Below are 288358 nucleotides of genomic sequence, written 5' to 3' on the forward strand. Positions count from 1 at the left end.
TAATCTTTTTCTTTGTTTTAAATTGCATTTGAAATGCCTTTTGTCAGCTCGCCTTTCTTACGCCAGCCCTAGGCTGGAGAGTAGTGATATCCTCACAGTAATGCAGCTACTTGGGAATTATCATCCAAGCCATGAGGCCCGAGACCTGGAGTGGACCCTCTCCACAGAGAAGCCGACCACCTCCCCACCTTGCCCCAGCCAGAAACGGTGAGAAAGAAGAGAGAGCGGCTTTGCAGAAATAAAACACAACAGCACTGAGTCTCAGGAATGGAGAAGGGTCCTTGTGCTGAGCAGGGATCTTTATTCTTTTAAGCCATCACCTCCACACGGAGGGTCAAGCGGTCAGTGGAAGTACTTGGCAGGAGCAGGGTGGGTAGCCATGACATTCCGTGGGGAACTGGGGGCAGGGCACCCAGAGGGTGAAGGTTCACATCCAAGCAAGTCTGGAGCGTGGTGTCACAGCTTCAAAACGTGCATTCTGAAAGCAAACAAAGGGGTCACTGTGAGCAGGCTCGTCTCCAGCTGCCAGTAGCTGGCTTCTCAAGACAGGTTCAAGGTCAGTGTCCCACGCTGGGGGAACATTGCATCCCCCGCCAAGGGAGAGAGGAACCACAGACCCCCACTTATACAGGTCAGCGAGAAAGCAGGCCCCACGTGGCTGGGCAGAACATAAATGAGGTGGACCTAGGCAGGGCCACCACCAGTGCTCAAGGTAGCTGTGTCCCAGAACGAGGAGCCCAAGGAATGTCCGGGGACAGCCAGTCAAGAGGTAGCAGGCCGGCTCTCTCCTTGCCCCAAAGCCCATCGGGAACTCCTCCCTCTGTTTGCTGGGAAGGGGGAAGAGTCCTTGGGGCAGGGTGGGACCTCCCTGACCAGTGCCTAAGGAGTCAGGACCAGCTGGGATCCTGGGACATGTGGGCATGAGGCGTATCCTAGAAGGTGAGCTGTCACTGAGACACGCCAGATGGCTTACAGCCCCAAGCCCCAGATGAGGTGGGCGGGCCTGGTTGACACCAGGGCGGCGAACCACCCATGCTGGGCCATCTGTTGTTTGCACAGGTACATGACTGCCCAGGGAGGGGTCCCCAGGGTGACTGCCCCGTAGCCCACTGCACAACCAGCTGAGGGATGGAGGGGGAGAAAGGGGAAAAGGAAGGGAATGAGTAGGGGACAGAGTGGGCGAGGGTGGCGGAAAGGTGTGTAGGGGCCCTGGGGATAAAGCCAGGGAAAGGAAGGCACCATCAGAGGTACCTGCAGACTGCCTGGCCGCAGCTCACCGAGGCTCTGCGCCTGGCTTGGTGGGCAAGACCAGAATCAGCGACATAGTTTCGGGAGCCCAACGTAGAATGGGGAAAAAATTGTTAAGAATTTCAAGGTGGCAGCAGCAGTGCTTTGGACCAAGTGTGGGCCATTCTGAGCAAGAGGCCCTGGACAGATGCATACTGGGGAGATCACTGCTCCCCAGTGTTAACCAGTCACCCCACTATATGGCCCAGCCCATGGGGGTAGGGGGGGCTCCTGCCCAGCACTGCCTCTGTCTGCTATCTGATGACATGAGTCCACCACAAATGCCAAGGGGCTCTGGGTTAATTTCTTTGCTTGAAATGGCCTTAGAAGACAGCCCAGCTTTCCAAGTCTACATATTTCCTGTTTCTCTCTAGAATTGTTTTTAAATTATTTCCATCAACTTAATGCCTTAACTTTGAGCACCTGTTTAAAATAATTGCTTATGGAGTAAGGGGAGAGAAGGGGGCAGTCGCTGGCCACTGGCTGCCCTGCGCATCAAGCCTTCGACATGAGCCTCCTCCAGCAGACGGCAACAGTGCTGGAGGTCCTCCTGGGGGACCAAATGCACACAGCTTCCCAGAGACCTCGCTTTATCACCTCAGGGCCCAGAAAGGAAGAGGCTGCCCTTGGGCATGGCACTGCATGGGGCTGCCCAAGGACCAGGCGCAGTCATCTGTCCTCAGGGCTCACCTGTTTCCTGGAGAGGCTTGAAGCACCAGGGCACACCACGGATGCTGGAGTCGAAGCAACAGCCTCTGCTGTTGCACTGCTCTGGGGTGACCTGGGGGTAGCCGCAGTCCACCCTATCCTTGGCCGGAACAGCACACTGGTTCGCCGCTGCTCCAGACAAAGCCCAGTCAGTGTCCGGAGTACTTACAAGTTTGGGTTGCTTTGTTCCCTCCCTTTTGCCACTTTCCACTTTCCACCATCTCTCTCCCACCACCCACCAGCCCTGAGTTCAAATGATGGTGATACCTTCTGCCCCTCAATATTGTCTTTCCCTGTAAATAAACCAAGCCCATGGCCATCAAGTCCGTTCTGACTCATGGTGACCCCTTGTGTGACAGAGTAGAATTGTGCTCCACAGGGTTTTCTTGGCTTTAATCTTTACAGAAGTAGTTCACAGGCCTTTCTTCCACAGCACCACTAGGTAAGTGCAAGCCACGAATCTTTTGGTAGTTGCTGAGCACAAAACTTTTGCGCCACCCAGGGACCATGTAAATGGTTAAAGGAAAGTATCTGTGAATGCTAAGTTCAGCAGCCTCAGTGACCCAGGAAGTCTGGCAAGTTGCCTAGTGACTGTCTCACTCAACGTGTTCCATATCGCTTTCTCAGGAAATCAGATACAGCCTGGGTACCCTCCAGCTGGGAGGGGCTTGTGCAAACCTGGGGGTCCCCTGAACCAGGAAACAAAGTTTCCTTTCACTGCTCTACCAAACAGAACTTGCCCTGACTTTTTTATGACAAATATTTATACACTCGCTAGAGAACATCACCAAGTATGCTGAGCCTGGTTAACTTCTCCTGTCCGTTCTCCCATCCCCAGATTGTTCAGCTTCTCACAGCTTCTCCATACAACTTTCAGCCTCCAATATTCACTTTTCAGGTAAGTCTAATACACCCGTGTGTTCAGCAAAGTTCACTTCATCTCATCAACTCACTGGGTTTTCCTTCAGGAAAACAGAAATCCCACGAAATCTCTTAAATCTTCTATTGCTGCAGTTCAGAATTTCTTATGCCGGTGTGTTCCCAAACTGGGTTGCACATTGGACCACTCGTGAATCTTTCATAACACCACCCCTGTCTGGCTCCCACCAAAACATTCTGGTGTAATCCATCTACTGTGGCTTAAGCATTGGGATTTTTCAAAATTCTCAGGTGATTCTTAAGTTAGGGACAACTACCTGTGGTCCTGCTCAGTGATAACTGGATAAAGCCACACCATAATCTCATCAAACTTGGGTAAGGGGACAGCCACACCTCCACCTGGAGTTCAGTGCAAGTGCTCAATGAAAACTGTTCTTTCTTCTAATTTCTCATGTAGGCTTTGAAAATGTTCCAGAAATAATCATTTTCACTTGTCTTTCTTTCTTTTTTGTAAATGTGCTCAAAGGATGCCCAAAGATGGATTGCACTGCAGAAACCCCTGGCAAAAAAGGCGTGGGCAGGGAGGGACCACTGGGGGCTGGCTGCGACACTGACTGGGAGGGCTGCCTTAGGTAAGTTCTGAATCTTCCCTGAGCCTTAGTTTCCTTGTCTGCAAAATGGGACAGTAAGACCCTCTCTGTAAGTTCATGGTGGGAAAACGTGCAGATCTCACAATGATCATCATTAAATGAGGGCATCCTCCTGGCTCTCAACCCATGGAAAGCCCCCTGAGCCTAGAGTTTCTGCATGTCTTTTTCCTTCACTGTACGTCCCCCATGCCCATCAGCGACCCTCTTTCCAGAGGCGGTACTCACACAGGCCGATATACTCTCCAGCTGATCTGTAAAACCCCAAGGCCAGGACCATGGCTAGCAGCCAGAGCGCTCGGGCCTCCATGGTGCGGCAGGCTCAGGACCAAAGCTGAGGAGACTGCGCACACCTGCCCTGAGACACCTTTATACCCCTGTGTTTGCACAGGCTCCAGTGGTGTTTGCTGGCGGGTTTCCTCCTGTGGCCTCCGGCTCCGCCTACTTGGCTCTTACACTGGATTTTAAAGTCTCCAGAAGGACAGAAAGATTGGGCAAGATTTCACTCCCTGCAGGGTTATCACGCCTCTCTGTGTCAACCACCACCTGGAAGATGGGGAGAAGATGATAAGGGCTCCACTTGGGGCTGGAGCGTGCAGTCGACAGGTGCTGAGACATTCCATATTCAACAACAAGAGCTCCCACAGTCACTTAAGGCCAGTTCAGTCTCTGATACTTGAAAAGCAACAACTACATGTCTGCAGGCTGGGTACGTGGGATTTCATTTCTCTCTTACAACACTTAGAAGGCTGTCATGGATTGACTTGTGTCCCCCCAAAATATCTGTCAACTTGGCTAGGTCTTGATTCCCTTGTATGATTGTCTACCATTTTGTCATCCGATGAGATTTTCCTATGTGTTGTAAATCCCATCACTATGATGTAAGAAGATGAAGTAGCGGCAGTTTTATATATAAATACTATTATATACACTGATGAGGTCTATGACATTAGTAGTGTCTTAAGCCGATCTCTTTTGAGATATAAAAGAGAGAAGCGAGCAGAGAGACATGGGAACCTCATGCCGCCAAGAAAGCAGTGCCAGGAGCAGAGCACGTCCTTTGGACCTGAGGTTCCTGCACTGAGATGCTCCCAGACCGAGGGAAGACTGACGAAAAGGACCTTCCTCCAGAGCCAACAGAGAGAGAAGGTCTTCTCCTGGAGCTGAAGCCCTGAATTTGGACTCGTAGCCTACTTGACTATGAGAGAATAAATTTCTCTTTGTTAAGCCATCCACTAGTGGCATTTCTGTTATAGCAGCACTAAATGACTAAGACAAAGGCAGAAATTCCTCTTTTTTCTTTTTTCCAGAAAAAATTATTTATGTTCTTAACCGTATCTTAATAAATGTATTAAATAAACTTATTAACACCAGTTGGCACCCCGTTGACTCCCTACCCCTGGCAGCCTCTTGTGTGTCAGAGCAGAACTGTGCCCCACAGGGTTTTCAGCGGGTGATTCAGCAGAAGTAGATCACCAGGCCTGTCTTCTGAGGCACCTCTGGGAAGACTTGAACCACCAACCTTTCGGTCAGCTGCTGTGTGCATTAACTATTTGTACCACCCAGGGACTCTAAAAAATAAACTTATTAGGTACATTTTAATTAAAGTATAATACACCCACTTGGTTTTTGTAAATCCAACAGTTCAAAAGACCCCCTGTCCAGAGATATCCATTTTTACCACCATCTTAGCTAACCTTCCAGAAATCTTTTATCTAGATTCGGGTACATTTTTGGAGCCCTGGTGGCACAGCGGTTAAGAGCTCAGCTGTCAACCAAAAGGTCAGCAGTTCGAATTCACCATTCGCTCCTTGGAAACCCTATGGGGCAGTTCCACTCTGTCCTATAGGGTCATTATAGGGTCACTATGGGTTGGAATCGAGACAATGGCAATTTTTTGTTTGTTTAGGTACATTTTTAACACAAATGGAACCTTACTATACACCTTCACCTAATTTGCATTTTTAAATTGCATATCTATATTGGAAATTGTTTCCCAGCGGCATATCTAGATGAGACGGAAATAATTATACCCATTTTCTGAAGGGAGAAACTGAGGCTCAAAATTTAAGTTTACCCAGTAGATTCATAAGAGTTGGGATTCAACTCTCTTCTGTCTTAACTCTTTCTGTTCATAGTCCTGTACCACCTACGCACTGGGCAGAATGGGGGACCTCATTCCCAGGAAACTGTGGAACCCTAGTTATCATTGTGTTCTCTGTATTTCTCTACTGCTTGGGGACTCTTACCTATGTGCAGGAAACCTGCGAAAGGCAGAACCTGTCTAAGGTAGAAACCTGTCAGAAAAGGAAACCTAGAATATTTTCCATTAATGCAGAGAGATAGAAAAGTGGTTAATTGAACCCTGTCAGAGGCAGAAGCCTTTTGAGTCCTGGAAGAAAACAAGGCAGTCCCGTCGAGTTCTGGCTCTCACAGGTTTCTCTGTATTCGCTTAATCAGGTTGCTCAGGGACTCCTCCGGGAACCTCACTGGAAAATCCCCCAGGTAAGCTTTGTACATCATCCCAGGAACTGGAGCACCTGGCAGCTCCTGCTTAGACTCCAGGTACATTGTAGGGGAGTGGGGAGAATCTGAGCTACCCAGGTTGGACCACAGAGCCGTCCTTCACTGAATGATGATTGGGAGCCAGACTGTAAATGCGTCGGGAACAGGGACATGTCCCACCTCATGTAGCCCGTGCCTGCCCTCACACTCAGTAAGCCCTTAGGGAGCCATGCCTGCCCCTGACACTCAGTAAGTACTCAGGGAGCCACGCCTGCCCCCAGCACTCAGTAAGCCCTCGGGGACCCACGCCCACTCCTGACACTAAGGAAGCCCTCGGGGACCCACACCCACCTCTGACACTCAATAAGTCCTCAGGGACTCACGCCTACCCTGGCACTTACTAAACCCTCGGGGACCCACACCCACCTCTGACACTCAATAAGTCCTCAGGGACCCACGCCCACCCTGGCACCCGGTAAGTACTCAGAGATCCACGCCCACCCCTGACACTCGGTAAGCCTTCCGTGAATTGATATGAGTCAACACTCACCACCTGGTTCACCACTCCTCTTAGGGCAAGTGAAGTAGAGAAGAAAGGAAGAGTGATTTCTGCGCTGTTTTCGGGCATTTTCTTTGTCCCCAAGGGAAGAGAGTGAACTGAGGCTAAGATCTAACATGGTTTTATGTTATTAGAAAGATCTTCACAGGGGAGATTTCCTGGGTGCTTTTTCTTACCAGACCCCTGCCATCCCCGCCCCTCAATACTCAGAGGCCAGGCAACAGGTGGACCTGGACCTGGTCCCAGGAAAACATCAGTACCAGAAACCGGCTGGTGCACCTACAGCCCTTGTTGTCGGGGGAGCAGGTGGAAGGTTGTTTTCAGGCTGCGAAGCAGAGAATGTCTCCAGGAGCGGTGTCCCCTCCCCCTGCCCCCACTGCTTAGAGTCACCTGGAGAGCTGGAACACCTGGTTCTGAGGCCAGGTACCTCAGAGTCCCTGAAGGGGGGCCCAGCCCATTGCCCACCCAGCCTGAGGGCCACTGCCCCGGTGTATGCTTCTGGTAACTCAGGATATGTTGACTGAGCACCTACTTGGCAATGCCTGGAGCTTGGGGCTGGGGAAGGAATAACAGAGGTGACACACTCCTGTCCTCAAAGCCACAGCAGCGGAGACAGTGTCATGTCATAACTGCGATCATGATACTGGGAGACTTGGTTCCAAGCCCGGGACTGCATGCCCTTGGGCAAGTCACATCATCACCTGCCTGTGCCTCAGTTTCCTTGCCTGTGGACTAGTCCCTCCCCACAGGACTGTGGTGAGATCTCTGGAGCCAGGGTGGGCTGGAGACACACACCGACCACTTGTCAGGACAGGAGTGACAGCGAAGACAGAGACAGCGTCACTGACACACCACACACGGCTCTGGCAGACTAACACACGGTGGGCGTGGGGAGGATGGAGATGAACCCCACCAGGTGGAAACAGCACAGGATTCGTAGAGGAAAGGTGCTCGAGCTGGGCTTTTGGAGACTGAGGCAAGTGAGTAAGTGTTCATGGGTGCAGCAGTCCCTGGGTGGTACCAACGGTTAAGCACTCAGCTGCTAACTGAAAGGTTGGGGGTTTGAGTCCATCCAGAGACACCTCAGAAGAAAGGCCTGGAGGTCTACTTCCAAAAAATCAGCCATGAAAACTCTCTGGAGCCCAGTTCTACTCTGACGCACATGCGGTTGCCATGAGTTGGAGTCAACTCAATGGCAACAATTTGTTTTTCTTCCTGTCTGTGTGTTCAGTCCTTTAGGTTCCAGTGAGGCCTTATCAGGGGCCCAGGCCCTGCCAGTCACCAGCAGCAGAAACCAGGGGTAAGGACAGCCCTGCCTTCAGGGGCCCAAAGTCTGGAGCCTTCCTGGCCTTCCTGCTCTCCTGGGGGAACTCAAGCTCCAGGGAGGAAGTAAAGCTGGAGGCCTGAGGAGTATTGGACCTCGGGCCCCATCCGACAGGTGGCTGTGTAGGTGCCCTGAGATCTGGGGTGAGCAAACACAGGCTCCTTCCTACCCCTGAGCAGGGCGTCTCTCCAGCAATCTCCCAGCTGTGAGCATGGACTACCCAGGAACCTAGCCTTGAAAACCCTCCCACCTTAGGCTTCATGAGCTGGTACCTGGGGGAAGGGAGTCTCCTGGAGGGGCTCAAAAAGCAGGCTGTGAGGTCCCAAATGCCACAGCTGCAACTCTCTTCCCAGGAAAAGCATGGTGTCGGCTCGTGTGTGTGACAAGCATGGACTGACTGTGGACCTCAGGCCAGGCATTCTGCCTGGAGTGCTGAGGCCTTTAGGCCACCAGGCAGAGCCGCCTGCCTCACGGAGCCACTGCCCTGCAAAGGAGAAAACCAAAACCAAACCAAACTCAGTGCTGCCGAGTTGATTCCGACTCGTAGTGACCCTATAGGACAGAGTGGAACTGCCCCATAGAGTTTCCAAGGAGCGCCTGGCAGATTCGAACTGCCGACATTTTGGTTAGCAGCTGTAGCACTTAACCATTGCAAAGGAGAACAAACCTTAAATTGCAGATTGGGATGCAATGTGATAAGAGCCAGCAGGATTCTACACACCAAGCTTCTCATGGGAGGGGAAACCTGAACTGGGTTTTGAGGCATGAGTAGGAGTTTACCAGATGGGTGAGAGTCAAAGGAACACTCCAGGCAAGGCAGTTGCACTGCCTACTTTGCGTTAAATCACTACTCACAGAAGATCTAAGCTAATGTTTAGGGTCAATGCGGCACACATAGGGTTACATATTCCGTGTCATCTCTCAGTTCTGTTGCTCTTGGTTGCACAAGCCAGCAGAGAGCCAGGTGGAGGAAGAATGTATGAAGTCATGCTCAGCCCTGGGTTGATCCCAGCCACACCCTTCCCCTTCCTGCTGACCAGCTGTCTTAGTTATCTAGTGCTGCTATAACAGAAATACCACAAGAGGGTGGCTTTAGCAAACAAAATTTATTCTCTCACAGTCTAAGAAGCTTAGAAGTCTGAATTCAGGGTGCCAGCTCCAGGGAAGGATTTCTTTCCCTGTTGGCTCTGGGGGAAGGCCCTTGTTATCAATCTTTCCCTGGTCTAGGAGCTTCTCAGTGCAGGGACCCCAGGTCCAAAGGATGCGCTCCACCCCTGGCACTTCCTTCTTGGTATGAAGACTGGCTTCTCCCTTTTATATCTCAAAAGAGATTGACTCAAGATACAACCTAATCCTGAGTCTTGTCTTATTATCACAAATGCCTCTAATCTGCCTCATTAACATCACAGAAGCTAGGTTTACAACACATAGGAAAATCGCATCAGATCACAAAATGGTGGACAACCACACAATACTGGGATTCGTGGCCTGGCCAAGCTGACACACTTTTTGGGGGGACGCAATTCAATCTGTAACATCAGCTGTCACATTGTTCTGCAGCTTCCTGGGGTGCGGCTCCTTCCTCTGCACAGAATTTCCTCCTGCCTCCTGGAGAGGGGCTTCCAGACTCTTCCAGGGTAATCAGAGCCTGAATGTAGATGTTTTTGGAAAATAATCACAGTGACTGATTGAGGATGAATGGAAAGGATGGAGGGATAAGAGCCATGCAAATATGTCACACACTGAGGGAGAGGAGGTAAAAGACAGAGGTCCCAGTGAGCCCACAACCAAGAGTGTTAGCTCTCAGGTGCCCCTCATGGACCCTGGGTCTCCTGCCCAAATGCTGGAGCAGTTCTCATCTACCCCGTATGATGATGTATGGCAGTGTCTGAAAAACAATATCCAGCCGCAGGTATATTTCATGTTGTAGCCACTCATCTTGAAAAGGGGCCCCTAAGTTCATGGCTTCTCTGGGTCTGGAAGAATCATTGCATCAGTCCCATGTACTGTTAAAACAAGGAGAGGTTCCCAGCAGTGTGTCAGCTGATGACCAGGAAATGCATAGGAGCAGAGATAAGCCAGAAATAAACACACTGATAACCAGGTAGCAGATGTGGATGACAGACACCAGGCCCCAGGACTGGCCACCCACCCTGGACCAGGAGCTCCAACAGGAAGTGGAGCCCTGAGTCCTAGGTCCTCGCCCAGATGTAGGCCTGAGAGGGAGCTGTGGATGCCACAGGCATGTCTGTGATGATGAGGACCAGCCATAGCCAATGCCCTGAGCCCTGTCCCAGGAGGACAGCCAGGGAAGGCTCCCATCTCAGAAAGCCAGAAGGTCAAGGTAACAAAGTACAGTGAGCCCTAGACAGTGTCCGGGGACCCCAGGTAGAACAGACCCTCCCTCCCTCCAGGTTGGACAAGCCACCACTCCTCTTCTGGCTCCAGGTTTCTTGTCTGTAAATCAAGCCATTATCACTCAGTGATTCCCAAGGAATTTCTGACTCTAAGAGCCATTTTAACCCGTTCTCGCTCATGAAGTGGACGGAAGTTGTTAGAGACCTCAGCCGCTTGTCCCTCTGTGACGCTGCGCTTGCTGCGCTGACCCAGCCCCAGGAAGCTGACGAGGTCCACCTGATCCCCATTCTTTCCCATTTAGGACCATATATCTGTTCTGTTCCCTGCTGCCTTTGATTCTTCACCCTTCCCTGGCCTCAACAAGGGGTCCAGCTGGAGCCCTTTGTCTTCCTTGGACATTGGATTGTTGGTCTCTATGAATTACTGACTGTAATCCACCTCCAAATATTTGCTGAATCCGTTCCCATGCTCCCAGAAGTCACCGTATTAATTCCCATGGGGTCTTTCATTCTAATTTCCTTGTTGACGGAAGGCTAAGACAACAGTGGCTGAGACGTACGTGCAGAACTTTTACATCCTGATGACGTGGAGGCTGGGGCTCTGCCCAGTGGAGGGCGGGGCAATTAACTGTTGGTTCCCAGGGTAGAGCCTTAATAGGAAGACGGCTATAGAATTAATTGGCCAAACCAGAGTGTCCAAGGGTGTTATTTTTTTTCTTGTTAATTTTTTTTATTTCTAATTAAACAAAGATTATTGATTATTACATTCAAGTATCTGACAATTTTTTTTTTTATTTTAGATAAAAATACTTTAGAGTAAAATGGCTTTATGTTATCTTTTTTTAAATTAATTTTTATTGTGCTTTAAGTGAAAGTTTAAAAAACAGGTCAGTCTCTCATACAAAAATTTACATACACCTTGCTATCCACTCCTAATTGCTCTCCCTCTAATAAGATAGCACAGTTCTTCCCTCTACCCTGTCTCCTCGTGTCCATTTGGGTAGCTTCTGGCCCCCTCTGCCGTCTCCTCTCCCCTCCAGACAGGAGATGCCAACATGGTCTCATGTGTCTACTTGATCCAAGAAGCTTGTTCTTCACCAATATCATTTTCCATCCCATATTCCAGTCCAACCCCTGTCTGAAGAGTTGGCTTTGGGCATGATTCCTGTCTTGGGCTAACAGAAGGTGTGGGGACCATGGCCTCCTGGGTCCTTCTAGTCTCAGTCAGACCATTAAGTCTGGACTTTTTAGGAGAATTTGGGGTCTGCATCCCACTACTTTCCTGCTCCCTCAGGGGTTCTCTGTTGTGTTCCCCATCAGGGCAGTCATCATATGTGGCCAGGCACCATCTAGTTCTTCTGGTCTCAAGCTGATGTAGTCTCTGGTTTATGTGGTCCTTTCTGTCTCTTAGGCTCATAATTACCTTGTGTCTTCAGTGTTCTTCATTCTTCCTTGCTCCAGGTGGGTTGAGACCAATTGATGCATCTTTGATGGCTGCGTGCTCCCAGACACCACTCTCCAAAGTGGGATGCAGAAAGTTTTCTTAATAGATTTTATTATGCCAATTGACTTAGATGGCCCCTGAAACCATGGTCCCCAAACCCCTGCCCCTGCTACGCTGGCCTTTGAAGCATTCAGTTTATTCAAGAAGCTTCTTTCCTTTTGGTTTAGTCCAGTTGTGTTGACCTCTCCTGTAGAGTGTATTGTCTTTCCCTTCACCTAAAACAAAACTTATCTACTATGTAATTAGTGAATACCCCCTCCCTCCCTCACTAACTCCCCCCCAGAGGGTGATTTTAATGATTATGCTAGGACAATAGGCATGAACCGGGATGATCCCCCCCTACCAAGCTCTCCTCTTGGGCAAAAGTCACCCCCTCAGCCTAATGGTAGAGCTGGGTGACTTTGATGGATGGCAGGTACAGGTGCTCTCTAAAGCTCTAGAAACAAAGATCCAAGCCAAGTCATTCAAACATGAGTCTGCCATGTTCCAATAGATGTTGTTGTGCACTGATGGAAAATGTATACACATATATCTATGTGTGTGTATGTATAGATACAAATACAGATACACCCACACATATACTTACACATATATATTGTTGTTATCGTTAGGTGCCCTCAAGTCAATTTCAACTCAGAATGACCCCATGTGACAGAGCAGAACTGCCCCATGGGATTTTCTAGGCCGTAATCTTTAGGAAAGCGGATCAACCAGTCTTTCTCCCATGGAGTCGCTGGATGGGTTCGAACAAGCAACCTTTCGGCTGGCAGTTGAGTACTTACCATTTGCACCACCAGGGCTCCTTATACATATGTACATATTCATGTGCATATATGCATACCTACAGATATATATATGCATAGGTATACTTATAGATATAATGATGGCACTTGTGGGAAAGCACTAGAATGCCTTCCATCTTATTCCCCAGCGTCAGGGTCTCTCAACACCATCCACCTAAGAAAGGTCAGATTGCTCTTCCATGTACATTGGATAGTCTCTTAGCCATGACCATAGGCTTTGGGCTTTGACCTAAATTGTTATTTGGGAGCTGCCTGGTCTGTGTGGATAAGGCAGCCATTTTTGTAGAGCTGACCATACAGGTCTCTGGCCCATAACGTAGTGTGAGGGTTCTGGAGGTAAACTAACTCATTGCCATAGATTCTGACTCATAACAAGCCCATAGGCCAGGGTGGAACCGCCCCATAGGGTTTCCAAGGCTGTAATCTTTACGGAAGCAGGCTGCCACATCTTTCTTCTGTGGAGTGGCTGGTAGGTTCGAACTGCTGACCTTTTGGTTAGAGGCCAAGTGCTTAACCACTATACCACCAGGGCTCCTTGGAGGCAGACTGTCAAACTTTAAATTCCAGCACCTAATTTTGCAACAACAACCAAAAAAATATGCATGTGGTTACACAGGCATAAATATGTGCATATGTAAGTGTGTGGGTGTACATACCTGTGCACATATCTGTATTTATATACACGTTTGTGTGTGCATGTACATATGTTCATATATATATAATAAACTTCATGGTGAGCACAGTTATAAGTACCTCTTAGACATAATCAAACACCTGACAGGGTTGGTTTTTTGGCTTTGAAGGCTCAGGACCATAGTTTTGGGGGACAACTTGGTCAATTGGAATAATGTAGCTCATAAAGTTTATGTTCTACATCCTAGTTTAGCGAGTAGTTTCTGGAGTCTTAAAAGCTGGAGAATAGCCACCTAAAACACAACTATTGGTCTCTACTTGTCCAGGGCAAAAGAGGAGGAAGGAAATCAAAGACTCAGAGAAGAAGCGAATTCACAGGACTAACAGTCCAGACGAAACATTGCCTCATCTACCCTGAGATCAGAAGAACCAGATGGTGCCTGGCTACCACTAATGACCATTCTGATCAGGGCCACAATAGACAGATCCTGATAGAATGGGAGAAACATGTGGAACAGAACTCAAACTCTTTTAAGTCCAGACTTATTGAACCTGCTGAGACTAGAGGACTCCCTGAGACTATTGCCCTGAGATATTCTTCAAACCTTGAAACGAAACTGTCCCGAGGTCACCTTTTAGCAAAATAACAGACTGGCTCATAAAACAAAGAATATCACCTATGAATACTGCACACTTTTAAAAAAATCATCTATATAAGACCAATGGTCATCAATTACTCTAAAGCAAATCTGGAAGTGTTAGGGGACAAGGGAACTAGAGTACTGGAAATGGAACATCTAGAATGGAATTAATGACAATGTTGACACATTGTGAAAAATGTAACCAATGTCACTGAACAACTTGTGCAGAAATTGTTGAATGGGAACCTAGTGTATAAACATTAACTAAAAACATAATAAAATATTGTTTTTTAAAAAAAATCCCAGCACCACCATTGACCTTGGGAAAGTTCCTTACTTTCTCTGGCCTCCATTTGCTCATCAGTGTAAAGGATGCAATAATGACACCCACCCACTGCATGGACTTGCACTAAGAAGCAAGTCCCAGAATCCAGGAAATCACCCAGTTTAGCGCCTGGACTTCGTAAGCAGTCGGTGAATTGAGGACCCAGATAGGACCCAGGGGATTTCCTCATGAACATCTTCATTTTCATCTCCTGCCTGATAGAAACTGGTAAAGAACTTTGTTTGGATTGAAAGTCAAGTTTTTTAGATCATTCTAGGGTTTTAGGTCAAAGCCCGGTTTGGACAAATCCCAAGGCCACTGCCATGGTTAACAGGTCAGTCAGTGCAAACGGAGAAGCAATCTGACCTCCCGTAGGTGGTCCATAGCTTTTTATGAATCCTGTGATTGCTGAAGTCACAGAACATAGCTGAACTCAGAAACCGATATGTCCAGTTCCATAAAAAAAAATCAAAATCTGAACTTAAAGTTAAATGTTTTCATTTGATGCTATAAAGTCATTATTGGAAATTTTTTTAGACATGATAATGGTGTTATGGGTATATGTGTGTGGAGTATGTGTATCTGGATATGTGTGTGTGTGTATGCGTGTATATATACGTGTTGTTGTTAGGTGCCATTGAGTGGGTTCCAACTCCTAGCAACCCTATTCACAACGGAACGAAACACCGCCTGCAGCATCCTCACAACTCCTGCTGTGCCTGAGCCCCTTTGTTGCATTAAGATTGACTCTACTTTGAGGAGGCAGTCCTTCCCCAGTCTTCTTTTGAGTTCCTTCCAACCTGAGGGGCTCATCTGCCAACACTGTATCAAACAATGCTTTGGTGCTATGCGTAAGGTTTTCACTGGCTAATTCTTTTCAGAAGCAGACCGCTAGGTCCTTCTTCCTAGTCTGTCTCAGTACAGAAGCTCAGCTGAAACCTGTCCACCATGGTGACACTGCTGGCATTTACATATCGGTGGCAAAGCTTCCAGCATCATAGCAACACACAAGCCCCCACAGTACAATGGACAGAAGAATGGGGAATATATACGTATATACTCACAGTAGTGTGTGTATATATATAGAGAGAGAGAGAATAGCCCTCTTTCGCATATCAAATCTCAAGAAGCTACTAAATGCAAAAGTTCATTAATAGATTACTTATATTTATGTAGCGCACATACAGCATTTTGTTTTTAAATGTCTTAAGTAGTTTTATGAAACAGTTAATATTTGTTGAGCTCCTATAGGTGGAAACATTATCAAAGAACAGTCAATATTTAATAACCCTATATATGTGTATATATTCCTGTATCTTAGAGATATATACTGAAGTATTTATGATATGATATGTGATATGATATGACATGACATGACATGACATGATATGACATGACATGACATAACATGATATGATACTTGGGATTACCTTTGAAATAATCCAAGATGAAAAAGTAGAGGTGGTGAGTATAGATAAAACAACATTGGTCATAAATTGATGATAGTTAAAACTATTCATGGAGGGTCATTATACTTTAATATATCTTTTAAATTTTCCATAACTTAAAAAAATTGTTAGGTGTTCTCCCCTCTCCTAGCTTGCTACTACAAGGGTAGGAACTCTGGACTGGGTAGGGCGAGGTAAGGGGAAGGGGAAGTTCTTCCAGGACTGGTGCTTTACTGGGCTGGAACTACTCTATCTCAGGCCATCCAGTGTTTAAAACATACTTCTCACCTCATGGGCTTCTTTTGAGGGTTCTTCAGGGCCATCCATTCCTAGAGATTCCTCACCTGAAGTTCCTTGATGCTAGGGATGCACTTCCCTCCAGCTCATCAGTTACTCCTTGCCCACCCCCCTGGAAACACTGATGTCTTCAGATTCTCTGGGATGAGGTCTACCCACCCTTCAAGTGCTTTTCTTGTACAAGGCCTAGAATGACCCGCAGAGCTCTCTGGGGTGCCACTGTCTATCTCTGCTTCACTGGAAACATTTTTTTATCCTTTACCACAACAACTCTGGGATGCAAGCAGATTCCAATGGCTCTTCCTATTCTTTGCTAGTTGTTAGGATTCTGTAACTCCCAAACTGTGGAAGACATGTACCAAGCTCTCTTGGTAGCCTCTTGAAGACTATTTACTGGGAGAAAAATGCAGAATCCAAATCACATTCTTAAAAATGGCCATACTAACTAGGCCACTGAGACAAAGGATTCCCTGAGACTTTTGCCCTGAGATGCTGTATAACCTTGAACCAAAACTATGCCCTGAGATCACCTTTTAACAAAAAAGCTGAGTGACCCACAAAATAAAGGATATTATCCATTAAATCTGTGCTCTACTAAAAAACATCTGGCTCTTACTTATAAAGGTGCTTATACATTCTCAAGACACCCAGTAGCCGTCTTTTGCATATCAATGCAATAGAATTTAGTAGATGCTACTAAATACCAAAGTTCATTAATAGATTACTTATGTTTACATAGCACTTTTTTTTAATAATATTTTGCTTTTGAATGTCTTAAGGAGTTTTACAAAACAGTTAATGTTTGTTGAGCTCCTATACATAGAAACATTATCAAAGAATAAAAAAAAAAAAAAAAATTTTTTTTTTTGAATAGTCAATATTTATTAAGCTTCCATTGTATGCGTAGCCTTTAACCCAGGTGCTGCGGGAGGTTGCAAAGGAAGAGGACAATATGGTCTCTATTGATAAGAAAGCTGTGGTTATAGAGGAAGCAGCATAAACTCAAACTTGGGAGGCCCCAGTTATGGAATCCATGCAGCGTTCATGGCTATAGCTACTGCCCTCTACAGGCTCAACAGGTTAGGAGGAATGGAGTCGGTGAATATGATGATTTCAAAAACAAATTCTCAGATACGCATGCGGTTGTCAGGGAGGAAAAGATATGTGGGTGTTTGGGCTTCTACATTAGGATGTTTAGGCTCCCTTTTAACAAAAGAAGTCTTAAAGGAAAAAGAGACTCTGCAAGACAAAAGCGATATAATTGAGTCGGTGGGGATATATTGCCTGAGATGTGAGAAAGAGAAAGATGAGTGGAAATGCAAAGAGAAAATGCCTCCCTCCAAGGTAGCAAGGAGGGGCCAGACAGTCCTGAGATGCAAAGCTTATGTGGGAGAAGGACCCCGGAGACTCCTCAGGCAGAAGTGCTTGGCTTCCAGGTGGCAGCTGCTCCAAGGACCAAGGGCCAGTGGTCACGACTTGGTCCTTCGTCTTCATCTTTGTCACCATGCAGGAAGGTTAATAGGGGAGATCCCTGTGGGATCTGAAGATTGAAGACTGAAGTTCAAGCTTTTGTGGGTCCTTGGACAATGGAGCCATGATTTCTTGAGAATATTAGGTACGTCTTCCTTGCCCACCCTCCCAAGATAGATGTGAGGCTCAAAGTGCGATGCACATGGCAGTGCAACCTAAAATATAAAGCACTCTCCACGTGTTAGTAGCTAATGTGGTTGCTGCTATGATAGGAGATCCATATGCAACTACTTTACTAGGGTTGTATGATCTTGGGATGCAAATGCCATAGACATTCTCATGATTCAGTTCAGTTTAACTTGCTCTAATGCACTCACCAGCCTCCTAGGTTGTCTCACACTCTGTTTCATACCCAGAACAATTCTCCAGTCCTGGAGCAGATCCTTGACTTCATCAGTCCTTCCAGCTCTTCTCCTGGACTTCCTCTTCTTAGGTGGTAACCGCTCTCTGTTCAGTTCCTTAGTACACTGACTCAGAGGATGGAAGCCATTACGGTAGGCTGTCTGTGGACTTGGAATATATAAACAAAGATGATAAAAGGATGTTGATCCTGGCTTGAACTTTACAGGAAGGAACCCTGAGATGGTGCTGCACCCTGAGGCCGGAAGTTAGTTACCTAGTATGTTGCAAGGCTCTGGGCAAGGGCTCAACGGCTAGTGGATGAATGGAAAACCAACAACCAGAGGCTGAACACTGAATTATCACCAAATTTTTATAGATCTCTGGCAAAGCAAACTAAGACAGGCAGGAAGGCAGAAGCCCTGTGCTTCTTTTATTTACTTAAATGAAGATCATTTGGATCATAATTCAGTACTGCCAGTGTGCCAGTTTACATTTTGCAAAACAATGTAGTCATAAAGCATGAGTTCAGAAAATTCTGAAGCTAATAAATAACTCATGGGGTTACTACAAGGCTCAAATGTGATAAGGTACATAAAAGCCAGCATTACAACAGTGTCTCCCAACCATTTTTGATTTTTGAACGCCTTTCACAGCAAAAAACAAAACAAAACAAAACTCAAAAACCCTGTTAGGAGTCACAAAAAATTATTTGTAGCACTTTGTATGATATAAGGTAAAGTACATCGGTATAAAATAATTTTATTTTAGATAAGTATTTCATTAAAAATGGAGCCCTCGTGGTGCAGTGGGTAAGAGCTATGGTGAGCAAAAAGGTCAGCAGTTTCAATCCACCAGTCACTCCTTGGAAACCCCATGGGGCAATTCTACTGTGTCCTATAGGGTTGCTATGAGTCAGAATCGACTTGACAGCAACAGGTTTGGTTTGTTTGATTTTTCATTAAAAATACAATAATTTATAATGTCAAGTCTTCCTATCCAGGAGCAAGGTATGTTCTTCCAATTATGTAAGTCTCTTTTGGTTTCTTGCAGAGGCGTACTGTAGTTTTCTTTGTATAAGTCTTTTACATCTCTGGTAAGATTTATTCCTAAGTATTTTATGTTCTTGGGGGCTACTGTAAATGGCATTGATTTGGTGATTTCCTCTTCGATGTTCTTTTTGTTGGTGTAGAGGAATCCAACTGATTTTTGTATGTTTATCTTATATCCTGATGCTCTGCTGAACTCTTCTGTTAGTTTCAGTAGTTTTCTCGAGGATTCCTTAGGGTTTTCTGTATATAAGATCATGTCATCTGCAAATAGAGATACTTTTACTTCTTCCTTACCAATCTGGATGCCCTTTGTTTCTTTATCTAGCCTTATTGCTCTGGCTAGGACTTCCAGCACAATGTTGAATAAGAGTGGTGATAAACGGCATCCCTGTCTGGTTCCCGATCTCAATGGGAATGTTTTCAGGGTCTCTCCACTTAGGGTGATGTTGGCTGTTGGCTTTGTATAAATGCCCTTTATTGTGTTGAGGAATTTTTCTTCTATTCTTACTTTGCTGAGAGTTTTTATCATGAATGGGTGTTGAACTTTGTCAAATGTCTTTCAGCATCAGTTGATAAAATCATGTGATTATCGTCTTTTGTTTTATTTACGTGGTGTATTACATTAATTGTTTTTCTAATGTTGAACCATCCCTGCATAACTGGTATGACTCCCACTTGGTCATGGTGGATTATGTTTTTGATACATTATTGAATTCTATTGGCTGGAATTTTTTTGAGGATTTTTGCATTTACATTCTTGCTCATGGATATGAAGACTTAACAATAAAAATGTCTATCCTACCAAAAGTGATCTATACATTTAATGCAATTCTGATCCAAATCCCAACGACATTTTTAATGAGATGGAGAAACAAATCACCAATTTCATACGGAAAGGAAAGGGGCCCCGGATAAATAAGGCATTACTGAAAAAGAAGAACAAAGTGGGAGGCCTTACTTTACCTGATTTTAGAACCTATTATACCTCCACAGTAGTCAAAAAAGCCTGGTACTGGCACAACAACAGATACATAGACCAATGGAACAGAATTGAGAATCCAGACATAAATCCATCCACATATGAGCAGTTGATACTTGACAAAGGCCCCAAAACAGTTAAATGGGGAAAAGACAGTCTTTTTAACAAATGGTGCCGGCATAACTGGATATCCATCTACAAAAAAATGAAACAAGACCCATACCTCACTCCATGCACAAAAACTAACTCAAAATGGATCAAAGACCTAAATATAAAATCTAAAATGATAAAGATCATGGAAGAAAAAATAGGGACAACGTCAGGAGCCCTAATACATGGCATAAACAGTACACAAAACATTATAATGAATGTAGAAGAAAAACTAGATAACTGGGAGCTCCTAAAAATCAAACACCTATGCTCATCCAAGGACTTCACCAAAAGAGTAAAAAGACTACCTACAGACTGGGAAAAAGTTTTTAGCAATGACATTTCTGACCAGTGCCTGATCTCTAAAATCTACATGATACTGCAAAAACTCAACTAAAAAAAGACAAATAACCCTATTAAAAAATGGGCAAAAGATATGAATAGACACTTCACTAAAGAAGACATTCAGGTAGCTAACAGATATATGAGGAAATGTTCACGATCATCAGCCATTAGAGAAATGCAGATCAAAACTACAATGAGATTTCATCTCACTCCAAGAAGGCTGGCATTAATCCAAAGAACACAAAGTAATAAATGTTGGAGAGGCTGTGGAGAGACTGGAACACTTATACACTGCTGGTGGGAATGTAAAATGGTACAACTGCTTTGGAAATCAATTTGGTGTTTCCTTAAAAAGCTAGAAATAGAACTACCATATGATCCAGCAATCCCACTCCTTGGAATATATCCTAGAGAAATAAGAGCCTTTACATGACCAGATATATGCACACCCATGTTTATTGTAGCACTGTTTACAACAGCAAAAAGATGGAAGCAACCAAGGTGCCCATCAACAGATGAATGGATAAATAAATTATGGCATATTCACACAATGGAATACTACGCATCGATAAAGAACAGTGAGGAATCTGTGAAACATTTCATAACATGGAGGAACCTGGAAGGCATTATGCTAAGTGAAATTAGTCAGTTGAAAAAAGACACATATTGTATAAGACCACTATTACAAGAACTTGAGAAATAGTTTAAACAGCGAAGAAAACATTCTTTTGTGGTTAGGAGAGGGGAGAGGGAGGAAGGGTGGGAGAGGGGCATTCACTAATTAGATAGTAGATAAGAACTACTTTAGGTGAAGGCAAAGACAGCACACAATACAGGGGAGTTCAGCACAATTGGACTAAACCAAAAGCAAAGAAGTTTCCTGAATAAACTGAATGCTTCAAAGGCCAGCGTAGCAGGGGCAGGGGTTTGGGGACCATGGTTTCAGGGGACATCTAAGTCAATTGGCATAATAAAATCTATTAAGAAAACATTCTGCATCCCACTTTGAAGAGTGGCATCTGGGGTCTTAAACGCTAGCAAGCAGCCATCTAAGATGCATCAATTGGTTTCAACCCACCTGGATCAAAGGAGAATGAAGAACACCAAGGCCACAAGGTGATTACGAGCCTAAGAGACAGACAGGGACACATGAACCAGCGACTACATCATCCTGAGACCAGAAGAATTAGATGGTGCCCGGCTACAACTGATGACTGCCCTGACAGGGAGCACAACAGAGAACCCCTGAGGGAGCAGGAGATCAGTGAGATGCAGACCCCAAATTCTCATAAGACCAGACTTAATGGTCTGACTGAGGCTAGAAGGACCCCAGTGGTCATGGGCCCCAGATCTTCTGTTGTCCCAGGACAGGAACCATTCCCGAAGCCAACTCTTCAGACATGGATTGGAGTGGACAATGGGTTGCAGAGGGATACTGGTGAGGAGAGAGCTTCTTGGATCAGGGAGACACTTGGGACTGTGTTGGCATCTCCTGCCTGGAGGGGAGATGAGAGGGTGGAGGGGGTTAGAAGCTGGCAAAAAGGACACAAAAAGAGAGAGTAGAGGGAGAGAGCAGGCTGTCTTGTTAGGGGGAGAGTAATTGGGAGTGTGTAGCAAGGTGTATATAAGTTTTTGTGTGAGAGACTGACTTGATTTGTAAACTTCCACTTAAAGCACAATAAAAATTATTTTAAAAAAGGCAAAGAAATACAATAATTTATATTGTCATTGTACTTTTTATTTTAATTTTTGGAGGAATTTTGTTGTGCTATATAAAATTTTTATCAATTTATCAAATAATTTATCTGTTGAAGATCTCAAGATGAATTTGCAGAATTTTTGTTATCATTCTCATTATCCGTTGCCGTCGAGTCGATTCCAACTCATTAGCATCTGGTATTTCTTGATCAGTATCATTTTTGCTTTCTGTTCTTAAACAATAGCCCATTCTGATTAAAAAGTAATATGTTATTACAAATGTAGAACTTTGAAAGCGTCATATGATCAAAATCACAAATGAGAAAAAGTAACTTGACTACTAAGACACTAAGTTGTGAGCATATTTGTTACAACTCCACTCCTGGGCTTCAGGCTCACTTGAGGTAGTCACAGATAACTTACCTTCAAATCTTTCAGTTTTAAATGGAAAACAAACCAACCAATGATTTTTTTTTTAAGGGAAACTGGGGACTTCCTGATTAAAAAAAAAAAAAAACTGGTTGGGTAACTGATATTTCTATACATCCTCAAAAAAAAAAAAAAAGATTAATAGAGGGAGCAAATGAAATCACTTAGAACCGTGCTTTCAACATAACTAGGAGACAGAGGACACCAACACTACCATTTATTCAGAAGTAAGTAAATAAATTAAAAAAAAAATTTTTTTTTTTTTAAGTAAATAAATAGATACCAAATTCTTACAACACTATGTCTGGAGCTCTTATCACAATGCTGGGTAGAGAGCGGGAGGAGTCTGAAGAGACCGTGGATAAAGGAAGGGAGAAGAGGAGCAGAGGGCCCAAGGATAATGGAAAATGGACAAAATCTGCAAATAGAAAGACCACTCCAAGAACAAAGTACTGAAACGGGGCTGAGGCCTGGTGCCTGAGACTATTGACTACAGGAAACAAATTTAAGTGTGTGGGACTGATGGTGGCATCCTAAGAAAGGCATTTCTTTCCAGGGTAGAAAAGTTGGAATAAGTAGGGAGAGATGCTCTATTGAGACTTGATGATGAGGTAAAATAAACGCAAATTAAAATCCTGCAAGAAAAAACGACAACAAAAAAGAGCCACAAATCAGAAGATGTACCAAACTTTCTCCTCAGCCCTAATGCCAAAAGCCATCCACTAAAGAAACCGTGCTTCAGTGTGTAGACAGGAGAGGGAGCACTTCCGCTAGGAATCCTGTAATGACCTAAAGCCCTTGCCTTTAAACTTGTTCATATAATAATTACTGTGAGATTACAAAATGATCAGGAAATACAGTCTATAGTCATACAAAGCTACTGTAAAAAGACAACAGAAAAGTATAACAAAGAGATTTCACCTGACAAAAATTTTCCCACTCAAAACCAACATAATAATGCTGAATGTAACACTTTCCTCTAAATTAAACATCCTTGAACAAGCATTTTCAGATATAAAAGAGGACCTAGAAGAAATGCAAAACCTCAGAGAAGAAAGGATCAACAAAAAGGAAGATTAAAATCAAGAAGTAACCAAACTCACACAGAAATTTAAGAAAAAGACAACTCCATCTCAGAAATGCAGATTAAATTACATAATGCCCAGTGGAGAGTAAATTGAATTCAAAATTCAATAGGGGGCATTGGAGAAAATCAGGAAGACCACCAAGAAAATGAAAATGATTCTAGAAAAAATGAAGCACGTAGAATCAAAAATCAGTGGTTAAAATGAAACGCAAAGATGGGCCCACACGTGTGTAACTGAAATACCCAAAGGGAAAACAAAACAACGGAATAGAACCAAGATGAAAAACTCTAACTCAAGAAAATGGTCTGTAAAAAAAAAACCTAAATAAACATAGTGAAAGGGCTTACCACGTACCTGGGGCCATCAACTTTGAGGCATATCTTAGTAAAACAATTAGACTTTAAAGAAAAAGAAAAACAGTTCAGGGCCTCTGGGCGGAAAGAATAAATCACTTAAGAAGACAAGATAATTAGGCTGACATTAGTTTTCAAATGGAACATCATTTTCAAGACATTCAAGAAAAGAAAGTGTTGGCCAATGATTTTGTATCCAGCTAAACTGTCTTTCTAGTATAACCCATAGGAAAAGTTTTAAACATGCAATCGCTTAGCAAATACTGTGCATACACATTCTTCTTGAGGACTCTACTAGATTAAAGCTTCATTCAATGAAGAAATAAATGGGGAAACTTCATCAAAAGAATTGATGGAGAACATGTAATATAGTTAATTGTAGCTCAAAAGCTAAAACAAAGGCAGTGACAAGGGATAAGGAAAAATAAGTAAATGCATGTTCTGAGACACAAGAAACAATGCACCTAAAAAATGGAACAAGAAGAGATAAAGAAAAGGGAAACAGAAAAAGCTCATTGTCACAGAGATAATATGTGGAATTCAAACTACACCATTTAAAACCAACAAACTAGTGAGAAGGCTAGGTAAGAAAACGGGCAACTGAGGGTGTTGTTAAATATATTGGTATAAGGCTAATCACTGAAACATAAATGCAAACATTACTAAATACCAAAAGGAATACGTAAAAAGAGACTGCATAAACATAGTTGCATATAAACTAATCTGACATAGCTGAGACCAACTAACAAGTTACCCCCAGTAGATTCTGGATTGTGGTGACCATAAGTGTTGCATGGTAGAATTATGCTCCATAGGGTTTTCAATGTCTGATTTTTTGGGAACTAGATCACCTGGCCTTTCTTCTGAGGTGCCTCTAAGTCGATTCGAACCACCAATCTTTCAGTTAGTAGCTGAGTGCTTAACTGTTTGCACCACCCAGGGACTCCATTAAGACCAACCAATTAACATATGTGAATGGGCTTAATTTTCTATTAAAAAAAAGATTTTTGAATTGATTTATAAAGCAGGCTCTACCTCTATGCTACGAACAAGAGATACACCTAAAACAAAATGATTGAGAAAGGCTACAAATAAAGGGATGGGCAAAGTTTTATCAGGCAAATGGAAACATGGTTTTGATATCAGAAAAAATAAAAATCAGGCCAAAAAGTATTAAACATGATACGGAAGAACATTCTATAAACCACAAGTCACAATGAAAATATAAGTATCTTTGTACCATTAAAGTCATGCTGTTGTTGTTAGGTGCCAATGAGTCAATTCGGACTCATAGTGACCCTATGTACAACAGAACTAAGCGCTGCCCGGTCCTGCACCATCCTCAATTGTTTTTGTGCTTGAGCCCATCCTTGCAGCAACTGTGTCAACCCATCTCGTTAAGGGTCTTCCTTTTCGCTGATCCTCTACTTTATCAAGCATGATATTCTTCTCTAGGGACTGATCTCTCTAGATAACATGTCCAAAGTATGTGAGATGTAGGCTTACCAGCCTTGCTTCTAAGGAGCATTCTGGCTGTACTTCTTCCAAGGCAGATTTGTTCATTCTTTGGCAGTCCATGGTATATTCAATATTCTTCAGCAATGCCATAATTCAAAGGCGTCAATTCTCCTTTAGTCTTCCTTATTCATTGTCCAGCTTTTACATGCATATGAGGCGATTGAAAACACCTTGGATTGGGCCAGGTGCACCTCAGTCCTTAAAGTGACATCTTTGCTTTTTAACACCTTAAAAAGTCTTTTGCAGCAGATTTGCCTAATGCAAACCATTGTTGTCAGTGCTGCTTCTGTGGGCATTGACTGTTGATGCAATCAAAATGAAATCTTTGACAACTTCAATCTTTTCTCCTTTTATCATGATGTTGCTTATTGGTCCAGTCGTGAGAATTTTTGTTTTCTTTATATTGAGGTGTAATCCATACTGAAGGTTGTAATCTTCGATCTTCTTCAATAAGGGCTTCAAGTCCTCTTCACCTTCAGCAAGTAAAGTTGTGTTATCTGCATATTGCAGGTTGTTAATGAGTCTTCCTCCAATCCTGATGCCCTGTTCTTCTTCATAAATCCAGTTTCTTGGATTATTTGCTCAGCATACAGATTGAATAAGTACAGTGAAATAATACAACCCTGACGCACACCTTTCCTGATTTTAAACCACACAGTATCTGCTTGTTCTGTTTGAACTACTGCCTCCTGTTTTACACACAGGCTCCACATGAACACAATTAAGTGTTCTAGAATTCCCATTCTTCATGATGTTATCCATAATTTGTTATGATCCTCACAGTTGAACGCCTATGCATAGTTAATAAAACACAGGTAAACATCTTTCTGATACTCTGCTTTTAGCCAAGATCCATCTGACATCAGCACTGAAGTCCCTGGTTCCACGTCCTCTTCTGAATCCTGTTGAGTTTCTGGCAGTTCCCTGTCAATGTACTACTGCAACCGCTTTTGAATGATCTTCAGCAAAATTTTACTTGTGTGCGATATTAATGATATTGTTTGATAATTTCCACATTCTGTTGGATCACCTTTCTTTGTCATGGGTACAGATGTGTATCTCTTCCAGTTGGTTGGCCTGGTAGCTGTCTTCCAAATTTCTTGGCATAGACAAGTGAGCGCTTCCAGTACCACGTCTGTTCGTTGAAACATCTCAATTGGTATTCCGTCAATTCCTGGAGCCATGTTTTTCACCAGTGTCTTCAGTGCAGCTCGAAATTCCTCCTTCAGTACCAACAGTTCTTTATCATATGTTACCTTCTGAAATAGTTGAACATCAACCAATTCTTTTTGGTACAGTGACTGTATATTCCTTCCATTTTCTTTTCATGCTTCCTTTGTTGTTAAATATTTTCCGCATAGAATCCTTCAGTATTGCAACAGGAGGCTTGAATTTTTCCTTCATTTCTTTCATCTTGAAAAATGCTGAGTGTGTTCTTCCCTTTTGGTTTTCTAGCTCTAGGTCTTTGCACATTTCATTATAATACTTTACTTTGTTTTCTCTAGCTGCTCTTTGAAATCTTCTGTTCAGCTCTTTTACCTTGTCATTTCTTCCATTCACATTAGCTACTCTACGTTCAACAGCAAGTTTCAGAGTTTCTTCTGGCATCCATTTTGGTCTTTTCTTTCTTTCCTGTCTTTTTAATAACCTTTTGCTTTCTTCATTTATGACATCCTAGATGTCATTCCACAACTCATCTGGTCTTTGGTCATTAGCGTTCTATGCGTCAAATCTATTTTTGAGGTGATCTCTAAATTCAGGTGGAATATACTCAAGGTCATATTTTGGCTCTTGTGGACTTGTTCTAATTTTCTTCAGCTTCAACTTGAACTTGCATATGAGCAATTGATGGACTAGTCCACAGTCAGCTGCTGGCCTTGTTCCGACTGATGATATTGAGCTTTTCCATCATCTCTTTCCACAGATGTAGTCAGTTTGATTCCTGTGTATTCTACCTGGCAAAGTCCATGTGTATTTTGTTGTTATTGTCAGGTGCCGTCAAGTGGGTTCTGACTCCTAGTGACCCTAGGTACAACAGAATGAAAAACTGTGCAGTCCCACGCCATTCTCGCAATCGTTGTTATGCATAAGCCCATTGTTGCAGCCACTGTGTCAATCCATCTTGTTGAGGGTCTTCCTCTTTTACACTGAGGAAGAGCTGTCCTTTTCCAGCGAGAGATCCCTCCTGATAACACGTCCGAAGTATGTGAGATGAAGTCTCGCCATCCTGGCTTCTAATGAGCATTCTGGCTATACTTCTTCCAAAATAGATTTGTTAATTCTTTTGGTAGTTCATGGTGTATCCAGTATTCTCCACCAACACCATAATTCAAAGGTGTCAATTCTTCTTTGGTCTTCCTTATTCATTGTCCAGCTTTTGCATGCATATGAGGAATTGAAAACACCTTGGCTTTGGACAGACACACCTTAGTCTTCAAGGTGACATCGTTGGTTTTTAACATTTTAAAGAGGTCTTTGGCAGCAGGTTTGCCCAGTGCAATGCGTCTTTTGATTTCTTGACTGCTGTTTCCATGAGTGTTGATTGTGGATCCAAGTAAAATGAAATCCTTGACAACTTCAATCTTTTCTCTTTTTATCATGATGTTGCTTATTGGTCCAGTTGTGAGGATTTTTGTTTTCCGCATATGTAGTCACCACTTACATTGGTGAAAAAAGTATTGGCAATGAAGAAGTTGTTGGTATTGCAAAATTCTATCATGCAATCTCTGACTTCATTTCTATCACCAAAGCCATGTTTTCCAACTACTGATTCTTCTTTCTTGTTTTCAGCTTTCACATTCCAATCACCAGTGATTATCAATGCATCTTGATTTCATGTTTGATCAATTTCAGACTGCAGAAGTTGGTAAAAATCTTTGATTTCCTCATCTTTGGTATTAGTAATTGGTGCATAAATATGAATAATATTCATATTAACTGGTCTTCCTTGTAGGTGCATGGATATTATCCTATCACTGACAGGGTTGTACTTCAGGATGTTGTTTTTGATGACATACACAACACCATTCCTTTTCAATTTTTCATTCCCAGTATGATAGACCATATGATAGTTCAATTCACATTGGCCAGTACCAGTCAATTTCAGCTCACTAATGCTTAGGATTTTTATCTTTATGTGTCCCATTTCATTTTTGATGACCTCCAATTTTCCTAGATTCATAGTTCATGTATTTCATATTCCTACCATTAATGGATGTTTGTAGTTGTTTCTTCTCATTTTGAGTGGTGCCACATCAGCAAATGAAAGTCCTGAAAGCTTGATTCCACCCACGTCATTAAGGCTGACTCTACTTTGAGGAGGTAGCTCTTCCGCAGTCATATTTTGAATGCCTTCCAATTGAAAGGCTCATCTTCCAACACTGTATCAGTCAATGCTCTGCGGCTATTCATAAGGTTTCCACTAGCTAATTTTTCAGAAGTACACCCCCAGGCCCTTCTTCCTAGACTGTGTTAATCTGGAAGCTCAGCTGAAACCTGTTCACCATGGGTGACTCTGCTGGCATTTGAAGTATCGGTGGCATAGCTTCCAGCATCATAGCAACTGGCAAGCCACCATAGTACAACAAACTGACAGACGTGTGAGGATTAAAGGAATAGGCAAAGGTATAGCTTTTTACAAACCAGAAACAATAGAAGATGCAAGCAGAAATACATAAAAACACAACTAATAAGGGGAGATACACCATTCTCCATGCAACACAAATCAAGTGAACAAATAAATAAGAAAATAGAAGTCTTAGGCAGTATAATGAATAAGGTAGATCTTGTGTGTGTGCATCTGTGTGCGTATGTATATATAGATGTGTATGTGTGTGTATACATATATAACTTTAAATCCTGGTAATAAAGAATATAACTTCTCAAGTGCACATGAAAGATTCAGAAAAATAAATCGTATATTTGTTTACAAAGAAAGCAATAAATTTCATAAAGCAGAGATATTACAACCCACAATGTATGATCAAATGCAGCAAAACTATAAAATAATAACTTTTTAAAATTATTTATTGTGCTTTAAGTGAAAGTTTACAAGTCAAGTCAGTCTCTCATACAAAAACTTACACACACCTTGCTGTTTTCCTAGCCACTCTCCCCCAGATGAGACACCACACTCCTCTCCACCCTGTATTCTCCATGTCCATCCAGCCAGCTTCTGTCCCCCTCTGCCTTCTCATCTCACCTCCAGAAAGGAGCTACCCACGTAGTCTCAAGTGTCTACTTGAACCAAGAAGCTCACTCCTCACCAGTATCATTTTCTGTCCTATAGTCCAGTCCAAGAAGAGTTGGCTTTGGGAATGGTTCCAGTTTAGGTCTGGGAACCATGACCTCCGGGGTCCTTCTAATCTCAGTCAGACCATTAAGCCCTGAGTTTTATGAGAACTCGAGGTCTGCATCCCACTGCTCTCCTGCTCCATCGGGGATTCTCTGTTGTGTTCCCCGTCAGGGCAGTCATCAGTGGGAGCCAGGCACCATCTAGTTCTTCTGGTCTCAGGCTGGTGTAGTCTCAGGTTTATGTGGCCCTTTCACAACAACATTTTTCAAAAGCCTTTTGCACCCTGGGTATTTAAACATCTATTATATAATTGTTGATGAAAGATAAACTGAAAACTCAAATCTTGGAATTTCTTAAAAATCATAGTAATAAAAATACCATATGTCTGAATCTATAGGGCATATTTAAAATAATGATCAAAATTTTACAGTCTTAAATACTTATCAGTAATAAGCAAATTGAATTCCAAACTCAACAACTAGGAAAAGAATAGCAACATAAACCAAAATAAAACAAAGTGAAGGAAATCGATGATGTAGAGTATAGAAAAAAGAGTAGAATTCAGGAGTAAATCGAAATTCCAGTTCTTAAAAAAAGTGAACAAAATATACACATCACTAGCAAATCTAATCAAGAAACAAGGTAGAAAATAACCAAATATACCAAGTAAGAATAAACAAAGAGAAAATAACTATTGAAACTAAGAAAATCTTAAAAATCATAGCTGTGCTGAATAACTTTAAGCAATTGAATTTTAAAATCTAGATGAAGTGGGTAAGTTCCTAGGAAAATGGCAGTTTGCTCCAGTAAACTACTCCAGTAGAGACAGACAGATCAAATAGACCACAGAAAAAGTAGAGACGGTTATCAAGGAAATCGCCATTAAAAAAAGCACTATGCCCAGATGTTCTCAAGGGAAATTCTAACAAATCTTCAAACACCAAATAGTCCCAATGCCGCAAAAATTGTCCTCGAGAATAGAAAGCGAAGGAAAACGTCCAAGTTCTTTTTACAGAGCAAATATAACATGAATAGAAAACCTGAGAAGATGCCATGAAAAATTTACAGGTGTATTTCACTTGTGGATATCAATGGGAAAATTCTCATGAAAATATTAGCAAACAGAATTTGAATCCACATTAAGAAAATAATACACTATGTTGAAGCATAATGTATTCCAGGAACACAACGTTGAGTCTCACCACTTGTCTGCAAGTTTGTCATACTGAGGTGGCTTGCATGTTGCTGGGATGCTGGAAGCTATGCCACTGGTATTTCATATACCAGTAGGGTCACTCATGAAGGACAGGTTTCAGAAGAAATTCCAAACTAAAACAGACCAGGAAGAAAGGTCTGGTAATCTACTTCCTAAAATCAGTCAATAAAAACCCAATATATAACAACAGAATATTGTCTGATACAGTGCTGGAAGATGAGCTCTTTAGGTTGGAAGACACTAAAAATATTACTGGGGAAGAGCTACCATCTCAAAGTAGAGTGGACCTTAACAATGTGGGTAGAGTAAAACCTTCAGGACCTTCATTTGATGATATGGCACAACTCAAAATGAGAAGTAACAGCTGCAGACATCCCTTAGTAATTGGAACGTAGAATGTATGAAGTATGAATCAAGAAAAACTGGAAGTCATCAAAATAAAATAGACTCAAATATATCAGTGATCTTGAATATGGCGCAGGATCAGGCAATATTCCATTATGCATAAGTTGCCACGAGTCCAAGCCAACTAAATTGCAACTAACAATAGTAACAAATGATTCAATATTAGGAAAAACAGTAATACAATTCATAATACTAGTAGGTACGTCATTGATGTCGTTAGGTGCCATCGAGTCATTTCTGACTCATAGAGACAGAACAAAACACTGCCAGGTCCTGCGCCATTTTCACAAATCAGGCTGTGTTTGAGGCAATTGTTTCAGCCACCGTGTCAATACCTCTCCTCAAGGGTCTTCCTCTTTTTCTCTGACCCTCTACCTTACCAAGCACAATGCCCTTCTCCAGGAACTGGTCCCTTCTAATAACTTGTCCAAAGTACATAAGAAGTCTCGCCATCCTCGATTCCAAGGAGCACTCTGGCTGTGCTTCTTCCAAGACAGACTTGTTTGTTCAGAGTATATTCAATACTCTTCACCAGCATCATAATTCAGCTCTTCTTGGATCTTCCTTATTCTTTGCCCGGCTTCCACACACATATGAGGAGACTGAAAATATCATTGCTTGGGTCAGGCACGCCTTAGCCCTCAAAATGACATCTTTACTTTTCAACACTTTAAAGAAGTCTTTTGCAGCAGATTTGCCCAGTGGAATACATCATTTGATTTCTTGACTGCTGCTTCCACAGGTGCTGATTGTGGAGCCCAGGAAAATGAAATCCTTGGCAACTCCAGTATTTTCCCGGTTTATCATGATGTTGCGTGTTGGTTCAATTGCAAGGATTTTTGTTTTCTTTATGTTGAGGTGTAATCCATAATGAAGGCTGTAGTCTTTCATCTTCATTAATAAGTGCTTCAAGTCCTCTTAGATTTCAGCAAGCAAGGTTGTGTCATCTGCACGTTGCAGGTTATTAATGAGTCTTCCTCCAATCCTGATGCCCTGTTCTTCTTCATACAGTCCAGCTTCTCAGATTATTTGACCAGCGACAGATGGAATAAGTACAGTGAAAGGACAGAGCCTTGATGCACACCTTTCCTGATTTTAAACCATGTAGTATACCCTTGTTATGTTTGAACAACTTTCTCTTGGTCTATGTACAGGTTCTGCATGAGCACAATTAAGTGTTCTGGAATTCCCATTCTTCCCAATGTTATTCATAATTTGTTATGATCCACACAGTTAAATGCCTATGCATAGTCAACAAAACACAGGTAAACATCTTTCTGATATTCTCTGCTTTTAGCTGGGATCCATCTGACATCAACAATGATATCTCATTCCAGGTCCTCTTCTGAATCAGGTTGAATTTCTGGCAGTTCACTGTTGATATGCCGCTGCAACCGATTTTGAATGATCTTTAGCAAAATTTTACTTGTGTGTGATATTAATATTGTTTGATAATTTCCGCATTCTGTTGGATCACCCTTCTTTGGAATGGGCACAAATATGGATCTCTTCCAGTCAGTTGGCAGGTAAGCTGTCTTCCAAACTTCTCAGCGTAGATGAATAAGCATTTCCAGCTCTGCATCCATTTGTTGAAATGTCTCAGTCATTATTCCTAAAGCCTTGTATTTCACCAATGCCTTCAGTGCAGCTTGGACTTCTTCCTTCAATATCATCAGTTCTTGATCATATGCTGCCTCCTGAAACGGTTGAACATCAACCAATTCTTTTTGGTACAGTGATTCTGTGTATTCCTTCCATCTTCTTTTGAGGCTCCCTGGGTCATTCAGTATTTTGCCCAAAGAACCCTTCAAAATTGCAACTTCAGGCTTGAATTTTTTCTTCATTTCTTTTTGCTTGAGAAATGCCAAGTGTTTTCTTCCCTTTTGATTTTCTAACTCCAAGTCTTTGCGCATTTCATTACAATACTTTGTCTTCTGAGCCACTTTTTAAGATTTTCTGTTTAGCTCTTTTACTTCATCATTTTATTCATTTGCTTTAGCTACTCTACATTCGAAAGCAACTTTCAGAGCCTCTTCTCACATTCATTTTGGTCTTTTCTTTCTTTCCTGTCTTTGTAGTAATCTTTTGCTTTATTCAGGTATGATGTCCTTGATGTCATGCCTGGTCTTCAATCATTAGCGTTTAATGTATCAAATCTATTCTTGAGATGGTCTCCAAATTCAGGTGTGATCTACTCAAGGTTGTATTTTGGTTCTCATGGTCTTGTTTTAATTTTCTTCAGCTTCAACTTAAACTTGCATATGAGCAATTGATGGTCTGTTCTGCAGTCATCCCCTGGCCTTGTCCTGACTGATGATATTGAGATTTGTCATCATCATTTTCCACAGATGCTGTCAATTTGATTCCTATGTTTTCCATCCAGCGAGGTCCACATGTATAGTTGTCATTTATGTTGTTGAAAAATTGTATTTGCAATGAATAAGTCATTGGTGTTTGCAAAATGCCATCATGTGATCTCTGGTGTCTTTTCTGTCACCAAGGCCATAATTTCCAACTACAGATCCTTCTTTGTTTCCAGCTTTCCCATTCTGATCATCAGTAATTATCAATGCATCTTGATTGCATGTTTGATCAATTCCAGACTGCAGAAGTTGGTAAAAATCTTCAATTTCTTCATTTTTGCTATTAGTGGTTGGTGTGTAAATTTGAGTAATGGTCATATTAACTGGTCTTCCTTGTAGGTGTGTGGATATTATCCTATCACTGACATCATTGTACTTCAGTGTAGATGTTGAAATGTTCTTTTGACAATGAATGCAACGACGTTCCCTTCCAATTGTCATTCCCCACATAGTAGCCCATATGATTGTCCAATTCAAAATGGCCATTACCAGTTCATTTCAGTTCACTAATGCCTAGGATATCAATCTTTATGCATTCCATTTCATTTCTGACAACTTTTAATTTTCCTAGGTTCATACTTCATACATTTCATGTTCCAATTATTAATGGATGTTTGCACCTGTTTCTTCTCATTTTGAGTGGAGCCACATCAGCAAATCCAGGTCCCAAAAGCTTGACTTCATCCATGTCAGTAAGGTTGACTCTACCTTGAGGGGGCAGCTCTTCCATAGTTTCCCAAGTCATATTTTGAGTGCCTTCTAGTTGAGGGGCTCATCTTTTGGCACTATATGAGACAATGTTCTGTTGCTCTTTATAAGGTTTTCACTGGCCAACTCTTTCAGAAGTAGACCTCTAGGTCCTTCTTCCTAGCCTGTCTTGGTTTGGTATAAGGAGAAAAATCATATGATTGTCTCCATAACCAAAACAAAACCTGTTGCCATTGAGTAGTCAATTCTGACTCATGGCGACACCATGTAGAGATGCTCCATAGGGTTTCTTGGCTGTAACCTTTATGGAAGCGGATTGCCAGGCCTTTCTTCTTTGGTGCTGCTGGGTGAGTTGGAACCACCACTCTTTAAGTTAGTTGTCAAGGGCAAACTATTTGCACCACCGAGGTACCTATGAGAGAATATGAAAAAAAAAATTTAGTGCAATTCAGTATTCATTCTTGATTTTAAAAATTCTTAAGGAAACACAAATGGACAAATATTTACTTAACATGATTATATTCTTTGCCAACACCACAAATCAAAGCCATTGATTCTTTTTCGGTCTTCCTTATTCATTGTCCAGCTTTTGCACGCATATGAGGTGATTAAAAACACCATGGCTTCGTTTAGGCACACCTTAGTCCTCCAAGTGACATCTTTGCTTTCTAATACTTTAAAGAGGTCTTTTGCAGCAGTTTTGCCCAATGCAATGGGTCTTTTGATTTCTTGACTGCTGCTTCCGTGGGTATTGATTGTAGATCCAAGCAAAATGACATCCTTGACAACATCGATCTTTTCTCCACTTATCATGGTGTTGCTTATTGGTTCATTTGTGAGAATTTTTGTTTTCTTTATGTTCAGATGTAATCCGTACTGAAGGATGTGGTCTTTGATCTTCAACAGTAAATACTTCAAGTCTTCTTTGCTTTCATCAAGCAAGTTTGTGTCATCTGCATAAGCCTTCCTCCAATTCTGATGCCACATTCTTCTTCATATAATGCAGCTCCTCAGATTATATGCTCAGCATGCAGATTGAATAAATATGGTGAAATATTACAACTGTGAAGACAGTAAACTGATTAAATAAAAGGACGATTATAGAGGTCAATCTCTTGACATTAGTAGCTACTAAGCATCAGATGCCAAAACCATCATTCCACCTGTGGAAACAACTCACCCAATAGGCTGCAGAACAAGGTTGGGGAAGCCTGTTCCCATGTTGGCCAGAAGAGGGCACTAGAGAGTACACTTGAAGCTCATAAACCATGTGCCCTAAGTGGGACCCTCCCCGCCCCGCAAAAACCCAAACCTGTTGCCGTCAAGTCGATTCTGACTTATAGTGGGACCAACAGAGTTGTCCTTTCTTCCTCTGAGCCACAATTCTCACTGTGCTAAATTGTTGTTGTCAGTTGCCATGGATTCGGCTCCGACTCTTGGTGACTGCATGCAAATGGAATGATACATTGCCCTCTCCTGTGCCATCTTTATGATTGTTGGTGTGCTCCAGTCCATTGTTGTAATCACTGTCTATTATGAGTGTCTTCCAGCCTGTGGGGTTCATCTTCCAGCACTATATCGGACAATATTTTGATGTGGTCCATAGGATTTTCATTGGCTGGTTTTTGGAACTAGATTGCCAGCCCTTTCTTCCTAGTCTGTCTTAGTCTAGGAGCTAGGCAGAAATCGGTCCACCATCGGTGACCCTGCGGGTATTCGAAATACTGTTGGCACAGCTTCCAGCATCATAGCAATGCATGAACCAACACAAATTGACAGACGAGTGGTGGGCCATGTTAAATTAAAGCCCAACATTTAATAAGTGCTCAGTACTCTCTGATTCACAAAAAATAGATGTGGGATCTGCAACCATTGGACCTTGTAAAGACTCTTCATCCAGTCCTGGATCAGCGACGTCAGCACACCCAGGTCTGAGCCGCCAGGCACCCTGTTGGGCTGGTGCTGGGGTCCCGCTCGTGCTGTGAAATGAAGCAACCACTCCTTTCCCATTCCACCTGGTTTACATGGAAGCCAACAAAGCTCCAAGGAAAAGTATCTAGTGCCCACACAATGCAGACAAAGCTTAGGAAACGAGAGGGGGCAGAGGATGTGAAACAAAAGCTAAATTAGGGAGAAGGGCATGTGGGGCTGATAAGGATGAATAGACCATGGAGGTCAGTGAGGAGTCTGGGACATGAGGCAACACTGGCGCTGGCGTGGGAGTCAGTCCCTAGCCAGCTGCCTGGAGGCCTGTGGTCTCTGCTGGTAATTGAGAGAGCACAACATGCCCCTCCCTAAGATGCGGCCCCCCTCATTAGCCTGAGGAAAGAAGGGCTGCTCAGTGGCTGCAGATGAAGAGAACAACACCACATATTCTGTGAGCAAGGCCTTCCAGTATGTGGCTTTGTGGCTTGCAGAGGGCTCTCTTTGCTTCAGCCAGGGAGAGAAAGCTACTTTCTAAATGCCGAGGGGCCCTAAGGCTTAAGGCCCCCGCCAGGGGCCACAACCAAGTGTAACAAGAGGGAAGCACCTCTGACTGGGCAGACTCCCAGGTCCAGCAGGCGATAGAGAGAGCTGGGCTGTAGGACCACAGTGTTAGCAAAAGTCACAGCAAGGCCAATGCACAGACATCTGTAAGAAACCTCTGAGATGGAGCTCCCTGTTTGCAGGAAGGGACTCAGCAGGTCTCAGCCTTCCTGAACGAACTGGTGGGATCTTGGAGCTTCTGACATCTGGATATTGAAGTAAACAAGATTACATTTGTCTTTCCGGAATAATGGGACCTGGGAGGTTGGGATATGCATATGTATGTCATGAATAGTGCTAAGATGGGGTTGCTATGAGTTGGAATTGACTCGACAGCAACGGGTTTGGTTTTTTGGGGCTTATGTGCCAGAAGTTAAGCACTCGGCTGTTAACCAATAGGTTGGCAGTTTGAATTCACCAGCCACTCCTCGGAAACCTTACGGGGCAACTCTTCTCTTTCCTATAGGGTTCCTATGAGTTGGAATCGACTCAACGGCAATGTGTCAATGGGTATGTGCCAGATGAGGTCCCGGGGTGGTGCAAAGAGTTAAAGCACCAGGCTGCTAAGTGAATAGGAAAAGGGTTAGATGCTTGGGTTCAATAGATGTTTGTCAGATGAATGAGTGAAGGTATGCAGCAATGAAAACCCATAAGATGTGATCTAGTGAACTGTGGTTGAAGGCCCAGAATTTAAAGTTAGACCATAGGAGTCCCTGTGTGGTGCAAACAGTTAATGTGCTCAGCTGCTAACCACAACTTGCCTCAGAAAAAAGGCCTGGTAATCTACGTTTGAAAAACTAGCCGTTGAAAACCCTGTGGGTCAGAGTTCTACCCTGACACACACAGGGTGACCACGAGTCAGAAGAGACTAGAAGGCAACGGGACTGGTATGGGCCAGACACCATCCTAAGCACATTGAGTCCTCACAACAAGCCTGTAAGAAAGTGATATTAATATCCCCACTCTCAACATGAGTGAAACTAGGCACAAATGTGTAACTACCTTGTCCAAGGTCACTCAGTTACCGAATGACCTTGAGATAAAAATTGTTAAAGGACACATGTGCAATATATATTTTGGAGACCTGATACACTCTTATTACAATATCCCTAATTGTAGTTAATTGAATGGCATCTCATGGAGGCTCAGATGGGCTGTCATCTTTCCTCTTCCTCCTTCAGGCAAAGGGGCGGGGGACCATAGAGCAGTTGGTCCTTTGTAGCAACAGCTAGTGGTAATTTGCATGTACTCCATCTCCAAAATAGATATAATGCATATATAATACATATAATGAATACATGTTTATGCTCAATATAGGTAATATATATACTCATATATAGTGGAGCCCTGGTGGCACAGTGGTTAAGAACTTGACTGCTAACCAAAAGGCCTGCAGTTCAAATCCACCAGCCGCTCTTTGGGAAACTTATGGGGCCGTTCTACTCTGTTCTATAGGGTCACCATAAGTCAGAATTGACGGCAAGTTTTTGTGTGAGTATGTGTGTGTGTGTGTATATATATATACATATATTTTTATATATATATAGGTTCACCCACATTCTTGAAGCAGAGCTATAATACTTCCCATAGTCTGTGGAGAAGGCTGCCTTGGGGAAGACTTTTATATAAAGACCTCTGAGTGTCCCTGCTTGGTTCAAGGACAAGAGCAGACCGTCACCTCTTCCCAGACTCTCCTGGTACAAGCAGTGCCCTTTAGTGAGGGCACACTATATACCAGGCAGCTCACAAACATTATTTTAATTCCGTCTGCCACCTGGCTAGAGATGTAATTATTGGTGGTATTTTAAAAATGGAAAACCTGAGAATCTGTGAGACAAAAGAATCTACTTTTATGGATTGTTATGTGCCCCCCAAAAAAGATATGTTGAAGTCCTACCCCCTGTACTTACGAATGTGACCTTGTTTGGAAATAGGGTCTTTGATGATGTTAACTGAGGCTGTGTTCTTGGTTCAGGCATCTTTTCTGAAACCAAAATAAACTCTATAGAATTGATTCGGTCAGAATATTTTTTTACCAGGCGTGGACCATGGGGGAACACATTTACTAAGCCAGTTGCCTGTGCTCTGTGAGGCGTTGGGGAGAAGGGGAAGCTACTGGAAGACTGACCTGGTGCCGTTTGCCCCATACTCCTGCCCACTGAGCTAAACGGTGCCGGGCTCCTTTAGAGTACCCACATTCAGTGCCTTTAACGCAATAGTCATCACTGTGCTGCTACCGCCTACCTGAAAGGCCGTCCGCTGCCTTTCTAAATCCACCTGTTATTGAAGCTGCTGTCAGGTCAAAAGAAGAAACATGGATGAGCAGAGTTGGGAGGGCCCCTCTACTCACATCAGGAATAGGGTCAGTGTCTGCTCAGGGGAGGAGATGACACGCTGCCTTGCAAGTTGTCTGTGGTCCATTTTGTAAATCTGAAGGAATCATGTATTTGTGATCTGAAATGACGTTACTCTGAGTTTTTTAGGGCTAAAATCATTTGAACTTTTATAAAAATGACTGGGTGTGGGGAATTACGGGAGCCCTGGCAGCACAGTGGTTAAGTGTTGGGCTGTTAACCAAAAGGCCGGCGGTTCGAACCCAGTAGCTGCTCTGCAGGAGAAAGATGTGGCAGTCTGCTTCCGTAAAGATTATAGCTTTGGAAACACTATGGGGCATTTCTACTCTGTCCTTATAGGGGCGCTGTGAATCGGAATCATCTTGACAGCCATGAGTTTAACAGACGGGGAGTTAAAATCCACTGACATGGAGTCCTTTATTGCTGCTACAATAGCCTGTATTTGATGAATAGGTTGCTTTTACAGTAAACGAAAAAATTGTTAAAACTGCACACATACATACTCACACATTCTTACAGACACACTATCACCACTGCCATGCCCATGAAGCCAAAAAGAAATTTAGCCAATTTGAAGGGTTTTCTTTATTTGAAGAAATTATATGTTAAATCATTGAGGAGAATAAAAAGAAGACGAGGAAAGCACAGGAATTCATGAAACGTGAAATGTGAAGCTGATGAGATGGTGAATCTTCTTTTTTTTTTTTTTTTTTAAGAGCATCCAGTGAGCCAGGTCAATTCTCCAAGGCCAGCACTTCTTAATAATGACAGTCTAGAAATTTAAAATGCAAGATGGCCAGTAAGAGCATCATGGGAACAAGGGTACCCACGCCAAGAAGGGCAGGTGCATTTATTTAACAGGTCATTTTGACCAGCAGCTTCCTACTGAAAAGGTAAGCTCCCCTCCCACCGGGGTTAAGGGAAGGGACAAAATCCCCCAGAGCAAGATTGTCCTCCGTAGCGTCCATTCTCCCCAAACTATTAGAAAGCTTCCAGGTGGACCCTTAGGTACATTTGGAAATTTCCGAAAATTGAAGGTTGTACTCTTTAGAGTACTTTTTGATATCCTAAGGATCTGTGTATATTCTCTTCTCACGTTTTGAATAGGCCGTGTATTTTTCTTTGTCTTCCCAAACTCATTGGAAAGAGACGCATTATAACTGGTGGGCAAAATTCACGTCTCAGACTGGACCCTCCTTGAGCTGTCATCAGAGCAGGATGTTGTGGGCAGAATCTGTCTCATGTGGTCACGTGTGGGAGAAGGGTGAGGTCCCCAAGAAGAGGGACCATGCTCATTCTGTTCTAGGCCTCCTCCCTGGTACCCAACCCAGCGCCCAGCACTTAGTAGCATCTAAAATTGGTGATTGAATGGCAGTCAAATAGGTAACCCAGCACTCTGTGCAGACACCTGGGGGCGTGGCTGAGAATGAAAATGCTATTTTTACAGCCATCACAAAGCATACAACCAGGATGCTGGAGGCTCTATGCTTAACGAAGAGGGGCTGTCACTGCCAAGAACAATTGCCTTCAGATTGGTTCAGTACCATGTTTCTTGTTACGCATTTTTTTCCTGAAATGGCCACCCACTGGAGTCACGGGCCTGGCCCCAGACAGCATTTAGGCAGTGACTCCCGCCTCCCCAGTTCCCACTGACCCTGAGGAACGAGGTAGTGGGGTGACTCCTACAGCTGCATTACCTTGCACAGAGAGAGGGAAGAAACACCAAGGCACTTGAGGGATGGTGTCGGAAAAGCAGCAGTTTCGGGAGGCACACTCTTCCGGGCTGATGCCGGGGTACCCGCAGTTCTTGCGGGCTTCCACTTCCATGACACACTGCTCCGCGTCTGCTCATGGGTCACCAGATTCGGGGGCAAGGACAGTACAGAGAGTCAATGAAGCCAGAGGCTGACTAGAAACACCCATTCCTATCCTCCCTTTAGGAATAACATTGGATTTACAGCCTCAGCATATCTGAGGTACCTGAGGGGCTGTGACTTCTGGGACTGTAAAATCCAGGAATTATTTAAGTGTTCGAGACCCTGGCCGGTGCAAAGGGTTAACATGATAGGCTGCTAACCGAAGGTTGGTGGTTTGAGTCCACCCAGCGGTGCCTTGGAAGAAAGGCTTGGTGATCTACTTCCAAAAAAAATCAGCCATGAACACCATGTGGCACATGGTTCTACGCTGACACACATAGGGCTGCCAGGAGTCAGAATGGTCTCAACGGCAACTTGTTTTATTTTGTTTTTGTTTCTTTTAAGTGCTGGAGCCTGGGAAGGGCTGGCTCTGTCCTCTCTATCCATATGAACCAGCCTGGGGTGGTAGCCAGAAGACTGAAGACTGGGGCCTTGGGAAAAGCATTTTGCCTCTCTGGACTCAATATAAACCAAACCCATCACTGTGGAGTTGATTCTGACTTGTAGCAACCCTATAGGACAGAGTAGAACTGCCCCTTAGGGTTTCCAAGGAGCGGCTGGTGGATTCGAACTTCCAACCCTTTCAGTTGGCAGCCAAGTTCTTAACCTTTGTGCCACCAGGGCTCCAGACTCAACATACCCCTCTGTAAAATAGGGATGGTCAGCTGTACCAAGATGACAAAATGTTTCTGAATGCCCTTTAAGGTTTGGTCGAGGTGTGGATATCACAACAACACTTCCACTAGGGTGGAACCCCTCACTAACAATCAGCTGTCTGTCTTGTTTCACTTCCACAGCCAAATGAGCCCCTGACTGATGGTCCTGGGGAGCAAAACCCTTCCTGAGAGTGTGGATGAGGGGCCAGGGGTGCCAGGCTCCGTGCCCACGGGGATGATCCTCCTGGGCAGTCTTCTTTCATTCATGTCTTGGCGTGAACAACTTGGCATTTTGATAATATGAACTGGCATAAAACTCATTCTCAACAGATAACCCTAGAATTCTTAACTTAATTTCCTAACACCTGAGCTTTGTTAGCAGCTTAATGTTATGGTAAATGGTTTCATTTCCCTTATAAGTTTCTTCGGAAGTCATACTTTCAGAGCTACAAGGGAGTTGAGTTTTTTTTGGCTCTTCAAATAAAGTCAAATATATGGTTCAAATGACTGTTTGCCAGAAGGGCATGCAGCTGGCAAGGTACCGGGAGGGGTAGACACTGTGGTAGGTTTGCGAATGTCCCTTTCCTTTTGGCCTGGGCCAGGGCTGGACTAAGGCTGGGCAGCCACAGCACTGGCAGATGGAGGGTAAGGTAGAGCCTGGCCCTGCTGCTGTGGACACAGCCCCTGGAGGAGGGTTCCCTTTCCCAGGCAGATTACCTTGCACCGGAAGGGGATTGAAACACCAGGGGACGCCACGGACACTGGAGTTGAAACAGCACCCGGAGTCGAAGCACTGGTTGCTGGTAATGCCAGGGAAGCCACAGTTCTTCCTTTTCTCTGGGCTTGTCCTTGAGCACCGGCAGGGGGCTGGGAAAGAAGCCTCGTCAGCCAGCCCCAGTGCCAGGCGCACGCTCCCGCCTGGCTCATGGGGCTTCACCTTCACCAAAAAACCCAGAGTCTTATCCTGCCCATATTTGAATGATGCAATTCTCTCCTGAGAAACTAACGAGGTCTTGCTGAAATTGTTTTATGAATTAAAAAGGAAAGAAAGAATAACCTTCTGGAAAGAGCATGAACAGAGGACCAGGAGATGGTCAAAGTAGGAGATGAGGAGATGGGACTCAGAGGAGCCCTCAGTGGGCTGGCCCTCCTGACCTGGCCCCTTCCCCACCTGGCTACCACAGCTTTCCCTGGATGGAGGCCTTCTTAGAGGTCTCCCGTAGCCCCCTCCAGTCCTGCATGAGCAATGGCAAAGCCAGTGCAAACACCCACAGGAGACTGGTTTACATGGCCAGAACTTCACAGATGGTTTCAACTGCTTCCCTCTGGAATGATCATTCGCCCTCTTTTTCCTTCAGAGAAACATAAAAGAAACTGTGGACTAAGAGACCCACTGAGAGAGGCACTACTGACAGCAGACTTATCCCTACATCCTGGGGGACGACTAGTGGGGGCTCCGGGCTCACCCAGCCTGAAGCACGTCATTTCACAGATGAAGAAACTAAACTGCAAAGGGTTACTTTTGGGGCTTTCACTTACAAGGCTTCTCGCTGACTGCCAGGGCGCACAGCCCCAGGACGAGAAGAGCCACCAGGAACCCAAAACCTCGAGGTCCCATGTTGTAGGTATACAGCTTCTCCCAGGAGCTGCCTACAAAATGCACTGTCCACACTCCGCAGTGTGTTTTATAATCTCCTCTCTGTTTGCTCAACACGGGCGGATAATCTTTCTGCTCTCCTCTGTGTCACCACCCTTTGAGTCCTTTGTTAGGAAAGGAATTTGAGAGCATAGGTGAGGGACGGCCATGCCCTCCAGAGGTGAGGCTTCCTGCCCAGGAACCAGCTCCCTGCAGCCATCGAGGCCTCCCCTACCCTGGGCGGAGAGCCTGGTCGTGTCAGGCTAACAGCCAGGTTGCCAACGTGGAAAGCTGGCCATGTGGATATCCGGTGCCGGGCAGAGTGTGGACACACAGCTTATCCCCTGCGGGGTGTGAGCCATGCATTTCTTCTGATAAAGTGCAAGCCACCACTGGAATCTTAAAAATTGTTGTGGCCAACGCTATTGGGAAAAGTGGACGGGCCTGCTGCTGACATAGAGAAGACCCTTCCCCAAGGGATGGGAGAACCTTCGAGGACCCCAGGAAACTCATCCAAGGCCCCACAGTTAGACACCTCTCCCAGGCTCGGTGCTGTCAACCTTGTCTGAATTCCCTTGTCTCCATCTTCAAGAACATAGGCTTCTCTCCGTGGAGATGAAGCTGACCAGGTAAACGGAGAAGCCAAGATGGGTGGTTGGTAATAACAAGTTCATTTTCAGCAAACCCCTGAAGTTCATTGCTATTTCCTCCGTGGGGACTCTGTTCTTGTTAGCTGCCATTGAGTTGGCCCCCAGCTTATGGTGATCCCATGAGCGATACCATGAAACGCTCACTACCTGGTTCTGGTTCTGCCCCGTCCCCACGATCAGCTGTGGATCGGACTTTTGTGATCCAATGATTTTCAGAAGTAGGTCACGAGAACTTTCTTCCTAGTCTGTCTTAGTCTGGAAGCTCGGCTGAAACCTGTTCAGCATTGTAGCAACACTCAAACCTCCACTGATAAACAGGTGGTGGCTGTATGCAAGGGAAGTCCACACCTGTCCTACAAGATGGCACTGGGTACAAAGACCTGCCGGGGGTATGATATATGAGTATGATATATGAGGATAGGAAACCCTGGTGGCGTACTGATTAAGTGCTATGGCTGCTAACCAAAGGGTTGGCAGTTCGAATCCACAAGGCGCTCCTTGGAAACTCTATGGGGCAGTTCTACTCTGCCCTACAGGGTCACTATGAATCGAATCGACTCAGTGGCACTGGGTTTGGTCTTTTTTTTTTTTTTGGTATATGAGGATAAGAGAGAAAGCCCAGAGGAAAAAGAGGGAGATATGGTGGGGAGAAAGGAAGGTCCTAAGTTCTTCACTGCACAAGAAATTAGCAGGAGGTTGGCAATCTGTAAACCATGAATTGAGCAGCCAGTGACCCACAGATTCATGGAATCTAAAAACTTTGACCCAAGAGCAGGCTCTGTCTTCAGAGTCGAGAGAACTGACCTCTATTTTCCAGGGCTTCTTCCAGGTTAAGCCTGAGCTATACCAGACCAGAACCCTGACCATTCACTCACCAAGTGACCACTGGGACTTAGTCTTTTGGAAACCTTGGAAAGGTAAAACTTTCCCCATCCCACATCCCTATTACCTTAGTCACCACCAAGACAAAAGTGCTCTGATTTGTCCATTGTCTCTTATATTCTCATCCCCAGTATCCTCTATGCTTTCTCCCCCTTGACCCAACTTCCCACCACCAGCCCCACCTGAACCTTCCAGCATTCCTGCTGAATCAGCCTGATCCAGGACAAACAAACCCCTCATCATCCTCAAGCTCTTAGGCCTCTTGTCCCCTCCTGGCTGTAAGAGAAGCTTGCATCTTACCTGAGATGCTTCCCTAAGTTCTGTCTCACGTGGAGAAGCACTGGTCCCCACCTAGAACCACCTCTAGCCCACACAGTACTTTTGTGCACATTAGAAAAAGGCACATTTTCTTCAAGACAAGCTACTTCCACCTGTTGGGAAATTATCATAATAAATGTGATGTCTATAATGCAAGGGGTATCCTACTTGATTGGGGAGCTGGTAGACACAACATGACTTCCACAACTGTACTTTGTGGCCACGCCCTCACCACATGGGCTCAGGCTGAGAGGCTGGGCACTGACCTTGAACTTCATGTCTCCATCCTCATGTAAGAACCATGCTCCTTAGAGACCCAGGCTTTAAATTGTAGTCCTCCCAATGCCCAACCCTACTGTCGCCTACTGACTTCAGTCAGCCTGTCTCCTTTGTTAAGTATTTTAGTGCCCAGTTCTCTGTATTCCTTGTCACACTGAGACTTGCCAACATCCTAGGCAGTTTCAGCATTCCAATGGGCTTCTCATCAAAATTCCTAGTCACTTATATTTTTATTTCCTCCTCATCTATAGGGCCCTCCACACCTACTCCACTTCTGCCACCCTTCTCCATGACCATATTCAGAGTCGGTTTGTAACCCAGAACTTGTGTTCTACCTCTGAAAGTTAAGATGCAAACGTCTTTTCTGTTCTAATATTCTAAGAGTCTCTCTTTAACTCCCACCACACTTGTTCTCTAAATCCTAAGACCTTCTAATCTCCAACCTCTCTGTTTTCACTCTGGTAGCACCATCCTGGCTATTCTTCCTTCCTTCTCCTGCCTGATTTCCATGGACCCCACTTCACCAATTCCTCTGTACACCACCAGGCACACACGATTTGTTTACTGTCTACAGGCCTGCCCTGTCCACTGAGCTTGGCTGGTGTATGCCATTCATTGCTGCCACTATAAATTCATTGCCTCAGACCTATCTGGGCACTCAATGGTGGCTTGATTCTTCTTCATGTTTAGCCTTCTCCATTCCCTTTGAACTTTCATTTTGCACATTCTGGGGATGACATTGTATACCAGATCACATAGAAAACAGAAGCCAACAAATGGGAACTCTTTGCAAATCACCCATGTGGATTTCCACTTCTGATTATGTTGGAGTAACTAGTCCTCCCATCATAAATCACTCTAAAACTGGACAAAATATATGAACAATAGGCAGTATCAGACTGTGATCCCTGAGAGAAAGGAAATAATGAGGTGAGTCCAACTATTGCCTTGTTTCCTGGAGGCACTTTCTGGACTACAGCACAGACAGGAGGAAGCCCAAACAGAACACAGCAGTCTCTGAGGTTAGGAGACAGAGATGGAATTGGGAGCCACTGAGGCAGGTGAAGGGTAGGCTACCAGAGAAGAGGGAGCTCCATAAGTCTGAATGGGGATCTCTTGGGTTTTTGGCCAGATCCTCAGCTGCCCATGCCACAAGGCCAGGCAAAGTACAGCTATGTGATAAAAACAACCTCTGAGGAGATGTAAACTGAATAACTACTAGAGTTCTCGCCGAAATGGGAGACAATTGAGTCTGACTTGAGTGGAGAAAATTGCTCATCACCTCAGGCATTCAGTAGAAGCACAGAAAGGCCATTCCATAAGAGTAGGACTAATCTAGTGCTAGATGAAAGCTCTGCTCTAGACCCACCCTAACAAAACCTGCCCTGAAAGAATCAAGCTAGTCTTCAAGTAAATTAACTGCCAGACAGGACAAAACCCAACACTTTATTAAAGAAGAAGACAAAATCCAGACACAAAACAACATAGCATACACGATGTCTAAAGCAAAATCAAAAGTTCCTAAACATGTGACAAGCAGCACATCACAACCCATAAGCAACAGGAAGAAAGTCTATATTTTTATAGAAACGCACCCAGAAATAAAAGATAATGGAATTAGCAGATAAAGAATTGCAAAAATCTATTATAAATATGTTCAAAGGTTTAAAGAAAAACACAAATACAATGTGGTAGCAAATAAAGAATCTCAATAGGGAAATGGAAATTCTAAAAGTGAACTAAGTGGAAATTCTAGAAATAAAAATTAAAACATCTGAAATGAAAAATTCGCTGGATAGGCTTTAGGATATAGAACATTAAGAAAAAAAAAACTGTAAAATAAATGACCAGTTTACCTAAAGCAGGACAACATAAGCTACCCAAACTGGAAAATAGGAAAGGAGCTGAAAAAAAAATGAACAGATCATTAATGACCTGTCAGACAATATCAAGCAGTTTATAGTACACATAATTGATGTACCAGTAGTAGAGAACAGATAAAATGGGCAAGAAAAAAAAACTGTATGAAGAAATACGGTCAATTTTTTTCTTGAAACTTGATTTGAAAAATATATATATACCTACAGAATCTAGGAGCTCAACAAACTCCACACAAGAAATACATAGAAAACCACACCAAACTATACCATGATCTTTTGTCAAAAATCAGTGATAAAAGCAATTCTTAGAGACACGCTGCTTACAAGGGAACAACAATAACAGCTGACTTTTCATCTGAGACAATGCAAACCAGGAGGCAATGGAATGGCATCTTTAAGGTGCTGAAGGCGGGAAAAAAACTTTTCGAATCACAATTTCATAATCCTGTACTCAATGAAAATTATGTTCAAAAACGAAGACAAAATATTTTCTTAGATTACAAAAGCTGAGAGAATCTGTCATTGACATGCCTGTTCTCCAAGGAATTTTAAAGGGAGATCTTCAAGTTGAAGTTATGACATTCCCTAATACAGGGCACGCACTCCAAGTTGCCACTGTTCCCACTTATCTGGATGTACTCGGTTATGGCATCTGCTTGGTCTCTGTAACCATTTGAGGTTACAACCCAAACTTTTTGCCATCCAATCAATTCCAACTCATAGCGACCCTATAGGACAGAGTAGAACTGCCCCATAGGGTTTCCAAGGAGCAGCTGGTAGATTTGGACAGCTGACCTTTTGGTTAGCAGCTGAGCTGTTAACCACTGTGCCACCAGGATCTAGTCCTTCTCACTTGGTTTACTACAACTACCTCCTCACTGGTCCCTCAGCTATCAACAGTTTTTTCCCCATCTAGACAGTAATCTGGTGCCATAATTATCTTATTAAAATCTATCAGTGTCACTCCACTGCCACTCCCTGGCTCCTCACAGCCTGTAGGATAAAGACCAAACTCCTGAGAATGAAAAGCAAGATCCTTTATGAACTGGACCGCACATACTTCTTTACCCTATTTTATTGGTAGGTTCTTCTCATAATACAAGCACTTTTGGCTTCTCTAAACACACCCTGGTCTGTGAACCTTTGCTTAAACCTTATCTCTATGCAATGCCCGTTCTTCACTCTTTGTCTTGCTGATTCCTGTTCATCCTCCAGATCTTAATTCAGGAATTGCTTTTTCTAGTAAGGCCTCCCTGCTCCCCCCAGAATAAAGTTAGATGTCCTTCATCCTTTCACCCACAGCAATCTTCTTTTAATCTGAATCATAACACTTAGCACACCACACTGTAAAAAAAATTTACTTTTCTGGCTCTTTTGTTAATTATACCAAGGACGACAGCTAACACTTAATGTAGGATTACTTTGTGCCAGGCAATATTTTAAGGGTTTTACATGTTATCTACTGTTTAATCCTTACAATAATCCAAAAAAAAAAAAAAAAATTGGGGGGGGAAGGGGCTAAATTTATTTTCCCCATTTTAGAGTCTAGATAGGTGACATAGCTGCCCAGATCAGACAGCAAGTAAGTATAGGGTGAAGATCCAGGGCCAGACCCGTGTCTCATTCATTTTCTAGTCCTAGAACCTATCCCAGTGTCTAGCACACAGTAGACTCTTAATGAGAGAGAATTGAGTGGAGAAGTGTTTAACTGACATCACAGAAATTCAGGGGATTAAGAGTTCCCCAACCAGTATTGCCCATTACCCAAACTACCTTCTGAAATTCATAAATAATATCTGGATATGGATATATACAAATACATAAGGCAAGCCTCTTCACTGATTTGTTCCATCATCTACAGAAGGGGAGGTAGAATGAGGACTTATTAAATGCTTTCCAGGGTTCCCCAAGTCTCCTAAAAGCTAAGTATGATGATATCTTATTTTTACACGACTTACATAGGAAAAAGTGGTTTTGTTATCAAAATTTACTCTCTTTAAAATCCTTAAATGTAGAAGAGGAGGGCTAAACAACATACATATTCAATTTCCCTTCCAGCCTTTCATGCTCCAGAGTTTTGTTTTTAACTGATCAATACAGTGAGTAAAGAATAAAAATTTTTGAAGCCCAGGGTTTTAAAAAGGTGCCCTGGTGGTGGAACTGTTAAGTATTTAGCTGCTAACCCAAAGTTTGGTGGTTTAAACCTACCCAATGGCTCTGAGGAAGAAAGACCTAGCAATCTGCCTCTGGAAAGATTACAACACATTATGGGGCAGCTCTATTCTGTCACATGGGGTTGCTATGAGTCAAAAAATTGATTTGGTGATTCCCGGTGGAAACGACAAAGCCCAAGGATAAATTTATTCATATAACAAAGAGCTCGGTCAAAGCTAGAAGAGGGAATAAACAAATAAACCAAGGTGGGTAAGAATTTTGACACAGAGTTTGAGAAGGAATGAAATCAGAGATTCTTCATGAGCTATCTACCAGCTGCTCCTTGGGAACCCTATGGGGCAGTTCTACTCTGTCCTATAGGGTCACTATGAGTCACAATTGACTTGATGGCAACAGGTTTGGTTTTGGTGTTTTGGTTCATGAGCTGTATACGGGGTATATAGTTGGACAGACATAAATTTTAGCACATTTTCCAATGTGCTATGCAATGTAATTTCTCTTTGCACTGTTTTAAGAGACTTTAGGGTGGGTAGTCAAAGCTTTAAATTTCATTTAAATGTCTCTTTGGCATCCAAGTAGGTGTTTTGTTTTATTTTATTTGACATCATGCTGAGACAAGCAGTGACCTGGCCAACCTGAAAACTGAAAAATAAACAGAGTTTCCCAGACAGAGGGGGAGAAAAATGTAGAACAAAATTCAAGTTCACATAAAAAGGTCAGACTCACTGATCTGACAGAGGCTAGAGGAACTCCGAAGATTATGGCCCCCGGATACCCTGCTAACTCAGAACTGAAGCTACTCCCAAAGTCCACCTTTCAGCCAAAGATCAGACAGGCCTATAAAACCAACAATAACACATTTGAGGGACGTGCTTCTCAATTCAATGAAGCATATGAGATCAAATGGGTAACACCTGCCCAAAAGCAAAGACAAGGAGGCAGGAAAGGACAGGAAAACTGGGGTGGAAAGGGAGCAGGAGAGAGTGCTGACACACTGCAAGGATTGCAACTAGTGTCACAAAGCTATTTGTGTATAAATTTTTGAAGAAGAAATTAATCTGCACTGTAAACTTTCACCTAAAGCACAGTAAAATTTTAAAAAATGCGTTAATTAAAAAAAAATTAAAAACATTTAAACTATTCAGGTTACCAAATATCAAGGAAAAAATCATGTCTTAGAGTAAGGATTGGCAAACTATGGCCTATGGGCAGGTCACCTGTATTTTAAATAAAGTGTTATTGGCACACAGCCATGCACATTTATTTACACGTTATCTATGGCTGCTTCCAAACTACGAATACAGAGTTGATTACTTGTGAGAGAGAATACGTGGCCCACAAAACCTAAAATAATTACTCTCTCACCCATTAAGAAAAAGTTTGCCTATTCTTGTATTGAGATCTTAAAACTGTCTAAAATTGAATTTAGAAGGAAAAAATAAAGATAGAGAAAATATATCTACTTCATTTATAAGTGCAACATGTTAGAAACAAATATTAATGCTTTTTTCCCCCTCTGTATAACCTGGTGTTGAAATCGATGTATTTAGGATACCGACAATTTTCTGTGAGACTTTAACGTTTCTGGATGTCTTATGAGTGGGACACTAACAACTGTCTTTGTGGTGTAAAACCTAAAACTGAGGTTCGAGGTTATGTGCTGCCCTGACACCTGGTGAAATCAGGACGTCGTCCAAAGGCCTAACCACAAGTTCCCCTTCCCACTCTGTTCCTGAAGATAAGGTTCCCTAGCCAAACAACCCTCCCAGCTGAAAAACCAGGCACTGTTTATCCTTGAATACCTATCCCTGCCAACTCACAAAATTATTCAAACAAGCCAATCACATCCTCCCTCAGGAAACGGGAGGCACCCAACCCGCTTGGCACTATAAAGCCTGCCTTCCACAGCCCTGCTTTTTCACAGCCCCTGGTGTGCGGTGTCCCCCGGGCTGTGGTATATGTAACTAATAAACTGCTGTAGATCTTATCTGACCAGCATTGGTTGTCATGTCTTCAGCTATCCCATAATCCTCAGGTCAGAATTCCTCCATCATCAATGAATGGGGTGACCAGGAGGTGATCCAAACAGTCCCTTCTTCTGGATTATATTTTCAAGGGTGTTTGTATAGTGAACAACCTTGGAAGACAGACCTGCTGTCTCCCTCTGAAGCGAAGAGACAAGCAAAGATCTTTTATGCCTCAGGTAAAAGACATGGTTCCTAAGGTCAGGTTTCCTGCCCCAAAATGCATCCTACTGTGTTGCAGGCATCCATCTGAGCCCATCCAGGTCATGCTGGGAGGGATTAGGGGCAATGGGAATGACGCAGACATGCTGATGCTCATGATACTTCCTACGCTACAAGTAATAAGGTAATATATCTTCAGAGGACTCCAGACAGAGCAGGAGAAAAATGTGGAACAAAATTCAAATGCACAAAAAGAGACCAGACTTACTGTTCTGACAGAGACTGGAGTAACCCCCGAGACTGTGGCCCCCAGACAGTCTATTAACTCAGAGCTGAAGCTACTCCGGAAGTTCACCTTTCGGCCAAAGGTTAGACAGGCCTGTAAAACAAACAGCAACGCCTGAGGAACATGCTTCTTAGCTTAATCAAATATACGAGACCAAATGGGCCACTGTGGCTCAAAGGCAAGACGAGAAGGCAGGAAGGGACAGGAAAACTGGACCAATGGACACAGGGAACCCTGGGTGGAAAGAGAAAGAGGGAGACTGCTGACACATTGTGGGATTTGCAACCAATGTCCCAAAATAATTTGTATATAAAAGTTTGAATAAAACACAATAAAATAAAAATTTTTTAAAGTTATTTATCTTTAACCCAGGAGTCTTGTGTCTTCTGCTAGTACCCATGAAATTATGGCAGGCTTGCAAGCAGGATAATATCTCAGACCCTTCACAATTCTTGACACAAATAAACTAGACCTGATTACACAGAGGAAATCTTCCAGTGTTTGCCTTTAGAATAGCTATTCTCTGTTGATAAGTTTCACGCAACCCATTGTACCACCTATGTATGTAGGAATGAGTGATTTGATGACTAAGGTGTGCCTGACCCAAGCCATAGCATTTTCAGTTGTCTCATATGGATGCGAAAGCTGGACAATGAAGGGAAGAAGACTGAAGAAGAACTGACGCATTTGAATTATGATATTGGCAAAGAGTATTGAATATATCATGGAAGGCCAGAATAACAAACAAATATGTCTTGGAAAAGTACAGCCAGAATGCTCCTTAGAAGCAAGGATGGAGAAATTTCATCTCACTTACTTTGGACATGTTATCAGGAGGGACCAGTCCTTGGAGAAGGACAGAGTCAGTGAAAAAGAGGAAGACCCTCAATGAGATGGATTGACACAATGGCTGGCAACAATGGGCTCAAACATAGCAATGATTGTGAGGATGGTACAGGACTGGGCAGCGTTTCGTTCTATTGTACATAGGGTCTCTATGAGTTGGAACTGACTCGATGGCACCTAACGACAACAACACCACCACCAAATATTTTGCCACCCAAAAATGTCCAGCCTAAAGGCAATGTTAAGATCCGATACAATGCAATGAATTGCTTTTATATGGCCTTTCTAGCCATGGTCTTGTAGCTCCCACAAAATGATTAGCTGGGCCACAATCTTGTGAGGGATTGGTCAATTTACTATGCAAATAGTGGCTTGAAAATCCACCCAATAGGATTGAGCCCCTTGTGGTCCATCTAGGGAATTGGTCTATTTTGCCATCCTGCTAGGCTTACATAAGGGCCAGTCCTGCAGAGATTTGAGGAGACCTCACTACCTTCAAAAAGAGTCTGGAGTGGAGGGTGTCCTTTGGACCTGGGATCCCTGCTATGAAAATCTCCTAGACCCAGATGATGACGATGGGAAGATAGTGGCCTGTTTGGCCATGGAGAAAGAGACAGCTGCAGTGGGTTTGCCAACTCAGAGAGAGCTGGGTGCCTCCATGCAGGAGTTTGCTGGTGGAATGCATGCATGCAGGAGGCTTGCCTGCTGCTAAAGAGCTATAACACTTGCCTGTGCACGGCCAGAGGCCTGAGTGAGCTCTGTACAACACTCCTTACCCCCTGGGCAGCACGGTGGGAGCCACAAGGGCACTTGGGCAGCGTGGGCCAAGGTAGTGTGACAGTAAGATAGAGAACCATGCAGGTCTGGGCAGCATGGCAGAGCCAGTGGCAGAGGCCCAGAAGAGCCCCATAACAGAGGCTCTGAAGATCCTGTGCAGGGGCCTCCCCGCTGGTGAGGCAAGGTCCAGCAGGGCTCGGCAACAGAGCAGAAGCCCCGGGAGACATGCAGGCCTTCCTAGGCAGTGTGGTGGTAGTCAGAGGCAGCATTTGACCTGAACCACAGTGTGTTGGCCCTGGACATGGGTAATTTGGGGAAGGGTAAGTGTTTCCCCTTTGAGAATCTGTTTTATGGTTTACTGTTTGCTTTCTACAAATAGTAATAATAGCTTTCACTTTGCCAACACTTTGCAAGTATCTTGTGTGTGTGGCTCAATTACAGACGCACGTAGCATCCATGGAAGGGTTGATGCCCATGGATGTCCGTGCCTCATTCCTGGCAGTCTCATGGCTGCCTGGAAGTTTGAGGCACAGCCTGTCTGCAGGAGCAGTGCAGATAGACAGGCTCTGACATCTGAGAAGAACACTTAAGAAATACCTTAAAACAACACACAACACAGGGGAGGTCAGCACAACTGGACTATACCAAAAGCAAAGAAGTTTCCTGAATAAACTGAATGCTTCAAAGGCCAGTGTAGCAGGCGCGAGGGTTTGGGGACCATAGTTTCAGGGGACATCTAGGTCAATTGGCATAATAAAAACTATTAAGAACACATTCTGCATCCCATTTTGGAGGGTGGTGTCTGGGGTCTTAAACGCAAGCAAGCGGCCATCTAAGACGCAACAATTGGTCTCAACCCACATGAAGCATAGGAGATTGAAGAGCTCCAAAGACACAAGGTAAGTATGAGCCCAAGAGTCAGAATGGGCCACATAAATCAAAGACTACATCAGTCTGAGACCAGAAGAACTAGATGGTGCCTGGCTACAACCGATGACTGCCATGACCGAGAGTACAACAGAGAATCCCTGAGGTAGCAGGAGAGCAGTGGGATGCAGAACCCAAATTCTGGTAAAAGACCAGACTTAATAGTCTGAATGAGACTAGAGATACCCTGGAGATCATGATACCCAGACCTTCTGTTAGCCCAAGACAGGAACAGTTCCCAAAGCCAACTCTTACAGGCAGGGATTGGACTGGACTATAAGACAGAAAACGATGCTGGTGAGGAGTGGGCTTCTTGAATCAAGTAGACACATGAAACTTTGTGGAAAGCTCCTGTCTGGAGAGGAGATGTGAAGGCTGAGGGCGACAGAAGCTGGCTGAATGGATGTGGAAACACAGGGTGGAGAGAAGGAATGTGCTGTCTCATTAGGGGGAAAGCAACTAGGAGTATACAGCAAGGTGTATACAAGGTTTTGTAAGAGAGACCGGCTTGATTTGAAAACTTTCACTTAAAGCACAATTAAAAAAAAAAAAAGAAACACCTTAAAAATAGTACCATTCAGTCTCCTGTTACTAACGGTAATCTCTCTGCTTAGACCTTCAAATCGGGGACTCCTTCTTTCCTTATAATCACTGATACCTTCTGGTGAGTTACATGTGCTTGAATTTGCCGCGTATGTGTCTCTTTCTGACTAATTAACGTTTCCTAACAGGTTTACGTCTTTTGGATATTTCCACATACCAGCCCTCCCCCCTTTCACAAGGAAAGACAAGGGAGTTTTCTTAAACTAACAATATCCTTCCTAATGATCCCACAAATATGCTCGTAACCCACACCTTGGCTTAAAGAAAGAGTTCCTGTTTTGGTCCTTAGTTCACCATTGTCTGAACAGAACCCTCTTGTTGTGTGGGAAATTATCTAGAAGCAGTGGTAGCCTCCCAATACACTATCAGATGTAAAACAGAAAGGCTCACAGGCCAGGTTAAGGTGCTCTAATCCCACAGTTCATTAAATCCATCTGAAATAATGGTGAAAAGCAAGGGGAACGAGAAGCTGTAGGTTAGCACTAAGCATAGGCTACAAGTAGGTGGAAGGACCCCATACCTGAATCCTAGTGTCTTAGTTACCTAAGTGCTGCTATAACACAAATACCACAAGTGAGTGGCTTTAAAAACAGAAATTTATTTTCTCACAGTTTGTGGTTAAAAGTCCAAATCGAGTTCTTGGCTGTGTGGATTCCTTTTTCATCAGTAGCCCTGAGCATTCCTTGGCTTCTTGGACTTCCTTGCCTGGTAGAGGATCCTCACCTGGCATCTGGCTTCACCCTGTGTGTGAGTCTGTCTATTCTGGCCTTTTTATAACTCAGAAGGGATCAGGTTTAGGATCCATCCTACACTGGTATGACCTCATTAACATAATAAAAGAAAAACCCTATTTCCAAACTGGATCACATCCACAGGTACTAGGGCCAGGAATTCAGGACATGTTTTGAGGGACACGATTCACTCCATAACACCTGGTGTCTTAGTCATCTGGTGCTGCTATAACAGAAGTACCACAAGTGGATGGCTTTAAAAAGAGAGAAATTTATTTCTTCAGAGTAAAGTAGGCTACAAGTCCAAATTCGGGGTGTCAGCTCCACGGAAAGGCTTTCTCTCTCTGTCGGCTCTGGAGGAAGGTCCTTGTCATCAGTCTTTCCCTGGACTGGGAGCTTCTTCACCCAGGAACCTCATAGCGACTCTACAGGACAGAGTAGAACTCCAAAGAGCGGTTAGTGGATATGAACTGCAGGTTTTTCGGTTAGTGGCTAAGCTCCTAACCACTGACCACCAGGACTATGTATGTTAGTTGCTGTCAATTCTAGAAAGGACTGAGCTAAATAAAGCGGGTTTAGTTTTACCTCTAGCCCTCATTTCACAGCAACCCCACACATAATGGAACAAAACGCCGCTTGGTCCTGCACCATCCCTGTGATCTGTTGCAGATTGTGCTGCTGTGATCCAAAGGGTTTTCGCTGCCTGATTTTCAGAAGTAGGCTGTTAGGTCCTTCTTTCTAGTTCAGTTTAGTTTGGAAGCTCTGCCGAAACGTGTTCAGCATCACAGCAACACACAAGCCCCCACTGACAGAGAAGAGGTGGCTGCACGTGAGATACATTGACCAGGAACTGAACCCAGGTCTCTCTCATGGAAGGCGAGAATTCTACCACTGAACCACCACTGCCCTCTTCGTGTGAACAGAAAGTGATGCCTTCTAATTCTACTCACACTCATTTACCTTTGCAGCCATTCACTCCTGAAGTCAAGTCTTGAGGTCGACTGCTACAACGCCTGAGAGGGAGGGGACTTCAAGGCTCCAGTGAGAAATGAAGGTACAACACCAGGCTTGGTGAAGAGAATGAATTGCCCAAATCCCTTTTGTTGTTGTTGTTGTTAGGTGCCGTTGAGTCAGTTCCAACTCTTAGTGGCCCTATGTACCACAGAACGAAACACTGCCCAGTCCTGCGCCTTCCTTATAATCGTTGTTATGCTTGAGCCCATTGTTGCAGCCACTGTGTCAATCCGTCTCCTTCGGGGTCTTCCTCTTTCCCACTGACCCTGTACTTTGCCAAACATGATTTCCTTCTCCAGGGACTGATCCCTCCTGACAACATGTCCAAAGTATGTGAAACACAGTCTCGCCATCCTTGCTTCTAAGGAACATTCTGGATTCAGCCTGGAGGAGTCATCTTAAGGACTTTCCCCTTAGTTTAGAAAAGTTGCCCTGCCTATGGTGGCTGAGCCAAGAGGCTCGCTGCTCTATGGTAGAGGAAGGACATGGACCATGATAAGGTGCTTCTCCAGCCCCCGTTTGTCAGAGTGTCATACTGTGGAGGCTTGCATGTTGCTATGATGCTGACCATCAGGGCCACCTATGGTGGGCAGGTTTCAGTGGAGCTTTCAGACTAAGACAGACTAGGAAAGAAAGATGTGAACATTAACCAATGAAATCCCTAAAGATCACAACAGAATATTGTCCAATATAGTTCTGAAAGACGAGTCCCCTAGATTGGACAGCACTCAAAATACACAGTGACTGCAACAATGGACTCAAGCAGACCAGTGACTGGTTGTGAAGATGGCACAGAGCTGGGCAAGGTTTTGTTCTGTTGTGCATGGGCTTGCCATGAATCAGAGCTGACTCAAAGGCAACTAACAACAACCAGGGTGCTTCTTACTGGCACGAAAGAGAAAACCCAACCATAAGACACTTGGGTTCACTTAACACAAAGTCTGGAGGTGGGTGATGCTGGGCCAAATCAGCAGCTCAGCCATGACAAGGTTTTTCCTCATTGTCACAGGGTGGCTGCCTGAAGCACCACAAGGCACCCTTGTCCCACCACAACAAAAGGCAGGATGCAGGACCAGGGAGGCCAGAGGACACTCTTTTTTTCAGGAAGTGAAAAGTCTTTCCCCAAAGCCTTCAAGTACGTGCCCCCTTCTGTCTCATGGGCCAGACTGGAGCTTAAAGAAAGGCTAGGAAAGTGAGCATTTTTGCCATTCTTTATGGAGTAGACATTAGGTAAGAAAGAAGGGAGGGGAAAGATGTTGGATACCCAGGAAATGGGTCAGGTATGATATGCCATGTGGGAAAGTCCACATTTCCAGTGCTGGGAAATTATGGGAGAAAAAGGCACAGGGGTCCAGGCCTCTTAGACTCCTAGGGTATTCAACCTCTACTCCATTGCCGGGCCAGAAAAAAATGCAAGGGACATGATGTAGACCCAAGAACTCCTCTGCTCCACAGCCCTGAGGCCACTCGAGCCCTTTCCCCGTGTGCCCAGATATAGACAGGAGCCAGAAACGGGGTTGCAGCCCACATAAGAGAGGCTGAGCAGTCACCAGCAGTCAACCCCCAAGGATTATTACCTATGAACACTATGTGAATTATTATAATTAGCTGAATTCTAAAAAGGATTGAGCTAAATGAAGTAGCTTTAGTTTTACCTCTACCTAGCAGGTAGAGACTGTGAGAAAGATCAGATAAACTGTAGATAAAAAAGAGACACTGTAATTTTTCTGCACATTTGAGATGTAATAGAAGTAATGTGTGATCCTCACAGCATATATATGGTAGATATTAGAGCAACAAGGAAACCCTGGTTGCGTAGTGGTTAAGCTTGGCTGCTAACCAAAAGGTTGGCAGTTCGAATCCACCAGGTACTCCTTGGAAACCATATGGGGCAGTTCTACCCTGCCCTATAGGGTCGCTATGGGTAGGAATCGACTTGACAGGAACGGATTTGGTTTGGTTTTAGAACAAGACACATCTATAAGCTGTTGTGTGCATGGCGGGGGGGTGCACCTTCCCGTTTCTGGTATTCCCCTACATGTGAAGGACATTGCCTGGCCTCTCCTGACTCTTTACTCACTGACCCTGGTGTCCAAGGTATGGGGGAGTGATTTATCTGACTGGTAAATATGGGAAGAAAAGACTGGTCACACACAGCTCAGCACCACCATTTTCCTCTGGGGAACCAGACTGGCTGCAGAGAGCAGGGGTTTTCCACTCCTCCTGAGACCCCATGTGAAATTGTGCAGATTGTACATGGGGTGCCCATGGGGGTAGGGTACAAGTGGGAGGAAGGAGCCAGTTTGCACCCAGCTTGCTTAGCTGAGCTACCTGGAGCAGAGCCGTGTCTGCCCAGATGGGGGCGCCCTGCTCTAATCCTCACAAAGGCACTGTCGGGGCCAGTTTGTCTGTGGCAGTCTTCTCTTTGACCTGTGCTCTGCCCCCTGCAGGGGTTGCTCAGTCTAGCACTGGCCTCCCAGGTGGGGACCCTGTTTCACTCCCAGTGGAGATGATGGGCTCCACACCCTTCCAGCTTGCCTTGTTTGGTGATGAGGTGATGTTTGGCCCCTGAGTCCCTCCCTTTTGTTCTGTTTCTCAGTTAGTTCAGAGCTAAGTGGAATGTCAATCCATGTCATCCTCTGGAATTTTTATTATTAACACTTTCAGACATTTTGCTATGGATTTCATCTCTTAGGCCAGTTTCCATTTGGGGAACATAAAGGAATTGAAAAGTAATTTTTATTACATGGTTGTTGGAGCATCCACAAAAAAATATATAAAGCATGTTAGTAGAGTCTGCACCTGTTATAGGCTGAACTGTGTCCTCCAGAAAGGTATGTTGAAGTTCTAGCCCCTTTTCCCTGAGACTATGACCTTGTTTGGGGAAATAGGATTTTTTAGAGTTGTTTATAGTCGGTTAAATTAAACAAGGTCGTTCTGGAATAGGGTGGGTCCTAAACCTAATCCCTTTTGAGTGATGCCTTCTAGAAGAGGAAAACAGACCAGACGAGGAGGCAGTCACACAAAGCAGGGACATGCCATGTAAAGACACATCTACAAGCAAAGGAATACCAAGGATTGCTGCCAGCCACCAGAAACCAGGACAGCAGCATGGAACTGTTCTTCTGTCAAAGTACACAGAAGGAATCAGCATGGCTGAGACCCTGATTTGTAATTCTGGCCTCCAGTACTGTGAGAAAATATATCTCTGTTCCTTAAAGCCAACCACTTTGTAATATTTTGTTATGACAGCCTTAGGAAGCTCAAAAGGAAAAAAAAAAAAAACCCATTGCTGTCAAGTTGATTCCAACTCACAGCAACCCTATAGGACAGAGTAGAACTGCCCCATAGAGTTTCCAAGGAGCTCCTGGTAGATTCAAACTGCTAACCTTTTGGTTAACAGCCAAGGTCTTAACTACCACCACCAGGGTTTTTCCTAGGAAGCTCAGACAGAGCCTATTTTCGTGACCAGACAAGAGTGCGTCTTAGACTCTCTTCTTGACTTTGCAATCTCACAGAAACACCTGAAATCTAGCAGGCTGTGACATCAATCCCTCCTACTAACCTCTACCGAGTCAACTTCAACAGCACCCTCTTTCTGCTCAGTCTCACCTCCACTCCCTCGTATCTCACCTTTGAGACTCTCAGTTAATGCGTGATCAATGACAAGAAGCCAGAAAAGAAACTATTACACTCCTCTTTTAAAGGAAGGGAAATATTTTATATTTTTTAAAAGAACTGAAAGTACAGAAGAGCATTCATCTCTTTGAATTTCTAGGCTAGTTTTTAGTACTCAGATTCAGAGCAGTCCTTGTAAGAAGAGAGCTAAGGCAGAGTGCAGAAGTAGAACGCCCAGCTCTGAACGGGATTCCAACATGTCCACTCGAAGCGGTGGCTGAGTTCCAGGGCCAGGTGCAGAGGACAGGTTCCGACTCATGGTGCAAGCAGATTCCTGGAGAAACCGTTCTAAAACTCACACTCTGTAATGGCAAGATGGGAGGGAAGAAGAGACACATCAGTGAGAATAAGTATTTACTTTTAAACGATTACGGAGAATTTGACTAAGACGTATCAATAGGAATGTTCTTTAGAAAACATCTTCATATTTTAATTGCATCTCTTCCACTTCCACCCGAAACAAATTATAAAGTAGAACAAGGGTGATTCTCCAAAGGCTTTTGGTTAAAAGAGCTGAAGAAAAGCCAGGAAAAGATAGGATACATTGGTAAGCGGCCTTTCAGCCCTACCCTTCCATTCCCAGACCTGAATTCAAACTGATTTAGGCTAAACCTCGTTTTCCCAGTCATCCTTTGGCCATTATTCTGGGCAAAATCACAGCTGGTGACGCTGATTAGGGCCCCCTAGTCCCGCGTATTTTTTTCTCACTAATTCCAAGTTTTCAAACCCCATAGTTTAGTTGTGGCCATACCTTCGTCTACAACTGCAGGATAGAAGCACCACGGGACTCCAGGAATCTTGTCATCAAAACAACAGCCTTTATTTTGACACTTCTCCCGTGTGATACCAGGGTAGCCACAATTACTTCTTGCATGGCTCGCCACAGCACATATCTCTGGAAGTGTATGGACAAGAGGCAAAGGTCAGTCGTGGCTGAATTCCTAGATCTTGGTATATACACTCCAGCCCAGCTTCCTTCTTCAGTGAAATCAGCAACCGTCTGGTGAGACACAGGCAGAATCAGGTCTCAAGGTATAAGCAGGAGATGGTTTCCTCATCTCCTCAGGCTCAAACACATGAACTCAGGAAAAACGCCAAGTCCCCAGAGTTTGTAAACTTTGGACCTACCTAAATTGTTTATCCATTTACTCATGAATTTCCACAATTATGAAGTTTTATTCACTCAATGTTTGTCTAAATGTGCACTTGACCCAAGCCATTGTTTTTCCAACCACTTCACATGTGTGCAGAGATTGGATAGTAAAAATAGAAGACAGAAGAATTGATGTGTTCAAACTGTGGTGTTGGCAAGGAACATTGAATATATTACGGACTGCCAGAGGAATGACCAATTCAGTCTTAGGAGAAATACAGCCAGAATGCTCCTTGGAAGAGAAGATTATGAGACTTTGACTCACTTTAGACACGTCATCAAGAGGTTCCCATTGTTAGAAAAAGACATCATGTTTGGTGAAGCAGAGAGTCGGCAAAAATGAGGGAAACCCTCAGTGGGATGGATTGACACAACAGCCACAACAATAGACCCAAACATAGCAACAGTCCTGAAGATGGCGTTAGACTGGGCAATGTTTTGTTCTGTTATACATAAGGTCACCATGAGTCAGAGCCAACTCGAAGGCAACTAACAATGATCACATTCACTCAATAAATAAATACTAAGTACTTTTGGTGTGTGTAGAAACGGGATAGCACAGAAAAATAGATAGTGATGGTCACTCAGGAATTGACTTCGAGCCAGGTAGTGTGCCAGGGGATGGGACCCAGAAATTAAAAATAGAGAAGTTGTTAAGAAATTAATAGCTAAGTGGAGGAGAAAGCCAAGTAAATATTAAAACAAACAAAAACAGTATGATCATCACTGTGTACAAAGGCTAATTTCAGGAGACAGTATGAACCCCCGGTCGGGACAACTAACTATGAGGCTGAACAAAGCAACGGGGGCTTCCTTTAGGAGGAGGTTGGCCGGATGAGGCTGAGGCAGTGGGTGTTCCAGGCACAGGGAGCAACATGTTCAAAGGCCCTGAAGACAAGGAGCAAGGTGTGTTCAAGGAGGTCTAAGTCCATTCGCAGGTAAGATGTCAGGGTGTGGGGTGGTAAAGAGTGACATGGGAAGAGAGGAAGCTGAGGGCTAAGGTGGATGATTCCATCCTGACAGCAAAGGGAACTACTAAAGGGGAGATGAAACCGATCAAAGGAGAGGGCAAGTGGAGGACACAGGGCCCAGCTATCAGGTTTCACTTAATCTATACGAAAGATCTCCAGAGGCTGAACTCAGGGTCCAGGGTCCAGAGTCCAGAGCTCTAAGAAGGCAAACTCAGCCAGCAGTGGACTGACTGAGGCAGAGAACAGAAGAGGAGTCTTGAACAACTTCCTCATCTGTCATGGGGACTTGGAGGAATGGTAGAACTCAGTTAGGGCACACTGAGTTGGGAGATGTTCTGGAAGACGTCCAGGTGGGGGGTCCAGTAGGGGCTCAGGAGCAAAGCCTGATGGTACATGAGCTGCAGACTCTGCTTCCAGGTCAGAGTTCATCACCGGGTGAAGAGCAGGAAGAGAAGAGAGTGGAGGAGCAAGGTCTTGGGAGCACCAATATTACAGGAACGGGAGAAGGAAAGAACTCGCTGCAGAAAAGGAGAACAGGAAAGGCACGGCGGGACCGAGGTCAGGATGGGAGGCAGGGGCTCGCCTTGATCTGGGGCATCAGGTAAGCTGAAAAAAAAACAATCTTTCCAAAATAAATAGTTGTGGGATACTCTTTTCCTAAACTAGGAAGTCAGGATGGCCACGTTTGTTTCTGGTTAAATGCAGAAACAATGGTCCAGACACAGCGATCTATCTGCTGAGCCCGCCACCTGAGGTGTTCTCCGCCAGTCTGCTTTGATGTCTGGGGCTTAGCTCAAGCTCTCTGTGAAGAAGGAAGGATCTGGATCCATCTCCCCCTAGCTGGTGGCCTCTGTGAGGCCCCAACCTCCCAGAGTCTTGCTCCCCATTCATAAAAGGAAAATGCCCATTAGCCCACCCACGGGGTAGTTTTGAAGACCAAGATGGGCTAGGGGAGTAAGGGCTTGGCTCCAGCATTCTGCATCCTTCTCCCCACCCCGACAAGCAGTAAGATGAAGTGACTCTATGGGGTATGGAGGGGGCCTTGCTGGAGTAATCAGACTCTCTCCCAGTTAGTATTCCTAAGGAAACATTCGAGATTTCCAGACCCATGGTTCTGTCTACTACAGCGTCCTGTCTTGCCCACCCATTTACTGTCTCATAATGGAACTACATGGAAATTATTTCATTTGTGGGCTACACTTATAAATGATGTTTACTAGATTTCCATTGTAGCAGGATTGCTGACTCTGCATGACCCAGAAGAAATGTTCCTTAGGCCAGAGGGCAGGGGCAAGTGGGTGGGCCAGCACCCAGCCTGTGATGAATGGTCTTGTCTTGACTTGTAGAAGTGGGCCGGCTATGGCCCTTTGAGCTGCACAGCCCAGTGGGCCAAGCTGGTATTGGAGTGGAGAGGGGAAGGGGAGAAGTAGACAAGCCTAGGGAAGGGTCCAGGAGCAGTGACCTCACACTTGGTTCACCCTCAATACAAAAGCAATTTCCTCCTCTGGTTTCAGAGGCCACTTGCTCTTTCTTGCCATGGGCTTCTGGAGCCTTCAAAGCTATTACTTGATGCCTTCCTTCTTCCTGTTGCCCCAAACCCACCCTCCTCACCACCCCAGGCCACACCTCATTCAACACAAGGTAGTTCGAAGGCATCCAAGGGAAGTCACCTCCTAGCTCTTTCTTCTCAAACCTCTTATGGAGACCTGTTTTGAAAACTCTGGGAAATCCTTTCGTCCAATCCCCACCCCCAGGTAAAATTGTATCTAACAATAATAATATTTATTTAGTACTTGGAAGTTTGCAAAGCACTTTTCACAAACATTGGCATGTTTAATTTCCTTGACAACCTTGTAAGGCAGATTAATGTTTCCAGATAAAGGAACTGAGGCACAAATGCGTTCAAAGGAAGCAATAGAGCACCATCCCACCCCACTCTCCCAAGTCTTGAGAAGGATCTGAGTCACCAGGGAAAGCTGGATGGCACAAATAACAAAGGTGCTGATGGGAGATGCGCCAATGGGAGAAGTGTCCTTGTCTCTTCAGAACATGGTGCCCAGAGGTGACAGACCCTACCTGAGAGGGCCTCAGAGGAGGCCCATCTATGAAAGAGGAGCTTAGACATATTCGTAAGGACCTTGGGTGGGACCACACTTTGGGCTGGGCTTTGGGCATTTGAAAGAGCTATTTTTATTCCCTCCGCCAAAGATTCCTCTTGAAAATATGACACTTAACCAACAACTCCTTGCCATGGAGTCTATTTCGACTCATAGCAACCCAATAGGACAGAGTAGAGCTGCCCCATACCATTTCCAAGGAGCATCTGGTGGATTCGAACTGCCAACCTTTTGGTTAGCAGCCATAGCTCTTACCCACTACGCCACCAGGGTTTTCATGACACTTAAGAGCAGCAAAATATTCTAACGTTAATCTGGAAGACAGTTATCAACTTACTGCATTGACTTTCTTGTAGCATTTCTGAACGGTCTCCATGGGAGCCTCTTACCCTGGTTCTTATTCTCCACATGCTTTTGCTTTTCCCTTAAAATAGGATATACTTCCAAGTGCTTAGTCCCTGGGTTGTGCAAACAATTAACATGCTCAGCTGCTAACCAAAAGGTTAGAGGTTTAAATCCACCAGGGATGCCACAGAAGAAAGACCTTGTGATCTGCTCTGAAAAATGGGCCTTAAAAAACCCCATGGAGCCTTAAAAACAACAAATATATAGGTGCAAGCCACTGCCTTTTCTACAGTCTTCACACGTATGGTTCAGTGGCATTGGTTATGCTCATCACATTATTCAATGATCACCATTAACTGTTGCCAAATTTTTCAATCACCCTTAACAGAAGCTCGGTGTCTTCTAGGCATCATGCCTTCCTTTCCTTTCCCCTCCTATCCACATCTGGTGGCTACTGATAAACTTTGATCTCCATAAAAGAAAAAAAAGAAACAAACCTATGGAGCACAGTTCTATTCTGACATACATGGAGTCCCCATGAATCGGGATCGACTGCACGGTAACTGGTAGTACAAGTGCCTCGGACACAAAGCAGGCACTCAGAACCAGGTATTGTCAAAGAGTGACTCCCGAGAGGCCAACCTGGACTTGACCATAACGAGAGCAGGAAGCTGGGTGAAGACTCTTACCAGCCTCGGCCTGTGCCAGGGTGCTGAGGGCCAGCGTGAGGATGATGGCCAGGATGAAGATGACCTTGTGCCCCATGGCGACTTTGCCTTCTTTTGTTCTCTGCTCCAAAGAGACGGCAAGTCAAGGATGAGAATCAGTTGAAGCCCTTGATTTTATACTGCAGCCTCTATTTGCTTAAAGAGTGTTGGATAACATTTGCCTAAGGAGGGTCAGCCGTCCTCCATGCCAAGTAATCTCCACTGATTAAAAGGTGTTCCCTAAACTTGTGAAAGCCAAACTGACGAGTTTGCTGATAGAGAAAAACGCCATGTCCTGTAGTCATCTTGGTCAAAGGATTTGAGATTTAGAACACCCTGCCTTATCCCACAAGAGTCTATTTAGATGTGACCTTAAGCCAGTCTGTGGTGGTATCAGCAAGGCCCTTCTGCCAGTGCAAACATTACACTCACTGCTGGAGTGACTCATGGCAGGACATGGCCCAAGAAAGTGCAGTTGTATCAACAATGGCTCGTACTCCCCTCCACAGCCAGAAGGGCAAAGGAGGAGAAGAGCAGAAGAGACCTCTACTCTGAGCAAAAGCACCTTCTCCTCCCCCAAATGGGCATGGGAGCTACTTTCACACGTTCTGAGAATCTGAGTCTGGGAGCCCACGAGTAGGAGCGTAACTGGCTGCCCCTCCCTCCTCTCCTGTCCCCCAGGAAATTGAGACCTTCAGTTCTATCTTTCCTACTGTTAGACAATTTTTTAGACAGCTTAGTCCTGCTAGACATTTCCATGGTATATCCATATGTGAGCAAAGCTCTGTTCGGCCCTTTGAGGGGGAAACGTGGCCCTGTCTAGAGGGAGTTCATATTCCGGTTGGCCCCAATGTGGAAAACTCTGCAAATGTCTGAAATCTCAGTAGATGGGACTCCGTGATCACCTTTATTTGTTTGTCTGAATTACTGATTCCCTTCTTTTTGGTTTTCTTTCCCTTTTTAGAGTGGAATTGTTTTAAAAGTGAATTGGACAGTGGAGTTATTCTGTATGATACCATAAAGGTAGATGCGTGACATCACACATTTTTCAAAACCCATAGCACCGTACAACACAGAGTGAACCCTAATGTAAACTATGGACTTTGGTTAACAATAATGTGTCAACATTTGTTCACCAATTGTAACAAATGTACCACAGGAGAACAAGATGTTGATAATAGGGGAAACTGTGTACAGGGGGAGAAGGGGTATATGAGAGCTGTCTTAGCCATCTAGTGCTGTTAAAATACCAGAAGTGGATGGCTTTAACAAAGAGAAATTAATTTTCTCACAGTATAACAGGCTAGAAGTCCAAATTCAGGGTGTCAGCTTCAGTGGAAGGCTTTCTTTCTCTGTCAGTTCTAGGGGAAGGACCTTCTCATCAATCTTCACCTGGGCTAGGAGCTTCTCCATGCAGGAAGCACCAGTCCAAAGAAACACTCTGCTTCTGGTGCTGCTTTCTTGGTGGTATGAGGTCCCCCAACTCTCTGCTGACTTCTCTTTCCTTTTATCTCTTGTAAGATAGAAGGTGGTACAGGACACACCCCAAGGAGACTCCCTTTACATTGGATCAGGGATGTGACCTGAGTGAGGGTGTTGCACCCCACCCTAATCCTCTTTAACATAACCCAATCTTGCCTCATTAACGACACACAGGCAGAGATTAGGGTTTATAATACACAGGAAAATTGCATCAATCACGAAATGGAGGACAACCACACAATACCAGGAATCATGGCCTAGCCATGTTGACACATATTTTGGGGGGACTCAATTCAATCCATAACAGGAGCTCTCTGTACTTTCTGTGCAATTTTTCTGTAAACTTTAAACTGCTGTAGAAAAGAAAGCCTATTAAGATAAATAAATCCAGAGCTAAACAAAACAAGGTATAAAACCTTATACTAACACTGGCATGCTGTTAGCTGCCGTCGAGTTGACCCCTGACTCATAGTAACTGCAAGCACAATGGAATGAAACAGACCACTGTGAGCCATAGCATTTTCATTGGCTGATTTTCAGAAGTAGATCACCAGACCTTTCTTCCTAGTCCTTCTTAGTCCAGAAGTTCCACTGAAACCTGTTTATGAGGTGCACTGGCTGGGAATCAAACCCGGGTCTTCCACATGGTAAGCACGATTTCTACCACTGAACCACCACTGCTCCTAACACTGACACACAGAACGGATGAAGCAAAGGTCCTCCTCCCTCTCTGGCTGGGTCCCTCTTTCCCCAATGTCTCACTGCCTCTCTTCTTTCAAGTCTTTGTTCAAATATCCCTTCCCGATGAGCCCTCCTTTGCCTATCCTGTTTTTATGGGCAACCTCCACATCCAAAATTCTTGATTCCCTTTATCCAGCTCTGGTTTCACTTTACTCATAGCTCTTGTTATCTTCTAACGTATGATGTAATTTACTTAATGTCATGGATTAAATTATGTTCCCCTAAAAATGTGTGTATCCACTTGGTTAGGCCATGATTCCCAGTATTCTGTAGTTGTCCTCCATTTACCCAACCCCAGTGCCATCGAGTCGATTCCGACTCATAGCAACCCTATAGGACGGAGTAGAACTTCCCCATAGAGTTTCCAAGGAGCGCCTGGCAGACTCGAACTGCCAACCCTTTAGTAATTGTAATTTTATGCTAAAAGGATTAGGATGGGATTGTAACACCACCCTTACCCAGGTCACATCCCTGATCCAATGTAAAGGGAGTTTCCCTAGGGTGTGGTCTGCACCACCTTTTTTCTCTCAAGAGATAAAAAGAAAAGGGAAGTAAGCAGAGAGTTGGGGGTCTCATACCACCAAGAAAGTAGCAGCAGGAGCAGAGCTCATCCTTTGGACACGGGGTCCCTGTGCCTGAGAAGTCCCTTGACCAGGGGAAGATTGACGGCAAAGACCTTCCTCCAGAGCCGACAGAGAGAGAAAGGCTTCCCCAGGAGCTGACTTCCTGAATTTGGACTTTTAGCCTACTTTACTGTGAGAAAATAAACTTCTCTTTGTTAAAGCCATCCACTTGTGGTATTTCTGTTATAGGACCCAGTGACCAGTGCTGCCGAGTCGATTCCAACTCATAGCGACCCTGTAGGATGGAGTAGAACTGCCCCATAGAGTTTCCAAGGAGCGCCTGGCAGATTAAAACTGCCGACCCTTTGGTTAGCAGCGTAGGAGCAATAGATAACTAAGACAGTGGGCTCCTGTGACTATGGTGGGAGCCTCTTGCTGTGTATGCCCAGCAGACCTTCTTGCTTTTTTGGTAAGAGCCCCCCACCCACCCACCAATTTGTCAGTGAGAGGCCCCTCCCAACCCCCCTCGCTGTGTGTGGCTTGGCTTGGACTATCCCTGTCTCCCCTGTCCAGAGCCACACTGATTCAGTTCAGGGATGAATACCTCAGGTGGGAGAGCTGGATTTCTTCCCTGGGCTCCTCCAGGACTGCTCTCTGCCCTTCTCTGCCCTGCCCCACAGCCCAGGAGGTGAACCTACACACGCCTCACAGGTGGTCCCTCCTGCTCTCTGGCCCCGCAGGAAGTAGGAGTCTGGGAGGAAGTGAGGTCAGGATGTTTATCTCCCTGGAGCCCTCTCTGCCAGGTCACCTTGGGCTGGCCCCTTACCTCTGCCCATCCACAGCTCAGGTGGGCAGATCTCTGCACATGGCTATCTCCTCTAGGCCCCCACTGCATACCGCTCTCCTTGGTCCTCCAGGCTGAGGTGTTCACTAGCCCCAACAGGAGCTTATCACTTTCTTCATCTAACCATCCTCACATTACCTGGATTGGGAGAGACCAGGCCTGTTTGCTGCCAGGCCTCTGATCAATACAAAAGGTGCTACCAGCAGTGGCCCTGTGACCCTCAAAATGAGAGCCTAGGTTGGGTTCCTTGCATACTTGAGGAGTGCCAACGCTTTCCTGTCAAGGGACCTGCACGTTGGTGACCTGCAGTATGGAATAGTGTCACAGCTTTTCACATCAACACAGGAAGTGGCATGAAATAACCAGCAGGTATAGGCAAGGCACTTGGGAGGCAAATAGCTTCCATGTTGACAGTAATGGTGATAAAGGTTTGGAGCCTGCTGGCTTCTTCTGAGAGCCCTGGATAATATATGACAAAAAAAAAAAGAAGAAATCAGGGGCCGTGAATTTCTAACTAAGAACAAGAAGAACTTCTTCTCTGGGAACCCCAGAATATAAAGGGGAATAGATATACTTAGTAACTAGCAGAATGTCTACATTGGTTCTTTGGTCCTTGGAGAAAGGGGTATGGTAGTGGAAGGCCCTGGAACTGTAGCCTCACTTAGACGGTAAACCAAAACCAATACTACAATCCCAGAGGAAATGGCACCAATCAGTGCCATCACCAAGGACTTGAAAGGTGTGGGAGTAACCATGCTTGCCAAGGCCTATTTACCTCACCTGCTTGGCCAGTGGGTTATGGAGAATGACTGAAAGAGGAGTAAGTATGTTTTTTCTATAAAGGGCCAGAGAGTAAATAGTTTAGGCTTTGTGGGTTTGGTATGGTCCCTGTTGCCTATTTTCCTTTGTTTTACTTTTACAACCTTTAAAAGAAATGTAAAAACCATTCTTAGCTTTCAAGTTGTACAAAAACAGGCTGCAGGCAGGATTTAGCCTACAGAATGTCATAAATTTATGCATCATACTGTGTCAGTAAAAATATCATAAATTTAGTCAGTGATGGTAGCAATTGCAGCTGAGGTTCTGGCTGTGGTATCCATCCTAGAGCAACTCCATATGGCCCCTGGTACTTAATATGTAGCTATTGACCTAGAAAATGTTTTGTTGTTCCAATGCCTTTCAGAAAATATAATTAGAAGCATTTTGCCTTTGCATGGTAGGGGCAGCAATATACCTCTACAGGCTGGCCTTAGAGCCATGTCAACTTTCCTGCTCTCTGTCACAGAACACTCTGGAGAGACTTTGGACATCTTGCTAATTATCAAGCTGCCTTATTACATTGATGACATAATGTTTTCTTTATTGAATATGCTAAACAGAAAGTAAGACCCCTGGATGCCTTAGCAAAACACATGTGTGTCAGAGGTCGGAATTGCAAAAGTTCAGGGACCTGTCACATTAGTGAAGTTTTTAGGAGATCTGGAGTAGAAATATCTTCTCTAAAGTGGAAGATGGGAGTCCCTGACTGGTGCAAATGATTAATGCGCTCAGCTGCCAACCAAGAAGTTTTGGACCCCCTTGGAAGAAAATCCTGGTCATCTACTTCCAAAAAATCAACGACTGAAAATTCTGTGGAGCACAGTTCTATTCTTACACACATGGGATTGCCATGAGTCGGAGCTGACTCAACAACAACTGTTAGTAGATATTGTGTAATGTCTTTGGGAAGTCCTAACAGAAGAATTGTAACACAGATCCTATATTAGTTCTCAATTGCCATATGACAAATTATCCCAAAATTCAGTCGTTCAAAACAACAAACATTTATTATCTCAGTTTCAGGTATTCGGTCACAGTTTTGCTGGGTCTTCTGGTTCCGGGTCTCTCATAGGCTATGATCGAGGCATTGGACAGAGCCCAATTAAAATCTCATGAATGTGAATCCATTTTTTTTTCCCCAACTGGCTATATAAAAAGTGGTGATGGTGGAAAAGGATCAATACCGTAAGCTTCCCCCTCACTGTGGCTGATCTGATTTACACCTCTGCTGAGTTCTTAACTGGTTAATAACAGAGTCTAACACATGAGCCTGGACATGGTGCCACTCCCCTGGAACATCAGCCAGTAGCCTGCTGGCATGTTGATTGCATCGGATTCCTTCTGTTATGGAGTGGCAGGGACAGATGCATGATCTGAGTCTTGACCTGCTGTCTGAGCTTGCAGCAGGTGACCTTGCAGAATGGCTACTTCAGTGCATGGAATACTTCACAGCACATTTTAGGGCAAGGAATTTTAACAATCTCCAAGGAATGCACCGGTCCTTCCACATGCCCCATTGCAGAGAAGCAGCTAGCTTCATGGAATGGTAAGACCATCTGCTGAAAGCTCAGCAACCAGCTGGTGGACTGCAATTCAGTATACTCCTTAAACCAGGACCAATAGGTGGTACCATTTCTTACATAACCAAAATGCACATGCCCAGAAGCCAAGCAGTAGGAGTAGGAGGAGCTCTTCTTACTACTAAAGGATGTAACTCCTGAAGGAAATTTTGCTTCCCATGCCCATGACCTTGAGTTTAGTGGGCTTGGAGTGCTATTGCCCAAGAGAGGTTTGCTTCCACTTGGGACCATGCTCTTGGTTCCGTTGACTTGGCAGCTGAGACTTCCCTCTGGCCATCTTGGCCTCTTCATGCACTGACGGCACTGGTTTTCATGCACTGAACCAAGAGGCAGAGAAGTGTCAGCTATAGTAGTTGGTTTTAATTGCCAAGGGAAAAGTGGGTGCTTCTTGACAGCGAGGGCTGGCAGGATGAGGTATGTAACTCAAAAGAGTCACTGGAGCAACTCTTAGTGCTCTCTTGCCCAACAGTTCTGGCCAAAAGAAAACTGCAGCAACCCAATAAATACAAGACACCTAAAATTCATCTCCTACGGATATCAAGATTTGGCAGCAATCGGTGCCACGTAAATAACTACATCCAGCTGAGGTAATAACAGTTGATAACAGAATATTAAATGAGAAGTAAATACAACAATAGCAACACCAAAAAAAAGGAGGGGAGCCACAAATACTGATACTAATTTGGCATAACCAATCACCTCATGGGATTAGTTCTATTGGTTTGGGGTCTTAGGGAGATGGTCTCGTGGGACAATCTAGTCAATTAGTGTAATATAGTTCTTAGAGTTTACGTTCTACCTCCCAGTATGGTGAGTAGTATCTGTGGTCTTAAAAGCCTACGAGTGGCCATCTAAGATACAAACTATTGGTCTTATCTGTCTGGAACAAAAGAGAAAGAAGGAAACCCAAAAATTAGAGAAGGAACTGGATTATAGAGCTAATTGTCTGCATGAACCACTGCCTCCTCCATGTTGACACCAGAAGAACTAGATGGTGCCCAGCTACCACTACTGAACATTCTCATCAGGAACACAATGGATGAACACTGATTAAAAGAGAGAAAAATGTAGAACAGAACTTCAAATTCTTAAAGAATCCAGACATGCTGGACCTATTCAGGCTGGAGGAGTCCCAGAGACTATAGCTCTGAGTTGTCCTTCAAATCTTGAATTGCAACTATCCCCTGAAGTCATTTTAAAATAAGTAACAGTTTAGCTCAAAGAGTAACGATTGTCATCCTTGAGTATTGTATTTCTTTAAAAAAAAAAAAAAATCTATGTCAGGCAAATGTGTAAATGGCTATTTTAAAGCATAGGTGAGAAGGTCGGAAGCAGGGAAATTAATGGAAAAAAATGGAAGTGAAACAACTAGAACAGAAATAACAAGGATGTTGACACAATGTGAAGGATGTAACCAGCTACATTGGTTAAATGTAGCTGATCATTATGTCTTGAAACTATAAAATGAGACTGGATTTTTCTGTGTATATTTTCACCAAAAATATAATTGAAAAAAAAAAGGAGAAGTAAACTATGATTACCAACTTTGCCCCCTTGGCCAGCAACCACAGCAGTCACTGTAGCGGCTACACTTTAAGTAAATTACAGAAAACAACAGTAAATATGTAACTTACTTTTGCGTAAGAGAAATCATCTAAATGTATACAGCACATGCAGAGAGAGTAAATTTGGCTATGTAAAATATTTTAAAATTAAAAATAAATTGGAAGAAGTTTCTAGCAAAAATGATGGACAAAACTGTAATAGCTTTAAGACACAAGGATCTCACCCAAGTTGATTTAAAAACGCTGGGAACTCCGGTAGATAAAGAGGTAAAGAATATGAACATAAAAATCTTGGAAGGCAACATGCAAATTCCTAAAAATTATAGGCAACATGAGTAAAATCATTAATAACCAAAGAAATAATTTAAAATAATAATGTTCAAGCCAATCAAATTGGTTTTGTTATTTTAATAAGAAGATTCAACGCTGCTAAAGGGCAGATGAAACTGACACCTACCAACGTAGAACCGGTTGACAGAGGGTCGATTCCAACTCATGGTGACGCCATGTTGTGTCAGAGCAGAACTGTGCTCCACAGACTTTTCAGTGGCTACTTTTCTGAAGTAGATCACTGGGGCTTTCTTCTGAGACCTCTGGGTGGACTCGATCCACTGTTTTGGTTAGCAGCAAGGCACCACCCAGGGACTCCTCGTACATGTAAAACCAAAAACCAAACCCATCATTGTTGAGTCTGTTCCAACTCATAGTGGCCCCATCTGTGTCAGAGTAGAATTGCACTCCACAGGATTTTCAATAGTTGTGATCTTAGCAGCACCACTAGGTGGTTTTGAACTGCCAACCTTTTTGTTAGTAGCCTAGTAAAAACTGTTCGCACCAATCAGGGACCCCTGCATACATAGTAGGTGGAAGCCGATATTGTCTTTTTGGAAGTTTACGTGGGACTTTGTATCAAGAATTTTAAAAAGATCACTCTTTGACCCAATAAATGTACTTCTAGGAGTGGCCTAAAGAAAAATCCTAAATGCAGAAACAATTTTTTCATAAAGATGTTTTTCAAAATAAATCTTAATAATAGTGAGAAATTGTAAACAACCCAAATTGCAAACAGTAGAAGACTCATTACCAAATGTTGAAAACTATACGAGGAACTATTGGGCAACCATCAACAGTGTGTCTCTGTGGAAGTTGTAATAACATGAAAAAATTACACGTTACAGTACTAAATCAAAAAGAACAGGACACAAAATTTTACAAACAGCTCAGTAGAAAAAAGATACAATGAGTGTCAGTGAGTGATGAAATAATGAGTTACCTCTTTTTCCCTTGATTCTGCCTTCCTATTCATTGAAATGTTTCTATAATGACTGTAATGAACTTCTATAATTGGAAAAAACTATATTTTGAAAAACAAAATGTAATGAATTTGCTCTCCCCAAAAAGGAAGAACAGAGTTCACCTGCTTTCCCCCAGTCAGTGATTCAGCAAGTAAAGCTTGGAGGTGAGTATTTAACTTTGGAGGAGTTCCCTGAAAACCACACCCCAATAAGATATGTGCCCCTCGATCTGTTTCCTCACACCTTCCCTAAAGTTAAACATAGGTCTGGGGTTTTGATGTAAGCTGCCTGTAATCTCTTAGATTTCAGGAGCCTTGTTGAGTAAGTCACTCATTCCTGTCTATTGAGTCCTCGTCGCCCCACCCAACAAATCCAAGAGGCCTATTCAATAAGTACTAGTGAGGTGCAGACTTGCCCAAGAAGAGAACAAAACATATCTATCTGCCCCCATGAGTGGTAAAACTGGGGTTCCACTCTGCCTTGCTTTCTCTGGCTCTCCACACCCTGCTCCCCTGTCTTACACCATCACCATCTCAGCTCTTGCCCTCTTAGACCATCTCCATCCTCAGCTTTCACCCCCTTATACTACCTCCAACCCCAGCACTCACCACTTTTCTTATTCACAGAGGTAGGGCAAAGGCACAGCAATTCCTTGGACAGATCAAGGCTCCAAAAGCTAATATTAAGTCCTGTGGCATAGTGGTTAAGTGTTATGACTGTTAACCAAAAGGCTGGCAGTTCGAATCCACCAGGCAGTCCTTGGAAACTCTATGGGGCAGTCCTACTCTGTCCTATAAGGTCGCTATGAGTCAGAATCAACCCCACGGCAATGTGTTTGGATTTTTGGCTTATCATGATATCCAAGGAATGTACAAACTATGAGTGAGGGGTGGAGAAACTGATAATTGCTCAATTCTAAGCCATCCCTTCTGGCCTCTCTGGGCTCTGCCAAGTTAAAGTTACTTAAACTTTCAACTCTCAGGCTCAGCATCGACCAGGTCTAGAATAAAGCCCTGTTCCTCCCAGTGGGTGAGTCTGAAATCAATCTGCTGACTCCTCACTTAGATTCCAGGGAGCCTGAGATTAGTGTGGGATTAATGTAGATTCCCCCATTATTCTGTGCCTCAGTTCAGGTGGTGAGTAGACTGGGCCAGCCCTCTCTGGTCTGAAGTTGTTTCCCTGCCTCCTCCCCTAGGCATTGGCTGGAGTCTTGCTTCCACCCAAATGAGTACTCCTTGGACCTCAGTGCTGCATCTCTCCTGGCCATGAGTGATGGTTAGCCCAGCTCAAAGACTCCTGCTACCATGATCCACAATGATCCTCCTGCCATCCATCCACTACCCCCATCTTGAACCTTTGAATATGGCCCCAGTCATATTCAAGCCATGTCCATCCAAGACACAGGCATGTGGGTACTGTCTTAGGCTACGTTCTCTAGAGAAGCAAAACCAATAAGCGTATAAATATAGAGAAAGAGATTTATATCAAGGAAATGGCTCACAGGGTTATAGAGGCTGGAAAGTCTCAAATCAGTAGGTCAGGCTGGAGGCCTCTCCTGACTCAAGTAGCTATGGGGGCTGGCAAACCCAAGATCAGCAAGTCAGACAGCAGGGCTGTGGCTCACAGGCTGCGAAAAATGACAAATCTCAAGATCAGCAGGCAAGATGGCAGGTAAGCTGCTAGCTCAGGTCCCAAGAACCGGAGATCAGATGACAGGAGCCAGCTGCAAGATCCAGACTGAGCAAAAGCTCACAAGCCCTGCCAGAAAGTCCACCCATATTGGATGCAGGGCACATTCCCAAGAAACTCCCCCACAACTGATTGGCCATTCACAGCAGATCCCATCGTGGAGGTGATCACATTAAATCAGATCTCATCATGGAAGTGATTACATCATTATATCACTGCCAAACTACATCATAACTGCCAAACGGAGAATCATGGCCCAGCCAAATTGACACACAACCTTAACAATCACAGGTACCTATTTTATTTCAAGCATGAAGATTTTCTCTCTGGCTTGGACTGATAGTGAACCATACCCCCTCCTGCTGAGAAAAGGACAAGAAGAATTACAAGTACATTACCTGTAAGTAGAACTTCCTAGGTAGTTACTAGTCCCTGGCACTACTCTAAGGACTGCTGCCACTGTAAGATTATACAAGTCGTGGTGAAAGGAGGCTGGAGTACCCACTGGGCTAGAGATCATCCTAGATAAACCAATAGAAAGACTTGCATTTACTGAACAAGGGCCCTGGATGTGATAATCTCTAAATACCTTTATTATATTTTATTTATATTTTATACCTTTTAGTCCTACTTTCCCTTTTTTTATTTACCTCCTCTAAATTTAGTTGCTGACAGCTGGGCAGTGGAAATCAGGCAACTGCCCTAACAACAGATAATTCACCACATTAACAAGCTAAAGAAGAAAAATCATATGGTCGTATCAATATAATGGAAAAAGTATTTGCCAAAATCCTACACCATTCTTGATAAAAACTCTCAGGAAGTTAGTAATGGAGGGGAAATACCTCAGGTTGGTAAAGAGTATAGGGTCACTTTGAGTCAGAATTGACTCAACGGCAGTGGGTTTTTTGGTAAAGAGTATTCACAAAAAACAAACAAAAAACTATATCTCCCCTTAAAATTAATAGTTAAAGACTTAAATCATTTTCCCCTAAGACTGGGAACAAGACAAAGATGTCCACTCTCACCACTTTTATTCAGCATTGTGATGGAAGGTCTTGTCACTGTAATAAAGCAAGAAAAATAAATTAAAGTTACACAGATGAGAAAGGAAGAAATAAAACTACCTCTGTTTACAGATGACATGATCGTCTATGTGTAAAATACCAAGGAATCTTTTAAAAAAAAAATGCTAAAACTAGTAAGTTAGTTCAGGAAGGTCACAAGATAGAGGATCAACCCACAAAAATCAACTGCATTTCTATATACTATCAAAGAACGTGAGAAAACAGAACTAAAAGCACATGCCATTTATAATCACTCAGGAAAATGGAATACTCAACGTGTGTTGCTGTTAGGTGCCATCAGGTAGGTTCCGACTCATAGTAACCTACGTACAACAGAAGGAAACACTGCTTGGTCTTGCGTCATCCTCACAAACATTGCTATGTTTGAGCCCATTGTTGCAGCCACTGTGTAAATCCATCTCGTTGAAGGTCTTCTTCTTTTTCACCGACCCCCTACTTTATAAGCATGACGTCCTTCTCCAGGGACTATTTCCTCCTGATAACATGTCCAAAGTATGTGAGACGAAGTCCCACTATTCTCACTTCTAAGAAGCATTCTGGCTGCATTTCTTCCAAGACAGATTTGTTTTTCTAGACTTCTAGCCTCCTAGACTATGAGAGAGTAAACGTATGTTTGTTGAAGCCATCCACGTATGGTATTTCTGTTATAGCAGTGCTAGATAACCGAGAAAATGACCTTCAGTATATCCCACCTGAATTTAGAGACCTTCTCAAGAATAGACTTGACGCACTGGACACTAATGACCAAAGACCGTATGAGTTGTGGGATAACATCAAGGACATCATACATGAAGAATGCAAAAGTTTATTAAAAAGATGGGGAAGAAAGAAAAGACCAAAATGGATGTCAGAAGAGATTCTGAAACTTCCTCTTCAACGTAGAGTAGCTAAAGTGAATGGAAGAAATGATGAAGTAAAAGAGTTGAACAGAAGATTTCAAAGGGCAGCTCGAGAAGACAAAGTAAAGTATTATAATGGCATGTGCAAAGACCTGGAGCTAGAAAACCAAAATGGAAGTGCATGCTCACAATTTGTCAAGCTGAAAGCACTGAAGAAAAAAATTCAAATCTCGAGTTACAATACTTAGGTATACACTTAAGAAAACATGTACAGGGCTTACATGCTGAAAATTACAAAATTCTGATGAAAGAATTAAAAAAAAAAAACCTAAATAAATGCAGAGACATACCAATTTCATGGTTTGGAAGACTTAACATAGTAAAGACGTCGATTCTCCACAAATTGATTTATAAGTTTAATACAATCCCTGTAAAAATCCCAGCAAGGTTTTTTGTAGACATAGACAAGCTTATTCTAAAGTTTGTATGGAAAGGCAACTGCCCTAAAGTGGCTAAAAGAATCTTGAAAAATAAGACTAAAGTAGAAGGAATCACCCTACCTGATATGAAGGCATGCTATGTAAATATAAGCCTGTACTGTGGAAGTGTGGAAGAATAAACACCTAGATCACAGAAATAGAACAGAGGTTCCAGAAATAGATCAGTAGAAACATGTTCAACTGACTTTCAATGAAAGAAATCCAATGGAAGATAGATAGCCTTTTCAGCAAATGGTGCTAGAACAATTGAACAAACAGAGGCAAAAAAAGAAAAAAGTAAGCCTTGACCTAAATCTCATACTTTATGCAAAAATTAACTTAAAAAGCATCAGAGACTTAAACATAAAACCATAAAACCTTTAGAAAAAATATAGGACAATCTTCAGGATTTAAACTAGTCAAAGTGTTCTTAGACTTGACACCATGAACATTATCCCACGGAAAAAAAATTAATAAATTGGAACTCATCAAAACTGAAAACTTTTGCTCTGGGGAAGCCCATATGAAAAGCATGAAAAGACAAGTTACAGACTAGAAGAAAATACTTAAAACCATTTATCCGTCAAAAAACTTATATTAAGGATTTATGAAAACTCACATAGTCAATGTAAAATACAGTCCAAATAGAAAGTGGGTGAAAGACATGAAGAGACATTTCACTGAAGAGGATATACGGATGGCAAATAAGTACATGAAAAGATGCTCGACATCATTAGCCATCAGGGAAATGCAAATTATAGCCACAATGAGATATCACTGCACAATTACGAGAAGAGCTAAAATAAAAATAATTACAGCACCATATGCTGGTGAGGATGCAGGGAAACTAGGTCAGCCCTACTTTGCTGATAGGAATACAAAATGGTATAGTCACTATGGAAAACAGTGTGGCACTTTCTTGAAAAGCTAAATATACAAATACCGGACGATCCAGCATTTGCACTCCTAGGCATTTATCCAAAAGAAATGAAAACTTATGTTCACACAAAAATTTGTACACAAATATTCATAGCAGCTTTATTTATGATAGCCAAAAACTGGAATCAGCCCAGTTTCCCTTCCATAGGTGAATGGTTAACCAAACTGTCGTCCATTTGCGCCATGGACTACTATTCAGTAATAAAGAGGAATAAACTGTTGATATATACAACAACCTGGATGGATCTCCAGTGAATTATGCGGAGTGAAAAAAGCCACTTCCAAAAGGTTATATATTGAATGATTTCATTTGTATAACTTTTTTAAATGACAAAATTTTAAAAATGGAGAATGGATTAATGGTTGCCAGGAGTCAAGGAGGAGGTAGGGGAAGGTGGGAAGGGAGTATGGCTATAAAAGGCAGCATGAGGGATCTTTGCGGTGATGGAAACGTTGAGTATCTTCACTGTCAAAGTGAATACCAGAACTTGTTGTTGCTAGGTGCCGTCGAGTCGGTTCTGACCTATAGCAACCCTATGTATTGCAGAACGAAACATTGCCAGGTCCTGTGCCATCCTTACAATCGTTGCTATGCTTCAGTCCATTGTTGCAGCCACTGTGTCAATCCGCCTCATTGAGGGTCTTCCTCTTTTCCGCTGACCCTCATCCTTACCAAGCATGATGTCCTCCTCCGGGGACTGATCCCTCGTGACAGCATGTCCAAAGTATGTAAGAGGCAGTCTCGCCATCCTTGCCTCTAAGGAGCATTCCGGTTGTACTTCTTCTAAGACGAATTTGTTCGTTCTTTTGGCAGTCCATGGTATATTCAATATTCTTCGCCAACACCACAATTCAAAGGCGTCAGTTCTTCTTTGGTCTTCCTTATTCATTGTCCAGCTTTCACATGCATATGATGCGATTGAAAATACCATGGCTTGGGTCAGGCACACCTTAGTCTTCAAGATGACATCTTTGCTTTTCAACACTTTAAAGAGGTCCTTTGCAGCAAATCCACTTAATGCAATGCAACTTTTCCAGAACTTACAGGAACAATAAAGTTGTATAGAACTAAACTCACACATCCACACACACACATACACACAGAGCACAAGTAAAACTAAGGAGATCTGAATAAGACCAGTGGATTGTGCCAAGGCCAACATCTTGGTTGTGATATTGTACTACGGCTTTCCAAAATGTTGTCATCAGGTAAAACTAGACAAAGCATGCCAGGGATCTGTATTACTTCTTACAACTGTGTGTGAATCTACAATTATCTCAATAAAGTTTTCAATGAAAAAAAGTTAGTCCAATAAAAACGTGCTTCTGAAATCATAGTTCCTGTGACTATATAACCAAAGATAACTTAAAAAAAAATAACTCTATGATTATTTTTCTCAACGACCCTCTGTGTGGTTGGGATGGCCTTCTCTCCTGAGGTGTGTGACTAAGGTCAAACCCCAGTAATCCAGTGCCGTCAAGTCGATTCCGATTCAATAAGCCCAGGAAGTGGTTAAACTAGGTCCTCTGCCTTTAATGGAGGCCTCACCCCTCCACTCTCTCCAAGGCATAACCATGCCAAGAAGATAGGAAGGATAACAAACTCATATACAACTCCCTAGTGCTTACGAAGGACTCTCACTTAGGGGTCCTTGGCTTAGCCTTAAAACAAACAACAACAAAAAAAAACTCATAGCCTTCAAGTCAATTCTGACTCATAAGGGCCCTATAGAACAGAGTAGAAGTGCCCCATAGGGTTTCCAAGGAGTGCCTTGTGGATTCGAACTGTCTACCTTTTGGTTAGCAGCCATAGCACTTATCCAGTACACCACCAGGGTTTCCACCTGAGCCTTAGGGATGCAGGATTGTTCTTACAATTTCATAGCTGAAAGAACTGACTCTCAGTAAGATAAAGACCTATGTGCTTCGGAATGAAATGAGTTACAGACTCTAGAGTTTAGACGTCAGAGTCGAGATGCCTCCCTAGCTGTCTAGCCTGTTTCCTGCTGCTTTTTTTTTTTTTTAAGCTGGAGGCCAATTCACAGTCCCTAGGTGGTGCAAAAGGTTAACACTCTTGGCTGCTAAACAAAAGGATGGAGGCTCCAGTGCACCTAGTGACAGTTCAGAAGAAAGGCCAAGAAATCTACATCCGAAAAACCAGCCATTAAAAACTCTATGGAACACTTTTCTACTCAGGCACACAGGGGGTCACCATGAGTTGGAATCCACTGGATGGCTACTGTTTTTTGTTTTTCTTTGTTTTTTGCTGTTGTTTTAATTTCCAGGCAGTATTGCAGGACGCAGTTCTGGTCTGGTATGAAGGAGGCCTCCAAAGTTCTCCAGCCATTCTTCCCCACAGGGAGATCTAATGGGCCAGGAGGAAGGTGAGAGGCAGAACCAAGGACACAGGCCCAGAAGGCAGCCCAGTCACCGTGCATTGGTCTGGGAAACAAAGCCCCCTCTGGTCATTTTCTAGGGACTGCGTAGAGTGGGTAGGAGTGGCTGCCTGCCCTAGAAGCCCCACCTGGTGGCCAGGCCCCAAAAGTTTCCAGGTTTTCTTTGAAGAGGGCTCGCTGCGGGTGGGCATGATAACCAAGAATACTCTATCCTAGGGACTGTCTCCTTCTCCTCTCCCTTGACCTTCCTGACCGTGCTGTCCTCGGAGCCTCCAAGAAATGAGCATGCAGTTTGAATGCTGCGTTGGGTACCATGAGAATTATAAAAATTATAATACATCAACATGAGCATCTCCTGACCAACATCCCTGCCTGGAGGCCCCCTCATCTCTGCTGGACCCTCCCAGGGACAGACAGAGGAGAAGGGCACTTTGAAAGCATAGGGACGGTGTCCCTGCGCCAGGGACTCCCAGTGCAGAAAGAGGTCAGGAAGTAGCCCAAGTGTGCATAAGGCACAGCAAACTTCAGCCCTTTCTTCAACACGCCATTCACTGCTCTGCTCCCAGTGAGGAAAGAAGGAAGAACGGAAGCTTCTAGCCTGCACCTAGGATGAAAGGAAAGAAAAGGAAAAATAATGTGAAAGACCCTCATAGAACATGCAATGACATGGATGAATCTCACAAATAGAGTGTCACCAAAAGAAGTCAGACATAAAAGAATCCATACTGAACTCAAAAGGGGCAGAACTAATCTAGGTAGGCCCCTGGGCGGCACAAAAGGTTGGCAGTTCAAACCCATCCAGAGGCACCTCGGAGGACAGGTCTGCAAATCTGCCTCCAAAAGGTCACAGCCTTGAAAACCCTGTGGAGCAGTTCTACTCTGACACACATGGGGTCACCCTAAGTCAGTATCAACTTGATGGTAACTAACACCACCAATCTGTGGTGATAAAGTCCATATAGTAGGTTATCCTTTGGAGGGTGATAACTGAAGAGGACACGAGGGAGGTTTTTGGGTACAAGTGATGTTCTAGTTCTTGATCTGGGTGATGGTTACACAGTTGTGTTCACTGTGAACATTCACTGAGCAAGACATGTATGGTTTGTGTGCACACTTTCCTGTATATACGTTGTACCTCATAAATTTACTTAAAAAAAAGATATGGTTTATAGAAGTGACAAAAATAATCCTGATTACAGAACTGTAAAAGATCTTTATGGTGGGGGAAAAAAAACCCTCAGAAAGAAAACGTGTCTGAAGAGCCCAGTTCCCCAACCCCAAAATAGTGGACAGGTTTTTCCGGAGCATCATTGTCATTTTCTTTTCATTCTTTAAAAAACAAAAACAATCTCCATTTTGTAATTCCTTACCCCATAGTGAGGCCACTTTTCTGTGAACTAAACTTGAAGTCATTGTATCTTTTCCATGATCATGATCACCCTGGGACAGACCAGCATAGAGTATACGAATGGTGATGGAGCAGGATTCAGTTTTCACACAATAAGGAGTCATTTCTGTATTTTAAAGTGGAGAAATATGGAGGCTTTTCCATAAATCACATCATTAAAACTCTGAATGTTACCTTTAGGTTGGGTTTCACCTATTTCAAAACCAAAGATGAACTGGTTTATGAAACATGAGCATCTGACCAAGTCCACTGAGGTGGTGTCTATATTTTATAGCCATCTTTGTTCCTTCCACTAGTGGTTGGGGACCGGGTACTGGGTTGGGCACTGGGAACAGATGAGTGACTGGAATACTGCCCTGCTGTCAGGGAGCTGTCGCTTAGACTGGGAGGCGGCGTCAGAGACAAATAACCATGGTGCCATATAACCACTGCCATCGAGTTGATTCCATATAAGCTCAGCCATATTGCATGTACACATACACTCACACACACTCACACACTCATGCATACAGTCACATGCTCACACACTCTGTCACACACTCACATGCTGTCACACTGATACATACAGTCACACTCACACATTCACACACATACGCAAGTAATGTGGGAGTCCCAATAAAGACTGACTTATCTCTATGGGTCCACAAATTTCAGGAAAAAACTCAGACTCCTTAGGCAACCCAGAAGAGGCATAAGAATTGGAACACAGCCATCTCAAGTAATCGTTCACAAACAGAAGGATGGTGAGCGACTCCTACAGGCCCCGCTGAGACCGAGAGAACATTGGTCCAAGTCACCAAGATGGAAGCAACTTCCATGAGGTCTTCTTTTTTTTTTTTTTTTGTGGGGGAGAAAATGGCCCAGTGAGTAACACTTTGAAGTTTGTCTAAATTAACTGATTGAAGTCCATGTTGCTTAATATTTACACAGCAGGGATTTTATTCTTTTTGGTCATCACTACGTTTCTACATCATCAGCACAACCTCTTTTCTTCCTGGTTGTTGGAGGCCACGTCATCAAGAAGGTACATCTGCCCATTTGAACAGACATAGTCCTTACACACACTCACAATTCTGGTGTTCTCATGATCACCTACATTATTTAAGTTGTTGATCAGTTTTTAACACTCTTTACTCCAAACTTGCTATAATATTATTCAATAAACTGAAAAACAAACCCATTGCAGATGAGTCAATTCTGACTTATAGCGACCCTATACAACAGAACAGAACTGCCCCATAGAGTGGATTCCAACTCCCGACATTTTGGTTAGGAGCTGTAGCTCTTAACCACGATGCCACCAGGGTTTTTATAATATTATTAGGTCTTCTACAATATTTAAAGAAATTTTAAAGGAAATCCATATCAAATGCTAAAGTATCTAAGAAAAGAGGGAGGGAAGACAGAGGGCAGAGAGAAAGGAAGAAAGGGAGGGATATGGAGAAGGAGCAATAGAGAGAGAGAGAGGAAGAAGGGAAAGAGAAATAAGAGAGAGAGAGAGCGATGCCGAGAGAGTGTGGAAAGAGGGGGAGTGAGAAAGAGAGAAGCTGTTCCCTTGGTCCTGTCCTGGCCATTTGGGTGCAGGCGAGGATCCCTCCACTCATTAACCAACTCAGAATGGACTTTCCACAGGTGCTTCCTCAGGTCCAAGCTGGCCAGGGGAGGCCAGCCCACCCTGTTTGTGGCAGGTCAGTTTGCTTGTTTCTGCAGAAGAGGCCACAGCTCAGGGATGCTCCAGCCAGGACGTTCTCTCCTGCATCCCACCCAGGGCAGATTATCCAACAAACAAGGTAAGCACGGTGCTTACCTTACTTACCAGATCATGCGTAGTGAGCAATTTCACATGGGTTTCACCACATCATTGTGGCTACTAACCAAGAGGTTGGTGGTTCAAACCCACCCAAAGGCATCTCAGAAGAAAGACCGGGTGACCTATTTCCAAAAGGTCACAGCCTTGAAAACCCTGCAACACGTGGGGTTGCCACGAGTTGGAGTTGACTCAACAGCAGCCAGTGTGGGTTTGGGTTTGGTTTCTTATCATTGTCCAGCACCTTTTCAAAGAAGATTGCATGACATCAATCCATGTGAAATTGTTCACTACAGATTAGTAAGTAAGCACAAGTAAGCCCGACCTTGTTTACTGGGTCATCTGCCCCCCGTCAGGGATTGTAACTTTTAAAAAGGCTTTGATTCTGTAGGAAGGTGCTGTGGGGTTGGGAGGGAGACAGACACCAGGCATAGCTAGAAACGGAATCCTTTGTGTGGTGAAAAATGTGAAATTGTCCACTACAGCTGATCTGGTAAGCAAGGTAAGCATTGGATAATCTGCCCCTGATCCCACCCTAGTCTGTCTGTCGGGTAAGGTAGGAACTAAGCTTTATCCATGGAAAAAAGGAAACCATCAGATCACACATAGCTCCACCCCCTCAGCCTGCATCGGGAGCCAGCAAAAGACTCCATGGAGACCACATATTTCCTAGAGGAGGAACAAGTTGACCACAGCACTGAATTATTAGTATGTCTTCAGATGGGTTACAACTGGTGGTACTAAGTCCCTTTAGACTGAAACGCCAGAGTTCAGCTCCGCACATTGCTTTTATTCCTGCCAGTATGCTGTACCTGTTCTGCGTCCTGAGTACCCATTTGGCTGGCTGTGTGAGCTTGGGAAAGTCACTCCCTTTCTCCCCACCCCACTGTCCTATTTACAAAACAGGGCTAATGACAGCCCCTGTGTCATAGAGGAGTTGTGAAGATCAAATAGTTTAACACGTGAAACACACATAGAATGGGGTCAGGCACACAGTACATGCTAACTAATTGCTGGGTAGCACAAACAGTTAAGCACTCAGCTACTAAGAGAGAGTTTGGTGGTTTGAACCCATCCAAAGACACCTCAGAAGAAAGACCTGGTGATCTATTTCTAAAAATTCACAGCCTTGAAAGCCCCGTGGAACACAGTTTTGCTCTACAACACATGGTGTCACCATGAGCTGGAACTGACATGACAGCAACCAGTTTCATTTTGGGTTTGGTTTCTTACCATTATCCAAGACCTTTTCAAAGAAGATTGCAAGACATCCAAGATCTCGTAGCAAAACTCAGTAATAACTCAAGGAAGATGACAATGCAATAGGCTAGAAATACATTCCTGCTGACCTCACCCAAAAGTCAGGCACATTTTCTCAATTGAGATTAGTGTCTATAAAATCTTTTATGTTTCACAACTTGGAGCAGCAATACATGAACTATCACTACGTTCAGAGAGAGATGGGCAAAAATACTTGAAAATGGTCTTGTCATATACAGAATGGTCTTCTGACATATATAGAAGTCTGCATAGCAATTTTATATGATGAGTTGAAACCTAATACAATTGTTAAATCCCCGCTCACCTTTAGCACTCTTCCTCTTGTTTTCTCCAACCATCCATCTCATACACACCCCACTGTCCTCTTGTAGCCCCCTAGAGCTGCTCCCTTCCCCAATTCACCTGAACCCACCTCTTTTCTTTTAAACTCATCCATCTTGTCCACTCTTGCCTCAAGGCAAAGCAACTGGTTCATATTCGGATGAAGTAACGTGTGATAAAGCATCAGTTGATAAGTAGCCCCTCCTGGGTTATGTGTGTGTGTGTTACCAGCACTACAGATGTGTGTGGTTAATCTAGAGGGGACTCTAAGTCTGCAGGTGCATGATTGATTAGTGGGACTTGTACTGAGAGATAGGGAAGCCATTGCCTTCCTGAAGACATGTGATCTTCTATGCTGTCTTCAGTAAATGCTTTCTGGGGTTTCCATGGCCCTGTCTTACTCCAGCAGTTTATCTTTTCTTACTCTGCTTTGAGTGTTGTGAGTATAAGATAATTCTGATCTATGAAGATACCTGTTCTAACAGAGAGATGCAAAAAGCACAATGTATATAGATAAGATAAAAGTAACCAAAGCCCTGGGACGAAGCTTATGATTTCAATTTACATGAGCAGTGAGTATTAGTTCCAACAAGCTCCAATTCATGATTGCGTTAGAGGACATAAGTTCTTTGAAAGCAAGGGACAATAGTACACCAAGCACCAGAAGCTACAAGGAAATAATAAAAATAAGCATTAAAAGGAATATTTAATAGATGAAGCTCGCCACATGTGAAACGAGATGTTGGTAGTGGAAAATGTTGGCTTGGTTCTGGTCCCTAGAAGTAAGAACCTGCAGACGGCTGAATCTACAGTGCCTGCACTCATGCAGCTGGGTGTGGACACATCTTTTTCAAGTGACTGTCGATTCCTTGTTGGGTGACCTTTGCCTGTCTTGTCAGTAATATTGAATGACCCCTGGAGGAAAAGTGAAATGGACAAGTGGGAAAAGGTAGTACTTGGGAGGCATTTCTGCTTTTGTTCTTAGTGAAGGTTAGAAAGGAGCTTCAAGGTCATTTTAGTCCAGAGCCTAGTGGTTTGCTGGAGGTGTTAGAAACCATTGGTTCTAGGTGCAGAGGAATGGGAAGATGTGCCTCCCTGTGGCTCTGCTGTTAGTGCCAGAAGGTAAGGCACTGAAGGCTTGTGCTGCCGTCCAAATTGTCCAACATGAACCCATGGAAGGACGGTGCTGTCTCCGCAAAGGCAGGCACTCAAGGTAACGGCTGTCCCCTTCCTCTTCAAGTTTTCAGGTCCTTCTAAAAATGAAAGCACAGGTGTTACCTTTTTTAGATCTTCATGCCATCTTTCCAACATGGTGGTTGGGTGGACACCTGCATTTCACCCTGCGTAAAGCATCTAAAAAAAAATTTTTTTTTTAAAGCATCTGGCTGTTCTTTAGGAGACACACATCATTTATGGGGACAAGGTTGGCCTCTGACTGAGGGAGCTGAAGCTCTGCAAGGCTGGATCCTAAACAGGTGTTAAAAAGCTGTCCAACCCATGCACACCTCTAAACTAGGAACACCTCTGCATTTTGATCATTGACCTGAGATTTTTTTCCAACATGAACTTTCCAGCTCTTAACAGTGTATTCCTAAATTCCAGTTTGAGTCAGAACAATTCTGTTTTTAAGCCCAACTAGATAGAGAAAATGGAGTCCCTGGGTGGTACAAATGGTTAAGTGCTCGGCTACTAACCAAAAGGTAGGCAGTTCGAATCCACCCAGGGGCACTGCAGAAGAAAGGCTTGATGATCTGCTTCCAAAAGATCACAGTCACGAAAAACCCTATAGAGCACAGTTCTACTCTGACACACATGGGGTTACCATGAGTCAGGATTGACTTGACGTCAACTGGTGGTGGTGGTAGTGGTGTAGATAGGTAGTAGTGGGTGAGATGAAGGTGACGTGGCAGGCAGTCCCATGGACTAATAAATGGGACAATCCCCTCAAGATAGGTGGTCTCCTGGAAGGCCCTCACACTTTCTTTCAAAAGAAGCAACTAGTTCCTCAAAAAGTTAAACATAGAATTACCATATAAAAAAAACCATTGCTGTCAAGTTAATTCTGACTCATAACAACCCTATAGGACAGAGTAGCCTGCATCATAGGGTTTCTGAGGAGCAGCTGGTGGATTCGAACCACTGAGCTTTTGGTTAGCAGTGGAGTTTTAACCACTGTACCACCAGGGCACCAGAGTTACCACATGACCCAACAATTCCACTCCTAGCTATGTACCCAAAAGACTTGAAAGCAGGAACTCAAACAGATTCATGTACACAAATGTACACTATGCACAATGAGCAAAAGGTGGAAACAACCCAAGAGTCCATCAAAAGATGAAAGAATAAACAAAATGTGATATACCCATACAATAGAATATTATTCAGCTATAAAGAGACGCAAAGCTCTGATAAACAATTAATGTTATCCATCACATAAATAAAAGACAAGAATCACTTGATTTTGTCAATTGATGCAGCAAAGGCATTTGACAAAGTTCGAAACCCATTCATGATAAAAACTCTCAGCAAAATAGGAGTAGAAGGAAAATTCCTCAACATGATAAAGGGCGTTTATACAAAGCCAACAGCCAACATCACCCAAAATGGAGAGAGCCTGAAAGCATTCTCAGTGAGATCAGGAACCAGACAAGGATGCCCTTTATCACCACTCTTATTCAACATTGTGTTGGAGGTCCTAGCTAGAGCAATTAGGCTAGATAAAGAAATAATGGGCATCCAGATTGGCAAGGAAGAAGAGAAGTATCTCTATTTGCAGATGACATGATCTTATACACAGAAAACCCTAAGGAATCCTCAAGAAAACTACTGAAACTAATAGAAGAGTTCAGCAGAGTAGTGGGATACAAGATAAACATACAAAAATCAGTTGGATTCCTCTACACCAACAAAAAGAACATCGAAGAGGAAATCACCAAATCAATGCCATTACACTAGCCCCCAAGAAGATAAAATACTTAGGGATAAATCTTACCAGAGATGTAAAAGACTTGCACAAAGAAAACTACAGTACACTTCTGCAAGAAACCAAAAGAGACTTACTTAAGTGGAAAAACATACCTTGCTCGTGGATGGGAAGAATTAACATTATAAAAATGTCTATTCTACCAAATGCGATCTATACATTTAATGCAATTCTGATCCAAATCCCAACGACATTCTTTAATGAGATGGGGAAACAAATCACCAACATCATATGGAAGGGAAAGAGACCTGGATAAATAAGGCATTACTGAAAAAGAAGAACAAAGTAGGAGGCCTTTCTTTACCTGGTTTTAGAACCTATTATACCACCACAGTAGTCAAAACAGCCCGGTGCTGGTACAACAACAGATACATAGTCCAATGGAACAGAATTAGAATCCAAACAAAAATCCATCCTCATATGAGCAGTTGATATTTGACAAAGGCCCCAAAACAGTTAAATGGGGAAAAGACAGTCCTTTTAACAAATGGTGCTGGCATAATGGGATATCCATCTGCAAAAAAGTGAAACAAGACCCATACCTCACTCTATGCACAAAGACGAGCTCAAAATGGATCAAAGACCTAAATATAAAATCTAAAACGATAAAGATCATGGAAGAAAAAATAGGGACAACGTTAGGAGACCTAATACATGGCATAAACAGTATACAAAACATTAAGAAAGCAGAAGAAAAACTAGATAACTGGGAGCTCCTAAAAATCAAACACCTATGCTCATCCAAAGACTTCACCAAAAGATTAAAAGACTACCTACAGACTGGGAAAAAGTTTTTAGCTATGACATTTCTGGTCAGTGCCTGATCTCTAAAATCTAAATGAGACTGCGAAGACTCAGCTACAAAAAGACAAATAACTCTATTAAAAAATGGGCAAAAGATATGAACAGACACTTCACTAAAGAAGACATTCAGGTAGCTAACAGATACATGAGGAAATGTTCACGATCATTAGCCATTAGAGAAATGCGGATCCAAACTACAATGAGATTTCATCTCACTCCAACAAGGCTGGCATTAATCCAAAGAACATAAAATAATAAATGTTGGAGAGGCTGTGGAAAGATTGGAATACTTATACACTGCTGGTGGGGATGTCAAATGGTACAACCACTTTGGAAATCGGTTTGGCCCTTCCTTGAAAAGCTAGAAATAGAACTACCATACAATCCAGTGATCTCACTCCTCAGAATATATCCTAGAGAAATAAGAGCCTTTATATGAACGGATATATGCACACCCATATTTACTGCAGCACTGTTTACAATAGCAAAAAGATGGAAGCAACCAAGGTGCCCATCAACAGATGAATGGATAAATAAATTATGGTATATTCACACAATGGAATACTACGCATAGATAAAGAACAGTGATGAATCTGTGAAACATTTCATAACATGGAGGAACCTGGAAGGCATTACGCCGAGTGAAATTAGTTGCAAAAGGACAAATATTGCATAAGACCACTACTATAAGAACTTGAGAAATAGTTTAAACTGAGAAGAAAACATTCTTTTGTGGTTAGGAGAGGGGGAAGGGAGGGATGGAGGGAGGGTGGGAGAGGGGCATTCACTAATTAGATAGTAGATAAGAACTACTCTAGGTGAAGGGAAAGACAGCACACAATACGGGGGAGGTCAGCACAGCTGGACTAAACCAAAAGCAAAGAACTTTCCTGAATAAACTGAATGCTTCAAAGGCCAGTGTAGCAGGGGCAGGGGTCTGGGGACCATGGTTTCAGGGGACATCTAAGTCAATTGGCATAATAAAATCTATTAAGAAAACATTCTGCATCCCACTTTGAAGAGTGGCGTCTGGGGTCTTAAACACTAACAAACAGCCATCTAAGATACATCAATTGGTCTCAACCCACCTGGATTAAAGGAGAATGAAGAACACCAAGGACACAAAGTAATTACAAGGCCAAGACACAGAAAGGGCCACATGTACCACAGACTACATCATCCTGAGACCAGAAGAACTAGATGGTGCCCGGCTACAATTGATAACTGCCTTGACAGGGAACACAACAGAGAACCCCTGAGGGAGCAGGAGATCAGTGGGATGCAGACCCCAAATTCTCACAAAAAGACCAGACTTAATGGTCTATGCCAAGAAATATGGAAGACAGCTTCCTGGCCAACTGACTGGAAGAGATCGATATTTATGCCTATTCCCAAGAAATGTGATCCAATCAAATGTGGAAATTATAAAACAATATCATTAATATCACATGCAAGCAAAATTTTGCTGAAGATCATTCAAAAACGGCTGCAGCAGTATATGGACAGGGAACTGCCAGAAGTTCAGGCTGGTTTCAGAAGAGGACGTGGAACCAGGGATATCATTGCTGATGTCAGATGGATCCTGGCTGAAAGCAGAGAATACCAGAAGGATGTTTACCTTTGTTTTATTGACTATGCAAAGGCATTCGACTGTGTGGATCATAACAAACTATGGATAACACTGCGAAGAACGGAAATTCCAGAACACTTAATTGTACTCGTGAGGAACCTTTACATGGATCAAGAGGCAGTTGTTCGGGCAGAACAAGGGGATACTGATTGGTTTAAAGTAAGGAAAGGTGTGCTTCAGGGTTGTATTCTTTCACCATACCTATTTAATCTGTATGCTGAACAAATAATCTGAGAAGCTGGACTATATGAAGAAGAACGAGGTATCACGATTGGAGGAAGACTCATTAACAACCTGTGTTATGCAGATGACACAACCTTGCTTGCTGAAAGTGAAAAGGACTTGAAGCACTTACTAATGAAGATCAAAGACCACAGCCTTCAGTATGCATTACACCTCAACATAAAGAAAACAAAAATCCTCACAACTGGACCAATGAGCAACCTCATGATGAATGGAGAAAAGATTGAAGTTGTCAAGGATTTCATTTTACTTGGATCCACAATCAACAGCCATGGAAGCAGCAGTCAAGAAATCAAAAGACGCACTGCATTGGGCAAATTTGCTGCAAAGGACCTCTTCAAAGTGTTGAAGAGCAAAGATGTCACCCTGAAGACTAAGGTGTGCCTGACCCAAGCCATGGTATTTTCGATCGCATCATATGCATGTGAAAGCTGGACAGTGAATAAGGAAGACCGAAGAAGAGTTGTTGCCTTTGAATTGTGGTGTTGGCGAAGAATATTGAATATACCATGGACTTCCAAAAGAATGAACAAATCTGTTTTGGAAGAAGTGCGGCCAGAATGCTCCTTAGAGGCAAGGATGGCGAGACTGCATCTTACATACTTTGGACATGTTGTCAGGAGGGATCAGTCCCTGGAGAAGGACATCATGCCTGGCAGAGTACAGGGTCAGCGGAAAAGAGGAAGACCCTCAACGAGGTGGATTGACACAGTGGATGCAACAATGAGCTCACGCATAACAACAATTGTAAGGATGGCGCAGGGCCGGGCAGTGTTTCGTTCTGTTGTGCATAGGCAATGGCACCTAACAACAACAACAATGTTCTGACTGAGACTAGAAGGATCCCGGTGATCATGGTCCCCAGACCTTCTGTTGGCCCAGGACAGAACCATTCCCGAAGCCAGCTCTTCAGGCATGGATTGGACTGGACAATGGGTTGGAGAGGAATGCTGGTGAGTAGTGAGGTTCTTGGATCAGGCGGACACTTAAGACTATGCTGGCATCTCCTGCCTGGAGGGGAGATGAGAGGGCAGAGGGGGTTAGAAGCTGGTGAAATGGACATGAAAAGAGAGAGTGGAGGGAGGGAGCAGGCTGTCTCATTGGGGGGAGAGTAATTGGGAGTGTGTAGCAAGGTGTATATAAGTTTTTGTGTGAGAGACTGACTTGATTTGTAAACTTTCACTTAAAGCACAATAAAAAAAAAAAAAAAGAGACATGAAGTTCTGATACATGCTACATGATGGACCTTAAAAATGTTACACTAACTGAAATAACCCAGATACAAAAGGACAAAAAACATTGTATGATTCCACTTACGTGAAATATCTAGAATGGGTAAATGCATAGAGACAGGAAGTAGATTAGAGGTTACCACAAACAGAGGTTAGGGGTGGGGAGCTATTGCTTAATGGATGCAGAGTTTCCATTTGGGCTAATGAAAATTTTTGAGAGTAAATAGTGGTGATGATTACAAAAATTATTTTTTGTAAGGAAGAAAGAAAGGAAGGGAGGGAGGGGCGAGGGAGGGAAGAAGGAAGGAAGGAAGGGAGGAAGAGAGGGAAAGAGGGAAAGAGGGAGGGAGGGAGAAGATGATGTAGACCTGCTGGGAAACTTCATGGGAAGGGAAGCTTCTCCTGGGTCTTCCTGGGACATCTGAAGGGAGACTTGTGAAAAGGCATGTCTATGGTATGCTGACATCTCAGACAGGCCAACACTTCACAGTGGGTGAGAGGCAGCTGATAACTAAGACATTCCACAAAGAGCAACTCCCCAGCAACCGAGGAGCCTTTCCATCCATCATAGTCAAAACCACTCATCCACAGTTTCACGAGCACAGTAGAAATCTTTCCTAAAACCCTTCCAGGGAGCCCCAGAGCAAGCACTAGTGTTTCTCAGAGTGTGTCTGAAGACCCCCAGTGTCAAAATCACCATGGGACCTCACCCCAGACCCCCTAAGCAGACTCTCTGGAGAAGGTTCTGGGATCTCCATTCTTAACAGCCAGCCAGGGAGAGTCTTATGTGCCCCTAACTTTGAGCTTTGTTAATTCTGCTGGGCAGAGTTGTGCAGGGCAGGAGTCATGGGTCTTGGTGAGACTCACACTTACCTTCATTAGCCTGGTGGCTTTAAGCAGGTTCCCTCCTCTATAATACAGCAATAGCCCTGAGGGGAATGGGCTAAGACATGATCCCTGTCATTGCACCACCCATTCACCCCCACCCATGCCCTGCATTCCTCAAGGGCTTGAAGAAGTGGGAGTGGGTGTCTTTGACTTGCATCCTTCAGTGCCTCAAGCTCAACTTTCTTGATGACTACCTCAGTCACATGGAACCCCCTGGCCTGTGTATAGCTGCCACGGAGCTCCTTGCCATGTTCCTCCTGGCCCATCTCCATGTCAGGCTCCCACTCCCACTGCAGTACTTTCTACAGGGTTGATGGGTTCTTGCTGAGTTTTGTACTGAAGGTCATTTTGTGCTCCTCAGTGCTGGGTGCGGGGCCAGTGTGCCGTCTTACAACCAAATGACCTTTTTCTCGTTGCCAATTCTGACTCATGGCGACCCCATGCATTACAGGGTAGAACTGCCCTATAGAGTTTTCTTGGCTGTAATCTTTACAGACGTGGATTGCCTGGGCTAACTTGGGTGGCACTGCTGGGTGGGTTTGAACTGCCAACCTTTAGGTTAGTAGCTGAGTGCAAACTTTTTGCACCACCCAGAGACCTAAACAACCTCTGGCTAACATTTTCGAATGGGCTGATCTTCTAACATTTGCCGAGACTTGCTGTGTGCCCGCACTTCATCTTTGCTGTGCTCAAGGGAAGAACTCTTAGTACCTACAGAGGAGACTGAGCCCGAGAGGGTGAGTGATGCTCACAGCTGCACAGCCACAGACGAGCAGAGCTAGGAGTTAAACCCAAGTCCTCCCAGCCTCACCCTTGCACTTTCTTCTCCAAGTAACCCAGTGAGGCCTCAGGTTCCCGTAGGCGCTTCCAACAGGAGGAACCATCGTTTAGTTTCTTATTTAAGGCAAAAGTTCAATGAGGAGGAAAGGGACATTAACATCTGAGGCACATTACAAGTGTGACATCCTTTCTTAACCAATGGCTTCGGATTAAAAAGCTTTTAAAGAAGGTCCTTGAAACTGGTCCCAGGAGGCATATGAGGCTCAGACCATGAGGTCAAGTCTGCAAATACCTGCTGTGCGCCCCCTAGGTGGACGGTGCCACACTATCAAAACTTCTGCTGTGTGAGGCCTCACCTGCCTGCAGCCTCTGCCTGCTTACCTGGGAGGTGAGTGGGCATTGCCATCTGACCACGGCCTGGGAGGTGAGGTGGGCAACGCCATCCAACCATGGCCATACTGCGGTGTCTATGACACACCTTACCAGGCACCCAGGAGGCCCCAGCCCACCTTGGCAGTGACTAAGCAGCCCCTCCTCAAGGCCCTTCCCACTCACAAACCAACCCGTTGCCTTTGAGTGGATTCTGACTCATAGCAACCTATAGGACAGAGTAGAACTGCCCCGACTGAGTTTCCAAGGAGTACATGGTGGATTAGAACTGCTGACCTTTTGGTTAGCAGAAGTAGCTCTTGACCACTATGCCACCTGGGCTTCTTCCCACTCACAGGAGGCCCCTATAGCTCAAAGCTGGCTTGGTTCTCCCCTGATTGGAGATTTTCGGGCTTATCCCTGGCTCCCGGCAAGGTCCAAATTCCTTCATAGGAGTTTGGGGTCTTTGCGTTTAGACCCTCGCACCTCTGTCTCCACCTCAGCACCATCACCCCACCCATCCCTCCTATCGACATAGCAAAAAAAACCAAAAGCCAAACGCAGTGCCTTCAAGTTGATTCTGACTCATAGCAACCCTATAGGACAGAGTAGAACTGCCCCATAGAGTTTCTAATGAGCGCCTGGCAGATATGAATTGCTGACCCTTTGGTTAGCAGCTCTGGCACTTAATCACTATGCCACCAGGGTTTCCTATCTACATACAGACTCATTCAACTCACCCCCTTTCTCCAAAAGGGCTCCTCCTCAGCTGCCTCTCCTCCCTCCCCCTGCTAGGTGAATCCCATTCATCTGTCATATCACATCTGCATGGACCACACCTACAGAAAGCATGGGGCGGGGGGAGGGGGGGATCAGTTGTGCTGGTTGGAAAGGAACTTCAAGGTCATTCTAGTCCAACACCCTAGTGGTTTGTTGGAGGATAGCCGTCGAGCTCTTAACCACTACGCCACCAGGGCTCCAGGCACCCCTGAATCACTGCTCACCGAATTGACAACTGATTATCAGTCTTTATAGCAGGGCTTGGGTAGTACTCAACGGGTTACCCATAGGGTGAATAACATGATGGAATGAGCTGGGGAAGAGGTGCTCCACTGGCAGAGGGGGGCTAAACCCACCTCCAGCTGCTCATGGATCCAATCCAGGAAGGCAGTGATGCGGGTGTAGACACCAGGCTTGTTTACCTCAGCACAGCCAATACCAAAGCTTGTTGCCCCCACCAGCTTCCACACCCTCCTGTCTTGACATACTAGGGGTCCGCCGCTGTCTCCCTAAGTGAAAAGAGTTAACTTAAACAAAGATCAGCAGAATGGGCACTGCAACGGGGTTTTCCTTGTCATAGCTGTAGTCGCCTTTCACAGCATTACAAAATTACAGTGCAAGGATAGCTCTGCATCCACACCCTGGAGACTTTCTAGAATGGTCTCCAGCACTCCCCATGGTGAGGGTCCCTCGGCCCCTCTGGAATAGTTTCCCTCCAGGCTGTGTTTTCATACCAGACTCTAGATACACTGACCTCATGAAGGTCAAGGGCAGCTGAGCACAGCCAAAGAGGTGCTCCCAGAGGGAGAGGCAGCCTGGCTAGGGGTTTTAGAGGACCTGCAGATGGACCTTCAGGGAGTATTGGAGTTCCCACCAACCATGGCTTTTGGAGGCCCAGATTCACCATTTCCCCCCTGCCTCCACCACCCTCCTCAACCAGTTGCCATGGAGTCAGTTTCAACTCATGGCAACCCCATGTGTGTCAGAGTAGAACTGTGCTCCACAGGGTTTTCAATGGCTGTGACCTTTTGGAAGTAGATCTCTAGGTCTTTCTTCCAAGGTGCCTCTGGGTGGACTCGAACCTCTAACCTTTTGGTCAGCAGCCAAGCGCCTAACCGTTTCTCCACCCAGGGCCTCCTCCACTCCCTTTACTCCCCTGCAAACTCTGAGAATCAAGTGCGGTGGGAATCATCCAGGAGTACACTTCCTCCACCCAACCCCAAAGCAGAGGGGGAGCCTTTGCAAACAACAAGGAGAGGGAACAATATCTTAAGCAAATGTCCTTCCCACGCCCTGTAAATTTGCTTTTGGATCAGTCACATACAACGCTGGCAGTAGCTGCGTTACCACAGGAGAGCCTCACCTTGCTTGCTGCCATGGCCACGTGTCACTATGCCCCTCCTCACCTGGCAGCTGTCTATGCCGCCCTTCAGGTAGCCCGCGCAGAGCATGGAGGGTGAGATGATGCCGCCATACACATCCCTGTGGTTACAGACCTTGTTGGAAATCAGTGGGACAGCTGCGTGGTTCAGCACAGGGGAGGCGTCACCTGTGGCAAAGCAGGTGCAGACACATGCAGTGTGAAGGAAACCCACTCGGGATTCAGAAGCCTGTGTCAGGGTCTTGGGGGCAAGAGGACACCCCCCTGACATGACATATGGCTGACAAGGCTGTGGCCCTGTCAGGTGGGATGAGAAGATTCAGTCTGTTGTGAAGCACCATCAAGCTTTACAGCTTTGCTCCCTTCCACGTTGGCCACTGCCTTCATGCCATTGACTTTCAAGTAACCAAGGTGTTGAAGGAGGTGGTGGGTGGTGGCAACGAGAGCCCACCTGGCTCTCCCCAGGGGCTTGGGCCTGGACTAAGTGCTTGACATGCACCAGTCCGTTTAGACCTCAGAGCTACCCAGGTTACAGAAGAGGAAACTAAGGCCTACAGAGGTCACATGACATAAAACGTCTTGACGGAACTCTGAGTGGTCAGCAGAAAACCGTTCCCCAAAGATGTCCAGGTCCTCATCCCTGAAACCTGTGACCGTGTTATCTTATGTGGCAAAAGGGCCTTTGCAGACTTGATGAGGGTACAGGCTGTGCGATGAGGAGGTTATACTGGATTATCTGGGTGGCCCAGTGCAATGACAATGGTTCTTAAAAGAGTCAGAGAAGGAGATGAGACAATGGAAGCAGAGGTCAGTGTCAGAGAGAGATTTGAAGATGCTACACTGCTGACTTTGAAGATGGAGGAAGGGTCCATGAGCCAAGCAGAAACTTCCAGAAGCTGGAAAAGTCAAGGATTCTTCCTTGGAGCCTCCAAAAGGAACACAACTTGGTTTTAGGCCACTGAGATCGATTTTTGACTTCTGACATACAGAACTATAAGATAATAAATTTGTGTAGTTTTAAGCCACTAAATTTGTGGTAATTTGTTACAATAGTGTATGAGTTTCCTGGGGCTGCTGTAACAAAGGACCACAAAGTAAATGGCTTAAAGCAATAGAAATTCATCCTCTCACTGTTTTGGAGGCTAGATGTCCAAATTTAGGGTGTCAGCAGGACCACGTTGTAGAGGAAGATCTTCCCTCATTTCTTCCAGCTTCCAGTAGCTACAAGAGTTTCTTGGCTTGTAGATCTAACCCTCCAATCTCTGCCTCCATCTTTGCGTGGTTGTCTTCCTTCTGTGCCTGTGTCTGTGTGCCTTCTCCTCTTTTATAAGGACGCCACTCAGATTGGATTAGGGCCACCCTACTCCAGTATGACTTCACGCTAATCTAACTAATTACATCTGCAAAGAACCTATTTTCAAATAATGTCACATTCACAGGTACTGGGGGCTAGGACTCTATCATATCTTTTGGGGGGACACAAATCAACCCATAACAAGCAGCCACAGGGAACTAATACACCTAGGGTGGATCAATTTGTGAAGGAATCATTACCTTCTAAATTTACTTGTTTGTAAACCCAGCTTTCTTTGTGTTTTATTGGCTTAAAGCAGAAGACTCCTCTATTTCCATTCCTCTAGCATATATTAGAAAGGAGCCCTGGTGGCTCAACAGTTAAGCACTCACTGCTAACTGAAAGATTGGTGGCTTGAACCCACCCAACAGCTCCACAGGAGAAAGGCTTTGTGATCTGCTCCTGTAAAGATTAAAAAATTACACCCCAGAAAATCCTCTGGGGAGGTTCTGTTCTGTCACATAGGGTTGTAGTCATGGACTGAATTGTGTCCCCAAAAAATATCTGCCAACTTGGCTAGGTCATGATTCCCAGCATTGTATGATTGTCTGCCATTTTATCTTCTGATGTGAATGTTGTAAATGTTGTAAATCCTATCACTATGATGTAATAAGATGGATTAGTGGCAGTTATATGGATAAGATCTACAAGATTAGATAGTGTCTTAAGCCAATCTCTTTTGAGATATAAAAGACAGAAGTGAGCAAAGAGACATGGGGACTTCACACTACCAAGAAAGTAATGCCAGGAGCAGAGCACATCCTTTGGACCTGAGGTTCCTGTGCTGAGATGCTCTCAGACCAAGGGAAGACTGATAACAAGGACCTTCCTCCAGAGCAGACAGAGAGAGAAAGCCTTCCCCTGGAGCTGGCACCCTGAGTTCAAACTTCTAGCCTGCTGGACTATGACAGAATAAACTTCTCTTTGTTAAAGTCATCCACCTGTGGTATTTCTGTTATAGAAGCACTAGATGTCTCAGACAGTTGTTATGAGTTGAAATTGACTCGATCGCACCTAACAACAATAGCATATATCAGCAGGGGATGTGTGGATCTTCAGTCTCAAAGCCCATATCGTAAGCTTGCAATGACTGTGAGTCACACCATTTTTCATGCATGGCTTCCTGAATGCACCCTTAAATATGCTATCTTTGCAATGGGGGCTGCCTGGCCATGGCATTGGGCTGAAAGTAATACCTGTTTTAATTCATCCCCAAGAATTCTGTGAGGACAATGAAATAAGTAATACGCAGAGGGACATGGGCAGGGAAGCATGACTTGGAATCCCAGGCCTTTCATTGCCTGGTCATGTGAGCCGGAGCAAGGTGCTTAATATCTCTAATCCCCAGTTTCCTCTCCCACAAACTGAGCCCAATAATAATAATCCCTGTAAGGGATTGAATTGTGTCCCCCAAAAAGAGATGTTGAAGTCCTGGCTTCTCTACCTATGAATGTGAACTTGTTAGGAAAGAAGGTCTTTTTCTAAAGATGTTCTCAGTTAAGTTAATGAGGTCCTACCCGAGTAGAGTGGTGTCCTAATTATGTAGTGCTGCTATTACAGAAATACCACAAGTGGATGGTTTAACAAAGAGAAATTTACTTCTTCACAGTAAAGTAGGCTAAAAGTCCAAATTCAGAGTGTCAGCTCCAGGGGAAGGCTTTCTCTCTCTGTTGGCCTTCTCATCAATCTTCCCCTGGACTAGGAGCTTCACTGAGCAGGGACCCTGAGTCCAAAGGACATGCTCTGCTCCCAGCACTGTTTTCTTGGTGGTATGAGGTCCCCCTGTGTCTCTGCTCACTTCTCTCTTTTATCTCTCGAGAGATTGCCTCAAGACACAATCCAATCCTATAGAGTGAGTCCTGCCTCACTAACACAACTGCTGCCCATTCTCCCTCATTAACATCATAGAGGCAGGATCTACAACCTATAGGAAAGTCACTCACAATACCAAGAATTCTGGCCTACCCCAATTGATAAACATATTTTTTTTTTGGAGGGGGGGACATAATCCCTTTTGTGTTGTGCCTTACAAAAGGGGAGAAGAGACACAGAGACAGAATCACACATAGGAGAATACACCTGCAAGCCAAGGAACACCAAGGACTTCCAGGAGCCACTGGAATCTGAGAGAGAGGCATGGAACAGGTTCTCCCTCAATGCCCTCAGAAGGAATCAACAGGGCTGATACTCCAATAAGGTCTTCAGAACTGTGAGACAATGAATTTTTGTTCTTATAAGCCACCTAGTTGTATTTTTTTTTTTTTTTATGGCAGCTCTAGAAAACTAAGATACCCCTTCAGGTACTGCAGTGAGGATCAGATGGTATAACACTGAAGCATTCAGCTCAGCATCTGGCACCGGATAAGTGCTTGATAAAGTTGGAGCAGCAATGTCCGTGGCGAAAGAGAGCTCAGCAAGTTTGTGGGAGAAGCTTCCAACACAGGCAGGAGGGTGGAGTGAGCCACTGCGATGGGAGAAAGTGTTCATCAGGCCTTTTGTGGTGGACAGGCTGGATCACTAGCGAGAAGATGAGCAAATTTGCACAGGGATCCTGAACTGCCCAGGAGAAAGAGCTGTTCTCCAGCCCCTCCTCTTTGGAGTCCGGCCTCATTAGTATCAGGCTGGTGGGCTGGGTGGTCTTGAATGAGAACTCATGAAAACTCACCAGGAGAGGAAGGGGAGCATAGATTGGTGACCCTGCTCCCCACCACAAACCAGGGGTTCAGGGGCACTGGTTCTGAAGGGGCTGGAAGCACCTAGACCAAAGCTGGGCTTTAGCTCGGTGTAAAAAAAAAAAAAAAATTTTTTTTTTTTTTAGCTCGGTGTATGAGCTTGAAATGACAAAGAACTGTAAGTCACCCTGAGCCAGGGTAGGAGTTGGGACAAGCAAGACTTCACAGGCCCTTTGGATGGAATTAGCCCCTGGATGCCTTAAGCACTTGGGGGTCAAGGGGGTCAACTAATATGTCTCCAGAGGAAAACACTGAACTTCCCACAACAGGGAAAGCAGCTGATGTGACCATATTTGAGACTCAAACTGATAAAAGGAAGGTACATTAGCATTTATTATTACTATTATTAGCATTATTACTTCTACTCTTATTGTAGCAATAAGGTTCTGTTGGTTTGCCTTTTCTACTCGATCATTGTCGAATGAAATAACACATCTTCCAAAGTCCCACAAAACAAAAATTCTTCAGCTGTTACAAGTCTTTGACTTCTGAATAAACCTTGGAGGGGGGTTCTCTATGTGGGCTCCTATGTACTTAGTTAGCATGGGGGAGGAGGAGGAAGGAGGTAAACCCCAAACCTCTTGCCCTCGAGTCAATTTTCAACTCATTGCAACCCTATGAGGTAAGATCCTAAGACCCTAAGGAGGTAAGTGGAAGGGAAACCATCTCATGTGTTAGCAAAGGTCTCTCCACCATGGGGTGTCAACAGTTTTCCTTTGTTTTCTATTTCTATCCTGAGAAAGCCTGCAATATCACATTGTGTGGAGACAAGTGGAACCAGACTGATGGCCCATGATTGATTCAGCCATTTGCATGTTTCGAGCGGCTGGCACACAACCCCTGACCTGGACTTCCGGGCATCACAAGGAACATTATATGGGAACATTGGGAGGGAGCGTGTTGAGTATGGGCCACACCCCAGCTCCCCAGGCTCAGAATTGTCATCCCAGACCACTGACCTCCATCTTCCGTGGCCCCCCATCCTGACGTCCAGCACATCTTCCCATTGGGAAAATTCTCCTCTGAGTTGGGCAGACAAACTGGTTGGACCATCTCTGTTTAAATGGGAAACAACTCAGTTGAAATAGTAGTCCGAAAAAACAATATCTGTGTTTATGTCTCTGAGAAGCACAAAATAGACAAGCCCTGGGTAATTTGAAAGCTATTAGTCAGAACAGGGACTCCTCTAGAACCCTGAAAACTGTACAGCAGTCCTGCTGCTGCTGCTATTGCTGCTGCTGCTGTTCTTGTTGGTATCGCCATCAAGTTGGCTCTGACTCATGGAGACCCTATGTATAACAGAATGGAACACTGCTTGGTCCTGCACCATCCTCATGATTGTTGGTATGTTTGAGCCCATTGTTGTGACTATTGTGTCAATCCATGCCATTGGAGGTTTCTCTGCTTTTGCGGACCCTCTCTATCTTAACCAACCATGATGCCCTTTCCTAGCAAAAACAGCCCTAGCTGTGGCAACTGGGTGAGTCTAGACCAGAGGTTGACAAGCTTTTTCTGTAAAGGACTAAAAAGCAAATATTTTAGGTTTTGTGGGCCAGGCCATCTCTGTCACAACTGCTTGACCCTGCCATTACAGTGTGAGAGGAGCCACAGGCAATATGTAAACAAATGGGTGTGCTTGTGTTCCAATGAAACTTTATTTGCAAACATGAGCAAAGAGCCAAAGTTGGCCCACAGGTCATAGTTGCCCACCTCGGTCTAGACCACAGGCACGCTGCCTTACAGAGATTCACTGCAGGAATATTCCTATCCCTCCTAACACATTTAGAGTTTACAAGTTTGCCTGTTGGCGTGAGCTGTCACATAAGCCCACCACCAAGCCCCACACACAACTAGTGGGTCGTGAAGTTTTCACGTGGACACATTCTGAGATGTGCTATGCATTTCAGGGCATGGCAATAATAGAAAGGTAGAGAAGGAATAAGGAGGACTCATTTTTATTTGTGTCAAAGTATAAGTGCTGGCACCTCATGTTTTATAACCAAAATACCATGAATAATAATGAACAAACCAGCACCACCGTTACAATTCCTCTCTCTGTAGAAATATTTGTTTCCAAGCATTATGGGTACCATGTGATAAGCACAGGGATGGCTTTACCGGGTCAGATCTGCAGCTGGTCTTAGGCCAGAATCCCACTCCAATAAGGAGGGGGAGGGATTCACCTTGTTTATGAGGCTCTGTCTGTAATCTAGCCTGTGTGCACTTGAAAATGGAGCCAGTAAACCAGTTGCCATCTAGTTGACTACAATTCATAGTGGCCCCACGTGGGTGAGAGTAGAACTGCGCTCCATAAGGTTTTCGGTGGCTGATCTTTTGGAAGTAGATCACCAGACCTTTCTTCCAAAGAGCCTCTGGGTGAACACAAACCTTCAACATTTTGGTTAGGAGCCGAGCACAGTCACCATTTGTACCATCTTGGGACTCCAAAGGAGTAGGGCTCATGAATGCTTTGTTTGCATCTACAAAATGTTAGAAAGTTCTATCCTGCATGGCTCTTTTGGTGTTTTTGTAACTTTTAGGGGGCAGGACTTGAGGTTTCCCATGGAGAAACAGTGCCTTCTGGAGCCCGCTGACCTCAGCAGTAGGTTTGGACAGAATTTTCTGAGTGGTTCCATCTTGTCAAATATCTCATTCTCTTTTAGTTTGTAAAGAAATGGCTGCCAGGGAGGACCCACCACCACAAGTTGACTAGCCTCAAAAGTGCTCTCTTTCCCCACGGAGATGGAGACTTCCCTCGTCCACCTAGAAACACTGGGCAGCTGGTGGTACTGGAGGAAGAGCCTGTCACAACAAGCACCCGGCCCAGGGTGCTTTGTACCTGAGGGCCAGAGACTCTCTTTTCCCACCTAGAGCACCAGGTGGCCTGGCCAGGGGAAGCTCCTCCCCCTCCCCCAGGTAGTACCAGCAAGGACAGTGGGAGACCCAATGGCACCATACAAGTCAAGCCAACCAAAGGAGCACCACTAAGGCTCTGAAAATAAATTGTTTTTGGAACCACAGTCCATGAAAGTAGGCTAGGACCTACACAGTAATCCTAAACAGAGTGACTGCCTGCAAAAATGGAAGGTTTGTAGAGGGCCCAGAGCCTCCTAACATAATATGGAAAATGTCCAGAATATAACTGAAAATCACCTGTCATATCCAGAACCAAGAAAATCACAATGTGAATGAAAAAAGATAGTCAACTGACTCCAGTGCCAAGATGAATCAGATGTTGGAATTATCTGACAAGGATTGTAAAGCAGCCATCATAAAAATGCTTCAACAAGCAACTGAAAATTCTCTTGAAACAAATGGAAAGAGACAGAACACGGAAACTTAGTCATACCGTTGAATGTGAGTGGCCCTGCCAGCTTCATGAGGGCGATGTCGTTGCCCAACCTCTTTGGCTTGTACTTGCTGTGGTAGATGATTTTCTCCACCAAATGAGAAGGGGCTGGACTGTCCAGCAGGGAAACTAGACCCACTTGGATGGTCCATGACTTGGGGAGGTATAGGCTGAAATGAGGAGATCAAGACTTGAAGGACAGGAAATACCCAACCACTAACCCAATGGCTTTGGCTGTCCTGAGAGCCACTGCCTGGGGAGATGGTTGGAGATGGGATCAGGCAAGAGACAGTCCCATTGCCCTAGCTTGTGTATGCTCAGTGTTGTGGGTTGACTTGCATCCCTCAAAAAGATAAATTGCAGTCCTAACCCCCAGACTTGTGACTGTTACCCTGTCTGAAAATAGGGTCTTTGAAGATGTTATCAGTCGGGTTAACGTGAGGTCATGCTGGGGGTGGATGGGTCCTAACCCTATATGACTAAAATAATAAAACCAAACCACTTGCCATCGAGTGGATTCTGACATAGGGCGACCCCCACGGCTGTGACCTTTTGGAAGCAGACCACCAGGTCTCTCTTCTGAGGTGCCTCTGGGTGGGCTTGAACAGCCAACCTTTTGGTTAGTAGTCAAGCATTTAACTGTTTGCGCCACTCAGGTCCTCCTTCCTGTATGGCTAGTGTCCTTTTAAAGGAGAAGATATATATAGAGACAGAGACAGAGGAAGGATACCATGGGACGATGCAGCTGCAAGCCAAGGAATGCCTGGAGCTACCAGAATCTGGGAGAGAAGCACAGAACAGATTCTCCCTCAGAGCCTCAGGAGGAATCAACATGGCTGATACCCTGATTTGGACTTCTAGCCTCCAGAAGTGTAAAATAATAAATTTCTGGTCTTATTTACCTCCCAATTCATAGTATTTTGTTATGGCAGCCCTGGGAGCCCAGGTTGAATTAAGACACCCAGCATCTGAGCACAGCACCCATGCCCTGGAGAAGCACAGACCCACACCTGAGCTATTTCCCAGACAGACCTCACCTCTGACGACCTCTCAGTATTTGAGAACTGAGCTCAACTTTGCTTAATGCAACGGTTCCATCAAGACTCATCCTCCATCAAACAGCAACCAAAACAGAGGGAGGTAAAAACAATGGGGTGAACTAACCTTTGTTTGGAAGTCCTTTCAGTGGTTTTCTTATACTGTAAGCTCATGAGAGAGACTGCTTTGGGAACAGTTGACCCCCCATGCTGGCACCCTCAAGCCCCACCCCTCCCCATATTGTCTGTCATCTGTCACAGGAAATCTAAGTCCTTCCACTCTGGTGGTTTGCTCTGCAGAAGAGTGTTCTTCTTCCTCTTTCTACCTTTTCTGTAGAAGCTGCAGCTCTAAAAACCTCCAAATGAGCTCAGGGTCACCAGTCACCCCCTGTGATGGTGACAGCCAGGAGAAGACAGGCCTCCACCTGACCACTATTTGTCACGAACAGGTCTGTCAGCCCTCCCCAACCTGACACCAGGACCAGACACATGCCCTGAGGGAAGGTGAGGACCCCCGCCAGCGAGCCCAGAGCACTCACTCGTAAACACAGTGGGCAGCGGTGACGATCCACGTGGGCGTGATGACAGAGCCCCCACATAGGTGGTACCCCTGGAACTGAAGGCTGACCTGCCAGGGCCACTGCATGAGCGAGGACATATTCCCACCAACGATGCGTGCAGTATAGCCCGACCTCCGACCGCAGGCTGCAGGGAGAACACAGGTTGCGGGCACCCCCCTGAGACTCTTGTCTGAGTCCTGCCACTCCCTCTCCTGCAGCGATGTCCCCACAGGGCCCACAGCCTGGGGGGACAGAGGGCCAGTGAGGGTTGGGATGGGACAGGCCAGGAAACGGTGCTTGGGTTCGGGCAGCATTGCAGAGAGTCTTGGAGGAGGACAAGGTGTGGGTGGGGTATTCTGGGGGTGCAATAAAGAAGTCCAGCAGAGTAAAGAGCCCTCCCTGGTCACCACGAAGGGCGTTGGCAGCACCCTCTCCTCTGTAATGCCCATGGCCCCCAGGATGATGGCAACACTACGGGGGCATCAACGGGAGCATATGGGACTCCTGCAACCCCTCTCCTCACTAACCCAGGCACTGGGGTGCATTGCCCCAACTGCTCCAGATGTTCCTCCCGCAGCATGGACCCGCCCCTGCCAGGACCCAGGGACATCTGAGCTGTCTGTGCAAGCTTCCTCAGGCAGGGAATGGAAAAGTGAGAGAGAGCCAGGCTACAGGAAAACTCTACCTGGTCCTCCCCCTGTACTGCCTCCCCCCCGACCTGCCAGGCCAGCCCAGCTGCTCCCGCTCCTCCTAGACCAGGTGGGAGAAGAGTTCCCACCTGGCACCTAGAGGGAGGGAATCAGAGCTGTCCTCAGAGACTGAGAGCCGACAGGGGTGAGGAAGAGGAGTCTGGGGGCCTACGTTTGGTTCTTTGCATTCCAAGAACTCTTACCTGTGCACTTCAAGGTGACCACGTGACCCGACGCACATCCCTCCCTAAAGAGAGAATAAAAGCCTTAACGATCAACATCCTAGGCCTGAGACAGCAACGTTTTTGGTTGTTTGCGTTTTTACTTAATCCTTTTGGGATAAAAATAAATAAACTCTCTTCTCCTGCTCTTGGATAGAGATAGCAATTTCCATCTATTTAACAATAGCATACTTGGAGAAGGAGTGCACACAAGTCATCATAAAGCTCTCGATTACCCGTGAAGTGACGCGTATGTGAGGCTGTGCAGTATTTCTAGGCTTTGCAGGGTTAACAGTGAACATGCACGTGAACTCTGCGGTTCTGCGGTATAAACAGAAACTGGGGTCATCTGGACTTCAGTTTTACCCCATGTCCAAGCTCTTCACATCCTGGCCTTGGGGAACGTGGCGCGCCCTGGGATGGGGGCCTTCTTGGCAGGAAGCCCCTGAAGCCTGGAATTCGCACGCTTGGGAAAGGCTTCCTCCTGGAGCACTGTGATATGATTGCCCCAGAAATGGTACGCGCGCACACACACACACACACACACCCGGGGGGTGGGGCATGTGCTTTTCTGACAATGAAGGGAACCATCTGAACTAGTTGCCACGGAGTAAACTCGGACTCATGGAGACCCCACGTGTGCCAGAGCAGAACTGTGCACCATAAAGGTTTTCAATGGCCGATTTTTCAGGATTGCCAGGCCTTTCTTCTAAGGCACCTCTGGATGGACTCGAACTTCCAGCCTTTCAGTTAGCAGCCAAGCACATTAACCGTTTGCACCACCAAGGAATCCTAAGGAAGGGAAAACCCACAAAAACAAACCCACTGCCGTGGAGTTGATGCCTACTCGTGGCGACCCTATAGGACAGAATAGAACTGCCCCGTAGAATTTCCAAGGAGCAGCTGGTGAATTCAAACTGCCAGCCTTTTGATTACCAGTCATACCCTTTAACCGCTACACCACCAGGGTTTCCAGTGAAGGGAAGCGTATACCCAAGTCTTCATAACTTCTTTTGCATTGGAGAGAAAGCTAGTTTCACCAGGCTAGGGTTTTAGGACACCAGAGATGAACTATATCCCCTGTGGGTTGATATATGGGCCCCAGGGTGCACCGCCATGGTGCTTGTTAATTATATGACAGACAGACTGGTAAGCTCGTGGTTTTCAGAGCAGAGAATACACCATCTGGGTTTTGTTCCGAGGTGTCAGGCAAAGAGTGCAAAACTCAGATTCAGGCCACCTCACCACCTAACCTGGACAGGTCAGTGGGCTCCTCTAAGCATCAGGTACTTTACTGACTTCACTTGGCATCTAAGGTACCTGGTTTGACCTTCCTTGTACTTTCCTAGGGGAAATACATACATACAGTGAATGATGAATGTGAAAGTACTTTTAAACCAAGAAAGATAAGCTTCCTTCCTTCCTCCCTTCCTTCCTCCCTTCCTTCCTCCCTCCCTCCCTCCCTCCCTCCCTTCCTTCCTTCCTTTCCTCCCTCCCTCCCTCTTTCTCCCTTTCCCTTCCTTTCTTTCTCTTTCTTTCTTTTCTTCCTTCCTTCCTGCCTTCCTTCCTTCCTTTCTTCCTCTCTCTCCCTCCCACCCTCCCTCCTTTCCTTCCTTCTTTCCTTCTCCACAAGTATCTGGAGTATCTACCATGTTACACGCACATTACTACACTCATTACATGTACATCACTGTTAATCCTTTTACTACCTTTCCTTTCCCTCCTTTGCTTTGGTTTTAGGGTTGAGTTCTTGCACCCGCACTCTGGTGTGCCCACCCAGCCTCACCTAGGTGACCAGGCACCTACTCCCATACTTCAGGGTAAGATCCGTGTGCCTCTCGAATCTTTGCAGAGCTGAGCACAGCCTTACAAACACAGCAGTGACTGGCTGAACCACTTACCTCACATAGACTGAGTGGTGCAGAGCTGTCACCTTGTCATCAGACAAGAGGTGATTGATGGAAGCGAAGCCCTCCCGGAATTGCTCCTCCAGCAAGTCCACTCGGAGGTGGTCGGAGCTTACATAGCTGCAAGGACATTGGGAACACAGGCCCATTGTGTTATAACTACTCTGTGCTTGAAGTCAACCTGTCCTCAAGACTCAGTCTTACAGGTGTCATACTTGGGAGACATCATTTTATCCCCTCAAACCATCAATGACTTCCTTTTGCCAATAAAGTCCACATACCTTAGCAAGGCACTCCAGACCTTGAGAGGCCCCACTCCACAGCATGCCTACCCACCAAGGGCTCCAGCCACATGGCAAGGAGGACCAATCCCTGATGTCACCGGCTGGGTTCCCCAATGATGTGTTCAGCCAGCCATGAAGGGAGCTGAAGACGGAACAATGTGCGGCATTGTCGGGTGAGCACCAAAGCGGAGGGACCTGCCCAGCACCCTGAGAACAATAGAGTGGGGGAAGAAAAGACACTTCCCCATTCTGCCTGTAGCTGGCTTGAGTTTCCATTGGAGAGAGATGAACATGCAGCAGGAAGAGATTCAGAGGGGGTGGGCACCAAGCCCATTGCTGTCGAGTCCATTCCGACTCATAGTGACCCTATAGGACAGAGAAGAACTGCCCCATAGGGTTTCCAAGGAGTGGCTGGTGGATTCAAATTGCTGACCTTTTGGTTAGCAGTTGAGATCTTAACCGCTGCGCCACCAGGGCTGAGGGTGTGGGTTGGGACAGGAGTAAGTAAATGTTTAAAGTATCAGGAAGCAAAACAATGGTCAAGGAGGTGTTTGAAGAGTTATAAGATGGAAGCTGGTGAATGAATAGCTGTATTTCTCTTCCTTCGTGCAGAGAACAAAACATAAAGCAGTTGGCTGGCTTTCCTTACTAACATAGCAGCTTATCAACCAGGATTTCATCAATGATTACAAATGCTCTGGGGCAGACGTATACGTGGAACACAAGGTAAAGCCAACTCTGAGCTTCTGAGGAAAATGCAAACAAGGTAGATGCAATGACCTCCCCAACCTTCTGACCACTCTCACCTAGGAATTACTCAACAGGCTGATACAGCAGGTGAAAGAGCCAGTTGTTACTGGGGTGGAGAGATCCTGATGCAGGCAGGCAGGTGACAGGTGAGGGACATGGTGGAATGCAATTATTAGTTATCATTAGCTGCCATTGAGTCAGGTCCCTACTCATGGTGACCCCATGCACAACAGAATGAAACGCTGCCCAGTCCTGCACCATCCCCATGACTGGTTGCAGATGGAACAATTTCGGTCCACAGGGCTTTCATTGGCTGATTTTTAAAGTAGACTGCCAGGCCTTTTTTCCTAGGCCATCATAGCCTGGAAGCGCCAATAAATCTTGTTCAGCATCATAGCAACACACAAACTGCCACTGACAGATGGGTGGTGGCTACCTGTGAAGTGCAACGGCCAGGAATCAAACGCAGGTCTCTTGCGTGGAAGACGAGAACTCTGCCACTGAGTCACCACTGCCCCCTGGTGGAGGGCAAAGTGACCTGGAATTCAGCAACTCCCATTGCTGCCAAGTCAATTCCAACTCATAGTTCCCATTCAGCAACTAAATCAAAAACCAAACCCATCACCATCAAGTGAATTCTGACTCATAGCGTCCCTATAGGACAGCGTAGAACTGCCCTGTAGAGTTTCCAAAGAGTGCCTGGCAGACTCGAACTGCTGAGCCTTTGGTTAGCAGACATAGCACTTAACAACACCACCACCAGGGTTTCCAACCTAGTGTCTCATAAATTGTCAAAATCTCGAAGTAATGACGATCACAACCACGACCCCAAATTCTTACAGGTGTTCCTAGGTGCCAGACTCACTTCTGCGCTCTCTAAGCTCACTCAAGCCTCATGACAACCCTTTAAAGCAGGTGCTGTTATTATTCCCATTTCATAGGGTAGAAAACTGAAGCGTGAGCTATATAACTCGTCTTAGCTTACACTGGGATTTGAACCCGGGTAATCTGGCTTGACAGTCCATCTTTTTTTAATAGCAGATATCTGACTTAGGTCGTAGAGCAGAGAAAATCGAAGAAGGATTTTTAAAGAGAGAATTAGGGAGAATAAAACAAAAAACAGAAGTAAATCTTAGGAATTGAAAGGAAGTTTAGAGAAGAAGAGAACAAGTTTGTAAGCCCTGAGATCATCATGAATCAGGGCTGACTTGACAGAAGCTGACAAAAACACAGTAAGAAAAGGGGCGATGTTTAGGTAACAAGCTGGAGAAATTGCATTGTCCAGACTTCTTACCCGTTATCAATTGCTGTCAAGTCATCCCCCAACTCAGGGTGACCCCATGTGTTACAGAGTAGAACTGAAGACTGTAGGGTTTTCATGGCTGTAATCTTTATGGGAGCAGTTTGCCAGGACTTTCTTCCACAGCACCTCTTGGTAAACTTGAACCTCCAACCTTTCAGTTAGCAGCTGAGCCCATTAACCATTTGAACCACCCAAGGACTCCATTTTAAGGGTGTTGTTGTTAGGTGCCATCGAGTCAATTTTTAACTCATAGCAACCCCATGTGACAGAGTAGAACTGGCTCTTAGGGTTTTCTAGGCTGCAATCTTTACCAGAGCAGACAGCCAAGTCTTTCTCCCACGTAGCCACTGGGTGGGTTCCAACAGCCGACATTTTGGTTAGAAGCCAAGCACTTAACCATTACGCCACCAGGGCTCTTTCATTTTAAAAGTGCTGTTGTTGTTAAGGTCCATCGAGGCAGTTCCAACTCATAGTGACCCTGTGTACAACAGAGCTAAACATTGCCCTGTCCTGCATTATCCTCACAATCATTGCTATGTTTGAGCCTTGTTGCAGACACTGTGTCAATCCATCTCATTAAGGGTCTTCCTCTTTTTTTGCTGACCTTCTACTTTACCAGGCATGATGTCCTTCTGTAGTGACTAGTCCCTTCTGATAGCATGTCCAAAGTATGTGAGATTAAGTGTGACCATCCTCACTTCTAAAGTGCAATCCATACTGAAGGCTGTGGTCTTTGATCTTCATCAGTAAGTGCTTCAAGTCCTCTTCACTTTCAGCAAGCAAGGTTGTGTCATCTGCATAACATAGGTTGTTTATGAGTCTTCCTCCAATCCTGATGCCCTGTTCTTCCTCATATAGTCCAGCTTCTCGGATTATTTGCTCAGCATACAGATTCAATAGGTATGGTCAAAGGATACAACCCTGACGCACACCTGACTTTAAACCAATCAGCATCCCCTTGTTCTGTCCGAACAACTGCCTCTTGATCTATGTAAAGGTTTCTCATGAGTGCAATTAAGTGTTCTGGAATTGCCATTCTTTGCAATGTTATCCATAACTTGTTATGATCCACACAGTCAAATGCCTCTGCATAGTCAATAAAATACAGCCTTCAGTATGGATTGCACCTCAACATAAAGAAAACAAAAAGTCTCACAACTGGACCAATGAGTAACATCATGATAAACAGAGAAAAGATTGAAGTTGTCAAGGATTTCATTTTACTTGGATCCACAATCAACAGCCATGGAAGCAGCAGTCAAGAAATCAAAAGACGCATTGCATTGGGTAAATCTGCTGCCAAGGACCTCTTTAAAGTGTTTAAAAGCAAGGGTGTTGCCTTGAAGACTAACATATGCCTGACCCGAGCCATGGTATTATCAATGGCATCATACACGTGTGAAAGCTGGACAATGAATAAGGAAGACCGAAGAAGAGTTGACGCCTTTGAATTGTGGTGTTGGTGAAGAATATTGAATATACCATGGACTGCCAAAAGAACGAACAAATCTGTCTTGAAAGACATACAACCAGAATGCTCCTTATAAGTAAGGATGGCGAGACTGCGCCTTACATACTTTGGACATGTTGTCAGGAGGGATCAGTCTCTGGAGAAGGACATCACACTTGGCAAAGTACAGGGTCAGTGGAGAAGAGGAAGACCCTCAACAAGGTGGTCTGACACAGTGGCTGTAACAATGAGCTCGAGCATAACAACAATTGTAAAGATGGCCAGGACTGGGTAGTGTGTCGTTCTGTTGTGCATAGGGTCACTATGAGTTGGAACCAACTCGATGGCACCTAACAATAACAACAACACTTCTAGGGAGCATTCTGACTGTACTTCTTCCAAGACAGATATGTTCCTTCTTCTGGCAGTTCATCATATATTCTGCATTCTTCACCACACCCTAATTCAAAAGTATCAGTTCTTCTCCAGTCTTCCTATTCATTGTCCTGCTTTCACAGGCATATGAGGCGATTGAAAAAACCATGGCTTGGGTCTTAGTCTTCACCTTAGTCTTCAAGGTGACTTCTTTGCTTTTTAACACTTTAAAGAGGCCTTTTGCAGCAGATTTCCCAATGAAATACATTGTTTGGTTTCTTGACTGCTGCTTCCATAGGTATTTTAAAAGTAGGAAGAAATATTATACCAAATGGCCAAGAGAGACCTGAGGGCTTTTCAAGCTACCGGGTGGTCCCTAACTGCTGCCCAGGAAGGGTGGGAATCCTTGACCCAGGTCAGCTAGGAAAGGAAAGAAGGAGTTGAGCTAAGTTATTATGCCTAAAAGCAGAGAGCCTAAGGATCTAGAGGAGAGGGTTGTACTCTAGAAGGGAGTAGAGCGAGGGGAAGAGAATGGCGCCCCCTGGTGGTAAGCCAGAGAAAGAGGCTCATCAGGGACCGGAAATGCCTAACAGGGAAGTTTTCGGCTGTTGGCAGTGGTGGTGTACTTGATGTGAACTTCCTCCTCTTTACATAAAAAAAGGGGGGGTAAATTCTACATTACCAAAAGCATTTCTGTGAGTGATTTTTACTGTTGTCGTTGAGCTTGAATTGCAGTGATTTCTGAATCTATGTTGGCATGGGGAAAGAATGAGGCAGACCTCAGGGATAAAGGCCAGAGGACATTTGGATTTGGCTTTGGAGAATGGAAGCTGAAAATATGATGCATTGAATTTGAAAAGCAAGACCCCAGGGAGGATTCAGGATTCAAGTGTAGCGTAAATGGTCCCTTTTCCTTGAGTGGAAACAGGGAAGTGTTTCCACACTCATCCTTACCACTCTTGCTCAGTCCCTGAGATGAAGTGAGATCTCAAAGAGCATGCCTGCTGTGAGCTCAGAGAATCAAGAGCAAAGGGGAGTGAGGGTGAAGTTACGGACACCCCTGGATGGATGGCAGCTGTTGGGAGTCAAAAGGAAGGACCCAGGAGAGAGAAGGAGGCCTGCATCAGAGTGAAATGTATTGCTCCAAAGCAAAAGGTCACGTAGGCCACACCAAAAGCAGAAAATTGAAAAATGCATTACCATAGTTTCTCCTACATGTTGCTACACAACCATTTTGAATGACTGTGCTTACATTAAATTGCTAATTTTCAAAAATGGATTCTTTGTGGTTCACCGGGAAGTGTGCATGGATATTGACGTGACCATCAGGACCAAGCAGAGTAGTGTCCATGAAACTATATGCTGTAGGGTGAGGAACTAGAGGGTTTGTTTTTTCATCTCCCAAGCTCTTTATTGCACCCTTGCACTTAAAGTTCTGTTCTTCCCCAAGACACCCCCAAACATGCCACTTCCTGTGTGGCCTTGACCCAGTTATTTAACCCACCTGGGCCTTGGTTTCCTCACCCGTAAAATGAGGAATGATAATCAAATATTATAGGTTGTCATGAGGATTGAAAGTGATAAGGGGTTAAAGCACCTACTACGCGCTCAACTAGATAGTAGCTGTCTTTCTTCATTGTTTGTACTATTGCTGTTTGTACACAGGGGTTGAGAATGCTGTTAAAATTACCTTGGAAAACCTAGCTGGGCACAGGCAACGTTTGCGTAGAGACCTTTCCAGTCATCAGAGCACATGGTCTTCCAGGAAGCAGCTGTAAACACCTGGAGCACAGCATTCTGACCGCTTACCCGAACTGGCCAGCACACAGGAAGGAAAACTCCCATTAGTGGCCAGAGGAGGCTTGAGACCATGGGCAGAGATTCGATATTCCATTTTGTCTCATACATTCACACAGGCTGCCCCCTTGTTGAACTCCATTCATTTCCATTAGCTATTTCTGCCCACTAGTTATTTTCATTAATTATATCTGTTATTTCTGCATGGCCAACTCAAACCCCTCCTCCACTGAATTTGACCTTGCCCCTGTCTGCAGTGCCTCCACTTTGTAAAGCAGCGACAGTTCTTACTGCCTGGACCCTCTGAGATCTCTTGCTTGTGTAGTCTCCCCAAATGAATTCAAGTTCCATGGACTGCCATCCCTTAACACCCAGCCCAGTGTCTCCTGGAGGAAATGCCAATTGAATCCCAGTTGGCAACATGACTTGACAATGGTTTGGACCCATTTCACAGATGAGAAAGCTGAGGGTCAGACTTCTGCTGACTTTCTCCTACTTCTACAGGGAAAAGACTTGACATTACCACACCGGTACTCATCCTCCCCGTCTTTGCAGTCGGAGACCCCATCACATCGAGCTGTCGGTTCAATGCACTTAAAAGATGACCGGCACCTGTACTTCCCAGAGCAGTCAAAGTGTACTGAGGAAAAGGAGGAAGAAGATGGGAGTGTTAAGGGCCTCCTCAGTGGGCAACATTAACAACCGGCAAGGTCCTGGGAAAAAGAATAATCTTCTTCTTGCCACGTGGTGCTAAGCTTACCCATTAATAATGAAACCTGCGCTGAAATTGCACCCCAATCAGCCAGCCAGCTCTCAGCCCAGTTTCTGTTCTGAATTCTGAACCCCACTGTGTCTCACTAAGTGGCCTGGTCTGGGAGCCACACTCAAGGTGAATTTAGACTCTGGGGGGCTCAAGGTCAGGAGACAGCAGGAGTGTGAGCTGACCAGCTGAGCAAGAAGCCCTGACTGCTCAGCCACCCCCTCCACCTCCTGTTTCTCTTACTCTGGGCAAGAAGTGAATGAACAGCGAACCACACAGTCGAGCTGGTGGAGAATTAAACTGAACTGTGATCGGTTATTCAAAACAGAAAATGAGAAATTGTTCCCAATTAGAGAGCCTCCAAATGACCCAGTTTCTCAAAAGCCACATGCACCTCACTTTAGAAATAGCTGGCATGTTTGGCATTGCATGAATGGACCTCTTTGTCCTCTCCATCCAAGGGTGAACCCCCCTCCCGCCTGCAGGATCCTATTACATCAGCCGCCTCTGGACATTTCTAACTGGGCAGGTTCCTTGGTGATGAAGCCCCAAGCAAGGCCAACAGCCCCTGACTTGGCCTCAGACTGGCTTACGCCCATGCAGGCTAATAAAACTCAAAGTTGGCAACCCAGAAGGATGTTTGCCTTCAGTAATTAAGGCTGGGTGATGGCAAAAGGCTGGTGTGTGGCAATAACTCATGAAAGTTTCAGTGCTTGAGTAGGTATCTGAGAGTCTACTAAATAATGGATCGTACTCACTGCCCAGACCAATGGCCAGCGCTAAGATCAGTGCGATTATTCCAATGACGATGATAGGGAAGAATTTCAGTGGGAGCAGAGACAGGATCTGGGCAGCAACTGCATCCCCATCTGAAAACCAGAAAGGGGGATAAAAGAGCAGAAAGCCATGAAACATCAATTATGAATTAAAAAAAAAAAAAAATTTTTTTTTTTATCAGAGTTCTGTGATCCATAGGGTCTTCATTGGCTGATTTTCAGAAGTAGCTCTCCAGTTTTTTCTTCCTAGTCTCTCTGAGTCTGGGAGTTCTGCTGAAACCTGTTCAGCATAAGAGCAACACTCAAGCCTCCACTGACAGGCAGCTGGTGGCTGTGCTTGAGGTACTTTGGCCAGAAATCAAACCTAGGTCTCCCACGTGGAAAGTGAGAATTCTACCACTGAATCACCATTGCCCCCTCCAAAGAACCAGGCCAACTTGGCAGAAAAGACTATATAAAGAGCATTAAGATACTCAAGCTTCTCCAGGCAACCAGGAGGATTTCCACTGGTATCCTTTACTGTCAGAGAACACAAGCCACTTCATACAAATTACCTCATTAATCCTGAAAATCTATCCACGCCACGGTTGCTTTCACTAGAAATTAGAAGGGTTGGAATGCATAAAGGACAGGAAAGCTTCTCAAGGCCCCCGCAATTACTCAGGACAAAGACCCTTCTCTCTCTTCTCCCGTTTTGGAGATGTTGAGCTAAAGGGTCTCGCATGGAAGAGCTAAGAAAATTTTCCCTTTTTCTCTGCCAGTCTTTGGAAACCCACAATACCACCATCTGGCAATAAAGCGTGTGATCATAAAAGGGTCAATACTATTCTGGGCCACCTAAAATAGAAGAGAATTCCAAGACAGAAGTGGCAGAAAGAGGTGAAAGAAGAGGAAAAGGAGAAAAGGGCAAGCAGAAAGGAAAAGGCGAGAGAGAAAAGGAAAGAAGGGAAATAAGGAAACACATGCCAAATAATTAGTGACCATGGTGAGCAAGAAGAAAGGGGAGACAGGAGGCAAGTCTTTCTTTCAGCACGAGCCAAGCAGATTGCTTATAGTTGTATCTCCAGAGCCTGCAATGGTGCCTGGTACACAGTAGGGACTCCATAGGAAGAAGCCTACTCACCACAAGAAAAAAAAACAATTTAATAAAAAGAAGCCTTCACCAAATGAACAATTCTCTGCTGTTGTGGCGCTCACCTTCAAAGTTACACTTAAAAAATGGAAGGAACCCCCAAGAGTGACATCTCATCATTCCAGTTGTTCTATGTCCAAGAATTAGATTGAGGAAAGGAGTCCACGTTGTATAATTAAAGATTGTTATTGAGTTTGAAACTTTGTATAAGTTCACTTTTGCTCCTTGATTGATCCTCTGCCTGGGTGCCCTGGGTGGGTGCCACAAAGTCCCACCCCGCTAGTCTCTTCTATTCTTGAGGACGTGCCTGGGATAAAAAACAAAACACATAGCAACTCTCCAAAGAAGACAGATATATGACATAAAAACCAAAAAAAACAAACCCATTGCCGTCGAGTCAATTCCGACTCATAGTGACCCTACTGAACACAGTAGAACTGCTCCACAGAGTTTCCAGGTAGTGCCTGGTGGATTCGAACTGCCGACCTTTTGGTTACCAGATGTAGCTCCTAACCACCATGCCACCAGGGTTTCCATATATGATATATAAGCATGAGAAAACCTTCAATCTCTGGGGGGGAAAAGTATGTTAGACATAGCAGCTACATATTAACTTGACAATGATTTTTTTATTATTATACCCACTGTGGTCCCAACTGAGAGGAAACGGACACCCCTTTACAGTCCACAAGGTTATAAACTGTGAAAGCTTTCTGAGGGTCAAATTGCAAACACGTATCAAAAAGCTTAAAAATAGGTGTAATTTTTAATCTAGGAATTCCACTCCTAGGAGTTTATCCTAAAATGTCATCATAGATGGACATGAATCTCTACTTACAAGGATACTTACAGGAATGGCATTTATGACATTAATGCTTGTGAGACAACTTAAGTGTCTGACAAATGGGGACTGGTGAAATGACAGAGTATATCCGTATGTCAGTGGGGGCTTACATGTTGTCATGATGCTTCTAGACTAAGACAGATTAGTAAGAAAGACCTGGCTATTTCCAAAAAATCAGCCATTGAAAACCCTATGGAGCACAGTTCTCCTTGGACACACATGGGTCATCATGATTTGGGGTCCACTCCACAGCAACTGGTTTGATTTTTTTTTTTTTTAATCTCTGCACCAAGCATGAATCCATAGGTAAGAATAAGGATTCATACTAGGGGCAAGAATAAGAATAGAGATAATTATATTAGATTAATAACTAAGAGGTCAGCAAACTTTTTCTGTAAAGAACCAGACAGTAAATATTTCAAGCTTTTTGAACCATATGCTCTCTGTCATGCAACTGCTCAACTCTGAGTTAGAGCATGAAAGCAGCCGTAGACGATATGTGAACAAATGGGTGTGGCTGTGTTCCAATAAAACTTTATTTACAAAAACAGGAGGTGGGCTAGGTTTGGCCCATAGGCCATCATTTGCCCATCTCTGAAGAATATTTAATAATTTAATGCCATGGAAAGATGCACATGACATTGCTAACTTAAAAAATAAAAGCATAAAGATAGTATATCTTATTCCCAAAGGGCGACATAGACATATTTATAGAAATGAAGGCAAGAAATCCGATAATAAAATATTAATAGGGTTGCCTTTGAGTAATAGTGTCACCGTAGGACATTTTCAAGAATCTTTTTGATTAGCTGTATTTTCTATATTTCTATAACGAATAATATATTGGTTTTTTTTTGCTTGTTTTTTAGAAGTTTTTGTTTCTCCCCACTACTAGAAATTAACCATGATGAAATCATCTAAAAAGTAGCAGAAAGGAATATGCATATTTTATATTATTTATATTATAAAAATATTTGAAACAATTATATGTCACATCATGGTAAAATGGCTAGGTAAATTATGCATAGACTGGATGGGATGTTTGGATGCCATAAAAAAAGATTATTATAAAAACCAAGTAGCACGCAGAAAAGGCCTGTTTGTCTCTGCAACAGGGGTCCCTGGGGGATGCAAATAGTTTAAGTGCTTGGCTGCTGACTGAAAGGTTGAAGGTTTGAATCCACCCAGAGGTGCCTTGGAAGAAAGGTCTGGTGATCTATTTTCAAAAAATCAGCTATTGAAATTACCTACACATCGTCGAAAACCCTGCGGAGCGCAGTTCTACTCTGACACACTTGGATCGCCATGGGCCGACATCAACTCAATAGCAGCTCCTTGGGGGGCATTGGTGGTTCCGTGGTAGATTTCTAGCGTCCTAAAAGTTTTTTTTTTTTTTTTTATGCAGGAGACCCAGGTTTGATTCCTGACCAATGCCTCTCATGCACAGCCACCACCCATCTGTCAGTGGGGCCTTACGTGTTGCTATGATCCCGAACAGGTTTCAGCAGAGCTTCCAGACTAAGATGGACTAGGAAGAAGGGCCTGGCTATCTATTTCCAAAAAATCAGCCATTGAAAACCCTATGGAGCACAGTTCTTCTCAGACACACATGGGTCGCCATGATTTGGGGTCCACTCCACAGCAGCTGGTTTGATTATTATTATTATTTTTTTTAATCTCTGCACCAAGCATGAATCCATAGGCAACAATAAGGATTCATATTAGGGGCAAGAATAGGAAAAGAGTGAAATAAAAAACAAGTAAGTTTGGAGATCAGGCAATTACAGGTTTGTTTTTTTTTTTAAGTACATTTGTGGCAATGCGTTTTGATGTATATTTTTAAATTATGTGTCTTTTTCTTACTAGAAACTTCTCTTTCCACCTCCCCTCCATTCCCTGCCCACATCAATTGTCCAGGTGGCTTAAAAGGAATCAAGTTAGGGTAACCGCCACCCCAAGCTTTCTGGGACCTCGGCCAGAGCCCCACTGTGTCCTCGTTAGCAGCCCCAAAGAATGAGTCCCCTGACTGCACCCAAGCCTGGCTTCTGGGACCAACAAGTCCATGGCTCCCTTAGGCAAGTCCTGATAAGTTCTTGCCAAAAAGATCCTAGCCAGATCTTATTATGGAGCCTACTGCTTCCCCAAGCATTTGAGACTTATTTACACAACCAGCTTTCCTTTGCTTGGTTGCTGGGAACAATTCTGTCACCTGTGGGTGGATTTTCATCTAGCCTCTAATACGCTTGGTAATGCTCAGCTGACTCTAGGTTTTCAGGAAGGGTGGGGACCACTGGTTCTCAGTACTTCCTGGAGGTCTCAGAATGTCCCGGTCAGAATCTAACCTCTGGCTGACGGGGCATTTATGGAGTCTCCTTCTCTGAAGACCTTCAACCAGAGAATAAAACACCTGTCTCTAGGTTGTTGATGTTCAGGCTTGTCAGCAAGGAGCTGAACAAAAAGACCCCCTCTCAAAGCCCCTTCTCTGGGATCCTGTAAGCCAAAGAAAGCGCTTGTGTCCTAGCTTCCGAGCATGCAAGCACCTGGGAAGACATTTCCCCCCAGAGACACCTGGCCCCATTCATCACCTAGATAGGAGAGGAAAGGCGGAAATCACAGGGTCGCACCTGGCCCCACCTACCTGGCGCAACAGGACTGATTTTCAAATCGTCAAGGCCAAAGAGCGATCGAAAGGAGAAGGGGGTTTCGGTTGCGGGGGGTTCGTTTTCCCCCATCGTGACTATTTCAGGGCTTCTGAGATTCGGCTCCAGCTCCACGTCCACCTCCTTAGGCAAGGAAGGGCAGAAATCATTCTCTCCCCTATTTATAGTTTTAGGATCAAATGTATTTTCAATCTTAGAAATCTGACAGTCCATATAAACCGCATTCACTGTGGACAGATGGAACTCTTGTCTAGTGAGAAGGCATTTTTTTCTCAACCACAGCAGATAAGACAGAAGCTACCAGAGTTAATGAAAAACTACTAAGAACTTCATTTCACTCAAATAGTGACTTTTCCATTGTTGGTTAGGCCAATTTTAATACCAATTTAACAGCGTACCTTTAGAGAGAGAACCTTTCGCAATTTAGAAGTTATTGTATCGTTATTTGTAAGAAAATAAATTCTTCTCCAGGCACCTTCCACCACTTTTTTGCCGATGTATGTATCTAGTAAGCCTACCAAAAACATAAGAAGTTCTTATACTCACATAATGGCTGCTCCCCCAAACTGCAGATAGCACAAAAAAGGTTCGCTCAACCACAGTATTAGCCGTTTGCCGTAAACACAACCCTTTTCCTGGCTCACGCAAGCATGACCTAATTAAGGATCAAAGTGTCTGTGTGGCCTTTGGGTGCCCAGTCTCCTCCTTAAATAGCAAAATGAGGAGCAGCCAGAGACCGCTGGCTTCCAGCACGCCAACACTGGGGCTCTGTTTGCTACGAGAGAATTCCACCTAACACACCACCCAGCAGTCTTTCACAGTCTTTGCCTGTAACTCTGAGAAGGGCACCCAAGCAAGGAAATGGCAGGATTTTCCCACCTAAATTCCAATCTACTTACCCAGGTATCAGCCATGGGTTCTCTAGGAGCCAGCTTCCTTGGAGTGCTAAAATCTACCAGGGCTCCAATTTGCAGGTAAAAACAGACTCATGGAGCATACATTCTTATTTCTTTTCTGGTTACTTGTTGGAATGTTTGAAATTCAAAAGGGCGCTACTAAGGCATTCAAAACCAACTTGGTCTCTCTGCTGTTTCACAAGGCAGTAGTAAAATCTAAGCGAGAATTGTGCTCTAAAAGTTGTTTATTCCATTTCCATTCTAAGAGTAGTTTTGCAGAACATCTTAGAAAACTAATCAATTCATATTCAGCCATTCTGGGCTTTGGTTCTTGCTGGTACTTATTTCTTACTCGTCACATGTAGCGAACTTTTCCATAAAGAAGAATCAATGGTAAAATGCTTCCTGAACCATCCAACCCGAGTAAGAAAGTTCCCTTCCTTGCTCAGTAGCACACCACCACAAAATGTCGAGAAGTTATTTTTAGAAACAGATTCTCTCCCCACCTCCCTTTTACTCACTATTTCTGGCGTCGCCATCGTTAAAAGCAGAAATAATTTCCTTTTGCATTATAAAAGTGAGTGTGATGGTAAGCAGGCCACCAACGAGGTCATCCCATAGGGAAATATTTTCACCAAGTCACTCAGCCTTGTCAGCTCCATCATTGTAGCAAATGGCATTATTGAGGGAATCGGTGTAACCCAACCTGGTTGTAGCTATCAGGTAACCCTTGGTGGTATGACTACAGAGACCAGGGAAGGAAAAAAAAAGATGCAGCTTCCCTTTGATTAGTAAGTGAAGTGAACCTTTTCAGAACCATCACATGAGGGAATCGTAACACAGGAGCTCCTTTTATTCGAAAGAACAGACCAGCCCGGGGCTGAGCACACAGCCAGCCAAAAGGGGCAGGCAGGTCTCTTTGGTGGGAGTGTCTATTTCTCTACCTGATGGAGTTTCCGGACAAAAGACAGAGAACCTAAGTGCGTTCATCCCAGCACACTAGGGGACACTTCATGTCCCATGCTACAGGGTCCTCCGCAGTCTTGAGCCACGTCTGCACACGATGCCATTTAAAGAGGACAAATCCCGGATACTGTGTGGAGGAGACTAAGAGAGTCTCTGGAAAGCAGAGTTGTATATACCCGGCTCAGAACTAGGTGGTCAATCATGTTGCCATGGAGTTGGCGCTGACTCACTGTGACCTTATGTATAACGGAAGAAGGCATTGCCCAATCCCTCACCATCTTCAGAGTCATTGGTACGTAGGAGTCCATTGTTGAGGCTGTGTGTCAATCCATCTCATGGAGGTTTCCTTTGTTTTCACTGACCCTCCATCTTACCAAACAAGATGTCCTTTTCTATCAGTTGGTCTTTCCCGATGACATGTCCAGAGTAAGTGAGCCAAAGTCTTGCCATCCTCACTTCTAAGGAGCATTCTAGTTGTATTTCTTAACAGTGTGATTTGTTCGTTCTTCTGGCAGTGCCCTGTATATTCAATATTCTTCACCAACGCCACAATCTGAATGCATCAATTCTTCTTCTGTCTACCTTTTTCATTGTCCAGCTTTCACATGTATGTGAGGAGATGAACAAGACCATGGTGTAGGTCGGGAGCACCTTAGTCATCAAAATGACATCTTTGTTTTTTAAAGCTTCAAAAGGTTTTTTGCAGCAGTTCTGACCAAACAATACATCCTTTGATTTCTTGACCCACCTGCTTCCATGGACTCTGATGATTGATCCAAGTAGAACGAAATCCTTGACAACTTCAATTTCTTCTTCATTTATTATGGTGTGGTTTATTGGTCCAATTGTGAGGATTTTTGTTTTTTTCATGTTCATATATCTGGAGCAGAACCATGGATTCAGCTAAATATTTCTGGAGCATCCACCATGTCAGGCATCTAGATGCAAAGGAGGTCCAGCAAGGCTTCAGCACCGTAAGTGACCTCAGGTAATGACAACTGTTATGAAGAGATTAGGCTAAGGGAAGGTGAGGAGTGATGGGGACAGAGCGATGAAGGAAGGCCTCTAGGAGGAAGTGGCATTTTAGTCGAGATTTTGAGGACAAGGTGAAGTGGGTCTTGAGAAAGTAAGGGGAAGGTTTTCTAAGTAGAGGGACAGTCAAGGTCTAGAGAAGAGAATAAGCTAGGGGTATTTGAGGACCCCAAGAAAGCCTGTGTACCTGGAGAGAGGTGCGAAAGAGGAAAGAACTGCGAGACGAGGTTGGAGAGGCACATGTAGCAGATGGTGGTGGGTGTGGGGCCATTGTGAGAACTCTGGTGTTGTGGTTTCGGTGTGATGAAAGCCATGCAGGATCTGAGCAGGGCAAGGACATGATCTACATAGGGCTCCAGAGTGTAGGGGCCAAGGTGGCCCTACTCAGAGCCACAGATCACGGGAGGACTTGGACCAGGGCACGAGTGGTGCAGATGGTGAGAACTGGATGGATGGGAAGTTGATTTAGAAGGTAGAGTTGGCAAGAATTGCCAGTGACAATAGCCAAAGAGACATCTTCAGACACAGTTTAATTCTGTACCATGTTCCTGCCTCCTAGTACCTGTCCACACACCTGTCAGTGTCTTCAATTGAATGGCACGTGTTAAAGCCAGATATCTTTCAAGCTCATATATCCATCATTAAGCCTTTGTAAACACTCTTTCCAGTCCCTGGATGTTTGCACTTAAAGACAGTGCCAGGAAATTTGGAACTTAATTTTTTCTTTGCTTTTACATCTGTGTTATAGGTGATGCTCCCAACTGGAGTACAGCTCTTGAGGGATGTAGTCTTAAGATTTATCCTCATCCCTAAGCCCCAGTGGTGCCCAGTATAAGGGTGAGTGTGTGATAGGGGCTCCATATTCCCTGATGAGATCTTAGATGGAAGAACAATATTGAATAGACATGCAGATAACCAAAAGAGATCATGAAATCAAGTTAACTAATTTTTTTGACATGCGTGTCATAGGTAGGTCAGAGATCGAGCCAGTTAACCAGGGGATAGTAGGGAGAGGACCCACGAGGCTGGTGGGCTTCCATAGCTAAATAAAGCAGCCATGTCAAAACCTGATACTGTTACTCTTTCCAATTTTAGCTCTTCTACCAAGTGTGCTGTGGTAACACATTGTGGTTTTAATTTACATTTCCCTGATGACTAATGATGTTGAGCAACTTTTCATTTCCTCATCAGCCATTTGTGTATCTTCATTTGTCAAGTGTCCACTTAGACGTCTTGCCCATTTTTAAACCGGGTTGTTTTTCTTATTATTGATTATACTGTGTATGTGTGTGCTTATAAACACACGCACACACAACACACTGGATACAAGTCCTTATTCAGGTATATATATGGTGAATATATTCTCCCAGTCTGTGGCTTGCCTTTTTATTATTATTTTTTATGGTGTGTTTCAAAAAGCAGACATTTTAAATGATGATGGAACCCAGGCTTTTTATGTTCTAAGAAAGCTTTGCAAACTCCAACATAGCAAAGGTTTTTCTTCTAGGCTTTCTTCTAGAATTTTCATAGTTTTAGCTTTTAAGTTTGGCTATTACATGGTTGGTGTGAATTTTTGTGTGTGATTGAGAAAAGATTGAGGTTCACTTTTTTCCCATATCGATATGGAGTTTTTCTAGCACCATTTGTTGCAAATATTTTCCTTTCTCCCATTGAATTGCACTGGCCCCTTCGTTAAAACTCAATTATACAAAATTGTATAAAAATCATCTATGTGTGGGTCTTTCTGCACTCTCCAATACCACAGTGTGGCAACCAACCCAACTTTAAAATTTATATTAAAAAAAACAAAGGACCTAGAAGAGACAAGACAATCTCAAAAAAAAAGAAGAGAGAGGGATCAATACTACAGTAACTAAGGCAGTATAATATGGAGACAAAAAGGGTCAACTAAAACAAAGAATGCAATGTAGTCCAGAAAAAAGCTAATACACATACAGACACCTGATTCATAATAAAAGCTGTACTGCAATTCACTGGGCAGAAGTTGGTCTTTTCAATGAATTAACAACAACAACAAAAAAAAACATTGCTGTCAAGTCAACTCTGACTCATCACGGCCCTATAGGACAAAGTAGAACTGCCCCACAGGGTTTCCAAAGAGTGGCTGGTGGATTTGAACTGGCGACCTTTTGGTTAGCAGCCAAACATTTAACCACTGAGCCACCAGGGTTCCTTCAATGAATAAAGGCACTGGGAAAAAAAAAATGAACCTTTATCCTTACCTCACATCACTATCGTTGCTGTTCTTGTCGTTGTGGTTAGCTGCTATCAAGTCAGTCCCTGATTCATGGCGACCCCGTGCATAACAGAACAAAACACTGCCTGGTCTGGCGTCATCTCCATGATCAGTTGCAGATCACACTGTTGTGATCCATATGGTTTTCACTGGTTGATTTTCAGAAGTGGATCACTAGGCCTTTCTTCCTAGTTCATCCTGGTCTGGAAGCTCTGCTGAAACCTGTTCAGCATCGTGGTAACATTCAAGCCTCCATCGATGGATGGGATGGTGGCCGTGCTTGAGGTGCATTGGCCAGGAATGGACCCAGGTCTCCCACCTGGAAGACGAGAATTCTACCACAGAACCACTACCACCCCTACCTCACACCAAACACAGAGGTAATTCAAATGAATCATAGAATTCAATATGAATGGTAAAATAAGGCTTTTAGAAGAAAACATAGGAGACTATCTTCCTCACTTGGATCAGCAACAATTTCTTGAACAGGATGCAGAAATCTCTAATCATAAAAGAAAATTGGATAAATTAAATTTCTTTCAAATTAAGAACTTCTATCTATGATCCAATGATGTCATTAAGAGGATGAAAAGGCAAAACACAGCCTGAAAGAAAACATTACAAAATAATTCATCCAACAAAAGACTCATCTCCAGGTTTCCCACAAGTCGATAAGAAAAAGCTAATAACCCAGTGAAGACACGTGGGTAGGAGATTGGAACAGGCATTTCCCCAAAGAGAATTCGGGTGGCCAGGAAGCATGTGAAATGATGCTCAATGTCGTTACCATTCAGGGAAATGCAAGTTAGAACCACAGAAAGATGCCACTACACACCCACCAGCACGGGTAAAATTTAAAAGCCTGACAATACCAAGTGTGGACAAGTGTGTGGAGGAGCAAAGACTCTCGTCCACTGCCATGGAGTGGGCAAGTTAGTGTGGCTGCTTTGTACAACTGCTTGGCATCACCACTGCTGCTGGCAAGTCGATTCCGACTCATAGCAACCCTGTAGACGGAGTAGAACTGTCCCCGTAAGGTTTCCAAGGAGCAGCTGGCAGATTCGAACTGCCGACCTTTTGGTTAATGGCCGAAGTAACTCTTAACTACTACGCCACCAGGGTTTCCAACAGCTTGGAAATTTCTAACAGATCACGCATGTGCACTATGACCCAACAACTCCACTCCCAGATACATACCTACACAGGGCACAAAAAGATACGTACAACAATGTTCACAGCAGCATTATTCATACTAACAAAACAAATGGCTGAATTATGGGTTATTCACTACACAGCGACAACAGTGGATATGTTTTGCAAACATAACTTTTGGAAAAAGAAACCAGACACTAAAGGGGATACACTATATGGACCTAGTTATGTGAGGTTCAAAATTAGGCAAAAACTGCATACCTGTGAGCACAGTGGTTACCTTTGTGGGAAAGGCAGGAAATAACTCGGAGGAGGTGGGGACGCTTCTGAGATGCTGGTGATGTTCTAGAGAAAGGCTTCGCAAGCTCAGAGCCGTTGACACTTCTGGCCAGATCATGCTTCCTTGTGGGGGCTGCCTTGTTCTTTGTAGGATGTCGAGCAGCAGCCCTGGTCTCTTCCCTACTAAATGCCTCTGTTGTTCCCCTCTCACCCCATCCCAATTGTGACAACCATAACCGTTTCCAGACTTTTCCAGATGTCCTTGAGAGGCAAAATCGTCACAGGTGGAGGACCCGTGTTTGATCGCTGTTTATGTACGACATATATGTATGCATGTTATACTTGAATAAAAAAGCTAAGCCTTTCCAATAGAAAAGGAAGTCAATGTGTAACAAAAGAGCCAAAAAGATTAAAGGTAGTAGGGGTGATAGATCTCTCTGGATGGTAAAGGTCTAACACACTCGGCTCATAACTGAGGTTGGAGGTTCGGGTTCACCCAGAGGCACGTCGGAAGAAAGTCCTGACAATCTACTTCTGAAAAATCAGCCATCGAAAACCCTATGGAGCACAGTTCTACTCTGACACACATGGGGTCGCCAGGAGCCAACTCTATGGCAACTGTTTCATAGTTGTTCTTGTTTGCCGATAAAGAAATTCAAATCCAGGGTCACTCAAGGTCACGTGTCCAGAAAGACTCAGCAGAGAACCATCGCCCCTGTCTTCTTCCCCCTTGCTCTTCCCCCACTGCTGTTACACAGACTTGCCCTCAAATGCCACCTAGTCAGTACCAACGCTGACCCCAGGCAGGGGATTGGTTGGACCTTCTGAACCAGAACCCCGTTGTGGAAAGATTTAGAGTTGGTAGGCAGTGTGCTCTGGCACTCTGCAGAGAAAATTCTGAAAACCAATTATCCCGTGCAAACAGGATATTAGCTTTTGTCAGAAAGACCAAAAAAAAAAAAAAAAAAAAAAGCTTGAGGTTTTTTTCTTAACAGCTTCAGCCTCTCCTCCTCCCTCTCACTCTCTTTTTTATCTACTGATTTCTGGCTGCAAGGCAAACCTCTCCAACTGTGGGCAGGAAGAGATGGCAGCCGGTGAGACGCAGCTCTACGCCAAGGTCTCCAACAAGCTCAAGAGCAGAAGCACCTCCTCACTCCTGGAGCCCCTTGTGGCCATGGGCTTCCCGGCACACACCGCGTGAGTACTGCCACTGGAAGGGAGACCCGGGGCAGGACTGGTCATCCAGGAGCCAGACCCCTCCTAGCCCAGCTGCACCTTGGCTACAGCACAGCAGGCAGCTCAGAGCGCTCACTTCCTGTCGAGGGGTACACCTTGCAGTGAGAAATATTGTCTCAAAACAAGGCCTTTCCAGCTTTTCGTAGATGTGATGGTCTTTACCTTTTAAATGCAAACTCTGCTGGTTGGCTGATTAGGGGCACCCTGGAATTTGGGGAAATTAGACCTTAATTGGAAACCCCGGTGACATAGTGGTTAAGTGCTATGGCTGATAACCAAAAACCTGGCAGTTGGAATGCACCGGGCTCTCCTTGGAAACTAGATGGGGCAGTTCTACCCTGTCCTATAGGGTCGCTATGAGTCGGGATCAACTTGATGGCAATGGGTTTGGTTTTTTTTTTTTTAAGACCTTAATTGTTACTGTGGCCATGTGCGTTTTTCAGGGTTTGGGAGAAGACCTCTGTGCCTGGTTGCGATACCAGTGTGTAGTTCAGTAACCCTGAAGGTGACATTTCAAGGTATTTCATACTCTGATTTGAAAGGCCCAAGTCCAGTGAGTCTCTGAGGCGGGGGTCCATGTTCTAAACTGCGCTGGGAAAACCACCCAGCCTTATGGAAAATTTCTGGAATGTCCGATAATGAAATGAAATGGTTAAGAAACTACGTACCGGTGTTAGCGTGGCCCGATTTACGCAAGGGAAAGGTCCGTACACGTAAACTGAATCCCAGGAGCTGCTCCTCTCTGAGAGGGAAGAAATCCCCTAAAGCCAGTGGGCAATCGTCCTCGGGCATGTTGATCCCAGCTTTCACATTAAGCTGACTTCTCAGGTCTGCTTCTTTTCCGATGCTTATCTGCACGGGGAAATATATCAGAAATGCGCTTTAGGTAACCTACGATTTGGAAGGGGGCGAACTTTTCTTAAACCTTATAACAAGACCCCAGCCATTTGAATGAAATAACCTTGAAGCTAGACTGGGGCTTTAAACCGGTTTCCACTGAGAATTGGCATTTCTAACAAGTTCCCAGGAAGTTAAAATGGACTTCTCGTTAAAATGTAGATTCTGATTCAGTATATCTGGCAGGGAAATGCAAATTCTCAGCAGGGAACTTGTTAGGAATGCCAGTTCTCAGCAGGGGTTCAGACTGGAATGAGCCCATTTAGAGCCCTGAGCCAGACCCCCTTTCTTCTCCCTCAAAAGATTGGGACATCGCTGGCATCATTGTTGCTGTTAGTTGGTGTTGAGTCCTCTCCAACTCATGGTGACCTTATGTACAACAGAACTAAACGTTGCCTAGTCCTGTGCCATTGACTTCACTACAAACCAGAGGTTTGTTAAATGGGGAAAGGAATCATGGGGGCGCAGGCTACCTGCTGTGAGCTGGACACCGTCCTGGGCAGTTCAAACCTGGTACCTTTCTTCTAATCCTCACCAGCCCATTTTGCAGATGTGGATCCTGAGTCTCAGACAGGGCAGCTGCAAAGGGCAGGGCTTGAGCCTGGTTCTCACTGCCCCTTAATCCCACCTCTTTCTACTACCAGTTGCCCTGATGCTGTAGCCCGGACTCATACTCGAAACACCTTCTAATCTAAGTATTAAACTTACGTTGGGGGTAGGGAAATGCATTTTAAGGCACCTCCATTAAAACCTCTCCAGGTATAGCCACGTCCCCATTGGTATTCACCGAAATAGCACCACCAATCAGCCCCGTATAGGGTTCCTTATCAACTCTAGCTATTTCCACCCTTAATTTCTGAGTAAATTGTTGCTGTTAGTTGCCACCCAGTTGGCTCGGACTCATGGTGACTCTGTGTACAACGGAACGAAATGCTGCCCGATCCCGGGCCATCTTCATGATCATTGGCACATTTGAGTCCATTGCTGCAGCTCTTGTGTGGTGCCTTCCAAACTAGGGGGCTTACCTTCCAGCACTACATGGGACAATATTCTGTTGTGATTCACAAGTTTTTCATTGGCTAATTTTCAGACATAGATCACCAGGCCTTTCTTCCTAGTCTCTCTTAGTCTCAAAACTCTGTTGAAACCTGTCCACCATAGGTGACCCTGCTGGTATTTGAAATACCAGGGGCATAGCTTCCAGCATCACAGCAACATGAAAGCCACCACAATGCCACATATTGACAGATGGGTAGTGGCTGAGTAGATTTTCTACCCTGTCCAATTTGGTCTAGTTCAAACCGGACTGGTTCAGGATGATGAATTAGACACAGTCCGGCCTCAGGAAGCTCAAGGTCTAGTAGGGGAGACACATATACCTGCTAGTTAATGTGACGAGAACCATCATGAACATGTATGTGGTGGGAAACAAAGGTTGTTGTTGCTGTTAATTGCCATCAAGTCGATCCTGACTCCTGGGGACACCAGGTGTGTAGAGTACAAGTGCTTCATAAGGTTTTCAAGGCTGTGACCTTTGGAAGCAGATTTTCAGGTCTGCCTTCCAAGGAGCCTCTGGGTAGATTCACTCTGCCAACCTTTCAGTTAGTAGTTGAGCGTTTAAATTTTTGCACCACCCAGGGACTCCACAGGAGAAACGAAGGAAAGGGTTGCACACCAGCTCTGCCTGGGGGGTTTGCGGAAGCCTTCCCAGAGGAGCTGATGTTTGAGCTGAGCCTCATCTCAGAGTATCAGTACAGCTTCTCTGAGGGCACATTGGGGTTGTTGTTGTTGTTAGTTGCCATCCAGTTGGCTCTGACTCACAGCAACTTCGTGTCTAAAAGAACAAAATGTTGCTAGGTCCTGCCCCATCTTCATGATCGCTGGTATGTTTGAGCCCATTGTTGCAGCCATTGTGCCAATCCATCTCCTTAAGGGCTTTCCTCATTTTTGCTGACCCTCTACTTTATTGTGGTGGCTTACCTCTTGCTATGATGCTGGAAGCTGTGTCACTGGTATTTCAGATACCAGCAGGGTCACTCATGGTTGTCAAGTTTCAGAGGAGCTCCCAAACTAAGACAGACTAGGAAGAAAGGTCTGATGATCTACTTCCAAAAATCAGTGAAAACAACAGAACATTGGAGTAGGGCTCCTTTTGGCAGGAGACACATGCACAAAGGCCAGGGATGTGCCCCAGCACGGCGAACTCTAGGACCCCCAAGTGGTTCCATGTTGCTTTGGTACAGGGAGTGTAGGGAAGAGTGGAGGAGAAGGGACGGCAGGAGTGGACAGATGTCAGGTCATCAGGCCTCTGGGCACCATGCAAAGGACAAAAAGTGGGGAATCAAGGAAGGAAAATGAGCAGGGAGTGATAGGAGCAGATTTTCATTTTCCAGAGAAGAGCATGATGGTGGCCCATGGAGGATGGAAACCTGGTCATGCATGCTCCAGCTGCAGACGTCTGGTGATCCAGACCCCATCAGATCTGATGTGCTGTGGGACCACGCCTGCTTCTCTCACCCTTTCCCAAATATGGAAGACTTGGCTCTGAGTGTCCCTTGTGCTCTGTGCTTTCTGTAGGCTCAAAGCGCTGGCAGCAACTGGCAGAAAGACGGCAGAAGACGCATTAGATTGGTGAGTGGGGCTGGTTTTGCAGACCTGGGAAGTGTTTGCTTGAACTTCCCTGGGTGTTGGGACCCCTGCTATCCAAGGTGGAAGCTAGGAAGAGCCCAGTGCCTTCTGGGTGGAACTAGGGGCCACCCTGATAGTAAAACAGAATAGCCCCCACACCTACCCACCCAGCACGTAGGGAAGGAAAGCAAAAAGGGAGCCCTCATCTAAAAAGGGATAAAGAACTTTGAACAAAGCTGCCTTCAGATAAAAACCTGATTTAATCCAAATTTTGAGTGTCAAAGAGGAAAAAAGTTCACGTGATTTGTTGAATGAAGAGGGATCAGCCATTTTTGCTGATATGGCAGAGAGGGCTCCACCATCCTGGGCTACCTCTGGTTGGGGGGAGATTTACTTGGGGGTAGCAAATCCCCCTAAGGCTGTTTTTCCCTTTAAGGGGCCCATGACCATGGGAGGAGGGTAGGTTGAGAGTATCTGGGTTCTGGGCAGCTCCTAAGCCCTGAATCCACTGTGACACTCTCTGCAAGCTATTCACTGCCACAGACTCTAAAATCCAGTCCAGCTCCAATGTAGCACCTCATGCCAGAGCGAGTCCCTGGATGGGAAACCCCTGCACTCTAATAGTGGAATGTTGTGTTGCTGTTAGTTGCTGTTGAGTTAATTCCAACTCAGGGTGACCCAATGTGTGCAGAGTAGAGCTGCTCCATACGGTTTTCAAGAGCTGTGATCTTTCAGAAAGCAGATCATCAGTCCTCTATTCTGAGGCACCTCTGGGTGGGTTTGAACCACCAAGCTTTTGGCTTGTTGTCCAGCTATTATCCATTTGCACCACCCAGGGCTTCCAACCATGGGATAAACACCATGAAATCAAACAATAAAAACCAGGTCCCATGTTCTGGAAAAGACAAAACTCTGGAGGCAGTGAAGACATCCCTGCTCAGGGCTCAGGGGAGCGGGGAAGGATGAACAGGCAGGTGGAGCACAGGGCATTTTTAGGGCAGCGAAGCTATTCTGCAGGACACTGTAATGGTGGACACATGACATTATGCATTTGTCAAAACCCATAGGATTGTATACACAGAGAGTGAACCCTAATGTAGACTATGGACTTTAGTTAATAATGTATCAGTATCAGTTCATTAATTGTGATAAATATACCATACTAATGGAATCCCCATTGTCGTTAAGTCCATTCCAACTCATAGTTGACTGTCTTAGTTATCTAGGTCTGCTATAACAGAAATACCACAAATGGATGGCTTTAACGAGCACAGTTTGTTTCACAGTTTAGGAGGCTACGAGTCTGAATTCAGAGCTCCAGCTTTAGGTGAAGGTTTTCTCTCTCTGTCAGCTCTGGGGGAATGTCCTTGTCTCTTCAGCTTCTGTTTCCTGATTCTTTGGAGATTTCCATGTGTCTTGGTGTCCATCTTACCCCATCTTTCCTTTGCTGGTTTGCTTAATCTCTTTCATATCTCAAAAGGGTTTGACTCAAAATACACCCTACACTAATCCCACCACTAATCCTAAATGGGATTATAACCAAAGGCAAGCGGGTTAAACCCATTGCCATCAAATTGATTCTGACTTATAGTGACTCTACAGGACAGAGTAGAACTGCCCATAGGATTTCCAAGGAGTGGCTGGTGGATTCGAACCGCCAATTTTGGGGTTAGCAGCTATAGCTCTTAACTACTGTGCAACCATGGCTCCTTATAATAATGGAACAAAACAAACAAAAAAATTATTGCCATTGAGTTGATTCTGACTCATAGCAACCGTATAAAACAGAGTAGAACTGCCCCATAGGGTTTCCAGGGAGTGGTTGATGAATTTGAACTGTTGACCTCTTGGTTAGCAGCCATAGCTGTTAACCACAGAGCCACCAGGGCTCCTTATACTAATGGAATAATATGTTAATAACAAACATTATTAATGACGTGTTTATAATATTAAACATGTTAATAATAGAAACCATGTGCAAAAGGAAGGGGGATATGTGGGAATTCTCTGTACTGTCTGCACAATTTTTCTAAAACTACTCAAAAAATAAACTTTATTTTTAAAAAAGAGAAATTAGGCCCCACATAGCTGGAGTGTCCCCCCTCCCCTTCGCCCTCCAAGCAGGATGATAAATACTGATAATGAGTCTCAGGTGTTTTCTCAATGGGTACCTCCTTTCCCCAAAAAACTCTAAGCCAAGGGCAAAAATAATGGAACCCCTCCAAAGACAAAGGGAAACTCCCAGAAGCCTCCGAAGTGGTCTTACTCTGAAGCCAGTTGCCAAATTTAAATTGGAAGGCAAGCCCACTGTTGTGAGGAGTCACGGTGGGTACCTGCCAACTCCACCAATTACAGATAAGGCTAGAAGACCTGCCAAGGTACAATCAGTGGGGGACCCTAAACTCAGACAAGAACGGACCCAACCTCACTGGTAATCAAGGGAGTGCAAGTTAAGATACCATTAAAAACCACAAAGATAGATATAAATGCAGCTGAGGATGGGGGGAAGGCTTCAGTGCCCTGCTATTCCACTGGTGGTACTGCAGAAGACAGCCACCTAGCACTTCCATCTCTTAGTATGCTCCCTGGAGAAACACCAAAGGCCTAAAAAGACATGTACAGAGATGTTAGAGTGTTATAATAACTTTTTAAAAAAGAAAACAGAAGTCCATCACTATGGGCGTGGATAAATGAAATATCACAGAGGTATGTGACGGAATATTCTAGAGCTCTTAAAGGTCCCCACTGACAAACTTAACAAGATACATAAGTATCCATTTGGAAAAATCAAACATATATTGCTGAGTGAAATATGCGAGTTGCAGAATAATTTGAATAGTGGCTTATGATTTATATAAAACACATACAAGTGCTATCTCAGATCTGTTACATTGCAAATTGCTAGTCTCAGATTAGTTAAATTCTGGTTGAGTTCAAAACAGCTTCACAATGGGTTACTTCTGGAAAGAAGGAAGAAAACGAGTATAACTTCTGTATTTTTTTCTTTTTTAAAGAAGTTATGTGTGTAACTAATGTAATTATAATTTTATAAAATAAAAGGTCTTAGTTATCTAGTGCTACTATAACAGAAATACCACAAGCAGGTGGCTTTAACAAAGAGAAATTTATTTTCTCACAGTCTAGTAGGCTAGAAGTCCAAATTCAGGGTGTCAGCTCCAGGGGAAGTCTTTCTCTCTCTGTCCACTCTGGAGAAAGGTCCTTGTCATCAATCTTCCCCTGGATTAGGAGCTTCTCTGCACAGGAACGCTGGGTCCAAAGGGCTTACTCTGCTCCTGGCACTGCTTTCTTGGTGGTATGCGGTCCCCAACTCTCTGCTTGCTTCTCTTTCCTTTTTATCTCTAGAGAGATGAAGCGTGTGCAGGCCACATCCCAGGGAAACACTTTACATTGGATCAGGAATGTGACCTGGGTGAGGGTGTTACAATCCCACCCTAACCCTCTTTAACATAAAATTACAATCACAAAATGGAGGACAACCACACAATACTGGAAATCATGGCCCAACCAAATTGACACACACATTTTTTGGGGGACATAATTCAATCCATGACATAAAATAACCCAGGCATCAGACATTGCCTACCCATAAAAATAAAATCAAAAACGGATGGACCGTGCCATCATGCTCTAACCTATTTCTCGGTCCTCCAGCCCTGTGGCTGGATCACAGCGATAGAGGGGGCCTGTGAAGAAAGAGTTGTCCTGGAATCACAAACCCCAGGTAAAGAAGCCCTCTTTCATGTATCTTTTTTAATGGAACATGTTTAAGTAATTTTCTCCTGTTAATACCGCCCACCCCCTGCCCCATTTCTCCCTTCCAACAAATTTCACCTCTTCTGACTGATTGTTTTGGGGTTAATTTTCACAGCTGTGAATGACATGTGTATTGCTGCTTCTCAAGTTTTCAGTTTTAGGCGTTACCTACGTCTCTTTCCTCACTCGACTCCAGCATTCTGCATCTTTCCCACACCCCATCCTCAGAGTACAGATTTTCTTCATGATCTTGGTTAACTCCATATTCAGTGTTTACATTTCTGTGACTCTGTAAACACCGTTCAGAGCAGAGCCATGTAGTACATTATAATGACTTTCCTTTTCTGCTTAACCTTTTGTTTTCCCCAGAGTTTATAACAGCCTTGGTTTTTCATTTGCTTAGTTTTCTTTACACACGTTGCCATCGAGTTGATTCTGACTAATGGTGACCCCAGAGTAAAACTGCTCCATAGAGTTTTCTTGGCCAGGCCTTTCTTCCATGGCATTGACGGTGGGCTAGAACTTCCAATCTTTAGGTTAGTAGCCAAGTGCAAACTATTTGTGCCACCGAGGGATCTTAGTTTTCTTTATATGCATCATTAATTCAACCTCAAACTTCTGCCAACTGTTGACATTTCCTTTCAAGATTTTCAGATACATTAGGTTCTCTGTTAATCTCATCTTCTTGGAGAAATCTCTCCTAGGACCTTTGGATCTGTTCCAGGCTGCACCATTTGTCCTTTACACCAGGCACGTGGATCCTAGAGTTTCCTCTCCACATCATCATGGGGATTCCCCCTGCCTCTCCCGTATGTGTGATCTGTTTTCCTGTGTCCACGCTTTTCTCTTTTTTGGTTATCAGCTCACTTTGGCAGAGCATATCATAGAGTAACTTCTTGAGAAAGAGCACGTGGGAGAAAAATAATTCAAGACAGTATATGTCTGAAAATTGCTTTATTCCACCATCTTCTTTGGTTACTAGTTTATCTGGATAAAAAATCCTAATCTGAAAATTATTTTCCTCATTGTCTCTACCTTCAAATGTTGTTGTTGAGAAGCCTGAAGATATTTTCGTTTCTGACCTTTGCATATGACCTTTCTTATCTCTCTCTCTGGAGCCCAAATAATCTTCTCTTGGTACCCAGCATTCCGAAATTTCACAGGCCTGTTTTCATCCATTTTGTGGGGTGCTCGGTGAGCCCCTTTAATATAAAAATGCACGTCTGTCTTTTGTTCTTGGATGCTGTCTTAAATTATTTTTTAGAAATTGTTTTTCCCCTCAGTTTTCCCAGTACACCCTTTCTACAGATCTCATTATTTAAATATAGACTCTGGTCCTCTAATTTCCTTTCCTTTCTTTTTTTTTTTTTTTTTCCTTTCTTGCTTTCCATTTGGCTTTTTGCTGCCCTTTCTGGAAGATTTCCTTAATTTTATTTTCCAATCTTTTTATGTTTCATTTCTGTGCTAAAGTGTTTGTAATTTCCAAGAGCCCTTTTTTGGTTCTCTGAATCTTCCTTTTTTGTGTATATATAACAGGCTCTTGTTTTATTTTGTTTCAGTTTGTGTGTGTGCATGTGTGTGTGTGTTTAGTGGTTGAAATATGGTCTCATCTTTCTCAGGACAATGAAAATTTTAAGTTCTCATTCTTGGCTTAGTCAGTTTTCTCCAAGTTGCTTCTCTTTCTCCTGATTTTTATTTTAGAGATTGCTCATTTCCCTGATAACCATCAGCTGTCCACTCAGATTTAAGAATAGAGGGCTAAAAGGTGATTGGAAGCTCTGAGAAAGTGTGTGGGCTTGTGAACCCCAAGCTTCATTGCAGGTTATCTGACTTAACCATGTCACTGGGGTCCTCCCTAATAGGCATCCTTAGCTTTTCCTCCAGTAAGGACCGAATTCCTAGCAAAGGTTCTTCGAGTCTCCTGCCAGGGAGATGAAAGCCTTGTGGTTCACAAGCTGGGAGCTGTGTAGGAGGAGGAGGCTGTTCCAGACACCCTATGTTTCCCTTCTGTAAGGTTTCTGCCAGCTGCGCAAAGTGGGGAGGAGATCTGGGCATCCCACATTGTCGCACATGTTCCCACGTCTCCACGCTGTATGTCAGTTATCACCTCTTCACCTGCTTTCCATTTATCAAAACATTGCTTTGTCGCCTCCTCTCCTTTTCTCCAAATCATTGTGAATTTGTTACTTTCATTTTTTTTGAGTCCCTTGACTGTAAAAAAGAAATGAAATTATACCCGTGTTCAATATCCCATTTTTTCCTGAAAACTTATCTTGCTTTTAAAAACAGCTTTACCCACTCCCACTAGGATGGCTAAGATTAAAGAAAAGAAAAATAGAAAATAACGAATGTTGGCAAAGATGGTGAGAAATTGAAATTGGAGCCCTTACCCATTGCTAGAAGGAATGTGAAGTGGTACAGCCACAATGGAAAACACCATAGCGGTTCCTCAAAAAAATAAAAATGGGACTACCATATGACCCAGCAATCCACTCCTGGCTATCCACCCAAAAGACTCAAAAGCAAAGACTCAAAAAGAGACTTGTACACCCATGTTCCTTGCAGCAATATTCACAATAGCCAAAAATGGAAACAACCTAAATTTCCATCAACAGATGAATGGATGAACAAAATGTGGTATGTGCACACAATGGGTTACTACTCAGCCAGTAGGAGAAATGAGGCCTTGGTACATGCTACAGTATGGATGGAGCTTGAAGACACGCTGAGTGAAATAAGCCAATCACAAAATAACAAATATTATATGACCTCACTTACATGAAAAGACAAGAAAAGGCAAATGTATAGAGACCAGAGTTTATTAGTGGTTTCCAAGTGTGGGAGGGATGGGAAAATGGTGTTGGAAAAACCACATTAAGAGTAGGATTGCACAACTGATTGTTGTAATTGCTGTCAATAAGTTGTACACCTGTAAAAGGTTCAATTAGCGAAAGTTCTGTGATACATATATTTACAACAATAAAAAAGAGTAGCTGCTGAGGCTATTTGTGTACAGCCAAACACCTCATGGGATTTGATTCCTTGATTTGAAGGCTTAGGGTCATAGTTTCGTGGTACATCCCAGTTAATTGACCGAATAACCTAATAACCTCCTGGTTTGTTGTGTAGTACCAAGGGTCTTAAAAGCTTGTAAGCAGCCATCCAAGGCACAACAATTGGTCTCTGCTCACCTGGAGCAGCAGAGGAAGAAGAGAGTCAGGAATAGGAGGAGGAAATGGAATGTGTGGCTAATTGCCTCCATGAACAACTGCCTCCTTTGCCAAATGAGACCAGAAGAACTGGATGGTGCCCAGCTACCAGCTACCATTATTGAACATTTTGATCAAAGATTCCATAGAAGAATCCTGATCCAAAAGGGGAAATTGTAGATCAGAATTTCAAATTCTCATGGACTGTAGACTTTCCACAGCCATGGAGGGTGGATGAACCCCTGAAACTATTTCCCTGAGATAATCTTTAAACCTTAAACCAAAAATACTCCCTGAAGTCATCTTAAAACCAAACAAAAGTTTAGTTTAACTAGTAAAAACTGCCTGCCTTGAATATCATGCTCTTTTAAGAACTATCTGTATGGGATCAAACTGACAACAGCAACTTGAAAGGTTGGATAAGAACCTCAGGGAGAAGTGAGTTTATGTTAATGCGGGAGGAAGAACTCAGAAAAGGAGGGTGAGAATGGTTGCACAACTTGAAGGATGTAATCAATGTCACTAAATGGTACATGCAGAAACTGTTGAATTGGTCTATGTTTTGCTATGCATATTTCCAACAATAACAACAAAATAAACAATATTTAGAAGGAAAAAAAAACTCATGTGACAACCAGAATGAAATTAATAAGAATGTTGACACATTGTGAAAAATGTAATCATATCACTGAACAATTTGTGTAGAAATTGTTAAATTGGACCCTAACTTGCTGTGCAAACTCTCATCAAAAAACACAATAAAATATTTTTAAAAATGGCTTCACCACATATGTAAAGATCTGTAAATAATATATTATTTAGAGCTGTTTCTTTTTGAGCTGCAGGAATGGTAAATAAGCCTCTGTGACTTCCTTTCTCAGATCCATATTATGTTGCTACAATTCACGTTGCTGCAGGGAGCCGTAGTGCGCCTTCGATGATCTGTACTGTTCCATCTGACTGTGCCTCATTTATTTATCCAGTTTCCTGATGGCATCATTGGGTTATTTCCTACCTTTTTTTTTTTTTTTCCTGTTATAAACAATGCTGTCATGAACATGAGGAAACCCTAGTGGCATAGTGGTTACAAGCTACGGCTGATAACCAAAGGGTCGGCAGTTCGAATCCTCCAGACACTCCTTGGAAACTCTATGGGGCAGTTCGACTCTGTCCTACAGAGTCGCTATGAGAGTCGGAATCGACTCAACGGCACTGGGTTTGGTTTTTTTGGTTTGGTCATGAACATTTGTTATATGATTTTTTCGTATATAATATTTTGTTGTGTTTTTCATGAAAGTTTACACAGTATATTAGGTTCCCATCTGACAATTTCTACACAAATCATTCAGTGACATTAGTTACATTTTTCACAATGTCTCAATATTCTCATTAATTGCGTGCTGGTTGTTCTGTTTCTAGTACTCTAATTTCCCTGCCCCATTATCTTCTCATCTTTGCTTTAGAGTAACTGTTGGCCTTTTGATCTCATATAGATGTTTTTTTTAATCTCACAGGTAATATCCTTTACTTTGTGTGCCAATCTGTTATTCTGCTAAAAGGTAACCTCAGGGAAGAGATTCGGTTCAGGGTTTAAAGAGTATCTCAGGTAGGCAATAGTCTCAGGGAGCACTCCAGTCTCAACTGGTCCAGTAAGAATTTGAGCTCTGTTCCGTGTTTTTCTCCCATTCTATCTGGGTCCACCTATCGTGGCCCTGATCAGAACAGTTGGTAGTGGTAACCGGGCACTATCTAGTTCGTCTGGTCTCAGGGTGGACGAGGCTGTGTCCTGTGTAGGCTGTTAGCCCTGTAGACTAGTTTCTTCTCTGAGACTTTGGTTTCCTTATCTCTCTTTTGCTTCTACCCAGTAGGGACTGAGAGTTGTATCTCAGATGGCTGCTCGTAAACTTTTAGAACTCCAGACACCACGCCCATCACTAGGATGTAGAACGTGAACTTTGTGATGCCAATTGACTGAGTTGACCCACGAGGCTAAGGACTTAAGCCTTCAAGCCCAGAACGTTCTTTCAAGGCATTTGGTTATGTCTGAGAAGTATCCGTAACTGTGTCCTCTATAAACATATATGTGTGCACACACATATCTGTGTACACATATATAGACACTTTTTATCTGTGTGCACACATATACTCACCTGTACCTACCTGTACACATATATGCCTATCCATCTACCTGTATGACCATACACTCTTTTTTTATTATTGTTGGTCGTAATGAACATCTCTGCCATTGTTCTGGGTATACACATGGAAGAGTCTCTCTGGGCTTCATGCCTCGAAGGGGAAAGCAGTGAACAGTGTTTAGGTTTTCCAGCTGTGTAAATCAATGCCAAATTGCTTTCCCAAACATTTGTATTCTGCTTCCCAAACCTAATATTATACGACAAGCCCTTCCCTGAGTCAGTAAAATCCTTCAAGGCTTCGATTTCTAATGAATACGTGATAAATAAATTTCCTATCATTTATCTAGTTTTCCCTTCTTTTTTGTTACAAACAACTCTATAATAAGTATTTAGGAAACCCTGGTGGCATAGTGGTTAAGAGCTACAGCTGCTAACCAAAAAGCTGGCAGTTCAAATCCACCAGGTGCTCCTCGGAAACTCTACGGGGCAGTTCTACTCTGTCCTCTAGGGTCGCTGTGAGTCAGAATCAACTCAACGGCAGCGGGTTTTGGTTTTTAAACAAGTATTTTGTCTATACGTCTTGTTCTTTCCTTGGGATAAAAGTTTCTGAAAGTGGAAATATTAGTTCAGATGGTATGGATATTTTACAGCTCTTGATACATATTGGCCAATGCTTTACGTAAAGGTTACACCAACTCAAGAATAGAAAGTTGTGTGAACCAACAAGGCCCCCCATCCTGTCCCCTACCTGCCCCACCAAACACATAACTGCTACCTTGAAATTCTGCTGCATCTTGTGATATAATTCAGCATGACTTTTATCCTTTAAAAAAACTTTGTTCATTTGACATGATAAAAATGGTTCCTCCTGCGTGTGTTCATTTCTGTTTTTATTATTAATGAGAATAAACTCGTATTTTGGGTCATCTGTCAGTTCTCCTTGTATTTAGAATAACTTGCTGAAAACAAAGAAAATACCACGGCCATCTAAGTTGTGTCTCATTTCTTGTGGTTTTCATTTTCATATTTATTTAAAGTATGAGATAAAATGAAAATGTGCATTTTTTTTTCCTACAAAATTTCCCAATGCCCTTTACCAAGGTGGTGGTTCGAGCACAGAGACCAGGTTTTGAGTTTACTGTAACTTTCTTTCATATTCTTTGTCCTTGGACTTTGGGATCAGACTGACCTGGGCCTGAGAGCTGGGTGGACATGACCAGCTCTGTGGCCTAAGCAAACCCTCACTGTTCCGTGCATCTCGCCAAGGTAATAGCGTTGCCTTCCGGGAAGATAGAGGAGTATCCACGTAACACATATCCAGGACTCAGCACGTTCCATTATTCTCAGTAGCTGTCATTGCTGCTGTTTGTCCTTGATGGGGAAAGGCATCTTATTGTCACCATGCCAGGTGACAGTGGCCTGTTTTTTTATTGCAGGCTACATTGTCACTGCAATGATCCTTCTCTAGATGATCCCATCCCTCAGGAGTACGGCCTCTTCCTCTGTCCCACGGGGCCCCTGCTGGAAAAACTACAGGAGTTCTGGAGAGAGAGCAAGCGTCAGTGTGCCAAGAACAGAGCTCATGAGATCTTCCCTCACATGACTCTCTGCGACTTCTTCACGGTGAGTCAGCCTTTAATGCTCATTAACACAGCAGCTGAAGTCATTTTTCTGTAATAATAATAGGTAACGATAGGACAAAGTGGAGGGGCAGCCATGTGATTTATTTTCATGAGATGGCCCAGAACTGTAGCATTAGGCAGCCCTGTTGCGTGGAGTATCTTTTCCTTTCCTCCTTCATTTGCCCAACTCCTATTCATCCTTCAGAACCCAACTCATTGAGCCCCTCCCTTTTTAAGTCCTCCCCAGCTTCCCAGGCAGAAGGAGTTGTTGCCCTTTGTGCATCTTTTTGTGTCCATGTTTTATTACAATATGTCTGCTGCAGCTCTGCATCCCTCACTTTCCCTTGGGGAAAGGGGATGCTTTGCTCATCTTTGTACCCCCAGAGACTAGCATAGCCCCTAAAACCATAGGAGCTTCATAAATGCACAATGGATGAACAGAAGAAGGATGGCTATTGGCTGGACACAAATGCAGGACTTACCCCTGCCTGAGAGACCAGCCCTCTGATGTGAAAAAAAGGGTCAAGGGGGCAGCTTTATCAGGGTCCTAAAAAGGTGAGCGGAAAAACCCTGGTGGTGTAGTGGTTAAGAGCTATGCTGCTAACCAAAACGTCAGAAGTTGAAATCCATTAGGCACTCCTTGGAAACCCTATGAGGCAGCTCTACTCTGCTTTATAGGATCACTATGAGTTGGAATCGATTCGACGGCAATGGGTTTTTTTTTTTTTTTTTTTGCTTTAGGTTGGCGAGAAGGGCCCAGAGGCTGCCCCAAAAGAGGAAAGGGGTGTGAGGAGGAGGGAGAGAGGGACAGAAGGCCACTTTTTCTGTGGCCCCCACCAGAGGAATCTAGAGAAGGGGACATGCAGCTTCCATTACATCCTGGCCTGACAATGTCAGCTTGTTCCACCCATTTCAAGGGGTTCCTCCAGGGCCTTAGGAACCCCCATTCCACCTGGACGTCAAGGCTCTGCAAGACTGGATGGAAAAGGGCAGGCAAACCTCTGCAGAAGAAGCTTCCATAGGGTGCTCTGGAGAAGGGTACCCTCCTACAGCCCTTGCTGAGGGTTCTCAAGACACAGGTTTTTCAGTGCTAAAACCAGACAAGTCCCAGGCAAACCAGGACCAATTGTCACCCTGCTTTCAAGGCATTGTAATAGTCAGGCTCCTTTCCGGCTTATCCCCAGGAGCTCCTCAGGGAATGGAAAGCTTAGAAATCAGACACCCTCAGTCATGGCAGTGAGAGGCAGACTTTGGCCTCCCAGCTCCTTTTCCTGACCTGTGGAGGTCCATGCACACACCAACACACACACACACACACATACAGAGACACACATACACACAGGGACACACATGCACACACATGTACACACAGAGAGAAACTTGTGCAACATATCACACGCAGAGACACATGCACACACACACAAACACAGAGACACACACAGAGGCATACGCCCATACAGACACACACCCAGATACACACATATACAGTCCCTCAACTCCCTTCTTTTGTGGTAACCGCCTCCCCGCCCCAACCTCCGCCTTAGTTAGCTGAGGGCCTCTTTCTGGGAAAAGAGTGTAACAGAGATTCACTGTATGTCTTTGATACTGTGAAATGAAAACGTCGCCACCACACAGTGCTACCCATTACTCCTACACTCATAATATGACTCTGCGCTTACAAACGACACATCGGACACCAAAACTACCATGTGGATGGATTCGTGAGTGGAGAGTCACTCAACTCAGGCTGTGTGTGGTGCACCGGCTGTGTACATGCATTCTCCTAGGCACCCCGGGGCTATAAAGACAAGACAGGCCAGGAAGATCGCAGTGTGCCCCCGAGGCTAGAGAGGAGATGAGACTGAAAATTAAACACTGCCCTGTGGCCTCTTTATACTTCACAGACAGAGAAGCCGCATGGAATTCAAAGGAGAGCCAGATGCCTGGGAAGAGAAGAGCTGGGCCCGTTTCCTGCTGGGGGTGGTGTGTCTGGGTTTTCACAGGTAGTTGAGGAAGGCCTTCAAGTCCAGGAGTGGCCTGGGCACGGGAGGTGGTTGCCCCACCAGCTGAAGACAGGAGCGTGAGTGGGGAAGCAGGGATCAGGTGGGCAAGGCCTGCCGGGCCAGCCCCTCAGGCCTGCGAGGTTGGGCTGAGCACCTTAGACTGAATTCTCAGGTGGCAGAGCGAGCTTCAGGGCCAAGGTGGCATGTGACGACCCCGTTAGGAAGAGTGATGAAGCAGAGTGTGTGGGTGCAGTGAGAGGGCAGGGGCCAGTCAGAGTCTGGGCTGGTTCAGGGTCACCTGAGAGCAGACTCCAAGGCAGAAGGGAAGGTGTGGGGATGCATTTAGGGTAACACCTGTGAGGGATAAAAGAGGAGAAGGAAGGAAGGGGCGGGAAGAGCTCAGAAAGGGATGCGGTTTGACACCTGTGAAAGGAGACGGGGAGGAAAGAGGGCAGGCGGGAGAGTCTCAGCCTATAGAAAGTTCTGGCTGCGTCAGAGGAGCGCCACATCGGGGGAACAGCAGCCCAGCTCTGGTGCCCCCGCCATGCTTGGTCTCTGAGCACTATGGCCAGGCTGGGAGTGTCTGCTGACTACACTCCTCCCTGTAGTTGCTGAGAAGGGCACCTCCGTGGTGGTCACAGAGTCTATTGGAAACTTCTAGAAGGTGAACAGTGAAATTCCGAGCAGAGCTATAACCCGATGGAATGGAGAAGGGGCATTAGCTCAAGATGTATGGCAGGGCTGAGTCAACATGGCTTAGAAGGAGAGGATGTAATAAAAGTGGGAAGGGGATTTCCAGTTTGAGTACTTAAAGGATATTCTACCTGAATTGTCTACATAACTGAATACCAGGGTGTCTGAGTCATCTATATATAGCAGTCTTCTGCTATAACAGAAATACCACAAGTGGATGGCTTTAGCAAAGAGAAGTTTATTCTCTCACAGTCTAGTAGGCTAAAAGTTCCAATTCAGGGCACCAGCTCCAGGGAAGCCTTTCTCTCTCCTCTGGCTCTGGAGGAAAATCCTTGTCATCAGTCTTGCCTTGGTCTGGGACCATCTCAGAGCAGGCAACTCAGGTCCAAAGGACGCACTCTGCTCCTGGTGCTGCTTTCTTGGTGGTATGAGGTCCCCAACTCTCTGCTAGCTTCCCTTTCCTTTTATCTCTTGAGAGATAAAAGGTGGTGCAGGCCACACCCCAGGGAAACTCTCTTTACACTGGATCAGGGAGGTGACCTGGGTAAGGGTGGTATTACAATCCCACCCTAATCCTCTTTAACCTAAAATTACTGTCACAAAATGGAGGGCAACCACACAATACAGGGAATCACGGCCCAGCCAAATTGATACACACGTTTTTTGGGGGACATAATTCAGTCCATGACGCAGGGATGGAACAAAAGCACAACTCCAAATACCCAATTACTGCACATAGTTACCTATCACCCATCTGTCAGTGTGTCCTACTGCAGTGGCTTGTGTGTTGCTGTGATGCTGGAAGCTACGTCACCAGTGTTTCAAATACCAGCAGGGTCACCTACGGTGTTTAAGTTTCATCAGAGTTTCCAGGCTAAGACAGACTAGGAAAAAAGGCCTGGCTTTTTTTATCTACTTCTGAAAATTAGTCAGTGAAAACCCTTTGGATCACAAGAGAATATTATCAGATATAATGTTGGAAGATGAACCCCCTAGGTTGGAAGGCACTCAAAATAGACAGTGGCCACAGGAATGTACTGGAGTATACCAATGATTGTAAAGATGGTGCAGAACTGGGCAACGTTTTATTTTGTTTGGCGTAGGGTCGCCACAAGTCAGAGTCGACTCGACATCGACTAGCGACAACAGATAGAGTTATAGAGACAATTACAGCATTTTGAACAGAAAAGAATCTCATTTTGGTTGCTCTATAATTTGTATTTATTAAATAAATAGATGATTTTCTACCAGCAGATGAGAAAGCACGTTCTCTGTCTCATTCATTAGTGTGAAGACCATAAAGTGGAATGTCTGTACGAGGCTCTAAAGAGAGCTGGGGACCAGATCCTGGGCTCCTTCCCCTCTGTGGTTCCTTTGGTCCTCCACTCTTCTGTCAGCTACCTTGGCTTCTTCGTCAACGACAGCCCCGCAGACATCATCCGGGAATTCGCCATGATGTTCGCCAAGGAAGCATCCATCTTAGCAGGTAGGCAGCCCCCACCATGTATACCCTCATGGACCAGCTAATAAGTAAGTGAGTCCTTTGGGGCTACTCTCACCCAACTTCAACACAACGGGTTGATTCTTGAAGCAAAGGGCCCAGGCCATTCTTTAATGCTGCTAGGGTCGGACAGCGGGTGACTTCTCACTCTTCAGCCAGTTACTTGGACATGCCTTAACCCGAGGCTGAACGATGTACCTACATCCTCCTCAATGAGCCACCTCAAATGAGCCATGCCCTACAAAATGAATAAAAAGTTTCTGAAAATCAACGGGGTCTTTTCTTCAAGTGACAATAGCCATCTTTGTATTGATATGGTTTTTCAAAACGCTTAGCTATATTCCAGCTGCCTGGGAAACTGTCACAGAGGGGTCTCCCACACATCATGCATGACTGTGTGGATACTTGGAGATGGGGAGTGTTACATGAGGTGTGCATGCAGGGGGGTCAGCGCCACCCCCAGCCCCATACCCAAAGGATATCTCTCCCCATGAGGCCAGCACTGTGTGTGGAACATAATTCTTAAGTTGATTTGGAGTCCCTGGGTGGTGCAAACAGTTAAGATGCTTGACCGCTAACTCAAAGGTCGGCAGTTTGAGTCCACCCAGAGGCACCTTGGAAGAAAGGCCTGGCAATCTAAAAAAATCACCCATTGAAAATCCTGTGGAGCACAGTTGTGCTATGACACATATTGTATCACCGTGAGTTGGAATTGACTCAAGGACAACTGGTTTTTTATGTTGGTTTATTTTAATTTTGGGGGGTGTGGGCTTAGTCTTCTTTCCTTGATTTCTTGGGGGAAAGGCTATCTAGATTCACTCTGAGGATCCGGAAAATTCCTTTCCTCCAAACACCACCCCTGGTCCGGAGGCCGAGGCTACAGCTGGGTTTAGTGGAAATAATTCTGGACTTGACATCAGAAGATCGGGCTTTGACTTTTTCTTGGACTCTATTAGTGATGCACCCTTAATCAAGTCCTTTCACCTTCCTGGGTCTGTTGTCTTTATTTACAAATGGTGTGGGATCTCGCTCTTCCAAAACCGTGCAGCCTGTTTGGGGGATATCCCACCATGGTCCCTGCACACAGATGGTGCTCAATAGTGTCATGATTTGCTGAGTCTGAGACTTGAAGGGGCCATGGTGCCTGGTCAGAAGTCCCCTCGGTGCCCTGCCAGTGTTCCGTCTGTCCAGGTTCTCAGACAGCGCACTTGGATTTCCACTTGGATGCTGGCTTGGTGGGTCTGGCATCTGTGTGGATCGTATTTCCTGGATGTCTTAGTCTCCTAATGCTGCTGTAACAAAAATAACCACAAGTGGGTGGCTTTAAAGAACAGATATTTATTTTCTCACAGTCCAGGAGGCCAGAAGTTCGAATTTAGGGCATGGGTATAGGGGAAGGTCCTTCTTTGTGTATTTCAGCTTTTAGTAGCTTCCAGTAGTCCTTGGTGTTCCTGGGCTTGTGGGTGTATCTGCTGCATGTGTCTGTCTTCACATGGTGTCTTCCCCCCGTGTCTAGCCTGCTCTTCTTATAACTCAGAAGTGATTATGTTTGGGACCCACTCTACTCAGGCATGACCTCATTAACATAACAAAGAAAATCTTATGCCCAAATGGGATCACGTCCACAGGTCCGGGGACCAGGATTTCCATACATATTTTGGGGGAACACAATTCACACAACTATAGAGTTACCACATCTCTGTGGCTGAGTCTCCGCTGTGTAAATATAAGTTTAAATGATCACTCTTTAAGGTCCTCACCTCTGAAAGGGCAAGGTGGTCCTTGTTATCCTGACACAATGGGTCAGAGCAGCCACGGCAGATCACTTACTCTTCATGCCCCTCTTCCCCGCAGTGGATAGTGAAAAAAAACCAAACCCGTTGCTGTCAATTGATTCTGACTCACGGCAACCCTATAGGGCAGAGTAGAACTGCCCCATAGAGTTTCCAAAGAGTGCCTGGTAGATTCGAACTGCCAACCTGTTGATTAGCAGCCGTAGGTCTTAACAACTATGCCACCATGGTTTCCCCCCACTGGATATTATGGGCCCCATTTCACAGATGAGGAGAATGAGGCTGTGAAGGACAAAGGTCACCTAGCCAGTCAGTGGTGGAATTGAATCTGAACTCAGTTTTGTCTTGCACACAGCCCGGGTTTCATGATGACTGCCCTGCTTCCTGAGAGAGCCAGCTTTGACCTCACATCTCTTCTCCCACCTTAAGTGGGCTCTGCCCTGCTCCAGCCCCCTACCTGTGCCCTTGCCCTGACCCTGAGGGGTTAGGATGGGCCTGCTGTCAGTAACCGTGGTGAGACTTAGCTGTGGTAGTGTCCCTTTCAGGACAAGTGTGTAAGGCCTTCTGAGCATGCTGGCCGTCCCCATTGAGACATCTCAGGGGAACGGAGCCATGCAGAGAAGACAAGGCCCATTTAAAAGTGAGCATGACTCAGTCACAGTTCCGATGACAACCGCTATGGGTCTTTCCCAGGCCACGCTGACTCACATGGCAAGGCTGTCCCTCCCCCCACTTGTAAGGAAAGGAATTTCCCACCACCCACACGCACACACGCTCTTGTGCTTTAGGTTGATCTCACCTCACTCCACCCCAGCACTTCAGCGCCTGCTTAGACGCCTCGACTTTCTCTAGTTTGCTATTAAAGGCACATGTGGAGGATTTAAGACCCTCGTGGGGCCCCAGGGTGTGCTTGCACCATCCTCGGCATTTCCCAAGAGCACAAGAGGTCTTGTTGGTCTATTTTGTAGGTGATTCACCCCAGGGCGAGGTGACACCCTAGCACTGATTGACAGTCTACTCAAGATGACAAATTAATGGATTAATTTGTCTCAGCAGCCCCAGCAGGCAGAGGTCAGTATCCGCATGTCATTGCTGGAGAAACTGAGGCTGAGTTAGGCCAAGGTGCTCAACCAGGTCACCCAGCCAAGCTGGGCAGAACCAGGTCTAAAGCCAGGTCTGCCTGATACCGAAGTCTATGCTGTTTCCATAAAAACACCGCCTCCCAGAACAGAGAATACTTTGTGCCTGGCTGAAATCAGACCCTGCTGCTTAGGTGACGCCCAAGGCCCTGCTCACTGTTCCTGGAGGCCCAGGAAAGAGCCAGTAGTGAGCTGGGGAGGCACTGGCCAAGGCTACCCAGGAAGACGGGCTCACCACTTGGAGGGCCCCCTACTGACCAGAGTGAGCCCAATGTTAGAGACACTTTACTTTCTACAGCATTCAGTTGCTTCTAGAGTTTTCTTCCTGAGATGCTAAAAATGAAAAAAACACCACTGAACTGGAGCACAAGCCTGTGACTCCAGGCCACTGAGTAATTTCCACACTCCAGAGAATGAAGGGGAAGCTGTTTAGCAGGGTCGAGGGTGAAGGAAAGGGAAGTTTTCTCGCCTGGTACATTTTGGTCATTTGTTTGGGAAAATAACTTGCAAATTTGTGGGCCCCAAAAACACTAACAGTGGTTAAGTGCTATGGCTGCTAATCAAAAGATAGGAAGTTCAAATCCACCAGCTGCTCCTTGGAAACTCTCTGGAGCAGTTCTACTCTGTCCTATAGGGTCGCTATGAGTCGGAATCAACTTAATGGCCACGGGTTTTTTTGAAGACAGTAAACCCGTATCTCTACATCCTCCTCTTCCCTATTTCCTTGTAAAACCTGTAGGTCTTTAACCATCTCCTTTTATAAGGCGAGAGTCCCTGAGTGGTTCAAATGGTTTAAGCACTCAGCTGGTATCATGGATTGAACTGTGTCCCCTGCAAAATACATGTCAACTTGGTTAGGCCATGATTCCCAGGATTGTGTGGTTGTCCTCCATTTTGTGATTGTAATTTTATGTTAAAGAGGATTAGGGTGGGATGTAACACCCTTACTAAGGTCACATCCCTAATCCAATGTAAAGGGAGTTTCCCTGGAGTATGGCCTGTACCACCTTTTATTTTACAACAGATAAAAGGAAAGGGAAGGAAGCCAAGAGAGGGGACATTATACCACCAAGAAAGCAGTGCCAGGAGTAGATCACATCCTTTGGACCTGGGGTTCCTGCATGGAGATGCACCTAGTCCAGGGGAAGATTGATCACAAGGGCCTTTCTCCAGAGCCAACAGAGAGAGAAAGCCTTCCCCTGAAGCTGACACCCTGAATTTGGACTTCTAGCCTACTAGGCTGTGAGAAAATAAATTTCTCTTCGATAAAGCCATCCACTTGTGGTATTTCTGTTATAGCAGCACTAGATGATTAAGACAGCTGGTAACTGAAAGTTTGGAGGTTCATGTCAACCCAGAAGTACCTTGGAGGAAAGGCCTGGCAATCTACTTCCAAAAAATAAGCCTTTGAAAACCATATGGAGTACAACTTTACTCTGACACACATGGGGTCACTATAAATCAGGGCCGACTCAATGGCAACTGGTTTTATAGTTCTCCTGGACCAGTTAATGAACTTTTAAAATATCAAGATTTACAATGGGAAGGACCATCAGAGGTTACTTTGTCATTGAAGAACTGAGGGCCGGTTTTGCTGTACCTTGACCACAATGGCTCAGTATCTAGTAACACAACTAGGACTAGAATCAAGTTGTTTGACTCTTCTTACACCAGAGTGGCTTTATCAAATGGTTAGGTAAGTCAGACACCATATGCCCAAATATAAAGGGGGATTTGATCCTAAAATTAGTCAGTGGGTGGTACAAACAGTTAATACACCCAGCTGCTAACCAAAAGGTCAGAGGTTTGAACCTGCCCGGAGGTGCCTGGGAAGAAAGGCCTGGCAACCTACTTCTGGAAAATCAGCCACTGAAAACTCTGTGGAGCACAGTTCTTCTCTGACACACGTGAGTTGCTATGAGTCAAATGGACCCCATGGAAACTGATTTTAAAAGACCTTAAACTTACATCTCTAGTCCTTGCTCTTTCCTACTTTCTTGTGAAAGCTGCAGGTCTTTAACCAGCTCTTTTTATAAGGCGAACTCTGTGAGAGAGGCCACGAAGCCCAGGACCAAGTCCTTGCCCTGGGCCAGGAGGTGCAGTGCAGTGGAGGGAGGGTGGGGAGAGGCCGAGACACCACGTGTAACATCATTTCTGCCGCCTTTGCTGGACCGGTAGCCATGAGTGTTTAGGTGAAGGTGTCCTAACCTCCATGTGTTTTCCCGACCTCACAGACTGCACCGTGAAACCCTGCACCAAGCAGCTCCACATGACACTGGCCCACAAGTTCTACCCCCACCACCAGAGGACGCTGGAGCAGCTGGCCAAAGGCATCCCCCTGAGCCCCGGCTGCCAATGGACGGCTGCACTGTACTCCCGAGACATGCGCTTTGTACACTACCAGGTGGGTGACCATGCGGGAGGCCTCAGCTGGAGAAACCCTGGTCAGTGAGATTGGATTGGATCCTCACCACGGAAACCACATGAATGACCCTCACCTAAAAGAGTATTTATCTCTGGGGGCTCTCTGCTGGGCTGCTTTTTGCAGCAGACAGAACTTCTACATTTTCTCTAAAACCATGTGCTTTCTTGTGCAATTTGGAACAAGTATTCTTTTATATAAATGTCCCTGGGTGGTGCAAACAGTTTGCATTCGACTGCTAACCTGTGGAGCCCTGGTGGTGCAGTGGTTAAGAGCTTGGCTGCTAACCAAAAGGTTGGCAGTTCAAATCCACCAGCCGCTCCTTGGAAACCCTATGGGGCAGTTCTACTCTGTCCTATAGGGTCTCTATGAGTCAGAATCAACTTGATGGCACCTAAGAAAAATAACCACCTAAAGTTTGGCAGCTTGAACTTACGCAGTGGTTTTTAAGTCTACCAAATTTATTTTTTAATCTACCTAAAGAATTCTATGCTATATTTTGTTATATTCCATGTTATGTATCTTACACAAAGTCTTAGGTCTTGTTTTAGAGGCATATAACGTATTAGGGGATCCTGAAAGCAACAGGCAAAATGTAAACAACGCTTGTATTGCTGTCACGGGGGCATTCGTGGTTCAGTGGTAGAATTCTCACCTTGCATGTGGGAGACCTAGGTTCGATTCCCGGCCAGTGCAGTTCATGCACACTCACTGCCTGTCTGTCAGTGGAGGCTTGTGTCTTGCTATGACGCTTGTCTTAGTTATCCAGTGCTGCTATAACAGAAATGCCACAAGTGGGTGGCTTTAACAAAGAGAAATTTATTTTCTTACAGTTTACCAAAACCCCCACTGCCATCAAGTCGATTGTGAATCACAGCAACCTCATAGGACCGGGTAGAATTGCCCCATAGGGTTTCCAAGGAGCGGCTGGCGAATTTCAACGGCTGAACTTGGTTTGTGACTGATCCCTTAACCACTGCGCCACCAGGGCTCCTTCTCATAGTTTAGGGGGCTGGAAGTCCAAATCAGGGTGCCAGCTCACAGGAAAGGCTTTCTCTCTCCGCCAGCTCTGGAGGAAGATCCTTGTCTCTTCCGTGCTTCTGCATCTGGGCAATCCTCCTGTGACTTAGCATCTCTCTGCCTCACTTGCTTGTTTAATCTCTTCTGTGTCTCAAAAGAGATTGACTCAAAACACACCCTACAGTAATCCTTTCTCATTAACATAACAAAGACAACTCATTCCCAAATGGGCTTATAACCACAGGCATGTTGTTGGTGGTGGTGGCCTTGAGTCAGTTCCGACTCATAGTGACCCTATGTACAACAGAACAAACCACTGCCCAGTCCGGCACCATCCTCATAACCGTTGTTATGCTTGAGCCTATTGTTACAGCCACTCTGTCAATCCATTCCCTTGAGGGTCCTCCACTTTTTCACTGACCCTCTACCAAGCATAATGTCTCCTCCAGGGACTGGTCCCTCCTGATAACATGTCCAAAGTATGTGAGATGAAGTCTCACCATCCTTGCTTCTAAGGAGCATTCTGGCTGTACTTCTTCCAAGACAGATTTGTTCGTTTTTCTTGCAGTCTATAGTATATTCAATATTCTTTGCCAACACCATAATTCAAAGGCATCAATTCTTCTTGGGTCTTCCTTATTCATTATCCAGCTTTTGTATGCATATGAGGCAATTGAAAACGCCATGCCTTGGGCCAGGTGCACCTTAGTCTCCAAGGTGACATGTTAGCTTTTTAACCCTTTGAAGAGGTCTTTTACAGCAGATTTGCCTAATGCAATGCATCCTTTGATTTCTTGACTGCTGCTTCCATGGCTGTTGATTGTGGATCCAAGTAAAATGAAATCCTTGACAACTTCAATCTTTTCTCCATTTATCATGGTGTTGCTTGTTGGTCCAGTGGTGAGGACTTTTGTTTTCTTTATGTTGAGGTGCAATCCATACTGAAGGCTGTGCTTTGATCCTCATCAGTAAGTACTTCAAGTCCTCTTCACTTTCATCAAGCAAGGTTGTGTCACCTGCATAACGCAGGTTGTTAATGAGTCTTCCTCCAATCCTGATGCCCTGTTCTTCATATAGTCCAGCTTCTTGGATTATTTGCTTAGCACACAGATTGAATAAATACGGTGAAAGGATACAACCCTGACACACACCGTTCCTCCTTTAAACCATGTAGTATCCCCTCATTCTGTTTGAATGACTGCTTCTTGGTCTATGTAACTATAGGCATAAACCCCCACCCCCAAAAAAACTATAGGCATAGAGGTTAGAATTTACTACACATATTTTAGGGGTGACACAATTCAATCAATCACAATGCTAAAAGGGCTTCAGTGGAGTTTCCAGACAAAGATGAACTAGGAAGAAAGGCCTGGTGACCTACTTCTAAAAAAATCAGCCTATAGAACACAACAGCCCAATCTATAAGTGATCATGCGACTGGCACAGGACTGGGCAGCATTTCATTTCATTGTGCATGGGGCTGCCATGAGGAAGAGGTCAACTGGACAGCCGTCAACAACAGCAATTGCTATCATTTCCCAACACAAATTTTTCCTTGAGACATGAAAAGACATTTCTTCTTTTCTAGACCTTGAGGGCCATATTCCAGTATAAACCCCAGAACATGGATGAGCTGATGCTAAGTCCTGGCGACTACATCTTTGTGGACCCAACTCATCAGGAGGAAGCCAGTGAAGGCTGGGTGATTGGGATCTCGCGGTGGACGGGCTGCCGAGGCTTCCTACCTGAGAACTACACGGAGCGAGCCAATGAGTCTGACACCTGGGTGAAGCACAGGTGAGTGCCACTTCTAGCACCAGCCCACACACCTCTCTCTTAGTATCTAAGATTGTCCATCTGAAACGGTAGTTGAAATATTTGTGTGCTTCTAAACTATTCCATCACTGGTAAAATTTGTACTCTCTTTGGCAGTAAAAATCATCCCTGGAGGTTTAAATCCAAGTATATATCTTGGATGGTTTGTGGTTTTCTGCTGATATATTCAGAAATCCTAAATTATTCCATATTACTTTTCTGAGATAATAATCCCAAAAGGATCTCAAAATACTACTTCTTTATTATAAACATAATAAATTATGATCATATGTCCTAAGCTTGGGTTTGTTTACTCTTCAACAATGGCATGATCAGTGTGTAAACTGTAGAGTCCTAAGGTATGTGAATTTGTTTTCTATTGCTGCGTAACAAATTACCACAAACTTGACAGGTGAAACAAAATACATTTATTATCTCGTAGTTTCTGTAGATCAGAAGTCCAGGTAGAGCACAGCTGGGTGTTCTACTCAGGGTCTCACAAGGCTGCAGTCAAGGTGTCGGCTGGGCTGTGATCTCATCTGAGGCTAAGATCCTCTTCCAAGCTCACAAGGTTGTTGCCAAAATGAATTTCCTGGAAGCTGTAGACTCATGGTGGCTTACTTATTCATGGCCAGGTGGAGAGGCTTTTAATTTTAGCATATTTAGCATCATCTGGAGAGGCTGAGAATTTTCCACATCATGAAGACCTGGGGTATTTTTTGCTTAACAGTTCTTCTCTCAACTTATCTCTGTCTTCTCACTTTCTTACTGTAAACAATAAGAAGAAACCAAGAGATACCGCCATCACTTTGCTTGGAAATATCCTTACATATATAACCAACTTCATTGCTTATAAGTTCTGCTTTCCACAGACAACTTCACTAAGCTTTTTGCCACAACATAACAAGGATCTCCCTTCCTCCAGTTTTCTGTAATATGTATCTCATTCTCTTCTAAGCCATCGCTGGCGACTCTGTTAATGTCTGTATTTCTATTAGCAGTCTGTTCAAGGTAATTTAGGTTTTCCTTATCACACTTTTCAACATTCTTCCAGCTTCTGTCCACTTCCTGGTTCCAAAGCCACTCTCACATTTCAAATATCTGTTATGGCAGCATCCCACTCCTGACACCAAATTCAGTATCAATAAATGTTTAACCAGAGAAGGAGAACTAGCAATGTGTATATACGTATATACATGGATTTATTACAAGGAATTTATTGCAATTGTTGTGGCTAGCTAAGCAAGGGAAGACAGCCAGGAAGGGAAGATCACAAGCATGTGGGAAATTTGTGGGCATATGCTGAAGCTTGTTGTCAACAGGTGAAAATCAGGAAGATGATGAAGGGGGCTGGGAGAGCAATTGTTATTCGAAGTCTCTAAGCTCAGGGAAGTCCTAAGCTCTTTTTTAAAGGCCTTCCAAATGAATAAGTCAGATCTATCTAGGATAACCTTTTCGATTAAAGTCAACTGATTAGGGACTTTAATCACATCTATAAAATCTCTTCACAGCAGCACCTAGATTATCATTTGAATAATGGGGAGAAGGTGTGTGTGTTGAATAAAATGATTGCTATCTTCCTTCAAACCAGTTCTGTGCCAATATCTCTCATAGCCCACTGTAATCGGATACTTGCTAGAAAGGGAAACCTGGGACTGTAGTTCAGCCTAGTTAATTTGACACATCACACCATTGCAAAGGTTAAGGTAGTTCTACCAGAAGTTTTTTTTTTTTTTTTTTTTCCCACTCTCTTCTCCCAGGTTTCAATTAAAAGATTGGAGGGTACCTTGTGGAAAAAGGCTGCATTGCTTCACATGTGTACTTGACGGTATGGAGCTCATGGCACAAGGTTTCCATAAGGCAGGTTGTTGGAAGAACTGAATGATGAGAGTGGGAGGAACAGGGGAATAAGGAACATAGAAATGCCCTCTGTTGTGGTCCAGGACTTCCTGGCACCTATAGAGGTGTGTTGCTGGTGAAGACAGGCTGGAAAAGCACTGATTCAGCCAAGCCCATGCCTCCATGGAGGGATGCTTTAAAATCATTTCACTATTTTACTCACTTTCTTAATTCTGTCAGAAATCTTGCAGCCTCCCTGTTTGTTTGTTTTCTCTACAAATAAATCAATAAGTCAAACATAGATGTGTTAACAATCTGTTCAGTCTACACATTTTCAGATCTATGTTGGACATTTGCTGTGAAGAAATATTTTCCACTTTTATCTATACAACCAGAGAACTTTTTCCTGTACCTGTTCCTGCTGAAGTTGGTATACAAGGCAAAACTATGAAAATTATGCAATTTTTTTTGAGTAGTCATTGGAAGCTACTTTAAATTGTCAGAATTGAATCTATGCAAAACTAACAGGGCTAGCATTTTGACTAATTAAGAAAAAATGTATTTTGAAGAGCTGACATAAATGATTGTTTATTAGTCATTTTACCCAAACCAAAACAAACAGTACCTAGCAGAAGCTCTTAGGGCAAATGGCTAGATTTTACAAGAAATAGAAATTAAAAATTATAAGTATTTTCTGGAAATTTTTTTTAAGAAAAAGAGATTGGGTGACTATAACTGGTTTCTTTAGGTAAATATTATATTCCTTCCTGCTAGTCTATTAATAAATTGAGGCTAGCCATTAATACACTGGCCTGTATAAGAAACCAAGGGTAGCATTTGTGCCATTGGGCTTCCCAACAAAACACAAAGGCAGCTCAACACACAAGAGTGGATTATAGTCAGAGCCCAATGTTCTGGTCTCTGCAAACAGATTTACGTTCCATATTACCTTAACTTAAGACCATTTAGCTTCTTACCCTAATTAATAAGCCCTGTGTGTTGTAAGGAAACTCTGGTGATATAGTGGTTAAGTGCTACGGCTGCTAACCAAAAGGTCAGCCATTTAAATCCACCAGACGCTCCTTGGAAACTCTATGGGGCAGTTCTACTCTGTCCTACAGGGTCGCTATGAGTCGGAATTGACTCGACGGCCCTGGGTTTGGTTTGTTTTTTTTGGTGTATTGTAAAATATAAACGAAGAAAATGCAGCAGTAGTCACATGGTTTTATTTATTGATGTATTGAGTTATTCAATACACTTCATTCAAATCAATTTTAAGGCAGCTTAAGAGATGCATAAGAACTTTAAACACTAGCATTGCCCAGCTCTGCTATACACATTGCCATTACTCATTTAATTCCTACAGTAGCCCACAAGATACACACTGTTATTGTCCCATTTTACAGTCGATGAAACTGAGGCACAGAGAGATAAAATAATACAGCTAGTGAGTAGAGGAAGCAGAATTCAAACCCCATCCTAGCCCATAGCTCATGTTTTTAACCATTACTTAAACATCCTAAAGAAGTTATAATTAAATTAAAAATAAGTAGGTGACATACATTGTGGTACATCCATAAAGCAGAATACTTGCATCTGTAAAATAACCATTAGGGAGTGTTTTATGTGCTGATATGAAGAAATATCCAAGATAGATTGTTAAATGACAAAGATTAGTTGCCAAACACCGTGTATAGTATATACTATTTGTGGGAAAGGAGGAAGTAAGTAACAAAGATTTGTGTGCATATATATATATATATATATATACACACACACACAATAGGCATTTATGTACATATATATGCCTTTAAACATCCCTGGAAGAGGAAATCTCTAGAAGTCCCTAACAGCTATTACCTGTGAGGGTAGGATCTGGGTGCCTGGGACAGGAATGGAAGGGAGAATCTTTGCTCTCTACCATTTCATAACTTTTTTTTTGAACTATGCAAATGCATTACTTATTCAAAATATAAATTGATCCATGTTAAATTTAAAGAAAATAATACAAGAAAATTGGTTCAAAGAGAGAATAAAGGCAAGAAGACAAAATAAGGACTGAGGTTAGTACCCACAGTGCAGGCTGTGAGAGCCCTGGTTTCGAGCCTTCCCACACCCAAGGCAAAAAGGGACACACACGCAGTACAACAGTCTACAGCCATCCCAGTTACCTGCACACCAGTTGTTCAGGAAAAGCACAGTGGTGTTGTTGGAGGTAAGTACACGGACCCAGTGGTCATATCAAAATGACAGGGTGTTGGTGCTACAAAGACAGTAGAGAAGAATAGTGAATATACCGTGGATGGCCAAAACAATGAACAAACCAGTCTTAGAAGAAATACAACCAGAATGCTCCTTAGAAGCAAGGATGGCGAGACTTCGGCTCGTTTACTTTGGACACGTCATCAGGAAACACCAATCCCTAGACAAGGACATCATGTTTGGTAAAGTAGGGGGTCAGCAAAAACAAAGGAAACCCTCAATGGGATGAATTGACACAGCAGCCACAACACTAGGCTCAAACATGATGAAGATGGCACAGGACTGAGCAACATTCCTTTCCATTGTATGTAATGTTGCCGTAAGGCGAAGCCAGCTGGACAGCAACTAACAAAAATAGCAAATGAGAGAGAGTCAAATACAACCCTTCTACCTGAGAGCTGAGAAAACGAGGCCAGGGCATGGGAGGAAAAGCCTGGATCAAGTCACACAACTAAGGAAGCACTTACATCATTTTAGAACCAACAATGTCAGACCCGATCCAATAAATGGTTTAAGGAATAGCAGGAGAGGAGACCTTGGTTACCCTCACTGACCACCTTAATTCTAGGAAGCTTGGGGCTCGTCTGTGGCCTCTGTCCCTTAGTACATCCTTCACTCAGGATGGGAGAGTTTCTCTGTCCCAAAACCCACCAGACAACTGTCAAACCGGGTCTTTGTAGAACTATGCAGCAAAGACCCTGTAGGAATGAGTTTGTGGCTATTATATGTGTTGCTTCACGATTAACATTATCAGTCACTTGTCATCAACCTCCCAGTCTTTGTGGCTGACGTTTCTAGGACTGTCCTTTCCAGAAACAAGCTTTCTAGAAACAAGCTTCCCTTGGACTCAGTAAATATTAACAAGCATTGCAACAAAAAGAGAAAAAACTCCGTACTGCGGTGGGCTCTGGGTGTCTGGTTGGTCCATCCTCGCTGGGGGAGCGTTGAGACCCCCTGACAAACTCTAACTGTTGAGTGTGGTTATAGGCCAGGGTGGCAGAGCCAAGAGCTCTCAGACTCAGTTGTCTCAGATGCCTTTTAACACTCCCAGGAATGTACCTTACTAAACATCTAAAGCTTTTTAAGTCAGAAAACAATCGTCGAAGGCTTTAACACATCACTAACCTGTTAAGAAGAGGGAGATGTGGCCAGATGACAGTGTATGAAGGCTATGTTACCTGTGGGCAGACAGATAGTTGTCGAGACATTTGATAAATACCTCCTAGGAGTGGCCATGGAAGTCACACCTTGCAGAGAAAGTTGGCAAGAACTACTAGCATTACAATGCCCTAGGATAGATATGGAAATACCCCAGTGAGGAATCTCCCTCTCTTCTACACAATTCGCAGCACATTTCCGGGTATGTAATTGCAACTACGATGTTTATTGTTACCCTTAGGTGCCCCAACTCATGGCAACCCCATGCACAACAGATTGGTTGTAATCCGTAGGGTTTTCATTTTCTGGTTTTTCAGAAGTAGATCTCCAGGCCTTTCTTCCGAGTCCATCTAGGTCTGGAATCTCCGTTGAAACCTGTTCAGTATCACAGCGACACGCAAGCCTCCACTGAGAGATAGGTCGTGGCTGCATATGAGGTGCACTGGCCAGGAACCAAACCAGGTCTTCCTCGCGGAAGTCAAGAATTCTACCACCGAACCACCAATGCCTCTACTATGCCTGTTACTTGGCAATTAATACATTAGTCCCCCATCACCAATACAGCTACTCCCGCTTTATACCAGCTATTTCTGGGACTCTACAACAAAATCACACTACAACATTTGTCTGTTACTTTAAGGAAAAAGATCAGATGAGATTTGGAGAGTGACTGGAGGTGGAGGATTGTATTCATGCGTTCCAATAGGCGGTTTTCAATTCTTCACGTCAAAGGATGTATGCAGCATAACACAGAACGAAGAGCAGAGGGCCCAGGAACCTTAGAGAAGAACGTTATCATCTTCTAGCCAAGATGAGAAGATCTTCAGTGCTTAAGCCTTGTACCTCAAATGACTTTTCAAAAATCACAGAGCTAGCTAGCGTCAAATAGTTCAGACATAGTTAATAAAGGTTCTCTGTCTACACGCTCCCCAAACCAACTATCCCCTTTTGAAAAACCAGGGAGAATTTAAACCCGTACATTTCTACGGTATGAGTTAACCATTAAGGGGTTCTCTTAAGTTAAAGAGAAAAACAAAAAATATTCAAATGCTTGCACCCTTCCCTTTCTGCTCCCGTCACCACTGTTCTCATCATAATCTTGCTTATATTTCATTTGAAAGACTAGCAGAAAAAAAAACCTCAATTTTCTCTCTGACTGTAAACTTCACCGATGTTATTTATAGATAAGGAGGCCTTGCTGTCTGCATAGTGAGCTGCAAACTGGGTGCGGGTGCCCCTGCCTTGCCCTCAGGAAAGGGAAACAAACCAACATTTCCTGTGTTAAAATGAGACTCTGTTAACTGTGTCTCTAGCACTTAGAGCATCTGCATTTGAATAGGGATATATCACTCGCTCCAATATGAATGTTCTTGGTCTACTCATGATCATTGATCAGCCTCAACGAAGATATGCATTACATATCTGTTGGCCTCTGAAACTATGAGAAAACATGAACAAAGTAAATCTATTTGCTATGTTGCCGTTAGCTGACGTGAAGTTGGCTCTGACTGCTGGCAACACCATGTACGGCAGAACAAAACGTTGCCCAGTCCTGTGCCATCTTTACGATTGTTGGTACTCTCGAGTCCATTGTTGCGGCCACTGTGTATTTTGAACATATTCCTACCTAGGGGCTCATTTTCCAGAACTATATTGGACAATATGCTGTTGTAATCCATGTGGTTTTCATTGACTAATTTTCAGAAGTAGGTTGTCGGGCTTTTCTTCCTGATCTAGCTTAGTCTGGAAGCTCTACTGAAACCTGTCCACCATAGGTAAACCTGCTGCCATTTGAAATACTGGTGGCATAGCTTCCAGTATCATAGCAACACGCAAAACACCATGATAAGACACACTGATAGACAGGTGATGTCTATTTGACATGTTGTTGTTGTTGTTGCTAGGTGCCGTCGAGTCAGTTCTGACTCATAGCAACCCTATGCACAACAGAACGAAACACTGCCCGGTCCTGAGCCATCCTTACAATCGTTATGCTTGAGCTCATTGCTGCAGCCACTGTGTCAGTCCACCTCATTGAGGGTCTTCCTCTTTTCTGCTGACCCTGTACTCTGCCAAGCATGATGTCCTTCTCCAGGGACTGATCCCTCCTGACAACATGTCCAAAGTATGTAAGACGCAGTCTCACCATCCTTGCTTCTAAGGAGCATTCTGGTTGTACTTCTAAGACAGATTTGTTTGTTCTTTTGGCAGTCCCTGGTATATTCAATATTGTTCACCAACACCACAATTCAAAGGCGTCAATTCTTCTTCAGTCTTCATTATTAATTGTCTAGCTTTCACATGCATATGATGTAATTGAAAATAACATGGCTTGGGTCAGGAGCACCTTAGTCTTCAAGGTGACATCTTTGCTCTTCAACGCTTTGAAGAGGTCCTTTGCAGCAGATTTACCCAATGCAATGCATCTTTTGATTTCTTGACTGCTGCTTCCATGGCTGTTGATTGTGGATCCAAGTAAAATGAAATCCTTGACAACTTCAATCTTTTCTCTGTTTATCATGATGTTGGTCATTGGTCCAGTTGTTAGGATTTTTGTTTGCTTTATTTTGCAGTGCAGTCCATACTGAAGGCTGTGGTCTTTGATCTTCATTAATAAGTGCTTCAAGTCCTCTTCACTTTCTGCAAGGAAGGTTGTATCATCTGCATATCACAGGTTGTTAATGAGTCTTCCTCCATCCTGATTTCTCGTTCTTCTTCATATAATCCAGCTTCTCAGATCATTTGCTCCGCAAACAGATTGAATAAGTATAGTGAAAGGATACAACCAAGCAGTATCCCCCTGTTCTTTTTGAATGACTGCCTCCTGATCTACGTAAAGGTTCCTCATGAGCACAATTAAGTGTTCTGGAATTCCCTTCTTCACAATGTTATCCATAATTTGTTATGATCCACACACTCGATGTTTACCTTTGCATAGGTCAGCTTTGCACAGGTAAACATCTTTCTGTTATTCTCTGCATTCAGCCAAGATCCATCTGACATCAGCAGTGATATCTCTACTTCCACGTCCTCCGTCCTCTTCTGAATCTGGCTTGAATTCTGGCAGTTCCTTGTCGATGTACTTCTGCAACCACTTTTGAATGATCTTCAGCAAAATTTTACTTGCCTATGATATTGTTCAATAATTTCCACATTCTATTGGATCACTTTTCTTTGGAATGGGCACAAATATGGATCTGTTCCAGTCGGTTGGCCAGGTAGCTGTCTTCCCAATTTCTTGGCATAGACGAATGAATGAACACTTCCAGCATTGCATCCTTTTGTTGAAACATCTCAGTTGGCATTCCATCAATTCCTGGAGCCTTGTTTTTTGCCATTCCCTTCAGTGCAGCTTGGACTTCTTCCTTCAGTACTATTGGTTCTTGATCATATGCTATGTCCTTGAAATGGTTGAACATCGACTGACTCTGTGTATTCCTTCCATCTTCTTTGGATGCTTCCTGCATCCTTCAGTATTTTGCCCATAGAATCCTTCAATATTGCAACTCAAGACTTGAATTTTTTCTTCAGTTCTTTCAGTTTTAGAAATGCTGAGTGTGTCCTTCCCTTTTGGTTTTCTGACTCCAGATCTTTCCACATTTCATTGTAATACTTTACTCTGTTTTCTCAAGCTGCCTTTTGAAATCTTCTGTTCAGCTCTTTTGCTTCATCATTTCTTCCTTTTGCTTTAGCTATTCCTCGTTCAAGAGCAAGTTTCACAATCTCTTCTGACATCCATTTTGGTCTTTTCTTTCTTTCTTGTCTTTTTAATGACCTTTTGCTTTCTTCATGTATAATGTCCTTGATGTCATTTCACAACTTGCCTGATCTTTGGTCATTAGCGTTCAATGCATCAAATCTGTTCTTGAGTTGGTCTATAAGTTCCGGTGGGATATACTATTGAATTGTCTAAATCTGAAATTTTATTGGTAATCTTCTGAATTCCTGTTTGCTGTCTCTCTATGGATTCTTGCAGCCTATAAATTTTGTCATTATGTTCTTGTCTAGTCTGTTTAAGTTCCTCTAATGCTTTGTCTGTGTGTTCCTTGGCTTGTTCTTCATTTTGCCTGATCTCCTTCCTGATCCTTTGAAGAGTCCTGAATATTAATCTTTTGTACTCTACCTCCAGTAATTCCAGAAATTATCTTCATCTGGAAGATTTCTTGATTCTTTGTTTTGGGAGCTCACTGAAGCCATTGTGTTCTGCCTCTTCATGTGATTTGATATTGACTGTTGTCTCCAAGCCGTCAATAAGTTATTGTATTAATTTATTTTATGTTTGCTTACTTTGTCCTAGCTTCTTGTTTTGTTTTGTTTTGTTTTGATATGCCCAAATAGGCTTCTCGAGTGAGCTAGTTTGATTATTGGTGCCTTTGAAGCTCTAACATCCTGTCACTTGGTGGTTACAGTTGATACTAGGTATATGAACCCAGGAGTCCATTCACTTTTCTTGTATGGATTCAGCTCAGGTATCCAGATAGTCAGTCACCAAGTGTGTGGTGCAGGCTCTCACCTACAGTCCTAGGCAAGCAAGGGTGATTGGCGTAGGCACAGGTATCTGGCTGAAGCAGGGGGGTCACACGCTGAGGAAGGCACAGGGCTGGCACCTGCTCCTGGGTGTCTGTGAGGAAAGTATGTCCCTGTTCCCTGGAGCACATAGGTGGGTACGTTTTGCAGCTGGACTGTGGGTACCCAATGCTGTTGGCTGTAAGGACTGGGAGGCACCACTTATTCTTGGACCCCTGTCATGGGTGGCTAGGTGTCATGAGTGGAGTCACCAGTCCTCAGGCCCCTGATGTGTGTAGGTGAGGACCCTACATAATAGGCAGAGCGATGTCAAATGATACAAACCTGCCTCCCCAGCACGTAGCTGAAACAGTTGAAGTTAGACTCAAGGTATATACCCTGTCGCACTGTGCTAATGAGGGCCTACACTGTTGAAATGAGCCCACACAGTTCTATACAGTGGTGAAAGGCATTCAAAGTCTGTGGACCCCTTATGCCTGTGCCTAGACAAAGGAGCTGTTTCTGCTCTGAGTTCCCAGTTTAGGGGAGCTGGCAGATTATTTTTCCCATGTTTATTAATTTGGTCTCTCTCCAACAGGAGAATGGCTCAGGGCGAGTGCAGGGTCCTTGTTTTAGCCCAGGGGATGTAGTCAGCTGGGACACAGCACAAAGTGGGAAGGGAAAAGGTAAGTGGGAGAGAGATTTTCCCAAAGGGGTATATTTTGGGATTGTGGTAGGTTAAATGCAAGTACTTATCATTTGTCGATTGAGGGTCACTTCTCGTTTGTTTTGGAGCGTTGAGCAGACTCTCCACCATTTGACCTCTCCCGATGTGGAAAAAGCATCCTGAATGCCTCTGCTTGCCTCACCATGCTCGCCCCAGTGAAAATGGCCTGAGGGGTGCCAGTTCCTGCTGGGTCGGGTCTGGCAACTCCTCGCTGCTTCTGAACTGTTTCTCCCTCTGACTGCTGCTCAGTCCAATTCCTCAATTTTTCCTTTGACATTCAGGGCTTCTAGCTTGTAATACAAAAATGATTCACTTGTTTTTTCAGTTTTTGTTTTAAGAGGGACCACAAGAAGTCTCTGACTACTCCGCCATCTTGACCCCACCTCTCTCAGGTGGGATATGCTCATGGTCGTACTTTGACTTTTGTGGACTTGCTGTAATTTTCTTCAGCTTCAACTTGAACTTGCATGTGAGAAATTGATGGTCTGTTCTGCAGTCAGCTCCTAGCCTTGTTCTGACTGGTAATATTGAGCTTCTCCCATTGTCTCTTTCCACATATGTAGTCAATTTGATTCCTGTGTATTCCATCAGATGAGGTCCAAATGTATAGTCACTGTTTTGTTTTTGTTTTTTAATAATTTTTATTGAGCTCAAGTGAACAAATCAAGTCAGTCTATCACATATAAACTTATATACATCTTACTCCATACTCCCACTTACTCTCCCCGTAATGAGTCAGCCCTTCCAGTCTCTCCTTTCATGACAATTTTGCCAGTTTCTAACCCTCTCTGCCCTCCAGACAAGAGAAGCCAACACAGTCTCAAGTGTCCACCTGATACAAGTAGCTCACTCTTCATCAGCATCTCTCTCCAACCCGTTGTCCAGTCCCTTCCATGTCTGATGAGTTGTCTTCGGGAATGGTTCCTGTCCTGGGCCAACAGAAGGTTTGGGGACCGTGACCACCAGGATTCTTCTAGTCTCAGTCAGACCATTAAGTCTGGTCTTTTTATGAGAATTTGGGGTCTGCATCCCACCGATCTCCTGCTCCCTCAGGGGTTCTCTGTTGTGCTTCCTGTCAGGGCAGTCATCGGTTGTGGCCGGGCACCATCTAGTTCTTCTGGTCTCAGGATGATGTAAGTCTCTGGTTCATGTGGCCCTTTCTGTCTCTTGGGCTCATAGTTATCGTGTGACCTTGGTGTTCTTCATTCTCCTTTGATCCAGGTGGGTTGAGACCAATTGATGCATCTTAGATGGCTGCTTGTTAGCATTTAAGACCCCAGACGCCACATTTCAAAGTAGGATGCAGAATGTTTTCATAGTAGTATTATTTTGCCAACTGACTTAGAAGTCCCCTTAAGCCATAGTCCCCAAACCCCCGCCCTTGCTCCTTTGAAGCATTCATTTTATCCCGGAAACTTCTTCGCTTTTGGTCCAGTCCAGTTGAGCTGAGCTTCCATGTATTGAGTATTGTCCTTCCCTTCACCTAAAGTAGTTCTCATCTACTAACTAATCAGTAAATAACCCTCTCCCACTCTCCCTCCCTCCTCCCCTCGTAACCACAAAAGTTTGTGTTCTTCTCAGTTTATACTATTTCTCAAGATCTTATAATAGTGGTCTTATACAGTATTTGTCCTTTTGCATCTGACTAATTTCACTCAGCATAATGCCTTCCAGGTTCCTCCATGTTATGAAATGTTTCACAGATTCGTCACTGTTCTTTATCGATGCGTAGTATTCCATTGTGTGAATATACCACAATTTATTTAACCATTCATCCGTTGATGGACACCTTGGTTGCTTCCAGCTTTTTGCTATTGTAAACAGAGCTGCAATAAACCTGGGAGTACATATATCTGTTCGTGTGAAGGCTCTTATTTCTCTAGGGTATATTCCAAGGAGTGGGATTTCTGGGTTGTAAAAAAAAAAAAAAGCTTTTTTTTTTTTTAATGGTAGTTCTATTTCTAACTTTTTAAGAAAACGCCAGATAGATTTCCAAAGTGGTTGTACCATTTTACACTCCCACCAGCAGTATATAAGAGTTTCAATCTTTCTGCAGCCTCTCCAACATTTATTATTTTGTGTTTTTTGGATTAATGCCAGCCTTGTTGGAGTGAGACGGAATCTCATCGTAGTATAATTTGCATTTCTCTAATGGCTAATGATCGAGAGCATTTTCTCATGTATCTGTTAGCTGCCTGAATATCTTCTTTAGTGAAGTGCGTGTTCATATCCTTTGCCCACTTTTGGATTGGGTTGTTTATCTTTTTGTGGTTGAGTTTTAACAGAATCATGTAGATTTTAGAGATCAGGTGCTGGTCAGAGATGTCATAGCTGAAAATTCTTTCCCAATTTGTAGGTGGTCTTTTTACTCTTTTGGTGAAGTCTTTAGATGAGCATAGGTGTTTGATTTTTAGGAGCTCCCACTTATCTGGTTTCTGTTCAACATTTTTGGTAATATTTTGTATTCTGTTTATGCCTTTTATTAGGGCTCCTAACGTTGTCCTTATTTTTTCTTCCATGATCTTCATCATTTTAGTCTTTATGTTTAGGTCTTTGATCCACTTGGAATTAGTTTTTGTGCATGGCGTGAGGTATGGGTCCTGTTTCATTTTTTTGCAAATGGATATCCAGTTATGCCAGCACCATTTGTTAAAAAGACTGTCTTTTCCCCAATTAACTAACACTGGGCCTTTGTCAAATATCAGCTGCTCATATGTGGATGGATTTATATCTGGGTTCTCAATTCTGTTCCATTGGTCTATGTGCCTGTTGTTGTACCAGTACCAGGCTGTTTTGACTACTGTGGCTGTATAATAGGTTCTAAAATCAGGTAGAGTGAGGCCTCCCACTTTCTTCTTCTTTTTCAGTAATGCTTTACTTATCCGAGGCTTCTTTCCCTTCCATGTGAAGTTGGTGATTTGTTTCTCCATCACATTAAAAAATGACATTGGGATTTGGATCAGAAGTGCATTGTATGTATAGATGGCTTTTGGTAGAATAGACATTTTTACTATGTTAAATCTTCCTATCCATGAGCAAGGTATGTTTTTCCACTTAAGTAGGTCCTTTTTAGTTTCTTGTAGTAGTACTTTGTAGTTTTCTTCATATAGGTCTTTTACATCTTTGGTAAGATTTATTCCTAAGTATTTTATCTTCTTGGGGGCTACTGTGAATGGTATTGATTTGGTGATTTCCTCTTCGATGTTCTTTTTGTTGATGTAGAGGAATCCAAGTGATTTTTGTATGTTTATCTTATAACCTGAGACTGACAAACTCTTCTATTAGTTTCAGTAGTTTTCTGGAGGATTCCTTAGGATTTTCTGTGTATAAGATCATGTCATCTGCAAATAGAGATAATTTTACTTCTTCCTTGCCAATCCGGATACCCTTTATTTCTTTGTCTAGCCTAATTGCTCTGGCTAGGACCTCTAGCACAATGTTGAATAAGAGTGGTGATAAAAGGCATCATTGTCTGGTTCCCATTCTCAAGGGAAATGCTTTCAGGCTCTCTCCATTTAGAGTGATGTTGGCTGTTGGCTTTGTATAGATGCCCTTTATTATGTTGAGGAATTTTCCTTCAATTCCTATTTTGGTAAGAGTTTTTATCATAAATGGGTGTTGGACTTTGTCAAATGCCTTTTCTGCATCAATTGGTAAGGTCATGTGGTTTTTGTCTTTTGTTTTATTTATATGGTGGATTACATTAATGGTTCTTCTAATATTAACCAGCCTTGCATACCTGGTATAAATCCCACTTGGTCGTGGTGGATTATTTTTTTTTTTGATATGTTGTTGAATTCTATTGGCTAGAATTTTGTTGAGGATTTTTGCATCTATGTTCATGAGGATATAGGTCTGTAATTTTCTTTTTTTTTGTGATGTCTTTACCTGGTTTTGGTATCAGGGATATGGCAGCTTCATAGAATGAGTTAGGTAGTATTCCGTCATTTTCTATGCTTTGAAATACCTTTAGTAGTAGTGGTGTTAACTCTTCTCTGAACGTTTGGTAGAACTCTGCAGTAAAGCCATCCGGGCCAGGGCTTTTTTTTTGTTGGAAGTTTTTTGATTACCGTTTCAATCTCTTTTTTTGTTATGGGTCTATTTAGTTGTTCTACTTCTGATTGTGTTAGTTTAGGTAGGTAGTGTTTTTCTAGGAATTCATCCATTTCTTCTAGGTTTGCAAATTTCTTAGAATACAATTTTTCATAATAATCTGATATGATTCTTTTACTTTCAGTTGGGTCTGTTGTGATGTGGCACATCTTGTTTCTTATTTGGGTTATTTGTTTCCTTTCTTGTATTTCTTTAGTCAGTCTGGCCAATGGTTTATGAATTTTGTTAATTTTTTCAAAGAACCAGCTTTTGGCTTTGTTAATTCTTTCAATTGTTTTTCTGTTCTCTGATTCATTTAGTTCAGCTCTAATTTTTATTATTTGTTTTCTTCTGGTGCCTGATGGGTTCTTTTGTTGCTCACTTTCTATTTGTTCAAGTTGTAGGGACAGTTCTCTGCTTTTGGCTCTTTCTTCTTTTTGTATGTGTGCATTTATTGATATAAATTGACCTCTGAGCATTGCTTTTGCTGTGTCCCAGAGGTTTTGATAGGAAGTATTTTCATTTTCGTTGCATTCTATGAATTTCTTTATTCCCTCCTTAATGTCTTCTATAATCCAGTCTTTTTGGAGCAGGGTATTGTTCAGCTTCCAACTATTTGATTTCTTTTCCCTAATTTTTCTGTTACTGATTTCCACTTTTATGGCCTTATGGTCTGAGAACATGCTTTGTAATATTTCGATGTTTTGGATTCTGCAAAGGTTTGTTTTATTACCTAATATGTGGTCTATTCTAGAGAATGTTCCATGTGCGCTGGAAAAAAAAGTATACTTTGCAGCAGTTGGGTGGAGAGTTCTGTATAAGTCAATGAGGTCAAGTTGGTTGATTGTAGCAATTAGGTCTTCCGTGTCTCTATTGAGCTTCTTACTGGATGTCCTGTCCTTCTCCGAAAGTGGTGTGTTGAAGTCTCCTACTATAATTGTGGAGGTGTCTATCTCACTTTTCGGTTCTGTTAAAATTTGTTTTATGTATCTTGCAGCCCTGTCATTGGGTGCATAAATATTTAATATGGTTATATCTTCTTGGTCAATTGTCCCTTTAATCATTATGTAGTGTCCTTCTTTATCTTTTGTGGTGGATTTAACTTTGAAGTCTGTTTTGTCAGAAATTAATATTGCTACTCCTGCTCTTTTTTGCTTATTGTTTGCTTGATATATTTTTTTCCATCCTTTGAGTTTTAGTTTGTTTGTGTCTCTAAGTCTAAGGTGTGTCTCTTGTAGGCAGCATATAGACGGATCGTGTTTCTTTATCCAGTCTGAGACTCTCTGTCTCTTTATTGGTGCATTTAGTCCATTTACATTCAGCGTAATTATAGATAAGTATGTGTTTAGTGCTGTCATTTTGATGCCTTTTTATGTGTGTTGTTGACAATTTCATTTTTCCACTTACTTTCTTGTGCTGAGACGTTTTTCTTTGTAAATTGTGTGTTCCTCATTTTCATAGTATTTGACTTTATGTTTGCTGAGTTTTTCTTGGTTTTTATTTTGAGTTATGGAGTTGTTATACCTCTTTGTGGTTACCTTAATATTTACCCCTATTTTTCTAAGTGAAAACCTAACTTGTATTGTCCTATATCGCCTTGTATCCCTCTCCATATGGCAGTTCTATGCCACCTGTATTTAGTCCCTCTTTTTGATTATTGTAATCTTTTACGTATTGACCTCAATGATTCCCTGTTTTGAGCATTTGTTTCTTTTTAAAATTAATCTTAATTTGTTTTTGTGATTTCCCTATTTTAGTTGATATCAGGATGTTCTGTTCTGTGACCTTGTGTTGTACTGGTATCTGATATTATTGGTTTTCTGACCAAACAATTTCCTTTAATATTTCTTGTAGCTTTGATTTGGTTTTTGCAAATTCTCTAAGCTTGTGTTTATCTGTAAATACTTTAATTTCGCCTTTATATTTTAGAGAGAGTTTTGCTGGATATATGATCCTTGGCTGGCAGTTTTTCTCCTTCAGTGCTCTATATATGTCATCCCATTGCCTTCTTGCCTGCATGGTTTCTGCTGAGTAGTCTGAACTTATTCTTATTGATTCTCCGTTGTAGGAGACCTTTCTTTTATCCCTGGCTGCTTTTAAATTTTTCTCTTTATCTTTGGTTTTGGCAAGTTTGATGATAATATGTCTTGGTGACTTTCTTTTTGGATCAATCTTAAATGGGGTTCGATGAGCATCTTGGATAGATATCCTTTCATCTTTCATGATGTCCGGGAAGTTTTCTGCCAACAGATCTTCAACTATTCTCTCTGTGTTTTCTGATATCCCTCCCTGTTCTGAGACTCCAGTCACATGCAAGTTATTCTTCTTGATAGAGTCCCACATGATTCTTAGGGTTTCTTCATTTTTTTTAATTCTTTTATCTGATTTTTTTCAGCTATATTGGTGTCAATTCCCTAGTCCTCCAGATTTCCCACTCTGCATTCCAACTGCTCAAGTCTGCTCCTCTGACTTCCTATTGCATTGTCTAATTCTGTAATTTTATTGTTAATCTTTTGGATTTCTGAATGCTGTCTCTCTATGGATTCATGCAACTTATTAATTTTTCCACTATGTTCTTGAATAATCTTTTTGAGTTCTTCAACTGCTTTATCAGTGTGTTCCTTGGCTTTTTCTGTAGATTGCATTATTTCATTTCTGAGGTCATCCCTGATGTCTTGAAGCATTCTGTAAATTAGTTTTTTATATTCTGTATCTGGCAATTCCAGGATCATATCTTCATTTGGGAAAGATTTTGATCCTTTAATTTGGGGAGTTGTAGAAGCAATCATGGTCTGCTTCTTTATGTGCTTTGATATTGACTGCTGTCTCTGAGCCATCTCTAAGATGTTGTAGGGATTTATTCTATATTTGCTCACTGAGTCTTATCTTGTTTTCTTTCAATATACGTAGATGGGCTACTAGATTGCGCTGTCTTGATTGTTGTAGCCCTTGAATCACTTAAGTCCTATTACCAGCTGGTTTGGGCTGTTACCAGATATATAAGCCTAAGAGTCCATTCACTATTCTTGAGTAGAATCTGATTTTGGGTCACCAAGTGTGTAGTGCAGACTGTCACCTATCCACCTAGAGAAGTAGTGGTGATAGCTGTGTGCACCAGATTCTAGTAGCAGCAGGGGTTCACACTCCGGCGGGGGGGCATGATGCTGACAGGCTTCCCCCAAGTGCCAGTGAGGTAGGTGTGTCTCTATTCCTAAAGCACTTTGGTGGGCGGGCTCTGCAGCTGTACGTTAGGCCCCCAATGCAAGTACCTCTACAGATTGGTAGGTGTCACCCTCCTTACACCCCTAAGGCTGGAGGCTAGGTGGTCTAGGGGGAGCTTCAGCCCTCAGTTCCCTGTTGTGGGTCAGTGAGGTCTCTGTTGAATACGCAGAGATATCAGACCTGGGAAACTTGTCTTTTCAGTAATCTGCTAAAACAATTACGGTCAGATCCCTATCAGAAATGCCTTTGCATTATAATCGCCACCTCTTCCCTGTAGGGATGAAAGCCCAAGACTGTGGATCACATGTGCTTGGCTGGAGCTGGTTCTGTGTTTTTAGTTCAATTAGGGAAGGATTTTTGGTCCCTGGGTTTTTTGTAGCTGCTTCTCTCAAGCCAGGAGAATGGGTTAGGAAAAGACCAAAAAAAAGAAAAACCATGGCGTAGTTCACTCTCTGGCTCAGGAAATTCCAATGTTAATGAAGCCGCCTGGGAAGGGGAGGGGAGGGTTCAGATAAATAGGAGAAAGTAGCACACCGGAATATAGACAAAGTTACTTATCTTGCTTGGATGACTGTTTTATCTGAGATTCCCGAGGGGTATGTAGCCTGTGTGTGTTGGCTGGGTAGAGATTGCCTCCGAGGGTCAGGCCCACGTCCTGTGCTTGTGCTGTCTCAGAAGCCGTGGTCAGTTCCTCTGCTCCCAATCCAAAGCCCAGCGCCAAGGTTCCCCGGCTGGGACGCCACACTCCCGGCTCCAAAACCAGTCGCTGCCTCCCAGTGACTTCTCCTCCTGTCAGCCACGTCGCTGCGCTGCCTGCGTGCACTGGATGGGCTTCCCCCGAGGTCAATTCTGGGGGGTAGGGCTGCGTCCCGTGTTTGCCCCGTCACAGGATGCCATGTTCAGCTTCCCTGCGCCTAGTCCAAAGCCTGGTGCCAAGGTTTTCTGACTGGAACGCTGGCTCCAGGCTCTGAAAACAGTCGCTGCTTCCCCGTGGTTGTTTGTTCTCAGTCTCTGTCACTCAGGTCAAGTCTTTAGATCTGTGTTTGATGGTCAGGGTTCATAGATTGTCATGTATGTGATTGATTCACTTGTTTTTCCAAGTCTTTGTTGCAAGAGGGATCTGAGGTAGCTTCTACCTAGTCAGCCATCTTGGCCCCTCCCTATAGTCACTTTTTTTGTTGTTGAGAAATGGTTTTTGCAATGAAGAAGTTGTTGGTCTTGCAAAATTCTGTCATGCAATTTCCAGCATTGTTTCTATCACCAAGGCCGTATTTTCCAACTACCAGTCCTTTTTTGTTTCCAACTTTTGCATTCCAATCACTAGTAATTATCAATGCATCTCGATTGCATGTTTGATCAATTTCAGGCTGCAGAAGTTGGTAAAAATTTTTTAATTTCTTCATCTTTGGCTTTTGTGGTTGTTGGGTAAATTTGAATAATAGTCATATTAACTGGTCTTCCTTGTAGGCATGTGGATATTAACCTATCACTGACAGCCTTGTACTTCAGGATAGATCTTGAAATGTTCTTTTTGACAATGAATGTGACACCATTCCTCTTCAATTTGTCATTTCCAGTGTAGTAGACCATACAATTATCCAATTCAAAATGGCCACTACCAGTCCATTTCTGCTCACTTATGCCTGGGATATCAATGTTTATGCATTTCATTTCATTTTTGATTACTTCCAATTTTCCTAGATTCATACTTTGTGCATTTCATGTTCCGATTATTAACGGATGTTTGCAGCTGTTTCTTCTCATTTTGATTCGTGCCACATCATCAAATGAAAGGTTTATCCATGTCATTAATGTCAGCTCTACTCTGAAGAGGCAGTTCTTCCCAGTCGTATTTTGAGTGTGTTCTAACCTGAGGGGCTCATCTTCCAGCACTATATCAAACAATGTTCTGCTGCTATTCATAAGATTTTCACTGGCCAATATTTTTTTTTTCAGAAGTAGACTGCCAGGTCCTTCTTCCTGGTCTATCTTAGTTTGGAAGCTCCACTGAAACCTGACCACCATGGATGACCCTGCTGGTATTTGAAATACCGGTGGCATATCTTCTAGCATCACAGCAACACACAAGCCACTACAGTCAGGCAAATTCACAGATGAGTTGTGGAACAGAGGAGCAGGCCTGCTTTATTGGGAAATTCTTACATGATGAAGGACACATCAGAAATAGGGAAAGAGATATAAAATAAATACTTCACATCATATTTTGAAATAAACTCCTGATAGATTAAAGAACTAAATAGAAAAAGAAAATCAATGAAAAATAGACGGCAGTTTAAATGGACCTGTTTCTGATTTCTGGATGGGTGAAAGCAATGGAAGGGATATTACAATGAGACCAGATTTGTCTTTAATGATTATTAAAAGCACAGAATTTGACTTATATATGTTCATGTTTCTTTCTGTCATATATAAGGTTAAAACCCAGTGCCGCTGAGTCAATTCCGACTCATAGCGACCCTATAGGACAGAGTAGAAATGCCCCATAGAGTTTCTATGAGCCAAAGTCAACTTGACAGTAACTAACAACAACATGTTTTAAAATATCATAAAGAATATTACAATCCATATAGCAAGGTGAGAAACGTGCTTTTCACCAAATAAAATATTAATAAAGTTGACATTCCCTTAACAGTCATAGAATTGAGCAGATTAACCACTGCACTCTCTTCGTCCATAAATTGCACCAGCTGTTGCTCACATGTCCCTGAACACCATCTAGCCCTCAAGTACTTCTCCCTCAGTTGACTTGTATCTGACTTTTTCATTTAACTGACCAAGAAGACACTTACTGTTGTCTTCGTATATAGAGTTTACTCAAAAATTGCTAAGAGAAGCACTGATGCAGAAAAAATGGCCAAAGGACAAGAACAGAAGAGAAATGCATTGACTAAGAAATAAATGGAAAATAAAAGTTGCTGTTCATCAGCAATAAATGCAAAATAAAATTAGGCACCATTTTCACCTCTCAAATAAGAATTGTTTGCTTGTTTTTTGTCTTTTTTATTTGAAAACAGTATTAACACTAGGAAACATATAGTGAGTTAGGTGCATTCCTCCAAAGCTGATGGGAGTGAAAATTTCTAGAAAGCAATTTAGCAATTGGCATGAAGAAGCTTAGAAATAGTCTCCTTCTGTGACTCCATCTTCTGGAAGAAATCGTGGTTTGTATACAAAGATATTCTTTGTCAGGTTTTAGAAAGCAGTTTTGAAAATGGAAGCGACCTACATTTCTGACAATTTAGGGAAATGGTTATTCAAATTATGATATATGCGTATGTTAAATATTATGCAGCTGTTAAAATATTTTCAAATAACAGCATTAGAAGTTGACATTCATCATTAAAAAGAACATTTCAAGATCTATCCTGAAGTACAACACTGTCAGTGACAGGTAGCTATACATACACATACAAGGAAAACCAGTTAACACAGTATTATTCAAATTAACACAACAACCATAAATGCCAAAGATGGAGAAATTCAAGATTTTTATAACCTACTATAGGCTGAAATTAATCAAATGTGCAATCAAGATGCATTGATAATTACTGGTGATTGGGATGCAAAGGTTGGAAACAAAGAGGAAGAATCAGTAGTTGGAAAATGTGGGCTTCATGGTAGAAATGATGCCAGAGATCACATGATAGAATTATACAAGACCAAAGATTTATTAATCAGAAATCCTTTTGTTCAATAACATAAGTGGTGGCTATGCATGTGGACCTCACCAGATGGATTACACAGGAATCAACTATATCTGTGAAAAGAGACAGTGAAGAAGCTCAACATCACCAGCCAAGACAAATCCAGGAGGCAAATATGAAACAGACCATTAATCACTCACGTGCAAGTTCAAGTTGAAGCTGAAGAAAATCAAAGGAAGTTCAGAAGAGCCAAAATACAGCCTTGAATACATCCCACCCGAACTTAGAGACCATCTCAAGAATAGATTTGACACGCTGAGCACTAATGACCAAAAATCAAGAGAGTTGTGAGAGGACATCATACATGAAGAAAGTGAAAGATCATTAAAGAGACAGAAAAAGAGGAAAAGACCAAAATGAATGTCAGAAGATACTTGGAAACTTGCTCTTAAGTACAGAGTAGCTAAAGAAAACAGAAAAAATGATGAACAGTTTTCAAAGGATTGCTCAAGAAGACAAGATAAAGTGTTATGATGAAATGTGCAAAGATACACAGTTGGAAAGTCAAAAGGGAAGAACATGCTCACATTTCTCAAGCTGAAAGAACTTGAAGTGACTATTCAAGCCTTGAGTTGCAATACAGAAGGATTCTATGGGCAAAAGATTGAGTGACACAGTGAGCATCAAACAAAGATGGAAGGAATACACAGAGTTACTGTAGCAAAAAGAATTGGTCCATGTTCAACCATTTCAGGAGACAGTATATGACCAAGAACGGCTGGTACTTGAGGAAGAAGTTCAAGATTCACTGAAGGCATTGATGAGAAACAAGGCTCTAGGAATTGACGGAATACCAATTGAGATGCTTCAACAAACAGATACCAAACTGGAAGCGCTTACTCATGTATGTCAAGAAATTTGGAAGACAGCTACCTGGACAACTGATTGGAAGAGATCCACATTCATGCTCATTCCAAAGAAAGTCTATCAAACGGATTGAGGAAATTATCTAAAAACACCACTAGTGTCACGTGATAGCAAAATTTTGCTACAGATAGTTGAAAAATGACTGCAATTATACATCATCAGGGAAATACCAGAAGTTTAAGCCAGATTTAGAAGAGAACCCGGAACAATTTTTACATGTACAATTCAGTGACATCGATTACACTTATCATATTATGCATCCATTATCACTCTCCTTTTCAAAATTATTCCACACCATTAGCAGAAACTCAATGCCCTCTAAGTAAAGACTCACCTCCCTCCTGCCCCTGTTGTTGTTCTTAGGTGCCGTAGAGTCTATTTTTACTCATGGTCATCACATGTGACAGAGCAGAACTGCCCCCTTAGGATTTTCTTGACTGTAATCATCATGGCAGTAGATCACCAAGTCTTCATCCTTAAGAGCCACTGGGTGGATCTGAACCGCCAGCTTTTCAGTTAGTAGCCGAGTGCTTAACGTCTTGTGCCACCTCTGCCTCTGGTAACCACTAATAAACTTTGGTCTATTCTAGATATTTCATATAAGTGGAATCATACAATATTTGTCCTTTCATGACTGACTTATTTCACTCAGTATAATGTTTTCAAGGTTAGTCCATGTTACAGCATGTATCAGGACTTCATTTCTCTTTGTGGCTGAATAATATTCCATTGTTCCCAATGTCATTGCTTATCTGTTTACAGCATCTGTTTGTTCCCCTAGGACTTACACCTTCAGCGTAGCCATGAACCCGAACTCCAGAAAGGACGGCGAAGCCAGCAGTGGACGGAATGGAGAGCTCCATCCTCCACAAACATGCAGGAGTGTTAGTAGCGTGCAGGCTTTGCAGGTAGTAGAATTTCTTTCCTTTTCCTTTATTTTTTTTAAGTATGCTAAGCATGACCACATTTTTATCTGAACTGCATGGCAGACATGGCTGTTAGGTGCAGCTTTGGTTCTATAGAAACATACTCTGCTGCCCTAGGAAGCAGATGTAAATGAGCAAGGAGATGCTTCCCTCAGTGGTGAGGCAATGGCCAGGCACACTGTGGTCCATCTGCCCAGGTGGGGGAACCACCTTTTCCATGGGCATCGGTGCTGGTTTCCACGAATGCATCAACATGCACCTAATGGTGGTCTAGAAGCTGTGTCATTGCTGTCAGGCTGTCTGTAAGGACATGCAGACACAAGAACACCCAGGTCATGGTGAGGAAGGTGGACATGGGTAGGGTAGACATAGGACTGCCTAGAAACTGAACTCTGACCCTGATTCTCTGCCCTGGGGCCTTGGTTTTCCTTGGGTCAGGGTTGGGTGAGATGAAGAGCTTCTTCTCTGTAAGGTTGGGGGGTCAGCAGCCTCAGAATCAGAGTTTAGACAAAGTGGAGGCACCTCCAGCCCTGCCACCAGCTTCAGACAAACCCCAAGTGATGGCCTCCAGGGACAGGGGTCCCTCTGTGAAAGCAAGCTATCTCCTACCCACTGCCAGGACAGTGGGGCTGGGCCTCTGCTCCAAGCTTTGACCCCTTCCTAATAAAGGGAATCCCTGTGGGTCAGAGCCTAGGGCTGGCCCTTGGCCAGTTACCATGTGAATAGGAATGCCCCTCTGCTTGGTATTGTTCTGAAACGTTCACTCTGAGCCCCGCTCTGTGCCACACACCTTACACACACTCTCTTCTCGTGGCCCACCCCCAACAGCACAAGGGTGTTACTCCCATCCCTCCTTGTTTTACAGACTCAATAACTGAGGCGTCCAGATGCTAGGAAGCTGGGTGGGGACCTCCCACATCAGTTGTTTTGGGATGACATGGATGGACGGGGAGCAGAGCCTGCAGCAGGGCAGGTCACGGTGCTGAGAGATTGCTCCCATTTCGATGGCTGGACCGTGGTGACCCTGGCTCAGCCCTGTATCCCCAAAGCCTAGCTCAAGCCTATCTGGTAAATTTCATCCAATGAATGAGAGAAGGACCAAATGAAGGGCAAAATCAGGATTCCTTATGGGATCTTCCTAACCCCAAAACTCAGCCTCCATCTCAGGAGCCCATAGGCTTCCCACAGGTGGCCTCCAGGTGAGGTGAGTTCAGCCCAAACGTGAGCTGAGTGCAAGAGCCTGGGGAGGCAACACTGAGTCGTCTTAGATCAGGGCTCTAGTCAGAGACAGGAATGGCTAGGATCTCGGAGCTACTGATGGGGGAGTCTGAGCCCTTGCCAGCCATAGCAGATGAGAAATGGCCCCTCTCCGCCAGCTGCCCAGGCTCAGGAAAACCCAACAGAAATTAGACTCACCGCCCCAGTGGGGAGGGAGCAAGCAGGCACAGGCTAGGGCTCTCCACTGACGTTGTGCCCCTTTCTAGATTGAAGGCGGGGTCTGGAACGAAAAGCCTTGCTCAAAACTTGGCCTGGGTCTACACTTGTTGGTGCTTTAAATGGATGGAAATCTAACATATGCCTCCCTGTGAACTGAACCCTCCTTAACTGCTCTGACTCCACCTCTTCTATATGATTAGAAAAGGGAACTGTGGCAACAGGTGGAATGATGCACCTGTGGTCACCTGAATGCTATCCCCCAAAGATATCAGATAATCCTTAGAACCTGTGAATGTGAACTTATGAGGAAATAGGGTCTTTGCAGATGTGATTAAGTTAAGGACCTTGGGTTGGGGAGATTGTCCTAGATTATCTAGGTGGGTTGTATATGCCATCACAACTGTCCTTATAAGACAGAGGCAAAGGGAGATTTGACACATACAGAAGAGGCGGAGGCAATATGAAGATGGAGGCAGAAATTGGAGTGATGGGGCCACAATCCAAGAAATGCGTGGAGCCACCAGAATCTGGAAGAGGCAAGGATCAGATTCTTTCCTAGACCTTTTGGAGGGAACGTGACCCTGTTGACACCTTGATTTTGGACTTCTGGCCCCCAGAACTGTGAGAGAAGAAATGTCTGTTGTTTTGAGCCACTCAGTTTGTGGGCATTTGTTACAGCAGCTACAGGGACCTCATACAGCCTCTACAGAGTCAGTTCAGCCCTACGTTGTTCTGTAAGGCCCCAGAGGTTAGTGCCTTCCACTCCCCTGGAACTTTCACCTTGTCATAATAATACTTTTGTGGCAAAGCTCTGCATTTCAAAGTTCAAATCCCCTGGCCTCTTCCAGGGAAGAAAATGTCCCAAATCCAAACCCTCGGCCCAATGTATTGATAATAATGGCCACCCATTAGGCAAACTGGGGTTTGGGTGCGCATGCATCCTGCAACCTACTTGTAGATCAGCCCTTGACAAGGGAATGGGGTGGGATCTTTTAGTATTCATTTTCAGAAACAAAGCCAAGCATCTCGGTGTCAGCATGGCTGATCCCTGCTCAACTATACTTCAAAACTGTAAGACAAACCCTCTCCTCAGAGCTCTGCCCTAGAAGGCGGGGGTTTGCATCTGGAGCTAAATATCAGCCAACCTCCAGCGAGAGATAAGTGTAATAATATTTGCTTAGCCTTGACTCAACGCACCTGAGAAACCCCACACAGGGAAATGTCTAATTTTCTAATGGGCTCACAAATACCACATTTTATGCACCTATCAAAATGTATATTCGGATTCCCAAAACCGTACTGGTTTACCTTTTCATTGTTGATAAGGGAATTGATTAGTGGAAACGCAATTGTCTGTGTAAAGAACTTTCTGTTTGTTTGTTTTACTGTATGAAAAATATATACAACAGAACATTTGCCAAGTCAGTGTTTTTACATGTATAATTCAGTGACATCGATTACATTCATCATGTCGTGCAAACATCACCACTGTCTCCTTCCAAATTATTCCACCACTATTAACAGAGCCTCAGCACGCCCTGAGCTAAGGTTTCCCCTTCCCTCTCACTCCCAAAACCCCCCAAAACCAAACCCATTGTCGCCTAATCAATTCTGTCTCATAGCAACCCTATAGGACAGAGTAGAACTACCACATAGTGTTTCCAAGGAGCACCTTGTAGATTCGAATTGCTGACCTTTTGGTTAGCAGCCAAACTCTTAACCACTTTGCCACCAGGGTTTCCCCTCCCACTCCAGGTAGCCATTAATAAACTTTGCTGTCTATGCATTTGCCTATTTCATATAAGTGGGATCATACAATATTTGTCCTTTTGTGACTGACTTATTTCACTCAACAAATGTTTTCAAGGTTCTTCCATGGCGTAACATCTATTAGGACATCATTTTTCTTTATGTCTCAGTAATATTCGATTGTATGTGTATACCACATCTTGTTTACCCATTCACCTGCTGATGGACATTTAAGTTGCTTCCACCTTTTGGCTACTGGAAACAGTGCTGCAATGAACATTGGTGTACCCTAAGGACTTTAATTACATAAGGGCACAACCTAATCAGAGCTCTGCATTATTTTTTGAGTGCTCACCATGTGCCAGCACTGGATCAGGAACATCATGGGCCTTGTGCTCACAGAACATACATTCTAAAGTAGAGACAATTAATGAGCAATTCTAATAATGCCTAAGAACACTGTCTTAGCCTGAGTTCTCTAGAGAAGCCAAGCCAGTGAAGCATATAAATATATAGAGAGAGAAATTTCTATCAAGGTAATGGCTCATGTGGTTGTAGAGGCTGGACTGTCCCAAGTCCATGGGTCAAGCTGGAGGCCTCTCCTGATTCACATAGCCGCGGGGGCTGGCAAACCCAAGATCAGCAGGTCAGACAGCAGGCTTCTGGCTCACAGACTGAGAAGACCAATGAATCCCAAGAATGGCCATCAAGATGGCAAGTAAGATGCTAGCTCAAGTCCCAAGAACCAGAGGTCTGATGAACAGGAGCCACGTGCAGGATCCAGTGCAAGCAAAAGCCCATGAGCCTTGCCAGAAAGTCCACTTATATTAGATGCAGGCCACACATCCGAGGAAACTCCTCTTCAACTGATAGGCTGCTCACAGCAGATGCCATGGTGGAGGTAATCACATTATATTAAATCTCATCATGGAAGCAATCACGTCATTATATAACTGCCAAACTACATCATAACTACCAGACCATTGAGAATCATGGCCCAGCCAAGTCGACACATAACCTTAATGATCACAAACACTATGCTGGGTGGAGAGCATGATTCTTTGGAGTTCATGCAGGGGTACTGCCAGAAGAAGTTCAAGCCTAATCATTATGATATTAAATTGCACGTGCCTTTCTTTCCATTCTCCCAGGCTACAGTCATGAGAAGAAGTGTTTTGGTGGTACGCCACGGGGAGAGAGTGGATCAAATCTTCGGGAAGTCATGGCTACAACAGTGTTCCACTGCAGATGGTAGGTACAGTCCAGGCAGACTCTAAACAAAGATAAGATCGATCTAGCAAAGGAGATCACCTTTGCTATTTCCTAGCATGGTGCCAGATGCCCTGTGGTACCATTCTTTAGAATGACTATGTATAGGTTATACATATGGAATGTATATATGCTCTGGAGTCCCAGAGTGGAGCAAATGGTTAGCAGCCAAGCACGTCGGAGGTTGGGAATTTGAGTCTACCCCAAAGAGCCTTGGAATAAAGACCTGGCCATCTACTTCCAAAAAATCTGCCATGGAAAACCCTATGAAGCACAATTCTCCTCTGATACACATGGGGTCACCATGAGTCAGAGTCAGCTTGACATCAACTGGTAATACATGCTCCATCTTTCTCCATAGGTTTTATACATGTGCATTTGAGTGTATGTTGTATGTATCTCACCTCCAATAATTTTTGGAAGATGGGGGAATAGCTATAAACAACAAGCAAGTCAACTAATATGAACGCATGAATAGTCCTCTTTACCCTAGCAGTACACATACAGTATTTGGTTAGGGGATGCAGCACTGACTTTAGAGCAAGGCACCCTGGCCTGTGGACTCTGAACCCTATAGCTGAAGGCACATACCCCTCTCAGTATCATCTCTGCATCTCTCTAAGCTGATCTTAACTGCCTCAGTCATTTCCCTACAATTTTTGGCTATGCTGCTCAATAGATGGTCATATTCTTGAATGTGTCTCTTGCTCACCACAACTTTGCACCTGTGGATGCCAAGGACTAAGGATAGTACTTGTTATAAATACAATTTCACAAGCCAATCTCTGTACTGATGTCTAATGTTTCTGTTAGAGCACATCCCCTAATGGATAGCCCATAGTACCATAATTTCTAAGCCTTGTCTAATTACACAGATTAAGGTATTGAACATAGTGATAAAATCCATTCACAGTTGCTGGACTCTGGGATCTCACCAGGAACCCAACAGATCCCAAACAGTCCCAGAGGTCAGCCCAGCATCCACAAGTCCAAGACCACATCAGGAGACACTCCCTGACTCAGCCTAAGATAGAAGACAAGAGGGGCTTTAATGCTCAGGTTCTTTCTTGGGGAATATGTTTGTTGGGGGAAAAGATGTGTATATCTCTCAGGTGCCCCAAGAAGAAAATAACCAGCAAACATGGGGGGATACTTACCCTATCTCCCTATAGTGGCCAAATCCAAAAAGCTACTGTTTTTTCTTGTTGCTCAGGCCCTGAGGGTGCCACCACAAGGGCACCAAGCCCAAAGCTGCATATCAGCCCTGTCACTTTCTGCACACAAGACCCAGGGGCTCAGCCCTGGGACAGTGACCAGTGCCGCATGAGAAGGCCATCTCCATGCCACACTAGTGCCAGGCTTGCAGGGGGCTTCCTTCATTGGCTTCATCTCTGACGTCTTTGCCTGCCAGAAAATTACTGAGCAGTTGGCAAGTAGCATTATTTGATGAATTTCAGGCTGTGTGCTGTTAAAAAAAAAAAACTTTGAGTATGGTACAAACAAGCATATGGCCTTGTACGACTCAGGCCCTGCAGGAGTAGATGACCCAACAGAAGTCTTTTTTAGCTCCTGTTGGACTTTTTGTGTGTGTGTGCTAGTCTAAAGAGTGATCGTCCATCCAGAGATGCTCTAGGTGGCTCCCCGTTTATTTTCAATGGTGCTCAGAGGAGTAGGGGGGCCCTGAAATGTAAACAGGAACCCATTACTTCACCAAACCAAAAGGTATTCTACTTCCTGATGGTCAACTATAGACTTTGGTGATATAGAGACTGAAATTATAGTGCTGCTGAGAAAACCTATTCAGAAAGAAGCTTCCTCAAAATTTAGAAGCTAGAAAAAAAAAAAGAATTTTCCTGAGAATTTATGATTGAGGAGAACTTAGTATATAATAAACATCGCCTTAAAAGGCAGTCCTAAAAATTGATGTAAACTTATTTTTACAAGTTCATCACAGGCCTTTCTAGTTGTAAAATTATGAGTAAGATGTTTATACCCCTTTCCCTTCTATTTTAGTGTCACAAAACAACAAGATCAATGAGAACCAGGAAACTTTAATAAAGTTAGAAATACTAAACCATGATATATGCATAAATAAATACAATCATGGACTCAGAAAATTCCCAGCATGACGGAGGACACCAAGACAGGGTGTCTTCAGTGGCAGATCTCAGGTGGATGACAAACTTCTTCCAGTCAGGCAGCACACACCCAGAGGAACAAGAGCAGCCTTTCCATTGATTAACAAGATTAGAGTGACTAGACCAACCACAGAAGCTTCCCCAAACGTAGCATGACACCAGGGACTGGTGGTGGAAGCAGGGAAGAATGGTGTAATATGCAGCTATGCAATCTTTGCTTCGGGAAGGAGGAAAATTGGAGAGAGAGGGATGAAAGACCAAGGCAATTCACACAGACACATGTCACACGGGGCTTCACCATGAGTTGGGGTATTTCCTGCTGGCCAGAGTGCTACCCTGCCCCTCCCCTACACTGCCTTCCTGCATATAGCTGTTCTAGAATGAATTCTCTTCATTCAAAATGAGTAATTATCTACGGGGACCAGACTGAGACAAGAAAGGGGAAATGATCAGGGAAAACCTTTTGCAGATGACAAGCATACACTCAAAAACCTCTAAGCAGGTAATATCATGAGCATACCTAACTCCAAGGACTCAAAGAGCTAATTAAATGGTTAAGTCTATAAAACAAGATCAAATAGAGACACAAAGGCTCAAGAAAGAAATAATAATGGTGTATATGAGAATTTACATTTAAACATATAATTGGAAGACACTTTATTGTAATAAAGCAATTATTGAAACTATAGGTTGAAATGACACACCATATCAGGGTGAGTGTGGTGGTGGCGAAGAAAACAAATACAAAACAATCAAAACCAAGGATATTTATTGGGATTTATAGAAAAAGAAAAAAATATTTGGTCATCTAGACAAAAGATCAAGTCACCTATAAGGAAAATATTTTAAAAGCACTGAAAATTCCCAGCTTAAAGGAAAACTATGGTGGATCTTTTGAAAGACGTCTTTGATAAAGAGAATAATGACGGTTGAATTTGTCTGCAATTTGCACATTGATTTTTAATAAATTACAATGGGGTATTTGGCAGCATTCTTCCCTGGGGTTACTGCCCCCAGTGGGCACAAGAGAGTTTTTTTGGAGGGGGCGGGTGGCACTGCTGGCCTCTTTTGATTCCAGTTTTTCTCCTCATTTCTGCTACCTCTGGCCCAAGCACCCACACTCATATGGCCCCTCACTTCCCATAGTTGCTGGCGAAGCTGCCCCATATTCTGTACAGAATCTACTCCCATCGTAACTTAACCTTGTACCCACATCCTCATATTCTTCTTAGCTCAGCTCTCTGCTTCCGATCATGACCACAGATTAAGTGTCAGTGGATTACAGACACATTTGAGAATATGATGAAATTGATGAACTTTCTCTAAGACCAAAAAAAAGAGCCTCTTTTCCCAGCTAGCACTTTAAAAAAAAAAATCTAGTAAATTCCCTTAAAGCTTACGATTCAAACAAAAGTCTCTGCCAATGGAAATTCCAGGGCAGTAGCATTCAGAAAAATTTTGCATGGAACCAGAAAAAAAAGACATGCAAAGCAGCCCACTGCCTGTCTCTCAAATTAAGTAGGGCTGCCATGTATTGTACAGCAGGTCTCAGGAAATCCACTTGGTTTCTAGAACCTCTTGGGGGGTGACTTGGGAGAATGCAAAGGCAAACCAGAGATGTGCTGGATGGCTTGTTCTGTCATAGAACTCTCTGTAACAACCGTGATGTTTAGCATATGTTGTTGTTGTTGTTAGGTACCCTCAAGTTGGTTCCAACTCATAGCAACCCTATGTGTAACAGAAAGAAACATAGCCCCGTCCTACACCATCCTCACAATCATTGTTGTGCTTGAGCCCATTGTTGCAGCCACTATGTCAATCCATCTCCTTGAGGGTCTCCCTCTTTTTCACTGACACTCTACTTTATCAAGCATGATGTCTTCTCCAGAAACTGATCCCTCCTGATAACATGTCCAAAGTATGTGAGGCATAGTCTCACCATCCTTGCTTCTAAGGAGCATTCTGGTTGTACTTCTTCCAAGACAGATTTGTTCATTCTTTTGCCAGTCCGTGGTATATTCAATATCCTTCGCCAGCACCACGTACACCTACCACATATACCTGCATATACCAACACCACATATGCCTACCACTTATTGACCACTTACTCTGTGGTCCTTCTCTACAACCAGAATGCTCCTTAGAAGCAAGGATGGTGAGACATCTTGCTTACTTTGGACACGTCATCATGAAAGACCAATTGCTAGAAAAGAACGTCATAGTTGGTAAAGTAGAGGAGTCAATGGAGATACAGAAAACCCTCAATGAGATGGATTGGCACAATAGCCACAACAATGAACTCAAACTTAGCTACAATTATGAAGATGACACAGGACCAGGTAATGTTTCACTGACAACTAAGAACAGCAATAACACTCTGTGTCAGGCTCAGATCTTGGTATTCTCTCACTGATTCATCACAACAGCTCTATTCGTTTCCCTTTTTCACTAATAAGGAAGATTGAGTTGCTTACCTCCAGTCACACAACTAATAACTGGTGGTGGTAGGATTTGTGCCCCACCTGCCAGACCTTAGAGCTCAAGGTCAAAGCCAAAGTGAACTCTGATGGTGAATCCACCTGATTTTCAGTCCATTCTTCAAGCAATCGATTCAATAATGCATAACACAAGACCATCTCCGGCCATATGCATTCTGTCCCCCTAAGCAAGATGATACTCTTAATGCTATGCAAGTCAAATTTCACCTAATTAATTGATGTCAACTTCAGATTCTTATCAAGTTAAGTTAAATCAGTAATGGGAGACATTTGGCCTCTGACGGAAGCTCAGTTCTTTTTTGGGATAATTGTATGAGCAGATCTTCGTGACAACTTATGGAAGGACAAAGGGAATATCATGGTTCCTGGGACTTAAACCTAAGTTTTCTGTATTTGAATAAATGCTGTGTGCACAGCAAACAGAATTTTCTCCTTAAATTGAACCCACATCAGACAGCACTGTCCAAAAAAAAAAAATTCGGGTGACAATAATTTAAATAATAACCATACTTGTAATGTGGGTCTTGATCTTGGGAGTTTTATAGGACAAATACGTAATAACTTGATAAAAGTGAACATTCAATGCTTATTTATGCTTTAGGAAAATACTACAGACCAGACCTGAACTTCCCTTGCAGTCTCCCCAGACGGAGGAATGGTATCAAAGATTTTGAAAATGATCCACCATTATCATCATGTGGAATTTTCCAGTCCAGACTTGTAGGTATGTTTGAGGATCATTCCAGTAGGAATTGTAACGGTAATAATAACAATGATTATAGCTAATGTGTATTGAACTCTTACTGTGTTTCTTTTGAGGTCAGGTTTAGTGTTATGTGGAGCGCTGATGACACAGTGGTTACGAGTTTGGCTGCTAACCAAAAGATGAGCAGTTCAAATCCAACAGCAATTTTTTGGAAACCCTAAAGGGCAGTTCTACTCTGTCCTACAGGGTTGCTATGAGAAAGAACCTACTCAAGGGCAACTAACAACAACAATTAGCATTATCTCCACTCTGCTAATGAGGGAGCTGGGATACAGAGAGGTTATGTAACTCATCCAAGGTCACACAGCTAGTAAGTGATAGTGCAGAGATATGAACCAGGAATGGATGGTTGGCAAAGCCAGAAGGCACGAGACTGTAAATGGAAGATAGGCTTGGGGAGAATGAGAGTGGGAAGGAAAAATCAACAATCAGAGTGTGCACTGATACCTGGGGCTTTGATTCCACATGACTGAATTTTTGGAAGAGAGAGCCCATAGAGTTCATCTGGTCTTCATTTAATTAATTCAGAGATCATGAATCTAGAGAGGCAAATGGACTTCCCAAGGCACACAGGAACTGACTAGAACCTGGCTCTCCTAGTTCCTCACCCAACAGTGTTCCGGTCAATGTTTAACAACCAGCTCTCTGGGCAGAGCGGGGAAGCCCTGATCTGCAGCATTGGTTGACTTCAGTGGTGTAGAGATGTGCTCACACCATGGCTGATCACAAGCTACGGGCATGAGGTTACAGAGCAGGGAGTTGGGAAGAGAGGCACACAGTTGACTTTCTCACAGGTTGGTATGAGCTGGCTCCATACGCCACTGCCCAGGCTCCTCCTACCATAGCACCTGTGATTTGTGCATGTGTTGTATGTGTGTGAGTGTGCATGTGTGTGCATGCATGTGGGTGTTGTTGTTGTTAGGTGCCGTTGAGTCAGGTCCAACTGATATCGACCCTATGCACAAGAGAATGAAACACTGCCTGGCCCTGAGCCATCCTTACAATCTTTGTTATGCTTGAGCTCATTGTCGCAGCCACTGTGTCAATCCACCTCGTTGAGGGTCCTCCTCTTTTTCGCTGACCCTGTACTCTGCCAAGCATAATGTCCTTCTCCAGGGACTGATCCCTCCTGACAACACGTCCAAGGTATGTAAGACGCAGTCTCGCCATCCTTGCTTCTAAGGAGCATTCTGGTTGTACTTCTAAGACAGATCTGTTTGTTCTTTTGGCAGTCCATGGTATATTCAATATTCTTCACCAACACCACAATTCAAAGGCATCAATTCTTCTTCAGTCTTCCTTATTCATTGTCCAGCTTTCATATGCATATGATGCAATTGAAAATACCATGGCTTGGGTCAGGCACACCTTAGTCTTCAAGGCGACTTCTTTGCTCTTCAACACTTTGAAGAGGTCCTTTGCAGAAGATTTGCCCAATGCAATGCGTCTTTTGATTTCCTGACTGCTGCTTGCATGGCTGTTGATTGTAGAACCGAGTAAGATGAAATCCTTGACAACTTCAATCTTTTCTCAATTTATCATGATATTGCTCATTGGTCCAGTTGTGAGGATTTTTGTTTGCTTTATGTTGAGGCGTAATCCATACTGAAGGCTGTGGTCTTTGATCTTCATTAGTAAGTGCTTCAAATCCTCTTCACTTTCAGCAAGTAAGGCTGTGTCATCTGCATAACGCAGGTTGTTAACGAGTCTTCCTCCAATCCTGATGCCCCATTCTTCTTCATATAGTCCAGCTTCTTGTCTTATTTGCTCAGCATACAGATTGAATAGGTATGGTGAAAGAATACAACCCTGATGCAGACCTTTACTGACTTTAAACCAATCAGTATCCCCTTGTTCTGTCTGAACAACTGCCTCTTGATCTATGTAAGGTTCCTCATGAGCACAATTAAGTGTTCTGGAATTCCCATTCTTCACAATGTTATCCATAATTCGTTATGATCCACACAGACAAATGCCTTTGCATAGTCAATAAAACACAGGTAAACATCCTTCTGGTATTCTCTGCTTTCAGCCAGGATCCATCTGACATCAGCAATGATATCCCTGGTTCCACGTTCTCTTCTGAAACTGGCCTGAATTTCTGGCAGTTCCCTGTCAATATACTGCTGCAACTGTTTTTGAATGATCTTCAGCAGAATTTTGCTTGTGTGTGATATTAATGATATTGTTCTATAATTTCCACATTCGGTTGGATCACCTTTTTTGGGACTAGGCATAAATATGGGTCTCTTCCAGTCAGTTGGCCAGGAAGCTGTCTTCCATATTTCTTGGCATAAGCAAGTGAGCACCTCCAGCACTGCATCTGTTTGTTGAAACATCTAAATTGATATTCCATCAATTCCTGGAGCCTTGTTTTTTGCCCATGCCTTCAGAGCAGCTTGGACTTCTTCCTTCAGTACCATTGGTTCCTGATCATATGCCACCTCTTGAAATGGTTGAACATTGACTAATTCTTTTTGGTACAATGACTCTGTGTATTCCTTCCATCTTCTTTTGATGCTTCCTGCATCATTTAATATTTTCCCCATGGAAGCCTTCACTATTGCAACTCGAGGCTTGAATTTTTCCTTCAGTTCTTTCAGCTTGAGAAACGGCGAGCATGTTCTTTCCTTTTGGTTTTCCATCTCCAGCTCTTTGCACATGTCATTATAATACTTTACTTTGAATTCTCAAGCCGCTCTTCGAAATCTTCAGTTCAGTTCTTCTACTTCATCAATTCGTCCTTTTGCTTTAGCTGCTGGATGCTCAAGAGCAAGTTTCAGAGTCTCCTCTGACATCCACCTTGGTCTTTTCTTTCTTTCCTGTCTTTTCAGTGACCTCTTGCTTTCTTCATGTATGATGTCCTTGATGTCATTCCACAACTCGTCTGGTCTTCGGTCACTAGTGTTCAATGCGTTAAATCTATTCTTGAGATGGTCTCTAAATTCAGGTGGGATATACTCAAGGTCATATTTTGGCTCTCGTGAACTTGCTCTGATTTTCTTCAGTTTCAGCTTGAACTTGCATATGAGCAATTGACGGTCTGTTCCACAATTGGCCCCTGGCTTATTCTGACTGATGATATTGAGCTTTTCCATCATTTCTTTCCACAGAAGTAGTCAATTTGATTTCTGTGTGTTCCATCTGGCAAGGTCCGTGTGTATAGTCGCCGTTTATGTTGGTGAAAGAAGGTATTTGCAACAAAGAAGTCGTTGGTCTTGCAAAATTCTATCATTCAATCTCTGGCATTGTTTCTATCACCAAGGCCATGTTTTCCAGCTACTGATCCTTCTTTGTTTCCAACTTTTGCATTCTAATTGCCAGTAATAATCAATGTATCTTGATTGCGTGTTCGATCAATTTCAGACTGCAGCAGCTGATAAAAATCTTCTATGTCTTCCTCTTTGGCCCTAGTGGTTGGTGCGTAAATTTAAATAATAGTCATATTAACTGGTCTTCCTTGTAGTCCTATGGATACTAGCCTATCACTGACAGCATTGTACTTCAGGATAGATCTTGAAATGCTCTTTTTGATGATGAAGGCAACGCCATTCCTCTTCAAGTTGTCATTCCCAGCATAGTAGACTGTATGATTGTCTGATTCAAAATGGCCAATACCAGTCCATTTCAGCTCACTAATGCCTAGGATATCGATGTTTATGTGTTCCATTTCATTTTTGACAATTTCCAATTTTCCTAGATTCATACTTCGTACATTCCAGGTTCCGATTATTAATGGATGTTGCAGTTATAAACGGATGTTACTCCATCCATGTCATTAAGGTCAACTCTACTTTGAGGAGGCAGCTCTTCCCCAGTCATCTTCTGAGTGCCTTCCAACCTGGTGGGCTCATCTTCCAGCACTATATCAGACAATGTTCCACTGATATTCAAAAGGTTTTCACTGGCTAATGCTTTTCAGAAGTAGACTGCCGGGTCCTTCTTCCTAGCCTGTCTTAGTCTGGAAGCTCAGCTGAAACCTGTCCTCCATGGGTGACCCTGCTGGTATCTGAATACCGGTGGCATAGCTTCCAGCATCACAGTAACACGCAAGCCCCCACAGTACAACAAACTGACAGACACGTGTGCGGGTATGTGTGTGTAAATACCATATGTGCCTGTACGTGGGCACCATCTGTAACATATGTTCGTGCCTAGATAATGGTGCCTGTACATCTATGTGTGCATGTGTGTGTGTGTATTGGGAGTGTTTGTGAATGCATGTGTGTGTGACCAATTGTCAGCCTCCAATAAAACTTCACTGACTGTGATGGCAAGTAGTTTTTGTTCTGTGGAGATTCCTTTTTTCCCCAAAAAAGTGGGAGATCAGCTCCTTTAACACTGCAAGAGGAAATGTGGTTTAGAGGACTGTCCTTCCATGAGCCCCAGGTAGTGTGTGAGTTTTCTATCGCTGCATAACAAATGACCACAAACTTAAGACAACAACGATTTGTTAGCTCACAGTTCTGTAGGTCAGAGGACCAGGCACAGCATGGCTGGGTGTTCTGCTAGGGGCCTCACAAGGCTGGAATCATGGTGTCAGCCAAGCTGAGATCTCACATGGAGGCTCTTGGAAGTATTTCCAAACTTATGCATGTTGTTGGCCAAATTCGGTTCCTCGTGCTTGTATGACAGAGGTCCTCATTTTCTTGCTGGCTGTCAGCCTGGGATCATTCTCAGTTGCTAGAAGCCTCCTGCATTCCTTGCCATGTAGTCTCCTCCATTTTTGAAGGCAACAATGGAAAGTTTCTTAAACATCGAATTCCCTTCACTTCTAATATCTCTGAATTCTTTTCTGTGACCAGATGGAGAAAATCTTTGTTTTTAGTGGGCTCACCTGAATAGGTCAGGCCCACCCAGGATAATCTCCCTTTCTCCATATAATGTAACATACAATGTAACATAGTCACAGGAATAATATCTCATCATATTCACAGATTCTGCCCACACTCAAAGGGATTATACAGGGTGTGTACACCAGGGGATGGAAATCTTGGGGCCATCTTAGGATCCTGCCGACCACAGGTAGCAAGCCAAGAGCCATCTGTGGGGGTTAGAATTGTGAAGGGGGCATTTTCCATCTGCTGTTTTCCAGGAGAAGCACTACTGGACAGTGGCATTAGAATCACTTCCGCCTTCGTCTCCCCAGCCCTCCGCTGTGTACAAACGGCCAAACACATCCTGGAAGGTCAGTGAGAACTCCAATGGGCTTCCAATGTTGCATTGACCTCATGGTTATTCTCCAAGGGAAGAGGGAAGGAAGCAGAGGTGAGAATTTGGTGCTTGGCAGCGAATGACCGTGTAGGAATCAGAAGGCAGTGATGCACTAGCCCTCCAGAAACTACTAGCAGGCACTGATCCCATTAACGTTTCTTGAACACCAGGACTGTAAAACTACTGGAGCTCATGTAACTGAGTGGCAGAGGCCCGTCATCGTGGTCTTCACCATTAGTCTGCTCTGCCAGGTGTTTTTAGAAAAACACCTGGAAAGAGGTGCTCAAAAACCTAAAGAGTTGGGAACTGCCGTACTCCCTTCTAGGTCCAAAATGCATGACTTTTCCCAGGGCAAGGAAACCAGCTAATGGGAGCCATCCAGCATCATCAAAGCTTGTGATATGATAGGAAGCCATTGACAGCTTCCACCCCACAGGAAGAAGTTCCTGCCCAGAGAAGAGCAGCCTTTTATGGGAGAGAGAGGACATGATTTAGTTCACAATGCAGGGATGGGCTTTGGCCACAGGCACGGGTATGCCTCCTCAGTGACAGGAGAGAAAGCAGCATGCATAGACACAGATGCAGATAGTTGGCCAAATATTTGCCTAGATTTCCTTAGAGACGCAGGAAGGTACGTCACCAGGTGAAACTGAGAAAAGGGGAGGGACTTCTGGAAGTTCGAAGAGTGTCATAGGTATGAAATAGTTGTCAGGGAGAGTGGACCAGGACATGGACTGGAAAATAGAGTCAGAGCCCACTTGAGGTTAGTGAGGATGAGTTTAAATGGAGATCCATCAGTTGGGCTTGCGGTTTTCCTCCAGGAAAAGACAGGGAGTAGGTGGAGAGCTGAGACTAACTACAGTTGGTGTCTTAGTCAGAGCTCTGTAGAGAAACAGAACCAGTGATGTCAGTGTGGGGCTGACAAGTCCAAAACCCAAAGGTCAAATGACACCTAGAGACGACTGCAGGTTTGTGTTCCAAGATCTGTAGGTCAGGCAATGGGAAGAGTGCAGAGTAAAGTTCTGCCAAAATATCTGTTTATATCCTGGAGGCAGAACACACCCTAAGAAAACTCCCTTTTCAACTGATTGATTACATTACATTAGATTACATTATGAAAGGTGATTGTATTACATTACATTATACTACACTATACTATGTTGCATTGCATTGCATTACAGAATAGTAGCTAGACCACTGGGAACCATAGCCTAGCCAAGTTGACACACAAAATTAACCATCGCAGTTAAGGTTTGAGAAGTACGATGAAGCAAGAGAGGACATGAAAAGTTGATATAGCATGCAAGGGGGTAATTATGACTCACCATAGATTTTAAGCTGGGTACAGTGGGAAGAAGGAGCCCTGGTGGCACAGTGGTTAAATGTTCGGCTGCTAACTGAAACATCAGTGGTTGAACCCACCAGCCACTCCTTGGGAGAAATATATGGCAGTCTGCTTCCATAAATATTATAGCCCTGTCAATCCTATGGGGCAATTCTACTCTGTCCTATAGGGTCACTATGGGTTGGAATTGAATCTACGGCAGTGGCTTTGGTTTTTGGTTTTTGGAAGGTGGAAAGTGATAGAATTAGGAGGGCAAATACTAGGGAGAGTGAGCTCAATGGAGTAAAATCCTGAAGGAATGGATCATGGTTCAAATTAGAGTACAAGAGGGAGGAAGCTAGAAGGAAAGGAGAGCTGATTGGAGAGAAAGACGTTTGTCACTGAGCTTGTAGAGAGGCTGCAGCTACTGGTAATGATAAGATCCAACATAAAGGGTATGGTGGCTGAGGCACGAGGAAGGTGCATTGTTGGAGAAGGTAATAAGGAGCCAAGCATCCCGCATGTTGGATGAGCCACCTCACAGATAATGGTGTCACCAAGAGTTGTACCTGGAGAAGAATCAGAGAGAATGGCAATATGCCAGGGGCTAAAATCTTCACGGAGGAATTGTTCAAACAACTGTGAATCCACCTAACACATGTGCTACCCAGCTCTCATTTCTTCATCGTGCCATTAAGGCCATCCAGAAAGGCTCTTTCCAAAACACCTCCCCCATTCTAGATACACAGTCAAAAATCCCTGTCGGAGGAGCTTTGGTGTGACTTGATTTACTGGACGTGGCCGGGCACTTGGCACAACCCATTTGTTTGTTATATTCTCACAGAAATTCTGTTTCATAATCAAGTTTACCAGCAAGTAGTGTCCCTAATTCACTTTCCACACAATTTAAAAATTTGAGAAAGTGTTTGTCTCTCTTTAGTCTTAGAGCCATTACCCTTTTATACCCTGCCATTTAATGCATCTATTTTGTTCTAAACCATGTAACGTGCTGCCACTTTTCCACCAACTTTCAAGGCCAGTTTAACCTCCATCTTTGTCTGGCTGCCCACTAATGAGCTGGTGTCTTAGTTATCTACTGTTGCTGTAACAGAAATACCACAAGTGGAAGGTTTAACAAGCAGAAACTTATTCTCTTACAATCTAGGAGACCAGAAGTCCAAATTCAGCATGCCAACTCTAGGGGAAGGCTTTCTCTCTGTCAACTCTGGGGGCATGTCCTTGTATCCTTTCAACGTCAATGGCCTGGCTTCCTTGGAGATCTCCATGTGTCTTGGCATCAGCCTTCCCCTGGGTCTGGGAGGTTCTCAGTGCAGGGCCCCAGGTCCAAAGGATGTGCTCCACTCCCAGCTTTCTTAGTGGTAGTGAGGTTCCTCTCCTCTCTGCTCACTTCTGTCTTCTTTTATCTCTTGTATAATAAAAGGTATAACTCAAGCAAGGGTGTGACTTGAGTAAGGGTGTGACTTAAGTGAAGGTGTAACTTAATTAAGTTAATTAAGGATATGACTTGACTCATACCCTCTAGTAAGGCAGTGACTCAAGATATACCCCACACTGATCCTGCCTCATTAACATACAGAAGTTAGGATTTACAACATATCAAAAACCGGAGGATAATTACATCAGATCACAAAATGGAGAACAACCACAAAATACTGGGAATCATGGCCTAACCAAGTTGCCACATATTTTTGGTGGACACAATTCAATCCATGACAGCTGATGTGAAACATTACAGATCACCCTGCATCCAGCCACTTCAATGTCATGGCTGATGATTTCCTCCCCCGCAGCTTTTATTTTCCCAAATTGTAAGATTCTTTTCTCATAATGATCTTAATCTTCCCTTCCCTACCCAACCTTTCACCATGATAACAACATATGAATAAAGGAAAAGAGAATACTCTTTTGGCCAACGCTCATAATAAAAGAATATGACTGAGAGCTTCAAAAACACTTTTTATAACTTTATCATGATTCCTCATTATTAATATATTTATTTATTCCAATTTTTTGAATATTTTTTCTGGCTTCTATTATTTGCATTTCTTGCATATAAAATGTAAAGTTCTCATTTTATGACATATGCTAATGTCAGTCTTTAACATGATCTTTCACTGGCTTTTACTCTATATGAAGTATATTATTAACACACTGATATCTGTTATTGTTGGAAGCTGTCAAATAGATTCCAACTCATGGTGAGCCCATGTGACAGAGTATAACTTCCCCACAGGATTTTCTAGGCTGTAATCTTTATAGGAGCAAATCACCAAGTCTTTCTCCCTTGGAGCCACTGGGTGGGTTCAAACTGCTGACCTTTTGGTTAGCAGCTGCACGCTTAACCATTGCACCACCAGAAACCAAGCCAAACCAAAGCCAGTGCCATAGAGTCGATTCCAACTCATAGCAACCCTATAGGACAGAGTAGAACTGCCCCACAGAGTTTCCAAGGACCACCTGGCGGATTCGAACTGCTGTCCCTTTGGTTAGCAGCCATAGCACTTAACCACTATGCCACCAGGGTCTTCTGCACCACCAGAGCTCCTATAAATCCTGTGCCAATACACTAAAGCAAAGATACCTGGCCTTCTTTATAAGCTCTCAAACATGGTCAACCTGTGTTTCAGCCTGACATCTAGATTGCTGATGTGCTAATCTTTATGAATGTCTGTACGGGCCATTTTCCAAGGTCTGACTCACAGAATAGTGGCCTACAAGATATCCTCAAAAGAAAGATCTGTGGCCAAACCCATTTGGGAAACCTTCCAAACTATTTCTGCCTATAGTCTATTCACAATGGACACAAACCCTTCACAGACTCAATGGAGAACTCAGGAACCTGGTTTAACTCAGTTTACGCTCTTTTTCTAAACATGATTGACAAAGGAACCCATTCCAAAGATATGGAATATATTTTCAGAACTGATTTTATTTTCAGGATTTCAGTTTAATGGGATTTTCTCCATTTCAGGTAAAAACCTTAAGGTCTTCCCCCCTCCCCCCAAAAAAGAGATAACCAAACTTTATAGGTCTTTTTTTAGTTGAGGTATAAAATGCTTGGAGTCTCTGGGTAGCACAAATGGTGACTGTTCTTGGCTGCTAACCAAAAGGTTGTAAGTTCAAGTCCACCCAGAAATGCTTGGAAGAAAGGCCTGATCATCTACTTCGAAAAAATCAGCCATTGAAAGTCCTATGGAGCAGAATTCTACTCTGGTACACATGGGTCGCCATGAGTCAGAGCTGATTCAAGGGAAACTGGTAAAAATGCTTGGGAGGGTGAGTTGTAAGGAGTTATAATGGCCCCGAAGGTTTCCTTCCACCCTTCACCCTTTGCCCTGTCCAATGTAAGTTTTATCAGAATGGCACTTTGGCGTGATATCCTTCACGACTTGGCCACAACTTTTCCATTGACTGTTGGATTGACTAAGTCCTTATTGGTTCGTTCTTTTCCTTGACCAGAGTTTTAGTCATGAGGTCCACAGTATTGGTTTCAGCTGTAGAGTTGTATTGGGTGGTCAAGATGAGCACCCAGGGAAGACCTACTGGTGGTGGCTCCTTCCCAGCTCCTGGGAGACTCTAGTTTATAAAAGCCACCAAGCTCCAAGATTCAAAGAACCCCAAGCAGGATAAGCCCAAAGAGATCTACACCAAGACACATCATAGTTAGGCTCTCAAAAATTAAAGAGAAAATCCTGAAATCAGTAAGAGAGAAGCAAACAGTCACATACAAAGAATCCCCAATAAGATTAAGTCCCAGTTTTTCTTTAGAAACATTGGAGACCAGAAGGCAATGGAATGATGTATTTAAAGTGCTAAAAAAAAAAAAAAAAAAAACTGTCAACCAAAAATACTATACCCAGAGAAACTATCCTTCAAGAATAAGGGTAAAATTGAAACATTCCTAGACAAACAGAAACTGAGAGAGTTCACATCCACTAATGGGAATTCTGTAGATAGAAGACAAAAGACGCTAGAAAGTAATTCAAAACTATACATAAAAAGAAAGATCTCTAATAAAGGGAAATGTATGGACAAGTATAAGGGCTAAAAATAAGGTATTCATGTTTGATAATTCAAAATGTTTTATCCTTCATATTTTTAATAACAAATATATAAAAAGCAAGAATAAAATTATGTTACAGGACAAATGAAATATAAACATGTGATTGGTGATAACAACAGCAAAAAAGGGAGGAGAGGAATTGTATAGATACAGAATTTCTTACGTTACTGAAGTTAAATTGGTGCCAATTTACCCAAGAATGTTATAAATGCAAGCTCTTAAATGTGATATTTATAGTAACCACTGAGAAAAAACACATATATGTATATATATATACATATATATATATATAATTTATACATATATATATATATATATAAAGTACACGAAAGGAAAGGAGAAGGGAACCAAAAAGGCTCACTACGATAAACCAACAAAACGCAAAAGCAAGTAATACTAAAGGACAAAGACACATAAGGCTTAAGGTACACAAAAAACAAATAACAAAATGGCAGAAGTAAGTCACTTCTTATCATTAGTTACCAGGAATGTAAATGGACTAAATGCTCCAATCAAAAGACAGAGAGTGGCAGAATATATTTAAAAAAAAAAAAAAAAATCCAATTATATACTGTTTACAAGAGATAAACCTTAAACCCAAGGACACAAATAGGTTGAAAGAATGGAAAAAAATACTCCATGCAAATAATAACCAAAAGAGAGTTGGGGTGTTCTTGTTGTTGTTAGATGCTGTGAGCCGATTTCGACCCTATGCAGAACAGAGCGAAACACTGACCGGTCCTGCGCCATTCTTAAAATTGTTGTTATACTTAAGCCCATTGTTGCAGCCACTGAGTAAATCCATCTCGTTAAGGGTCTTCCTCTTTTTCGATGACCCACTACTTTACCAACCATGACGTCCTTCTCAAGGGATTGATCCCTCCTGATAACATGCCCAAAGTATATGAGACATAATCTCACCATCTGTGCTTCTAAGGAGCATTCTGGTCATACTTCTTCTAAGAGAGATTTGTTCATTCTTTTGGCAGTCCATGGTATATTCAATATTCTTTGCCAACACCACAATTCGAAGGCGTCACTTCATCAATTTCGTATTCATCGTCTAGCTTTCACATGCATATGAGGTTACTGAAAATACCACGGCTTGGGTCAGGTGCAGCTTAGTCTTCAAGGTGATATCTTTGATTTTCAACACTTTAAAGAGGTCTTTTGCAGCAGATTTGTCCAATGCAATGTGTCTTTTGATTTCTTGACTGCTGCTTTCATGAGTGTTGATTATGGATCCAAGTAAAATGAAATCCTTGACAACTTCAATCTATTCTCTGTTTATCATGATGTTGTTTATTGGTCCAGTTGTGAGGATTTTTGTTTGCTTTGTGCTGAGGTGCAATCCATACTGAAAGCTGTAGTCTTTGATCTTCATCAGTAAGTGCTGCAAGTCCTCTCCACTTTCAGCAAGCAAGGTTGTGTTATCTGCATAATACAGGTTGTTAACGAGTCTTCCTCCAATCTTGATGCCCTGTTCTTCTTCATATAATCCAGCTTCTCAAATTATTTGCTCAGCATACAGTCTGAATAAGTACGATGAAAGGATACAACCCTGACACACACCTTTCCTGACTTTAAACCATGCAGTATCCCCTGGTTCAGTTCATATGACTGCCTCTTGGTCTATGTACAGGTTCCTCATGAGCACCCATGGAAACAGCAGTCAAGAAATCAAAAGACACATTGCATTGGGTAAATCTGCTGCAGAAGACCTCTTTAAAGTGTTGAAAAGCAAAGATGTCACCTTGAGGACTAAGGTGCGCCTGACCCAAGCCATGGTGTTTTCAATCACTTCAAATGCATGTGAAAGCTGGACAATGAATAAAGAAGACTGAAGAAGAATTGACACCTTCGAATTGTAGTTTTGGCAAAGAATATTGAATATACCATGGACTGCCAAAAGAAAGAACAAATCTGTCTTGGAAGAAGTACAACCAGAATAATCCTTAGAAGCAAGGGTGGCAAGGACATCTTACATACCTTGGACATGTTATCAGGAGGGATCAGTCCCTGGAGAAGGACATCATAGCTTGGTAAAGTAGAGGGTCAGCGAAAAAGAGGAAGACCCTCAATGAAATGGATTGACACAGTGGCTGCAACAGTGGGCTCAAGCACCTCCTAGTTCTTTGCATAGTGCTTGGGATTTTAAAAGCTTACAAGTGGCCATCAGAGGCACAACAATTGGTCTGTATTTGCCTGGATCAACGAGTAAGAAGGAAAGTCAGGAACAGGAGGAGAATATGGAATGTGTAACTAATTGCCTCCTTGTAAAAATGACCTCCTTTGCCATGAAGCCAGAACCAGATGGTGCCCAGCTGCCATCACTGGAGATTTTGATCAAAGATTCCATAGAAGAATCCTGATCAAAAGGGGAAAAATGCAGAACAGAATTTCAAAATCTCATGGACTTCAGCTTTTCTGGATCCAAGGGGCCTGAATGAACCCCTGAAACTATTGCCCCAAGATAATTTTTAAAACTTAAACCAAAATATCTCCTAACGTCTTCTTAAAACCAAATAACAGTTTAGCTTAACTAGTAAAAAATGTTTGCCTTAGGCATTATGCTCGTTTAAGAACTATCTATATGGGATCAAGGAAACCCTGGTGGCGTAGTGATTAAGTGCTACGGCTGCTAACCAAAGAGTCAGCAGTTCAAATCCACCAGGAGCTCCTTGGAAACTCTATGGGGCAGTTCTGCTCTGTCCTATAGGGTCGCTATGAGTCTAAATCAACTCGACGGCACTGGGTTTGATTTTTTTTTAAATGGGATCAAAGTGACAGCAGCAACTCGAAAGATTAGATAGGAACCTTAGAAGGTAGCGGATTTATGTTAATGAGGGGAAGAACTCAGAGAAGGAGGGTGATAATGGTCACATAACCTGAAGAATGTAATCAATGTCACTAAATGGTACATGTAGAAACTGTTGAATTGGTGTATGTTTTACTGTGTAAATTCTCAACAACAACAAAATAAATAAAATTTAAATAAAAATTTTAAAAAGATCCACTAAGCTCTCTTGATGATATTTATAGATGTCTTTTGATGCCTGTCCTTTCTTGACAGAGGGTCATCACTCTTCTGATGCCTTCCAACTGCCCCATAGTTTTTGTCTCAGAAATAGCATGGTTCTGCTTAATTACCATGAAAAAATCACATTTTTGGAAAGGTGTTATTTAGATACCTAGTTAAGATTCTGAAAATGAGCAGAAGTCTTACTGATCTAGAGCCAAATGGACGTTGCTTATTATAAATGCTTGTATTCTGTTGAATCCAGAGCTCAAATTGGAGAAAAAAATTAAAATAAGAGTGGAACCTGGAATCTTTGAATGGACAAAATGGGAGGTCAGCAAAACCAGCCCCACCCTTATGACCCTGGAAGAGCTGAAAGAGGCAAATTTCAATGTCGATACTAATTACAGGTATGACATCCCCAGGTTCTCTGTTGCCAGGATTTCTCTAGTTCTCTTCCTGTGTCTGACTCTTTGGCATCACAAACCCTTCTAATGTTCAATAAAAAGGCATGCTTGAGATTAAACTTTAGCCCTTTGCCAGAGCCTGAACACAAAATAGAACTTGTCTGTTGACTAGGAGCCTCCCGTGAGGTGGTGCCATCTTGGAAGACACACTTTTTCCCAGCTGATCACAGCCATAGAATCCTATTCCATATCAACTGTGCCAATATGGCACCAGTGTGGCATTAGTTCCCCCTTCTCATTTGCAGGCCTACGTTTCCACTCTCCTCCCTGTTACCAGCTGAGAGCTACGAAGAGTACGTCCACAGGTGTTCTGTGAGTGTGGAACAGATCGTCAGCACCTGCTCGAAGGACGGTAAGTGCTTCTATCACCCTCGGGGACGGCAACTGGCTGATTTTCTGAACCTGATAATACCCCAGCCTACCCCCACCCCCATTCCCAAACCAATGGGTTATTATACTGCAGCCTGTGCAGCAATGAGGCGCCTAGATACTGTTATGAATTCTGCCCTTCCCAAAATATGAGTTGGAATCATAACCCCGATACCCGTGGATGTAATCCAATTTGGCAACAGGACCTTATCTATTATGTTAATGAGGTCTATCACTGTAAGGTGTGTCCCAAACCTAATCCATTGTGAGATACAAAAAGAGCAGATTAAACACAGAAAAAAAACCAAACCAAACCCACTACCGTCGAGTTGATTCCAACTCATAGCGACCCTATAGGACAGAGTAGAACTGCCCGATAGAGTTTCCAGGGAGCACCTGGCAGATTTGAACTGCCAACCACTTGGTTAGCAGCCATAGCACTTAACCACTACGCCAAGCACAAATGGGGAAAGCTAGGTGCCACGTGAAGATCATCAAGGAAATGAGGAATGCTGAAAAGACAAAGATCTTCCCGCAGGACCAACAGAGAGCCTTGCCCTAGAGCCCGTGCCCTGAACTCAGACTTCTAGCCTCTTGAGCTGTGAGAAAATAAATTTCTGTTCTTTAAGGCACCCACTTATAGTATTTCTGTTATAGCAGCTCTAGGAAACTAAGACAGATACATACTTAACTGCCAACCAGGCCCTCGGGCCTCTGAATCTGGGGCTGAGTGCCAATGAACCCCAAAACAATGAATCAACACCAACCACCCATGTCAAAATAACTTACATCAGCTTCCCAGAAAACAAAAGAGAATAAGAGACATAACAAATCTTAGGCCATGTTTGAATGCCAATTTGAACAAAGCGTCTGTATAAGTAGACCTTGGAGAATATTCAGGAAAGTTGAATATGGAATTTAAATATAGATTTTGAATATGGAAATATTTAAGAATTTCTTTTTTAATTTTGTTAAGTGTGATAATAGCATAGTGGTTTTTAGTTGCCATTGAGTCAGCCTCTCACTCACAGTACCCCCACATACAACAGAACAAAATGCCGCCCAGTCCTGCATCATTCCCATGATCGGTTGCAGATGAGACCATTGTGATGGATAAGGTTTTCACTAGCTGATTTTCAGAAGTAGATAGCCAGGCCTTTCTCCCTACTCCATCTTAGTCTGGAAGCTCCACTGAAACTTGTTCGGCATCATAGCAACACAAATGCCTCCGCTGACAGACATTGGCTAGGAATCGAACACAGCTCTCCCACACGGAATTCTACCTCTGAACTACCATTGCCCTCATGGCATAGTGGTTATGTCAGGATTAAAAAAAGCCCTTAACATCTGGAGATGCAAACTGAGGTATACTTGGTGAAAAGACATGACGTTTGGGATACTGTAAACTACTGTAGGGTAAGAAAGGGGGTGGGTAGAGCAGATGATACAAGATGATACAAAATGTTGATAGTTCTTGAAGCTCAGTGACGGCCAACTTAATGGCAACTAACAACAACAACATAGATATAGATACGGGAATGGGTACAGGTATAAGTATACATATACCTACAGATACAGATGAGATACAGCTATAGCTACAGATACAGATGGAAGCTGCCAAGGTAGGCCCACCTGCTAGGAAGTAGTCTGGCATCAGGCCACCTTCCCGGATAGACCAGGCTGGACTCCTCTTGCTCCTTAGCTTTGCTTTGTCCTGGATAGAAGAGACTCTGAGTGTCCTCCCCTGCCCCTAGAACTGGCTCGGGGCGCATTGGGCCACCTGGGGGGACTCATTCCGCCTCTGGATTGGCTAGTTCTTATCCTCCGCAGGAGTCCAGGAAGCTCATCATGATGGATGGGCTGATAATTCTGAAACTAATAATCCGATCAGCCCGGGCAGCAGCCACCACCACACCCCACTACAAGGTTGACAGTGCCCGGCTGCCAGCCACCAGAGGATACCTTTGGGTCAGCCTCTTGCTCCATCCCCCAGACCTGCACAATAAGATAAGACACTGTGCAAGGGGGAGGTGGAGCTGGGGGATTACTCAGCTATTACCAGCCATGCCTACTTTCCCTCTTTGCCTACCTTCTCTCCCTCTCCCTTAGGGTACTTGCCTAGTTCCAACTCAACAACTGTGGGGACTCTGATCTAATAAAAAGGGCACTTTGTGCCTGCTTTGACCTTGAAGTATCCTTTTTCCGCAGTGGGTGTCACCCTCATCGTGAGCCATGGCTCGGCGCTGGACTCCTGCACTCGACCGCTCCTCGGGCTGCCACCCCGTGAGAGTGGGGACTTTGCACAGCTAGTGAGGAAGGTACTTGTCCTGTCTTTTCTCTGTGGCGCCCAAAGCCTAGCCCCCTAAAGACGCAGGGTCACTATACTCCCTTTGCAGAGAGAACAAGTGTCCAGTAACTCAGGGCAACAGGGATCTGCTTGTCCTCTGAGAACATTCCATCTACCGTTGAGGAAAGGACGCCTGGGGCAGGAGGCTGAAAGGGGAGGTTTGTGAGCTGTGTCCCCATTATTGCAACTGTGGATGTTTGCTGCCAACATAACGTAAAGAACAAGACACTGGGTTTTTATCAAGTCAGCTCACATTACAATTCTTTGCTAAAAAACCAAACAAACAGTTGCTATGGAGTGGACTCTAACTTAGGGTGGCCCAGTCTGTATCAGAGTAGAAGTGTGCTCTGCAGGGATTTCAATGGCTGATTTTTTGGAAGTAGATCTCCAGGCCTTTCTTCCAAGGTGCCTCTGGTGGACTCTTCCAACTTTTGGTTAGCAGATGGACACGTTAAATGTTTGCACCACCCAGACACTCTAATTCCTTGCTACTCCAGTAATAAACAAATGTCCCAATAAGAAGTAAGCAATTTGGATAAGAAAACAGAGAAAGGACAGTTGTTGGACTGACTTCCTCTGGGGACCCAGGGATAGTTGTTGGATGGAAGGAAGCCCCCGGTCCTGCTGGTCCAGAGCCACCAAGCCACACGGTGAACATGAGCTGATTGGAGCTGCCAGGTGCTGGGCCAGGGCTGTATAAATACTTAATAACAAAGTGAACAGACAGCAAGTGTATGGAGAAGGACAAAGGGCACTTTGGACAACGGGAGTGAATGTCCCCCAGCAGAGCAAAGGTTGGCTTTTCTCCAGTTAATGAGGTTAATCGAGGCAGGCAAACTCAGGAGCTCAAGCCCACGCCCCTTCCCCAAAAAGATACTCAGGGTTGGACTCGACCACATCCTTCGTCTTTTTTGATCAAATTAATCAATCAACTGGCCAAAGACCATGTTACTGCTGGTGCAGCAGTATAGACTATATACTCACCTGATCTCTTCAAAAAAAATTGTCGTAAGACCACAGCCAGCTAGAGCTTTTTTTGCCACAGATGTGGGCTGGAAGGGGTCGCTGAGCCCCCAGAGGGTCTGGGAGTTGCTGAGGAGCCATGAGTCCTGGGCCATGTGCCTCCTGGGAGGAGCTGGAGTCCCAGGCCCAGCCCAGCCAATACCAGCCCTGTGCCTGCGCCAAGCACTTGGTGCTCCGTGTTCACGCCCTGCCCAGGGAAAAGCAGACCTCCTCCCGCAGCGGGTGGGTAGGTGAGACTTCAAAGTACTTGTGCCTATGAAATGTGCTCTGAGCCATTGGTTATTACCACTCAGCATCTGAGGCACCCGACACCTGAAAATCCTTCTCCTTTCTTGTTCCAGTTCCCTCCGGAACTGAACAGAAAGGTGTTTCCTGTCCAAAGTGTCTCAAAGATGGTCTCCCAGTTTCCAGTTGCCATTGAGTCAACCCCGACTCATGGCAACCCCATGTGTGTCAGAGTAGAGCTGTGCTCCATAGGGTTTTCAGTGGCTGATTTTTTGGAAATAGATTGCCAGGTCTGTCTTTCCAGGTGCCTCTGGGTAGATGCACACCTCCAAACTTTCAGTTAGCAGGAGAGTGTACTAACTGTTTCCACGACCCAGTTATAACCCAAGTATCCCCAAGCCTTCCAGGTTCCTGGGCCATTTATTAGTGTCCAAATAAGATGACTCAATCCCCCTGAACCTGCTGTTGAGATACCTGTCCCCATTTTCCCAGGGGTTCTGGACATCTCACCTGCTCCTGTTCAGCCCCAGCTGCCACCTATGTCCTTAATGTCATTGTTGCTCCCACAAACACCACTGTGTCACCCCACCCAGGGGCTCTGATGCTGCCCTCCTGTTCCCACACCCCAGCCCCGTGCCCACACACAAAGCCCCCAGTCCTGGGCTGTCCTGAAGGTCTGGGTACCGGGCAAGGGTTGTAGCATCACACAAGCCAGAAGCTGACTCAGAGCTACATGTGGATGCAATTCTGAAAACCCATTAGGCTGGTGAGATCTGTGCCTCAGGTCTCACCATCCCCTGTCCCTACCCCTCCCCTCTCGGGATGCCAGCCTTGAAATTCCACGCTCCTGGGACTTTTTTATGCAGGACACTTAGCACTTCATCCACCATCCCAGGATAAGCTAGACTTACCCAGGAATTCACCACAGGGCTCTGCCAAAAGAGAGGCCTTCAAATCAGGAGCAGCTGACAACAAAACCTTTCCAAACTTCCTTTTGCCCACCCCATCACGCCCACCCCCAGTCTCTATACTTCGAAGGAGAGAATAGTTCCTGGGTCAACACCACCCTCCGCTTTGATCCCCCTGAATATTGGATACTTTACAGATTTCATCTGACCAAAGAATTTCTAAACATGAAAAAGAAGGAAAAAGCTTTAAAAGCAAAGATCTCGCCCAACACATCCATTTTACAAATGAAGGAATTGAGGTCTATACTTTTGTTTTGCAAATTTTCTCTCCACTCTGATGACTCAATACCAAAAACCAAACCCATTGCCCTCAAGTTGATTCCAGCTCACGGCAACCCTGTGTGTTACAGAGTAGAACTGCTCCATAGGATTTTCTTGGCTTGTAATCTTTATGGAAGCAGATCACCAGGCCTTTCTTGGGTGGAGGCACTGGGTGGGTTTGAACTGCCAACCTTTAGGTTAGCAGTTGAGCCCAAATGGTTTGCACCACCCAAGGACCTTGATAACTCCATACCTTTGTCTTGCAAGAATATAAGCCACTTTTTGTTAGACCGGGTTCTCAACCTCAGTGTTATTCACACTTGGAGTTGAATTATTCTCTATGGTGGGGGCTTCCTGTACACTGTAGGATGTTGAGCAGCATTCCTGACCTATACCTGCTAGATGTCAGTAGCAACCCCAACCCCAAGTTGTGACAACCACAGATGTCTCCAGACACTGCCAGATGTCCCCTAGGTAGGGAGTCATACTGGTTGAGAACAACTGCTGTCTTGGATATTAGTGATATGTTCAAGGCAGCAATGCCAAAGTAGGTATGCCCTGCTGCCGTTGGCTTTAGGGCTAGCCTAAAATTGATTGACTTGTTATCAAATATCAATAACTGATTGAAAGCTCTGTTTTAGATCCCTTCTCTGGGTATGTGTTTCTGTGAAGAAAATAAAAAGGAAGGAAAATGGGAGTTGGTGGATCCACCTGTGAAGACACTGACTCATGGGTCCAATTCAGCATTTAACTGGAGAAACTGGATCCTGGGCAGCTAAGAACCGACTTCTTGTTTTCAATAACTTCATAATGAAGAGGTGGAAAGTCTTTGCCAAGGCTGTAAAATACTGTTATTTTGAAGGTATTTTGGTCTCACCTAATGTGAGTTGTTAAAGCACAGAATGCACTTTTACATTCCAGAACATTCGTCATCTGCTTTTACTTCTGCAATGCCAACCTGAGGGTCCATCACCCGTGAGTGTGGCTGTGCAGAGCTCAGAGCAGACGGCCGGTCCTGGCACCATGTTGCTAACACGGGCAAGATACTGTGATGTGAAAGTGAGAGTTGTGGCTTGAAGTGGAAATGAGGAACCATGACTCTAAATTCCAAAAATTAAAGACCCATCACAAAAGAAAAAAAAAAAAAAAAGATATATACACTTTCTTTCATGTGTTCTTTTTAGTCAACATTCCCATTGGGTTTTCCCTTTTCCATTTCTATCACTCTTTAGCTATGTCCAAACCAAAAAAAAATCCACTGCCATTGAGTCAATTCCAACTTACAGCGACTGTACAGGACAGTGTAGAACTGCCTCATAGGGTTTCCAAAGAGCAGCTGGTAGATTTAAACTGCCAACCTTTTTGTTAGCAGCCAAACGCTTAACCACTACACTATGTCCATACAACCTAATATAGGTATAACACTGGGAAAAAAATGGCACAAGGCAACCATCTACCATATCAAAACTGGGGACCTGCTGCTTGGTGTCAACATCCCCTGTATGAGTTTCCTCTTGTTGCTAAACCACACTTCCCGTCTTAAAACAATACACATTTATCTTCTTACAGTTCTGGAGGTCAGAAGTCCAAATATGATTTGGCAGGGCTGCATTCCTTCAGGAGGCTCTGAGGAAAATCCATTTTCTTGCCTTTTCTAGCTTTTAGGGCTCATCTACATTCCTTGGCTCATGGCCCCTTCCTCCATCTTCAAAGCCAACAGCATAGCACCTTCCAATACCTCTCCCTGTCCCTCTGCTTCCATCACCACATTGCCTTCTGCTTCTGACCCTCCTGTCTCCTTCTTATAAAGACCCTTGTGATTACATTGGCCCACCTGATAACCCAGGATGATCTCCCATCTCAAGATTCTTAACTTAATCACATCTGCAAAGTCCCTTTTGCCATGTAAGGTAATTTACTCAGGTTCCAGGGATTAGGACATTGTTGGGGGCCATTATTCAGTCAACCACACTCCTGTCTTTCTACGCCAGCCAAGGTTGGTGATACTGGGGCCCGGGTATAAGGATCTGAGACTCCTCTTGGTCCACAGCTTTGGCTTCTCCTTTTCTCCCTTCTATCAGGTGGGGTGGGGGTGAGGGGTGGGCAGGGGAGGCTTTACAAATTTTGGGGTAAGCCCTACCTAATAAACAGTGAAGAGAAACCAGAAGCAGGATCATCGGCACAGGGAGTCTTCCCCCTGGTGGTATAAATTCACTGGAGGTTCTGTCTTTTAAGAAGCTGGTCTAAGCAGTTGGTAGGGGTCTCCCCAGTGGTGTTCTTTTACCTCCTCCCCCACCCCATCACACTTGTTCCCACAGCGAATGCATGCAGTGCCTTAATCTGCAGGCTAAACTTCCACCACGCACAGTGAAAATTGATTGGCCCTTGCTTCTTTTCCACTCCCATTCCATTTCTGATATTATTTCATTATTGCAGTTTGTAACCATGGCCAATCTGTAACCAGTTGCCATCAAGTCAATTCTGACACATGGCAACCTCACGTGTGTCGGAGTAGAACCGTGCTCCATAGGGTTTTCAATGGATGGTTTTTCAAAAGCAGACCACCAGGTCTTTCCTCCAAGGCACTCTGAGTGGACTCATGTCTCCAACCTTTCAGTTACCAGGCAAGCAAGTTAACAGTTTGCACTACCCAGGGACTCTCGCTGATCTGTAACTGGCCTTTTATAGAACAAATACAGTGGCTGGTCAGAAAGTACTAGCACTTCACTTACACAGCCTTCCTCTGTTATCTCCCAGGCAAGCCTGGGGGCAAAAACTAAAGGAGCTCTTGAAATAAAGTCAGAGGAAACCCTGCACCTTGAGAGTGAACCAACCCACACCATGGTAAAGCACACCAGGAGGTTGATATCTGACAGAAAGTTTCCCTGCTTTTTTACTTAAATTATTTCCAGAGAGAAAGATAAATTTGTTTGTTCCTCTTTTGTTTTATTTCTGATATTTTTCTATGTCCAAAAATAGAGAAGTTTGAAGTTGGCACAGCAACAGGGAGCAAAAAGTACAATCCTCCCACCGGCTTATTCATATGTCAGTTCTACATCATGGTGATGGTTAAGGTTATGTGTTAGGTTGGCTGGGCCATGATTCTCAGTGGTTTGTAATGATGTGATTTGGCAGACATTGGACTGATTGCTCTTCCACAGTATAATCACCTCCATAATGAGATCTGATATAATGTAATCAATTCAATGATAAAATCTGTTATGAGCAGCCAATCAGTTGTAAGAGGAGTTTCCTCAGGGGTGTGGCCTGTATCCAATATCTATGGATGTTCTGGCAAATCTCACTGGTTTTTGCTCACTCTGGATCCTGCATCTGGCATGTCATATCTGACCTCCAGTTCTTGGGATTTGGGCTGGCGGCTTACCTGTCAATCTTGGGATTTGTCAGCCCCTGCAGCTATGTGAATCAGGAGAAACCTCCAGCCTGACACCTGACCCACAGAGTTGCAACTTGCCAACCTCTACAACTGTACAACTGTGTGAGCCATTTCCTTATGATAAATCTCTCTCTCTCGTTATATATATAGCTTCAGTGGTTTTGCTTTTCTAGAGAGCCCAGCCTAAGACAATCACTAATAAAGTCTTTAGGGAAATAATCCTGGATGTGTCTCAATGGGTACTGAACTGAAAGCAAATGGATTTATTGGGGCTGGGAGTGGGCAAGTAGTACCTCCTATGATGAGTATGCCCTACCAACAAGCACACAGACAACTTTTTCTTCATCAAGAATGCTGTTGGGAGAGGTGGAGCCAACATGGCACTATAGACAGAAGCACCATGCCAGCCCTCTGCAGCAAAGTCCCAAAAAACTAAGTAAAACAGATACAAATGTCAACCCTAAGCATCAAATGAAGGGTTAAAGAACTAGATCAAGCACCAAATGGAAGAAAGAACTCACGGAGAACAGAGAATGGGGAGAGCTAAGGAGTGGAGGTCCTCTGACGACTAACGTGGCACAGCTTTGCCATCTTGGAAGACAACCAGCAACGACCCTGGACAGAGAGTAAGGGAAAGCAACTTCATGGAGCTCCCAACAGAAGACAGAGCACCAGAGAAACACACTTTCCCACCCCTCACCATTCTGCCCTGTAAACTTCCTCCACCGCTTCCCAATGGGCCATGGCCACTTGGCCAGAGAGACGCTGGTTCACTGCCACCCTGGGTCTGCCCCATCCCCACTGACCAGCTCCGACTGAGCCATTTTTCTCTTTCTTCCTTTTCTTTCTCCCTCCCACCTAGCCCCCTGCACCACCTCTGCCCCTTCCTGACAGCCACGCCATGCTACTTGGTGAGAGATACACCAGCTTGCAACCACCCCTGGTCCACCGCACCCCCACTAGCTGGCTCAGTCAACCCCATTTTTTTTTCTTTCTTCCTTTTCTTTCTTCCTTCCACCTAGCCTCATGTGGCACCTTCACCCCTTCCTGTTGAGCCACACCATGCCACCCAGCAAAAACACCAGCATGCTGCTACTCTGGTTCCACTCTGCCCCTACCAGGCAGCTCCCTCAGCACCGTATTTTTTTTTCTCTCTGTCTCTCCCTTCCTTCCTTTTATTTCTCCTTCCCACCTAGCCCAGTGCACTGCCACACCTCTTAGCTAGAGAGCCATCGGCTAACAGCATCTTTGGGTCTGCCCTGCCCCTACTCGCCAGCCCCCATCTGGCACCAATTCTATTTTCATCATTTATTTTTATTTTCTCTCTCCCTTGGACCTAGCCCCACATGACACCTTACTCCCCCATTACTGGACCATGCTGCACAACTGCAGCCGGAAAGCCACTGGGCCACCACTGTCCTGGATCCACATCCACCCCCACCATGGATTTTTTTTTCTTTACTCTTTTTTTCTTTTACTTTCATTTCTTTCTACCTCTCACTTACTCTCGTACACCACCCCCCCTTACACACCAGCCTACAAGCCCACCCTGCCCCCACCCACTGCCTACTTTTTTTCTTATCTTTCTCTCTGTTTTCTTTTTTCTCCCTCCAACTATCCCCATATGCCATCCCCCTTCCTACCAGCCCCCAACATGCTACTGTGGATAGAGCACCCCCCGTGCTTGGGCCAGACAGCACACAGGGCCCACAGTCCTTCCCCCCCCCCCCCCCGGTTAACCAGCTACTGAACAGTGGAAAGCTAGCCCATACCACTCCCCATCCAACAGTCCTGTCTATCTGATGAAGGGCTGGGAAAGCTCCCACACCACTGGACCAACATCAGGAGACAGACAGTGCCCACCTAGTTTGCTCCCAGCCAACTCACCAAACCAGTGTACAGCAAAGTGGGCTCACCCTGCCTGTTGCTCCCCTGCCCACCTGGGCAAAGTGATGAGAACTATCATATCCACAGAGATGCAAGCAGCAAAACATGCCTGGACTACCCATCCTGACATGTCAAAACAAAAACAAAGAAACAAATGAACATGCAATCATAAATAAAGAAAATGATACCTTAAGGTCTCAGAGACAGCAGATAATATCAAAACATATTTAAAAAGCAGAATTAGATGACTCCAGGAAATAACCAAAATAAAGAATCAACTGACCTTCTGGTAGAAGAAAAGGCAATGGAACCACCTGATATGGAATTCAAAAGACTAATATTCAGGGCTCTCCAAGAGATTAGGAAAGAGATTAAGGAAAATGTAGACAAAACCAAAGAAAAAAATAGACAAAATCATGGAGAAAACACAGACAAAATCAACAAAAACATAGCCAAAACCAAGGAAAACACAAAACAATAGAGTAATTCAGGAATATAATACAAGAACAGTACATCAAAATAAATAATTAGACATCACACAAAAACAACAACTAGAAATCCAAAAGATAAACAACAAAGTCTCAGAAATGGACAACTCAATAGAAAGTTTTAGGGGCAAATTTGAAACAATGGAAGAGAGAATCAGCGAAATTGAAGACAAATCCATAAACGTCACTTTGTTTCAGGAAAATCAGAGACAAGAATGAAGAAAACCTAAGAATAATGTGGAACACATTCAACAGCAAAAAATTGCACATGATCGGAGTTCCAGAACAGGAGGAGAAAATGAAAAACACAGAGAAAATAGTTAGAGACTTGGTGGCAGAAAACTTGCTAAAAATCATGAAAGATGAAAAGCTGCCCATCCAAGAAGCTCAATGAACCCCATGTAGGATAGACCCTAAGAGAAAGTCACCAAGACACATCATAATCCAACTTGCCAAAACCAAAGACAAAGGAAAAATCCTGAGAGCAGCTCAAGAAAACAAAAAGTTACTTACAAAGGGAAAACAATAAGACTGAGCTCTGATTACTTGGCAGAAACTATGCAATCACGAAGGCAGTGGAATAGCATATATAAAACCTTGAAAGGAAAAACTGCCAACCAAGAGTAATATATTTTGCAAAACTCTCTCTCAAATACAATGGCAAAATTAGGACATTTCCAGATAAACAGAAATTACGGTAATTCACAAAAATGAAACTAAACTTACAAGAAATATTAAATGGAGTCCTTCAGTTAGAGAACCAACAACATCAGACAACAACTGGAGTCTAGGACACGGGACAGCATCAATCTAGATAATGAACTCTCAATAATAAAGCAAAGCTAAAAGACTTCAAACAGGGAAACAGAGATGTCAATCTGTAAATGACAACTTCAAGACAATAAAAAGGGATTAAATTGTATAGGTATAGAACTTCAAAATGGAGAGGAAGTCAAGGCAATATCAAGTAATAAAACACTGGTTCAAACTTAGGAAGATAAGGGTAAATTTCAAGGAAGTTAATAAATCTACTCAACAGAATAAAAAAGAAGAAAAACATAAAGATTCAGTAAACACAAAATCTACAACAATGAAAGAAAAATACACAACAAAGGGAACTCAGCACAGGTGAGTAACAGGAACAAAGAAAACATCAGCACCACACAAAAAAAGCACAAAAATATGACAGCACTAAACTCATACCTATTGATAATCACACTGAATGTAAATGGTTTAAATGTGTCTGTAAAGAGACAGAGTGGCAGAATGGATTAAAAAAGCACAAACCATCAATATGCTGTCTATAACAGACACATCTTAAACACAAAGACATAAATTTATTAAAAATCAAAGGATAGAAAAAATACATCCAGCAAATGGTGACTATAAAAGGGCAGGAGTGGCAATACTAATCTCAGATAAAATAGACTTTAAAGCAAAATCAACAATAAAAACCAGGAAGGACATTATATAATAATTAAAGGGACAATCCACCAAGAAGACATAACATAAATAATCATCTACTCACCCAACTACAGGGCCCCAAAATACATAAAACAAACTCTCACAGCACAGAAAAGATACATTGACAGTTCCACATTAATAATTGGAGGCTTCAACACGCCACTGTTGGTAAAGGACAGAATATTTAGAAAGAAACTCAACAAAGATACAGAAGATCTAAAGGCCAAAAGTAACCAACTGAACTTCATAGACATATATGTAATGCTCCACCCAACAGCAGAAAAGTATACATTCTTTTCCAATGCACATGAAACATTCTCCAGAATAAACCACAGTTTAGGCCACAAAGCAAGCCTCAGTAAAATCCAAAACACTGAAACAATACAAAGCATTCTCTCTGATCACAATACCATAAAAGTAGAAATCAATAACACGAAGAGCAATGATAAAAAATCAAATACATGGAAACTGAATAACACCTTGCTTGAAAATAACCAGGTAATAGAGGAAATCAAAGAGAGAATTAAAAAAATCCTAGAATCAAATGAGAATGAAAACATATCATTTATCAAATCCTTTGGGACATAGCAAAGGCAGTGGTCAGAGGTCAATTTATAGCAATACATGCACACATCAAAAAAGGACAGGCCAAAATCAAAATGCTAGCCCTACAGCTCGAACAAATAGAAAGAGAAGAGCAAAAGAAGACCATAGCCACCAGAAGAAAGGAAATAATAAAGATTAAAGCAGGAAAAAAAAAAAAAGAGAGAACAGAAAAAAATAGGAAGAATCAAGAAGATAAAAAATTGGTTCTTTGAAAAGTTCAAAAAAATCAACTAACCACTGGCCAAAGTGATGAAAGAAAAGCAGGAAAGGAAGCAAATAACCCAAAGAAGAAATGAGTTGGGGCACATTACAATAGAACCAGCTGAAATAAAAAGGATCAGAACACAATATTATTAAAATTTATACTCCAACAAATTTGAGAACCTAGAGGAAATGGACAAATTTCTAGAAACACACTACCTACCTAAACTAACACAAATTGAGATGGAAAATCTGAAAAGACCCATACCAAGAGAAGAGATTGAAGAGGTAAGTAAAAAAAAAAAAAAACTGTCAACAACAACAACAAAAAAAGCCCTGGCCCAGACAGCTTCACTAGAGAATTCTACAAAACATTCAAGGAGCTCATACCAGTACTACTCAAAATATTCCAGAACATAGAAAAGGAAGGAATATTCCAAAATTCATTCTATGGAGCCAGCATAACCCTGATACCAAGGCCAGATGAAGACACCAACAAAAAAAAAAAATTAGAGACCAATAACTCTCATGAATATAGATGCAAAAATTCTTAACAAAATTCTGGCCAAGAGAATTCATCGTTATAATACACTGAGACCAAATAGGATTCATACCAGGTATGCAAGGATGTTTCAAGATTAGAAAATCAATTAACAGAATCCACCATGTAAATAAAACAAAAGAAAAGAAACACATTACCATCTCAATCGATGCAAAAAAAGGCATTTGATAAAGTTCAACACCCATTCCTGATAAAAACTCTCAGCAAAATAGGAATAGAAGGAAAACTCATCAACATAATAAAGGGAGCCCTGGTGGCACAGTAGTTAAGAGCCAGCTGCTAACCAGAAAGGTTGGAGGTTTGACTCTACCAGCCACTCCTTGGAAATTCTGTAGGGCAGTTCTACTCTGTCCTGTAGGGTTGCTATAAGTCAGGATTGACTTGATGACAACAGGTTTTTTTTTAGCACAACACCAGCAGCTAACATCATTCTCAACTGAGAGAGGCTGAAAGCATTCCCCTTGAGAACAGGAAATGCCGTTTATCACCACTCCTATTTAACATTATGCTGGAAGCCCTAGCTAGAGCAATAAGGCAAGAAAAAGAAATGAAAATCACCCAAATTGGAAAGGAAGAAGTAAAACTATCCCTATTCGCAGACGATATGATCCTGTACATAGAGAACCTCAAAGGTTCCACAAGAAAACTACTGGAACTAATAGAAAGATTCAGCAGAGTTGCAAGATACGAGATCAACATACAAAAATCAGCTGGGCTTCTATATATCAACAAAGAACTTCAGAAAGGAAATCAAGAAAACAATACCATTTATAATTGCCCCTAAAAAAATGAAATGTTGTTGTTGTTGTTAGGTGCCTTCGAGTCAGTTCTGACTCATAGCGACCCTATGCACAACAGAACGAAACACTGCCCAGTCCTGCGCCATCCTTACAATTGTTGTGCTTGAGCTCGTTGTTGCAGCCACTGTGTCAATCCACCTCGTTAAGGGTCTTCCTCTTTTCCCCTGACCCTGTACTCTGCCAAGCATAATGTCCTTCTCCAGGGACTGATCCCTCCTGACAACATGTCCAAAGTATGTAAGATGCAGTCTCCATCCTTACTTCTAAGGAGTATTCTGGTTGTACTTCTTCTAAGACACATTTGTTCGTTCTTTCGGAAGTCCATGGTATATTCAATATTCTTCGCCAACACCACAATTCAAAGGCGTCAACTCTTCTTCGGTCTTCCTTATTCAGTGTCCAGCTTTCACACGCATATGATGCAATTGAAAGTACCATGGCTTAGGTCAGGCACACCTTAGTCTTCAGGGTGACATCTTTGCTCTTCAACACTTTGAAGAGGTCCTTTGCAGCAGATTTACCCAATGCAATGCATCTTTTGATTTCTTGACTGCTGCTTCCATGGCTGTTGATTGTGGATCCAAGTAAAATGAAATCCTTGACAACTTCAATCTTTTCTCCATTTATCAGGATGTTGCTCATTGGTCCAGTTGTGAGGATTTTTGTTTTCTTTATGTTGAGGTGTAATCCATACTGAAGGCTGTGGTCTTTGATCTTCATTAGTAAGTGCTTCAAGTCCTCTTCATTTTCAGCAAGCAAGGTTCTGTCATCTGCATAAAGCAGGTTGTTGATAAGTCTTCCTCCATTCCTGATGCCCCCTTCTTCTTCATATAGTCCAGCTTCTCCTATTATTTGTTCGGCATACAGATTAAATAGGTATGGTGAAAGAATACAACCCTGATGCAGACCTTTACTGACTTTAAACCAATCAGTATCCCCTTGTTCTGTCCGAACAACTGCCTCTTGATCTATGTAAGGTTCCTCATGAGCACAATTAAGTGTTCCGGAATTTCCATTCTTCACATTGTTATCCATAGTTTGTTATGATCCACGCAGACAAATGCCTTTGCATAGTCAATAAAACACAGGTAAACATCCTTCTGGTATTCTCTGCTTTCAGCCAGGGTCCATCTGACATCAGCAATGATATCCCTGGTTCCACGTCCTCTTCTGAAACTGGCCTGAATTTCTAGCAGTCCGCTGTCAATATACTGCTGCAACCGTTTTTGAATGATCTTCAACAGAATTTTGCCTGCATGTAATATTAATGATATTGTTCTATAATTTCCACATTCAGTTGGATCACCTTTCTTGGGAATAGGCATAAATATGGATCTCTTCTAGTCAGTTGGCCAGGAAGCTGTCTTCCATATTTCTTGGCATAGACGAGTGAGCACCTCCAGCACTGCATCTGTTTGTTGAAACATCTGAAATGATATTCCATCAATTCCTGGAGCCGTGTTTTTTGCCCATGCCTTCAGAGCAGCTTGGACTTCTTCCTTCAGTACCATCGGTTCCTGATCATATGTCACCTGTTGAAATGGTTGAACATTGACTAATTCTTTTTGGTACAATGACTCTGTGTATTCCTTCCATCTTCTTTTGATGCTTCCTGCATCATTTAATATTTTCCCCATGGAATCCTTCACTATTGCAACTCGAGGCTTGAATTTTTCCTTCAGTTCTCTCAGCTTGAGAAACGGTGAGCATGTTCTTCCCTTTTGGTTTTCCATCTCCAGCTTTTTGCACATGTCATTGTAATACTTTACTTTGTCTTCTCAAGAGGCCCTTTGAAATCTTCAGTTCAGTTCTTTTACTTCGTCAATTCTTCCTTTTGCTTTAGCTGCTCGATGCTCAAAAGCAAGTTTCAGAGTCTCCTCTGACATCCACCTTGGTCTTTTCTTTCTTTCCTGTCTTTTCAGAGACCTCTTGCTTTCTTCATGGATGATGTCCTTGATGTCATTCCACAACTCGTCTGGTCTTTGGTCACTAGTGTTCAATGCGTCAAATCTATTCTTGAGATGGTCTCTAAATTCAGGTGGGATATACTCAAGGTCATATTTTGGCTCTCGTGGACTTGCTCTGATTTGCTTCAGTTTCAGCTTGAACTTCCGTATGAGCAATGGATGGTCTGTTCCACAGTCGGCCCCTGGCTTGTTCTGACTGATAATATTGAGCTTTTCCATCGTTTCTTTCCACAGATGTAGTCAATTTGATTTCTGTGTGTTCCATCTGGCGAGGTCCATGTGTTTATAGTCGCTGTTTATGTTGGTGAAAGAAGGTATTTGCACCGAAGAAGTCGTTGGTCTTGCAAAATTCTATCATTCTATCTCTGGCATTGTTTCTATCATCAAGGCCATATTTTCCAACTACTGATCCTTCTTCTTTGTTTCCAACTTTCTCATTCCAATCACCGGTAATTATCAATGCATCTTGATTGCACGCTTGATCAATTTCAGACTGCAGCAGCTGATAACCATCTTCTATTTCATCTTTGGCCCTAGTGGTTGGTGCATAAATTTGAATAATAGTCATATTAACTGGTCTTCCTTGTAGTCCTATGGATATTATCCTATCACTGACAGCGTTGTACTTCAGGATAGATCTTGAAATGTTCTTTTTGATGATGAATGCAACACCATTCCTCTTTGAGTTGTCATTGCCAGCATAGTAGACTATATGATTGTTCAATTCAAAATGGCCAATACCAGTCCATTTCAGCTCACTAATGCCTAGGATATCGATGTTTATGTGTTCCATTTCATTTTTGACGATTTCCAATTTTCCTAGATTCATACTTTGTATATTCTAGGTTCCGATTATTAATGGATGTTTGCAGCTGTTTCTTCTCATTTTGAGTCATGCCACATCAGCAAATGAAGGTCCTGAAAACTTTACTCCATCCGTGTCATTAAGGTCGACTCTACTTTGAGGAGGCAGCTCTTCCCCAGTCATCTTTTGAGTGCCTTCCAACCTGGTGGGCTCATCTTCCAGCAGTATATCAGACAATGTTCCACTGCTATTCATAAGGTTTTCACTGGCTAATGCTTTTCAGAAGTGGACTGCCAAGGTCTTCTTCCTTGTCTGTCTTAGTCTGGAAGCTCAGCTGAAACCTGTCCTCCATGGGTGACCCTGCTGGTATCTGAATACCAGTGGCATAGCTTCCAGCATCACAGCAACACACAAGCCCCCACAGTATGACAAACTGACAGACACGTGGGGGAAAATAAATAAATAAAATACTTAGGAATTCCTGGAAAAAAAATAAAATACTTAGGAATAAATCTGACCAGGGATGTAAAAGACCTATACACAGAAAACTACCAAACACTACTGCAAGAAACCAAAAAATGCCTATGTAAATGGAAAATATACCATGCTCATGGATAGGAAGATTCAACATTGTGGAAATGTCAGTTATACCCAAGCGATATACAGATATAATGCAATCCTGATCCCCAAATTCCAACAGCATTCTTTAACAAGGTGGAAAAACTAATCACTAACTTTATATGGAAAGGAAAGGAAAGATGAGCAAAATATTATTGAAAAAGAAGAACAAAGTAGAAGGCCTCATACCACCTGATTTCAGAACCTATTATACAGCCACAGTAGTCAAAACAGCCTGGTACTGGTACAATGACAGACACATAGACCAATGGAACAGAGCTGAGAACCAAGACATGTATCCATCCACCTATGGTCAGCTGATCTTTGACAAAGGCCCAAACTCCATTAAATGGGGAAAAGACAGTCTCTTTAACAAACGGTGCTGGCAAAACTGGCTGTCCAACTGTAAAAAAATGAAACCGGGCCCATATCTCACACCATACACAAAAACACCATACATTCAAAATGGATCAAAGACCTAAATATAAAACCTAAAATTATAAAGATCACGGAAGAAAAAATAGAGACAACACTAGAGGCTCTAATATACTGCATAAGTAGGATACGAATCATAACTAACAATGCACAAACACCAGTAGATAAACTAGATAACTGAGCGCTCCTAAAAATTAAACACACTCATCAAAAGACTTCACCAAAAGAGTAAAAACAGAACTACATGCCAGGAAAAAAAAATTGGGCTATGACATATCCGACAAGGGTCTAATCTCTGAAATCTATAAGATACTGCAACATCTTAACAATAAAAAGACAAATAATCCAATTAAAAAATGGGCAAATATATGACCAGGCACTTCACCAAAGAAGACACCCAGGTGGCTAACATACATACGACGAAATACTCGAAATCATTAGCCATTAACCCATTGCGTCAATTTCAACTCATAGTGCACTATAGGACGGAGTCAAACTGCTCCATACGGTTTCCAAGGAGTGGCTGGTGAATTCAAACTGCCAACCTTTTGATTAGCAGCCATAGCTCTTAACCACTGCACCAGCAGGGCTCCTCATTAGCCATTAGAGAAATGCAAATTAAACTACGTCGAGATACCATTTCACCCAACATTACTGGCACTAATCACAAAAACAGAAAATAACAAGTGTTGGAGAGGTTGTAGGGGAACAATTATTATGCACCGCTGGTGGGAATGTAAAATGGTACAACCACTATGGAAAACAATATGGTGCCTCCTTAAAAAGCTAGAAATAGCAATATTATATGATTCAGCAATCCCACTCCTAGGAATATATCCTAGAGAAATAAGAGCTGTCACACAAATGAACATATGCACAACTGTGTTCATTGCATCATTATTAGCAATAGCAAAAAGCCAGACACAACCTAAGTTGACTATCCACAACAGGGGAATGGATAGTCAAATCATGGTACATACACACAATGGAATACTACACAATAAAGAACAAATGATGAATCCTCAAAATATCTCATAACGTGGATGAATCAGGAGGGCATTATGCCAAGGGAAATAAGACAATCATAAAAGGACAAATACTGTATGAGACCACTATTATAAAAACTCAAGGAAAGGTTTATACACAGGAAGAAACAATCTTTGATAGTTACAAGGGCAGGGAGGGGAAATCATCAACTAGAGAGTAGATAAGTGTTAACTTTGGTGAAGGGAAGGACAGTACACAATAAAGGGCAAGTCAGCGCAATTTGACCAAGGCAAAGTCATAAGAAGCTTCATAGACACATTCAAACGCCCTGAGGAGCTGAGTTACTCAGGCTGAGTGCTGGGGACCGTGGTCATGGGGGTCATCTAGGTCAACTGGCATAACAAAGTTCATAAAGAAAATGTTCTACATCCAACTTTGGTGAGTAGCATCTGGGGTCTTAAAAGCTTGAGAGTGGCCCTCTAAGATACATCTTCTGGTCCCATCCCATCCAGAGCAATGGAGAATGAAGGAAACCACAAGTAGCACAGCCTCCGCCAGCCTGAGTCCAAAAAAACTAGATGGTGCCCAACTACCACCACTGACCCCTCTGACAGGAATCCCAGTAGAGGGTCCTGGACACAGCAGGAGAAAAGTGTAGAACTAAATTCAAATTCACACACACACACACAAAAACAGACTTACTGGTGTGACAGAGACTGGAAGAACCCCCAAGCCTGGGGACCCCAGACACCCTGCTAACTCAGAACTGAAGCCACTCCTGAAGTCCACCCTTCAGCCAAAGATTAGACAGGCTTATAAAACAAACAATATCACACGTAAGGGATGTGCTTCTTAATTCAGTAATGTACGTATACATGACCAAAAGATCAGCACTGCCAAAAGCAATGATGAGAAGGCAGGAAGGCAAGGGAAACATGGATGGATGAAGACAGGGAATCGGGGTGTGGAAGGGGAGAGTGTTGACACATCATGGGGATTGCAACCAATGTCACCAAATAATTTGTATATAAATTGTTGAATGAGAAACTAATTTTCTCTGTAAAACTTCACCTAAAGCACAATTTTTAAAAAAAAAGAATGCAGTTGGGCAGAAATCTTCCCTATTTTCTCTCCCAGATACCACGGTGCTGCACCAAGTTTATGAATCATGATAATAAATAAAATTTTACAACCCGAGTGAATGGGATGTAAATGTTGTTGCTAACTGCTGTTGAGTCAATTCTGACTCATAGTGACCCCATGTGACAATTTCCAACTCATAGTGACCCCATAGTGACCCCTCTTGATTAGCAGATAAGCTCTTAACCATACCACCAGAGCTTCTTGGAATTTAAATAGTGGTCACTTGCTTTGAGAAGTATGCCTTTTTAAGATCTATCTATATGGGATCAAATTGACAATAGCAATTAGAAAGATTAAATAGTTCATGGATTGAATTGTGTCCCTAAAAACATCTGTCTGTCATCTTGGCTGGGCACGATCCCAGTATTATGTGATTTTCCAACATTTTGTCATCTGATGTTAATGAGATGGGATTAGTGGCAGTTATGTTAATGAGGCAGAACTCAGTCTACAAGATTGGATTATGTCTTGAGCCAATCTCTTTTGAGATATAAAAGAAAGAAGTGAGCACAGAGAGAGGGGGGACTTCATGCCACCAAGAAAATAGTGTCAGGAGCAGAACGTGTCCTTTAGACCCAGGGTTCCTGCACAAAGAAACTCCCAGACCAAGGGAAGATTGATGACAAGGACCTTCCTCCAGAGCCGCCATAGAGAGAAAGCCTTCCCTCAGAGCTGGCACTCTGAATTTGGACTTCTAGCCTCCTAGACTATGAAAGAACAAACTTCTCTTTGTTAAAGCCATCCACTTGTAGTATTTCTGTTAGAACAGCACTAGATAAGTAAGACAGATGGGAATCTTACAGGGCAGTGAGTTCATGCTGATGGGGGAGGAACAACTTAGAAAAGGAGGGTGAGTGTTGGGCACAACTCTCATAATGTCACTGAGTTGTACATGTAGACACTGTTGGATTGGTGTATGTTCTGCTGTGTGTATTCTTAATAACAATAAAAATAAAATAAATTATAAATTTTGGGGGAAAAGAAACAGACATAAGTAAATAGTGGTTACTTATTAGCGTTGGTACATACTATGTCCCTGGATTCACCTTCTCAGGGATGAGGCTTCTCCGTCTCACACTTCTGGGTAATGAGAGGGGAAGATAACCCTTGCTTCTTGTTATGTTGCTGACAGGAGTTTGCAAGGGAGAACAACAAGATGGGTTTGAATCTCAGATCTCAAAGTCAGGTGTAAAAACACTTCATTTCCTATGAATTCTATAATTCTGGGTCTGACGAGAGCCCCATTCCACTGCAATGGCAGAAAAGTTCCCCTGCGTCATTCTTAGATTCCAGGATGAGCCCTCTGTCATAAGGTCTGAGTCCTGGGGAACAGAACTGCACTGGAAACTTACAAAGATGGAGATGCCTTGTGGATGTTTATCATTATTCGGTGTAAGCATTCAACTCTACGAACTGATAAGAAATTTAAAAAATATATTCCTTACCAGAATGTTCCTTAGAAGCAAGGATGTCAAGATATCGAGTCTTTGGACATGTCATCAGGAAAGGCTAATCACCAGAAAGGACATCATGGTTGGTGGAGAGGCATCTAAAACGAGGGAAACCCTCAATAGATGGATTGGCACAAAAGCCACAAAAACGGGCTCAAACTTACCAACAATCATAAAAGACTGGGCAACGTTTCCTTCTGTAATACCTAAAGTCACCATGAGTTAGACCCTATTCAAGGCAGTCAACAACTCTTCTTTCCATTCCATGTGCCTGTCCTTTTGTTTTTATAAGCCTAGTCTGACCCCTGCTGGCATCATCTGGAAATGTTACCATGGACCCCCCCCCCCCCCCCCCCCCCGCCAAAAAGCCCATTGCAGCCAAGTTGATTCTGGCTCTTAGCAACCCTATAGAACCTAACTGCCCCATAGGGTTTCCAAGGAGCGGCTGGTGGATTTGAACTGCCGACATTTTGAATAACAGCCGAGCTCTTAACCACTAGGCCACCAGGGCTGCATTACCATGGATACCCAACCCAATTCCCCCGCCCACGTTGTCTCTGATTTCCTCACCTGTGAGCTGGGGCGGGGGGGGGGGGGAGGGGTGGGAAACAAGCCTGAAAGGGAAATATCGGTCTGGTTTTGCTTGTCTCCCCCAAAGGCTTAATGAAAGTTAATGTTATTTTTTAAGAACCTTGTAGCACAGTAAGTGGAGTTCTTGGGAGCCCATTGCTTGGCTTTTTTGAAAGAGACAAAATGGTTTAAAAAAAAAAAAAGGAGGAGGAGCTGGCCTCAGGCTGAGCAGCAAAGAAATTAAGAACCCTAAAGCAGGTGCTGGGGGCATTTGTGATTCTGTGGTAGAATTCTCGCCTTCCAGGCTGCAAATTCAGATTCTATTCCCCGCGAGCACTTAGATTCCCAGCTCACGCTTCCCACGTGCAGCCACCGCCATCTGTCAGCGGGAACTGGCATGTTGCCGTGATGCTGAACAAGCTTCCGCGGAGCTTCCAGGATAAGACGGACCGGGAAGGAAGGCCTGGTGGTCGACTTCTGAAAATCAGCCAGTGAAAACCCTACAGATCACAACGGTCCAATCCACAACCGATCACGGGGATGGTACAGGACCAGGCAGCATTTCGCTCGTTTGTACTTAAGGTCACCATGAGTTAGAGTCAAGCTGACAGCAGCTAACAACCACAGCGTATTTCATTAACTCACAGGGGAAATAGCAGTGAATCAAAAAGATAAAAGCTTTACCATCGCGGAGCTTACATTTTAGTAGAAGATGTTGTTGTTGTGTGCTGTTGAGTTAATTCCAACTCATAGCAACCCCACAGGACAGAATAGAATTGCCTCATCAGGTTTCCAAGGCTACAATCTTTACGGAAGCAGACTGTCACAACTTTCTCCTTTGGAGCCGCTGGTGGGTAGTGGGCAACAAACTGATGAACCAGTAAACATATAATCCCAGATGCTGAGGAAGAAAAACAAAGCAGAGTAAGGAATACAGAATGACAACGGGGATAGCTTTTGTTACGGCAATCTGCTGCCTCCCCTTCACCAGTCCTGGCCCTCTGAGGTCATAGTTGATCACTGTAACATCTTCCTACTATTTTTCTTGCTTTCTTTGTTATTTAAGGCTATGTGAACCCATGTTTTTACCAGTAGGCCCACATTTTCCTCAGCCTAAAGACCTCACAGGAAGCCATTGGGTTTATATAAGGTAAGCATTGAGAGTCTTCTACATGAGGAGAACCATATTATGCCGTGGAGGTAAGAGAAAGTCAAGACATGGAACCTGTCCTGCTCCCACTGTGTATTTCAATTTGACCCAAATTGGGTATGTGAATGTCTTGGGTGGTCTGATGGGGGGAATGAGACTTACGCAGGAAGTTCGAAAAGCTAATAGGTTTTTTCTTCTTTTTAATTTTTATTGTGCTTTAAGTGAAAGTTTACAAACCAAGTCAGTCTCTCATACAAAAATTTATATACACCTTGCTCTCTATTTTCGTGTCCATTCAGCCAGCTTCTGACCCCCTCTGCCCTCTCATCTCCTCTCCAGACAAGAGCTGCCCACATAGTCTCATGTGTCTACTTGAGCCAAGATGCTCACTCCTCACCAGTATCATTTCCTATCCTACAGTCCAGGCAATCCCTATCTGAAGAGTTGGCTTTGGGAATGGTTCCTGTCTTGGGCTAACAGAAGGTCTGGGGACCATGACCTCCTTGGTCCTTCTAGTCTCAGTCAGACCATTAAGTCTGGTCTTTTTATGAGAATTTGAGGTCTGCATCCCACTGCTCTCCTGCTCCCTCAGGGGTTCTCTGTTGTGTTCCCTGTCAGGGCAGTCATCGGTTGTAGCCAGGCACCATCTAGTTCTTCTGGCCTCAGGCTGATGTAGTCTTTGATTTATGTGGCCCTATCTGTCTCTTGGGCTCATAAATACCTTGTGTCTTTGGTGGTCTTCATTCTCTTTGCTCCAGGTGGGTTGAGACCAATTGATGCATCTTAGATGGCCACTTGCTAGCATTTAAGACCCCAGGCCCCACTCTCCAAACTGGGATGCAGAATGGAAAACAAATAGATTTTAGTACTTATAGGTCCCAGAGAGGAAACTACGTCATGCCTCAACACAAGGTCACACAGCGGGGTGTAATAACAAGCTGGAACTATGAGAGAGGGCTTATGTAAAGCAAGCAGGGTGGGATTCCAGGATTTTTATGTGCTGGAGACTTATTGGTCAGTTTTAAAGTTTCTAGTACATTAGCACAGAAAATGGGAGAAGTGCTTATCCTGGGAAACCACATGGGGCAAGCAGCAACCACAACTGTTGAGGGACTAGGTTACAAAATATAATGGGTTCTTATCATGGGAAACCTTATGGGGCATGGCTGGGAGGGCCAGTTAGAGACCACAACTGTTGAGAAACTGGGTGACAAGGTAGGACTGGCCATGTCAGAAACTGGGTAAAAGGGCAATGAGGAGGAATTGATGGACGCCGACACAGGGCAGCACACTGGCCTTAGGACACCATGTGCAGGAGATGAATGTGATGGTGGGTAACGGGAGTGCTAACTGAGGGCTACAAGGGTCTACAGGACTGCAAAGGAAGACCATCTCATGCAGCTGGAGAAAATGGAACCTCCCCAGTCTAGCCTGAGTTTCATCTTCAGTTCCTGTTTGCCTGGCACCGCAACGCAGCCACAGAGAATGAGGTGTCAGCAGGCTCAGAAGGCGACCATCCATGAGACCTGAGAGAAAACACTCATCACTTCATATGAGCCAGAGACCCAACGCCTTTGGAAAGAGATGGCATTTTATTCAGCCCCAAACTGATTCTGGATGAATTGTGTACAACTATTATTATATCCCAGTGGCCCATTGGTATGGATTGAATTATGTCCCTCCCAAAACATGTATTATAAATCCTAACCCCTATACCTGTGAATGTAATCCTATTTGGCAATAGGGTTTTCTTTGTTATGTCAAAGAGACCATTTTCAGTGTAGGGTGTGTCCTAAAGTTAATCACTGCTGAGTGATATATACCAAGAAATTTGGAAGATATCTACCTGGCCAACTTACTGGGAGAGATCCACATTTGTACCCATTCCAAGAAAACTGATCCAATAGAATGAGGAAATTGTTGAACAATCTCATTAATATCACACTCAAGTAAAACTTTGCTGAAGATCATTCAAAAGTAGTTACAGCAGTACATCAACAAGGAACTGCTAGAAATTCAAGCTGGATTCAGAAGAGGACGTGGAACAAGGGATATCACTGCAGATGTCAGAGAGATCATGGCTGAAAAGTGTTCCACTGTGAGGATCATAACAAATTATGGATAACATTGGAAATTCCAGAACACTTAATTGTGCTCACAAGGAACCTGTACATAGACCAAGAGGAAGTCATTCAACCATAACAAGGGGATTGTCATGGATTGAATTGTGTCCCCCAAAAAATATCTGTCAACTTGGTTAGGCCATGCTATCTAGTACTGTGTGGTTGCCCTCCATTTTGTGATTGTAATTTTATGAATAGCAGAGGAACATTGTCTGATATAGTGCTGGAAGATGAGCCCCTCAGGTTGGAAGGCACTCAAAATACTATTGGGGAAGAGCTGTCTCCTCAAAGTACAGTTGACGTTAATAACATGGATGGAGTCAAGATTTCAGGACCATAATTTGATGAGGTGGCAAGTCTCAAAATGAGAAGAAACAGCTGCAAACATCCAATAATAATCGGAACCTTAAATGTACAAAATATGAATCTAGGAAGATTGGAAATCATCAAAAATGAAATGGAACCCACAAAGATCGATATCCTAGGCATCAGTGAGTTGAAATGGACTGGTATTGGGCATTTTGAACTGGAAAATCATATGGTCCATTATGCCAGGAATGACAACTTGAAGAGGAATGGAGTTGCATTCATCTTCAAAAAGAAGATTTCAAGATCTATCCTGAAGTACAACTCTGTAAATGATAGGATAATATCCACAAGCCAACAAGGAAGATCAGTTAATATGACTATTATTCAAATTTAGGGACCAACAACTAATGCCAAAAATGAAGAAACTGAATATTTTTACCAACTTCTGCAGCCTGAAATTGATCAAACATGCAATCAGGATGCATTGATAATCACTGGTGATTGGAATGAGAAAGTTGGAGACAAAGAAAAAGGATCAGTAGTTGGAAAATATGGCCTTGGTGATATAAACGATGCCACAGATTGCATGACAGAATTTTGCAAGACTAATGACTTCTTCATTGCAAATACCTCTTTTCACCAACATAGATGGTGACCATATAACATGGACCTCGCCAGATGGAATTCACAGGAATCAAATTGACTACATCTGTGGAAAGAGACAATGGAAAACTCAATATCATCACTCAGAACAAGGCCAGGGGCAAACTGTGGATCAGACCAGCAAGTACTCATATACAAGTTCAAGCTGAAACTGAAGCAAATTAAAACAAGTCCATGAAACCCAAAGTATGACCTTGAGTATATCCCACCTGAATTTACAGACCATCTGAAGAATAGATTTGATGCATTGAACACTAGTTGTTTTTTTTTTTTTATTGAACACTAATGACTGAAGACCAGATGAGTTGTGGAATGACATTAAGGACATCATAGGTGAAGAAAGAAAGAGATCATTAAAAAGACAGGAGAGAAAGACCTAAATGGATGTCAGAAGAGACTCTGAAACTTGCTCTTGTGTCCAGTAGCTAAAGCAAAAGGAAAAGGAAAAAATGATGAAGTAAAAGAGCTGAACAGAAGATTTCAAAGCGCAGCTCAAGAAGACAAAGTAAAGTATTACGGTGCCATGTTCAGAGACCTGGAGATAGAAACCAAAAGGGAAGAACACACTCTGCATTTCTCAAGCTGAAAGAACTGAAGAAAAAATTGCAATACTGAAGGATACTACAGGGAAAATATTAAACGACGCAAGAAGCATCAAAAGAAAATGGAAAGAATACACAGAGTCACTATACCAAAAAGAATTGATCAACATTCAACCATTTCAGGAGGTAGCATATGATCAGGACCTGATGGTACTGAAGGAAGAAGTCCAAGCTGCACTGAAAGCATTGGCAAAACACAAGGATCCATGAATTGACAGAATACCAATTGAGATATTTCAACAAACGGATGCAGTGCTGGAAGAGTTCACTTGTCTATGCCAAGACTTTTGGAAGACAGCTACCTGGCCAACCGACTGGATGAGATCCATATTTATGCCTATTCCCAAGATAGGTGATCCAATCGAATGAGGAAATTATCAAACAATATCATTAATATCACATGAAAGCAAAATTTTGCTGAAGATCATTCAAAAGTGGCTGCAGCAGTATATCAACAGGGAACTACCAGAAGTCTGAGCCAGATTTAAAAGAGGATGTGGAACCAGGGATATCGCTACTGATGTCAGATGGATCCTGGCTGAAAGCAGAGAATACCAGAAGGATGCTTACCTGTGTTTTATTGACTATGCTAAGGCATTTGACTGTGTGGATCATAACAAATTATGGATAACATTGTGAAGAATGGGAATTCCAGAACACTTAATTGTGCTTGTGAGGAATCTGTACATGGACCAAGAGGCAGTCATTTGAACAGAATGAGGGAATACTGCATGGTTTAAAGTCAGTAAAGATGTGCGTCAGGATTGTATCCTTTCACCATACCTATTCCATCTGCATGCTGAGCAAATAATCTGAAAAGCTGCCCTATATGAAGAACAGGGCATCAGGATCAGAGGAAGACTCATTAACAACTTGCATTATGCAGATGACACAATCTTGCTTGCTGAAAGTGAAGAGGACTTGAAACACTTACTGATGAAGATCAAAGACCACACCCTTCAGTATGGATTATACTTCAACATAAAGAAAACAAAAATCCTCACAACTGGACCAATAAGCAAAATCATGACAAACAGAGAAAAGATTGACATTGTCGAGGATTTCATTTTACTTGGATCCACAATCAACACCCGTGGAAGCAGCAGTCGAGAAATTAAAAGACACATTGAATTGGGCAAATCTGCTGCAAAAGACCTCTTTAAAGTGTTGAAAACAAAGATGTCACCTTGAAGACTAAGGTACACCTGACCCAAGCCAAGGTGTTTTCAATTACCTCATATACATGTGAAAGCTAGACAATGAATAAGGAAGACTGAAGAAAAACTGATGCCTTTGAATTGTGGTGTTAGTGAAAAATACTGAATATACCACGGACTGCCAGAAGAATGAACCAATCTGTCTTGGGAGAAGTAGAACCAGAACGCTTCTTAGAAGCAAGGATGGCGAGAGTGTGTCTCACATACTTTGGACATGTTATTGGGAGGGACTAGTTCCTGGAGAAGGACATCATGCTCGGCAAAGTAGAGGGTCAGTGAAAAAAAGGAAGACCCTCAACGAGATGGATTGACATAATGGCTGCAACAATGGACTGAAGCATAGCTACAATTGTGAGGACCAAGCAGTGTTTCATTCTGTTGTGCTTAAGGTCACTGTGAGTCAGAACAGGCTTGACGGCACCTAAAAACAACAACAATTTTATGTTAAAGAGGATTAAGGTGAGATTGTTACACACTTACTCAGGTCACATCCCTGATCCAATGTAAAGGGAGTTTCCCTGGGGGCGTGGCCTGCACCACCTTTTATCTTACACGAGATAAAAGGAAAGGGAAGTGAGCAGAGGGGGGGAACCTCATACCACCAAGAAAGAAGCACCAGGAGCAGATCGAGTCCTTTGGACCCAGGATTCCTGCTTGGAGAAGCTCTTAGTCCAAGAAAGATTAATGAGAAAGACCTTCCTCCAGAGCTGGCAGAGAGAGAAAGCCTTCCTCTGGAGCTGACACCCTGAATTTAGACTTTTAGCCTCCTAGGCTGTCAGAAAATAAATTTCGTTTTACTAAAGCCATTCACTTGTCGTATTTCTGTTACAGCAGCACTAGATGACTAAGACAAGGATACTGCATGGTTTAAAGTCAAGAAATGTGTGTGTTAGGTCATGTCTTTTCACCATACTTATTCAATCTGTATGCTGAGCAGATAATCTGAGAAGCTGGACTATATGAAGAAGAATGGGGCATTAGGATAGGAGGAAGACTCGTTAACAACCTTGGATATACAGATGATACAACCTTGCTAGGCGAAAGTGAAGAGGACTTGAAACACTGATGAAGATCAAAGACCACAGCCTTCAGTATGGATTACACCTCAACATAAAGAAAACAAAACTCCTCACAACTGGACCAATGAGCAACATCATGATAAACGGAAAAAAGATTAAAGATGTCAAGGATTTCATTTTACTTGGATCCACAATCAACAGCCGTGGAAGCAGCAGTCAAGAAACCCAACAATGCATTGCATTGGGCATATCTGCTGCAGAAGATCTCTTTAAAATGTTAAAAGATGTCACCTTAAGGACTAGGGTGCGCCTGACCCAAGCCATGGTGTTTTCAATCACCTCGTATGCGTGTGAAAGTTGGACAGTGAATAAGGAAGACCAAAGAAAATTCACACCTTTGAATTGTGGTGTTGGCGAAGAATATTGAACATACCATGGACTGCCAAAAAAGTGAACAAATCTGTCTTGGAAGAAGTACAGGCAGAATGCTTCTGAAAAGTATGGATGGCAAGACTTCGTCTCACATACTTTTGACATGTTATCAGGAGGTACCAGTCCCTGGAGAAGGACATAATGTTTGGTAAAGTAGGGGATTGGTGAAAAAGAGGAAGAGCCTCAAAGAGATGGATTGGCATAGTGGCTGCAACAATGGGGTCAAGCATAACAACAATTGTGAGGATGGCGCAGGACCCAGCAGTGTTTTGTTCTGTTGTGCGTAGGGTCACTATGAATCAAAACAGACTTAACAAGAACAACAACAATGAGTGATATAAGGAGCATCATAGACCCAGAAAAGGAGCCCTGGTGGCACAATGGTTAAGTGTTCCACTGCTAACCAAAAGGTCATCAGTTTGAACCTACCATCCACTCTGTGGAAGATAAGACCTGGCAAGCTTCTCCCTTAAAGATTATAGCCTAGGAAACCCCATGGGGCAGCCAGTGGCATCTCTGGGGTGAGGGGATGGCTGTGGAAGCAGTGTGGACCATACCAGATGACACTGTCAGAGGCGGAGACACCAAAATAATGGTCTATAAAGATTTTGCAGTGTTTCAACAGAAATTTATTATTTTTTATAAAAAAATATCGTGTAGTAAGTTAAAACAACAGAAACATTTTTCATAAGCCCAGCTTACATGTATCAATATACCTAAACCAAACCAGTTGCTATTGACTCAATTTTGCTCATAGCTACCCTTGTAGGACAGAGTAGAACTGCCCCATAGGGTTTCCAAGCAGCGTCTGGTGGATTCAAACTGCTGGCCTTTTCGTTAGCAGCCAAGCTCTTAACGAATGAGCCACCAGGGCTCCATAAATATACCTACAAGGCTAAAACCCTATGCTAATTTACTTTTTGAACCTTCTAGTGTGCTCAGGTCAGAGCTGTCATTACCCACTTACAATGACACTTCAAATCACGTGGTTTCACAGGCACTGTTGTTTTCAATGCTGCTGGTGTTTTTATGGTCACCGATTTTGTCAAATTTTCTGGTGTTTTAGCTACAATATTGTGGTAATTAGTATGGGGGTGGGGGTGGGGTGAAACCATGAGTTACCTCAGTGGGTAACACCAACCTTAGGGACTCCAATAGAAGCAGTTCTACTGTGTCCTATAGGGCCACTATGAGTTGAAACTGAATCTACTTGACTCGACAGCACACAACAGACACAAAGACAAGAGAGCAGACACTGGGGGAAGACAGACACTAGCCAAAGACAATAGAAGCGGAACAGTATAGAAGCCCAGGAATTCCAATGATGAACAACTAGAGAAGCTGAGACAATGATTTTCCCCCAGAACAGACACGGAGAGAGCCTTACCCTAGAGTTGGTGCCCTGAATTCTGAACTGTGAGAAAATAAATTTCTGTTCTTTAAAGCCACCCACTTGTGGTATTTCTGTTAGAACAGCTCCAAGAAACTAAGAAATTCATTAAGAGAAAAATGCACCAACTCTTCCTTTGTTTAGAGCAGGCTACCCCTCTGCCCTACTTGAAAATCCAACCTGGCCTGGGCTCCACTGAGAGGGTAGGCTCTGGTGCGCCCAGAGCACTGGGGAAGGTTTCCAATGCCCAACAACTGCCTTCTAGGAGCTAGGAGTGCCTGTGGAGGCTAGAGAAGAACACCCCTGAAAATGTGTGTGGGGGGTGTGAAATGAGCCAGGCTGCTCAGGGATGAAACGCTCATCCTGCACTCTTCTGGGGTTCTCAGTGCCACCAAACACGCTGCACAGGAATGGTCAGAGGACCAACACCGTGTCCCAGTCTGGTTGTAAACTCAACTGATGAGTACATTAGTGTTGCTATTTTTATGCTTCTTTTCCTCCCCATTTCAGGTGGCATATATAGTGCATAGACCGGGACACTAGAGATGGGGCAATTTTTGTGTGGCTGTTTGCAGCCACAGTTGGGGCAGACAGTGCACCTATTAAAGATTACTTCTGCCATAGAGAAAAATCCATTCTGGCCTTTGAATTAAAATTCTGGGGATTTATTCAGTGTAGAGATCCATTACAATGATGGAGACCACCAGCTCCACAAGTGAAAACATGGCAATTTCAGTGTGAGGGTCTCAGAATAAAGGTTATATAGGGCTAAGGCAGGAGATTATAACAAAATCTTGACTGGTTAGTTTTCAATTGAGGTCATAAGTGGGGAAAGGACTTCTAATGGGTACATGCATACAAATGGACTACATGATTATTTACAGGGGTTATTTATAGAAATTTAGGAGGGTACAAAGTTTACAAGTCACAGAATACTTACTATACACATCCCCAGAGTAGTCTGTAAAAGTGTTTTGTTTGAAGTAGAACACTCCTTGCAACTGTCATTTTTTATATAAAACATTTCTGGGAGATGCCTCATATCAGGCCTCGCTTGCACCAGGACCCCTATACCTAAACTCTGCTTGCTTAAATGAAACTTTTCTGGTTGCCTGGGAGCTTCAGATAAGGCTGTGTCCAGGTCATAAATGTGTTTGCATCAAAGCTTCTTCCTTGGAATGCTTTCATGTCACATCCTTGCTTGCCTGCAGAGAAAATTCCTTCCTAGCTGCCCATGATTGCTGGTTTCAACTCCGCTGAATGCATTAGATATATAGGTTTAGTTAGACATTTCCATCTGGTCAATAGTTTTAGGGAAATTTCTTTCTCATAATTCCCTCCTTTTGATCAGAGATTTCATTGAACACTTTCTGATCAACTTAAAAGTCAGTTTTTTCTGGATGGACTTGACTTATTAGTGGCTGCTTAAATCAGCAAATATTTAAGACCATGTAGTAAAAGTAGCCATGCACCACCAAGTGTTTTTACTTTGCCATAGGGGAGTTCTCATCTTCAGATTGAGCCGGTCTCATGTTGCCCCAAAGGAGTAACTCATCTTCTGCAAGGTGTCTCTGGCCATTTGGGAACTTGGGTTTTCTTCATCATGCTACAACAGTCATTTTCAAGGCTGAATGGGAGGGAAGCTCATTTTGAAAACATTCTGACCATTTCAAATAAAAAAACTAAACTCTGCGCTCCTCCGATTCATGAGGAATGCTAATACCCTTTGCATATATTAGCTTACACATGGGCATTAGGTTGCTTCTCTGGGCCAAGGTGTTAGTAGTAATTTTCAAACAACATTTAACAGCACCAATTGCAATTACTACTAACATTAAAATCCATGATACTATGGAGCAAAATTGACCTAATCCAGGTGCCCATTCCATTGGGTATTCAGCTGAAAATATCCAAAAAAGAAAAACCAAACCTGGTTTTTCAGCTTTTTTGTAGCCAAGTGGCCTTTTGGCATATTTATGTAATGTCATGTTCAACTTCACCTGAAGTGTTAAACCAGGTGAAGCATTAGGTATTAGCTATAATGCAGACTCCCCTTTACTGAGCCAGCAAGAAATCTAGAGTAGTTCTATGATCTAAAACCACCTTAACCCCAGATTTTAATGATTTTTCTTGAGCAGTCATAGCAATAGCAACATCATCAGCTATCCCTTCCATGGTGCTGGAGATGTTCCAGACAGCATGCTCTAAGTCTGAAACTCTATACCAGGGAAGGAATGCCCAGAAGAATGAGTAGCCCAGCTCTCCATTTTCTGTCAATGGGTTTTCACTATTTCTTCCCTGGGCATCTCTACCATCTCATTTCGTCCTAATTCTCTCTAATAATCTTAAATTATTGGTGCAATGTAAACTCTCATTATAAGAATGGATATCTAAAGAGATTCCCATGTGGCCTAAGGTACATTGACCTGCCATATTCCAACCATCCAAGCAAGATAAATCCCAGGTATGTGACTTATTATTTGGATTATAATTTGCAAAGGTGGGGTATATTGACCCTCCACATAAAAATACATACCCACATGGGGCACATATTATGGCAGTTCTGATGTCTTTACATGGGAGAGGGATGATTTGATTAATCTGTTCAAGCAAATTCTGTCAAGGAGTTGTTAAAAATAGACAGCTATTCTAACCTTAGCCAATTTCACATTTGGAAACAAAAAGACTTTTTTTCTTGTAGACATGCTGTTAAATTTCCTGAAAATGCCACGTTTCAATATCTAAGAGGAGCATTATATGAAATTAAGGGCTTATTTTTACAGTCTGAAGAAGAGGTTCAGGGTATTTTGGAATACTCTTTAACTCTAATCTGAGTTAGATTGAAAAATGGAATTTGGGATTGAGCCGGTATCTCAGAAGGAATCCACAGTCTCACACATATGACTCACCTAGAGGTGATGTTAAAGCTGATGGTAGCGGGGGAACAAAACTATAACTCAGTGTGGGAGTAGCTAATAGATCTGAGTTCTCATGTATCTTTTTGGTAAAGGATGACAGATTCAGCACTCAGTAAAATTTGTGGATGATGCAGTTTCCTGAGAAAACCTAATAAAGGCATACTCATGCCAAGAATTAAAGAGAGCTGTGGAGAGCAGTATCATGAGCAGAAAGTTAAAGAAGTTTTCATAATGAAGGAGAAACAGCCCAGAAAAAATAAATTAAGGATACTACCATACAAATAATAACAATAACAAAATAAACCTCAGCAGTAAAAGGCATAAAGATAGGAAAGCTACTAACATATAAAGGACAAATATAATTAGAATGTTAATGATAAAAAGACACTTTTTTTCAAAATTTGTGTCTCATTAAACTAATCTAAGACTAGCTTAAGGTGCTCGCTTCGGCAGCACATATACTAAAATTGGAACAATACAGAGAAGATTAACATGGCCCCTGCGCAAGGATGACACGCAAATTCGTGAAGCGTTCCATATTTTTGACCCGAAGCAAAGAAGTTTCTGGGATAAGCTGAATGCTTCAAAGGTCAGCGGAGCAAGGGCGGGGGTTTGGGGACCATGGTTTAAGGGGACTTCTAAGTCAATTGGCAAAATAATTCTATTATGAAAACATTCTGCATCCCACTTTGAAATGTGGCATCTGGGGTCTTAAATGCTAAGAAGAGGCCATCTAAGATGCATCAATTGGTCTCAACCCACCTGGATTAAAGAAGAATGAAGAACAGCAAGGTCACACGACAACTATGAGCCCAAGAGACAGAAAGGGCCACATGAACCAGAGACTTACATCATCCCGAGACCAGAAGAACTAGTTGGTGCCCGGCCACAACTGATAACTGCCCTGACAGGGAGCACAACAGAGAACCCCTGAGGGAGCAGGAGATCAGTGGAATGCAGACCCCAAATTCTCACAAAAGGACCATACTTAATGGTCTGACTGAGACTAGAGGAATCCCGGCAGTCATGGTCCCCAAACCTTCTGTTGGTCCAGGACAGGAACCATTCCCGAAGACAACTCATCAGACATGGAAGGGACTGGACAATGGGTTGGGGAGAGATGCTGATGAAGAGTGAGCTACTTGTATCAGGTGGACACTTGAGACTGTGTTGGCATCTCCTGTCTGGAGGGGGGTGGGAGGGTAGAGAGGGTTGGAAGCTGGCAAAACAGTCACGAAAGGAGAGACTGGAAGGGCTGACTCATTAGGGGGAGAGAAAGTGGGAGTATGGAGTAAGGAGGTGTATATAAACTTATATGTGACAGACTGACTTGATTTGTAAACATTCACTTGAAGCTCAATAAAAATTATAAAAAAAAAAAGACTAGCTTAAGAAGTGAGGAGTCAGTAGGATGTAAAAGGTGAGAAAAATGACAAAGAATGCAATGGTAAAGTTCAAAACAAAAAGAGCTAACGTGGAGGGTAATTTCAGGCAGGTCGTATGAAATATATCTAGTCTCTAAAGGTTGTTGTTAGGTGCTGTCAAGTCGGTTCCAACTCGTTGTGACCCTGTGCACAACAGAGCAAAACACTGCCCGGTCTCGCACCTTCCTCCCAATTGTTGCTATGCTTGAGCCCATTGTTGCAGCCACTGTTTCAATCCATCTCATTGAGAGTCTTCCTCTTTTCCACTGACCCTGTACTTTACCAAGCACAATGTCCTTCTCCAGGGACTGGTCCCTCCTAATAATATGTCCAAAGTATGTGAAACACAGTCTTGCCATCCTTGCTTCCAAAGAGCATTCTGGTTGTACTTCTTCCAAGGCAGGTTTGTTCATTCTTTTGGCAGTCCATGGTATAGTCAATATTCTTTGCCAACATCACAATTCAAAGGTGTCAATTCTTCTTCAGTCTTCTTTATTCATTGTCCAGCTTTCACATGCATATGAGGTGATTGAAAATACCATGGCTTGGGTCAGGCACACCTCAGTCCTCAAGGTGACATCTTTGCTTTTCAACACTTTAAAGAGGTCTTTTGCAGCAGATTTGCCCAATGCAATGCGTCTTTCGATTCCTTGACTGCTGCTTCCATGGGTGTTGATTGTGGATCCAAGTAAAATCAAACCCTTGACAACATCAATCTTCTCTCCATTTATCATGAAGTTGCTTATTGGTCCAGTTGTGAGGATTTTTGTTTGCTTTATGTTGAAGTATAATCCATACTGAAGGATGTGGTCTTTGATCTTCATCAGTAAGTGCTTCAAGTCCTCTTCATTTTCAGCAAGAAAAGTTGTGTTACCTGCGTTAACACAAGTTGTTAACGAGTCTTCCTCCAATCCCTATGTCCCATTCGTCTTCATATAGTCCAGCTTCTCAGATTATTTGCTCAGCATACAGATTGAATAGGCACGGTGAAAGGATACAACCTTGACGCACACCTTTCCTGACTTTAAACCATGCAGTATTCATTTATTCTGTTGAAACGACTGCCTCTTGATTCATGTACAGAGTCTTCATGAGCACAATTAAGTGTTCCAGGATTCCCATTCTCCGCAACGTCACCCATAGTTTGTTACAATCCACACATTTGAATGCCTTAGCATAGTCGATAAAACACAGGTAAACACCCTTCTGGTATTCTCTGCTTTCAGCCAGAATCCATCTGACATCAGCAATGATATTCCTGATTCCACATTCTCTTCTAAATCTGGCTTGGATTTCTGGTTGATGCACTGCTGCAGCCACTTTTTAATGATCTTCACCAAAATTTTGCTTGCATGTGGTATAAATGATATTGTTCGATAATTTTCACATTTGGTTGGATCACCTTTCTTGGGAATAGGCATAAATATGTACCTCTTCCAGTCAGCTGGCCAGGAAGCTGTCTTCCAAATGTCTTGGCATAGACAAGTGAGCACACCCAGTGCCACATTCATTTGTTGAAACATCTAAATCGGTATTCCATCAATTCCCGGAGCCTTGTTTTTCATCAATGCCTTCAGTGCAGCTTGGACTTCTTCCTTCAGTACCATTGGTTTCTGATCATATCCTACCTCCTGAAATGGTTGAACATCGACCAGTTCTTTTTGGTGTAGTGACTCTGTGTATTCCTTCCATCTTCTTTTGATGCTTCCTGTGTCGTTTAATATTTTCGCCATAGAACCCTTCAGTATTGCAACTTGAGACTTGAATATTCTCTTCAGTTCTTTCAGCTTGAGAAATGCGGAGTGTGTTCTTCCCTTTTGGTTTTCTATCTCCAGGTCTCTGCACGTGGCATCATAATACTTTACTTTGTCTTCTTGAGCCACCCTTTGAGATCTTCTGTTCAGCTCTTTTACTTCATCATTTTTTCCTTTTGCTTTAGCTACTTGACATTCAAGAGCAAGTTTCAGAGTCTCTTCTGACACCCTTTTAGGTCTCTTCTTAGTATCTTGTCTTTTTAATAACCTCTTGCTTTCTTTATGTATGATGTCATTCCACAACTAGCCTGGTCTTTGGTCATTAATGTTCAACCCATCAAATCTATTCTTGAGATGGTCTCTAAATTCAGGTGGGATATACTCAGGGTCATACTTTGGCTTTCGTGGACTTCTTCTAATTTTCTTCAGTTTCAACTTGAACTTGTATATGAGTAATTGATGGTCTGACACACAGTTGGCCCCTGGCCTTGTTCTGAATGTTGATATTGAGCTTTTCCATTGTCTCTTTGCACAGATGTAGTCAATTTGATTCCTTTGTATTCCACCTGGTGAGGTCCACGTGTATAGTCACCATTTATGTTGGTGAAAAAAGGTATTTGCAATGAAGAAGTCATTAGTCTTGAAAAATTCAATCATGTGATCTCCAGCATCGTTTATATCACCAAGGCCATATTTTCCAACTACTGATCCTTTTTCTTTGTTTCCAACTTTCTCATTCCAATCACCAGTGATTATCAATGCATCCTGATTGCATGTTTGATCAATTTCAGGCTGCAGAAGTTGGTACAAATTTTCAATTTCTTCATCTTTGGCCTTAGGGGTTGGTGTGTAAATTTGAATAATAGTCGTATTAACTGGTCTTCCTTGTAGGTGTATGGATATTATCTTATCACTGACAGCGTTGAACTCCATGATAAATCTTGAAATGTTCTTTTTGACAATAAATGGTACACCATTCCTCTTCAAGTTGTTATTCCTGGCATAGTAGGCCATGTGATTGTCTGATTCAAAATCACCAATACCAGTCCTTTTCAGTTCACTAATCCCTAGGATATTGATATTTATGTGTTTCATTTCATTTTTGACAATTTCCAATTTTCCTAGATTCATACTTCATACATTCTCTAAAGGTAGCATTTATAAAAAGTGCTTTGGGCTTACAAGGGAAAAATCATATATCAGAACAAGTGATGATATTCCAAAACTTCAATCCACTAATAACAAAAAGAAAACTATGATGATTAGAAAAGAAATTCCAAGAATCTCAACAGTTCACATTTGGAATATCTTATTAGTCTAAAAATTCTGGAAATTCAAAGAAATACCCTTGAATAGCCCTCATCATCATCATCACAGAACATAAGACAAGTAAAGAAGTGGGTATGTTTGATAACCAATTTGCAAAAGCACCAGGAAGTATTAGCTTCCATTACTTACATGGGAAAAACATAAAACATGTAGTAATTTGAAGTTCGTAGAGTCAAACAGTAAATACCAGTATAATGACTAAATAAATAGGAGAGTAAAGAAATCAATATAAATAAATTTCACAGATGAATTTGATTAACACCTGGCTCAGTCAATTTGTGGTCCTGTGTTAGGGATAAGTAGTCTGCAAGCCTGATTCTGGGTTTTAAGAAGAATCTTTTTGCCAGATTCCATCTGCTTCTTTTCTTGGCTGTGTTTAAATTTTAATTTTAATCCTTCACAAGGTTCAACAGTCTATTTGGGAACCAGGCCTCCTTTAATTGGGGCAGATGAATCCAGGATTTTTCCCCTGCAATTCTGCAGCACATGGATTGGTGAGTGTCTTAGTCATCTAGTGCCGCTACGACAGAAATACCACAAGAGGATGACTTTAACAAAGAGAAATTTATTCTCTCATAGTCAAGTAGGCTAGAGTTCAAATTCAGGGCACCAGCTCCAGGGGAAGGATTTCTTCTATCTGTTGACTCTGGAGGAAGGTCCTTGCTATCAATCTTCCTGTGGTCTAGGAGCTTGGTTGTGCAGGAACCTCGGGTCCGAAGAATGCATTGTTCTCCCAGCACTGCTTTCTTGGTGGTATGAGGTCTCCCTGTCTCTCTGTTTGCTTCTCTCTTTTATATCTCAAAAGAGGTTGGCTGAAGACACTATCTAATCTTGTAGATTACATCAATATAACTGCTACTAATCCATCTTATTATCATAGTGATAGGATTTACAACACATAGGAAAATCTTATGACAAAATGGTAGACAATCACACAATACTGGAAATCATGGCTTAACCAAGTTGTCACATATTTTGGGGGACACAATTCAATCCATTACAGAGCATGAGATCAAGTAAGGACCCTTCCATTGTGGTTCAAGGGAGTCCTTTATCTGGTGTCTTTTCCAATAAACATAATCCCCAGGCAAGAAGTGTGAGGCATTAGCCACTTCAGCGCCCTTACTATCAAAAGCCTCCTTAAGAAATTTAGCATATTCTTTAGCATAATGAATTAAATATTGACAACATTTTCATAAACTTGCTTGTATTAGATTTGAATGACCGATGGCTGCTAAATATGGTAAATTCATGGGCTGGCCTGTTAAAAAAAAAGAAAGAGGTAACTTATAAGGACTGTGATCATTAAGGTTGTGTGTAAGCTTGGTTGGGCCATGATACATCAGTTGTGATGTAGTTTTGGCAGTTGTATGATGATGTGATCATCTCTAAGAAGAAATTTGATACAATGTGATCTCCTCCATGATGGGATCTCTTGTGAGTGGCCAATCAGTTGAAAGGGAGTTTCCTTGAGCGTGTGACCTGCATCTGAATATAGGTGGACTTTCTGGCAGGGCTCATGGGCTTTTGCTCACTCTGGATCCGACAGCTGATTCCTGTTCATCTGGCCTCCAGTTCTTGAGACTTGAGCTAGCAGCTTACCTGTAGTCTTGCCTGCTAATCTTGGGATTCATCAGTCTTTGCAGCCTGTGAGCAAGAGCCCTGCTGTCTGACCTACCAATCTTGGGTTTGCCAGCCCCGGTGGCTACTTGAATTAGAAGAAGCCTCCAGCCTGACCCATGGACTTGGGACATTCCAGCCTCTACAACAGTGTGAACCATTTCCTTGATATAAATCTCTGTATACATATATTTATATGCTTTACTGGTTTTGCTTCTCTAGAGAACCCAGCCTAAGACAAGGGCCTAAGTTCATCAACAGTGGGAGAGCTTGCAGCCAAGTCAATCCCACAGATGACGTGAGCTTTATCAATCGAGTTTTTATGATAACATTAATCCTTTACGCAACATCAGAAGACGGGTGATGATAAGGACAATGGAGCCTCGGAAAAATGGGAAAGATGCACCAAACAGCAGTGATTACTTGGCCTGTAAAGTGGGTTTCTCGGTCACTGCAGAAGATAGCAGGAGCTCCCCACAGAGGAATGATATTTTCTAACTAGCTTTTTAGCCACAAAAGCAGCCATGGCTTTGTAGCAAGGAAAAGCCTCAACCCAATGTGAATACCTGCAAATCTTAACTAAAACAAAATTATAACCATTGGAAGGTGTTAGTTGAATAAAATTTATCTGCCATTCAAGCATCGGCCAGTTGGCAAGGAGGCCTTCCAGGTGGAGATTGATAATGTTTACCTGGTTTAAATTTTGAGCAACAGTACATTGTCTGACTTCCTAATCCACAGCTTTCCAAAACCCCCCAAAAATATTTTCGTAAAATACCAATTGTTTTGTCCCTGCCCAAATGTTATTTCATATGGAAGGAAGTTGCAAAAGAAATATGCAAATCTTTGGGGCAACCAGTCTGGCATCAGGCCCTTCCCGTAAACAGTAGTTTTTATTAGCTTTACAGCCTTCCCTTTCCCATTGCCCACTCCAATAGAAGAGCATTTACTTGGCGGCAAGCCAAATCATGCAGACCGAGGGGTCCCATCTAGGGTCTTCAGCCACCAGACCTTTGACCAAGCCCTGGTGGGAGACTGACAAAAGTGACATTTACCATGGATCCCAGACTTGTTAGGACAATGCTTATAAGAAAATCTATAAAAAACTGTGCTAGAAGCACTCAGCATCATAAAGGCAGTGTGATCCACAGATGGACGACTAAAAGGATCAGAATAATTAGTGGCAGCCACAAAATTCTCCTGGAAGTGTCTTTCCTAAAAATCAATCGTCTTTTCTCCCAGAGTACCCTTCATGCTGGCTAAGCACACTCTGAGTAGGCAAACATGTGAACTAGCAGGCAAAACGGACCTATCCACAGGGCCTATCCACAAATGGGTAGTAGGGTCTTGATAACATTCAGTACATGCCCAGCCTTTAACCTCTTCTTCAGAGGTCAGTTGCTAATACTTGCCAAGAGTTTTGTAAAGGTCAGAAAATCAAGAAAAATTGAAAAGGCATGGATTTGGCTTAGTCAGGTCTGACTTAATGTGAATTAATATTCTTAAAAAGTTGGGGTTAGAATTTGGCGATTTCAAACATTCTGACACTTTCAAAGAGCATAATTCTTTCATTCCTTCTTCTTTATTCCAGTTATGCGTGGGGGACTGAGATGCAGCTTCCTTGGCAGTCATATCAACTAAGGCATTTCCCCTAAATTCCTCCATCTGGGAAGTACTTTCAGGTTGATGGGTTTGGATTTTGACTACTGCCATCTCAGAGGGAGCAAGAGGGCTTCTACAAGGTCAGCCACAGGAGAGCCATGCTTAATTTGTGTTCCAGAAGATGTCAAACACCCCTTTGTTTCCATAAACTTTCAAGAAATCATGAACAATTACAAAACATACTGTGAATCTGTATAAATGGTTATCAATTGTCCAGAAACCAGCTTGCAAGCCCTGGTGAGTGCAATCAATTCAACTTGAGCTGAAGTAATTTCAGGAAGGATGCCACTCCCCAAAACTGTGGTAGACACAGTGACAGCGTATCCTCCCTGGTATAGAGAACTAGAAAGATCTGGTTTTAAATATGACATATTAGTAAAAAGAACTAAATCAAGTTTAAGCAAAGGAGTTTCCTGTAAATCCTGTCTAGGAACGAGTAGCTGGTTAGTTAAATCGAGACAGTCATAAGGGGCTGTATCCATGTCATCAGATAGAGGTAGGAGGGTAGCTGGGTTTGAAGAGTTAATAGGTTGTAACCTAATACTGGATGCAGCCAAAAGAAGGACTTCACAAGAGGTTATCCTGCTAGCTGACAAATGTTGGGTTCAGGGAAGAATTTAAAATAGCATCCACATCAAGGGGATTACACATATCTAAAAACTTCCCCAATACAATATCAGCTATGGTTTCCGCTAGCTAGGCTGTTGAAACAACTGCCCTAAGGTGTGGGGGACATCCCCTGGGCACCTGTAAGCTATAGTAAAGCACCCTATGGGCTGCTACTGCCCTCCATGAGTCTGAGTAAGAGCCCCCAAAGCATTTCCAGCTGTTTCTAGGACATACAATGAAATTTTTTATTTGTAATTTGGAAATCCAAAGGCTGGAGTAGTAAGAAGAGACACCTTTAACTTAGAGACAGTTTGGTTGCCCTTCTCAGACAAGTGAAATGGGTCAGGTGGAGGCCCCTTTAAAAGCTGATATAATGGCTGTAAATTAGGGAGAAATTAGGGATCCAGGTACGACAATAGCCACAAAGCCTCAGGAATCCCCTCAATTTTTTCTTAGTGGTAGGGATTGGGAAAGCTAAAATCGTACCCTTTCTTTTTGGATCAATGGAAACTCTTTGTGCTGAAATAATATGCCCAGGTATTTCACTGATGATAAAGCCAACTGCAGTTGTTTTTTTGGGTTTTTGGACACCTTATGCCCTCTAGCAGCCAAATGCTGTAATAGCAAAACACTATCTTGCAAGCAGGCAACCAGTTTAAGGGAACAGACCATCTGTGTAATGGAGTAAGGTGGAACTGTGGGCAAATTGCAAAGACTGTAAATCAGCATGCAAAACCTGTAAAAAATAACTGGGACTCTCAGTATACTACTGAGGTAAAACTGTCCAGGTACATAGTTGATCATTTCACATAAAAAAAAAAAAAAAATTTTTTTTTTTTTTTTAGGTGAACAGAAAATGGCTTTCTGAGTGAACTGGAATAATGAAAGAGGCACTACATGAATCCATTACAGAAAAGTGAGTTGTTTTGTGGGGGGGGGGGACATTTGATAAAAGTAAATGAGGATTGGGCACCACGGGAAAATGCAGGATAACAATGCATTTGATGACACACAAATCCTGTACAAAATACCACCTTCGGTTCCCAGATTTCTTCACAGGAAAAACGGGTATTGCACAGACTACCACAAGGGATAATGAATCCCTTCTCCAAAAAAATCTTGAATTACCGGGGCTTATCCTTCTTGGGCCTCCTTCTTTATAAGGTATTGAGAAAGCCAAGGCAGAGATTTGGAGTGATCTGTTTGAATTTTAATAGATTCTGGTAACAGAACCCAGCCAACACCCATGGATGAGCTGACCCATAGACTTTCCAACACTTCAAAAAGACACTCTAAATAGCTCATAGCTCCTTGGAGCTTAGAAATCTGTCAGGGGAAAGTAAGTGCCTGAAGATGGCACAAGGCTTCCTCTGAGTCTAAGTATTTGGGGGTGGAGAACTACCAGGCAGATCTAAATAATTTTCCTATAATCAGTAAATTTGATATGACATTTCCATTTAGATTTTTCAAAAAATCTCTGCCAAACAAATTAACAGAGGCATCTGAGCTCGGGAGGAAGAGGTGCATCTCTTCTATGGATCCTAAGGAAATGGGGACAATTTGGGAACACACCAAAATCTGTTCCTTATTTGAAATCCCCACAACCTTAGACATTGTATTACTTTGGGGTACAGACTTTTATAAGCTTTTATTGCTGAAAGAGACGCTTCCATATCGAAAGGAATTTGCAGGGTTCCAGGCTAATTCTAATAATAGTTTTTCCTTGTGCATCTGGGGTGACCCTTGAATAGTCTCTATTTTGTCCCTGGAGCCTCTTCATTGGAGCTTGGGAGCGGTAGAGGGTAAGATGCCTAATTTAATTTTTAATTTGGCACACCCTCTTTTAAAGTGTCCCGTTTCTTACAGTAAAAACAGGCTATTCAAAAAGCTGGAAGCAACCAAGGTGCCCATTAGTGGATGAATGGATAAATAAACTGTGGTATATTCACACAATGGAATACTACGCATCGATGAAGAACAATGTTGAATCCATGAAACATTTCATAACATGGAGAAATCTGGAAGACATTGTGCTGAGTGAAATCAGTCAATTGCAAAAGGACAAATATTGTATAAGACCACTATTATAAGAACTGGAGAAACAGTTTAAGCAGAGAAGAAAATACTCTTTGATGGTTACGAGATGGGGAGGGCGGGAGGGAGGGAGAAGTGTATTCACTAAGTAGATAGTAGATAAGTTTCATTTTAGGTGAAGGGAAGACGATACACAATAAAGGAGTGGTCAATACAAATGGACTAAACCCAAAACAAAGAAGTTTCCTTAAAAAAACTGAACACTTCAAAGGCCAGCATAGCAGGGGAGGGGGTTTGAAGACCATGGTTTCAGGGGACATCTAAGTCAATTGGCATAATAAAATCTATTAAGAAAACATTCTGCATCCCACTGTGGACAGTGGCGCCTGCAGTCTTAAACACTAACAAGCGGCCATCTAAGATGCATCAATGGGTCTCAACCCACCTGGAACAAGGAAGAATGAAGAACACCAAAGGGGCAAAATAATTATGAGGCTAAGAGACAAAAAGGACCACATAAACCATAGACTACATCAGCCTGAGATCAGAAGAGCTAGATGGTACCTGGCCACAACCGATGATTGCCCTGACAGGGAACTCAACAGAGAAACCCTGAGGGAGCAGGAGAGCAGTGGGATGCAGACCCCAAATTCTCATAAAAAGACCAGACTTAATGGTCAGACTGGGACTGGAGGAACCCCAGAGGCCATGGATCCCAGACCTTCTGTTACCCCAAGGCAGGAACCACTCCCAAAGCCAACTCTTCAGACAGGGATTGGACTGGAATCTCAGTACACCCTGTGCCGTTGAGTCAGGGGATGGAAAATGAGACTGGTGAAGAACCAGCTTCTTGGATCAAGTCAACACATAAGACTATGTTGGCATCTCCTGTCTGGAGTGAAGGTGAGAGGGCAGAAGTGGCCAGAAGCTACCTGAATGTACACAAGGAGAGAGAGGGAAGAGAAGTGCTGTGCTATCTCATCAGAGGGAGAGCAATTAGGAGTGTATAGCAAGGTGTATGTAAATTTTTGTATGAGAGACTGACCTGATTTTGTAAACTTTCACTTAAAGCACAACAAAAACTAATTAAAAAGAAAAGAAAAAAAAAACAAGCTATTGTCCACAACTGGTTTCCTCTCATTCGGGCCCCAGTATTGCGGTTTTGTGCTCCAGGAATCTGTATCATAAGTTGAATACTTGAAATATTCATCTTGATCTCAATATGTGTATGATCCATACTTTAGATATTTTTAACATTCTGGCTGTCTTCCTGCCTCTTCCAGCTCCTTTGAGCTTCATTCTCCTTGACATCAGGCACCCTCAGAGATACTCCCTCTGCAGGAGTCCATCCTGGGGAGACTCAGCACCTTCCTGCATCATTGGCTTCCTGACTAAGGATTTTGGGACCTTGCCTCAGAGAAGGGGAGGCTTGGTTTTACAGTGGTTAAGCACTCACTGCTAACCAAAATGTTGGTGCTTCGAACATGCTCCTTGGAAACCCTATAGGGCAGTTATGCTCTCTCCTATAGGGTCGCTATGAGTCGGAATTGACTTGATGGCAACAGGTTTTGTTCTCTTTTCTTTTTTAAAAAAGAGAAAAGCAATTCAAACAGTGGCTCCTGAAAAGAACTAGACACCAAGTAACAGTAGAACCTAGCTTTTACAGAATGCTGTGTTTTTTTCTCAAAAGATTTCCTATTCTTTTATGTTATGCTTTCAATAACTCATAATAAGAAGAACAATTAACATTATCTCAGGATTAGAGATGAAATAAGTGAAAAGACGTCCCCCCGGAAGTCAAACACTATTAGTGATAGAGCCCAGATAGTGCTAGGCAAAGTTTTGGAGAAAAAAATAGATCTACAATCAAAAGTGAAATTGGGCCCTAGCAGTAACTGCTGTGGGACACACCCTCCCACCATGTTGTCGTTATGGTTGTTAGGTGCTGTGCAGTCAGTTCCAACTCATAGCAGCCTTATGTACGACAGAACGTTGCCCGGTCCTGCACCATCCTCTTGCTTGTTGTTCTGCTTGAGGCCATTGTTGCAGCTACTGCGTCAATCCATCTTGTTGAGGATCTTCCTCTTTTTCACTGACACTTTACTTTACCGAGCATGAGGTCTTTCTCCAGGCACTGGTCCCTCCTGATAGCACGTCCAAAGTATGGGAGATGAAGTCTTGCCATCCTAGCTTCTAACACGCACCGTGGCTATATTTCTTCCAAGACAGGTTTGTTCATTCTTCCGGCAGTACATGGTATATTCAATATTCTTTGCCAACAGCATAATCCAAAGGCCTTCAATTTTTCTTTGGTCTTCTTTATTTATTGCCCAGTTTTGACATACATATGAGGCAATTGAAAGCACCATGGCTTGAGTCAGGTGCACCTTAGTCCTTAAAGTGACATCTTTGCTTTTTAAAACTTTAAAGAGGGCTTTTGCAGCAGATTTGCTCAATGTAATGCGTTGTTTGATTTCTTGACTGCTGCTTCCATGGGTGTTGATTGTGGTTCCAAGTAAAATGAAATCCTTCGCAATGTCAATCTTTTCTCCATTTACCATGATGGTGCTTAGTGGTTCATTTGTGAGGATTTTTGTTTTCTTTATGTTGAGGTATAATCCATACTGAAGGTTGTAATCTTTGATCTTCATTAGTAAGTGCTTCAAGCCCTCTTCACTTTCAGCAAGCAAGGTTGTGTCATCTGCATAATGCAGGAGGAGTCCTCTGAAGCTGGGCAAACTCTCAGCTACGGAGGATAGAAAGTTAGCCAGAGGTCAGGGCCATTTCTCTGGGTTGGTGGTAAGAAGAATGGTTAGAGTAGAGGAGCTTCTCTGAGGCCCATCTGAAACCAAACCCATTTCCATCTAGGCTATTCTGGCTCATAGCAATCCTATAGAACAGAGTAGAACTGGTAATCTTTACAGAAACAGACTGCCATGTTTCTCTCCCAGGGAGCTGCTGGTACATTTGAACCACCTTTCGGTTAGCAGCTGAGTGCTTAACCACTGCACAACTAGGCCTCCTCTTCTCTGAGGCAGAGACCCCAAAATTCCCACTCAGGAAGCCAATGATGCAGGAAGGTGCTGAAGCTCCTCGGGATAGGCTCCAACAGGGGGAACAGCTCTGAGGGTACCTGATGGCAAGGAGAATGAAGCTCAAAAGAGCTGGAAGAGGCAGGAGGACAGCCAGAGGGTTAAAAATATCTAAAATATGGGTCGTGTACATATTGAGATCAAGATGAATATTTTCATTTTTCAACTTATGATACAGACTTTTGATGAACAAAACTCTTCCACAGCCACAATTATACACTGCAGGTTCCATTTCTGGCACGGCAGAGTACACTTCTTCCAGACCTAACCCTTGTGCAGGTGTTGTTGTTGTTGATGTTAGTTGCCATCAAGCTGGATCCTACTCATGATGACCAGATGTATAACAGAGAAGTTACCTGGTCCTGCATCATCTTCATGGTAGTTGGCATGTTTGAGTCCGTTGTCGTGGCTGTTGTGTCAATCCATCTCATTGAGGGTTTTCCTTGTTTTTGATGATCCTCTACCAAACATAATGTCCTTGTCTAGTGATTGGTCTTTCCTGATAATGTGCCCAAAGTAAGCAAAGACAGAGTCTCGTCATTCTTGCTTCTAAGGAATATTCTGGTTACATTATTGTGCAGGTAACAGCTGTAATTTTCAGAGAAATTACAAAAAACAACTACCTGAAGGCACTGAAGAGTGAACAAATTGCAGTCAGATTCTACAGGGAAGTTGACACTTGGAAGAAGGAATGGCAAAGGGGGAGTTTCCATTATCATAGTGTCAGCCTGATAGGACTTGCACCCATTAAAGATGACTAAAACAAACATAGAAAATGTCAACCTTTCTGGACTAAGAAACCAGAAGACTGATTTCAGGGCAACCGCAGCCGAAAAAGAGTGAGTGGAGAACTTAGGAACAGAAAAAGGCAAAAATTACAAGCCCCAAAGTCTGTGTATAAACTCTGCCCAAATCTCTGACTGGCCCCTTAGTTATCTACAGCTGTTGTAACAGAAATACCACAAATGGGTGGCTTTAACAAACAAAAGTGTATTCTTTCACAGTCTAGTAGGCTAGAAGTCCAAATTCAGGGCACCAGCACCAGGGGAAGGCCTTCTCTCTCTTCTGACTCTGGAAGAAGGTCCTTGCCATCAATCTTTCCCTGGACTAGGAGCTATCCACGCAGGAACCCCAGGTCCAAAGGACACGCTGTGCTCCCAAAGCTGCTTTCTTGATGGTATGAGTTCCCCATGTCTCTCTGTTCACTTCTCTCTTTTATATATCAAAAGAGGTTGACTAAAGACACAACTTAATCTTGTAGATTGAGTCCTGCCTCATTAGTATAACTGCCTCTAGTCCTGTCTCATTAACATCATAGAAGTAGGATTTACAACACATATGAAAATCACATCAGATGGCAAAATGGTGGACAATCACAAAATACTGGGAATCATGGCCTAGCCAAGTTGACACATATTTTAGAGGGACACATTTCAATCCATGACAACCCTAAACCATGTATATGTTGGACATAATCCAGCTAAAGATAGAAAAAAAGAAGAAAAACTGAATTGATATTTGAGCTGCCATGCAAGAGATAAAGTTTTGAAATGAGTCCAAATTAATTTTTTACTGTTTTGGTTATCTAGTGCTACCATAACAGAGATAACACAAGTGGATGGCTTTAACAAATAGAAATTTATTTTCTCATTGTTTAGGAGGCTATATGTCTGAATTCAGGGTGTCAGTTCTACAGGAAGTCTTTCTCTCTCTGTTGGCTCTGGAGGAAGGTCCTTTTCTCTTCTGAGCTTCTGCTCCTGGATGATCTTCATGTAACTTGGCATCTCCCTTCTCCTACATCTACTTCTTTCACTTGGTTGTTTAATCTCTTTTATATCTCAAAAGAGATTGACCTAAGACATAACCTACACTAACCCAGCCTCATTAACATAAAAAGACAACCCATTTCCAAATTGGATTATAACCACAGGCATAGAAGTTAGCATTTAAAACACATATTTAGGGGAGACACAATTTAATCTATACCACCTACTTAAAAAAAAAAGAAGAAAGTCAGCAACCTTCAGAGGAATATAACAGAATCTACCACAAAACAATCACAATGTCCAGTATATAATACAAAGCTACTTGATGCAGGAATAACCAGGAAAATGTGACCCATCCTCAAGATAACAGACAACCTATGAAAAGAAACCCCAAGTTGACCTAAATATCACAATTAACAGAAAAAGGTTTTAAAAGTAGCATTTTAATATGCTCAAAGAGGTAAATGAAAACATGCTTGCGGTAAAGAAAAAGAAAAAAAAATCAGCAGAGAAATGAAAACTGCAAAAGAGAAACGAATGAAAATTCTAGAACTAAAAAGTACAATATTCAAAATTTTCCAGTGGATGAGCTTAACTACAGAATGGGAAGCCTGTTCTGTCTCTGAAAAACCAGCGTCATGTAAAAGGGACTGTATTTAATAAAAAGTCTAAAGGGCAGAGGGGATTTACCACAAAGCTAACCAACTCAAATTTCAGGTCCCTTCCAAGGCGCTGGCAGTGTATTCACACGCTCAGGTGTTTTGGTATATTTTGAAGAAGTAAGGTATCTTAACCACAATCACATAAACCCTCTGTCTCTTTCCCTTCTGACTTTCATTCAGACATATGTCCCCTTATGTTGACAGGCATTAGAGTGGTTCCTGGCATTTGTGGAATCTGCGTAGGAAACCCTGGTGGTGTTGGGTTTAAGTGCTACAGCTGCTAACCAAAGGGTGGACTGTTCGAATCCGCCAGGTGCTCCTTGGAAACTCTATGGGGCAGTTCTACTCTGTCCTACAGAGTCGCTATGAGTCGGAATCGACTCGACGGCACTGGGTTTGGTTTGGTTTTTGGTTTGTCAAAGGAAACGTTGAGTAAGTTGAATTAGGGATAGATTTAGTAGTTAGGGTTTGGTAGATTGTACTTATGTGGTTTGCAATAATGTCTGTGCGTGTTTTTTTTTTTTTTTTTTTTTTTAATGCTAGTTGTTCTGGAGTAGGCATAGCTTCTGGAAGCACTCCTACCACCCATTTTTCTAACTTATCCAGCCTTGCGACATATAGGTGCAGGTTCAAGGTCAAACCTCAGTATGAACTTGTCTTGCAGCGTCCGGCACCATACGAATGTGAGAGTGGAGCAGAAACAAGATTTGAAGTGCACAGAGTCAGAAGTTAGTCTTTGTAAAATTATTTCAATTAGCACAGTGTAAAATTGCAAGAGAGGTTACTCAGTGATACCTAATCAAAGCAGACTTTCTCTCTTGTCAGAAATGTAATGACACAGCATATGCAATTTTCTGCAGGAATCATATGAAATAGAATTTATCAGAACACCCGTCTGTAGTGCAGTCTTGTAGCAGTTTCGTGAACAACAAGTATGTCTTGTGTAAAGAAGAATGTTTTATGCCTCGCAGTTATTGAACATTAAGGGGCTGTGAGTTTGTGTTAGTGGGGGAGGAACAACCCAGAAAAGGAGCATGAGAATGGTTGCACAACTCAAAGGATGTAATCAATGTCACTGAATTGTACGTGTAGAAACTGTTGCATTGGTATATGTTCTGCTGTGCATATTCTCAACAACAACATAAATAGCATTTTTTTAAAGTCATAAACGATGCTAAAGGAACAACTGAAAAGATCTTGCTAACCTTCATACAGAAAATATTACAAAATCGTTGTCATATGAAGAGGAATCAAAGAGTATCCTGGCAGAAAAAAGAAATGTAGGAAAATAAGTATTAAAGAGTTTTGGTGGGTAGGTAATAACATTATGCTGGTGTTCTAGATTTTGCGGATTTGTCAACTTTTTGAAGTTTGTGATTCTTTCAAAATTTTTTTCTTCTTCTAAATAAATATTTGTTTTACCTAACTTTATATTCATAATGCTGTACAAATTCTCTTAAAGAGATACAGAGATTGTCATCATTGAGTTGATTGTTCTTCAAGAGGCCTCACACTTAGGGTCAAAACAGCCAGATACGATGCATGAGCTTGGATTGGGTAAACTAACTATACAGGACATTTTGGGGTGGATTGAAGTCACCTGCTATTATGGATTGAATTGTGTCCCCCGCCAAACATATGTGTTGGAATCCTAGTCCCTTTACCTGTGGCTGTAATCTAAATGCAATGTGGTGTCATCACTTTCCATGAGACATTCCTGTGTAATATAATCAATCCATCAGTCGAGGTGATACCAGTCTAGAGTGGATCCTAAACCTAATAATTTCTGAGTTATATAGAGAGTAGCAGAGACACAGACACACACAGAGACACAGGGTAAAGACAGACACTACCTGACAACGGAGGCAGGTGAATCTACAAACTTGGGAATTCCAAGGATTGTTGGGTGCTAGAAGTTGAAATGGACAAAAAGGACATCTCCCTAGAGCCACGCCCTGATTCGGACTTGTAGCCTCCTGAATTACAAGGAGATAAATTTCTGTTCCTTGAGGCCACTCACTTGTGGTCTTTCTGTTATGGCAGCTGTAGTAAACTGAGACACTTACCCTTTGAGTAACTCTGGGGACAGGCGAAAGTAGGTGAATGGGAAACAAGCAAGATGAGAAGCAGGGCTCCCCTAGACAGTCATGGCTCTACTTGCTTAAAACACCAGGGCCTGAACTGGTGGTGAGGAGGGCCACGTACAGGCCAATACTCAAGAAACGTGAATGAGGTCTAGGTGCTAGCCTCCAGCCTACTAAGAAACCCAGAGTGTGGAAACAGGCCAAAGCCACCCCATGGGCAGCCCTGCCCCTTGCCCATCTGTAGGCACCCCCGTCAGGGAGCGTCACATCCAGATGGATGGCCAGGCAGAAGGCGCGTCCGTGTGGACATGGGCCAGAGCACCACCCTCCAACAGCGCCTATCAGCGTCTTGCTCAAGCCCGAAGTAGATTTGCTATATTGTGTTTTATGAGAGTCACACACAATAATTCTAACATTGCAGATGATTTCCTAATTCTCTTCAGGGACACTCGAGAGAGGAATCTTCAGCATATAATTACCCCAGTAAAAAAAAAAACAGTAGCTCAGCCAAAAGTCACCTTCCATTAGCCATATTCTGTAGTTACAGTTTTATGATATTTTTCTTTATCCTGGGAGAAAATACCACTAAAAAAACCATGGTAAAATGACTGGTAACATTTAGGTTAAAGAACTTGAAGCAGAGACCATTTCATAAACAGAGGCTAATGAAGATATTTATTTACAATTTTAAGCCAATTTAGAAAGAAAAAAAAACTAAGTAAGAAAGATTAAAAACTGATAGTATTAACCACCTGACTAAGAAAAGAAGTTTTGTAATACAATCTCCAATTCCTTTTGCTCCAGGTATCTTATTCTGCTAATTCTGATTGTCTGCTTTCTTCCTCTTCAAAACTAACATTTCCTGTGAAGAAAAGGGAAACATGAGTGAAAATTCTCTAATCACGAATAGATGTTTTGTAATAAACAATATTAAAGATATTAAGCATTTATCAGGCAAAAAGGAATGTTAAATTTTATCTTCTGTAGATTTTTTGTATAGTTTTTTCTGTTAGCACCAATAATAAATTAAGCAAAAGATATATTTAAAGTAAATGTTAAGAAAAGAATATTCAGGTAAGTGCGAGTGAGCTCAATAATTACCTTATGCCTGCAAACAATGTCAAAATACAACCAACTTTATGGATTAAATATATAATTGCCTGGACATTATACTAATAAAAAGAAAAACAGGAATTTGCTATATTCTTACAAGGTACTGTAATTAAACATTTCATGAAATTTAGAATTTTTTTTTTTTATTGTTACGTAAACTCTAACTCTCATGGTTGATTATATCAAAGAAGTTGCAGGGTGAACCTCAGACATGTGGAAATGGTGATAAACAGACCTTGAATTTTTCTATTTTGGGAAAATGTCTTGCCCACTAAGCCTACTATTTAAAAATTAGTTCATTTAAGGCAGAATTTCTCAAGCTAGCGACTAGTGACAATTTACTGTGGGCTGTCCTGCATGCCTGGCCTCTGCCCACTAGATGGCAGTAGCAACCCCCCATCCCTCTCCAAACTAAACCCTTTGCCGTGGAGTGGATTCCAGCTCATACCTACCCCATAGGGCAGAGTAGAACTGCCCCTAGGGTTTCTCTCTGCAGACGTTGCCAGATATCCCCTGCGGAACAAAACCACCCAGTTAAGGTAATAATCCTTTTGTCCAAGGCTGTTTCACCAATCCTCGGGGTCCAATGCCAGCTGGTCCTGGAGGTCACTGGCTGCCCTTTCTCTCCCAGTCCAGTTGGAGGGATTCTACCCCCTCAGTACTGCTCATGCCTCCACTGGCCCCAGCCTGTCCCCTCCACCTCTCCCTCCACTGCCTCCTTCCTTGCGGCTCCTGAACACCACTCCTCCACTGGCCCCAGAGGTTCTTGGAAGACGTACCTGATGCAGGCACCCCCCGACTAGGTCCCTCAGCGCCCACTCCCAATGCGCTCAGGATGAAATCCTGAAATCCCTCTTGGGAATACTTTCTGGTCCTGCCTGGTGAGTCTTACACCCCTTCTTGGTACCCCCAACATGCACATGTGATGCCGCAGTGACATCACTGATGTCCCAGTTCACATGCCCCCTCAGGCTCTTGGGACCCACCCAGAGTGGTGCCCCTCCAGGCCACGTCCACCAGGGCCGGCAGTGCCTGTACACAGTAGGTGCTCACTGTCTGTGCCAACCAAACTGTAGTGAGCATCACTAGGGGCCAAGTGCTGCTTTAAATGCTGCCTATGTGCTAGCCCATTCAGTCCTCACATAATCCTTTGAACATTACACCTACGAGATGTCGTCATGTTAGCTGCCTTCCAGTCAGCCCCCTGACTCGATGTACGAGGGAATGAAACACTGCCTGGTCCTGTACCATTCCCACTGTTGGTTGTGGATCAGACCATTGTCATCCATAGAGTTTTCACTGGCTGGTTTCCAGAAGTACATCTCCAGGCCTTTCTTCCTACTCTGGAAGCTCCGCTGAAACCTGTTCAGCGTCATAGCAACACACAAGCCTCCAATGATAGAGGGGTGGTGGCTGCGCATGAGGTGCCTTGGCTGGGAATCGAACCCGGGTCTCTGGCATGGAAGGCAAGAATTCTACCAGTGAACCACCACTGCCTCTGTGAGATATTGTTATTACCCACATTATGCAGGTAAGGGAAACAGAGAGGGTAAGCGGCCACGCAGCTAGTAACTCGTAAAGCCAGATTCCAACCGAGTTCCCATGCTTTGTGGTCTTTGTGTATTTTTAAAGTATTTAGGATAATTATTGCTAAAGAAAGTCGAAATCTATATGTGTTTAAAGTATTTAAGTGAAAACTGTTCTACATGATTTAATTATTCCAGGTAGTATCTTCAAAAGATCAAGAAATATGTTCTCTTAATTTACAATAAACTCTATCCATCGATAGGGGCACCAGGCTAGGGACCACTGTTTGGAACCAGGGGCTCATGACCCCAGGCTGCCTCCAGGCCCCCCTTTCCTCACAACCAAGATATCAGCTTTAAATTCAATATAAGAAACTGAATTGACACACACTTCACTAAAGAAGATATTCAGGCAGCTAACAGATACGTGAGAAAATGCTCTCGATCATTAGCCATTAGAGAAATGCAAATTAAAACTACGATGAGATTCCATCTCACACCAGCAAGGCTGGCATTAATCCAAAAAACACAAAATAATAAATGTTGGAGAGGCTGCGGAGAGATTGGAACTCTTATACACTGCTGGTGGGAATGTAAAATGGTACAACCACTTTGGAAATCTATCTGGCGTTATCTTAAACAGTTAGAAATAGAACTACCATACAACCCAGAAATCCCACTCCTGGGAATATACCCTAGAGATACAAGAGCCTTCATACAAACAGATATATGCACACCCATGTTTATTGCAGCTCTGTTTACAATAGCAAAAAGCTGGAACCAACCAAGGTGTCCATCAACGGATGAATGGGTAAACAAACTGTGGTATATTCACACAATGGAATACTACGCATCGATAAAGAACAGTGACGAATCTGTGAAACATTTCATAACATGGAGGAACCTGGAAGGCATTATGCTGAGCGAAATTAGTCAGAGGCAAAAGAACAAATATTGTATAAGACCACTATTATAAGATCTTGAGAAATAGTAGAAACTGAGAGGAACACATACTTTTGTGGTTACGAGGGGGGGAGGGAGGGAGGGTGGGAGAGGGTTTTTTACTGATTAGTTAGTAGATAAGAACTACTTTAGGTGAAGCGAAGGACAATACTCAATACACAGAAGGTCAGCTCAAATGGACTGGACCAAAAGCAAAGAAGTTTCCGGGATAAACTAAATGCTTCAAAGGCCAGCGAAGCAAGGGCGGGGGTTTGGGGACTATGGCTTAAGGGGACTTCTAAGTCAATTGGCAAAATAATACTATTATGAAAACATTCTGCATCCTACTTTGAAATGTGGCATCTGGGGTCTTAAATGCTAACAAGCGGCCATCTAAGATGCATCAATTCGTCTCAACCCACCTGGGTCAAAGGAGAATGAAGAACACCAAGGTCACACGACAACTATGAGCCCAAGAGACAGAAGGGGCCACATGAACCAGAAACTTACATCATCCTGAGACCAGAAGAACTAGATGGTGTCCGGCCACAACTGATGACTGCCCTGACAGGGAGCACAACAGAGAACCCCTGAGGGAGCAGGAGATCAGTGGGATGCAGACCCCAAATTCTCATAAAAAGACCAGGCTTAATGGTCTGACTGAGACTAGAGGAATCCCGGCAGTCATGGTCCCCAAACCTTCTGTTGGCCCAGGACAGGAACCATCCCCGAAGACAACTCATCAGACATGGAAAGGACTGGACAATGGGTTGGAGAGAGATGCTGATGAAGAGTGAGCTACTTGTATCAGGTGGACACTTGAGACTATGTTGGCATCTCCTGTCTGGAGGGGAGATGGGAGGGTAGAGAGAGTTAGAAACTGGCAAAATTGTTATGAAAGGAGAGACCAGAAGGGCTGACTCATTAGGGGGAGAGTAAGTGGGAGTATGGAGTAAGGTGTATATAACCTTATACGTGACAGACTGACTTGATTTGTAAACGTTCACTTAAAGCTCATTAAAAATTATTAAAAAAAAAGAAACTGAATTGAAGAAGTGAATCATCTCTCTGAGGAAAGGTTTTTAAAGCTTCCAGGAACCAAAGCTTCGGTTGGACCTGAGGTCAAACCTGGGCTCCATGGTTTGGTGGGGGCCAAAGCTTCTAGGTTCATTGCAACACCGAGTCCTCCATCATGCCCCTAAGAGTGGGCCACAGCAAGCAGCCATCTAAGATACATCAACTGGTCTCAACTTGCCTGGACCAAAGGAGAATGAAGAACACCAAATACACAAGATAATTATGAGCCCAAGAGACAGAAAGGGCCACATAAACCAGAGACTACATCAGCCTGAGACCGGAAGAACTAGACGGTGCCCAGCTATAACCAATGACTGCCCTGACAGGGAACTCAACAGAGAACCCCTGAAGAAGCAGGCTCAACAGAGAAATCCTGAGGGAGCAGGAGAGCAGTGGGATGCAGACCCCAAATTCTCATAAAAAGACCAGACTTAATGGTCTGACTGAGACTAGAAGGATCCCAGAAGTCATGGTCCCCAGACCTTCTGTTAGCCCAGGACAGGAATCATTCCCAAAGCCAACTCTTCAGACAGGGACTGGACTGGACTACAAGATAGAAAATGATACTGGTGAGGAGCGACCTTCTTGGCTCAAGTAGACACATGAGACTATGTCGGCAACTCCTGCCTGGAGGGGAGATGAGAAGGCAGAAGAGGGCAGAAGCTGACTGAATGGACATGGGGAATACAGGATGGAGAGAAGGAATATGCTGTCTCATTAGGGGGAGAGCAACTAGGAACACATACCCAAGGAACACATAGCAAGGTGTATATAAGGTTTTGTATGAGACACTGACTTGATTTGTAAACTTTGACTTAAACACAATAACACAATGTAAAAAAAAAAAAAAAGGGTTGGCCACAGTAAAAACGATGTAATCAAGCAAAGCGGTGTTACTGATTTCTAACTGAACTTTTGCCCTGAGGTCAAAACGGAGATTAGCAAGGGACAGAAAGAACCAAACCTGTTCAAACCCGTTGTTGGGGAGTTGATTCCAACTTGTGGTGACCCTACAGGACAGAGTAGAACTGCCCCATAGGGCTTCCAAAGAGCAGCTGGTGGATTTGCACCACAGACCTTTTGGTTAGCAGCCATAGCTCTTAAGCACTGCACTACCAGGGCTCCACAGAGAGAAGAGTAGGCATCAAATGTGGGTGGTTCCCTGCTGGAGTCAACAGGTTTGCAGGGGTATTTAAGAGAGAAGTACCCTTCTGATACGGATTCCACGTGAGTTCATAGTGGATCTTCAGAATCCCTCTCAAGTCCCCGGGCCTGACCTAGGACAGCCTTGCTCCAGGCTGCCTCATCACACGGTGTGAGGAGACCCTCGCTTACGCTCCCCTCACCCTCGTCCTCACCCTGGTCCATGTCATATCGGAACTCGTCCCTGCTGTAGTCCTGGCCCTCCTCCCTGATGGTGTCTCCATCCTCATCGATGGCCCTTAAAGATTCATTCTCGCCCTCAGAAAAGTCTGTCAGCAGCTGGATGTCGTCCCCAGGCTCTCCCCCTGAAAGACAACCAAAAACAAAACCAAACCCATTGCTGTCGAGTTGATTCCAACTCATGGCTAAACTCCATGTGTTACAGAGTAGAACTGTGCGCCATAGGGTTTTCTTGGCTGTACCCTTTATGAAAGCAGATTGCCAGGCCTTTCTTCCAAGGCATCAGACAGGTTTGAACCAATCTTTAGGTTAGAGTGCAAGCGTTTCTCATGACCCAGGGACCTATGAAATACAAAAAAAAAAAAAAAAAAACACTGGTGCCATTAAGTTGATTCCAACTCATAGCGACCCTTTAGGACAGAGTAGAACTGCCCCATAGGGGGTTTCCAAAGAGCACCTGGTGGATTCAAACTGCCGACCTGCCACTGCACCACCAGAGGGCGATAAAACTGAGCAAACCAGTAAAGGTAGACCACAGGCCTGCGCAGTGCTGCCTGTCCAGCCCCGGCTCTTCTTCCTCCTGACAGCAGCCCTGTGCTTTCCCTTTGGGGGCGACCTCCCATCTTAAGTTCCCCCTCCCCCGCCCCTGCCCCCCACCAGCTCTAGCCTAGCCTGGCAGGCAGAGCACCCATCCCCTGTTCCCCTGAATGGTTCAGGAGGTGCATGTACCCCCCTAAAAAAACAAAAACAAAGAACAAACCCAGTGCTGTCGAGTCAATTCCGACTCAAACCCAAGCTGGTCCAATAAAGCTAATTCCAGGGGGTTAGTGAAAATATTGAGAAAGAGGAACCCTCTGCCCGTGGGGTTCACAAGTTGACTAGATGGTAACGTGGCAACCATTCCTGTCCTCCTCCAGAGGGAAAAGGACGGCTGCAAGTGGACCCCAGCAGAGCGGAGGGGAGCTAGGACTCCATTCAGAGACCTGGCCCAGCCAAGCCCGGGGCTGTCTCCACCCTGAGCTTTGCAGTTAAATGAACCAACAAATACCATCATCATCATTTTACTTAGGCCAAATTGAGTTGGCTTTCCTTCACTTGCAACGGAAAGAATCCTACCCAGTATAAGCTTGCTGACGTTACCTGGCACTTGAACAACTCAGAGAGCATAATGATGGCCCCAGAGAATTGCTCCAGGTCCTTCTTGAAGGGAAGACTTGTCACCAGCTGCTGTCAGCGCCTGTGCCCAAGGCCACGCTGTACTTGGGCAGCCCAACCACTGATCAAGGTAGGGGAAATGAATGTTCTATCCCCAGACCTGCCCAGCGAGTCTCCCAAGGTGGTAGAGGGCCTGCAATCTGCACCCAATCAGCCCTGCTTCTTCCCCCCTCTCCCCTCCCTGGAAGTATCTGTTGCCTCTCGCACGCTGATCCCAAAGGCTCACCCTAATAAACACCTTGCACACAAATCCCCCCAGAGTCTGTTCCCAGCGAGCCTGGAGACGCACGTACCCTCGGCCCCCATGACCTCTTCTTGCCCAGGCAATGTGTCTGCAGGTGGCAGCTCCTCAGGGAGCCTCGGCGTCCACAGGGCCAACTCTGTGATTTTGGTAGCTTTCCATTTGGGAACGACAGCTATTAACGCTTCCTCCTCCTCTTCCTCTTCACCTCTTTCCTATTTTAAGTTTAAAAATATGAGCTTAGTAACGTTGGCACAAACCCAGTCTGCAATATTAGAAGTGAAGGAGAAAGGGACAGGTTTGGAGTTGTGTTTTAGCACTTTGATGACACTATTCAGTAAAAAGACCGATTGCCAACTGTCTAATGTAGGGCTGGAAATGGGTCTTTCGAGACACACCCCTGAAATCTAGCAGTTATTGCATGGATTGTGGTGACGCTGTGTTACACATTTCACTATGTTACACATTACATTGTGTTACACATTTCAATTGTCATTTATAAGACTTCAAAAAAAAAAAAAAAAACCCAGTGCTGTTCAGTCAGTTCCAACTCACAGAGCCCCATGTGTTACAGAGTAGAACTGCTCTACACGGTTTTCTTGGCTGTAATCTTTATGGAAGCAGATAGCCAGGTCTTTCTTCCACGGCACAGCTGGGTGGGTTTGAACCACCAACCCTCAGGATAGAAGCTGAGCAAAAACTGTTTGCACCACCTGGGAACTTTGTATTGTCCATAACTCCCCGACTCATGATTAGACGGTTCATGTTGACTTCAGCAATACCTTTGAAATGATGTGGTTTAGTTCTAGCAATTGAATTCTTTACTAATACATGCAAATAAAGAAGGAAAACAAAAAAGCAAAAGTTCCCAAGAGTTGGTATACTTTTTATTCTAATCACCTCTAACCTTATAGAAGCGTTATAATGGGATGGCTCTTTCACATATGAATGTAGGAAGTGATATACACTCTGCATCTTACCACATCTGTTAACCGATATTCACCGTGCTGTTCACATCCAATGTCAAACACATACTTTCCAGGGCCAACGGGCTACGAGGAAGAGAAACCAAGAGATACTCCATCATGTCAACACCCAACATCAAATAAACGATAAATGTTACCACAATAAAACTTACCCAAAATCGTACAATTGAGTAGAGTCCCACATGGATTTAAAAATGCCTGATGAACTAATAACTAACAAAGTTGCAAAGTATAGGTCCTGTTTAGGAGAACTCGTGGTACAATAGTTAAAGCAGTTGGCTGCTAACCAAAAGGTCAGTTGTTTGAACCCACCAATGGCTTCGCAGGAGAAAAGATAACAGCCCAGGAAACCCTATGGGGCTGTCCTACTCTGTCATGTACGGTTGCTGTGAGTCGAAATGGACAACATGCACACAACAACATGTCAACGACAGCATGTCCTGTTTTGTTTATTATTTAAATCCTTCACAATGTTTTTCTCTTTAGAAAAGTGATGCATTGATTCTAAAAATTTTAATGAGTCCACACCCACAGGCAAACTTACTAGAGATAGACTGCTTCTAACATTTTGTTATATTTCTTGATATCTTCTTTCTAGAACATAGAATTTTTTAAACAAAAATCCACATCATAACTACACATACTGACTTGGACTCCATTTTTACTTAGAAATATGCCATGAATGACTATCCGTGTTTATAATATTCTTCCACAGCACCAGTTACCCACCTGGTATTTTATTTCATCTGCGAATTATAATTTACTATTACTGATACTTAGTATGCTAATAATTTTCTTTGACAAGGAATGCTATATAAATATACTCTGAGTTATATCTTTATGCATATTGTCTTAGTCATCTAGAGCTGTTATAACAGAAATACCACAAGTGGACGGTTTTAACGAAGAGAAATTTATTTCCTCACAGTCTAGTAGGCTAGAAATACAAATTCTGGGAGTCAGCTCCAGAGGAAGACTTTCTCTCTCTGTCGGCTCTGGAGGAAGGTCCTTCTCTCGTCAATCTTCCCCTGGACTAGGAGCTTCTTTGCATAGGAACCCCGGGTCCAAAGGACGCACTCTGCTCCTGGTGCTTCTTTCTGGTGGTATGAGTTCCCCATGTCTCTCTACTCACTTCTCTCTTTTATATCTCAAAAGAGATTGGCTTAAGACACTACCTAGTCTTGTAGACCTCATCAATATAACTGCAGCTAATCCATCTTACTACATCATAGTGATAGGATTTATAACACATAGGGAAATCATACCAAAAGGTAAAATGGTAGACAGTCATACAAGGGAATCATGACCCAGCCAAGTTGACAGATATTCTGGGGGGACACAATTCAATCCATGACACATACCCTTCATATTTTCCTTAGTGCAAATTTTCAGACATAGAATTTCTGGACAAAAGTATATATATATTTTGATCAGAATGAGCCTGTAATAATTTTCGTTCCTACGACAGTGCTCAGAGCCCCAATAGTCTCAAACTTTTATTCTTCCTGGGTATTAGCACCCTCTTCACCTTTACTTGTTTTTAAAGATAAAAAAAAAAAAAATGGGATCTCACCATTTTCAGTCACATCTTGCAAATTATTAGTCAGGTCAATTTTTCAATATCTTTGGCCACTCAAATCTCACTGATTTATATAAGAGCTTTATATATTAAATGTTGCAATTATTCTACCCCATTTGTCATTCCTTTCTTTACAACATTCTCTATCCTTTAAGAGGTTTTTTTTTTTAATAATTTTTATTGTGCTTTAAGTGAAAGTCTACAAATCAAGTCAGTCTCTCACACAAAAACCCATATACACCTTGCTACACACTCCCAATTACTCTCCCCCCAATGAGACAACCCACTCTCTCCCTCCACTCTCTCTTTTTGTGTCCATTTCTCCAGGTTCTAACCTCCTCTACCCTCTCATCTCCCCTCCAGGCAGAAGACGCCAACATAGTCTCAAGTGTCCACCCGATCCGAGAAGCTCACTCCTCACCAGCATCCCTCTCCAACCCATTGTCCAGTCCAATCCTTGTCTGAAGAGTTGGCTTCGGGAATGGTTCCTGTCCTGGACCAACAGAAGGTCTGGGGGCTATGACCACTGGGGTCCTTCCAGTCTAAGAGGTTATTTTTAAAGAAAGTAAAACCTGTCGCTATGAGTCAGAATTGACTCGATGGCAACGGGTTTGGGTTTTTTTTTTTTTTTTAACCTATCAATTTGGCGTTTATGTTCCTGTTTAAGTTCTCTTTCCCCATTTCGAGGTCAGCCAATATTTAGCTACATTTTCTTCTACATTTGGTTTCCTTGTTGACATTTAAATCTTTACTTTCTAGAAATCCTCTTCATCTATGTGCTGCAGAACAGATCTATGGTAGAGTGAACAATGTCCCCCAAAGAGACATCGACATCCTAATTCCTGGAACCTATCTATGACAAAATAAAAAAGGAGGTGGGTGGACTTTGCAGATGGGGTTAAGGATCGTGAGATGGAAAGATTATTCTGGATTATCCAGGTGGACTCTAAATGCTGTCAGATGTGTCTTGGTCTCATAGGGTTTCTGTAATACATACACCACAAGTGGAGGGTTGTAAAGAACAGGAATTTGTTTCCTCACCGCTCTGGAAGTAAAAGTCCAAATCTGGGTCTCCACCCAGTCAGCTCTTTCCTTGCTGGTAGCTCAGAGCATTCCTTGATCCCTTGGCTTGTAGATGATCCTCACAGGCATCTGTCTTCCCCCCCAGGTATGCATATCTCTCTGTCTAATCTAACTGGCTCCTTTTATAACTCAGAAGTGATTAAATTTAGAACCCACTTGACTTGGGTATAGTCTAACTCACATAAAAAACCCATTGCCAAAACCCACTGCTGTCAAGTCAGTTCTGATTCATAGGGACCCTATACCAAGAAAACCCTGTTTCCAAACAGGATCACATCCACAGGCGTAGGAGTTGGAATTCCAACAGGTATTTTGGAGGGAACACACTTTAATTCATAATAACAGATATCCTTACAGAAAGGAGGCATAGGAAGTTGTCATGGATGGTCGAGAAGGAGGCAATGTGAGATTGGAGTGATGCAGCCACAAGCCAAGGAATGCCTAGAGCCTCCAGAAGCCAGAAGGGACAAGGAATGGATTCTCCCCTAGGGCATCTGGAGAGAGTATGGCCCCAGTGACACCCTGATTTCAGCCCAGTGAAATTGATTTCCAACTTATGGCCTCCAAAACTATGAGAGAATGAATTTCTGTTGTTTTAAGTCACCAGCTTTTGTTACAGCAGCCCTAGGAAACTCATAGAGGGTGCTGATTTGCTTTTTCTCCCAAATGGTTATCAAGCTGCCCCTGCACCATTTCTTGACTCTTCCATCATTTTGCCACTAATTTGAAATCACAGCCTCACCAAAGGCTAAATTATTTCATATACTCAGATGTCTTGGGACTTTCTAATGTGCTTCATTCATTTTTATATTTCTATCCCCGTATCACACTGTTTTAATTATTGAAGCTTTACTGTATAAACAGTGGTGGTTCAGCCATAGGATCCTTGCCTTCTATACGGGAGACCCAGGTTCAATTCTCAGCCAAGGCTCCTCAGGTACAGCCACCACCCATCTGTCAGTGAAAACTTGCATGTTGCTATGACGTTGAACAGGTTTCGGCAGAGCTTCCGGGCTAAGATAGACTAGAAAGAAGGACCTGGAGATCTACTTGTGAAAATCAGCCAGTGAAAATCTGGTGGATCACAATGGTCCAATCCACAGCCAATCATGGAGATGGCACGGGACTGGTCAGCATTTCACTTCACTGTACATGGGGTCACCACGAGTCAGGGCCAACTCAGTGGCAGTAACAACAACATACCAAAACCAAACCCATTGCTGTCGAGTGAGTCCAACTCATAACAACCCTAAAGGACAGAGTAGAACTGCCCCATAGGGTTTCCAAGGAGCAGCTGATGAATTCCAACTGCTGACCTTTTGGTAGCAGCTGAGCTCTTAACCACTGCACCACCAGGGCTCCAGCAACAATATAGTATGTCTTATACCTTGTCAGATCAGGATGTGAACAGGTAATTCTCTGAGGAAGAAACACGAGATAGCAATGCAAGTGTGAAGAGATGCGTGTCCTCACGGGGAGATGCCTAGGAAAACAATGAGATAGGACTTTTCCTCATCAGACTTGAAAAAACATGTTAAAGACTAATGCAATATCCAGTGTTGGTGAGGATAAGTGAGAAAGAGGCTCTCAGATTCTCGGGTGAGAGTGTAAATTAAAGCTGCGGTTGAGGACAGTTTGGCAGTGTCAGTCACCGTTTAAAATATCCATGCTCATATGTCCTGCGATTCCACATCTCCACAGCCTACATAAATATTTCCAAATGTAGACAAAGATAAAGATGTATCTTTGTGTATATGCTTGTGTGCCGATATAGTCGTTTTTGTTGTTGATTGCCATGGTGTCAATTCAGGCTCCTGGTGGCCCCATGTGTTACACAGTAGAACTGCTCCATAGGGTTTTCTGAGCTGTAATCTTAATGGAAGCAGATCATCAGGCCTTTCTTCCATGGTACCACATGCTGGGTTTGAACTGCTGATCTTTAGGTTAGCAGTTGAGCACAAACCATTTGCATCACCTAGGACCTTCCCAATATAGTGGGATCCTATTTATGTAATTGAAACCCCAAACCATAATTCTGTATAAGATGTATGTCTAAGTGTGCATGCAGGATGCACAGAAGGATGTGTGGGAGGATCCATCCCCAAGGGCTGGAGAAGAAAAAGGGAGAAAGGAAGGAGAGCTGGAAAGAAAAGGGAGGGAAGGGAAGGCTCAGTTGTTCTAAAGTTTTACAGTTGGGATGTACTCATGTATTATTCATACAACACTGAAGCTTTTGAATAATTAGTAGAACAAAGCCTCTATTTTTATTTTTCTGATTAGTCAAGGCTGTTTGCACTTACTAATTTTTTTTACGTTATTTTATTTGTTGTTGTTGTTACTATACACAGCAAATCACACACCTATTCAGCAATTTCTACATGTGCAATTCAATGACATTGATTATATTCTTCACATTGTACAGCCATTCTCACCCTCATTTTCTGAATTGTTTCTCCCCCATTAACATAAACTCACTGCCACCTAAGGTTCCTATCTAATCTTTTGAGTTGTTGCTGTCACTTCGATCCCATACGTGGTTGTTGTTCTGAAAAAAACCCGTTGCCATCGAGTCGATTCTGACTCATAGCAACCCTAGAGGACAGGGTAGAACTGCCCCATAGAGTTTCCGTGAAGCGCTTGGTGGATTTTAACTGCCAACCTTCTGATTAGTAGCTGTAGCACTTAACCACTACACCACCAGGGTTTCCGTGGTTGTTATTAGGTGCCATCAAGTCAGTTCTGACTCGTAGTGACCCTACGTACAACAGAACAAAATACTGCCCAGTCCTGTGCCATCCTCACAATCGTTGCTATACCTGAGCCTGTTGTTGCAGCCACTGTGCCAGTCCATCTGGTTAATGGTCTTCCTCTTTTTCACTGACCCTCTACTCCACCAAGGATGATGTCTGTGATGGGTAAGACTGTGTGTCAACTTGGGCAGGCCATGATTCTCAGTGGTTTGGCAGTCGTTTGACATTGTGATCACCCCCCTGGTGGGATCTGCTGTGAGTAGCCAGTCAGTTGAAAGGGAGTTTCCTTGGGCTTGTGGCCTGCATCTAATATAAGTGGACAGCTTGGCAAGGCTCATGGCGTTTTGCTCGCTCTGGATCCGGGAGCTGGTTCCTGTTCATCTGACCTCCGGTTCTTGGGACTTGAGCTAGCAGCTTACCTGCGGTCTTGCCTGCAGATCTTGAGATTCATTGACCTTCGTAGCCTGTAAGCAAGAACTCTGCTCTCTGACCTGCTGATCTTGGGTTCACCAGCACCTGCGGCTACGTGAACCAGGAGAAGCTTCCACCTGACCCACGGACTTGGGATGTTCCAGTCTCTACACCTGCATGAGTCATTTCTTTGACTATACACTTTACTGGTTTTGTTTCTCTAGAGAACCCAGCCTAAGATAATCTCCTTCTCCAGGGACTGGTCCTTCCTGACAACATGTCCAAAGTGTGTGAGACAAAGTCTTGCCATCCTCAATTCTAATGAGCATTCTGGCTGTACTCCTTCCAAGACAGATTTGTTCATTCTTCTGGCAGTCAACGGTATATTCAATACTCTTCACCAACACCGTAATTCAGAGGCATCAATTATAGATACTTCTTAAAGGAACATAATGCTAAAGGCAAGCATTTTTTACTAGTTAAAGTAAACCATTGTTTGGTTTTAAGAAGACTTTAAAAACTGAAAACCAAACCTGTTGAGGTCAAGTCAGTTCTGACTCATAACAACCCTATAAGGCAGAGTAGAACTACCCCATAGGATTTCCAAGGGGTGCCTGGTAGATTCAAACTGCCAACCTTTCAGTTAGCAGCCCAACACTTAACTGCTATGCCACCAGGGTTTCCAAGGAGACTTTAGGAGATATTTTTGGTTTAAGTTTTAAAGATTATCTCAGGGCAATAGTCTCAGGGGATCATCCAGCCGCCTTGGCTCCAGAAAGTCTGAAGTCCATGAGAATTTGAAATTCTATTCTGCATTTTCCCCCTTTTGATCAGGATTTTTCTATGGAATCTTTGATCAAAATCATCAGTAATGGCAGCTGGGCACCATCCAGTTCTTCTGGTCTAATGGCAGACGGAGACAATTAGCCACACATTCCATATTCTCCTCCCAGTCCTGACGCTCCTTCTTCCTCTGTTGCTCCAGGTGAATAGAGACCAATTATTGTTCTTTGGATGGCCACTTGCAAGCTGTTAAGACCCCACAGCTATGCAACTGACTAGGAGGTAGAACAGAAGCACTAAACACCTTAATAGGATGCCCCATGAAACCATGACCCAAAACATCCAAACCAAGAAACGAAATCCCATGAGGTTTTTGGCTGTACATGTTGTTGTTAGGTGCTGTTGAGTTGGTTCCGACTCAATGCAATCCTGTGTAATGAAACACTGCCTGGTCCTGGGCCATCCTCATAATCATTGTTACATAAGTGACCTTATTAATTCTTCTGGATTAACCGTTGTCAAGTTCTCGTCCCCTCCTCCAGCTTCCCATTCCCAAAAAACGCCCGTAGGAATTCTGCTGGGACTTACATATACATTATATAGATTTGAGGACAGTATGTTGTTTTCATGAAGATGGAAAGTAGAATCTACAATTAAGACATAAATTCTATGTAAATGAAAATTGGGTTTTAAGAGAAGTCTGAAAAGACTTCCTTCAGTTAAATGTTCCCTATGTCAACTTCTAACATGAACACTATTAATTTGCTCAGCAAAGTCTTTCCTCAGGGAGTCCCCTCTCAATCCACAAATGCCTGTGCTGTAGGTTCTGAATTATCCAGGGTTTCTCTGCATCACACTAGGGCCCTGTACAAGAAGGGCAAGCAAAGTCATGAAGTCCTTCAGACAGAAGAGACCAGTCATGGGTTCTGTGAGCTGGAAAGCAGACCTATCCCCTGTGTACCCCAAAATCCCACCACTGCCCAGAGGGGGCCGCTGGCCTGCAGCAGGAGGAAAGGGTTTGTGGGTCTCCCTCCACCGGGCTCTAGCAGCACCCCCTAAAGGTAAAAGAATGCCGAAACACCTACATGCTGAACTGCAAGAAACATTCAGTAGTTTCATATTGATTGACCGGTAAGAAGGAACAAAGGCAGGAGAGGCTAAGCCGCCCCCTTGTGAAAGACACCGCTGAAAGACAATCAGAACTCCTTCTGAGTTAGAGGCCAGGTCCCTCCATTCCCCACTCTGCTGCTCTGTGGGTAACAGAGCCTGAAGCAGGATTTCTCAAAGCGAGGCGTGGCTGTGTGTTCCCTGTGTTTGGAGGAGACAGGAGAGGGCTCCCTGAGTGTTGGGTATTTTACACCCAGAGATTTTCACTACCTGGGGGAAGGGGGCATTGTGTATTGCATCGGCAACCGTAGCTTCCCACTGACTTACGTTTTTGTTCAAGAACTTGCCCTGGTATCTGTGGTTCAGGTGGATAAGCTCGGCTGCACCCTCCTGCTGTCCGTTCACCCAGGTGCCGACATACTTGCTGCCCGTCTCTGCATAGAAATAGGTGCCTTGCCCATGCCTGGTCAAGATAAGGAGCATGTTGACATTTTGTTCCACCATAGTGAAAACCGTCGCGATTTATAGCACAGACATGTAAATTGAGCAGGCTTACACGCTGGCTGTTTGGTTTCTGTATCTGAAGACGCCTCCTGCTTGGTGTGCCCAAGCGTGGAGCAACGCTAACAGATGCCCACCCAAAGGACGGGCATCGCCCTTGGGACAGAGACAGCCTTCCTGAGCATCAGCCTTCCCTTGAGGAAGAAGCGGTGCCACTGGGAGCTGTGGTTCTCCCATGCCTTCAGGCTCCGGTGCTCACGGGTGCTGAACCCATGTGCCTGTGGGCTGCCCCACTGAGGGCAGACAAGGGCACACAGTGCTGAGGGCCCACTGTCCACACAGGCTCAGGGAGGTATAATCCAGCAGGCTTGCCTTGAACCGCAGAAGGTTCTGCAGTGCCCGGCAGAATGCACAAATGGGCTTTTGTCATGGGCCTGTTTCTTAATAAGTGTAAACAATCACGTGTACAGGTTATCGCTGTTAGTGGCCACTGAGTCCACTCTGACTCATGGTGACTCCTCCATGTGTGTCAGAGTAGAACAGTGCTCCATCAGGTTTTTCAATGGCTGATTTTTCGGAAGCAGATTGCCAGACCTTACTTCCCAGGTGCCTTTGGTGGACTCACACCTCCAACCTTTCAGTTAGCAGCTGAGCGTGTTCACCGTTTGCACCATCCAGGGACTCCCAAATAAGGGCCATCATCGTCTTATTCTTATCACGTGAATCAATGTACCAGGCTAAAGATGGAAACCAAACCTTTGGTGAGAGTACCACTCTCCTGTGTAGGTGTCATTGTTGATGTAGTAGTACACACCGTGGCCATGTCTCTGGTCATCTGCCCACTCTCCTGAAAGGGATGACACGACACAGCCCAGGTGAGAAAAGGGAGTGCTGCCCAACCATGTCCCTGGGCCAGAACGACAGCAGACGCAAGTTCGCCATAAAGCTAGAGAAGCTTCCACTTCCAGGCCTCAAGCATGCTCTAACAAAATGCTCGCAGGATCAGACAGCTTTGGAAATGTTGCAGAAGAGTTTTTTTTTTTTTTTCTTTTTTTAATTTTTATTGTGCTTTAGGTGAAAGCTTACGAATCAAGCCAGTCTCTCATACAAAAATTTATATACACCTTGCTATATACTCCTAGTTGCTCTCCCCCTAATGAGACAACACACTCCTTCTCTCCACCCTGTATTTCCATGTCCATTCTGCCAGCTTCTGGCCCCCTCAGCCTTCACATCTCCTCTCCAGGCAGGAGCTGCCCACACAGTCTCATGTATCTACTTGAGCCAAGGAGTTCATTCCTCACCGGTATCATTTTCTATCTTATAGTCCAATCCAATCCCTGTCTAGAGTTGGCTTTGGGAATGGTTCCTGTCTTGGGCCAACAGAAGGTCTGGGGGCCATGACCACCAGGGTCCTTCAAGTCTCAGACCATTAAGTCTGGTCTTCTTACCAGAATTTGAGGCCTACATCCCACTGTTCTCCTGCTCTCTCAGGGGTTCTTTGTTGTGTTCCCTGCAGAACAGTCATTGGTTTTAGCGGGGCAAGAAGAGAGAGATTTTAAGTTCAAGGGCAAAGGCCATTGTCTCTTTCCACTCTGATTTCCCTGTGTCCCCTTCCTCTCGCGCTGGATGGCATGGAGTGGTCATGGCCATTTAGGGAGCTAGTTAAGGGAGGGCTGAGTGGGAAGCCACCTGGTGCAGGTCTGGTGAGGTGTATGTATGTGGGCCCTATCTCCTGTGTGTACTGACAGCAGGTTCCGCAAGCTGATCAACAGCAGAGCAAGGATCCAAAGCCAGGTTCGTCTGACTCTGTCTGCTGCCATGATCCCAGCACCACGTTCCATTATGTTCATGTGATCCAGGACCATGGCTTTGGTCCTTTGACTTTAAGGCTTGACAGTCCATCCCTGGCCACATGCCAGCATTTCAGCCTATTTCCTGTCTGGTTCCCACACACTTATGCAGTCTAGCTGCCCCACCTACACACTACCTCCATGCACCTGGACGGCATGCCATTGCCACCCCGCACCTCTGCTGGGACTCGTCCCTTGCTGAGTAGGCCTTACCACTCACCTCCATACAGGTGCGTGCTAATGTCTCGTTGACTTGAAGTGCTAAAATTGGCAAAGATATCACGAAATTTATGACACACCTTCTACAATAAGGATGGAGCTCTGTTGGTGCAGTGCTTAAGAGCTCGCCTGCTAAACAAAAGGTAGGCAGTTCGAATCCACCAGCTGCTGCTTGGAAACCCTATGGAGCAGTTCTACTCTGTCCTATAGGGTCATTATGAGTCAGTGGAATTGACTTGATGGCAACAGGTACAAGGAAGACAAGGTGTGATACCATTTTCTTGAAATGCTGTCCTGATCCTGTTTTGAGACCATGGCTGGAAGCCAGTCCATTCCCATTCTTGAGCAGGGGATTAAGTCTGTTCTCCAGCTGCAACCCTTACCAGGTTTTCACACTCCTGGGCCACTATGCACCCAGCCTAATCACCCCAGAGCTAGGTACCCAACAACTAGGAACAGCCCCCTCTGCCCCCTGAGCCTGCAGAATGATTCAAAATGCCCCATTCCCAGGGAGCCCGCAAAACCAAGATAGCTCCAACCTGGTTGCCATACCTGAGCTCTCTCTCCCACAATTCCAGCTTCGGTTACCTTGTCCCCAGGTCCACCCCCCCCCCCACCCCGCCATGTGGCCTGCATCATGGCGTGCTGTGCCTCCTGTCTCTGAGAACTGAGGGCATAATAAACCCGTGACTGCCCCACAGAGTTTTCTAGGCTGTAATATTTAGGAGCAGATCAACAGGTCTGTCTCCCACAGAGCTGCTAACTGGGTTCAAACCGCCAACCTTTAGTTGGCAGCTGTGCGCTTAACCATTGTGCCACCAGGGCTATAAATAGAAAATGATATTTTAACGTTGTTGTCATATAGAGAGACATTCAAAGAGTATTAGCTTACAGAGGTAAGGGAGAGGATATTCCAGAGGTCTGTCAGGCATTAATGAAACTCTTAGGTTACTTTCTTGGATTTTGTGATGTTTGCAGGATTTTTAGATTTTTTATTTGTTTTTATTTCTTTTATCATTACAAATAAAAAGTCACTTTTATGTCAACTTTATACCCTTTTTTTTTTTTTTGTCCTAAAGAGGGCCCCCAAAACTTGTATAAGCTTTAGGCTTACCTAAAAAAAAAAAAAAACCCAGATCCCCTTCTTATAAAGATATACAACATGCCAAAAAAAATGTTAATTACCCAAGCAATATGTTTTTACGTGAATAAACTCCAACATTTATCTACAAAAGGGAGTTTCTACACATTTCCCCAAATCAGTCTAATATTTATTCAGCACCCACGATGTCCTGAGCCCTCCGTGAGATATTTAGACGTTGTTGTTATCAGATGCCTTTGAGTCGGTTCTGACCTATAGCAACCCTATGTAAAACAGAACAAAACACTGCCCGGTCCTGCGCCATCCTCATACAGAAAAAAAATTAAAAAATAAACTAAACCCATTGTCATTGTATTGATTCCAACTCATAGCAATCCTATAGAACACAGTAGAACTGCCCCATAGGGTTTCCAAGAAGTGGCTGGTGGATTCAAACTGCAGACCTTTTTGTTAGCAGCCGAGCTCTTGGCTACTGTGCCACCAGGGCTCCCCCTCTTACATACAGCTCTACAGATAATGGTGGAAGTCCTCAAGGAGCCTGCGCTCAGGCTGGGAGGAGAGTCAGACACGTGTGTGATCAGCAAGATATAATGTAAGGCCACAAAAAGGGCTACACTAGATGATTCAAAGACTAGATAATATTTCAGGGAAAAAAAAAGTCACGTTTACCAAAACCTCATAAAGAGAAGTAGGGTGGACAGGGTTCTATGATGTGATATGAGATAGAACAACGTGATTAAGAGGGATGAAGAATTCCAAAATGGAACCGATTCACTGAAAGCAGACTTGACTATAGAACTGGCCGTGAGGATATACAGAATGTGCAGAAATCTTGTCTGGATCTCTGGGCAATGGTGTGCTGGTAAACCAGTTACCCAAACAGAGAGGAAGAAGGAGGGGGAGGAGGAAAAAGGGCAGGAGGTAGAGGAAAAGAAGGAGTAGAAGGAAGGAGGAGGAGGCGGAGGAAGAGAAGGCGCTGTCCTGATTAGTAGCATTGGCCAATTTCAAACTACCTACAGAACTGGGAAAAGCAGCACAGAATGAGCCCTTGTGAGCTAGTGTGAGCCAGCACCAGCACACCCTTGGGGCCAGGAGACCTTGTCTGAAACTTTCACATCACTTGATTTATCCCTAAATGTCTGTGACAAAATTATGACATCCCCATTCTGTTGGCCATGTGGGCTGGTCTCCAGGGTAGCAACAGGACGAGAAAAATACACTAAGCATTTTGAAGAAAATTTGCAAAAGTGAAATGGCAAGGACATTAAATTTCAAGTCAGTAAGGACTAGTGCGGTGGTGCAGTGGTTAAGCACTGGGCTGCTAACTGAAAGGTCGGCGGTTCAGATGCACCAGCCGCTCCAAGGGAGAAAGGTGTGACAGTCTGTTTCCATAAAGATTACAGCCTTGGAAACCCTGTGGGGAAGTTCTGTACTGTTCTATAGAGTCACTATGAGTCAAAATCAACTCAACGGCAACAGATAAGGCCTGGTGGACAAACTTTTAAAAAGGGCCTTGATCTGCTTCACATAAAACTTGTTAGAGACTGTCTTGGTCATCTAGTTCTGCTGTAACAGAAATACCACAATTGGATGGCTTTAACAAAGAGAAATTTATTCTCTCACAGCCAAGTAGGCTACAAGTCCAAATTCAGGGCACCAGCTCCAGGGGAAGGCTTTCTTCTCTCTGTCAGCTCTGGAGGAAGGCCCTTGTCATCAATCTTCCTGTGGTCCAGGAGCTTCTCTGCCCAAGAACCTCGGGTCCAAAGGATATGCTCTGTTCCTAGTGCTTCTTTCTTGGTGGTTTGAGGTCCCCACTCTCTGCTTGCTTCCCTTTCCTTTTATCTCCTGTAAAGTAAAGTGTGGTGCAAGCCACACCCCAGGGAAACTCCCTTTATATTGGATCAGGGATGTGACTTTAATAAGGGTGTTACAATCCCACCCTAATCCTCTTTAACATATGTCATGGGTTGAATTGTGTCCCCCTAAAAAACTGTGGGTATCAACTTGGCTGGGCCATGATTCTCAGTATTGTGTTTTTCCTACATGTTGTAAATCCTGCCTCTATGATGTTAATGAGGGAGGATGGGTGGCAGTTGTGTTGGTGAGGCAATACTCAATCTACCAGACTAGATTGTGTCTTGAGGCAATCTCTTTTGAGATATAAAAGAGAGGAGCTAACAGAGAGACAGAGGGACTCTCATACCATCAATAAAGCAGTACCGGGAGTACAGCAAATCCTTTGGACCCAGGGTCCCTATGCAGAGAAGCAGCTAGTCCAATGGGAAGGGCGACAGACAGAGAGAGAAGCCTTCCCCTGGAGCTGACACCCTGAATTTGGACTTTACTGTGAGAAAATAAACTTCTGTTTGTTAAAGCCACCCACTTGTGGTATTTTTGTTATAGCAGCACTAGATAACTAACACAAAATAAAATTACAATCACAAAATGGAGGACAACCACACGATACTGGGAATCATGGCCTAGCCAAGTTGACACATATTTTGGGAGGGGACACAATTCAATCCATGACAGAGACTCTGCTCAGCAGATCACAAGGCCACCACAGTAAACTCTGTACAACTGAGGAAGATGATTCAGAGAAAGGCCACCTCCTGGGCAGATCTTTAACAGCCACGAGTCAGGTATCCTTTTCTGAAGTGCATGTTTTTTAGGAACTTTATACTGTTATTTCAAATTTGCATTTAACTTGAAAAATATATATTTCTATCTCTCATCTTTTCCCAGGCTCAGAACCTCTCTCCCTTGGTACCTCCTTGGGGTTCAATGAACATTTGAGTCACATCAGGTGACTGTATGCATGGGGGCAGCAGTGAGGTGTTGGAAATAAGGAAACAAAGATCCTCCTGAGACATGCAATTGGCATGTAAGGAATTGTGGTAGAGACAGGAAAAGCCAGCTGGGCAAGGTGGAATGTCTCCCAGACCAGAAGACTTCATGGAAGGAACCGCTGGATCTAAAGAAACAACGTGTTCATAAGAAGAGGGGTTGGTCAGAAATGGAACACTGTCCATTGCAGCACTAGTCACAATAGCAAAAAGATGGAAACAACCTCAGTGCCAATCAACAGATGAATGGATAAGCAAATTATGGTACACACACACAATGGAATACTACGCAGCGATAAAGAAAAATGATGAATCTGCAAAACATCTCCCAATATGGATGAATTTGGAGGGCATTATGCTGAGTGAAATAATTCAATCATGAAAGGACAAATATTGTATGAGACCACTATTATAAAAACACAAGAATAGGTTTACACACAGAAAAAAAAATCTTTGATGGTTACAAGGGAGAGGAGGGGTGTGGAGGGAAAATTGCTGGCTAGATAGTAGATAAGTGTTAACTTTGGTGAAGGGAAAGACAACACACAATACAGGGGAAATCAGCACACTTGACAAAGGCAAAGTCATAGAAGCTTCCTAGACACATCCAAACACCTTGAGGGACTGAGTTACTGGGGCTGAGGTCTAGAGACCATAGTCTCAGGCAACATCTAGGTCAATAGCATAACATAGTTCACAAAGAAAATGTTCTACATCCTACCTTGGTGAGTAACATCTGGGGTCTCAAAAGCTGGCAAGCGGCCATTTAAGATACATCTATTGCTCCCATCCCTTCTGGAGCAAAGAAGAATGAAGAAAACCAAAGATACAAGGAACATATTAGCCCAAAGGACAAATGGACCACATGACCCACAGCCTCTACCAGCCTGAGCCCAGAAGAACTAGATGGTACCCAGTTACCACCACCAACTGCTCTCACAGGGATCACAATAGAGGGTCCTGGACAGAGCAGGAGAAAAATGTAGAACAAAATTCAAATCCACAGACACACACTGGAGAGACTGGAGGAAGCCCCAAGACTAGGGCCCTCGAACCCTGCTAACTCAGAACTGAAGCCACTCCCAAAGTCCACCTTATAGCCAAAGATTAGACAGGCCTATAAAACAAACAATAACACACGTGAGGAACGTGCTTCTTAGTTCAGTCAAGTGTATGAGACCAAATAGGTAACATCTGCCCAAAAGCAAAGACAAGAAGGCAGGAAGGGAGAGGAAAACTGGACGAATGGACACAGGAAACCCAGGGCAGAAAGGGAAATGGGCAGGGTGCTGACACAATGTGGGGATTGGAACCAATGTCACTAAACAATCAGTGTATAAATTTTTGAATGAGAAACTAATTTGTGCTGTAAACTTTCACCTAAAGTACAGTAAAATTTAAAGAAAGAACTGGAACATTGCAAAAAGAACTTAAAGGAGATGAATGGTAAAACACCAGTTGCCACCAAGTCGGTTCTGACTCATGGCGACCCCGTGTGTGTCAGAGTAGAACTGGGCTCCACAGGGTTTTCAGTGGCTGATTTTTTGGAAGTAGATCGCGAGGCCTTTCTTCTGAGGTGCCTCTGGGTGGACTTGAACCTCCAACCTTTTGCTTAGCAGCTGAGATGTTAACCATTTGCACCACCAGGGACTCCTGACGAATGGTACCCAAAACTCCACCGTGATTGAGTCGATTCCAGCTCTCTAAACGCATGATCCAACCATCTCCCAGGTCTGTGGTCACCTAAAAGCCTCTCTTGTCACTTGCTCCCCAGCAAATTGACTCACAGGAGACAATGTGCTGGTACAGGGACAGCCCTATTTCCCATTGTGGATTAATTAATTAAAAGGTAGCCTGCCTTCTTTGCCCAGCCTGTGAACCTAAAAACACAGTTTGTTGAATGACTGGCTAATCTGGAGAACTTTAAACCCTCTCTCATACTTCAGCATCCACAGACAAGTTTGATCACAAAAGAAAAAACATTTGCAACACAAAAAAACAAAAAACTGGTTCGGCCTAACGTTTTACCTTCGTATCGGGATCCATCTGGGTATATAAAAGTGCCTTGACCATGCTTTTTATTTTTGAAATATTCTCCAATGTAGCGAGCACCATTTTTAAATTTGTAGGTCCCCTGAAACACATCGATTATGTAATTCGTATCATTCTTAAACATCCCACTTGCTAATAGATTTAAAACCAAACTAAAGAGAAACCCCCCTGCTCAAGCCGTGGTTCTTACCTGGCCGTGTCTTTTGCCGAATTCGTACTTCCCTTCGTAGGTATCCCCATTGGGCAGTCTGGCTTTCCCGTTCCCATGCCGTTCACCTGCATCATTCCGTTCCCCCTCATATTCCTGGGGAAAGAAATTGAGATAGTTACAGCCGTCATTTCTTAAGCACTCCTCAGGTGGAATGCATTTTATAAATACTATTTTTTTTTATATACATTGATGCATTGGAACTATGGTGTTGGTGAAGAATATTGACTATACCATGGACCACTAGAAGAACGGACAAATCTGTCTTGGAAGAAGTACAGCCAGAACGCTCCTTAGAAGTGAGGATGGTGAGACTTGGTCTCATGTACTTTGGACATGTTATCAGGGGGGACCAGCCCCTGGAGAAGGACATCACTCTTGGTAGAGATTCAGCGAAAAAGAGGAAGACCATCGATGAGATGGATTGACATAGTGGCTGCAACAATAGGCTAACATAGCAACATATGTGAGGATGGTACAGGACTGGGCAGTATTTCATTCTGTTGTTCACAGGGTTGCTACGAGTTGGAATCCACTCAATGGCACCTAATAACAACATACAATGGAATCCTCATATTTCTCTGCACCATGTAAAACTCTCCTTGTCTTACAGGGGAAGTGTGTGACCAGGCCTGGGTGAGAAGAAGCATTGGTCCAAGGTCCCACAACTAGTAGTTTCCCTTGATGGGAGCTGCCCTCCTTCCAACATCTAGTTTACAATTCGTTATGATAATCCTCTACACTGTAAGCAAAATCAACTGATTTGTGCAAAATACTAGGTACTCTGAGGAGTGTTCTTTATAGGAAGGTGCTTGAAATGGCATATGCTGGTGGAACAGGTCCGAGCCCACACAAATACCTTCCCTATTTGTTTCCTCTGACAATCCAGGACTTGAAATGCAAATGCCCTGGACTGTCTGTGTCCATAAGTCAGCTTTACACTTTGAGGAAGTTCCAATGGGAGGCGGATGGCAGGAGGGAGGAGCTGAGAAGTAAACTGGACTCTAAAAAAAAAAAATAGGGTCCCAAAAAGGGTCCTTTAATGTCCTGGTGGCCCAGTGTTTAGGAGTTTGGCTGCTAACCAAAAAGTTGGCAGTTTGAATCCACCAGCCACTCCTTGGAAACCCTATAGGGCAGGTCTACTCTATCCTACATGGTCACTATTAGTCAGAATTGAATTGCATCAACTCCATGGCAATGGATTTTTGCTTTGGGGAGGGGAGGTTAACTCAAGTTACCTGGTGGTGCAAACAGTTAGTGTGCTCAGCTGCTAAACAAAAGTTTGGAGGTTTGAGTTCACCCTGAGGAGCCTTGGAAGAAAGGCCTAGCGATCTACTTCTGAAAAATCCATTGAGAATGTTATGGAGTACAATTCAACTCTGACACACATTGGGTAGCCATGAGTCGAGGCTGACTCTATGCCAACTGGGGGAAAAAAAGTAGATATAATAGGTGGTTTAGTGGTAGAGTTCTCGCCTCCCAAGTGAGAGACCCGTCTTTGATTCCCAGCCAAAGTGCCTCATGAGCAGCCACCACACATTCATCAGTGGAGGCATCACATTGCTATGATGCTGAACAGGTTTTGGTAGAGCGTCCAGGCTAAGATGGACTAGGAAGAAAGGCCTGGCTATCTACTTCCAAAAATCAGCCAATGATAATCCTATGGATTACAATGGTCTGATCCCCAACCAATCATAGGATGGCACAGGACCAGACATCATTTCCTTCCTTTCTGTTGGCCATGAGTCGGGGCCAACTCGGGGGCAGCTAGCAACAACAATGAAGCAGATATTAGTATTACCCCCCATTTCACAGTTAAGGAACTTGAGGCTCAGAAAGGTTGATGTCCCAACAACACTCAGCTTATGAATGGTAGAGCCAGGGTTTGAGCCCAGAACTGGGGGACTCCAAAGCTGGAGCTCTAAATTGCCTCACTATCACCCCCTGGAGGAACTTCAGTAGCACTGTCAGTCCTAACCCACAAGTAAGAAGGGGCTCCAAGCTGCTCACGTCCTAAGTTTGAGGCCACCGCAAAGAAAGTTCTACACAATGCCTCAAGTTTCTTCTCCTTTCAAACTAGCCACTCCTGCCAGGATGAGCTTCCTAAAATTCCAGCTTGTCCAGGTCACATCCATTCTCACTGCCTGCAACCCCCAACAGGCTTTCTAGTGCTGACAGAATAAAATCTGAACTATTTAGTTGGGTCCCCAGAATTCTCCATTATCTGATTTCAATCAACCTCTCCAATTTGACCCTTCGCCACTTAATGACACAATGTGACCTGGAGTCCACACATTTTTCAGGGCCCTGCTGTGGTCCAGCTCTGTCTGATCATGCCACTTGTCTATCAACTCTTAGAGCATGGTCTAGAGGAGGACTCTTCACCCAGGAAAGCCAATCAACTGGGCCACCAACGTTCAATGTCCAATCATTGACTGAGATTTATAGAGATGGGATGCATTACTGGCTAGGCTCTAGAACAGGGTATGCAGGCCTGGGCATATGTGTGTGTGCATGTGTGTGTGTGCATGTGTGTGCGTGTGTGTGTTCCCCAGGCTTGTTGTTTCCATGCAGATTCTAAGGCTTCCACTCCCCACTGATTAATAAGCACTTTGGGTTTTTCTTAATCACACTAATGAACGTGGAAACCATCTAGCTGTGGGAAGAAAGACCCCCAAACCCCAGCAGCAGAGGCCTCCAGAGCTGTTTTGGATATTGAGGTTTTTCTTTGCATATCCTTGAGTTTTTCTGCACCATTTTAGTAAAAAGTCCTTCAAGTTAGCCTCAGTAGGCCTCTCTTATATACAGTCCCGCCATCCCAAGGACAGCAAGCTACCCAGCTGGCTGTGACAAGCTGAGGCTAGAAGTCAGATGGCTTCTGGTTGCGTGATCTCTCCAGGACACCTCACATCTGCATCCTTGGCTGTATGACAAGCACGTGTGACTGCTTCAGAGGCCCAGTACCAGGAAACATGTTCTCAGCATGTGGCAGGAGGAAGACGAGGTCTCTGTCCTCCAGGAGGTTCCAGAGTGGTAGGGAGCACAGAGAGAGGGCAGCTGCAGCCACGTGACCTGTGGGGCAGGGATGTCAGCAGAGGGCTCCATAGGGATGCAAAGAGGCAGTGGTCAGCTACAGCAGGCTTCCCTGAAGGATGAGTGGAGGGCACAGAGTGAAGGAAGTGGCTGGAGCTGCTTTAAGGTCCTGTGGAAAATGGAGCTGGAGGAGAAAGCCAGGGTAGTTCCATCTAAGATATGTTATCAGGAAGGAGGGTAGTTATTGGGCCATGAGAAGCCATCACAAAGTCTCAACAACCCAACGACACCCAAGTGGTAGTGTCTGCAGCAGTCGTATGGGTCTGGATTTCATGTGAGAGAGCTGGTCTGCATATAAAGATGAGGGAGTTATCAGTCTACAGGGGGGAGCAAAAGCCATTGCATAATGGGAGAGTACTTGATCATTGTAGGATGCTCTTCCCTTTCTTGGGTCACCCTTAGTCATAACCTAGCACTCTCATGTGGGTCCACTTTTGATCTCCTTGCTTGAGTGGAAGCTCTAGAGAGCTGGCTCTGGATCAGGCACACTACCAACCACAGGACCAAAAAGAAGTTTTTGTTATTTGTCGTCAAGTCAATTCTGACTCATGGTGACCCCATATGTGCAGAGTAGAACTTCTCCATTGGATTTTCAAGAATGTGACCTTCCGGAAGTAGATTTCAGGTCTGTCTTCTGAGGCACCTCTGCATGGGGTGGAACTGCCAATCACTTGGCTAGGAGTTGAGCACTTAACCATTCATGCCATTCAGATCTCCCCAGCTGCATACATGCAGCTGATGTTCAAACCCCACGCCTGGGCTCCACTGAAAAGCAGAAGGAATAAGCCTACCCTGCTACAAAGAGTGGTTTAAAATACTCAAGTGATAAGTCAAAAAGTCAGTCACAAAAGGACAAATATTGTATAATTCCACTTACATGAAATATCTAGAATAGGCAAGTGAATAGAGACCCACGTTCATTAGTGGTTACCAGGGGTGGGTGGGCAGGAGAGGGAAAAGGAGGGCTCACTGCTTCAGGGACACTGAGCTTCCATTAAGGGTGATGAAAAACTTTGAAATCAGGTGACATTGATGATTGCACAACACGCTGAACACAATGTCATTGAGTGATACATGGCAAGCATGTTGAAATGCCAAACGTTTTGTTACGTATATATTGACCACAATTTAAAAACAAATAAACTCAAGCATCTCCAGGGGAGAGAAGTAGGGAGGCAGGAAACTCTTCCCTTCTCCCAGAGAATGTTCCATTTCCCTAATGCCTAAAACCAAGGAACAATTCCAATAACTCGGTCAGTTCAGGCTGGACTGAAGAAAGCACATGTGAGTCTTGGCCTACATAGCAATACCTCAGGTAGCAATTTGCTCTTGGAAACCCAGGTGGCATAGTGGTTAAGAGCTATGTCTGCTCACCAAAAGGCAGGCAGTTCGAGCCCACCAGGTGCTTCTTGGAAACCCTATGGGGGCAGTTCTACTCTGTCCTATAGGGTCACTATGAGTCGGAATCAACTTGACGGTAATGGGTTCAAGGTTTTTTTTGTTTGTTTAATTTGCTCCTTAGAAGCAAGGATGGCAAGACTTCATCTCACTTACTTCGGACATGTTATCAGGAGGGACCAATCCCTGGAGAAGGATATCATGCTTGGTAAAGTAGAAGGCCAGTGAAAAAGAGGAAGGCCCTCAACGCGACAGATTGACACAGTGGCTGCACAAAGGGGCTCAAATATAACAGCCATTGTGAGGATGATGTAGGACAGAGCAACATTTCATTCTGTTATACATAAGGTCGTTATGAGTCAGGAACGACTCCAGGGCACCTAACAACAGTATCTCAGTAATATCTCTGAGCCAGGATCCTCTCTGCACTTCCTGGAGGCTGCCAAGGGGCAGGTTTCCTTCATCCTCTTAGTCCTGGTGTGCCAAGCTCAGATACAGAAATGACTGATTCAAGGATAGTATGACAGCTGGAACTTGGGAACTCAGGACACCCAAAGAAATTGCCTCCATGGGGGCTAACGGGGAAGGGGGAGCTCCCCAAGCCTTTGACCTGGAAACTTCGCCTTTCAGAGAGGAAGAGGACTGCGCCAGTGGGAGGGAGGGATGTGGCAACTGGAGGTCATAACGTTTCATCTTTCACAACCACTTCCAAGACGCAGCGCCCAGTGTGGCCGGCGCGGTCCTTGCCCCTGGCTGGGCTGCCTGGGGATTGTGGTTCAGGTCCCCTGGTCTCCACCCTCTCCGCTCTTGGAACCGGCCTCCGGGCAACCCCTCCGTCCCCCGGAGCTCTCACCCCAATATCATTCTCTCCCTCCTCCTCCAACTCCTCCGAGCCCAGATCCGACATGGCCTCGCCCCAGCCCGGGTCCCTGCCGCCGCCGCTGCCGCCTCTGGGTCTCTATCCCGGGGGACCCAGCAGCCAGCACCACCGCGTCCGCCGTTGCCTGGGAGATGCAGCCAGCCCCGCCTCCCACCAGGCCTGGGAGGGTGAGAGGGGAGAGGGAAGGGACAGGGCTGAAGGCCCAGGGAGGAGCCAATGACAGCCGCCCGCTGTTGTCATAGCAACAAGAAGACAAGGCGCGGGAGGAGCCCGTGACAGCCATAGGATGCTGTCCTAGCAACGGAAGGGCGCGTCCGCCAATCGCCGCCGGGAAGAGGAGGTGGCGGGCGGGGCGCGCGCCCCGGGGACGGAGCCCGAAGCGGGTCGGTAACAGGCTGCGCCCCCGGCGCCCCCGCCCTCTGTAACCTGGGCCCTTGTCCCTGGTCCCCAGATCATGTTGACCTGCGGCTCAGCGCAGTGGGCATGAAGCTGCGGTGGAGGCGCCGCCTTTAGAGTTCGGCCCCATGGCACAGGCGCAGGAGGCGCGCGGCCCGCTCTTGGGAGGGCTTCCCGCTGGCCCGGCGCTGAGCGCTCTGTCCCCCCACGTCCACTCCTCGGTCCAGGGGTCCCTCGAGGCCTCGGCCCGCTCCTTTTTATTTTTCTGTACTTTTGAACCTTGGGTGCTGGCAGTCCAGGGGGGTGTCCGCCGACAACTTTTCCCGTGTTTGTAAACATCCCCGCCACTCTCGAGGAATCAGCTCCGACCTCTTTGCAGATGCATGTCCACACCGACGTCCCCCAAGCACTGACACCCCTTCTCGACTCCCGACGTGAGTCCCAACAGCTTCGGGGTCTTCCAAGGGCCTCCAACTCGGGTGTCCCAAATGGAGCTGCACACACTCACACACACACGCACACGAGTACACTCACACTCTCATTCATAAATGGACCCCCTTCTCCTGGCTTCCCTGTAATCTTCCTCCCTTTTCCCTTGTCCCCACATCCAGTCATCTGACACTCCTGCCCAGGGGCCCTCATGCTTTCCTTCCAACCTCTGTCCCCTTACTGAACTCTGGAAATAGCCTCCTCCTTAATCTCTTGGCCTCCAGCCTTTGATCATTTTAGCAACCGCACAGCCCTCCTCTTCTCAGAAAGCCACTATGTAAAACCACCAGTCTTGTTCCGGGGCACCCCAGGCTCCCCAGGAGGACGGCATCTTTCCAGCCTTATAGTCCACCATCTCCTCCCTATACATGCTACATGCTTCAGACCAACCAAACCACAGGCACCAACCCAAACATCCCTGTTCCCCCACCTCTGTGCCTGCCCTCCACCTGGAATGCCTACCTTTTTGCTGCCTCTCTGCCTAGAAAATCACATCCTTCCTTCAAAGATTGGTTAAGTCTTCCTGAAACAGCTCTAAATTCAGGATAAGGGCGCATTCAGGGAGGGAAAGGGAAATAGGGCTCAGAGAAGAAGAAAAGACTTCAACTCTTTGTATCTATCTAGCTATGGATGTACTGTAACTCCTTGGTGATCAAATTATTTCTGCTTTGAATTTTGATACCACAGGTTTTCATTAATGGCAGCAGGCTGAATCACTGAGTGTGTCT

At 43.7% G+C, this 288358-nt stretch overlaps 5 protein-coding genes, 2 long non-coding RNA genes and 2 other non-coding genes across 16 annotated transcripts; 2 read left to right on the forward strand and 7 right to left on the reverse strand.

Moving 5' to 3' along the window:
- Positions 1-393: 393 nt before the first annotated feature.
- LOC100656723 (trefoil factor 3) lies at positions 394-3831 on the reverse strand. The gene is made up of 3 exons (XM_023559181.2): positions 3750-3831; positions 1978-2124; positions 394-478 (listed from the first exon to the last, which is right to left on the reverse strand). The coding sequence occupies exons 1-3, from the start codon at positions 3829-3831 to the stop codon at positions 465-467; spliced, it is 243 nt and encodes an 80-aa protein (XP_023414949.2). The 3' UTR covers positions 394-464.
- Positions 3832-39460: 35629 nt separating this feature from the next.
- Positions 39461-43473, reverse strand: TFF2 (trefoil factor 2). The gene is made up of 4 exons (XM_064279803.1): positions 43376-43473; positions 42554-42703; positions 40962-41108; positions 39461-40036 (listed from the first exon to the last, which is right to left on the reverse strand). The coding sequence occupies exons 1-4, from the start codon at positions 43452-43454 to the stop codon at positions 40023-40025; spliced, it is 390 nt and encodes a 129-aa protein (XP_064135873.1). The 5' UTR covers positions 43455-43473; the 3' UTR covers positions 39461-40022.
- A 17269-nt stretch (positions 43474-60742) lies between these two features.
- On the reverse strand, positions 60743-90037 carry LOC111753089 (uncharacterized). Its single transcript, XR_010321068.1, has 3 exons — positions 87225-90037; positions 61456-61599; positions 60743-61006 (listed from the first exon to the last, which is right to left on the reverse strand). It is a non-coding gene; the product is annotated as an uncharacterized LOC111753089 (transcript).
- A 48-nt stretch (positions 90038-90085) lies between these two features.
- TMPRSS3 (transmembrane serine protease 3) lies at positions 90086-127316 on the reverse strand. Of its 3 annotated transcripts, XM_064279499.1 has the most exons (13): positions 122750-127316; positions 122182-122326; positions 118765-119006; positions 117550-117660; positions 116555-116671; positions 115925-116048; positions 110067-110192; positions 108148-108191; positions 107235-107400; positions 105659-105828; positions 103269-103364; positions 98249-98391; positions 90086-97351 (listed from the first exon to the last, which is right to left on the reverse strand). In XM_064279499.1, the coding sequence occupies exons 3-13, from the start codon at positions 118817-118819 to the stop codon at positions 97115-97117; spliced, it is 1389 nt and encodes a 462-aa protein (XP_064135569.1). In that variant the 5' UTR covers positions 118820-119006; positions 122182-122326; positions 122750-127316; the 3' UTR covers positions 90086-97114. The 3 variants fall into 3 exon arrangements, with proteins under 3 accessions (XP_064135569.1, XP_023414884.2, XP_064135568.1); XM_023559116.2 differs by lacking the exon at positions 118765-119006 and having other exon boundaries at positions 123621-127316; XM_064279498.1 differs by having other exon boundaries at positions 118765-122326.
- Positions 127317-129461: 2145 nt separating this feature from the next.
- On the forward strand, positions 129462-211244 carry UBASH3A (ubiquitin associated and SH3 domain containing A). Of its 6 annotated transcripts, none has more exons than XM_064279491.1 (14): positions 129480-129982; positions 133496-133549; positions 144104-144290; positions 148273-148471; positions 153653-153822; positions 156449-156657; positions 179855-179981; positions 184337-184436; positions 189692-189814; positions 194952-195044; positions 203763-203907; positions 204210-204316; positions 206542-206651; positions 209799-211243. In XM_064279491.1, the coding sequence occupies exons 1-14, from the start codon at positions 129870-129872 to the stop codon at positions 209934-209936; spliced, it is 1875 nt and encodes a 624-aa protein (XP_064135561.1). In that variant the 5' UTR covers positions 129480-129869; the 3' UTR covers positions 209937-211243. The 6 variants fall into 6 exon arrangements, with proteins under 6 accessions (XP_064135562.1, XP_064135563.1, XP_064135561.1 ...); XM_064279494.1 differs by having other exon boundaries at positions 129933-129982; positions 144136-144290; XM_064279492.1 differs by lacking the exon at positions 189692-189814 and having other exon boundaries at positions 129462-129982; positions 209799-211244.
- LOC111753090 (uncharacterized) lies at positions 152555-182308 on the reverse strand. Its single transcript, XR_010321067.1, has 3 exons — positions 161902-182308; positions 160686-160777; positions 152555-157443 (listed from the first exon to the last, which is right to left on the reverse strand). It is a non-coding gene; the product is annotated as an uncharacterized LOC111753090 (long non-coding RNA).
- Positions 211245-219044: 7800 nt separating the features above from the next.
- LOC135230395 (uncharacterized) lies at positions 219045-228535 on the reverse strand. Its single transcript, XR_010321069.1, has 3 exons — positions 228410-228535; positions 227238-227439; positions 219045-226066 (listed from the first exon to the last, which is right to left on the reverse strand). It is a non-coding gene; the product is annotated as an uncharacterized LOC135230395 (long non-coding RNA).
- Positions 228536-238798: 10263 nt separating this feature from the next.
- Positions 238799-238905, forward strand: LOC111753096 (U6 spliceosomal RNA). Its single transcript, XR_002787951.1, has one exon. It is a non-coding gene; the product is annotated as a U6 spliceosomal RNA (small nuclear RNA).
- A 23014-nt stretch (positions 238906-261919) lies between these two features.
- RSPH1 (radial spoke head component 1) lies at positions 261920-286772 on the reverse strand. The gene is made up of 8 exons (XM_064279500.1): positions 286719-286772; positions 281357-281470; positions 281143-281248; positions 273851-273941; positions 272921-273056; positions 264875-264946; positions 263947-264109; positions 261920-262563 (listed from the first exon to the last, which is right to left on the reverse strand). The coding sequence occupies exons 1-8, from the start codon at positions 286770-286772 to the stop codon at positions 262289-262291; spliced, it is 1011 nt and encodes a 336-aa protein (XP_064135570.1). The 3' UTR covers positions 261920-262288.
- Between the last annotated feature and the right edge of the window lie 1586 nt (positions 286773-288358).

Source organism: Loxodonta africana, chromosome 2 (assembly GCF_030014295.1).
Source record: "Loxodonta africana isolate mLoxAfr1 chromosome 2, mLoxAfr1.hap2, whole genome shotgun sequence".
NCBI lineage: Eukaryota > Metazoa > Chordata > Mammalia > Proboscidea > Elephantidae > Loxodonta > Loxodonta africana.

Bases quoted from the DNA above. Each gene is read 5' to 3' on its own strand.
- RSPH1 (XM_064279500.1), bottom strand. From the start codon at position 286,772: ATGTCGGATCTGGGCTCGGAGGAGTTGGAGGAGGAGGGAGAGAATGAT. The intron at 273,057-273,850 runs GTTTGGTTTCCA...TATCTTGACCAG, and splicing joins GAGTGGTACTCTCACCAAAG to GCATGGGCAAGGCACCTATT. The intron at 262,564-263,946 runs GTACGTGCGTCT...GTTGTCTTTCAG, and splicing joins AGAGGTCATGGGGGCCGAGG to GGGGAGAGCCTGGGGACGAC.
- TMPRSS3 (XM_023559116.2), bottom strand. The intron at 116,049-116,554 runs GTAATGTCAAGT...TGTGCTGGCCAG, and splicing joins GGAGGATGAGTACCGGTGTG to TTCGGGTAAGCGGTCAGAAT. The intron at 107,401-108,147 runs GTAAGAGTTCTT...TTCTCCCTGCAG, and splicing joins GGTCACCTTGAAGTGCACAG to CCTGCGGTCGGAGGTCGGGC.
- LOC100656723 (XM_023559181.2), bottom strand. From the start codon at position 3,831: ATGGAGGCCCGAGCGCTCTGGCTGCTAGCCATGGTCCTGGCCTTGGGG. The intron at 2,125-3,749 runs GTGAGTACCGCC...TGTCTGGAGCAG, and splicing joins TGGAGAGTATATCGGCCTGT to CGGCGAACCAGTGTGCTGTT.
- UBASH3A (XM_064279491.1), top strand. From the start codon at position 129,870: ATGGCAGCCGGTGAGACGCAGCTCTACGCCAAGGTCTCCAACAAGCTC. The intron at 144,291-148,272 runs GTGAGTCAGCCT...CTCATTCATTAG, and splicing joins CTCTCTGCGACTTCTTCACG to TGTGAAGACCATAAAGTGGA. The intron at 189,815-194,951 runs GTATGTTTGAGG...GCTGTTTTCCAG, and splicing joins TTTCCAGTCCAGACTTGTAG to GAGAAGCACTACTGGACAGT.
- TFF2 (XM_064279803.1), bottom strand. From the start codon at position 43,454: ATGGGACCTCGAGGTTTTGGGTTCCTGGTGGCTCTTCTCGTCCTGGGG. The intron at 42,704-43,375 runs GTAAGTGAAAGC...CTTCTTTCCCAG, and splicing joins GGCAGTCAGCGAGAAGCCTT to CCCCCTGCCGGTGCTCAAGG. The intron at 41,109-42,553 runs GTAATCTGCCTG...ACCCATGAGCAG, and splicing joins CAATCCCCTTCCGGTGCAAG to ACGCGGAGCAGTGTGTCATG.